This window comes from Salvelinus namaycush, chromosome 11 (genome assembly GCF_016432855.1).
Source record: "Salvelinus namaycush isolate Seneca chromosome 11, SaNama_1.0, whole genome shotgun sequence".
Taxonomy (NCBI): Eukaryota; Metazoa; Chordata; class Actinopteri; order Salmoniformes; family Salmonidae; genus Salvelinus; species Salvelinus namaycush.
The window spans coordinates 33877036-34165393 of NC_052317.1; the positions used below are offsets into that span (position 1 = coordinate 33877036).

The window sequence follows — 288358 nt, forward strand, 5'->3', positions numbered from 1 at the left end:
CACGTGTGTATATATATATATATATATACACACACATACATACATGTGTATATATATACACTGCTCAAAAAAATAAAGGGAACACTAAAATAACACATCCTAGATCTGAATGAATGAAATATTCTTATTAAATACTTTTTTCTTTACATAGTTGAATGTGCTGACAACAAAATCACACAAAAATTATCAATGGAAATCAAATTTATCAACCCATGGAGGTCTGGATTTGAAAAACCACACTACAGGCTGATCCAACTTTGATGTAATGTCCTTAAAACAAGTCAAAATGAGTCTCAGTAGTGTGTGTGGCCTCCACGTGCCTGTATGACCTCCCTACAACGCCTGGGCATGCTCCTGATGAGGTGGCGGATGGTCTCCTGAGGGATCTCCTCCCAGACCTGGACTAAAGCATCCGCCAACTCCTGGACAGTCTGTGGTGCAACGTGGCGTTGGTGGATGGAGCGAGATATGATGTCCCAGATGTGCTCAATTGGATTCAGGTCTGGGGAACGGGCAGGCCAGTCCATAGCATCAATGCCTTCCTCTTGCAGGAACTGCTGACACACTCCAGCCACATGAGGTCTAGCATTGTCTTGCATTAGGAGGAACCCAGGGCCAACTGCACCAGCATATGGTCTCACAAGGGGTCTGAGGATCTCATCTCGGTACCTAATGGCAGTCAGGATACCTCTGGCGAGCACATGGAGGGCTGTGCGGCCCCCCAAAGAAATGCCACCCCACACCATGACTGACCCACCGCCAAACCAGTCATGCTGGAGGATGTTGCAGGCAGCAGAACGTTCTCCACTGCGTCTCCAGACTCTGTCACATCTGTCACATGTGCTCAGTGTGAACCTGCTTTCATCTGTGAAGAGCACAGGGCGCCAGTGGCGAATTTGCCAATCTTGGTGTTCTCTGGCAAATGCCAAACGTCCTGCACGGTGTTGGGCTGTAAGCACAACCCCCACCTGTGGACGTCGGGCCCTCATACCACCCTCATGGAGTCTGTTTCTGACCGTTTGAGTAGACACATGCACATTTGTGGCCTGCTGGAGGTCATTTTGCAGGGCTCTGGCAGTGCTCCTCCTGCTCCTCCTTGCACAAAGGCGGAGGTAGCGGTCCTGCTGCTGGGTTGTTGCCCTCCTACGGCCTCCTCCACGTCTCCTGATGTACTGGCCTGTTTCCTGGTAGCGCCTCCATGCTCTGGACACTACGCTGACAGACACAGCAAACCTTCTTGACACAGCTCGCATTGATGTGCCATCCTGGATGAGCTGCACTACCTGAGCCACTTGTGTGGGTTGTAGACTCCGTCTCATGCTACCACTAGAGTGAAAGCACCGCCAGCATTCAAAAGTGACCAAAACATCAGCCAGGAAGCATAGGAAGAGAAGTGGTCTGTGGTCACCACCTGTAGAACCACTCCTTTATTGGGGGTGTCTTGCTAATTGCCTATAATTTCCACCTGTTGTCTATTCCATTTGCACAACAGCATGTGAAATTTATTGTCAATCAGTGTTGCTTCCTAAGTGGACAGTTTGATTTCACAGAAGTGTGATTGACTTGGAGTTACATTGTGTTGTTTAAGTGTTCCCTTTATTTTTTTGAGCAGTGTATATATATTTCTATACATATATATGCGTATATATATGCATGTATATACACACACATATATATATATTTATATACATATGTGTGTGTATATATATATATATATACTGTATGTGTGTGTGTGTGTATATATATATATATATCACAAAAGTGAGTACACTCCTCACATTTTTTTTTAAATATTTGAGTTTATCTTTTCATGTGACAACACTGAAGAAATGACACTTTGCTACAATGTAAAGTAGTGAGTGTACAGCTTGTATAACAGTGTAAATTTGCTGTCCCCTCAAAATAACTCAACACACAGCCATTCATGTCTAAACCGCTGGCAACAAAAGTGAGTACAACCCCTAAGTGAAAATGTCCAAATTGGGCCCAATTAGCCATTTTCCCTCCCCGGTGTCATGGGGAGGGAAGGAAGTCCCAGTCTGCTTGTCTTTAGCAAACTGTTTGCGGGCTTTCTTGTGCATCATCTTTAGAAGAGGCTTCCTTCTGGGACTTCCTTCCCTACCCATGACTCACTTTTGTGATATACTGTGTATATATATACATGTATGTTTATATATATGTTTGTGTATATATATACATATGTGTGTGTGTGTATATATACGCGGTACTGCTTGACAAAAGAAAATCTTGGTCGACCAACAACCTATCGACCAAACAATCGACCCGTTGACTAATTGGGGTCATCCCTAATCCACATTAACGTGTTTAGAAACTTCTATTCTTATTTACAATAAAAATGACACAATACATTATTTACCATTAATTTCTATTGGGCACTAAATCTGAAACACAACTAAAATAAACTGCAAATGCATCCAAGCTTGATGTTGTCATTGCATTCTAGGACCAAATGCTAAACTTTTGACAACTTTATTTATAAGATTATTTAGGGGTGTCAATTTTGACCCCTACCCTTTTTGAGAAAAAATAACTATTACTTGTTAACAAAGTCTTTCTCTGAGCAATTGTTTTAGTATAAAATAATATAATGGAGCATACAATATAGCTCAGTATTTGAATTGTTTATTTTATACAATTATTACTGCTCATCTTTATCAAGGATGTCAATCATTTCTGACCCCTCTGTATATGTAGCGTACCGGTATCTCTGTTTAATTAATGCACAATTGAGATGGTGACTATATTCGTCCTTCTGACTATTTCAGGCTAACCGTAATATGATGCCGAGTGAGAGGAAAGGGAAAACTGCTGAAACTCCAGTGGTTCCTCCTAGACCCACAGAAGAGGTAGGCTTGGATGATTTGACTGATCAGGATTTATAATCGTATCTGTCAGTTATCCTGTGTCATGGTGGCTCTTATAGGAGGATTTTGTCTTATGTTTCCAGGAGATAAACAGACCAGCCAGACGTGGTCAGCAAAATAAAAAAAAAGACAATCCGGTAAGCGCGCGCACGCACATACGCTCACACACCACACACACACACGCACACTCACTCCTTATCTGTAATTTATTTTGTAGGACCAATGTGATGATGAATGCCTTAAAGAGGGTGAATCTCTCTTCCCGGTGGTAAAAGAGGAGGGAGAGGACAAGGACGAAGGAGAGTCCGTGGTTAAACCTACAGATAGCACATCAGTAAGAGTTTGTTTTCATTTTATTTTCTACATTCCTCTCGGCGTGTATCCACAAAGCTTCTCGGAGTAGGAGCGCTGATCTAGGATCAGTTTGGGCTTTTAGAACGTAATGAATATGATTTATATTGACAGGTCCTGATCCTAGATAAGCACTCATACTCTGATACGCTTTAGGAATACGGGCACAGTACTCTATCCTTGCTGTGTCCATGCAAATATCAGGGTTTCACTTCAATTCAGTTAAGATTATTCCATGATTAAATGCTGGTATTTTCCAGATTTTCTCAATGTTTCTAACAGACACTATGAGGTAACCAAATTAACACTTCCCTTTACTTGCCCTTTGCATTAATGTATTGATTTGTATTCTATTGTTCTTAGGCCAAGATGCGAGAACCCACGAGACACAATCCATTCATGCCACGCGGTGCTGGAGGCAAGGTAACGTTCAAACCTCTATTTTCATGCACACACATCTGTTGATCTCCCATTGTGTACATTGTAGTTCCCTTCCTCCAGGTGTTAACTATGGTTTACAATATGCATGTTATGGTTCCGTTGTGGGATAACTGTTAGTCCTCTAGTGTAAAAGTTGTTATTTTTGATTTGTGTCTGTTTCAGGGTAAAACCAAGAAGCGTGAACCCCAGCAGGGAGCTTCAGGCAGTGACTCAACAGAGGTAGCTCTGCACCCTGACACTCCTACTAACATTGTTCTGCCAGATACCGGTACTGTTTTAATGGATATCTACTGTACAACCGTCACTCCTGAGGTTTTGTTTGTGTATGCGATGGCTTGACTGCCACAGCTAACAGACTGTAAAGTGGCCCAGGATTGCAAAATGGCCGTCACATGAGGTCTATTAGATGACTAGCTCTTTTTTTCTCGGTCACTGGAAGGATTTCCCCACACGGTATTCTCTGACTCCCAACTAAGAAAAGGATGTTCTTTTTTAAATCTTCTGTTCTTTTTTCTTTCTATCTCTACCTACCAAACACCCAGCCACACCACCTCGCCCCTTACTTTGCATTGTGAATTGATTAGATTGCTATTTGCGTAAACTTGTTCCCCTGCTTCCTGTTTCTTTGAACCCTGGAAGATTTTAGATGCTCCACTTCTGCAAAACAGCAGAGAAAGGAACTGAAATCCAAAATCGCAACTTGAAATCTGAAACTGACCACGTATTTTCTCATTTCTGGCCAGTGAATCTGATCTCTGATTAATTGTCTCTATATCTTGGTTGCTACACTGGCAGCAAAAACATTGGTTTGCCAAGAAATATTCTACTTTTCTTTAGTGTGTAGAATGTATACATAACAGCATGTCATTTATCACCCCTGCCCTCTCAGAACAAAGGTGGAAATAAATCATTATTCGACCAATTGGAGGTATTCCGTATTAATCCAGCGGAGCCAGAGCAGCAGGTTGGTTTCTGTAAACAATGTTAATAATATCAATCTGTGCTCTTAAATACCCACATAGATTTACTTTTCACTCTTGGTTTCCTCTCACTAACTGCCACGGAGTTGTGCATTTGATTTAAATAGATTTTTGATTGAAAAGTATGACTTTCTGAAGCTGATTTTGGAAAATGTGTGTCTCAGCAGAATATGGATGGCCTGATGGAGTGGTGGAGCACAGTGGAGCGTGAGTCCGAAACATGCACACAGTACTGGCGTAGGGGTATTCCTTAAACTTGATCCAAATGATGCCCTTTCTCTTTTGCTGCAGAGTGGGAAGACATGCCTCAAGAGGATGACATGACTGAAAAAGAGGAGGCCAAGTAAGTGATTCCTTATGTTGGGTGTTACCTTATGTGCGTGCACCTGTATAGAACAGCCATGTTATAAAGCTGGTAAATGGGTACATCATACTATAGTAAGTAAGCATGGATAATACTAATTCATCTAAACTTGTTTTCCAGGGTGTTTGCAGTAACAGCTGAGAAGGTGCAGAAAGGTATCCGTGTGTTCAACAAGCTGTTCTCAGAGCGTGCAGAGAGCCTGTGGCAGCACGTCATTGACCTTAACAGCATTGCAGACGCCCTCGACTGTTTCAACAAGAAGACTAAGATCGCCCAAATCACTGGCGGTTCCACCAGTGCGGTAGGAGGCGTATGTACCATTGTAGGGCTCGCCCTGGCCCCTGTCACCTTCGGAACCTCCCTGATTGTCACGGCGGTGGGGCTGGGCGTGGCCACGGCGGGTGGCCTCACCACGGCTGGAGCCGGAATCTCCAACACGGTCAACAACTCCATGGACCGCAAGAAGGTGGAGGCCATCGTGACGGACTACCAGGAGAAGATAACCGACATCAACAAGTGCATGCTGTTCATCAAGCAGGGGATTGAGAGTCTGCGCAGGTTCGACCTACTGAAGATGAAGAAGCATGCATACAACCGCGACTTCCCGGGCCTCAACAACATCTACGAGGATGGCGCCATGGCTGGAAAGGCCATCCTCATTAACGCCAATGAGATGATGCGTGTGGTGCAGATAGCCAACGTGGCGGGCAGCACCGCGGCCAGAGCTGTCCAGATTGCCAGCATGGCCACCGGAGTGCTCACCGGCCTCTTTGTGGGCATGGACATCTACTTTGTGGCCAAGGACTCCAAGGAGCTGAAGAAGGGAGCCAAGTCAGAGTTTGCAGCCAAGATCAGGGAGGTGGCGACCCAGCTGCATGATGGACTGGTGGAGCTCAATGGCATACGGGTTGAGCTGCAGTCCTCAGATCCAGGCAACACCAATGAGACTAACACCCAAAACACAGATAATACCAATTACAGCAAAAAAACGGACATCTCTGATGACGATATTGACAACTATAAAACCTCTGACAACAAAAGCATTGTTGACAACAGCAATACTTCAGATAACAGCTATAAGACCAGAAAATCCTAAACTGTATTTCCAACCCATCTCTACAACGACACATCCTGTCAGCATTAACACTACTAGTAGCAACGTGGCTCTGATTCCTAAGTCTCTCTTTCATAGCACAAGCACCCATGCCTGAAACATTTTTTGTTACAGACTGCAAAAATAGAACCAGATAATATCTCCAGTCATCACTGGCTTGGGTTAAGAACTGTTATTAAAACTTACCTCTGTAATATCTAACAAAATATTATATTGTACGACGAGCCCATGTCCACATTTTCCCTTGTCTTGCCCCATAGAGTTGTATTGTAGTTGTGCGCATTGTGCCTGTCTCGACAATATTATCTACAGGACTTTATGAAAAGTAAGGGTTGTAAGTTAAATCTGTTTGTTCATGGGGGCAGGAAACAGTTCACAGATGAAAATTATGGAAATATGTTAAAAAAAACATGACATACATTCTCATGCTCATTATGGAAGGGATCATTGTATCTATATTTTCTAATACAGACTAATGTAAAAAGCAAAACGTAATATTTTAAAGTTCAGCCAAATATTTTGATGGTTTTGATTTTTGATAGAGATACACACACAATCTTTATACATATCTATGGTACAATACATACACATACAGTACCAGTCAAAGGTTTGGACACCTACTCATTCAAGGGTTTTTCTTTATTTTTACTGATTTCTATTATTGTAGAATAATAGTGAATACATCAAAACTATGAAATAACACAGATGGAATCATGTAGTAATCAAAAAAGTGTTAAAATATATTTTGATTTGTTTATGCTTCGGAAAGTATTCAGACCACTTGACTTTTTCCACATTTTGTTACGTTACAGCCTTATTCTAAAATTGATTAGTCCCCCCCCCCTCAATCTACACACAATACCCCATAATGACAAAGCAAAAACAGGTTTTTAGAACATTTTGCTAATTTATCGGCAGCAATTACAGCCTTGAGTCTTCTTGGGTGTGACGCTACAAGCTTGGCACACCTGTATTTGGGGAGTTTCTCCCATTCTTCTCTGCCGATCCTCTTAAGCTCTGTCAGGTTGGATGGGGAGCATGGCTGCACAGCTATTTTAGGTCTCTCCAGAGACATTCGATCGGGTTCAAGTCCGGGCTCTGGCTCCTGTGTTGTCTTGGCTGTGTGATTAGGGTCATTGTCCTGTTGGAAGGTGAACCTTTGCCCCAGGCTGAGGTCCTGAGTGTTCTGGAACAGGGTTTCATCAAGGATCTCTCTGTACTTTGCGCCATTACATCTTTGCCTTGATCCTGACTAGTCTCCCAGTCCCTGCTGCTGAAAAACATCCCCACAGCATTATGCTGCCACCACGCTTCACCGTAGGTATGGTGCCAGGTGTCTTCCAAACGTGATGCTTGGCATTCAGGCCAAAGAGTTCAATCTTGGTTTCATCAGACCAGAGAATCTTGTTTCTCATGGTCTGAGAGTCTTTAGGTGCCTTTAGGAAAACTACAAGTGGGCTGTCATGTGCCTTTTACTGAGTAGTGGCTTCCATCTGGCCACTCTTCCATAAAGGCCTGATTGGTGGAGTGCTGCAGAGATGGTTGTCCTTCTGGAAGGTTCTCCTATCTCCACAGAGGAACTCTAGAGCACTGTCAGAGTGACCATCGGGTTCTTGGTCACCTTCCTGACCAAGGCCCTTCTCCCCCGATTGCTCAGTTTGGCAGGGCAGCCAGCTGTAGGAAGAGTCTTGGTGGTTCCATTTAAGAAAGATGGAGGCAACTGTTTAGAAAGCACTTTTGCTACACCTGCCATAACAGCTGCTAAATATGTCTATGTGACCAATACAATTTGATTTCTTGGGGACCTTCAATGCTTCAGAATATTTTTGGTATCCTTCACCAGATCTATACAACACAATCCTGTCTCGGAGCTCTACGGACAATTCCTTCGACCTCATGGCTTGGTTTTTGCTCTGACATGCACTGTCTGGTGGGACCTTATATAGACAGGTGTGTGCCTTTCCAAATCATGTCAAATCAATTGAATTTAACACAGGTGTACTCCAAGTTGTAGAAACATGTCAAGTATGATCAATGGAAAAACCATTCACCTGAGCTTAATTTCGATTCTCATAGCAAAGGGTCTGAATACTTATGTAAACAAGGTATTTGATTTTTGTTTTGAATAAATTAGCAAAAATGTATAAACCTGTTTTCACTGTCATTATGGGGTATTCTGTGTAGATTGCTGAGGGAAAAAAAAGTCAAGGAGTCTGAATACTTTCCAAAGGCACTGTATATCTCTGTGGGGTAGGGGTTTAGTCACTATTTTATTCCTAAGAAAACATTGCTAATTGTATTGCTTCATTTTTATGTCAGTCGGGGGAATATGAATTCATATTGAAACTTTCAGGTTTTTAATTAAGTCTAACTTTTATTTTAGATTAGGAATGAATGTTCTATTACTGAGTAGTGCCTTACTCATTTATATGAAGTCTTATATAAATGAGGTCTCACTTTAGGATTATTCTATTTTCCTGTCTTAGATTGGAAAGGTCTCAGCTGCTATGCAATTCAGTCCCTGTGTCTCCCCTGTCTCCTTCACTTGTGTGTGGTACTGATGCTGGATAAGTGATCTCTCCCTCTTTCTCTTTTACTCACTGACAAACTGGAGATGCCTCTTACAATGGGCAGGGTCTGAGATAATTTTTCATTTGTCAACTTTAGGAACCGTTTTTGTTTTGCAATGTAATATTTATCTAAAGAGTATATGAAATGTAATGAGTTGCTAATAAACTTATGTATTATACAGTTTAATTTGTTTAATTTTAAGGAACAGGGTTACAGACACTTCCCTCGTTCTGCCTCTGCTGCTGTGTCATGCCTTAGATACTGTATTTGTTCAACAAATGGCCAAGCTCATTTATCAAATTGCCCTCTATAGCAATGTTTTCTGTAGCAAGGTGGAAGGCAGTGTGTGTATCTCTGTGTGTTGGACTTGAAAGGCAAAGATTGTAAAAAGATAAGCCATTGATTTAGTGGTTGCAGGGAAAGGGGACATGTATGGTTGAAGTCGGAAGTTTACATACAGCTAAGCCAAATGCATTTAAACTCAGTTTTTCACAATTCCTGACAATTAATCCTCGTAAAAATTCACCATTTTAGGTCAGTTAGGATCACCACTTTATTTTAAGAATGTGAAATGTCAGAATAATAGTAGAGAGAATGATTTATTTCAGCTTTTATTTCTTTCATCACATTCCCAGTGGGTCAGAAGTTTACATACACTCAATTAGTATTTGGTAGCATTGCCTTTAAATTATTAAACTTGGGTCAAATGTTTCAGGTACCCTTCCACAAGCTTCCCACAATAAGTTGGGTGAATTTTGGCCCATTCCTCCTGACGGAGCTGGTGTAACTGAGACAGGTTTGTAGCCCTCCTTGCTCGCACACACTTTTTCAGTTCTGCCCACAAATGTTCTAAAGGATTGAGGTCAGGGCTTTGTGATGGCCACTGCAATACCTTGACTTTGTTGTCCTTAAGCCATTTTGCCACAACTCTGGAAGTTTGCTTGGGGTCATTGTCCATTTGGAAGAACCATTTAACTTTTGACCCAAGCTTTAACTTCCTGACTGATGTCTTGAGATGTTGCTTCAATATATCCACATAATTTTCCTGCCTCATGATGCAATCTATTTTGTGAAGTGCACCAGTCCCTACTGCAGCAAAAGGACCACCACAACCAACATGATGCTGCCACCCCCGTGCTTCACGGTTGGGATGGTGTTCTTCGGCTTGCAAGCGTCCCCCTTTTTCCTCCAAACATACGATGGTCATTATGACCAAACGGTTCTATTTTTGTTTCATCAGACCAGAGGACATTTCTCCAAAAAGTACGATCTTTGTCCCCATGTGCAGGTGCAAACCGTAGTCTGGCTTTTTTATGGCGGTTTTGGAGCAGTGGCTTCTTCCTTGCTGAGCGGCCTTTCAGGGTATGTTGATATAGGACTAATTTTACTGTGGATATAGATACTTTTGTACCTGTTTCCTCCAGCATCTTCACAAGGTCCTTTGCTGCTGTTCGGGGATTGATTTGCACTTTTTGCACCAAAGGACATTCATCTCTAGGAGACAGAACGCGTCTCTTTCCTGAGCGGTAGGATGGCTGCGTGGTCCCATGGTGTTTATACTTGCGTACTATTGTTTGAACAGATGAACGTGGTACCTTCAGGCAATTTGGAAATTGCTCCCAAGGATGAAGCAGACTTGTGGAGGTCTGCAAATTTTTTTCTGAGGTCTTGGCTGTTTTCTTTTGATTTTCACATGATGTCAAGCAAAGACACACTGAGTTTGAAGGTAGACCTTGAAATACATTCACAGGTACACCTCCAATTGAATCAAATTATGTAAATTAGCCTATCAAAAGCTTCTAAAATCATGACATAATTTTCTGGAATTTTCCAAGCTCTTTAAAGGCACAGTCAACTTAGTGTATGTAAACTTCTGACCCACTGGAATTGTGATACAGTGAAATGATCTGTAAACAATTGTTGGAAAAATTACTTGTCATGCACAAAGTAGATGTCCTAAACGACTTGCCAAAACTATAGTTTGTTAATTAACAAGAAATTTGTGGAGTGGTTGAAAAACAAATTTTAATGACTCCAACCTAAGTGTATGTAAACTTATGACTTCAACTGTAAGTCAATGAAAACAACCACCTATCTCTTTATGTTTTGCTTCTGAAAATCTAAGATAAGGCCAGATGATCCACAGACCTATGTTTACCAGAACATTGGATCCGAAGCACAGTACAGTTTCTATGGCAGCATCCTCATCACGACTGACACTGACCAGGACACTATTGGACACCTCTTGACTTTTTCCACATTTTGTTGTTACGGCCTGAATTTTAAATGGATGAAATTGAGATTTTGTGTCATTGGCCTACACAAAATACCCCATAATGAGTCAATAAGTATTCAACCCCTTTGTTATGACAAGACTATATACGTTTAGGAGTAAAAATCTGCTTAAGTTTCATAGACTTTATGCAATAAGGGTTTAACATGATTTTTGTAATGACTAACCTCATCTCTGTTCCACACACATACAATTATCTGTAAGGTCCCTCAGTCGAGCAGTGAATTTCAAACACAGATTCAACTACATAGACCAGGGAGGTTTTCCAATGCCTCGCAAAGAAGGGCACCTATTGGTAGATGGGTAAAAATAAAATGAATGCAGACATTGCATATCCCTTTGAGTATGGTGACGTTATTAATTACACTTTGGATGGTGCATCAATAAACCCGGTCACTGCAAAGATACAGGCGTCCTTCCTAACTCTGTAAAAAGGAAATACAGAAATATATTTTTTACATAAGTATTCACACCCTGGCGTAAATCAGACACAGCAGTTTTCACTTGTACATATTTTTTGGGATCTGTGTGAACAGTGTTAATGGTGATGACAGCTATTCTGTGGCTGTCAGTGAGTTATTTCTGTCCCTCACTCTCTATTTCAATGCCCTTTACAGGAGAGCCAGAAGTGCCAGTCAGATACACCTGGAGAGAGAGAAAAAGAGAGGTTGTGTTTAATGGGTTGAGAGGGCATGAGTGTGAGAAAGGTTTGCATGAACACAGGGCCATAACAGGGGTTTGAGTTTTAATGAGGTCCGGAAGGGACACAGGTCATTTTTTGAAGTTGGAACTTAAATGGTATTTGGAGAACAGTAAAAACAAGCAAAATGACCCCAGCCATTATCACCTTGGCTGCTGTAGGTTCATTCACCTACAAAAACATAGCCTATTAGCTATACAATTGTAACGTTATATTCCTGAAAGAGGGGAAATATGGCAAATGACTCACACTGACAGGTAGCATCAACTCTTTACAAAGATATCTCTTTTCTCAAACTACATACATTGCCTTCAGAAAGTATTCATCCCCCTTGACCTATTCCACATTCTGTTGTGTTACAGCTTGAATTCAAAACGGATAAAAAAAATTATCACCCATCTACACACACAACCCCATATTGACAATCTCTGTAATTGCAAACAAAGGTTTCTGTACCAAATATTACGTTCTGCTTTTCTGATGTATCAAATACTTATGTCATGCAATAAAATGCAAATGAATTACTTAAAAATCATACAATGTGATTTTCTGGATTTTTGTTTTAGATTCCGTCTCTCACAGTTGAAGTGTACCTATGATAAAAATTACAGACCTCTATATGCTTTGTAAGTAGGAAAACCTGCAAAATCTGCAGTGTATCAAATACTTCTCCCCACTGTGTGTGTGTGTGTATATATATATATATACTCCGACAGTCCTCATCCTAATATTTCTATATTTCTTAATTCCATTATTTTACTTTTATATATATATGTATTGTTAGACATTACTGCACTGTTGGAGTTAAGAACACAAGCATTAGGCTTCACCCACAATAACGTCTGCTAAACATGTGTATGCGACCAATAACATTTATTTAGCTAGCTAGCCCCGTTATGGCCGAATTGATCACAAAATTGATCACTGTACTGAACAACACTGCCTCGTGTAAAAATGGAGCTTATATTGTTAGTTACCGACAGCAAAACAACCTACTCATCTGTCATTTGCCATCCTGATCCAACTGGTCGAGGCTGCCGCCGCCAGTTGATATTGGAAGTTCTGAAGAACGTCTCCAGCACACCTCTATCAATATGTGCGTCGAAACTTCGATGGTCTGTCACAGACACACGATCCATGGGGTCTGCAGTGACCCTCTCCAGTAAGAACAGTCCACGATCGAATTTGCATGCAAGAACATTCATGTGTCCAGTTTTCTGAGGGTTATGAGAATATGCCATCAACGTCCCACCAAACATACACAGAACATGGTTACCATGTCAGAACATGGTTACCATGTTCTCTGAATATAAGATTTGAATGTTTTAGACACGTTTCATGGGAGTTCCAAGAACATTCATGCGTCCAGTTTTTTTTAGGGTTAGAATATTCCATCAACGTCCCACCAAACATACACAGGACATGGTTGTCAAGTTATATTACTCAAGAATCAATGGGTATATGTCATTCATTTATAAGTCTGATAATGGATGTAGCAACTAAGGATTCTAGCTTTAAACTCTACTTATTTGATTCTCTGATAACTTCATGTTGATGTTCTGTGTAAACGGCCCTCTGTATGTTTCAGGAGAAAGAAGGCATCTTCAGTGGAATGTTCAAAAAGTCTTCCAAACTTGAACAGAACCATCTCAAGAAGTAGAGGTGAAGTAGCCCTGTATGATATGATTTCTAAACGTGTGAACTAAATGTAGGAACAAAGGAAAGGGTGCTTTCATGAGTCCATTAAACTTGATTTTATCAATGAACTGTAAAGCGAACCGATTAATAATTAAATTGTCACTGTGCACGAACATCATTTGATCGTTGTGTTGCCTGTAATTTGTACCAAACTAGCTTCTCTTGTCATACAGGACCAGCAGTCATTACACAGTGAACTCTCAGCCAGAAATGACAGTCTCTCTGAAAACAACAACATTAAGGTGATTTGAGAGTTGAGAACTATTCACCTGTTCAGTAAAAATATTTATTTAACCTTTATTTAACCAGGTAGGCTAGTTGAGAACAAGTTCTCATTTACAACTGCGACCTAGCCAAGATAAAGCAAAGCAGTGTGACACAGACAACAACACAGAGTTCCACATGGAATAACATGGAATAAACAATAAACAAGCCAATACAATAAACAAGTCAATGACACAGTAGGAAAGAAAAGTCTATATACAGTGTGTGCAAAAGGCATGAGGAGGTAGGCAATAAATAGGCCATAGTAGCGAAGAATTACAATTTAGCAGATTAACACTGGAGTGATAAATGAGCAGATGATGATGTGCAAGTAGAGATACTGGTGTGCAAAAGAGCAGAAAAGTAAATAAAAACAGTATGGGGATGAGGTTGGTAGATTGGGTGGGCTATTTACAGATGGACTATGTACAGCTGCAGCGATCGGTTAGCTGCTCAGATAGCTGATGTTCAAAGTTGGTGAGGGAAATATAAGTCTCCAGCTTCAGTGATTTTTGCAATTCGTTCCAGTGACTGGCAGCAGAGAACTGGAAGGAAAGGCGGCCAAAGAGGTGTTGACTTTGGGGATGATCAGTGAGATATACCTGCTGGAACGTGTGCTACGGGTGGGTGTTGTTATCGTGACCAGTGAGCTGAGATAAGGCGGAGCTTTACCTAGCATAGAATTATAGATGACCTGGAGCCAGTGGGTCTGGCGACGAATATGTAGCGAGGGCCAGCCGACTAGAGCATACAGGTTGCAGTGGTGGGTGGTATAAGGTGATTTGGTAACAAAACGGATGGCACCTGTGATAGACTGCATCCAGTTTGCTGAGTAGAGTATTGGAAGCTATTTTGTAGATGACATCGCCGAAGTCGAGGATCGGGAGGATAGGAGAAGCCTTTTTGTCCTAGACTTGGCACACAGGTACCGCTTGCCATGCGGTAGTAGAGAGAACAGTCTATGACTGGGGTGGCTGGGGTCTTTGACAATTTTTAGGGCCTTCCTCTGACACTGCCTGGTGTAGAGGTCCTGGGTGGCAGGCAGCTTAGCCCCAGTGATGTACTGGGCCGTACGCACTACCCTCTGTAGTGCCTTGCGTTCGGAGGCCGAGCAATTGCCGTACCAGGCAGTGATGCAACCAGTCAGGATGCTCTCGATGTTGCAGCTGTAGAACCTTTTGAGGATCTGAGGACCAATGCCAAATCTTTTAAGCTTCCTGAGGGGGAATAGGCTTTGTCGTTCCCTCTTCACGACTGTCTTGGTGTGTTTGGACCATTCTAGTTTGTTGGTGATGTAGACACCAAGGAACTTGAAGCTCTCAACCTGCTCCACTACAGCCATGTCGATGAGAATGGGAGTGTGCTCGGTCCTCCTTTTCCTGTAGTCCACAATCATTTCCTTAGTCTTGGTTACATTGAGGGATAGGTTGTTATTCTGGCACCACCCGGCCAGGTCTCTGGACTCCTCCCTATAGGCTGTCTTGTCGTTGATCAGGCCTACCACTGTTGTGTCGTCTACAAACTTAATGATGGTGTTGGAGTCGTGCCTGGCCATGCAGTCGTGGGTGAACAGGGAGTATAGGAGGGGACTGAGCACGCACCCCTGGGGGGCTCCGTGTTGAGGATCAGTGTGGCAGATGTGTTGCTCCCTACCCTCACCTCCTGGGGGCGGCCCATCAGGAAGTCCAGGATCCAGTTGCAGAGGGAGGTGTTTAGTCCCAGGGTCCTTAGCGATGAGCTTTGAGGGCACTATGGTGTTGAACGCTGAGATGTAGTCAATGAATAGCATTCTCACACTGTAGTTCCTTTTGTCCAGGTGGAAAAGGGCAGTGTGGAGTGCAATAGAGATTGCATCATCCGTTTGGGTGGTATGCAAATTGGAGTGGGTCTAGGGTTTCTGGGATAATGGGGTTGATGTGAGCCATTACCAGCCTTTCAAAGCACTTCATGGCTACGGACGTGAGTGCTACGGGTCTGTAGTCATTTAGGCAGGTTGCCTTCGTGTTCTTGGGCACAGGGACTATGGTGGTCTGCTTGAAACATGTTGGTATTACAGACTCAATCAGGGACATGTTGAAAATGTCAGTGAAGACACCTGCCAGTTGGTCAGCACATGCCCGGAGCACACGTCCTGGTAATCCGTCTGGCCCCGCAGCCTTGTGAGTGCTGACCTGTTTAAAGGTCTTACTCATGTCGGCTACGGAGAGCGTGATCACACAGTCGTCCGGAACAGCTGATGCTCTCATGCATGCCTCAGTGTTGCTTGCCTCAAAGCGAGCATGCAGTGATTTAGCTCGTCTGGTAGGCTCGTGTCACTGGGCAGCTTGCGGCTGTGCTTCCCTTTGTAGTCTGTAATATTTTGCAAGCCCTGCCACATAAGACGAACGTCGGAGTCGGTGTAGTACAATTCAATCTTAGTCCTGTATTGATGCTTTGCCTGTTTGATGGTTTGTCGGAGGGCATAACGGGATTTCTTATAAGCTTCCAGGTTCGAGTCCTGCTCCTTGAAAGCGGCAGCTCTACCCTTTAGCTCAGTGCGAATGTTGCCTGTAATCCATGGCTTCTGGTTGGGGTATGTACGTACAGTCACTGTGGGGATGACGTTCTCGATGCACTTATTGATAAAGCCAGTGACTGATGTGGTGTACTCCTCAATGCCATCGGAAGAATCCCGGAACATGTTCCAGTCTGTGATAGCAAAACAGTCCTGTAGTTTAGCATCTGCTTCATCTGACCACTTTTTTATAGACCGAGTCACTGGTGCTTCCTGCTTTCATTTTTGCTTGTAAGCAGGAATCAAGAGGATAGAGTTGTGGTCGGATTTACCAAATGGAGGGCGAGGGATAGCTTTGTACGCATCTCTGTGTGTGGAGTACAGGTGATCTAGAATTTTTTCCCCTCTGTTTGCACATTTACCATGTTGATAGAAATTAGGTAGAACTGATTTAAGTTGCCTGCATTGAAGTTTCCGGCCACTAGGAGCGCCGCCTCTGGGTGAGTGGTTTCCTGTTTGCTTATTTCCTTATACAACTGACTGAGTGCGGTCTTAGTGCCAGCATCTGTCTGTGGTGGTAAATAAACAGCCATGAAAAGTATAGCTGAAAACTCTCTAGGCAAGTAGTGTGGTCTGCAATTTATCAGAAGATACTCTACTTCAGGCGAGCAAAATCTAGAGACTTCCTTAGATTTCGTGCACCAGCTGTTGTTTACAAATATGCACAGACCGCCCCCCCTCATCTTACCGGAGTGTGCTGTTCTATCTTGCCGGTGCAGCGTATATCCCACTAGCTGAATATCCATGTCATCATTCAGCCACGATTCCGTGAAACATAGGATATTACAGTTTTTGATGTCCCGTTGGTAGGATATTCGTGATCGTACCTCGTCTAATTTATTGTCCAATGATTGCATGTTAGCGAGTAATATTGACGGTAATGGCAGCTTTCCACTCGCCTTCTGCAGATCCGTACGAGGCAACCCGCTGTGTCCTCTGTACTTGCGTCTCTTCCTCTTGCAAATAACTGGGATGTTGGTCTTGTCGGGTGTTCGGAGAATGTTCTGTGCGTCCTGCTTGTTGAAGAAAAAATCTTTGTCTAATCCGAGGTGAGTGATCGCTGTCCTGATATCCAGAAGCTCTTTTTTGCCGTTAGATACGATTGCAGAAACATTATGTACAAAATAAGTTACAAATAACGCGAAAAAAGCCCACATAATAGCACAATTGGTTGGGCGCCCATAAAACTGCTGCAATTTCTTCCGGCACCATTTTGTTACCAACCTACCTATAAATATGCTGACTTGAATAGCATGTACCCCATAGCAAATGTTATTATGCATTCTCTCTGGCCAAACAGGTATCTCAATCTGTTTCTCAGGACAACCAAACATTACACAATTAACTATCAGCCAGCAACTACTAGAAGGAGGCATCTTAAATTGGAGCACTCTTGTTAAGGTAACTGTTGTTCAGGAAAAGCAGTCATTACACAGTGAGCTGTCAGCCAGCAACAACAGTCTGACAACAACAACCCTAAGGTGAGGCAGAGTAACTGCATTAGACTTTGAAAAAAATACTTGGGCATCTGCATAGAAAGATACTAATAATTATGAACATGAGTATACATGTGATTTACAATCAATTGAAATGACAGTTTTCTTCTATCAGGAGAAAGGAGGGATGTTTAGTGGAATCCTCAGTAAAAGGTGAGTCTAGGATCATCTGTTAAACAAACGTGTTTGTTTGCTTTAGTTACTTACAGTAAGAGTCTGTTCATTTTCTAACTGCTCTACTGTTTTGTGTTCCAGTAAAAACCTCTCTGCACATAGGGAACTCTCAGCCAGCAATCACAGTCTGTCTGACAACAACAACCCTAAGGTGGCAGAGTTACTGCAATTAGACTTCGACAAAACCACCTGGGTCAGAAAAGATTGTCATCATTATGAACATGACATAAGTATACATGTTTATACTCATTAAAATGGTTATTCAAATTACACTGTATTCTCCTAAAAGGAAAAAAAGGGTATATTCAGTGGAATCCTCAAAAAAGGGTGACAAGGTGACAGGTAAGGTGGAGGTGATATGATCCTTGACTAGTCTCTCAAAGCACTTCATGATGACAGAAGTGAGTGCTACGGGGCGGTAGTAATTTCATTCCGTTATCTTTGCCTTCTTGGGTACAGGAACAATGGTGGCCATATTGAAGCATGTGGGGACAGCAGACTGGGATAGGAAGCTATGTGGGAGTGGAACTTTGAAAAGTACACAGAGTACAGCCAAGAAGGCTCTGAACCACAACATTAAGCATGTGATGAAGGAGGGGTGGGGGCAGGCTGGGAAGGCCCTGATGATCAACACAGACAAGTTCATCAGCACCGTGCAGGCTCTGGGTGTGGCCAGAGGGGCCGCCAAAGCTGCCCAGGCCATCAGCGTCACTGCGCTCGTCATGTCCACCCTCTTCCTCGCGCTCAACGTCTTTCTAGCTCTTTCTAGCTTGCAAGGAACTGCACCAAGTTTGCCACCAAGATCCAAGGACCTGCAGAATGGGTTATTGGAGCTGAACAACGTGAAAACCCAGCTGCAGAAGACCAGGGATGGAATCAAGCTGGAGGATGTGAAGATGGATGATGGCCGGGAGTCAGACCCAGTTAGACTAGCTCAGCTTGACAAAAAGTTGGACAAGAAATTCCAGGGGGAAGATAAAAAGGGAATAAGACCAATAAGGGGGTAGATAAGAGTTAGGAAGAAAAGGAAAGTAAAAAGGAGAACAATAGTAAGAAAGAAGGGTACCGAGCACCCATGCATACCCCACAAGACATGCCACCAGAGGTCTCTTCACAGTCCCCAAGTCCAGAATAGACTATGGGAGGCGAGCCATGACTACATGTAACTTTATTCCACATCAGGTAACTGATGCAAGCAATAGAATCAGATTTAAAAAGCAGGTAAAAATACACCTTATGGAACAGCGGGGACTGTGAAGTAACACAAACATACGCACTATACACACACGTACACATGGATTTTGTGTTGTAGATATGTGGTAGTGGAGTATGGGCCTGAGGGCACACAGTGTGTTGTGAATTCTGTAATGAATGTATTGTCATGTTTTTTAAATTGTATAACTGCCTTAATTCTGCCGGACCCCAGGAAGAGTAGCTGTTGATGGGATCCATAATATATACAAATACAAACGTTAAGTACAGTATTGACTTAAAGGGAGTATGAGGTGAAAAGAAAGAGTGGGATTGCGAGAGGGACAGCTAAAGGGGCCTTGAGAAGGAGTGAGTGTCCATAAAAAATTTTTTTGACATTGACATGGACTTGGGGAGTAAGAGGGAAAGAGATGAGGAAAAGCAATGGAGTAAGATTGAGTACATGAGGAGAACATTTGAAAGTGGTGGGGAGGGGAGCATCAGAAATGAAGATGGAGAGGTTCGTCAGAGGGAGAAGGACAAGAGACTGGGTGATGCTGAAAGGGACAGGAGAGAGGGCGATGCTGAGCAAAAGCCTCACCGCCAAAGCTCTCTTCCACGCTCCAAAGCCATCTAACCGGATAGACTATATATTTAATGTCCAATATTACAATTTATGCATTATTAACTACTGAAAATGTGATTAAGTATTCTAAAATGGATTGACATGGTGTTTGGTTTTTAGATAATTTATTTGGGGACAAATCAAATGCCAGTCATTGTGTTGCTAGTGTTAGGATTTGTGTTTATTGCACTATAACCCAATGCTATATCACATGTGATATAATATTAGCAACTGTTAGCCTGGGCGCCTGGGTGTCTGTGTGTGTGTGCTGGAAGTAACAGTTAGCCCCAGATAAGTGTGCTGGGAAGCTATGGTTAGCCTTGAGCGAGAACAGTGTGCTTTGTATGCAGGTGCAAATAGCTCAGACAATGTTGCAGAGCTGTCTGACCTCAGTCTCTGGGGTGAGGGAGCGTAATCTACACAGCAACAGCGCCGGGACACCAAAGAGCGCCAAGAGGCTGGGACTAGCCTGAGCGCCGGCGATAGGCTGAGCAGAGTTTAAACCACGCTCAGCCTCTACTGTGACAGGCCAACAGACGGGTTGGAACTACGTCTGTCACCGTATAAGAACAGCTGTTTACTTACATCCTGCCAGTTCCCTGTTCTGCCCTGCGAGGTGATACAGAGAACTCGTATATACGAAAATTGCATTTACCATTTATCGCTTGAGTTTAATAAAAATACTTAAAGTATATTCGGTGACTCTGAATCACATTTTGTCCTGATACCAGGTTGAATTGACGCAAATCCCTTATACTAGTATTGGCTCCTTCTTTGAAACTAGAGCAATGGAACTTCAAATTGGTGTCTTTTATACACATTTGTCATTAAACTTTTTTTAAAGTGATTTTTTAAACAAGGTCATTGTAGAGATTGTTGTATTAAAATATATCTCTGTCCGAAAGCTGGTAGCGGATTCATACTGACTCAAATCACTTAAAAGAACAATGCTTGCTGCTCATGTGAATACCCTCAGGGTTTTCTTTCTCTGTTTCAATGTTTGCCATGACCACTTTTCCCATGTCAGAGATGAGTGTGTCGCTAACTCAGGTGTTTTTTGCACAATTTGAATGCTGGCCTGAAAATACTTTTGGTGTGTTTATAGTAATGTTTTTGCCATTGAACTCCTAAATTTGGTCTTTATTCAATGGTTACTGATACATGGCTCACATTCACATGTGGGCAGCAGGTAGCATAGAGGTTAAGAGTATTGGCCCGGCAATCAAAAGGTCTCTGATTCGAATCTCCGAGCTGACTAGGTGAAAAATCTGTCGATGTGCCCTTGAGCAAAGCACTTAACCCTAATTGCTCCTGTAAGTCACTCTGGATAAGAGTGTCTGCTAAATTACAAAAATGTAAATTCCATAAACATAGGTTTATGTTTTTTGAGGTGTTGGTTTCTGATTTTTTAGCTAACTTCTAACATCATTTGTTTTGCCACACTGAAATGATCTAAAAATGCTCGCTGTACTTTAGTATACGGCTTAAAACTGAAGCAGATACAGCCATGTTCTTACCACTTGAGGGAGACAGAGTTGTAGTACTAGAGGTCTCTTTTTCAGATGAGCCCTGTATAACACAACACAGATCAAAATACAATAAACACATTAAAACGTCACATCCATATACACATGAATATACTTAATATACACAACAGTACACAAAAACAAAACAAAATCAAATCATTTTAAAAAACCTTCTTCAGTAAAAAGGTGCCCTGTGCCACAAAATGCAAAGTAGATATCTACGTTTATAAACACAGGGTTGATACAGTTATCGTTATTTGTGATCGTAAATATTAATTTGAGTTAAATTGAACATCCTCCCCCTCAAAGAATTATCTTACAGTACATGGGGAGGATTTTTTTTTTTTGTGAAACTTTGAGTTGGACCAGCCCCCAGGAGTATACACTGGAGTTGCTTACCAAGACGACATTGAATGTTCCTGAGTGGTCTAGTTACAGTTTTGACTTCAATCGACTTGAAAGAACTTGGAAGAATTTTTTTAAGAATATAATTTTTTAAATAAATATTCAGGTATGAAAAGCTCTTAAAGATTTACACAAAAACCCTCACAGCTGTAATTGTTGCCAAAGGTGATGCTAACATGTATTCACTCAAGGGGTTGAATACTTATCTAATCAAGATATATTTATGTTTTATTTTTCATTACTAAAAAAATTAAAACATAGAATACTTCTTTCACTTTGACATTACAGAGTATTGTGTGTGGGTCGTTGACAAAAAAATGACAATTTTAATCCCACTTTGGAACATAACAGAATTAGTAAAAAGTCAAGGGGTGTGAATACTTTCTGAAGGCGCTATGTTTGTTGACTGATACAGGCACTGGATTATGAGCTGTATTGTTTGCAGGGCCGTTTCCAGGTATATGCAACATCAGCGGTCGCTTAGGGCCACCAGACCATATGGATGAAAATACCCTCAAATTAAAGCAGTCAGCACTTTAACCTCATCATTGTATAATTTCAAATCCAAAACGCTGGAGTAAAGAGACAAATTAACCAATGTGTCATACCATTACTTTTGGAGTTCACTGTATGCCTCAATGCGATAATTTTTGTGGTTTATTGGGGGTGTGGCTTTCAATTAGTTATTTTTTGGCCATCCATCCCATGAGAGTGAATGTTATTCCAGTTCATCTGCACGTCATTCCAGTGTCCTGCTTGCTATTAATTCTATTTTACGGAGAAGGCCAAGATGGCGTCGCTGTGAGAGGGAGTGTTTTCGCGCTCTTCAAAGCAATATTGAGGGTTAGGTGGTTAACAGTCAAATATTGGCTATTAATATTGAAAGGAACTAACTATAACTTTTTTTATGGACATGGGATAAGTTTGGAGTTAGTTTTTGTCAAGTTGAATGGGAAGAACACGACAGAAAGACAAAAGTAGACGAAATATCCAAGTCTTACAGAAGACGGCTAACATGCTAGCTAGCCACAACGAGGACCAGAGCAGCATGGATACACAAGAAGCCGCGATCTCTAACAAGAGAAAGAACAAAACTGACCAGGATGAAATCCTTGCAACCTCTTTACCTCAGACCCCAAGTAAAAATCCTCCGGTGAAAAAAGTAAAAGACGACATTTCCATGTCGGAACTTTTCTCTGCAATCCAGTCCCTGTCTACTAAACAAGACGCCACGCTCTCCAAAGTGTCCATCATAGAGCGGGCTACAGAAGAAACATCAAAGAAGATAGATAATTTGTCAGAAACTGTCAATCAACTACACAAAATTGTGAGCGAGAACAAGGAAAATATAACGTTCCTAGAGAATGAGCTGAAGAAAATGCAATCCAAAAATAATGAGCTGTGTGAGAATGTAGCTGAACTTCAAAGGTACTCTCGCAGGTGGAATCTGAAAATCCAAGGTGTAAAAGAGGTAGAGGGAGAGTATATTAGAGAAGTAGTTATTAATATCCTGGGGAAAGTGGCACCATGCACCAAAGAGGCTAAGAGACGTGATTGATGTGGTACATCGACTTGGGAAACGAAGATCTGATGGACCCCCTTGTAATATCATCTTGCGCTTAACTATGCGCCATTACAGGGACATCATATGGAAAATGGCCAAGGGGAACAAGTTTCTGGACGAGAAGAAACTCCGCATCAAAGAAGCTCTGATACCGCAGGATCAGGCTGCCAGAGAGAAACTGTGGCCGCTGATACAGAAGGCGCGACAAGAAGGAAAGAAGGCGGGGTTCAAGGGCCCACACGCTTTTATCGAAGGAAGAATGATTACTGGGTAACTCTGTTGACATGAACCAAATTGGAACTGTGAGTACTACCATTAATACAGTTAATGTACTGCCAATAATACATGTACCGTTCGAACTACAACCGATGAACACTTGCCAAAGAAAAGGAAGTAAATATATTTGTTATTCTGTTAACCACCGCTACCTAAACTGAGCGTAGTTTTCCGTCGAGTAATCCTCTCAAGGTTCACCGTTTGTTTTATTGTTCATATTAATACTTGTTATCTAATTTGTGTTTATTTTTTTAAATGCAGGAGTTCGTTTTCAATTCACTCAATATCGTTAGTCTGAATGCTAGGGGTTTGAGAAATCCTACAAAAAGGAAAGCTTTATTTTTATACTGGTAATGCAGATTTTGTCCTTCTTCAGGAAACTCATTCGGTTGAAAGTGATTTGAAATTTTGGAAAGCACAATGGGGAGATATGGCCTATTTCAGTCATGGATCAAATCATTCTGCTGGTGTTTTGACACTTATTCACAAGTTTAAAGGTGACATTCTAGAATCCACATCTTCACAAGACGGCAGATGGGTCATAGTAACTGTTAAACTTGACAATGCTATTTTCATCATCTGTAATGTACACGGACATAACGCACATGCTCCTAATAAAACCCTTTTACCCAATTTACCAGGAAAGTACAGGATTTAAACATCAAATACTCCAGAGGCTTTTCTAATTATTTCAGGGGATTTTAATGAAACACCTGATGCATCTGTTGATCGTTTTCCTCCTAGAACGAGTCAAAACCCTCAAAATAGTAACATTATTACTACATTATGCAAGGATCTCTGTGTTGAGGATGCCTGCCGTTATTTCAATCCGAATGCTAAGGGTTATACCTGGACCAACAAAACTATATCACGTAAATCTAGAATAGATTTATTCCTAATTTCCCCTTTTTTGTTACAATTTGTTATAGATGGTAGATCATCAGTTGGCTCCCTTTTCTGATCATCACTTGATTTCCCTGAATTTACAAGCTACTAAAAAATCAAAAGGCACTCGAGGGTATTGGAAATTAAACAATACACTTCTTAAAGATACTGATCTCATTGAAAACATCAAATCATTAGCTAAAGATATTTTTTGCAAGAAAAGACTTGGGTCATGGAAGTAGATGGGAATTTTTCAAATATAAAGTCAGAGTTGTAGCCATTAAACGCGCCAAAGAGCTGATGCAATTAAAGAACCATAGAGAAAAGGAGATGATGAGCAAGCTTGACAGTTTTCTAAAGAAAGATAATCTATCTGAAGAAGAGGAGTCTGTGTTCAGGTCTTTACAACTAGAATTAGAACAGACTTACACAGATCTGGCAAAGGGTGCCTTTGTAAGGTCAAGAGCAAAATGGATTGAAGAGGGGGAAAGAAACACTAGTTACTTTTTTGCACTTGAAAAGAGAAACTACAAAAGAAAATCTATAACTGCACTCAAAATTAACGATGTTTTATGCAAAGATCCCATTACAATATCATCATTTGTCAATTCCTTTTATGAAAACCTTCACAGCTCTCAATTTCAGGAAGATGGTTGTGAAAGCTACATTTGCCACATTCAGAATTGTGTCCCTGTAATTGAGGATGATTTCCACTCAGTTTGCGATTCACCTGTGTCAATTGGAGAAATTAGAGAGGCTCTGAATTCAATGAAAAAAGGGAAATCACCTGGCCCTGATGGCCTGTCAGTTGAATTCTATAGACAGTTTTGGGAGTTGCTAGAAGACCCGATTTTCAATATGTTTCAAGATTGCATTAAAAATGGGGAAATGGTCTCCACTATGAAACAGGGCCTTATTTCATTGATTCCGAAGCCTGATAAAGACCCTTCTCTCATTGACAATTGGAGACCAATTACTTTATTAAATGTTGATTACAAATTGATTGCTCTGGTTTATGCCAAAAGATTAAAGAAAGGAATAGATACCATTATAAATGAGACTCAAACAGGATTTATGAAGGGCCGTCACATAAGCTCTAACATTCGTTTAGTCTTGGACCTTATAGATTATTCAGATGCAATTGACTCCGATGCGGTTGTCCTATTTCTGGACTTCTGTAAAGCCTTTGACACAATTGAACATGAATTTCTCTTTAGGTCTCTTAAACTTTTTGTATTTGGTGAACATTTTATTAAAGTAATTTGCTTGTTTTACAAAGATATAAATAGTTCTGTGCTACTGAACCTTAATACTTCCAAAAGATTTAGTATCAACAGAAGTGTACGACAGGGATGCCCAATTTCGCCATTTTTATTCATTTTGGTTGTGGAACTTCTATCTCTAGATATTCTGAATGATGCAAATTTGTATGGCTTAACCATTTTTAACAAAGAAATCAAAATTTCCCAACTGGCTGATGATACTACTCTTTTCTTAAGAGACAAAAACCAGGTCGCACATGCCCTTAATGCTATAACGGCATTTTCTATTGCATCAGGATTAATGCTGAATGTTTCTAAATGTGAAATCTTATGTTTATTTGACTCTGATGATAAAGAAATTGAAAATATTCCTGTAAAGGACTGTGTTAAATATTTAGGAATACATCTGTCAAAAAACCACTTAGTCAGACAACATTTGAATTTCTCTCCTAAAATTAAGAGAACTAAAAATATATTTAATAATTGGCTACAAAGAGATCTTTCTATACTTGGGAGAGTACTTCTGTCTAAGGCAGAGGGACTGTCTCGTTTTGTGTACCCCTCATTATCGTTATGTGTAAATCCAGCTACTTGTAAAGAGATCAATAAGACCTTTCTTGACTTCATCTGGAAAAATAAGTCTCACAAACTAAAAAAATCTGTCCTTTCTAACAAAAGAGCTGAAGGCGGTCTAGACGTATTGGATTTTGTTGACATAAATAACACTTTCAAGATAAACTGGCTGAAAAAATGTTTGCTCGATACTGACTCAAAATGGTATTTAATTCCAAATAATGTGTTTAATAAATTGGGAGGTCTTCGATTTTTACTGAAATGTAATTATATTCCTGAAAGATTACCTGCTAAATTGGCTAGGTTTTACCAACAAGCTTTAATGGCCTGGAAAATATGTTTCCTGCACAATTTTTCCCCTCATAAAGCTCTTTTGTGGAATAATTCAGACATTACTGTAAGGAATAAGTCATTGTTCTACCCCAGCTGGCATGAGAGGAATATTGACTTTGTTCTAGATATTTTCGACAACAAGGGTAATATTCTCACATATGAACAATTTATAACAATGAAAGAGTTTCCAATACCTTTCAGAGAGTTTATTTCTGTGATCAAAGCTGTTCCCAGTGGTCTAACTACACTTATGAAAAGTCATCTTAATTTTTGGAATGATCACAAAGTTTATCCAGAACTCAGATTAAAAGGCGTGGGCTTACTTGAGATCTTGTTGTAATAAATATATAAGACAAATTCTTCATTCACAAAACCAACTTACACCGAGAGGAAAGTTTTTCTGGAACATGCTTATTCCTGACATTGTCTGAAAAAATGCATGGTTAAGGCCTTACAAATACTGTATACCAAACAAAGTTAAGGAAGTGCACTTCAAAATTTTACATAATATATATCCATGTAACTCTATGATTTCCAAATTTGTGGCTATTGATGATATCTGCGTTTTCTGTGAAAAAGAAGGTGAGAATCTGTCTCACTTGTTCTTTTAATGTAAATTTGTGTCCGAATTATGGGAAAACCTTGCAAAGTACTTATTTACCATTATGAACACTGCCTATAATTTTAACATAAAATATATATGTTACTATTGCAATGATAACAAAACCACTGAAATGATTGTTAATTTTTTTATTCTTGTTGCCAAATACTTTATACACAAACAAAAATTCCAAAATTCTATACCAAAATTACAAATTTTTCTGATTGAATTTAATTATCTTATTAAAACACTAACCCTAGTGAATAACAACAAGAATAACACCTTCATGAATCATTATAATAAGATATTTTCAGAGTGAATATAATTGCACTTAAATTGTTTATTCTTTGTATTTTATTTTTATTTTTTGTATGTTTGAGCATTGTTAATACCTGTGTTTGGTTTGCTAGACATGTTTGATGTAGCAATGTAAGTAGATTTTTGTATTACGAATAAAATACAGTATTTTTTTTTTTATAATAATAAAAAATAATAATATATATATATATATATATATATATATATATATATATATATATATATATATATAGAAAAAATACATTCTAAACCAATAAAAAAAATAAAAAAAATGTAAATCTATCTGACGGTGTTTGCATGTTTAGGTAAAAACACCCCCCCAAAATGCGTTTTGCTCAATCTGATTGGGTGAGCCTGGCTCCCCAATGGGTGATCTTCCGCACTATATCGCAATTGAAATGTAAGGAAAATGTATCGAGTTGACATATGCAGCGTTTAGGCCTACAAAGAATGCAGTCTCCACAAACGCTGAACATTGTCTTTAAACTTTTATCGTGCTATAGCCCTTAGTAATAATAGCGATAACTCCAGGCATTAGCCGCAGAGGCTACAATCAATCAATAAAGTTTTTGTATCTGGTTTTCAATCAGCATCTGAACAGAAAAGTTGTCCAGCATAACTTGAGTATGTCTAGTTATTTTTACCTGAGTCTAACCTGCTGGTAATGAACCCAATAAAAGTTGAAGGGGAAGCTGTTTCACAACAGGAGGAAGTATACTGTAGGTTTCACCAGAAACACAATGCAACCTATAAAGAATTTAAAGGATACCATGTAACAAATGATGAACTACAGCCAGGAAGGTGTGTCAATTGAACCTGCGTCAGTAACTGGAGCTGATTGTGTTTTTTTTGTTTGTCCCATGACCCCTGTTATGATCACATGCTCTCAGGTGGAACGAATCCAATTGGACTTGATTCAAGTATGCAGACAAAAAGTCCCTTCTTTCTCTCTTCCTCTCTTTCCATGGGCATGACTATGGGTATTACTGTTGACATCAAACCCAGAAAATGTGGAACACAACCAGTAAAACCATGTTTGAAGAATGAAGCATTTAGTGCTTTTAGCTATTATTCTGCTTGATTGTTTGTGTTGTCTATGTTTGCTATAGTTCACATTGGCCAAGACCTGGGTAAACTATACTTTTAATAGAATGAGCTTCGCGATATGCAGGTTAATAATTAAATGTGTGCATTTCATATGAAAATCAGGTAAAGGAAGTGAACCAGACAGTCTTCTGAAAAGAAAACGCTGACTGATCGTCGAGATCAGGATGTGTGCTGACCAACTGGCAGGTGTCTTCACGGACATTTTCAACATGTCCTTGATTGAGTCTGTAATACCAACATGTTTCAAGCAGACCACCATAGTCCCTGTGCCCAAGAACACGAAGGCAACCTGCCTAAATGACTACAGACCCGTAGCACTCACGTCCGTAGCCATCTAGCGCTTTTAAAGGCTGGTAATGGCTCACATCAACACCATTATCCCAGAAACCCTAGACCAACTCCAATTTGCATACCGCCCAAACAGATCCACAGATGATGCTATCTCTATTGCACTCCACACTGCCCTTTCCCACCTGAACAAAAGGAACACCTATGTGAGAATGTTATTCATTGACTACAGCTCAGCGTTCAACACCATAGTGCCCTCAAAGCTCATCACTAAGCTAATAACCCTGGAACTAAACACCTCCCTCTGCAACTGGATCCTGGACTTCCTGACGGGCCTCCCCCAGGTGGTGAGGGTAGGTAGCAACACATCTGCCGCACTGATCCTCAACACTGGACCCCCCTAGGGGTGCGTGCTCAGTCCCCTCCTGTACTCCCTGTTCACCCGCGACTGCATGGCCAGGCACGACTCCAACACCATCATTACGTTTGCAGACGGCACCACAGTGGTAGGCCTGATCACCGACAAGACAGCCTATAGGGAGGAGGTCAGAGACCTGGCCGGGTGGTGCCAGAATAACAACCTATCCCTCAACGTAACCAAGACTAAGGAGCTGATCGTGGAGTACAGGAAAAGGAGGACTGAGCACGCCCCAAATCACATCGACTGGGCGGTAGTGGAGCAGGTCGAGAGCTTCAAGTTCCTTGGTGTCCACATCACCAACAAACTAGAATGGTCCAAACACACCAAGACAGCCGCGAAGAGAGCACGACAAAGCCTATTCCCCCTCGGGAAACTAAAAAGATTTGGCATGGGTCCTCAGATCCTCAAAAATTTCTACAGCTGCACCATCGAGAGCATCCTGACTAGTTACATCACCGCCTGGTATGGCAAGAGCTCGGCATACTACCTACCAAAAAGCGCTACAGAGGGTAGTGTGGCCATCCAGGACCTCTTAACCCGGCAGTGTCAGAGGAAGGCCCTACAAATTGTCAAAGGCTCCAGCCACCCTAGTCAGACTGTTCTCTCTGCTACCGCATGGCAAGCGACACCGGAGATTTGCTAGGTCCAAAAGGCTCCTTAACAGCTTCAGCCCCAAGCCATAAGACTGCTGAACAATTAATCAAATGGCTACCCGGACTATTTGCATTGACACCCACTTTTTTTTTACGCTGCTGCTACTGGCTGTTTATTATTTATGCAGTCACTTTACCCCTACAGACATGTACATATTACCTCAATTACCTCAACTAACCTGTACCCCTGCACCAGTGGAGGCTGGTGACTTGAAAAATTGAGGAGGATGGGAGACCCACGGTATAGGCGCTGAACGCACAGAGATGTCAAAGTGTGTTTCAAAAAATTTGAACCTAAAGCATTTAATAAAGACATGTATAGTACAATATTATGGGGATTGGGAATGAGAGGGCTAGTTACAGTGTTTGGAAGGGATCAAAGCAATGATTGAATGAGGGTATGAGGCATGAGCTGAGGTGTTCAGAGGCTTGACTTCAGTGCAGGATTTGCCTGGGAAGACAAAAAACAATAACACAACACACTACAAAGTTAGACCAAAGAATGAGTTAGTCCAAGCAAAGAGTAAAATCATTGATGTGTAATAATGTAAGTGTGTATGTGATTGACTCTACATAGAGTAATGAGAGAAAATGTGCAGGGGTACTCACAGTGCTTGGAGAGGAAACATGCAATGTGCCAGTGAATGAGCGGGCACATGAGACGTGGCTTCAGTTCATGTCAGGAGAGAGAGTTGACAATGGTAGTAGAGTGGACTGGTCATCACCTCTTAAATCAGGGAACAGCAGGGGACTTAGCTGGAAATACAAATATCAGATATATTCCATTACAGCTGCGCCATCATAGGTTTGAACAAGTTTCTCCGTGAAGTTAAACACAGAGTTGGCATCTCGCCCACTTAATACATCAGAGTAGCCCAAGAAACATTCTTGAATAACGCCCTGATCATCCACATACCTGACTATAACTGACAACTGCAAGCAGACTGGTGGCACCATAGGTCCCAGAGCGGGGGGCAATGTTTACCCCCTGGGAGCCTGAGTTTTTCCTTATCTGTTAACCTAACCAGGAAAACTCGGAACCCTATAAAAAGGTATGACAGTGATTAATCAGTTGTAAAAAGGTTTTATAAGGGCTTTGATGGGGACAGTTTTTCCTAATCAGGTCACATGGTTTAAAAAAACTCCTGGCCCTGTGGGGGATGAAAACCCTGTCAAACTGCAGCTACCTTATACTTGTTCATATTAATGATATTTAGACTAGATTAAGAAAGGGATTTCCTCTACCCAAGCACAGAGAAAACAACTGATAGACAATAGAACTGAGGGCTGAGCTTGCTTTATGAATGTTTGTATCATGCAGTTCTATGCAACTGTAGGCCTTATAGAATTGTTTACTCACATCGGTCATTACTATTATGTTGATTGAATAATTCCAGTTAATCATTTTGGATTGAAAACGTATTGGCAGCCTAGCCAGCCCGATTTGGAATATAAACAAAATGTGATCACATTCACATTTTCTCCTGACACACAAATGGACTATAAATACATAACGTTACCAATTAGTTTACACTGACCAAATGGACAGCAAACATAGGCTGTATGCATCTGCTCATTTTAGTAGCCTACAGTTGATCAGACTGAAAAATTGTCTCGTTTTCATCCCATACATCATGTCAGATCTCTAATGTTTAGGTGTAGCCTAGGCTGGTGCAACGTTTATAGCATGGGTGTTTGCTAGTGTCTGTTCGGAGTGATTATGTGTTTTCATCTTTGCTAAATGAATACCGGAGGAGTGGAAAGCGCACACGAAAAAATGCGCTGCGTCAACTTCTTTTTAATATTTGAATGGATGATGCGATGGAAGCTATCAAATCACTCGGAATTGATTTCGACGTCCCAGAAAAGACAGTCGAAAGTTCGATATGTTCGGCAAGTAAAGCATTGTTACGCGCAATTACCTTGGCAAGCTCATTCTAGTTTCCCTTGTCGGCGGAACTTACCAGCTCGTAGTGTCCTCTGAAAGCAAATTCTTGCATGACAGTTGTGGCTGCTTTGTATGATGTATTGTTGTCTCTACCTTTGTGCTGTTGACTTTGCCCAATAGTGATTGTACCATGTTTTGTCATGCTGCGTTGCTGCCTTGGTATGTTGTTGTCTTAGGTATCTCTTTATGTAGTGTCGTCTCTTGTTGTGATGTGTGTTTTGTCCTATATTTATATTGTATTTATTTTTTAAATCCCAGGCCCCCGTACCCGCAGGAGGCCCTTTGGTAGTCCGTCGTTGTAAATAAGAATTTGTTTTTAACTGACTTGCCTAGTTAAATAAAAGTTAAATACAATGTCCAAAAACGCAGTGGTGTTGATAAGCCGCTTGAGAACATCCCTGTCTCTTCTTGTTGTGTACCGCAGTTTGAATACGCAGACCGTCGTCATGGTCGATGCATCTTTTCCCCAGAAGCTTGAATCTGATGTGGGCATTTATATGCTGCCTGCTGAACGATCGATGTTCTTCGGGTCACTGTACCCACCTTTCGAACAAAGCTTAGACTTTCCAAAAAGCAGGCAAGTCAAGCAATACAGGCGGCTTGATGAACGGCTCCTATACTTTTGATACCAGTTGTTATTGAACGCCCTCACCTTTTCATCCTTGTTCATGAAACTGATCTAAGGCAGAGGTCGACCCTCCATTTTAACTCGCACCGTGTACTCTAGAAAATGAAAAGCGTTCTTCAACAAAAAGTCCACAACATTTTCGGCAGCGTTGGCCATTCTGGCAGAGAAAACTGCACGCTCACAATGGTAGCTAGTTAGCTACTGAAGTTAGCAAGGCAAATTTAAATACGTTGGACTAACTTGACACAAAAATAAAGTTCTAAAACCAAGAAAACAATTTATAATATACTTCAATCGTCTCCTGTAAATTGAAAAAACGAATTTGATTTGAATTTGATTTAAAAAATGCTCAACTATCACTTTTCACTCTTAATCTCTATCCAACAATGTCACCAAACTTCTCAACACATATAACCCCCACAATGCTCTGTGGCACAATCCCAATACAACTCACTAGGTTCGTTTTCTGATCCTAATTCTATGATTGGATGGACAACATGTCAGTTCATACTGCAAAAGTTCTTATTGGTCGGAGGACGTCCTCCGGAAGTGGTCATAATTACCATGTATGTCTATGGAAGGGGGAGGCCTACGAGCCTCCTAGGTTTTGTATTGAAGTCAATGTAGCCAGAGGAGGACAGAAGCTAGCTGTCCTCTGGCTACACCCTGGTGCTACCCTAGACAGTGCTGTTTACATTACTGTAGATCTTCATTGCAAAACAGTGTATTTTAATCAATTATTTGGTGACATATGAATATATTTAAAAAATAATAACTTTAATGTTTCACTATTTTTATGAAATTTCACTGAGGAGAATGGTCCTCCCCTTCCTACTCTGAGGAGCCTCCACTGCCCCGCACATTGACTCGGTACCCCCTGTATATAGCCTCGTAATTGTTATTTTGTGTTACTTTCTTTTTACTTTAGTTTGTGTAGTAAATATTTTCTTAACTCTTATTTTTCTTAAAACTGCATTGTTAGTTAAGGGCTTGTAAGTAAGCATTTCACTGTAATGTCTAACACCTGTTGTATTTAGCACATGTGACAAACAACATTTTATTTGACTTGATTATCAGACCGTTTTTTAAATTTTTTAATCGCAGATTATTTCCTTCTGTGTGTGATTTCACAATAACTCATTGTTATACCATCCAAGCCTAATGGAGAGGATGCATGTCTGTATCTATCAATATAGGGTTGGTCAGTTGAAGAATTTAATTGACATCAGTATTTAGCCCACTAGTTCTCTATGTCTGCTTACACCATTTATACCAATAATTGGTCTTTTGACCAATTGCATCAAAATCTTTTGCCAATAATTGGTCTTTTGACCAATCAGACCAGATCTTTTGTCAACAATTGGTCTAGACCAGTGGTTCTCAAACCTTGACCTTTGCCTTAGCACTACACAGCTGATTCAAATCACCAAAGCTTGATGATGAGTTGATGATTTGAATAAGTTGTGTAGTGCTAAGGAAAAATACATAATGTCCACCCCTTTGGGTCCATAGGACCAGGATTGAGAACCACTGGTCTAGTCTAAATAGTTTCCTTCTTGTAAATACACAATGTGACAGGGCAAATGAGGAACTGAATTTCTGCATTCATACGTACATACATTATTATTCCATTGTGTGGTAACTCACCTCTACCGGTAATCCAAGCCCTGCCTCCTTCCATATGAACATGTAGATAAGGAGTAAAAAACATATTACAGAATTTAGAAAGTATTAATCCTGCTGAGACAGTGTATTGGCTAAAGGATAGGCTTACTAAGTACAGGACCAAGTAAGTCTTGTATTTGTATTTAAGAATACTCTGCATTTAGATTTAAAATATTTGGTTGATGGCTTCTTAAAATATGAAATTTATTTCTCTATCAGAAAAGATAAATGATAACAATTAGTGTTTTTAAAGTTATGTAAAAGAAAAATATATATATATATTTCTGACAATTGTTCTATTTTCTCCACCATTTACCATGTTCCCATGTAGGAATGAACAGAGGACTTCTCTTTGTGGTCTCTATGGTGATGGGCTGCCTGGCACCAGGTGTTAGTGGAAACGGACATCTCTCGTTTGCCAATAATACGGAGGTAAGGTTCTCAATCTACTCTTTCCAGCAACAACTTTATGGACCAGGGGCCGGATTCACAAAACATTACTTACGAAAAAACTTAAGAAGCTGCTTAAGACAAAAAATAAGAAGTTCATAAGATAGTTCGTAAATGCAATTCCTCAAAATGTTCTTGGGAATTCGTCGTTTTCTTAGAAACTTCGTAAATATCTTTCTTAAGAACTTCGTAAATATCGTCTTATGTGGCATTGACATTAGTGACGTGCTTGAAACTAATAAATAATCCTATGTGACAGGAATGATAGGATTTGGCCCACTATAATAGTGTTGATGTTTACATTTTCTAACATTTTTTTTTGTTGCTTTATGTCTCGAGAATAAAAAATGTTTTAGTTGGCTCGCGAACCCTTAATACACGCATACAAAAAAACTTTATTTTTCACACATTATAGCAAGACTATCGTTAGCTACTGTACATCAACATAAAAAATAGATAACCAAGGAAAGCGTAATAAAAACTTCAGCAAACGAGCTTGAAGTGATGGTGGAGGAAATAGCAGCCTGGAAAAGGTTGCTGTTGGGGAGACTTGATAACTGCGGGGTCACTGCAGACAAAAAAAGACAAAAAAAAAGAGAGGATGGGCGAGAGTCGCGGAGTCTGTCTATGCTGTCGGGGGTATGGCAAAGGACAGTGACGCCGTAAAAAAGAAGTGGTCCGACATCAAGTCGGCTGCTAAGAAGAAGGGAGCTGAGAGACCATTAATGTGCACCAGCTGGAGGAGAAGGTGGTAGAGGGACTGCGCAACCGGTTAGTTCGGTAGCTACCTTCGCTAGCCAAAGCGTCCCGACATTATAGCCAACAACATAGCTAACGACGTTAACGTTAGCTAAGTTAGCCAAGTTCTTTGCAAATTGACGAGATAACGCTAGCTATTTAAAACGTATAGAATATTGTAATATATTGTTAATTACTAGCTAGCTAGATAATGCACGTATAATTTGTCTTCTTGCTGTATTTAAATACCCGGTTGCCAGCTGTATCTGTGGTGCAAGAAAACTTTCATGTTTACAAAATTATCTAGTCGTCTCAAGACAAGGGTTTAGCTGTCCTAAAGTTCAGTACATTTCAAATAAGAAATCCTAAAGCATTATTTTCAAGAATCCCATTTCTTAACTTTTTTCTTAGGAAGAAACTTAGGAAGAACATTTCCAATAACTTTATTGAGGAATAGCAACTTTGCTTAACTTTCTTCTTAAGTCTGTAGTTAAGGAAAAAATGGCAGTTAAGAAGAAATTTCTTTACAAAATTTTGTGAATCCGGCCCCAGCTCCTAACTTAAAGTCATAGTTCACTCCCAAATCAAAGTTAGTCAGATGATTTTAGAAGTCAAAGTGGTATGATGTCAATGAGTCAACAGCCCACAAATTTAGATTGTGAAATTAACTTGTGTGTGTGCATAACTTGAACTAGATTTGCTGTGTGTGGTTTGACAGGTGCATATCACACGGACAGGCTGTGGATTGATTAAGCTGTGTGTAGAGACCCCAGAACAATGTGATCCTACAGGAAAAACAAGCTGCCTCTTCGCTTCCATAGTCACCACCGCCCCCTCTTCTCCTAATGGAGTAGACCTGTTAGTTGAGCTCCTTGGGGACTCCAGTGGATACATTGCTCTAGGACTGACTGCCAACGAGACAGAGGTAACACATGCGCACACACAACCAGAAAAACAAGATGAACCCAGAACCACATAATTATCACTTTTTGGACTTCTTCCCAAAGACAAGACATTAAGGGACCTTTCGTTGGACATTAAATTGCTGTTGTAGTAGAGGTAATGATGATTGTCTGTAACCCATGCTCTCCCTCTCTTCTATGAATAGGGAACGTCTATGGTTTTTATCTGTGCCCAGAACAGAAATGGCAGTTTCTTCTTCCGCTCTGCCCAGCGCAACAACCCCAACAACACAATTTCTCTGACACAAAGGGTGAAGAGGCTTTCATCATCAAATCAATTGACACTATTGAAGTTGGTTATTTACTGTAGGCAAATGTAACACTTTTTTTTGTGTTCCCAGATTGTGAAAAACATCACTGGCTCAGTCAATGGGACTGTCATCCAGTGTAAATTTAGCGTGCCAGCGGTTAATGCAACAACCAGGACCAGTCACGTCACCACCTTCACCACCTTCCTCGCTGTGGGAAATGTCACAAACAGTAAGTGTGTTGACCTGATATTGGAACCAGGCACAGACACACCCTCTCTCACTGTAATAATTTTATCTTCTAAACATCTGCCTTCTGCTTCATCCCTACTTATTCAGGTATGGGTATTGGTGACATCAACATACGCTTGACCAATAAGCCGTTGAACCTGGCTGACCCTACCAGCAACGTTGCAACAACGTCAGTCCCAACAACAGCAGTCCCAACAACAGCAGGCAGCAGCGCACTCGCATCGCAAGGTAAGCAAGTCAGGCTTGAGCTAGAAGTTGCCCTTAATCAACCATAGATCTGCTGTGGCCATGTCTATTCTAGTGCTTCCCATGTTCTGTCGGGTCCATAACATCCAGTCAATCCACCCTTCCCTTTCAGCTGTGATTGTCCTGCTCAGTGTGCTGATGTATCGTCTTTCCTGAAGAGAACCTGAAGGTTAGCCAGCTTCAACACCAATGGAAAGATAACCCTTTTACCCTAAATATTTGAAGGAAAATTGACTCAGTATCTCAGATGAATTACTGTTAATGTGGGATCTTGGTAATTTAAATGTGTGTGAAAGGGAACAATTAGAAAGTACGTATGCTACAGTAAAATGAATTAATTGGTTGATAATGTACAGTTGAAGTCAGAAGTCTACATACACCTTAGCCAAATACATTTAAAATACGCCTTAGGTCAATTAGGATCACCACTTTATTTTAAGAATGTGAAATGTCAGAGTAATAGGAGTTTCAGAGGACATTTCTCCAAAAAGTACGATCTTTGTCCCCATGTGCAGTTGCAAACCGTAGTCTGGCTTTTTTGGAGCAGTGGCTTCTTCCTTGGCGAGCGGCATAGGACTCATTTTTACTGTGGATACTTTTGTACCTGTTTCCTCCAGCATCTTCACATGGTCTTTGCTGCTGTTCTGGGATTGATTTGCACTTTTCTCAAAGTACATTCATCTCTAGGAGACAGAACGCATCTCTTACCTGAGCGGTCCCATGATGTTTATACTTGCACTGATGAACGTGGTACCTTCAGGCATTTGGAAATTGCTCCCAAAGGATGAATTGGACATGGTCTACAATTTTTATTTCTGAGGTCTTGGCTGATTTTCCCATGTCAAGCAGAGGCACTGAGTTTGAACATAGGCTAATTGAAGTTGTACTTCAAGGCCTATCAAAAGCCAAAGACAAAGTTCCTGGAATTTTGCAAGCTGTTTAAAGGCAGTCAACTTAGTGTATGTAAACAACTGTTTGAAAAATGACTTGTTATTCACAATGTAGATGTCCTAACCAACTTGCCAAAACTATAGTTTGTCAACAAGAAATGTGGAGTGGTTGAAAAATGAGTTAATGACTCCAACCACAATTCTGATAAGTAAATACTGTGCCAATTTTGTATTTGTGGATCCTTTAATAAATAGTTATACCCTCCTTCCTCTGGTTAATTTCATACAATACTCAAAGTTGAGGCATTTTGTAGCCAAAAACATGCCATCGTCTCCAATAGATGCATATTATTGGATTTCAAGGAGAGGACCATGGTTTGATAAGCTGTTTCCATGACAATTGTGTACCTACTACATGGCTGGTTGGGTCTAAGTATGATAAAGCACATGAGTGGCCTGTTCTCAGTCATCTGACAACCAAAGTTCCCTCTGTTGGGTAACATCTCCAGATAGTGGTGATCCACAGTACACGTAATGCTTTCATCTGAAAACCTGCCTCAATTCAATAAAAAGCATTAATCAGAGTATTTAATTGCAATTTATTATTACAGTACAACTTAGTATAAAAATAATGACATGAATATAAGGAAGATACATACTCAGGTGGGCCCAAAAATCAAGTTTCTTCAAACCTGTCATCTCTTGATTGCCAATGTGATTTCACTTGTGGCTCAGGTCAGAATAAATGGCCATTTCTGCTCTCGGCTGGTCAAAAAAAAGGAACAGCAGCACAGCAAATCACCTATTACTGCTCGCTACCTACAGCTAGTTCCAATGTAATTGACTGCAGGACAATGCTAGATGTGTAACAATGATAGGAGGGGGCTGAAATTGCACCAAGAAAAAATATACCTGTGGTAGTGGGGGCAGGTGAGTGTGTGACATTTCATAGTGTGGGAATTAAAATAGGAGTCGGAGGTCCCACTGGAAGTTGTGTGGATGTATTTGTCTGTACAAGTGTGCATCCGTCTGTCTATGAGTCCTCATCTCCGTTGACACTGTCACCATCGTCTCCATCCACATGCTCTCCTTCCTCCTCTTCATCATCATCATCCCTTTCTTGACTCTTTACCTGAGACCAACGATTACGTGGTGAGTACAAACAATCCAATAAGCATAAATACACCACCCTTCATCTTTTGCAGCATCATGACATTTCTCCCCCTCCATCTCACCTCCTCTTCTAGCAGGTCCCCCTCCTCCTCAGAGTCGTTGAGCTCCTGGTTCTCCCTCTCCCTCTTGATGCTCTCCTCCTTCTTGTTGCTGGAATGCTGCAGTGAGGACACCACTCCAGGTTCAGGCTTGGTACCTTTCCCATCTGCCCAGAGAAACAGGTCAAACCAGACAGATAAAATGGCGTCAAAGATGAAATCCATCATCTGTGTATACAAGTCTGCTGAATACGGAGATACATAAACAGTACAAATCAGCTCATGAATGTGTTTAAACTTTGAACAACACATGGTTCAGGTGACCCTCCTGCACCCTACCTGACTTCTTGCCGTGGTCCTTCTCCATGCGGCCTAGGCTCTCCAGCAGGTAGTCTACTTTGTGTTTAATCAGCGTCAGCTCCTTCTTGATGGTCTGCAGGTCATCTGTTTTCACTGAGAGGAAACGGGAAGAGATAAAGGTTTGAGCTTTTTTGAACACACTGCCTAATGAAGCTGTTTGACAAGTGTCATTAGCCACGTGATTCATCATAAGCATTGACAGCATGTACTGCACCAGGGTGCTATAACTCTGCTAGCCTGCAAGTGTATTACGAGTAATATGTCAGTTGAGTGGTTAGCGCAGAGGGCTGGGTACTAACTTGTTCTTGAGGATGCTCTCTGGCTGCTCTTGGAGGAGAAACTGGCCTTGGTGCGGCGGCTACCCCCTCCAGTCATGCTGACCCGCGGGCGCTTGGATGGGATCACTGCTCGGGACAGGGGTGGGGGAGGAGGAGGGGGCACGCGGGACGGGTACGAGTACACTCTGAGAATAGAGTAATTAATGAACCAACTTTATTTCATTTACTCTAATTCCTCTTGCATATTAAGTTTATTTAACTAGAGCTAAAAGAACAGGATGTGGGAACAGACAAAGCACTGGACTCACCGGTCATAGTAATCTCTCTGGAAGTCGTAGTCCAGATCAAATGTGGGACTGCTGTGGGGTGAAGAAAATTGCTTGTCAAAAAAAGATACATTGTATGCAGTGGAGAAGAGGAAGATTTGGAGAGGAAAGACAGCATGTTCACATTTTAATATTAGGTATTTAAAAACGTGGTTCTTTACATTGAATCAGACCTGTACATGTCTCCCGCAGAGCGCTTTGTGGTCTTTGACCTGTGGGGTTTGGGTTCTCCGGCCAAGTTAATGTCTGAGGAAGAGAGGACAGAGTCAGTCTTGGAAATACAATCTTTATCCATATTCAGTAGTCACAAAGAGCCACCTTTAAAAACAGTTATCCTCCAAGCAGGCAAGATACTGTACCCTAAAATGTCAGTTTTGCTCATTACCCAAAGAACCCTGAGGCCAATTTGAGGCATTGCACACCAGCCCCAGAAGCTGGCTTTAGTTCTTACCCAGCACCTGTCCCACGATCATGCGTCCGTCCTCACCACCTACGGCAGCCCGGGCACATCTCTCGTTGACGAACTGGACGAAGGCAAAGCCCTTGTGCACAGAACAGCCCACAATCTTGCCATACTTGCTGAAGATGGCCTCCACGTCAGTCTTGGTGACCAGTAGCGTGTTGAGGTTTCCGATGAAGACCCGGGAGTTGAGCGAGCGAGGGTCCGTCTTGTTGGTCACGTTGCTGGCCATCAGGGCGCTGGTGGTGGGGGACCGACTGGTGGAGAGGCAGATGAAACCACAATTATCAACTGTGTCACTGCAAGATAACACTACTCAACCATCTTTTTATATAAATAACCGAGTGCCAGGGAATGTTCCTCATGAACACTGTTGTTGACCTTATTCAGATCCTATCACCTCCACCAATTATGTTTTGTGATTGTGTAGCATCTTAAAAAGCCTTCAGATGTCCATGTGTTGGTGGTACATATACTCATATCTAGTCTGATGCAAATCCAGAAGGTCCTACTGTAAACAAGACCATGAATAAGCAAAGACAACACTCATCACAATATATAAAAACACCATAACGTCATACTTGTGGCTGTACAGGAGCTGCATATCACATTTCAATTGATAGACAAACCAAAACTCACTCAATACAATTTATATTTTTTACGAATAAATGGATGCACACGAGTGTCCACTGACTGTTCAGACATATTAGAATGGTGTGGAGGGGGAAATATGCATGTTGCAATCCACCTTTGGCAGGTTTTGTAGCATGGTTTGTTTTATATTGCCTGAATTGCTAATCTAGGCAGGGGTCACAGTTAACAAGCGTCTAAGAGTAGGAAATAGATGGCACGCAACAGGACCAGGCTACTATTTAGCGCTTTAAGCCTACGGGCAGGGAAAGGCACATGTGTACAAATGAGGAATTTGGTGCTCAATATTAGTGGCACGTGGTATTTTGTGGAAGGCTAAGCACAGGGGGTTGGGCACAATTGGACATTGAAGAGAGAATCTCAATGGCACCGCATACAACCAGTGTCAAAAAAGTAAGCATTAATAACAACCGATGGGTGTTAAATAACCATCACTCACTCCATAGCGTCTGTGTGCACGGCGGTCGTCTGTCAGTTCTTTGACACTGAGGGCAAGGCCAGTGTGTGCGGGCAGGTGTCTTGGGTGCTCTCAGCATAAACTACAACTCCAGCAGCACCCTCAGAATGCAGAACTTCACCCCACGATTTATACTGAGGCGGGCGACAGAACACACCTGTGACATTGTACAGGGTTATTAGTCTTACCTGGTTGGGTTTTGTACATAATTCAGTTGTCAAAGAGGAAAAACAGGGTTATTGGCATCCTATAGAGGACAAATGATGTGTAAGACTAGGAGCAGCCTAGCCAATCAGAGATACAATATGCTTCAAGTACTTGTAGTTGCACATTATGCAAATGTATCAATGTTGATAGATTGTGTTATTACGGTTCAGACATCCATTACAGGGATAAGTCGTAGTAGGTAATGTGGTAATCACTGACAAGCCTTTTCAGATTTACTGTAAGAGTAGTCATTTGTGATGTACACAGGGAAATAACATTGGGATGTTGTTTTGCATGAACATAGTTACTGAAAGGTAATACTTTGCCTGCTTTGAGGACTTCACAATCAGTGTATGTTCTGCACAGGGGCAACAAGAACACTCAAGCTGCTTATGGGCCTACAGCAGTACCGCATGGGGTGGTGTGTGGGAGGCAGGAGCTGTGCACTGCAGAGTTGAATGTCCCAACTCCCTTATTTTATAGAACTCAAGTGTGCAGATATGATACAAGTGAAAATAAAAGACAGTGTACTAGGCATGCTCCACAGATGAGATCAGACCAAACTAAAACTTGATTATTAGCAGCCTAATGATGAGTGACATCTAACAAGCTAATCAATCAGTACTGGGGTCTCTGGCAGGGAGGGGCCTGAGGCACAGCACTACAACTCTGAACATTCATAATTCACCACCTGACTTACAAAGTAAATGCTAGTAGCTAGAATCGCTTTTGAATGAAACTTACTAATATCTTTAACACTATTGTTTAGTGTAAGATGCACCTTGATTAAATCAGGTTCATTAAAGACTAGACAATTTTACCAGCCCACACCTTGCCAAGGCAGCCTGAATAACCTCAATCTTCACCATCTACTTAACTAGTAGTCAAAGACTACAGTATATATATTAGATAAACCTACCTAGTTTTATATTGCTTTTGGGTCTAGCAAAGAGACTGAGCAAGGACAAAGTACATAACTGCATCATTCATAAAGTAACTTTTAATTAGTGTAACAAAAATAGCAAATGTCCTTGTGTCGTCGGTCACATTAATTCTACGGTTATGAACCTAAAATAAAGTTAATCTATTCGCTAACGTAATGTTGTGAAAAACAATGGACAATCAACATTTCTTGCAGAAAAAAAACATTCCCGCAAAAATAGCGTTCCTGTCCCAGTCGGACTCCAAAACCAGCTAATCACAAAAATAAAATAAAAACACCACAAGCCAAAATGTGCAACATGGAATATAGATATAACAAAAAAACGGCCAAAATTGCAATAAATTCAACAAGGTTAGCACGCTAGAGATACAATCCACAAGGTTAGCTAGTTAGCTTACATGCTAACCAACCAGCAAAGTTAACACATTGAACTGCAGCCGTTTTGTAGTCATCGTCCACAAAGAAAGCCGTCTTCGCAGTTATTGTCTTAAAAAGCTTGGCTTATACAACTCAGTTTGCAAAAACTGTATTAAAAAATAATGGGATCCTGCTAGCTAGGATGTTGTTGGGCCAACTTGCCATCTACCTAGCTTTAAGAAATTGAACCATAATGAGTTAGCTAGCCGCTCGCGCAAATAGAAAAATACATAGCGTTAAAAAAGAAAACTCCAAAGATACTGCAAAGTCAGAGGAAAAAAATTAAAACAGCCTTGAATAAAAATACTCACCGGGAGCTTAAAGATTTAAATGGCTTATATTTCAGCTAAATCGGTCACTAGTGCTAGTACTACGATCGTCTTCTTGCGGCTAAAATAAGCTGTTTTTAACCCTGCACGAAATGGCGCAGCACCCAACAAAGGGGAGGTAGCCAAGACTACTTCTTCTACTTCTTCGGTATAATGGCGTTCGCACATTTTGTTAATGCATGCTGCCACCTACTGTGCGGTAGTGTGTATTGAATCACCTTACATTTTGTGATGCAAAAAGGTAAAACTTGCACCACCAACTAACCATACACATATATGTCACTATTTAATAAATAAAATAATCACTAGCCCATTCCACTACTTTCCCCCTAACTGATTCTACACCAGCCTACACATTGTAACTCTTCTGCAGTAAAACTTCCGATATGCCCAAGTACTTCTCTGCAGCTGCCACCACAACATCTATTTTCTATGATTTACGTTACATTTCTGCAGTACAGACCATTGCAATGAATGCAAAAGTAAGAATCTTACTTAAGCACAAATTTGTAACAATCTGTATTGGCCTAGGCCTACAACTCACCCTTGACCCATCATCCTCTACTCTCGTCACTGCCTCAGACCCTGGCAATCTCAACCTCTCGCACAGGACACCCCCACAATTGACACACAGTTTTTCCACTGATACTACACATTCCTTTGTCCCATGCCCTCCTGCACACATCTCGGAATCTCCCTCCTACACACTTCTGCAACATTACCATAAACTAGTCATCTGAAAATCTTAGTGGGTTCGGCACAAATGCTCTCACTGGATAACTGACATATCCTAACATGACTTTATCTGGTAAAGACTGCTTCAAAACTCAAAAGGACAGTGTAAAATATGGGTTGTTTATGAATTCGAAGGACCAATAAAAAAGGATAGAAAAAACATAGGTGCTGGATTTTACGCCGGTAGCAACCACCACAAGGTGTCCGTTCAGAACACGAGGAAGCAGTTGTTCCAGTTCAAGGATTTAATGAAGATCCACACACACACATACAACACCACTCTCTCTCTGATACTAATTGTGGTTCTGTAATAAAAAGAGGAGAACTTAGGCATATATTTTCCATGCTGTGCCATAGCCTATTTCACCACATTCTTTTGGAGAGATTGGAAACCCAAATTGGTCTACACGGACAAGTTCTGGCCTGGTTTAGATCTTATCTGTCGGAAAGATATCAGTTTGTCTCTGTGAATGGTTTGTCCTCAGACAAATCAACTGTACATTTCGGTGTTCCTCAAGGTTCCGTTTTAGGACCACTATTGTTTTCACTATATATTTGACCTCTTGCGGATGTCATTCGAAAACATAATGTTAACTTTCACTGCTATGCGGATGACACACAGCTGTACATTTCAATGAAACATGGTGAAGCCCCAAAATTGCCCTCGCTAGAAGCCTGTGTTTCAGACATAAGGAAGTGGATGGCTGAAAACTCGGACAAAACAGAGATGCTTGTTCTAGGTCCCAAGAAACAAAGAGATCTTCTGTTAAATCTGACAATTAATCTTGATGGTTGTAAAGTCGTCTCAAATAAAGCTGTGAAGGACCTCGGCGTTACTCTGGATCCTGATCTCTCTTTTGACGAACATATCAAGACTGTTTCAAGGACAGCTTTTTTCCATCTACGTAACATTGCAAAAATCAGAAATTTTCTGTCCAAAAATGATGCAGAAAAATTAATCCATGTTTTTGTTACTTCTAGGTTAGACTACTGCAATGCTCTACTTTCCGGCTACCCGGATAAAGCACTAAATAAACTTCAGTTAGTGCTAAATACGGCTGCTAGAATCCTGACTAGAACCAAAATATTTGATCATATTACTCCAGTGCTAGCCTCCCTACACTGGCTTCCTGTTAAGGCAAGGGTTGATTTCAAGGTTTTACTGTTAACCTACAAAGCGTTACATGGGCTTGCTCCTACCTATCTTTCCGAGTTGGTCCTGCCGTACATACCTACACGTACGCTACGGTCACAAGACGCAGGCCTCCTAATTGTCCCTAGAATTTCTAAGCAAACAGCTGGAAGCAGGGCTTTCTCCTATAGATCTCCATTTTTATGGAATGGTCTGCCTACCCATGTGAGAGACGCAGACTCGGTCTCAACCTTTAATTCTTTATTGAAGACTCATCTCTTCAGTAGGTCCTATGATTGAGTGTAGTCTGGCCCAGGAGTGTGAAGGTGAACGGAAAGGCTCTGGAGCAACGAAGCGCCCTTGCTGTCTCTGCCTGGCCGGTTCCCCTCTCTCCACTGGGATTCTCTGCCTCTAACCCTATTACAGGGGCTGAGTCACTGGCTTACTGGTGCTCTTTCATGCCGTCCCTAGGAGGGGTGCGTCACTTGAGTGGGTTGAGTCACTGACGTGATCTTCCTGTCTGGGTTGGCGCCCCCCCTTGGGTTGTGCCGTGGCGGAGATCTTTGTGGGCTATACTCGGCCTTGTCTCAGGATGGTAAGTTGGTGGTTGAAGTTATCCCTCTAGTGGTGTGGGGGCTGTGCCTTGGCAAAGTGGGTGGGGTTATATCCTTCCTGTTTGGCCCTGTCCGGGGGTATCATCGGATGGGGCCACAGTGTCTCCTGACCCCTCCTGTCTCAGCCTCCAGTATTTATGCTGCAGTAGTTTATGTGTCGGGGGCTAGGGTCAGTTTGTTATATCTGGAGTACTTCTGTCTTATCCGGTGTCCTGTGTAAATTTAAGTATGCTCTCTCTAATTCTCTCTTTCTTTCTCTCTCTCGGAGGACCTGTGCCCTAGGACCATGCCTCAGGACGACCTGACATAATGACTCCTTGCTGTCCCCAGTCCACCTGGCCGTGCTGCTGCTCCAGTTTCAACTGTTCTGCCTGCGGCTATGGAACCCGGACCTGTTCACCGGACGTGCTACCTGTCCCAGACCTGCTGTTTTCAACTCTCTAGAGACCGCAGGAGCGGTAGAGATACTCTTAATGATCGGCTATGAAAAGCCAACTGACATTTACTCCTGAGGTGCTGCACCCTCGACAACTACTGTGATTATTATTATTTGACCATGCTGGTCATTTATGAACATTTGAACATCTTGGCCATGTTCTGTTATAATCTCCACCCGGCACAGCCAGAAGAGGACTGGCCACCCCTCATAGCCTGGTTCCTCTCTAGGTTTCTTCCTAGGTTTTGGCATTTCTAGGGAGTTTTTCCTAGCCACCGTGCTTCTACACCTGCATTGCTTGCTGTTTGGGGTTTTAGGCTGGGTTTCTGTACAGCACTTTGTGATATCAGCTGATGTACGAAGGGCTGTATAAATACATTTGATTTGATTTGAATGTCAACAACTAAACAGGCTATGTGGACCCAAAAACATGCCAGATGCACAAAGAACAATAGCGCAATGTAGAAATATCTACACATTTTAAAACATAACAAGCATGAGCGATCTACATTTGAAAATAGCCTAGCACCACAGACAAATACTAACACATGCTAATCGCTAATAAGCATGTTAAATAGTAATGCATTCTGGATGACAATGCTAATGCTAACGCTAGCAGGAGTACGCAAGCTAGCAAGTTTAACACAAATAGTACATATTTATAACAGACACTATTTAGCTCCAAACAACAAGACATCAGGATTTTGGCACTTACATTTAGCTGCACGCACAATAACATCAGCAAGAAAAGCAATTTCTTCTAAGGGAGGTAAAATAAGCAGGAGGAAAAACAGGTTCATCATCTTAATGGAAACTATACACTGCCTGAGGCCCTGCCTGGTCGGGTATTACCCTAAGTCCTGGGAAAGAAGGCTGCTTATTGGCTAATAAAATTATGATGATTGGCGTGACCTTATTCCAATAGGAAATCCAAAAGAAAGTTGGGGTCTTGGAAAGGAGATGAGCTGGCCGTTTTAACAGACAGACGATGTCTTCTCAGTTTCACAACGCTCGCCACCAGGTCTGCATCTCTCTAAATAGCGGGCATCAAGGACAAGAGAAATTTAAATTTCAGTTGCTCCACCTCAACACTTAACGCCACTCTAGTAATCACTACTTTCAAAGGCGCCCTGCTCCGGAGAACAAGTCACAGGTCTTGTCCTTAATCGCGTGACACAAAGCACCCATTCCCTCTAGATGGAAGTCCTCTTCAAGCTACCTTGAACAGTACCCAACTTCGTTTTTATCCAGCCTGAGAGCACATATGGATCAGCCAGGCAGTGATCCACTTTCTCCAAAAATGTCACTCCCACTAGGCCCAAATCATCCTTTGCATGACCATCAGAGCAAGGCTCGGATTCTGAGTTCTTCGACCACACCTGCCACCACAGGTAATTCATCCTCACTATTGTCAGGTTCACTTTCTGAGTCATCAGAGACAGCAGAATATGGTTTGTACTTGGCACCATTCTTCCTCAACACACATCTTCCCTCTGCAGTCAGCTCTTCTCCTTCTTCCTTGCTGTCCATAACCACATCCATTCACGACACTCTTGCCGTGCCTTCATCCGCTGTATTGCTTGCAGAGCACGCAGTGATGGCTTTTTTCCCAGAACCCAACTTCCGTTCCCTAGCCCAATTTACAAGTCTGGCTATCTCTGGCCTCTCCATGCTTCCCGACCCTAGATAAATAACATACCTAGCAACGCACAACCCACTCACTCCGCCATTTTCTCGTCACTACTCCACCCGGTAGCCAAGACTTGTATTAACTCCGCCTTAAGGCATCCGCATGATTTCCAGCAGAAACGGTTCGAAAGAGTTCTTGCATATGTTATGAAATAATTTTGTAAAGAACTTCATTTTAGAGATAGGTAAGGTTTTTTTGGGGCTGTTCGGCACACATTTATTGGGGAGGCAAGCCAAAGTAGGTAGCTGAAGTCTACGCTCCTTCGTCGGTGATTGGTCAACAGTAGGGATTCTTCAATAAAGTTTGTTGTTATTCAACGAGAGACAACTCACTTTCATGCAAATTTTTTCATAGAGAAATACTGCACCAAACATATTAGTTAGATGTATAATTGAGCTACATCTCCTCCACTACATCTCCTCTGCAAAAACGTCAAAATTAATGACAGATTCTTAGATTCTTAGAATCTTAGAATCTAGAATAATTCAGACTATTTTGTGTCTCAAAATGGACAAACTGTAATATTGCCGCTGTTTTCCAAGCAAAGGTCTTTTAAGGGAAAAGGCAAGCACACTTGTTTGGTTCACCTAGCCGAAAACCCCCACCAAAGGAGGAGGCTGCTAGTTAGCTAGACTAGGGGATACCGGTAAACATTGTCCTTCGACCGCCCCGCCTGCCGAGCACTTCTCTTCCGCAGTGCTATTAATATTATGTTAAGGGAAGCTAGTATAGTCAACCCAACTCTCACGTGGCACTACCGGGTAGTGATTACCCCCACCATACCGTTAAAATAACTGCGAGAAAGCAGTGCTCGGCTGGCGGGACTTAGGACAGTCTGTGTCGGTGTCCTCTGGCTGTGGGCCCCTTACGAAAAACAATTGCAGGCAGACTGCAGTAAAACTGTAGTATGCAGCAAATACTGCGTCCAAAATAACACTGGTTTTTTTGCTGTAATTTTGCAATGTAACTGCAGTTAAGAGTGTATTATAACTGCAATTCAACTGCAGTTATTCTGCAATTACTGCATCCAAAATACCACAGTCGACTGCGGTTACTGCACTTTTACTGGAGTTTCAAAACGGCAATCTTTTTTTGTAAGTGATGCGTAGTGGGCGCAGCATGTAGTACGCTGTCTGCAGATAGACCCTACTCAACTCATGGGCACCTGGATAGATGGGTTAGTTGACAATGTCACTAAAACAATGCGTATGCACAGAGTTTCTAAACCCAAAGTCGCGACATCGCAAGACTTCTGGGAACACTTGCGAAACAGACAAAGCAGACCATGCTGGGGTTTGGAGTTTCAATGAGAGAAGTGAACAATTATTCCTTAAGCCAAAGTCACACGGAGAGACACTCGTCAATGGCGTGAAATTTGCATGCAAGAGTAGTAGTAGTAGGTTTTCATGCTCTCTTGAGAACCTTGATCTCTAAATGGAGTCAGTCGGCAGTGATGAGCGCTCTGAAGTTCAGCCAGTCCGGTATGTAGTTGGCCTACCTGCGGTGACAAGTGTGGTAGAAGAGTCTTCCAACATTTGCCCTGGGATATTACCACCACACTAGTAGTCATGAGTCCGCAGTAAAATTCTACGTGATCGTTGAGTCGCGGTAATCTCCTCTTATGCACTCTGGACATGTGTTAGTAATATCCAACTCGCTAATGATCATCAGGTCGCTAAGGATGTCCATTTCAACCCAATTACACCCACCCCCACTGAATTTTGGCAGAACATAAGCAGCAACCACCAAACTTTAGCACACATATACATCAAATTACACAACATATAAGGTCCATTTACAAGATTTTAAGTATCCCAAAAGGATGAAGTGGAATGAGAATTGGCCAAACTCTCAAACCAACTACTGGCTGTAGGATGCCTTTCTACACCCCACACAACCTACTGTGTACTACTGGACCTCACCAATAAAATACAATGCCCATGTAAAATAATAGAAATTGGGATCTTCATTGAATGATTATGTGTAAATTACAACTCTAGTTTTGCTTAATCTCTGAAGGCTTGGATCAATGACTTGCAAACTGCTTGAATATTAAGCTTAGTGTCACTTAGAATATCTTGTCTAGACATAGAGTAGATCAATCTGTTGACATGTCTGATGATTCGACCAACATGGGTCCTGATTTGCATAACTGCACTAGGATTCTCAGTGTGAGTGTAAGTCGCTAGTGTGTCAGTGAACTGTGAGTCCCTAGGCTGTTCAGACTGTCCAATGGCGACAGAAGAGCGTGTTTGCTCACTGGATCTCTTCTGAATCTCTGAGTCTTGAGAGACCAGGGGTTCTGAGGTCACACCTGGAGATTCCTCATGCTCATCTCTTCTACTTCGTAGCTGTGTTATCCAATCTCGAGTTCTTCCTTCAGAGTCCACAAGCTCCGGATCAGGTAAGGAGTCCTCTCTCTCTCTTTCAGAAATGGAATCCACTCTCTCTTCAGCAGGTAGGTATTCTCTCTCCCCCTCAGGCATGTACTCTCCTCTTTCCTCTCCATGATCTGGTTCTCCCTGCTTGACACCTTGTACAGACACATCCTGCTCCATTCCAGATAACGAATCTTGACCGTGTCTCATATCTGATACTGAATCCATCATCACATTGTGAGCACCGGAACTTGGAATCAGGTAGACAGACATGGATGAGGTTGGGCCAGACCCAGCACTTTCCTCGTCCACTGGGAGGAAGTTGACCAACATGATCAGGTTCCGATGGACAAATCTTTCCTGTCCAGTGACTTCATTACATATTATGTATCTGTGAGTGCCTAGATTCTTGTCCGCCACAGTGTATATTGTCGATTCCCATCGGTCTGCCACTTTCCTCTTACTGCTTTCTTTCTTGTTTGCCAAAAGTACTCGATTGCCGACTTCTATGGTGGGCCCCTGTTGTAAATCTCAGTTTGTCGGTTCTGTTCTTTTGTTTCTGTGTTATCACCATAGCATCCTTCAGATCCTTGGAGAGCGACACACATACTTGTCATAACTGGTAAAAGCTGGATCATTCAGAGTGTTTCTGAAAGCACGTCTACTGGCAGACGAGGGATTCTTCCATACATCAGGTAGAAGGGGGCGAACCCTGTCGTCTCATGAGTGGTATAATTATATATGAACGTCAATGTCTGCAGGTGTCTTGGCCAGTCTTACTTAGTGTTCGGTGCTAGAGCTCGGATCATGTTGCCAAGCGTCCGATTGAAACGTTCCACGCTGCCATTTCCCATTGGGTGATACGGTGTCATGTGCAACTTCCTCACACTAGAAACTCTGAGTAACTCGCTGATCAACTGACTCTCAAAACTTGCTCCTTGGTCACTGTGAATTCTCTCAGGAAATCCATACACACAGAAGTATCGGTCCCACAGGATTCTTGCACCCTGCTTAGCTGATTGATCTCTGCAGGGAAACGCTTGAGCCATTCTTTTAAAGTGATCTGTTAACACTAGTTAACAAGTCAATGGACTTGTTGCTTGAATCTTCAGCAGACCAGAAATCGATACAAACCAGTTGTAGCGGCCTAGTCAACGTATTACTTTCCAGTGGAGCCCTGCCCTCAGGCTCAACTGTCTTGCTGACGATGCAACGTTGGTAATCCCTAACATCTCTGTCAAGGTGCAGCAAGAAGAATCTCTGTCTAGCTAAACCGAGGCTTCTGAACTGACCCTGATGACCCGCGTGATCATGAACACCCTTCAGGACTTCTGCTTTGAGAGACTCAGGAACTACGTACTAGAACTGCTTTGTCTTTGATATCTGATCTTGTGAGACTCTGTACAGTATGTCATTACTGACAACAAGCTTCTCCAAGGTCTTCAAGTATCTGATGACTAACTGTTTCTCTTGCTCTTTCCCTTCTAGAAGGCCTGCGTTTTCTCTCCACATAGAATAGCACACGAGAAAGGGTCCCGTCGTTGAGTTGCTCATCACGGAGCTCCTTCTCAGAGTAGGCAGGTAAGGTGTCTTGACCAATAGGTATCAGTTGAGGTAAATGATGCACCATTTCCACAGCACATGCTCTAGCTCCTGTTTCCTAGTTGTCATGTGACTGACACCTACTCCACTGCCAAGGTCTGAGAACACATGTAAACAGAACTGGAAGTTCTCTGTTAGCTTACACATTTGGGAATGCCTTTGAGATCACTTGACCACCTGAAGACATCTTGGACTGAAGAGTTTGACACTGCTTGAACGTCACTAAGGAGTTTTTCGTGGGGCTCACGAAGCAGTCTATTGCCAACACCTTTGACAAAAGGCACTCGACTCAGCTTCAGCAACCATATTCTGAGGACCAGGAACATACTTGATGTCAAAATCATAAACTGGCTAACTTGGCCAATCAGCGCTGCTCGCAACAGTCCAGCCTCAGCTTGGTCATAATGCGAGTAAGTGGATTGTTGTCAGTCCAAACAGTAAAGACACAACCTTTCAAACAGTGACTGAACTTGTCACAGATCGACCACTTCATTGCCAGGAACTCTAACCGATGAGCTGGGTAGTTCTTCTGAGACTGAGACTTGCTAGCAAATACAATGGGTCTGGCACACGTTTCTCCGTCTTGCAACTGTGACAGGACAGCACCTATGTCATCCAGGGACGCATCTGTCGACAACATGAACGGACGGGAGAAGTCAGGATGTGCCAACACCACGTGTCTACTAGAGATGTCTTCAACTTTTCGAAGGCCTGCTCATGTTCGGGTGTCCAGTTTGCAACGCTCAACTTTCGACGCTGCAACACCATTTTCATAAATTATGTGAACAAGGAACTTGACAGACTTCCTGAGAAAGAAGCACTTCTCTGGGGCCAACTTCATGTTGTGACCACGAAGCCTGCTGAAGACCATCTCCAAGCGTTCAAAGGCTTTCTTCTCATCTGGGCCAAAGACCAAGAGATCATCCAAGTAACCCAGAAAACTCATGAAGTTCTGATCTCTGAAGATACTGGTCATCATGCGCATGAAGCTTCAAGGGCTGTTACAGAGACCCTGAGGTAGACGGTTGTATTCAAAGAGCCCCCTTGGTGTTGTGAAGTCGGAATACTTCCTGTCATCTTCGTGCAGTGGCATGTAATAGAACCCAGAGGTGAGATCCATTGTGCTGAATAGAACATTGCCGCTGAGCGCAGCCAAGCAGTCCACCTGGTGCGGGAGAGGATGTGCATCCTCCAGGGTCCTCTTGTTCAAAGGTCTCAATTTTTCTTCCAGACTAGCACCAGGGGAGATGCGTACTCACTTGTCGATTTCCAGATGAGCTCTTTTTCCTCCATCTCGCTCAAGACCTGGCGCAACTTCTGGTATTGACTTGGAGGCACTCTTCGAAATGGAAATTGTGATCTGTGAACAAATCCAAAGATATTCTCATAGCGCACTACTAGGTCAGCCAGCTGACTCTTGCACTTCTCCGACACATCCCAGGAGCTGAGGTCCAAAGCACTCCACTCCTGCAGTCTCAGCTTCTCTTCCATGGAACGTGTCTCTCTCATGTGGCCCGTCACATCGGCCTCAGACGTGGCTTGAGGATAGTTGACCAGGTGGACTACACTCGGTACTGGTTCGGCGTCTTGTATATCCTCCATTGCTACTAATGGGAAGATGTCTGCAAGCTTCACATTGCGCTTCAGACACACAGGACGGCCAGACGTGTTGATCAGCTTTAGTGGGGCCCATCTGTCTCCCCACAGAGGCATAACAATCCTTGCCACCATGATCCCTAAGGTGCTGAGTGAGACGTAGTAGGTTCTGTCATCACCGCCCGCACTGCCAAGAGACACAAGTGGTTTTCGGTAGCTTACCCCAAACCAGATACTCGTGACCAGGGTCAAGGCAAATGCTGAGTTACATCTCAGTGTTCCTATCTTGTCAGGGATGTCGTCACCTCTCCAGCGGTTCATTCCAGTGAACATGGCGAGAAACTGTTCAGATTCCATGTCATCTGTGATGCAGGGGGCCAAGACTGCTTTCTAATAATTGTCACATTGTTTTGATTCACTAAGGATGTGCTTGATCACGTTGGTTCCCAGTATTAATCAAAGTTGCATCCATAGACTTCCATGTTTATGTTGAATGCAGACTTAGGCCTCACAAGGCGTCCTCCACAGCCAACAAGCATGGCATCTGAGTTTAACAGTTTTTTCACATCAACTACCCCAGCTTCTATCAACTTCAGCTCTGCCATCTCACTCATTGTGCATGCCATTGAGCCACTGTCAAGCATAGCGCCTAGTCACTTTGTTACCAACAATCACATGCGTGTAGAAAAGGATGTCGCTTCTTCCTATCACAAGTGTGCACTGGTACAAAACATCTCCAGTCATGTCACTAGAGTCTTTGGCTGACATGTATATAGCTTCGGCATTGGGAGTATCTTCACCTTGACCTGTACTGCCTCCCTCAAAATACAGGTCGGCTAATTTCCCTCAGCCAGACTGGACTGTGACAAAAGCCTGGGGCATGCATGTCTCGTGTGACCAGGAGTGAAACAGAGGAAGCACAGATGCTCTCCCATGCAATGAGACTGTTTTGAGTGCCTAGTATCATCACATACTCTACAGGCCTTGGGTTGTGTGCAGGGGGGTTGTGTTCACAGGAACCACTGTTTTGTCGCTGCGCTTTCCCCATCATCCTCTCATCTGAATGCTGCTGTGCATGTTGAACCAAGGCAGGAGTTCCGGAAGTATGTGGAATGTGATACTGTTGACTTTGAGTAGTAACAGGAGCAAAAGAGGAGTGTGAGGCATTACATTTTTCATTGTTAACTTGGTTGTGTGACATGGACAATGTCGTGCAGAGCAGTGGCATGACTCTTCAGTTGTGTAACACTGCTTTGTTTCATTAAGGCTCTCTGTTCCCTCTGGTACACGTCTATCCTCACCTGAACATCTCTGGAGCTCCACTTATTAAGTGCTTTGTAGCTGAACCTGCAGGAGAGCTCAGGATCAGGGGAATGTTTCACAAACGTGGGCCACTTGCTGACCTAAGTTTTCCATCCTCCCACCCTGTCTGCGTAAACCGTCATCAGCTAAATCTGCTACTTTGTTGAGCCTGATCCAATAGTCAACTGGGTCCTCCCTCAGTTTGGGCTTGGTAGTGATGGCGCCGGAGGGGAAGGTTGCCGTCTTATCGGCTCTTAACCAACCATGATATTTTGTTTGTTTTCTTGCGTTGTTCGTAACTTGTTTTGTACATAATGTTGCTGCTACCGTCTCTTATGACCGAAAAGAGCATCTGGACATCAGAACTGCGATTGCTCACCTCAAACTGGACAAAGAGTTCATCTTCAATGAGTCACACGGGAGAGATGTAATACAGACACCCGACCAGGGCCAGATCCCCTTGATTCGTTGGAGAAGGAAACAGAGATTTCGTGGAAAAAGATCCGGGTGCCTTGTGAGGATCAGGCGACGAATGGCTAATCTGCCCTTGCCTTCCATCCTGCTAGCTAATGTTCAATCGCTGGAAAATAAATAGGAAGAGCTGAAAGCACGTATATCCTCCAAACGGGACATTAAAAACTGTAATATCTTATGTTTCACCGAGTCGTGGCTGAACGACGAAGTTAAGAACATACAGCTGGCGGGTTATACACTCCATCGGCAGGACAGAACAGCAGCCTCTGGTAAGACACGGAGCGGGGGCCTATGCATTTGTATGAACAACAGCTGGTGAACGATATCTAAGGAAGTCTCAAGGTTTTGCTCACCTGAGGTAGTGTGGTCTACAGCTTATCATGAGATACTCTATCTACCTAGAGAGTTTATCTGTATTTTTCGTAGCTGTCTACAAACCACCACAGACCGATGCTGGCACTAAAGCCGTGCTCAATGAGCTGTATACTACCATAAGCAAACAGGAAAACACTCATCCAGAGGCGGCGCTCCTAGTGGCGGCGACTTTAACGCAGGGAAACAAATCAGTTTTACCTAATTTCAATCAGTATGTTAAATGTGCAAACAGAGGGGGAAAAAATTCTGGACCACCTTTACTCCACTCACAGAGACACGTACAAAGCTCTCCCTCGCCCTCCATTTGGCAAATCTGACCATAATTCTATCCTCCTGATTCCTGCTTACAAGCTAAAATTAAAGCAGAAAGCACCAGTGACTCGGTCTATAAAAAAAGTGGTCAGATGAAGCAGATGCTGAACTACAGGACTGTTTTACAAGAACAGACTGGAATATGTTCTGGGATTCTTCTGATCACATTGAGGAGTACACCACATCAGTCACTGGGCTTTATCAATAAGTGCATCGCGGACGTCATCACCACAGTGACTGTACGTAAACTCAGCAAAAAAGTTATGTCCTCTCACTGTCAACTGCGTTTATTTTCATCAAACATACCGTGTAAATATTTGTATGAACATAAGATTCAACAACTGAGACATAAACTGAACAAGTTCCACAGACATGTGATGAACAGAAATGGAATAATGTGTCCCTGAACAAAGGCGGGGTCAAAATTAAAAGTAACAGTCAGTATCTGGTGTGGCCACCAGCTGCATTAAGTACTGCAGTGCATTTCCTCCTCATGGACTGCACCAGATTTGCCAGTTCTTGCTGTGAGATGTTACCCCACTCTTCCACCAAGGCACCTGCAAATTCCCGGACATTTCTGGGGGGAATGGCCCTAGCCCTCACCCTCCGATCCAATAGGTCCCAGATGTGCTCAATGAGATTGAGATCCGGGCTCTTCGCTGGCCATAGTAGAACACTGACATTCCCGTCTTGCAGGAAATCACGCACAGAACGAGCAGTATGGCTGGTGGCATTGTCATGCTGGAGGGTCATGTCAGGATGAGCCTGCGGGAAGGGTACCACACGAGGGAGGAGGATGTCTTCCCTGTAACGCACAGTGTTGAGATTGCCTGCAATGATAACAAGCTCAGTCCGATGATACTGTGACACACAGCCTCAGACAGACCCTCCACATCGATCCCTCTCCAGAGTACAGGCCTCGGTGTAACGCTCATTCCTTCGACCATAAACGCAAATCCGACCATCACCCCTGGCGAGACAAAACCGCGACTCGTCAGTGAAGAGCACTTTTTGCCAGTCCTGTCTGGTCCAGCGATGGTGGGTTTGTGCCCATAGGCGACGTTGTTGCCAGTGATGTCTGGTGAGGACCTGCATTACAACAGGCCTACAAGCCCTCAGTCCAGTCTCTCTCAGCCTATTGCAGATAGTCTGAGCACTGATGGAGGGATTGTGCATTCCGGGTGTAACTCAGGCAGTTGTTGCCATCCTGTACTTGTCCCGCAGGTGTGATGTTCGGATGTACCAATCCTGTGCAGGTGTTGTTACACGTGGTCTGCCACTGCGAGGACGATCAGTTGTCCGTCCTGTCTCCCTGTATGGCTGTCTTAGGCATCTCACATGCAGTACGGACATTGCAATTTATTTCACTGGCCACATCTGCAGTCCTCATGCCTCCTTGCAGCATGCCTAAGGCATGTTCACGCAGATAAGCAGGAACCTGGGCATCTTTCTTTTGGTGTTTTTCCAGAGTCAGTAGAAAGGCCTCTTTAGTGTCCTAATTTCCTATCGTCTGTAAACTGTTAGTGTCTTAACGTCCATTCCACAGGTGCATGTTCATTAATTGTTCATGGTTCATTGAATAAGCATAGGAAACAGTGTTTAAACCATTTACAATGAAGATCTGTAAAGTTATTTGGATTTTTACAAATTATCTTTGAAAGACAGGGTCCTGAAAAAGGGACGTTCCTTTTTTTGCTGATTTTACATACCCCAACCAGAAGCCATGGATTACAGGCAACATTCACACTGAGCTAAAGGGTAGAGCTGCCGCTTTCAAGGAGTGGGACTCGAACCTGGAAGCTTATTAGAAATCCCGCTATGCCGTCCGACGAACCATCAAACAGGCAAAGCATACAGGACTAAGATCGAATCGTACTACACCGGCTCCGACGCTCATCAGATGTGCCAGGGCTTGCAAACTATTACACACTACAAAGGGATGCACAGCCGAGAACTGCCCAGTGACACAAGCCTACCAGACGAGCTAAATAACTAGGTAACGCTGAAACATGCATGAGAGCATCAGCTGTTCCGGATGACTGTGATCACGCTCTCTGCAGCTGTCACGTTCCTGACCTATTTCTGTTAGTTTGTTGTATGTGTTAGTTGGTCAGGACGTGAGTTTGGGTGGGCATTCTATGTTGTCTGTTTCTATGTTGGTTTAAGGGTTGCCTGGTATGGCTCTCAATTAGAGGCAGGTGTTTGGCGTTCCTCTAATTGAGAGTCATATTTAGGTAGGTTGTTTCACAGTGTTCGTTGTGGGTGGTTGTCTCCTGTGTCTGTGTATATGTTTGCACCATACGGGACTGTTTGCGGTTTGTTCGTTTTATGTAGTCTGTTCCTGTTCATTGCGTTCTTCACGTTATATGTAAGTTCGTCGTTCAGGTCTGTCTGCATCGTTTATTTGTTTTGTTTGTTTATGCAAGTTTAGTTTGTTTTTCCGTCGTGTTCAATAAATCATGTCATTTCACTACGCTGCGCCTTGGTTCGATCACTACTCCTCCTCTTCGGTTGAAGAGGAGGAGGACCGCCGTTACAGAACCACCCACCAATCCAGAACCAAACAGCGTAATTTCGAGCAACGGGAAAGTATACAGGACTTGTGGAGTTGGGAGCAAGTATTTAACGGAGAAGGACCATGGGCTAAAGTGAATCACCGTCCATGGGAACAGCTGGAGGCAGTTCGGAGAGCGGAGGAAAAGAGAGAGAGGAACCGGCGTTATGAGGGGACGCGTCTTGCACGGAAGCCCGAAAAGCCCGTGAGTAACACCCAAAAATTTCTTGGGGGGGGGCTAAGAGGTAGTGGGCCAAGGGCAGGTAGGAGACCTGCGCCCACTTCCCAGGCTAACCGTGGAGAGCGGGAGTACGGGCAGACACCGTGTTACGCAGTAGAGCGCACGGTGTCTCCTGTACGTGTTCATAGCCCGGTGCGGGTTATTCCACCTCCCCGCACTGGTAGGGCTAGATTGGGCATTGAGCCAGGTGTCATGAGGCCGGCTCAACGCGTCTGGTCTCCAGTGCGTCTCCTCGGGCCGGCTTACATGGCACCAGCCTTACGCATGGTGTCCCCGGTTCGCCTGCATAACCCAGTGCGGGCTATTCCACCTCGCCGCACTGGCAGGGCGACGGGGACCATTCAACCAGGTAAGGTTGGGCAGGCTCAGTGCTCAAGAGAGCCAGTACGCCTGCACGGTCCGGTATTTCCGGCGCTACCTCCCCGCCCCAGCCCAGTACCACCAGTGCCTACACCACGCACCAGGCTTCCAGTGCGTTTCCAGAGCCCTGTTCCTCCTCCACGCACTCTTCCTATGGTGCGTGTATCCAGTTCGGTGCCTCCAGTTCCGGCAACACGCACTAAGCCTCATGTGCGTCTCCTAAGTCCTGTGCACACTGTTGTTTCTCCCCGTACTCGTCCTGATGTGCGTGCACTCAGCCCGGTGCCACCAGTGCCGGTACCACGCACCAGGAATACAGCACGCTTTGAGAGTTCAGTGTGCCCTGTCCCTGCTCCCCGCACTAGGCTTGAAGTGCGTGTCCTCAGTCAGGTGCCTCCAGTTACGGCACCACGCACCAAGCCTACAGTGCGTCTCAGCCGGCCAGAGTCTGCCGTCTGCCCAACGGCGCCTGAACTGTCCGTCTGCCAAGCGCCGCATGAACTGCCCGTCTGCCATGAGCCTGCAAAGCCGCCCGTCTGCCATGAGCCTACAGAGCCTTCCGCCAGACAGGAGCCGCTAGAGCCTTCCGCCAGACAGGAGCAGCCAAAGCCTTCCGCTAGACAGGATCAGTCTGAGCCATCCGTCTCCACAGCGCCATCTGAGCCATCCGTCTCCGCAGCGCCATCTGAGCCATCCGTCTCCCCAGCGCCGTCTGAGCCATCCGTCTCCCCAGCGCCGTCTGAGCCATCCGTCTCCCCAGCGCCGTCTGAGCCATCCGTCTCCGCAGCGCCATCTGAGCCATCCGTCTCCCCAGCGCCATCTGAGCCATCCGTCTCCCCAGCGCCATCTGAGCCATCCGTCTCCCCAGCGCCATCTGAGCCGTCCGTCTGTCCCGAGCCATTAGAGCCGCCCGTCTGTCCCGAGCCGTCAGAGCCGATAGTCAGTCAGGAGCCGCTAGAGCCATTCGTCAGACAGGATCTGCCAGAGCCGCCAACCAGACAGGATCTGCCAGAGCCGCCAACCAGACAGGATCTGCCAGAGCCGCCAACCAGACAGGATCTGCCAGAGCCGCCAACCAGACAGGATCTGCCAGAGCCGCCAACCAGACAGGATCTGCCAGAGCCGCCAACCAGACAGGATCTGCCAGAGCCGTCAGCGAGCCATGACCGTCCAGAGCCGTCAGCGAGCCATGACCGTCCAGAGCCGTCAGCGAGCCATGACCGTCCAGAGCCGTCAGCCAGCCATGAGCGTCCAGAGCCGTCAGCCTGCCATGAGCGTCCAGAGCCGTCAGCCGGCCATGAGCGTCCAGAGCCGTCAGTCAGCCATGAGCTGCCCCTCAGCCAGAAGCGGCTAATAATCCAGAACTGCCCCTCAGTCCAGAGCTGTCTCTCTGTCCGGAGCTGCCCTTCAGTCCGGAGTTGCCCCTCTATCCTAAGCTACCTCTCTATCCTGAGCTACCTTTCTATCCTGAGCTATCCCTCTGTCCTGAGCTATTTCTCGGTCCTGAGCTACCTTGTCCCGGAGCTGTCCTTTATCTTGGTGTTGCCCCTTAAATTAGGTGGGGGAAATAAGAGGGTGGTCATGATAAGGGGTAAACTTAAGCTGGGATTGACTATGGTGGGGTGGGGACCTCGTCCGGAGCCTGAGCCACCACCGTGGTCAGATGCCCACCCAGACCCTCCCCTAGACTTTGTGCTGGTGCGCCCGGAGTTCGCACCTTAAGGGGGGGGTTATGTCACGTTCCTGACCTATTTCTGTTAGTTTGTTGTATGTGTTAGTTGGTCAGGACGTGAGTTTGGGTGGGCATTCTATGTTGTCTGTTTCTATGTTGGTTTAAGGGTTGCCTGGTATGGCTCTCAATTAGAGGCAGGTGTTTGGCGTTCCTCTAATTGAGAGTCATATTTAGGTAGGTTGTTTCACAGTGTTCGTTGTGGGTGGTTGTCTCCTGTGTCTGTGTATATGTTTGCACCATACGGGACTGTTTGCGGTTTGTTCGTTTTATGTAGTCTGTTCCTGTTCATTGCGTTCTTCACGTTATATGTAAGTTCGTCGTTCAGGTCTGTCTGCATCGTTTATTTGTTTTGTTTGTTTATGCAAGTTTAGTTTGTTTTTCCGTCGTGTTCAATAAATCATGTCATTTCACTACGCTGCGCCTTGGTTCGATCACTACTCCTCCTCTTCGGTTGAAGAGGAGGAGGACCGCCGTTACAGCAGCCAATGTGAGTAAGACTTTCAAACAGGTCAACATTCCCAGGGCCAGACGGATTACCAGGACGTGTACTCCGAGCATGCGCTGACCAACTCGCAAGTGTCTCCACTGACATTTTCAACCTCTCCCTGTCTGAGTCTGTAATACCAACATATTTCAAGCAGACCACCATAGTCCCTGTGCCCAAGCACACTAAGGTAACCTGCCTAAATGACTATCGACCCGTAGCAATCACGTCTGTAGCCATGAAATGCTTTGAAAGGCTGGTCATGGCTCACATTAACACCATTATCCCAGAAACTCTAGACCAACTCCAATTTGCATACCACACCAACAGATCCACAGATGATGCAATCTCTATTGCACTTCACATTACCCTTTCCCACTTGGACAAAAGTAACACCTATGTGAGAATGCTATTCATTGACTACAGCTCAGCGTTCAACACCATAGTGCCCTCAAATGCTCATCAGTAAGCTAAGGCCCCTGGGACTAAACACCTCCCTCTGCAACTGGATCCTGGACTTCCTGACGGGCCGCCCCCAGGTGGTAAGGGTAGGTAACAACACATCCGCCACGGTGATCCTCAACACAGGGTCCCCTCAGGGGTGCGTGCTCAGCCCCCTCCTGTACTCCCTGTTCACGCATGATTCCACGACCAGGCACGACTCCAACAGCATCATTAAGTTTGCTGATGACACAACAGTGGTAGGCCTGATCACCGACAACGATGAGACAGCCTATAGGGAGGAGGTCAGAGACCTGACCGTGTGGTGCAAGGACAACAACCTCTCCCTCAACGTGATCAAGACAAAGGAGATGATTGTAGACTACAAGAAAAAAGGAGGACCGAGCACACCCCCATTCTCATCGACGGGGCTGTAGTAGAGCTTCAAGTTCCTTGGCATCCACATCACCAACAGACTAACATGGTCCAAGCACACCAAGACAGTCGTGAAGAGGGCACGACAAAACCTATTCCCCCTCAGGAGACTGAAAAGATTTGGCATGGGTCCTCAGATCCTCAAAAGGTTTTCCAGTTGCACCATCGAGAGCACCCTGACGGGTTGCATGGTATGGCAACTGCTCGGCCTCCGACTGCAAGGCACTACAGAGGGTAGTGCGTATGGCCCAGTACATCACCGTGGCCAAGCTTCCTGGCATCCAGGACCTCTACACCAGGCGGTGTCAGAGGAAGGCCCTAAAAATTGTCAAAGACTCCAGCCACCCTAGTTATAGACTGTTCTCTTTGCTACCGCACAGCAAGCGGTACCGGAGCACCAAGTCTAGGTCCAAGAGGCTCCTAAATAGCTTCTACCCCCAAGCCATAGGATTCCTGAACAGCTAATCAAATGGCTACCCAGACTATTTGCATTGTCCCTCCCCCTCACTCTGAAATGCTGCTACTACTCTGTTATTATCTATGCATAGTCACTTTAATAACTCTACCTGCATGTACATATTACCTCGACACCGGTGCCCCCGCACATTGACTCTGTACCGGTACCCCCTGTATATAGCCCCGCTATTTTTATAGGTGAAAAATTCACATTGGTTGTGTAATGGTACAAGGCTACTTTGCTAGGCCAGCTTCTACACACCTTCACAATTGAATATAGAGTCAACCATTCATTTAATCAGTTTGCTGGTCAACCTATGCCATTCTCCAGGACCAGAGTTACCTGGAGTTATGACGCATTCACTTGCTAGTCGGAACCAGGAAACTCTGAAATTTCCGACATGCTATCTGGTTGAACGCGGAACGTGTATAACTACAGTTTCTTAGTTCTGACTAGCACGTGAACGCAGAATAACTCGCCTTGCTGGCCCGCCCTTTCGCCATTCATGCAGTTGAAAATACTGAAAAAGGTTGTGAACTGCACACAGTATATTGATTGATGCCCACAGTGCAAATGGATTGACTGGTGTATGACACATGACTTCTCCTTTTCTAAGTGGTAATTCAGGTGATCAACAAAATAATTTGTAGCCTACTGACCATGTCATAAATTGTGATCAAGTAAAACAAGGACATATGTTTGTGATAATAATGTGATATTTCAGTTTAATTTTCATTTATTTTGCGATATAGGATAAACATCAGGTCTCAAAGTTAGTTAAGTTAACTGTGTGGGTCATCTACATGCACAGTTGTGGGATGAACCAGCAAACTGGACCACTGTGTTCAAGTGCTGCAGCCAGAAGTCTCAAGCTTATTCAGGAATGTCGCCTGTTCTCCCCCAGATTCAAATTCTTCCAGCCACGTGTTTCCCGACAGGACATAAGAATAACTTAAAAACAACAGAAATGGCTTAATCAAACAAATCATTCATTAAAAATGAACTGTGGCATGTAATGTAAGAAACAAATCAAACAGATTAATTGTGATCCTAACCTGCCATCATCACCCAGTATTATGTCTTTTGGATTGCCTATGAATAAATACAATTTATCCTTCTTCAAACCAAGAGACGTCTGGCACATGCGGTGGGCATAGAAATCTCTCTCCGTTTTAACATCCACTTTTAAATCATTCCCTGTAAAACAGCATAAGCAATATCCATTACATGATTCCTCTATCACTCTTTACTTTGTTATTCTCTCGAGGCAACACAAATAATGATTTTGGGAAAAACTGTAGTATTTACCAAGTTTATAGGCCTTTTGAATCTCCATTTTATATTTGATCAGGGTGTTCTCATCCTCTTGAATATGTTTTACTTTAATGTTGTAAACTGCAGACGGAAAACAGGGTGAAAATAAGTGGGTTTGACCAAATCTTTTTTGGTAAACATACATCTGTGGCTATCCCTATTCTATTGTAGTCATGGCCGTGGGAAGATGATTAGGGGTGGGGGTGCTATTGCTGCTGAGAATATTTTCTCCCTGTGCTGCTGACGGATATTTAGGTCCGCTCATACAGGTCCGCTCATAAAGGCCTAGTGCACTACTTCTGTATATAAAAAAATATATATATATATTTTTTCTTCCTATAAATGATTCTGAATGATCAGGGAGTGCTGCAGCACGATCAGTACTTCTACTTCCCGCGACTATGGTTGTAGTATGTGTCAGAAGGGTTGATTGAAAGTCAGAGAAATGTGAGTGCTGTTTTACCAGGGTTAGTCCAAACGCAGGCTTCCTCTTCACGGTCAGAAGCTGTTAAGGACTCAGCCTTCTTCACGGATGGACAATTTTCTGTCAGATAAAATTAAGGTTGGAAACAATCTTGGGGCGACAAAACAATAGAGTTGCCCAATGCTTAAGAGAACTGGCAAGCAGGCAACATAAAAGTCAAGCTTAGGCAGAGATGCTAAACATGAAGTGAAAACATAGTACATGTGCATACTACAAAAGCAAAATAATTACCATCGTGAAATTTATGAAACTATAAAAATAATGAATGGCTGCAAAAAATTGTTAGTAGTAATGATTTGGGCTCCCGAGTGGCGCAGCGGTCTAAGGCACTGCATCTCAGTGTTAGAGGCGTCACAACAGACCCTGGTTCAATTCCAGGCTGTATCACAACCGGTCATGATTGGGAGTCCCATAAAGGCGGGACACAATTGGCCCAGCATCGTCCATGTTAGGATTTGGCCGGGGTAGGCCGTCATTGTAAATAAGAATTTGTTCTTAACTGACTTGCCTAGTTAAATAAAGGTTAAATAAAATAAATGTAAACAATTATGTTGCTAATTTCATTTTGTACAGTTGTAAAGCTAAACAATGGCCATTCAATAGTTATCTTACAGTACATCCCTGAAATATCCACCAATATACAGTGGTGGTATGAAATAAGCGTCTTACTGTCAATGCACGCGCAACCATTCTTGCTGCAGATAATGTCCTCGTCTGTGCTATTCTTAAAGGGGCTGTAGAATCTGGTGCAGCTCTTTTCTGAAACACAGAGGAATATCATTCCGTCAATATTGTTCGGGTTCCATATCTGTTGCTGGGCTGTATGACTATAAGTGAAAGCGTTTTATTGACGTTACAATATGTAACTTTTTTGGGCGACCCAACCAAATTCGTTTTTTTTTACACCAGCTTTAAACAGTTGAAAAAACAATATTTTTGGTTATGGAAAATATATTTCACAGAGGTTAAGATGATTTAGATGGTACAATGATTATCTACACTATACTTACATATTTTGTCACATAAACAGAAATTAGGCAAACTATTACAATTTTAGCAACCAGGAAATGGCAGAGCGATTTCTGCACAGTGCACCTTTAATAATTGTACAGTCTAAATTTTACATCAGACTCAAATGTTGACACGATGTTGTAAATAAAGATTTTTTTACATAACTTCCAGGGGATTCAAATGTTCCCTATCAGTGCGGTGGAAAGTAGCAGCACATGCCAGGTTTTTGACTGGTGGAGCACACAGTCAACTTAGTGTTTTTATTTAAAAAAAAACTGGGAATATAAAGATACATAAGTGGTTGGACACAAGAACTTCAAATAGAAATTCAGAGCATTTTTTGAAACAGTTGTGTTGAACTCCCAAATCAATGGTGGGCCGAACCAAGGACAACCCGTACATTGAAAGGATCTTACCTGATTGGTAATAGGAATACACCTTAATTGAAGAAGGCTGTAGGAGGCGCACAGTAAATTCTTGATACAGAGTCACTGGTACGCAGTAATCAGAGTTAGGACTAGGAGATAGCTGAAGAGAATGGAAAAAAAGGCATACACTCACTGTACAAAACATTAAGAACACCTTCCTAATATTGTCTCAAGGCTTAAAAATCCTTCTTTAACCTGTCTCCTCCCCTTCATCTACACTGATTGAAGGGGATTTAACAAGTGACCAATAAGGGATCATAGCTTTCACCTGGTCAGGCTGTCATGGAAAGAGCAGGTGTTTATAATGTTTTGTACACTCAGTGTATAGGCTATGGTTATGACACAAAGTCTTTGACTGATCAGTTTACATGGTCAGGAAAAACTTGTCTTACCTTAGGGCCCAGTGTTTTTCCTGGTCAAGTAACCTGTACCTTCCAATTTGCATGCCAATACATCACATTTTTACATCCATAATGCTCTATGGTGCTTTCTTAGTTGTTGTAGTTCTAATGCAGGTTGTTTAAAAATAAGGAATAGTTTCTTCAGTTTTTTTTATCTAACTTAGAATGCCCCTTACTCTCTACCTCTGCCAGTGTTCTCAATAGGTTTCCCAATTACTTACATCGTATATGTGAATAATGAGAGATCCTTTATCAGAAAGCTCCTTGTCCAGTTGGTAGAAGTGAATCAACTTGTCCTTGCGAGACAACAACTACAAACACAGAAAAATATGGAATGTTCTGTAGCTCAGAGTTCAATGATCAATTAGTGAAGGAGTATATCCTTTTATTGTGTATAGTGTAGATACTAAACATGAAACGGATACTTTCTACATACTGCTACTTTGTTTTGCTACTTTGTTTTGATGACTGTACCTCATTAAGACTTGTATAGTCAGGCACAAAACCTGAAGGAAGAGATACATCCAGAATGGCCATCTTGTTGGAGGTCCCTTCAAGAGGCCTACATTTAGAGAGAGAGATACATATTTAATATGTTAATTCAGATCTTCCACACCACCAACACTACTGTAAATACATTTACATATAGTACTTCGATACCCATCAGTCACTTCCAAAACTTCTACCACAATACATACTGTAAGCATATGCACAAGGGAACAACAAGGGAAATTCTGAGATCCTCAAATATCTGTGTTCTCAATCTATGAGAGGTTTCCTGTATGTTCTATGTAGCTGCAGATAAATGTGTAATTATGTAGTTTTCCTCTCTACTGTCTGCTCTCTACTGTCTGCTAACATAACAGGATCATATCATTCACATGTACATGCACGTACAGTATACTGTAACTTCCCTTAGTTCTCACCTAACACATATGGTCAGTTTGTAGACACCGACAACACCCTCTGGAGCCTTTGCTTCATCTGCAACAAACAGAGCAGTTACATCCAAAGTGCACTGGCAAAAAAAGGGTTGTAATTAAAATATGATATGATCAAATAACAGCGATAACATAAAGACACTTGGACAAAAGGGGTTGAGTAAAGCTATTCTTCAGAAAAACAGGAACATACTAATCTTTTCTATTGAATGGCTCATGTTAAATCCTTTGCAAACTGACTGCTCTTTCACAAGCATGGCGTAGTATGTTGTCAGGACCTGAAGAGCACAATGATGACAGTATCAGAATTCTTACAGTACGTCATAGATATCATTTTATCATGAGTATGGGAAGAATATTCAAACACATCGAGTATACTACATTAACTGAAATGTTTATTGTGCACAAATATCCAAATACAGCTGGAATGATCCACACACCTTTAATTTTGCTTTCCCTGACCCCTTTGCTTCAAAAGTGAAATCCGTCAGCTGTGGTATCTGCAGTAATCAAGTGTATATGAAATAAAGCCACTAGAATGCAAAAGCCACTACACCATATTTGCCTGTGTTGTTCAAATTGGTTTGCTAGTCCAATGTAACTCACCCTTTCAGATCGTGACATAAACCTGGATCTCTGGTCTAAATTCCATTTGATAGAGCTGCTTTGGCCCGTGCGGACAGGGCTGTTGACAGACAGGCTTACACTTATGTCATTACCTGGTGGGGCAGGCTTCTGTTTTTGGAACAGAGAAAGGGCCTGGAACACCACTATGGTGCACTGGAGAGAGAAACATAAAGCAAGTAGAGGGGATAGAAGGGAGTGGGGTGGGGATGAGGGAGACAAGAGCGTAAACCATTGAAATGACAGACTGTTTACTTTCATGAGTAGTACCATTTTCTGTCTATATTGTGTTGTTACCTGTGTGTTCCCAAATTGTCCATTTGCTCGACTCTTGGCCACCAGCCAGTCACTCACAGCCTCTGATCTCTTAAGCTCACCCAGTGTCACGAGGGCTGAAAGTGCATACCCTGTTGCCTCCACCCCTTTATCATCATTTCCACCCCAATGAGTGCCCTCTGAGGAAAGATGGAAAGAGACAGGTACAGGGTGAAAGTCTGATAGATACAGAAAAATAATTAACAGAGAGAGATTTAATGTCAAAGAAATAAGAATTTGATGTTTAAGGATCCCCATTATTGGGCTCCTGAGTGGCGTAGCGGTCTAAGGCACTGCATCTCAGTGCTAGAGGCGTCACCACAGACACCCTGGTTCGAATCCAGGCTGTATCACAACCGGCCGTGATTGGGAGTCCCATAGGGAGGCGCACAATTGGCCCAACGTCGTCCGGGTTTGGCTGGTGTAGGCCGTCATTGTAAATAAGAATTTGTTCTTAACTGACTTGCCTAGTTAAATAAAGGTTAAATAAAAAATAAATAAATAGCTGATGCCAATGGCGACAGCTAGTCTTACCGGGGTCAGACACATAACAGACTAAAAGACATTACAGACAAGACTAATAAGACTAACAGGCATTACAGACAAGACTAACAGACATTACAGACAAGACTAATAAGATTAATATTCCTAATATTGAGCTGCACCCCGTTTGACCCTTAAAACAGCTTCAATTCAACGTGGCGTGGACTACAAGTTGTCGAAAGCGTTCCACAGTGATGCTGGCCCATGTTGACTCCAATGCTTCCCACAGTTGTGTCAAGTTGGCTGAATGTACTTTGGGTGGTGGACCATTCTTGATACACACATGAAACTGTTGAGCCTGAAAAATCCAGCAGCGTTGCAATTCTAGACACACTCAAACCGGTGCGCGTGGCACCCACTACCACACCCTGTTCAGGGGCACTTAAATCTTTTGTCATGGCCATTCACTCTCTGAATGGCTCACATACACAATCCATGTCTCAATTGCCTCAAGGCTTAGAAATCCTTCATCTACACTGATTGAAATTGATTTAACAAGTGACATCAATAAGGGATCATAGCATTCACCTGGTCAGTCTATGTCATGGAATTATTATTATTATTTATTTTTTACCTTTATTTAACTAGGCAAGTCTGTTAAGAACAAATTCTTATTTACAATGACGGCCTACACATGTATTCCTAATGTTTTGTAGACTCAGTGTATTTGAGAGAACACAGTAAAATGGCTTTAAGAGATAACTGGGGGAAAACAGTGGATGAAAGAAACACTAACATAAGCACTGAAAAAATTACCTGTGCTTGTTCGATCTAATTCTTTTAAGAGTTTATCTTTCCATTCAGATTTTTTAGTCAGTGCCAGGGCATAGGAAGATATGGCTACAGAGTAGGGACTGGATTGAGCAGGAAGTGCATTAAATATGTAATCTGAGGCTTTCTTCATGGCTCCATCGAGGTCCTATGAGAAACACACACACACACACACACACAGAAGAATGACACCGTAATAAGACTAATAATTTGTTAACAGTTTGACCTCTTAATTTTAACACTGTAACAACAAACACAATTCCATACTCATCGCAGAATAGAGGTCCACATTACTGAGCAGCACACTAGTCTTCACTGACGCTACCGTATACACAACTATTACAGCTTAGTCCCAATTGTCCACTACAGAAAAAAACGGATCAAATTTTTCATCAGACCATCACACAGACTTACAAATGTAGTGATCAATACTAATTTTCACTAATTAAGTCAAAACGTAGGCTACTCAAACCATCAACAATGCATCCCCTTAAAGTTATTTATCCTAATTTACCGTGTCTATATCCTTACAGATCCCGAGGGTCTCTTGCATGGCTATCAGAACAAAAGCAGTTGTTGCCACATCTCCTTCCTTATATAGCCCACCCTGAGTGGAGATGGAAGAACAGATTTTAGTCAAGGAAATTATAGCTTTGAACATAGTACAATATTTGTGCTAAAACTTGTGCTTACATAACCTGAAATATACAAAAGTCTACAGGACAAATAGTACATTTCAAAGGGATTTACCAAACATGTTTGCTTGACATGATTTTATGTTTTATATTTCTAATAGTGGATAAAAAGTATAAATGAGATAAACAACTTTACTGTGATCTCCCAATGTTTGATTGGAGCATCTTCTTGAAAAGTTCCTGCAGAGTTCTGTTGTTTTACAAGGAACTTCAAAGGTTTGCACACTCTAATATCCTCCACGACCCCAAACATATACACCATTGCAAACACCTTGGCAGTGTAAGCTGTCACCCTGGGGACCAAGACACAATATTGTCTATTCTGGAGCCCGACGAGTCATATCATACAGTAAGTCTGATGTAAGCAGTCCTGTGTGGCTCAGTTTGTAAGAGCTTAAATTTGAGAACTAAATTGTATTGTATGAACATTCTTAAAATAACTGAAAAACTTGAAAATCGTGTCGTTTTAAAATGTGATTATCCATAGGGTTGATTTTCATAAGTTTAAGAATCAGAACACTAATGTGTGGCTCTCTGTTTCACAAGAGAAGGCTGATGTGTTTAACAATTTTAACTAACCACCATAATGCAGGTAAAGCCATCTGAGACCTGATGAGTATATAGACAATCTACAATGATACACAACCATTCATGCAACTGCATACACCAATGACAAATGAGGCCCAGTGAGACGAAACTGATAAATTCACTTACCATGTGCTTGGGATTCCACCCTTTCCATATGGAGAATACGTGTCATCAGAGTTTCTGTAACCAAGGTGTCTTTGATAGCCTATGGAAAACAACAACATGAGTGGGGGCGAAATTTGGAGAAAGAGATGAAGAGAAAAGGACATTTGATTATATGTGATAGAATTAAAAGTGCCTTAATAATAACAAAATAATAATAGAGAATCATAATGTGTACCCGTATGTAATAAGCTTTTCATTTATCTGAATGTTGATAATGCGATCTGTGTACTCAATTGATGTCTGATCTGAGTTCGGTTGGTTATACCTAGGAATTCCTATAGGGGCGCACAGGGCTTCCCAGCTCACTCATTACAAGCGACTTGAAGCCGAAGCTACATCTCCATGTACACATGTCCACCAAAGAAAGCAGGTGATGCCTCTATGGTACAGTATACTTACCTTGATCTACATATTTAAGGGCCTCAGCTCTCCTCTCCACTCCCACCTCCTCCCAGGCATTGGCGTGATCCAGGTAGTGTGTGGCGATGATGGGGGCAGTCATTGAAACCAGGTTCTGCTCTACACAGCCACCTGGCATCTTAATGAGTTTACTCAGTACTGCACCACCAATGGAGTTGATTACTGTATCTGCCAGGGAGTCCCCTAATCAAAGACAACATTTTAAACTTGTGTGTTTTCTTATTTTAGAAAGGCAAATTCCAAATACTGTAATCTATTTGACACCGTTCATGCTAGCTACAAAATTGTAATGATCGGGTTTACCCGATATATGCAGCCTATACCGGATTATGCTTATTAGCCCACATGTACATTATTTTGTCATATATACACTGGGCCTGGTAGAACCAGACTGATCGCTGCGTTCACAATGGCGCCGGAGGGGAGGGCTGCCGTCTTATCGGCTCTGAACCAAGCATGCTATTTCTTTTATTTTTTTCCCTGTTGTTCTAAACTTGTTTTGTACATAATGTTGCTGCTACCGTCTCTTATGACCAAAAAGAGCTTCTGGACATCCGAACTGCGATTGCTCACCTCAAATTGGACAAAGAGTTCTTCTTCAACAAGTCGGGTGAGAGGATATACTACTACAGACACCCGACCAGGCCCAGATCCCTGTGATTCGCTGGAGAAGGAAACTGAGATTTCATGGAAAAAGATCCGGGTGCCTTGTGAGGATCAGGCGACGAGTGGCTAATCTGCCCTTGCCTTCCTTCCTGCTAGCTAATGTTCAATCGCTGGAAAATAAATGGGACGAGCTGAAAGCACGTATATCCTCCAAACGGGACATAAAAAACTGTAACATCTTATGTTTCACCGAGTCGTGGCTGAACGACGACGTTAAGAACATACAGCTGGCGGGTTATATACTCCATCGGCAGGACAGAACAGCAGCCTCTGGTAAGACAAGGCGCGGGGGCTTATGCATATATGTCAACAACAGCTGGTGCACGATATCTAAGGAAGTCTCGAGGTTTTGCTCGCCTGAGGTAGTGTGGTCTACTGCTTATCATATACCTAGAGTTTATCTGTATTTTTCGTAGCTGTCTACATACCACCACAGACCGATGCTGGCACTAAAACCACGCTCAATGAGCTGTATACTGCCATAAGCAAACAGGAAAACGCTCCTAGTGGCCGGGGACTTTAATGCAGGAAAACTTAAATCAGTTTGACCTAATTTCTATCAGCATGTTAAATGTTCAACCAGAGGGAAAATAAATTCTAGACCACCTTTACTCCACACACAGAGATGCGTACAAGCAAAAATTAAAGCAGGAAGCACCAGTGACTCGGTCAAAGAAGTGGTCAGATGAAGCCAATGCTAAACTACAGGACTGCTTTGCAAGCACAGACTGGAATATGTTCCAGGATTCTTCCGATGGCATTGAGGAGTACACCACATCAGTCACTGGCTTTATTAATAAGTGCATTAAGGACATTGTCCCCCCAGTGACTGTACGTACATACCCCAACCAGAAGCCATGGATTACAGGCCACATTCATACTGTGCTAAAGGGAAGAGCTGCCGCTTTCAAGGAGAGGGACTCTAACCCGGAAGCTTATAAGAAATCCCGCTATGCCCTCCGGCGAACCATTAAACAGGCAAAGCGTCAATACAAAAGTAAGATCGAACCGTACTACACCGGCTCCGACGCTTGTCGGATGTGGCAGAGCTTGCAAACTATTACAGACTACAAAGGGAAGCACAGCCGAGAGCTGGCCAGTGACACGAGCCTACCAGATGAGCTAAATAACTTCTATGCTCGCTTCGAGGCAAGTAACACTGAAACATGCATGAGAGCATCAGCTGTTCCGGATGACTGCGTGATCACGCTCTCCGCAGCCGATGTGAGTAAGACTTTCAAACAGGTCAACATTCACAAGGCCGCAGGGCCAGACGGAATACCAGGACGTGTACTCCGAGCATGCGCTGACCAACTGGCAAGTGTCTTCACTGACATTTTCAACCTCTCCCTGTCTGAGTCTGTAATACCAACATGTTTAAAGCAGACCACCATAGTCCCTGTGTCCAAGAACACTAAGGTAACCTGCCGACTCGTAGCACTCATGTCTGTAGCCATGAAATGCTTTGAAAGGCTGGTCATGGCTCACATCAACACCATTATCCCAGAAACCTTAGACCCACTCCAATTTGCATACCGCACCAACAGATCCACAGATGATGCAATCTCTATTGCGCTCCACACTGCCCTTTCACACCTGGACAAATGGAACACCTATGTGAGAATGCTATTCATTGACTACAGCTCAGCGTTCAACACCATAGTGCCCTCAAAGCTCATCACTAAGCTAAGGACCCTGGGACTAAACACCTCCCTCTGCAACTGGATCCTGGACTTCCTGACGGGCCGCCCCCAGGTGGTAAGTGTAGGTAACAACACATCCGCCATGCTGATCCTCAACACGGGGTCCCCTCAGCGGTGCGTGCTCAGCCCCCTCCTGTACTCCCTGTTCACTCATGATTGCACGGCCAGGCACGACTCCAACACCATCATTAAGTTTGCTGATGACAACAGTGGTAGGCCTGATCACCGACAATGATGAGACAGCCTATAGGGAGAGTTCAGAGACCTGACCGTGTGGTGCAAGGACAACAACCTCTCCCTCAACGTGATCAAAACAAAGGAGATGATTGTGGCCTACAGAAAAGGAGGACCGAGCACGCCCCCATTCTCATCGATGGGGCTGTAGTGGAGCAGGTTGAGAGCATCAAGTTCCTTGGCACCCACATCAACAAACTAACATGGTCCAAGCACACCAAGACAGTCGTGAAGAGGGCACGACAAAACCTATTCCCCCTCAGGAGACTGACAAGATTTGGCATGGGTCCTCAGATCCTCAAAAAGGTTTTCCAGTTGCCGCATAGAGAGCATCCTGACGGGTTGCATCACTGCCTGGTATGGCAACTGCTCAGCCTCCGACCGCAAGGCACTACAAAGGGTAGTGCGCACGGCCCAGTACATCACCGGGGCCAAGCTTCCTGCCATCCAGGACCTGTATTCCAGGCGGTGTCAGAGGAAGGCCCTAAAAATTGTCAAAGACTCCAGCCACCTCAGTCAGACTGTTCTCTCTGCTTCCGCACTGCAAGCGGTACCGGAGCGCCAAGTCTAGGTCCAACAGGGTCCTAAATAGCTTCTACCTCCAAGTCATAAGACTCCTGAACAGCTAATCAAATGGCTACCCAGACTATTTTCTAACCCTTATTCCAAATACCCATCTACTGGAGGAAGGCCAGACTGATACATGAAGTGAAACAGAATGGTAAACTCAGCGATGAGGCTGGTTCCACCAGGCTACACACTGACAGCAAAACATCAAAAAACATTGGATTGTTTCATTAATGTTTTCTTTTAAATATATAGTAGTCACAACACACTTTTATTATTATTAGAATAAGCAATCTTTTAGGTTGAGGATACCTTCTATAGCGATGTAAGTACTTGACACTGTGTCTGGAAGCATGTTCTTCAGGTTAATGTAAACTTCTCCTGTCTGCTTCCCTGTTTCATTTGAGAGGGAACAACACAAAAATAACCAATTATATGTTCACACCTACATAATATTAACCAATGTTGTTGATATCATAGATTTAGGCCTCTGTGTAATCTCAGGAGGACATTCTGGCACATTCTCGACAATGGCCTTAATACATTTGAAAGGAGTGGTTCAGGATTTTATAACTTGATGTTAGATGGAGCCTCAACCTGAAAGTATTCTATGGGCCAGGAGAAACTGTAATCCATAGTTCGGTTTTCTTTAAATGGCCACTTCAAACTTCAGTTAAATTTAGTCACCACAAGCTAATAATCAATGGATGTGATGGAGGCATTTGAGCATGTTTTTTTCTCTCAGAACAAATCGCCTGAAATCAACTCAATATTTGGTTTGATCTTATTTACAGGTGATATGGCCATTTTAATGTAAAAACATACATTGGCCATACTTCCATTGATTGTTAGTTTGTAGTGGCTGAAGTTAGCTGAATTTTGTAGTGGCTGTTTAAAGTAAGCCGAACCATGGATTACAGTTTCTCTCGCCCATAGAATACTTTCAAGGTGAGGAACCATCTAACATCAAGTTGTAAAGTTCTGAACCACTCCTTTAAGCCATGTTATTTTTTAAGATCTAATGGAGGGTAAACAGCTGTTTTGGTCCAAACCATTCATAAAATCTGGTTGCAATATCCTTTTCTTTAGTTCGGTCTTCTCCACTCCTTCTGGCTATGATATGAGAAGAAACAGGGAGAGAGAGAAACATTTTAAAGAAACATTTTATGTGTCATCAACTAAACTGTGAGCATCACGAGCAGGTGCAGGCAGCCTCACCACAACAAGAAGTTGTTTCTCTATGCCATCTCTATAATACTCGCTCCGGGCCGTTACAGTGATTTGGTGTTTGCCTGGTTTCATGGGAATGACAGTGAAATACAGGACTTTCTGTGACTTTTTGTCCACATTAACTATTTCCTTGTAGGATCCTCTGTAATTCGTTGCAGTGCACAGACCCTCACTGGCCTTTAACAAAACTGTGACCTACAAATAGAGATAAGGAGAAGTTATTTTAGTTGTACCTAAAGCAGGGGAGAATGTCCCCTCTCATTGAAGCCACGGAAGTTCAAAGCCGACCGCAGTACTGCAGGCCTTGTTTGCAGTAAATAGGATCCCCCATTATAGTGAATGGAAAAATGACAATCTGTGTAAAAATAGAAATTGAAGACAATGATGGTACCAATAATGGCTTATAATACACGAGATGTATGTCCTTAAACTGATTGTTTTTAAATCACATACAGAAGTTATAAGGATCATTCAGTTGATAATGGCATTCTGCATTACCCCAGTCGGCCTTCAACTTGAGTTACTCAATGAGAGGAGGCAGCACTGAGATGGCCTGCAACATCACTTCCTGGAGTAGGTCAAACTGGGCATGTTGTCGCCATCTTAACCTTAACCGAATTAATTTGTCTTCAATGCGCTATTGAGTCTTCACATAGGAATGAATGGTGTCACGTGATCGATGGCTTTGTCCATTCATATATATATATATATATAGTCATCGGCCTAAAGTGACTGCCTTACTGATCAAGTGACTTCAAACAAGACATCTACCTTTTGAGAATCTTCATCATAGTTGTGTATAACTACTTTGATCTGCACTTGCTCTCTGTTTACAACAGAGTATGGTAGGCGCAGGTCCACATAGAAGTTCTTCACAACAGTCATTTCTACAGGTTCTGCTACACATACACCTGCAAACAGAAAAATATAGTTTTAACGAATGTGTTTCAGACTGATCATGTCATGATACATAACAAGTTGTTAATTGTCAACTGAGGTTGTTTGATAACGGCCAAAGAGGTACAACCTGTGATATTTTCTGCTGCTCGATGGTCATTTCAATGAATCCTTTGATTCTTGAAAAATATAACATAAGTCCCTTATGAGCTTATGCAGTACAACTGTCTTACTTCATCATAACTCAAACCTATTGGGCAAACATTTACCTAAGCTTTTGGTGGTGCATTTAACATCTGAATAAACTATAATTAAAATAGGCCCAAATGCAACCTTAAGGGACAAGTTAGCTTTTTTTAACCAAATCTCTATTTTTGATGTAAATGGAAGGTTATAGAAGTGCCCAGACACCCCACCAGAGAGTAATACTGGCGATACTTTCCGTGAGCGAGCATGCACGTGCTATCTATAAACACAATGGGTATGAGAAAGCTCTCTCATGCTCGCACAAGGAAAAGTACCGCTCTTTCCAATAAAATGGAATATAACATTGCAGATAAAGTTCAGAAGGACACAATTTCATGTGTACAACACCTACATCACTATACTGAGTGCATTGACGTTTCTAAAAGGATGAAATATTGTGTTTTTGGAGCCTTTGATCATGTTTTATCTGTGAACCGGCACCGCAGAACAAGCCTGAGAAAGTCTATCGCTGGTGGGCTAAGTTTCTCAAAACCAAGTGAAATTGCTAAAAAAAAAAAAAGTTCTGGACACTTATATAACATGCCATTTACATAAAGAAAATGTGAGATTAGGTAAAAAATAAAATAAAATAAAAAAGCTAACTTGTCAAGTGGAACATTGTCATGGTGCAAAATAATTGTGCAAAGTGCAACAAATACTTTTAACCTCATTATAATCTCACAGTGTGACATAATTTGAAACTTTTCTTCGACAATGTGCAGTATAACTTATACAGTGGTGTTTATTTAACTACGGTTTTGTAAACTGAGTAATACATAAATATTCAGCCTGGTTGCTCTGAGTAGATGTTTTTTGTGTCCCTCCAATTCCTATGATATGTTATGTTTGGTATACTTTCTTAAGACAGAAACGAAAGAAGGGAGGTTGGTCGGGGAGGATACGTGGTCATATAACGCAAAATGTTAGCCTGCCTTTGCGCACGAATGCTGATGACTGGACTTTGTTCAACAATCAAGACACATGTTTTGCTTCTGAAGCATAGATGAGAATTTAACTAGGACGGAATTTAACTGCGGGCAGTGGGTTCAGAACAACAATGACAAAAAATGTAGACCAACAATTTAACAGTTTAGTGGAAATTATACCACCCCCCGAAAAGTGCATTTTGGAGACTGGAATGGCAAATGGACATGTGCTCTGCCAGTGGTGTAAAGTAGTACTAAAAAGTATTTTTACTTAAGTAGTTTTTTGTGGTATTGTACTTTTTACTCCATACATTTTCCCTGACAACCAAAATAACTCGTTACATTTTGACAGGAAAATGGTCCAATTCACACACTTATCAAGAGAACATCCCTGGTCATCCCTACTGCCTCTGATCTGGCGGATTCACTAAACAGAAAGGCCTTGTTAATAAATTATGTCTGAGTGTTGGAACGTGCCGCTGGCTATCTGTCAAAAAATTAAAAAGCAATTTGTGCCATCTGGTTTGCTTAATATATGGAATTTATAATGGTTTATACTTTTACTTTTGATACTTAAGTACATTTAGGCAGTTCCATTTACTTTTGATACTTAAGTACATTTAAAACCAAATACTTTTAGTCTTTTACTCAAGTGGTATTTTACTGGGTGACTTTCACTTTTACTTGAGTCATTTTCTATTAAACCTCTACCGAACCCCCCTCCCGGATCCGGGATCCTCATCAGAAACGCTGACTAGCATAGCCTAGCCTAGCACCACAGGGAATATCATATAATATAATTTCATGAAATCACAAGTCCAATACAGCAAATGAAAGATAAACATCTTGTGAATCCAGCCAACATGTCCGATTTTTAAAATGTTTTACAGTGAAAACACAACATATATTTATGTTAGCTCACCACAATAGCCCAAAACACAACGCCATTTTTTCACCGCAAAGATAGCTTTCACAAAACCCACAAATAGAGATAAAATTAAATCACTAACCTTTGAACAACTTCATCAGATGACAGTCTTATAACATCATGTTATACAATACATTTATGTTTTGTTCGAAAATGTGCATATTTATAGCTACAAATCCTGGTTTTACATTGTGAACATGGCGCAAAAATGCTCCAAATTGTCCGGAGAAATTTTAGAGAGTCACGTAATCTAACAGAAACACTCATCATAAACTTTGCTGAAAAATACATGTTGGACATATAATTAAAGATACACTGGTTCTTAATGCAACCGCTGTGTTAGATTTAAAAAAAATAACTTTAGTAAAAAGCACAGCATACAATAATCTGAGACAGCGCTCAGCCATTCTCCGCCATGTTGGAGTCAACATATTCAACAAAAATACGAAATAACATCATAAATATTATCTTACCTTTGATGAACTTTCATCAGAATGCAGTGCCAGGAATCATTGTTCCACAATAAATCGTTGTTTTGTTTTAGAATGTACATTTCTTCTGTCGAATTAGCAACTTTGGCTAGCATAGTGGAGCTCACGTGTCCATGAAAGTTTGACGCATGGAACGAAAAATTCAAAAAGTCATAATAAAAGTCGAATAAACTGGTCAAACTCAGTTGAGAATCCATCTTTAGGATGTTTTTCTCGTATGTATCCAATAACGTCCCAGACGGAGCATTTCTTCGTGTCTACCTAAGGCATTGCAGACAACGATATGGTGCACCCAGGTGCACAGCAAAATACTGCCAATATGGCTGACTTGTCACTCCAAAAGCTCTCATTCGGTCCCACATCAGGCTAGACACCTCATTCAACGTTCTACTGCCTGTTGACATCTAGTGGAAGGCGTATGAAGTGCATACATATCCATAAATACAAGGCAATTGAATAGGCGAAGCCCTTCACAGAGACCCATTTCAGAATTTTCACTTCCTGTTTGGAAGTTTGCCTGCCAAATGAGTTCTGTTTTACTCACAGATATAATTCAAACAGTTTTAGAAACTTCAGAGTGTTTTCTATCCAATAGTAATAATAATATGCATATCATATGATATAGAACAGAGTACGAGGCCGTTTAATTTGGGCACAATTTTTTCCCAAAGTGAAAATAGCGCCCCCTATTAAGAAGAAGCTAAGGTATCTTTACTTTTACTCAAGTATGACAATTGAGTACTTTTTCCATGCATGTGCCTGCACATAATATTGAGTTTGCAAAAGGCTTTGGTAGCTAGTTAACCTTTAATTGAGAAGGTGTCGTGGCAGAATCAGATTTAGCTAAGTAACATAGATAGATAAGATGTTATTTTCATCATATGCTTGTGAGATAATCTTCTGAGCTAGGGATTACTAACTTGGGGCCAGAGAGGGGAGAGGTCAGGCTTGTCTTCATATGTCAATGTATATGTTAAACCATGTGGTGCTATGTAGAATATCAGAAGGGGAGGAGGACAGAATGGAACGTTGTTTTCTTATGAATGTGTCTGTAACTATAATCTTAAACCATGTAACGGGATGGCGTTATTAATGGGGAACCAGTTAGCTATCTCATACAATGTCTGTACGCCAGTCACTCCCTACTTTTCTCATAGGGGGAAGGAGTTTGGCAGTGTTTGGAACCATTGTATTTCCCCTCTGAGGTTGCCCTTATCTTGACCTAGTATTTGACCTAAGAGGCTCACTGTCTGATTTTGAGTTTGTCCAGGTTTGGGAGTATCTAGAAATGACAATTGATATATGCCATTGGGTGAGGTAATGTTTTGGTAGACAGTGAAGTATCAAACATGAGATTGAAACCTTGTCTTGGGAGATCAAACTGAACAATGATTTATAGCTGATGCTGTCTAGCGATAGGATACTCCTCTTTCGGGTAAAGGATTCTTTGTAAGTTGAGAGGGGTGTATCTTGGCTATAAATGAAACTAAGAATTGTTTTGTAAGGACTCTCAGAGAATTCATTTATAGACACTTGTCACGTTCCTGACCTTATTTCCTTTGTTTAGTCTTGGTTTAGTTGGTCAGGACGTGAGCTGGGTGGGTATATTCTATGTTTTGTGTTTCATTGGTTTAGGTGTGTATTATTGGCCTGATATGGTTCTCAATCAGAGGCAGGTGTTTTACGTTGTCTCTGATTGGGAACCATATTCAGGTGGCTGTTTTCACTGTTTGTTTGTGGGTGATTGTTCCTGTTCATTGCGTTCTTTGTTTTCACTAGGTTCACATGTTCAGGTCTGTAGCGTCGTTGGTTTCATTCTGTTTATTGTTTTGTTCATGTTTATGAAGTGTTCCAATAAATATGGAAACGTACCACGCTGCGATTTGGTCCTCCTCTCTTCCACCTAACGACGAGCGTTACAACACTGAATTGATCTGAGAGTCAAAAAAGGGCTTTGGTGAAGCTTGTATATATATTAAAGATGGAATATATAATTTAACTCTGACTAGTATGTGGTTGGCTCTCTCTCTCTCTTTATTGAGTAATACAGGAAATTACCACAACAAAGGTTTTTGGGAAAGCCTTTTCATCTACCAGATGACAGTTAGGCCTATTATTAGCATCGTTATATATTTCCTGTTTCTTAGTTGTTTGAAACCTGGACATTTTAATTCATATTATGAGTCATGTCTTCCCTTGCTTCAAAGTAGCCTATAGCCAAAATCCGACCATAGAAACATGGAGGAAATTATTTTATAAAGACTTCCTCATATGCGTTCTACTGTTCTATTGGTTTTCTTTAAACCTTCTTTCATTGTCTAGCAGACAATCATTTTAGCAACCCATGATAGTTGTTGCATCTTTAGATCTCCTCTCTTTCTAAATTTCAAACGGATATTTCCATTGCTGCTCCTAAAATGTGAATAAATAAATAGTTTATCAACATTTTAAGCTAAACATTCTGATCTGTTCCATCAGCCTTAGCCTATTAATTGATACAGTGTTTACCTCCACTACACTACTTTGATACGCATTGTGGGGATTAAGAAGAGAGTATATGCTATCACTACTGCAAAATAAGTAGGTATATGGCGTATGCGTACACCCTCTACTACACCACTGTGGTAGCTTCAAGTTGTGTATTTACAGTCTTTTATGTATTGCATTGTCATCAACTCCAATTTCAATGTTAGTCCGTTAGGCCTATAGCCTAATTGTCACGTTCTGACCATAGTTCTTTTGTGTTTTCTTTGTTTTAGTGTTGGTCAGGACGTGAGCTGAGTGGGCATTCTATGTTGTGTGTCTAGTTTTCCCATTTCTGTGTTTGGCCTGATATGGTTCTCAATCAGAGGCAGGTGTTAGTCATTGTCTCTGATTGGGAACCATATTTAGGTAGCCTGTTTTGTGTTGGGTTTTGTGGGTGGTTGTCTTCAGTCTTTGTGTGTATGCACCAGACAGAACTGTTTCGTTTTTTCACATTTGTTGTTTTTTTGTAATTTGTAGTGTTCAGTTTTTTGAGTTTCATTAAATCAAGATGAACACTAATCACGCTGCGCTTTGGTCCTCTCCTTCTTCCACAGAAGAAAGCCGTTACACTAATTCGTTAAATAGCCTGCCCCATATTTGCTAAATATGTTGAACATGTTTGCATTCAGTATTGTTCTAATTGCATTGCTTCAATATGGAAATATACAGTGCATTTGGAAAGTATTCAGACCACTTAACTTTTTCCACATTTTGTTACGTTACAGCCTTATTCTAAAATGGATTAAATACAAATAAATCCTCAATCTACACAAAATACACCCCATAATGACCAAGCAAAAACAGGTTTTATTTTTTTCTGGCAAATGTATTAAAAACAAAAAAAGGAAATACCTTATTTAGATGTTTCTACAACTTGATTGGAGTCCACCTGTGGTAAATTCAATTGATTGTACATGATTTGGAAAGGCACACACCTGTCTATACAAGGTCCCACAGTTGACACTGCAAGTCAGAGCAAAACCAAGCCATCAGGTCGAAAGAATTGTCCATAGAGCTCCGAGACAGGATTGTGTCGAGGCACAAATCTGGGGAAGGCTACCAAAACATTTCTGAGAATTCAAGGTCCCCAAGAACACAGTGGCCTCCATCATTCTTAAATGGAAGAAGTTTGGAACCACCAAGACTCTTCCTAGAGCTAGCCTCCTGGACAAACTGATCAATCGGGGGAGAAGGGTCTTGGTCAGTTAGGTGACCAAGAACCTGATGGTCACTCTGACAGAGCTCTAGAGTTCCTCTGTGGTGATGGGAGAAACTTCCAGAAGGACAACCATCTCTGCAGGACTCTAACAAATCACTCCTCAGTAAACGCCACATGACAGCCTGCTTGGTGTTTGCCAAAAGACACCTAACGACTCTCAGACCATGAGAAACAAGATTCTCTGGACTGATGAAACCAAGATTGAACTCTTTGGCCTGAATGCAAAGCGTCACGTCTGCAAGAAACCTGGCACCATCCATATGATGAAGCGTGGTGTTGGCGGCATCATGCTGTGGGGATGTTTTTCAGCGGCAGGGACTGGGAGACTAGTCAAGATCGAGGGAAAGATGAACGGAGCAAAGTACAGAGGGATCCTTGATGAAAACCTGCTCCATAGTGCTCAGGACCTCAGACTGGGGCGAAGGTTCACCTTCCAACAGGACAATGACCCTGAGCACAGAGCCAAGACAACGCAGGAGTGGCTTCGGGTCAAGTCTCTGAATGTCCTTGAGTGGCCCAGCCAGAGCCCGGACTTGAACCCGATCCAACCCGAATTGTAACTTTTTATTTCAATTTTTGACTTATCAATTTTTTACTTAACACTTATTTTTCTTAAAACTGCATTGTTGGTTAAGGGCTTGTAAGTAAGCATTTCACTGTAAGGTCTACACTTGTTATATTCGGTGCTTGTGACAAATAACATTTGATTTGATCTGCAGAGAGGAATGGGAGAAACTCCCCAAATACAGGTGTGCCAAGCTTGTAGCGGCATACCCAAGAAGAGTCGAGGCTGTAATCGCTGCCAACGGTGCTTCAACAAAGTACTGAGTAAAGGGTCTGAATATGAAATATGTGATATTTCAGTTTTTATTAAAAAAACATTTGCAAACATTTCTAAAAACCTGTTTTTGCTTTGTCATTATCGGTTATTGTATGTAGATTGATGACTAAAAAAACAATTGAATACATTTTTAGAATAAGGCTGTAACGTGTACTGTATCGTGTTTCGAAGAATGTGGTTACAAAGAGAACGTAACTGTATGTGGTTCCCGCCTCCATGAACACTGTTGAAGGGTGTCCATGATGAAGCTGGCCACCAGGGCCAATAAAGAACAGTCTACCTGACAGGACAGAGGTTCTTCTGGCATGGCCTGGATAGTGAGGTAAAAGCATATGTGAAGTGCTGCAGGAGATGCGTCGTGAGCGAGACTCCTGATCTGGAAGCAAGATCTCCTCCTGAGAGCATAATAACAACTGAGCCTCTTGAACTAGTGTGCATAGACTTTTGGTCTGCAGAAGATTCTTCAAACAAGTCCCTGGATGTGCTCGTTGTTACTGACCACTTTACCAAATTGGCTCATGCCTTCTTGTGTCCGAACCAGTCTGTAGCTCATCAATTGAGGAACAACTATTTCTGTGTCTACGGGATGCCTCGCCGTATACACTCAGATCAGGGACCCAACTTTGAGAGCGCTTTAATAGACGAACTGTTGGGTGTTGCAGGTGTTCAGAAGTCTCACACCATGCCGTACCATCTGATGGGGAATGGGTCCTGCGAAAGGATGAATAGGACGTTGGGAAACATGATCCGGGACCTGCCGACGAGAGCAAAGCACAGATGGACTCTGAAGTCCCTCACGTTTGCGTACAATTGTACAATCCACGAGACCACAGGCTTTGCCCTTTTCCTGCTAATGTTTGGGAAGACGCCAAGACTGCCTGTTGACAGTCTTTGGCTCTGTCATAGAGAACCCAGAAGTTGTCATCTATGACCAGTTTGTTCAGTCCTTGAGGAGAGGTCTGAAAGAAGCCATGAATACAGCACAGGCGAAGCAGTTGAAGAGGCGAAGCAGTTGAAGCGAAGCAGTTGAAGAGGCATGCTGACCTCTGACAGAAGAGTCAGAGGAGCACCAGTGGAGATTTGTGATCGAGTGTTGCTGGTTAACAAGGGGGAGCGCGGAAAGCGGAAGCTCGCTGACCTTTGGGAGGATACTGTCTACCTTGTCACTGGATTGAATGCTGACAGTCACACTTAAGATTCAGAACAACTCCACTGGACAGGAGAAGACGGTACATCGCAATCTGATAATGCCAGTCAACTTTCTTCCTCTTCCCCATGCTGCCGTTGATGATGGAACAGACATGTCTGGATTAACAGAGTCTGAGGACATGAATGACGGCCTTGTGGTCTCAGCTGCCATGGACACTGCAGTGGATGATGATGCTGAGTACAGAACAAAAGTGTGGGTGTCGGAGTTGCCTTCTGAAGGAACAGGTGACACAAGCCTGGAGGGTGATGTGCAATCCTTGGATGCTTAGGATATTCCACCTTTGCATTCTGTGGAAGATATACTGCAGCTGGAAGGTCTGCCTCGATCAGAGTCTTCAAGAATCTGACCATGACCGTAACAGTGTCATGAGTGAGCTAATTGACCAGTCTGCTTACAATATCCGTACTGACCTACCAAACTCGGACCATTCCTTACCTGATCAGTTACGCACTGACTGTGTTGACAGACCCACTATTGCAACAATACATAACACTGTCACTCCTTATGCAGTTGAAGGTACTCTGGGTCATATTAGGTCAAGGGCAGGAAGACTATTTAAACCAATGTCAAGACTGATTGAGATAATGAATCAGCAGAAAGTTAGCTCTTGAAGGTTAATATATTATTATTATTGACATCTTTTATTTGTTTAGTTTTTACATCATCGTGACCATGATTAGAGGTTGCAGGATGGTAATGTGATGGATATGATAGTCTCTTACGGTAGTTTATTTTATTACTTGGATGTTTTAAAGTCACTGAGTGTACTTAACATGTAACAGGCATGTTTACCTATGAGGGCTAAGGGGATTGAACAACCACTTTTCACTCTAATTCTCATGGAGAATAGTAATAATCGAAAATAATAATTGCTGGGTTCTTAATAACTTGTTTATTTAATTGTATTATATAGTCCACGTTTGTGTAGTCATGGTGGTTCATGTTTCATTTATTTTATGCTGTGACTAAATAACAATTTTAAATCAAAACCTTGAGATGATATTTTACTTTATTGTTAGAAATAGGTATACCATTGATTTTTAGGCTAATGAATAATAAATAAGATAAGTAAAAATGCATGTAGAAATGTAGTGGATTTTCATACATATGTTTTTTACCAAGTACAAAAATGGATGTAGCATAACCAGATTGACCCTTTAAAGGCAGATATATTGTGGATTTTTTGTTGGACATCATCTCGGTTGTCATTCATCAATAATGGATGACTCCCATTGAAAAAACATTGTCTCCATCTGAAATGTTTACTGTACCATCATGCTAGAAATTGAGATGGTACTTGGAGCCACTCACCTTTTGTTTCAGAGGTACTGATACCGAGGACCATCCACTGTGTGATGGAGTCTTGAAGAACCATGTTAGTCTTTTCATGTGTGACAATACTGAATAAGGGAGCGAGAGTGAATGATATACATTTCTATCTGCTGGATGCATTTAACATGTGAGGGATTGCTTTAGCAGAACCAGTGGGAAATTATTATTATATTATTAAAAGTATCTAAACTACTACTTCCTCCACATCATTAGAATACAATGCATCATGCTGTAGGTCTAATAGAAAACAGAACATTTGCTTGCAATTGCATTGAACTGGGGCGTCGCTTACATTTGAAAGCCCTTTGAATATCTTATCTTTGGTTGGTCAGATCTCGAGTATGTGAGATACCTACCTGGTTCCCAAATTCTGAAAGCCATACCTGATTAATCCATCAATTTGACATAATCAGTAACACATGAGGAACAATCATGTTTTACTGTCTGTTAAATGAAATGTTGTCTTTACCCAGCATCCGTTTCTTTATCACTCAGCAGTATGGTGGTCCACATCCAGCTGACATCAAATTTAGAGCGGATAATAATGTCCTCCTCATCCTCATCAAAGAAATCTTCATTTGCTTCAGAAAAATTAAACAAGATTAAAGAAGAGAAAGAGAGTGAGAGAACTCGATAGACATTTATATTTACACAATCTATTGATTTGCCTATGAAATGTCAGACAAAGACAGACTGAAAAAAGAGAGAAAAAATGCTTTTACTGCGAGCGAGGATCAGTTCTGGGGTGGTGAAGCGTATCTTATCTTTCTGGATTCCTTGACAGCAGCGTAGAAAGGCCTCCACACACTTCGGCCCTTCTGTGATGTAGTGCGAGCGCTTCTCACATGAGTAGTCCAAGGGAAAGTCCATCATGCCATCATGACAGCACCTATTCACATCCTTTTCACACTGTATCGCTTGGGAAGTAGATAACATAACGCAGCTATATCGGATAATTCACCCTCATTCTATTTATTATCTATTACATCAGCCCTTACTCACCTAGCTCATTTTTGGCATCCTGTAAAGACTTTGCCTCTCGCCTCCTTTTAGGTACCTCTGTGTCACAACTGAATCCTAAGAGATGATTGAAAAGCAATTGAAGCTGATAAAAGGGTCTAATCTTAACTAACATAATTGAAGAAACCAAGAGAAAATCAACTCCAGTATTTGTCCGGTAGCTTAGTAATTCAAATGCTGCAGTGATCAGTGCATCTCAACAAGCGTATGCTTATCTGGAATGTAGTAATACTATAATATAATGCAGATTGCTCCTACGTTGTCTAGGTGCTGTTTTTTCTTGATTGGATTCAAACAGGAGGCCAGCATCTGAGAAAATGGCCATGTTGTTTCGCCCCCCTCCCCTTGTGCACCCTTTGTCACTCCTCTCTACTTCATCCCAGATCTGAAATAAAGTGAGATAGAAGGGGGGTGTCAAAATGGTTCAAGCAGCAGAATATTAAAATGTAACAAGATTTCAGTGAGTCACCTTGGCCTGCGTGAGATTGCCCTTTTTACTCAGCATGTAAGCAGCCTTGTCAACCACCACCAGCCCAACCTTGGCACCTGGGTCTCCCTCCACGTTCAGAGAGAACTCTTCTCTTGGGCGGAAGTCTAGACGTTTATTAGATTTCTTTATGGATAGTTTTAGCTAAAAATCAGAACATGGACAGATGCAAAGAACATTAATGAGAACAAAAAAATGTGATGTGACATATTGAATGTACACTACACTCCAAAAGTATTGGGACAGTGACAATTTTGTTGTTGTTTTGGCTCTGTACTCCAGCACTTTGGATGTGAAATGGTTAATGGCTATGAGGTTAAAGTGCAGATTGTCGGCTATAATTTGAGGGTATTTTTTTAATCAATTTCGGGTAAACTATTTAGAAATTACAGCACTTTTTGTACATAGTTCCCCCATAGAAATGAATGGAAAACAATGTATTGTGTCATTTTGGAGTCACTTATAATGTAAATAAGAATATAATATAAATATTTCAAAACACTTCTACATTAATGTGAATGCTACCATGATTACGGATAGTTCTGAATGTTTCGTGAATAATGATGAGTGAGAAAGCTAGACGCACAAATATCCTACCCCCAAGACATGCTAACCTCTCACCATTAAAATAACAGGGGAGGTTAGCTTTTTGGGGGGGTACGATATTAATTTACTTTCTCACTCATCATTATTCATGATTCCTACAGGATTATCCGTAATCATGGCAGCATCCACATTAATGTAGACGTGTTTAGAAACATATTCTATTCTTATTTACAATAAAAGTGACTCCAAAATGAAACAATTCATTATTTACCATTAATTTCTATATGGCACAAAATAATCTGAAACACAACCAAAACATACAGGAAATGCATCCAACACATTTGTAGAGTCACAGTCTTGATGTAGTCATTGCTTGCTATGAATATGGGACCAAATACTTAACTTTTTACTACTTTAATACACATGTATACAGTGGGGAGAACAAGTATTTGATACACTGCCGATTTTGCAGGTTTTCCTACTTACAAAGCATGTAGAGGTCTGTCATTTTTATCATAGGTACACTTCAACTGTGAGAGACGGAATCTAAAACAAAAATCCAGAAAATCACATTGTATGATTTTTAAGTAATTAATTTGCATTTTATTGCATGACATAAGTATTTGATCACCTACCAACCAGTAAGAATTCCGGCTCTCACAGACCTGTTAGTTTTTCTTTAAGAAGCCCTCCTGTTCTCCACTCATTACCTGTATTAACTGCACCTGTTTGAACTCGTTACCTGTATAAAAGACACCTGTCCACACACTCAATCAAACAGACTCCAACCTCTCCACAATGGCCAAGACCAGAGAGCTGTATAAGGACATCAGGGATAAATTGTAGACCTGTACAAGGCTGGGATGGGCTACAGGACAATAGCCAAGCAGCTTGGTGAGAAGGCAACAACTGTTGGCACAATTATTAGAAAATGGAAGAAGTTCAAGATGACGGTCAATCACCCTCGGTCTGGGGCTCCATGCAAGATCTCACCTCGTGGGGCATCAATGATCATGAGGAATGTGAGGGATCAGCCCAGAACTACACGGCAGGACCTGGTCAATGACCTGAAGAGAGCTGGGACCACAGTCTCAAAGAAAACCATTAGTAACACACTACGCCGTCATGGATTAAAATCCTGCAGCGCACGCAAGGTCCCCCTGCTCAAGCCAGCGCATGTCCAGGCCCGTCTGAAGTTTGCCAATGACCATCTGGATGATCCAGAGGAGGAATGGGAGAAGGTCATGTGGTCTGATGAGACAAAAATAGAGCTTTTTGCTCTAAACTCCACTCGCCGTGTTTGGAGGAATAGAAGGATGAGTACAACCCCAAGAACACCATCCCAACCGTGAAGCATGGAGGTGGAAACATCATTCTTTGGGGATGCTTTTCTGCAAAGGGGACAGGACGACTGCACCGTATTGAAGGGAGGATGGATGGGGCCATGTATCGCGAGATCTTGACCAACAACCTCCTTCCCTCAGTAAGAGCATTGAAGATGGGTCGTGGCTGGGTCTTCCAGCATGACAACGACCCGAAACACACAGCCAGGGCAACTAAGGAGTGGCTCCGTAAGAAGCATCTCAAGGTCCTGGAGTGGCCTAGCCAGTCTCCAGACCTGAACCCAATAGAAAATCTTTGGAGGGAGCCGAAAGTCCGTATTGCCCAGCGACAGCCCCGAAACCTGAAGGATCTGGAGAAGGTCTGTATGGAGGAGTGGGCCAAAATCCCTGCTGCAGTGTGTGCAAACCTGGTCAAGAACTACAGGAAACGTATGATCTCTGTAATTGCAAACTAAGGTTTCTGTACCAAATATTCAGTTCTGCTTTTCTGATGTATCAAATACTTATGTCATGCAATAAAATGCAAATTAATTAATTAAAAATCATACAATGTGATTTTCTGGATTTTTGTTTTAGATTCCTTCTCTCACAGTTGAAGTGTACCTATGATAAAAATTACAGCCCTCTACATGCTTTGTAAGTAGGAAAACCTGCAAAATTGTCAGTGTATCAAATACTTGTTCTCCCCACTGTATATACACATATATAAATATACAGTTGAAGTCGGAAGTTTACATACACTTAGGTTGGAGTCATTAAAACTCGTTTTTCAACCACTCCACAAATTTCTTGTTAGCAAACTACGTTCATCTCTAGGAGACAGAATGCATCTCCTTCCTGAGAGGTATGATGGCTACGTGGTCCCATGGTGTTTATACTTACATACTATTGTTTGTACAGATGAACGTGGTACCTTCAGGTGTTTGGAAATTGCTCCCAAGGATGAATCAGACTTGTGGAGGTCTACAATTATTTCTGAGGTCTTGGGATTTTCCCATGATGTCAAGCAAAGAGGCACTGAGTTTGAAGGTAGGCCTAGAAATACATCCACAGGTACACCTCCAATTGACTAAAATGATGTCAACTAGCCTATCAGAAGCTTCTAAAGCCATGACATAATTTTTTGGAATTTTCCAAGCTGTTTAAAGGCACAGTCAACTTAGTGTATGTAAACTTCTGACCCACTGGAATTGCGATACAGTGAATTATAAGTGAAATAATCTGTCTGTAAACAATTGTTGGAAAAATTACTAGTGTCATGCACAAAGTAGATGTCCTAACCGACTTGCCAAAACTATAGTTTGCTAACAAGAAATTTGTGGAGTGGTTGAAAAACGAGTTTTAATGACTCCAACCTAAGTGTATGTAAACTTCTGACTTAACTGTACACGCACACATACTTTTGGTTCCCTAAAATGGAGGGGACTATGTACAAAAAGGGCTGTAATTTCTAAACAGTTAATCCGATATGGATGGAAATACCCTCAAATTAAAGCTGACAGTCTGCACTTTAACCTCAGTCATTCTATCATTTCAATTCCAAAACAACAAAAATATGTCATCGTCCCAATACTTTTGGAGCTCACTGTATATTGTTAAAAAAGTTATAGTTTAGAGTTACCTGTCCCATGCACTGGTCCTCCACGTCCACCCACAGTGAGTCAGCCACCACGTCATAACCTTGCGATGGCACAATGTAGAAAGCCACCAGGCGGAAGGAAGGGAGCATGTCTGGAGTTACTTTCAAGGTTTCTTTGAGGAGAGCTTTGTCCTTTGAATTCCACTTCCCCATTTCAATGATCCGCCCTTTGCTGACCACCTAATATAACATTTAAACCGGACTGTAATAAAAATCAAAAATATAGAATTGCAAAACGATAAAGAAAAACATAGTTAATTTACAGTTGTTTTACCATGTATGAAATGAAATCATGTTGAAAAACCTGGGCCCCATTTTCTCCAAGGAAGTTAATGGCAACGTAGAGGGACTCATCCTTCTTCACAACAGATTTGTCCACAGAAAGGTGGATGTACTCTTTGACTGTCTTTGTCTCGTATGCTAAAAGTGTGATATCTTTTCGTGCCTGGTGACTAGAATCAAGTAAATCAGAGACAGCTGTTGTCACTTGGACATTTTTTTTTTTGTCTGTGCGAACAGTGTTAATGGTGATGACAGCTATTCCGTGGCTGTCTGTGAAGTATTTCTGTCCCTCTCTCTCTATTTCAATGCCCTTTACAGGAGAGCCAGAAGTGTCAGTCAGGTACACCTGGAGAGAGAGAAAGAGAGAGGGTGTGTTTAACAGGGGTTGAGAGGGCATGAGTGTGAGAAAGGTTGCATGACCGTTTGTGTTAATGTGTTTGAGTTACCCTTATGTAAATGAAGTTAATTTAAAAAAATGTATACTGTACTTTAATGTATCATTTTGCTTAAATAAAACGCGCTTGAAATGTTATTTAAATAAGTGTTTTTGAACTTTTTTGGTTTATATGTACTTCATGTCTTAAGATAGATTACTTTTAGTGTATTTTTTGTTCATATGTATTCTTTTTAGTATTTTGAATAATATCGTTTATGCGTACACAGAATACCTAACAAATAAAAGTGTCCTCCTTTCTCTTATTTAGCGATTATCTTGCAAATGCATGTTTTTCAGAATTCCACACACTGTCTAATTTGTAGAATAATTTGGTATACTTCAATAATATACTGAAAGTATACAGTATGTGTTTAAATATAGAAAAACTATGCTCCAAGTTAACTTTTTCAGAGTGAAGTTTTAGCAACATTAAAGTGCATGAAAACATAATTTTATAGCGAAAGTAATATACTTCCTTGATATTTGAAAGAGAAATAAACATAGGTAACACTTAACTTGACACCCAGTGTAAGTTGTGACACGATCATAACCATGTCATAACACTGTCATGACCCATATATTTACACCTGTTGTGACATACATTGTGTTATTTTATGGCTGGTTATGACACTTACATAAGAGTCTCAAAACCCATAGTTATTCAAATTAGTTTTTCCCCTGCCAATTAGTTCCCTTTTGTTTGAAAGTTTGTCTTTTAAATCTTTAGTTTTTGTTGTAATGAATTCATTAGTCATGCTTTTTTCATTGTATTTTAAATAACTTCATGACCCTGTCATGAAGCATTATGACCATCATGTGTCACTTTACTTGGACTAAGAAAATACACTTTATGTTAATGTCAAGAAGCATTATGACCATCATAACCATATAACCCAGATAGGCCTATCACGTACATGCCCTATATCAGTCATCAGTCAGAAAGAGGGTTTCTTGTCCTGCTCCTGGAATCTGCTCCTGCATTCATCCCAGTATTCAGCAGCAGAGAATTGGGGTAGGTGCATGTCTGACATCAATGTTTGCACAATTACAATTATAATTCGCCAGCAGCATACCACCCTGCATACCACTGCTGGCTTGCTTCTGAAGCTAAGCAGGGTTGGTCCTGGTCAGTTCCTGGGTGGGACACCAGATGCTGCTGGAAGTGGTGTTGGAGGGCCAGTAGGAGGCACTCTTTCCTCTGGTCTAAAAAAAATATCCCAATGCCCCAGGGCAGTGATTGGGGACACTGCCCTGTGTAGGGTGCCGTCTTTCGGATGGGACGTTGAACGGGTGTCCTGACTCTCTGAGGTCATTAAAGATCCCATGGCACTTATTGTAAGAGTAGGGGTGTTAACCCCGGTGTCCTTGCTAAATTACCAATCTGGCCCTCAAACCATCACGGTCACCTAATAATCCCCAGTTTACAATTGGCTCATTCATCCCCCTCCTCTCCCCTGTAACTATTCCCCAGGTAATTTGCTGCAAATGAGAACATGTTCAGTCAACTTACCTGGTAAAATAATGGATAAATAAATTTAACATGGTAAATTTCTAAAAAGTATATATAACAAACATACTGTTGATACGTAGGCTATGGTGTAACGGAATGTTTTGACTTGTGTGGTAGGTTTTGTGAGTTTTGACACTCTTATGTAGGTGTCATAACCAGCCATATAATAACGCAATATATGTCACAACAGGTCTAAATATGTAATGACAGTGTTATGACCATATTATAACAGGTAATTACACATGTAGGCTGTTATGACATATTATGACATGGTTATGACAGTGTCATAACGTGTTATGACGCTGGGTGTCAAGTAAAGCGTTTCCTAGACATATAATAAGTAAATGTGTTGTTTTTATTTTTATTTTATTTTTAGATTTAACATACAATATACATTTAAGGACTTGGTAAGGATATAATTCTGCTTCTTTCTAAAGACAAAAGTTTACCCTTGTGATGTATGCAACTTACATGAAGATTAAATGGTAGGCCTGGCTTGAAGAATTTGGAGGATTTGGTAAAATGAATTGAGTAAGGAGATGTAACCACTTTGATGCCTGTGAGTTCTGCTGTTACAATGTCACTGCCTAGAAAAGAGAGGGACCAGGAGAAAACAAGGTGTTATATGGGATGTAACAAATATAATCTGTGGATATTAGGGTCAAATACACATTCCAAATGCTCTTATGTATATTTACAGAAAAAAAGATGGGTGTCACTAGTAAAAGTCACTAGTAGAACAGCCCATCACAGGCTGGATTGAAGATGCTCTTTGAATTATCTATCGTCCAAAAACAAAGACAACCAATGCGGCCTTAATAAGTGTTTCCATGTTTAAAAAAAAAAATCTATTAAACTGAACATGCAACAGTAATAAAGGGATTATGAACACATGACAATGATTATATAATACTTGAGCTGTGCTTGATTTAGTTTTCCATGGAACCAATAGAGTAGCTCCAAAAATGCACACACAAAGCTAATTCAAGCACACCTCAAATACTTTCTAGCATTTTGAAGTATTTTGCATAAGTATTTGACCTTGGTCTGATGGATATGAATGGATGAATCCCTATAGCATTCACAATAGGTATTACCACACCTGAGCTAGTGAAGACAGTAGCTCTTGCATAGAGAGAACATTCAAGGATATCATCAATACTATTAACGTCTTTAGCGGCAGCAATGATTTGGGCAACTGTCAGTATGGCTGTGGTTGTCCCTGTCTGAGAGACAAAATCAAAAAGATGGTTAAATGTAGAATATCTACAAATCAGTATTCTAAGGGTACAGTGCCATGAAGAAGTATTTGCCATCTTTCTAATTTTCTCTACTTTTGCATATTTTTTATATTAAATGTTATCAGATCTTCAACCAAAACCCAATATTAGATAAAGGAAACCTGAGTGAACAAATAACATAACAATTACATACTTATTTAATTTATTTCATAAACAAAGGTATGCAACACCCAATTTCCCTGTGTGAAAAAGTAATTTCCCCCCCTTACACTCAATAACTGGTTGCGCCACCTTTAGCTGCAATGACTCCAACCTAACGCTTCCTGTAGTTGTTGATCAGTCTCTCACATCGCTGTGGAGGAATTTTGGCCCACTCTTGCATGCAGAACTGCTGTAACTCAGCGACATTTGTAGGTTTTCAATCATGAACTGCTCGTTTCAAATCCTGCCACATCTAAATTGGGATTAGGTCTGGACTTTGACTAGGCCATTCGAAAACTTTACATTTGTTGTTTTTTATCATGTAGACTTGATTGTGTGTTCTGGATCATTGTCTTGCTGCATGACCCAGCTGCGCTTCAGCTCACAGACGGATGGCCTGACATTCTCCCACAGAATTCTCTGATACAGAGCGGAATTCATGGTTCCTTCTATTAAGGCAAGTCGTACAGGTCCTGAGGCAGAAAACCCTCCCCAAACCATGACACTTCCACCACCATGCTTGTCCGTTGGTATGAGGTTCTTACTGTGGAATGCAGTGTTTGGTTTTCACCAAATGTCTTCCAACGAACAGTTCATGCTTGAAAACCCACAAATGTCACTGAGTTAAAGCATTTCTGCATGAAAGAGTGGGCCAAAATTCCTCCACAGCGATGTGAGAGACTGATCAACAACTACAGGAAGCGTTTGGTTGGAGTCATTGCAGCTTAAAGTGGCACAACCAGTTATTGAGTGTAAGGGGGGGCAATTACTTTTTCACACAGGGAAATTGGGTGTTGTATAACTTTGTTAATTAAACAAATAAAATAAGTATACTTTTTTTGTGTTATTTGTAAACTCATGTTCCCTTTACCTAATATTAGGTTTTGGTTGAAGATCTGAAAACATTCAGTATCAAAACTATGCAACAACACAGAAAATCAGAAAGGGGGCAATACTTTATCATGGCATTGTAAATCCTGCCCTAAATCACTGCTTTGAATTTGAGTTTGAATTGCTGAGAGATCGTACAATTACTTGATCAATAATATGCTGCCAAATAATACATAACATACCTTGTGGAAACATTTCAGTGATCATAATAACTTTGCTGTAAGGGCATCATCAGTAAAGCACAGTTCAAGAAAAACGTACTTGTAATTGGTGCCTTTGTAGTAAGGTGGATAACTGGATTTTCGTGCCATTTTTGCACACATATCCAAACATGACATATGCATAGCCTACAACCTCCGTTCCAGAGAAGTACCTGAGAAACAAGTGTGTAGCAGTGTTATAAATGGAATTGAATCTTCGCTAAGCTCCGCCGCCCTTAGTTACTGTTGCAACCTCAGACAACATTTTCCCGGGAAACCCAATTCCCCATTCAACCATTGGCGAAATGCCCTCCCCAATGATCACAAACTGTGCTTCTAATACACAATGAAATTAAACACAGACTACCCCTTGCTAATCAGGAAACTTTTGCTTATGTTGTGGTGAACTGTCATTACAATATATTCACGGGAACCTTGTCAGATTATGTTTGTAGTGTGGCTAGCCACTGAATTGCACCGTCAGCATGCATGCAGTCAAAGCTATAACAACTTAGGAGCTAACTAGTGCTCTCTAATCGTATCCGGATGTTGACAGCAGATGGGAGTTGTATTCATAGCATTGCTAACTTAGCTAACATACATTTTGAGAAAACAAGTTAGAAAGATAATGGTGGAGAAAGGTCAAGGGAAGCTATTTTCATATAGAGGGAGGGGACTGTATACGTTACGCAAAGACAGAATACTATAAAGGCAGGACTCTGTAATATGAGAATTTAATCTTTTCCATGGAAGGGCTCGGCTCTGTTACGTGTGTAATAAAGTCTAAATTGAATTCACAAGTTCCGGTATCTGTGTAAATATTTGACTCAAGATTTTCCACAACATGTACTGTTCAACTATTTAGTAATTTAAACATTTATTTTTTTGAAGGAAACTCCATTCTTGCCATAGCCCTCACTAGCTTTCATGCGATTTAAACATAAGCTTGTCCGAGGTGTCGGACTAGACAAGAGTTGGTATCCATTGGAGCACTGCGATTAGTTTCCCAAAAGTCTGGGGCGGGGCTTAGTGAAGGGTCAATTGAGATTTACTTCTTGAATTAAAATTGAAATAGAGTAAATACTATAGGATGTCAATGTTTTATTTATTATAGAATTTCATTAAAGTCAATACAATTCCAATGCTTCATATAATGTATACTTCAATATTAACAATGTTTATTTCAATATATTATCAATGGCATATTGTTGTAAATACTTACTTTGGGTTATGATGGAGAAAGAAATGTGTGCTAAGCTCATGGCAAGTTTATTATTATTTTTTAAATCAATGGGTAAATATCAAGAATTGAAATGACCGTTGACCAGATTATTTAAATATAAAACGTACAGTGCATTCGTAAAGTATTCAGACCCCTTGACCTTTTCCACATTTAGTTACGTTAAAGCCTTATTCTAAAATAGATTAAATATAAACATTTCCTCATCAATCTACACACAATACTCCATGATGACAAAGAGAAAACAGTTTTTTTTTTTTATTGTTGCTAATTTGAGTGGCCAGACTAAAGTCACTCCTCAGTAAAAGGCACGACAGCCCGCTTGGAGTTTGCCAAGGCACTTAATGTACTCCCAGACCATGAGAAACCAGATTCTCTGGTCTAATGAAACCAAGATTGAACTATTTAGTCTGAATGCCAAGCGTCACGTCTGGAGGGAGGCTGGCACCATCCCTACGGTGAAGCATGGTGGTGGCAGCATCATCCTGTGGGGATGTTTTTCTGCGGCAGGTACTGGGAGACGAGTCAGGGTCGAGAGAAAGATGAACGGAGCAAAGTACAGAGAGATCCTTGATGAAAACCTGCTACAGAGCACTCAGGACCTCAGACTGGGGCGAAGGTTCACCTTCCAACAGGACAATGACCCTAAGCACACAACCAAGACAACGCAGGAGTGGCTTCGGGACAAGTCTCTGAATGTCCTTGAGTGGCCCAGCCAGAGCCTAGACTTGAGCCCGAACATCGAACATCTCTGGAGAGATGTGAAAAGAGCTGTGCAGCAACGCTCCCCATCCAACCTGACAGAGTTTGAGAGGATCTGCAGAGAAGGATGGGAGAAACTCCCCAAATACAGGTGTGCCAAGCTTGTAGCGTCAAACCCAAGAAAACTTGAGGCTGTAATTGCTGCCAAAGATGCTTCAACAATGTACTGAGTAAAGGGTCTGAATATGAAATATGTGATATTTCAGTTTTTATTAAAAAAACATTTGCAAACATTTCTAAAAACCTGTTTTTGCTTTGTCATTATCGGTTATTGTATGTAGATTGATGACTAAAAAAACAATTGAATACATTTTTAGAATAAGGCTGTAACGTAACAAAATGTGGAAAAATTCAAGGGGTCTGAATACTTTCCAAATGCACTGTATATTAGCCTCTGACATGTCTACAGTGTTAGCATAGGTTCAAATCTCGCTTACTGCCCTTTGACACAACCTCTCTCTCTCTCCCCATTGTCATCTTCGCTCACTATCTGTTAAATTAAATGTCAAATAAAATACATTTCCCAGAGGGCATCAGATCAAGCACCCCAGGCTGGATATTGTTTTTCAAACTCACCTAGCTTCTAAATCCACTTTAAAGTCTTGGTCCTGAACATGTAAATACTGCTTCCTGGTTTTCAATGTGACCTCAAATGTTGGCAACACTATAACAACAACAAAAAATACAATGACATAATGACAGCGGACAGTAAAAAATGAAATAAAAAAATCCTGCTGTTAGATCGATAATCTATAATGTTGTGTTTGAATGGATGTCTCACCATGTTTCTTCACATCAAATGAGGTGTTAAAGACCCTGTCAGGTTCACTCTGTAATTTCACCTCCAGGGTCCACGTTCCTTCCTCCCTGAAGGGAATAGAATACATTAGATCATTTACACATTGTAAATAATGTTCCACTTCTAATTTCACATTTGCAATGTGGAGTAACAAAATAAATGGAACACTTTTTTGCCACATTCATGGGCGCGCAGACACACACACACACTGGTGGAAAAATGACCCAATTGTCATACTTCAGTAAAAGTAAAGATACCCTTAACCATTGGCATACAATGGTCGCGCCCGGCGGAAATTGAATTAACATAATACAAAAAATCCCCCTGAAAATCTGTCTGTTTAAGTGAGAGAGATGTTTTTTTTGTTGCATGGGCTGCGTCTCAATCCATCTCATCCGCCAATATCGCCCTTCCACATCTGGGGTGAAAGGTGGCAGAGCTAGAGCTGTGTTTGTCAAAACATAAGACATCCCGAAAATCGTTTTTTCTCACAAACACATTTGTAGCGTACAAACGGTTTTGCCTACTATGACCACTCTATTGAAAGCTGAGACTCTCACGAACACGATGGTGTTCTCCATTTTGCACTAGGACGCCCACAAGCCTAATCTGAAGGTCCAGGTACCAGTTTAAAAATGAATGGAAGTATAAATGGAGATATTTTAGGCACTAAAATAAGGGGATAAATACATTTTGAAAAACATTTTTTGTTTGTTTCCTGATCTTATATCTCTGAGATATAGGAAAGACACTTCAGAACATACTTCCTTTAGATTTTTTGAGGGGGACTATCTGTTTTTCCATGTGGTGATTCTGTTATTCAATGTGTTTCTATTGGCTAATATCAGTAATGCCAAATTCAATGTTGCATACAATAATTTTTTTATGTATTTTTTTTTTAATAACTTGAGGGGTTTTAAAATTGAAAATCAAATAGCTAAATGATCTTTGGTATGACCATCTTAAAATTCCACAAGTTAGCTTAATAGCAAATGACTCAAGTAAAAGTGAAAGTCACCCAGCAAAATAAACTCAGCAAAAAAGGAAACGTCCTCTCACTGTCAACTACGTTTAATTTCAGCAAACTTAACATTGTATGAACATAAGATTCAATAACTGATGGCAGAATTTGTAAAAAAAATTATATATTTACGGATAGCCATGGGCACACTCCAACACTGAGACATAATTTACAAACAAATAATTTGTTGTTTAGTGAGTCCGCCAGATCAGAGGCAGTAGGGATGACCAGGGGTATTCCCTTGAAAAGGTGTGAATTGGACCATTTTCCTGTCCTGCTAAGCATTCGAAAAGTAACAAGTCGTTTTGGGCGTCAGGGAAAATGTTAGTAAAACATACATTATCTTCTTAAGGAATGTAGTGGAGTAAAAGTAAATGTTGTCAAAAATATAAATAGTATAGTACAGATACCCCAAAAAACTACTTAAGGAGTACTTTCAAGTATATTTACTTAAGTACTTTATACCCCTGCGCGCACGCACACACACACACACACACACACACACACACACACACACACACACACACACACACACACACACACACACACACACACACACACACACACACACACACACACACACACACACACACACACACACACACACACACACACAAGGTGATTCATCTTACTTGACTATATCTGGGAGCAAAAATTGGTTGGCATAAAGTCCATTGACACTCAGACCCATTTTGGTCTGCGAGATTATAGTGCCATCAACACTCTGTTGAAAAGCAGAAAATAAAATAATTAACATTACAAAAATATTTTAAGGAGCACCTTGAAATTATTCTTACACCAGCTGATCCGGTAAACAATATATATGTAGGCTACCATCCACTACCATCTAGTCAATACCCTGTTACAGTCATGAATTAACTGCCCTACTTCCTTTTCTCTTGCAACAATTAACAAACATCTGACCAATCGGGTTAAAGCTAAGTAGTTGCTAGGTATATAATCAATTGTTATTCTAATTCCAAACAACTGATTCAACATATTTTAGAAGTAACAACAGTGACTTAAAAAATCGCTCTCATAAAATAATCCTACATTCATCTGATTTTTTCCAAAAATTGTTCTGTGTTGATCTATATTTCACTGTGCTTTTCCAAATATTTGATACCTGTAAAGTAGGCTATTGCATAATTTTATCTTACCTTTAAACCAACACTAACAATACCGTTTGCTGCCTTTGCTTCAAGGTTTGTGACAAATAGCCTGTACTTAACTGAAAAGGGGAAACCACATTTTTATTATGCACAAATGGGAGGATTATTCAAGTAAAGTCTAAAATTAAACCTAATGTGAAGCTCTCTTGATATGAATTACCTTTGTAGGCTTCATAACTGCCTATGATTATTTTTTGTATGCATTGCACCTTAATAATATGGTGATGTATGTGTTAAGACATTCTGCCATTGTTGACTGAATACACTAAAAAACAAATATTGTATATGCAAAATGATGGAGCACTTTGAATGAGGCACGGGATAGGTTTTCTGCATACTTACCGTCCTCTCCAGGGTTATAGATAGGTTTATCTGTCTGGAGGAAGACATAACCTGACTGGAAGGACACCAAAACAACTGTCTCCAATTGTCTGCCTCCGAATGTTGCTTTCAGGTGCACATACTGATTGCCTCTAACATTTCTATTGAAGTCTTTTTGATCAAGCTTCCGAGAGAGAGAGAGCGAGAGAGAGAGAGAGGGGGAGAGAGAGAGAGAGAGAGCGAGAGAGAGAGAGAGAGAGAGAGCGAGAGAGCGAGGGAGAGAGAGAGCGAGAGAGCGAGAGAGCGAGGGAGAGAGAGAGCGAGAGAGCGAGGGAGAGAGAGAGCGAGAGAGCGAGAGAGAGAGAGAGAGAGAGAGAGAGAGAGAGAGCGAGAGAGCGAGAGAGCGAGAGAGCGAGAGAGAGAGAGAGAGAGAGAGAGAGAGAGAGAGAGAGAGAGAGAGAGAGAGAGAGAGAGAGCGAGAGCGAGGGAGAGAGAGAGCGAGAGAGCGAGAGAGCGAGAGAGCGAGAGAGCGAGAGAGCGAGAGAGCGAGGGAGAGAGAATGGATGTTAGTGAAGCTTGTTCGAAAGCATGATAATTATTAATAGCTAACAAAACATTTTTCCCAAATGCACAATGGTAACAGTAGCACTACACATAAGGTACCCTTTATTATGTTTTATCTCACTATTTCAAAAGGACCAGAATGACAAGCACACATTTGTTAATAACCTTAACAATATGTAATAAGGCAGCTTTTCTCCAACCTCGGTTCTGGGGACACCAAAGGGCTAGCCCTACACAGCTGATTCATATAATCAACTCATCACGATTTGATTATTTGAATCAGCTGTGTAGTGCTATGGCAAAACCCCAAAATGAGCACCCATTGGGGAGTTTGCTAATCACTGTAATAAGGCTTTATAACTGATTTATAAACTATAAATGAGAATAGTGAACAATCTATAAACCACTTATAAATCTTGCATGAAGCCTTTATAAAGGATGCCTTACTGTAAAGCCTTACAGGGACAATTAAAGGGATGGTTTGAGATTTTTACCCCAATCTAAATTGTATTCTTACCTTGAGAGAAGGGATGTGTTAAAAAAAAAGAAGATATACTGTAAACAATGCATGGAATTTAAAATAATAATGTATACATCATGTAAGTACGCAATGCAAGAACGCAACCATACAAAATGTTTTCCCTGCATCCTTGCGCCACAAGAATATGTAAAGTGTGCAGCAGCACAAATGTTAACTTGCGTAGCGTATACATTTGGCTTAGGTCTGTGTTGTGAGCATGTGAAATTCATCCAAATCAAATATCTTACCTTTAGCTGATGCAGAGCCTGGTTGTTGTCTCCAAGGATCTGTTTTTTTTCATAGAGCTTAGATCTTTTCAAAGGAAAGTCCATCACAATAAGGTTCACCTCACCACCCACTGAGCTCTCCAAGTATATGCTCTCCTCACTGCCAACCCGAAGGATGTTTGGGGCCACCATTATGTACCTGCAACAAACGGACACATTACCAAAATAGTACTCATAGTGTAGAATGTAGGTGGGCTTGAAATAAAATATTAAAACAGCTAAATATTTGCAACATTTTGACAGATTTTGTCAATTCTTTTTTTTTTTTGCAAACCATTGATCAGTTCAGCATTGCTTTATGGTGAACAATATAGGCATTGGTTGAAGCTCAGTGCTCAAATCTCCCTACCATCATATCTAAACCAAAATGACACCAATCTCGATGACAATTCGCAAATCAACTTGATTAGAGATACACAACACACTCCTCGCCTCTCATCATGAACCTTCTGTCCATTACCGAGAACCAAATACCGGATTTTTAAACAGAGTCCTTAGCGTTAGGGTTGTCAGACAATGTTTTGCCCAGAATGAGCTCAATATCTAGCCTTGGATAAGAATGAGACTACATCGATGTAAAGCCAGACGGATATTCGCGCTTTCAAACCACTTGAGCAACAGATTCCAAATAAGTGTCATGATGTTGGAAAAATTGCACAGGTCATATTTTCACGATTTGGACCTTAATTCCCTTTGCAAAGCTAATAAACATGCGGAAATGTGAGCAGCATTTTGTATTCCTAGTTTAATTTGTTAGGGAGCGTAAACAAAGTACAAACTTTTTTAAACATTTGAATTTCAATAGCTCCTTGGTCATGTGACCTACTGACTTCAAACAAGGTTCAGAATGTACACTCAGTGGGCCTACACATTGCACACCCTTTAGTTTGTCCATTTTCATCTCACACAATCTTACATACATTTTTCAAAATAAAAAAATTCAATAGCTCCTTGGTTATGTGACATACTGCCTTCAAACAAGGTTGAGAATGTACACTGATTACCCTTCTATATTGAACACCCTTTAGTTTGTCAATTTTCATCTCACATGTCTTTACATTAAAAAAAAATTAACTTTCAAATTGAAATAGCTCCTTGCTCATGTGACCTAATGACCTCAAACAAGGTTCAGAATGTCCACTGATTACCCTTCTATATTGAACACCCTTCAGTTTGTCCATTTTCATCTCACACGTTTTTACATGAATTTTTCAAACTTTAGAATTTCAATAGCTTCTTGGTCATGTGACCTACTGGACTCAAACAAGGTTCCGAATGTACAACCAGTGGGCCTACACATTGCACACAAGTTAGTTTGTCCATTTTCATCTCACACGATTTTACATGAATTTTTAAATCTTTAACATTTCAATAGCTCCTTGGTCATGTGAGCTACTGACTTCAATCAAGGTTCAGAATGTACACTCAGTGGGCCTACAAATTGCACACCCTTCAGTTTGTCCATTTTCATCTCACACGATTTTACATTAATTTGCCTGCTTTGCCCCCCTGAAGGACAGTGTCACTCACACACCTATTCACTTGGCCCTTCTCCCTGGGGCTTTCCTGACCTCCAGGCAGGCCCCCATTGACCGAAACAGGCTCTGTGCTCCTGGTGACCCGCCTGCATTTTTCTGCTCACAGTCTAAGTCCCCAACCCAACCTCCACAGCCTGAGTGCGGCCCCCAGCCCGAGTAACACCCGGTGGTATCATCAGAGACTTTTCTGTCTTACAAACTGGACATCAGTTGCCGCTACTAACCTTCAGCAGACTTTAACTGCGTTTTTACACCCAATCGACATCAAGTGCCAGCACAATACTTATAAGCTTGAGAACCAAATACCCCTCTCAGTATCTAGCGGCACCATCAACCGGGTGTCTGAAGAAGCAACAGAAAATAATCATCCCCTTTCAATCATTTGCTTGCCCAGTCAGACTTTTTTAAAATTTTTATAACACTATTTCACCTTTATTTAACCAGGTAGGCAAGTTGAGAACAAGTTCTCATTTACAACTGCGACCTGGCCAAGATAAAGCAAAGCAGTGCGACACAAACAACAACACAGAGTTACACATGGAATAACAAAACATACAGTCAAAAACACAACAGAGAAAAGTCTATATACAGTGTGTGAAAATGAGGTAAGATAAGGGAGGTAAGGCAATCAATAGGCCACAGTGGCGAAATAATTACAATTTAGCAATTAAACACTGGAGTGATAGAGACTGGAGGGATAGATGTGCAGGAGATGAATGTGTAAGAAGAGATACTGGGGTGCAAAGGAGCAAAAAAAATATTACAGATGGGCTATGTACAGGTGCAGTGATCTGTGAGCTGCTCTGACAGCTGGTGCTTAAAGTTAGTGAGGGAGATATGAGTCTCCAGCTTCAGTGATATTTGCAATTCGTTCCAGTCATTGGCAGCAGAGAACTGGAAGGAAAGGCGGCCAAACGAGGAATTTTATAAATGACATCGCCGAAGTCAAGGATCGGTAGGATAGTCAGTTTTACGAGGGTATGTTTGGCAGCATGAGTGAAGGATGCTTTGTTGCAAAATAGGAAGCCGATTCTAGATTTAATTTTGGATTGGAGATGCTTAATGTGAGTCTGGAAGGAGAGTTTACAGTCTAACCAGACACCTAGGTATTTGTAGATGTTCACATATTCTAAGTCAGAACCGTCCAGAGTAGTGATGCTGGACGGGCGGGCAGGTGCTGGTAGCAATCGGTTGAAAAGCATGCATTTAGCCCTCCGGGACAGAACCATGGGAACCACCTTTACCAGCGCTTCATCGATATTCCTCACTTTGACATGAGGGGGGGGGGTCACAGTCACCCCATGGGTGATTTGAGTGTGACCGCAACAGGTGGGTACGGTCCTTTGAATTTCATCAAGTTGACATTTAGTGATCTGTGCCCAGTGGAAACCTAGGCTTCTTCCGTCCGTTTTATGGTTCCGCAGCAAATCAATGGGCGTGGATGGTACTACCCGCATCAGATGTAGGCCTCCCTCCCCAGACAAGCTGGAGATACCTCTCCCCACTTCGTAGGGCATGAGCCAGATCCATGCAATGCCTTATCACTGTGGGGGCAATGGGTTTAGTCTCCGCCTTAAGTCTAGTGAGCGTAGAGGAGACCTTCCCACCTACATTGTGTGGGGCCGGCGAGCGCCGTAGCTGGGGAGATCCGCGATAAGGGCCTGGCGTGCGTCCAGAGTTGCCGCCGCCAACCGCTGGACCCAACCCCCCACCGGTCCGCCTTAGGCCCGCCGACAGACACCACCTCAATGAACCCCCGCACGCAGCCCCTTGCGAGACCACACACGAGAGACCGCGAGATGGGCTGCACAACGAACTTCCAATGGTGGTGAGAGGAGGGTGACGGAGCGACTGCTCCCCTAACCGCGGCACGGACCCAGCCCCGCTTCGCACCCCAGCCCGACCGACACAGCCCTTAGTCAATCCTTATCCTGAAGTTATGGATCTTTTTTTGCCAACTTCCCTTACCTACATTGTTATAACATGCAGAGGCTGTTCACCTTGGAGACCTGTTGCGGATATGGGTACGGCCCTGCGTGAGATTTAAACCATCTCCCCCGGATTTTCAAGGGCCAGGGAGAGCTCACCGGATGCCGTCGAAACCGCAACACTTTCCAGGGCTTGGGCCCCTCTCTCGGGGCGAACCCATTCCAGGGCACCCTGCCCTTCACAAAGAAAAGAGAACTCTCCCCGGGGCTCCCGACAGATTCTCCGGGATTGGTCACATTACCGCACTGAATGCCTCGTGAGCCCGTGATCGCCACTCCATGGACATTCTGAAAGTTGTTTGAGGTAGGTAGGTCACATTACCAAGGAGCTATTGAAATTCAAAAGTTTGAAAAATTCATGTACAATCGTGTGAGATGAAAATGGACAAACTAAAGGGTGTGCAATGTGTAGGCCCACTGATTGTACATTCTGAAACTTGTTTGAGTCCAGAAGGTCACATGACCAAGGAACTATTGAAATTATGTTTTTTTATTTTTTAAATCATGTAAAAACGTGTGAGTTGAAAATGGACAAACTAAAGGGTGTGCAATACAGAAGGGTAGTCAGTGGACATTCTGAACCTTGTTTGAGGTCAGTAGGTCACATGACCAAGGAGCTATTGAAAACAGAAACATTGAAAATTCATGTAAAGTTGCATGAGAAGAAAATGGACAAACTAAAGGGTGTGCAATGTGTAGGCCCACTGATACATTCTGAACCTTGTTTGAAGTCAGTAGGTGTAACGGCAGCCTTCCCCCTCTTCGTCTGAAGAGGAGGTGTAGCAGGGATCGGACCAAGACGCAGCGTAGCTCGTGTTCAACATGATTTTAATAAACAAGACGAAACTGTGAACACTTACAAAATAACAAAATAACAAACGTGGCTTACCGATACAGCCCTATCTGGTGCAGAGAAAACACAGAGACAGGAAACAACCACCCACAATCCCCAACACAAAACAAGCCACCTATATATGATTCCCAATCAGAGACAACACAAAACATCTGCCTCTGATTGAGAACCATATTAGGCCAAACATAGAAACGGACAAACAAGACACACAACATAGAATGCCCACCCAGCTCACGTCCTGACCAACACTAAAACAAGAAAAACACACAAGAACTATGGTCAGAACGTGACAGTACCCCCCTCCTGAGGTGCGGACTCCGAACGCACCCCCTAAAACTCAAGGGGAGGGTCTGGGTGGGCATCTGTCCGCGGTGGCGGCTCCGGCGCAGGACGAGGCCACCACTCCACCATTGTCTTTGTCCCCCTCCTTAGCGTCCTTTGAGTGGCGACCTTCGCCCCCGACCCTGGTCTAGGGACCTTCACCAAGGTCCCCACTAGATTGAGGAGACAGCTCAGGACAGAGAGGTAGCTCAGGACAGAGAGGTAGCTCAGGACAGAGAGGTAGCTCAGGACAGAGGGGCAGCTCCGGACAGAGAGCAGCTCTGGACTGAAGGGCAGCTCCGGACTGAGGGGCAGCTCCGGACTGAGGGGCAGCTCATGACTGAGGGGCAGCTCATGACTGAAGGGCAGCTCATGACTGGAGGGCAGCTCATGACTGGAAGGCAGCTCATGACTGGAGGGCAGCTCATGACTGGAGGGCAGCTCATGACTGGAGGGCAGCTCATGACTGGAGGGCAGCTCATGACTGGCGGGCGGCTCTGGCAGCTCCTGACTGGCGGGCGGCTCTGGCAGCTCCTGACTGGCGGGCGGCTCTGGCAGCTCCTGACTGGCGGGCGGCTCTGGCAGCTCCTGACTGGCGGGCGGCTCTGGCAGCTCCTGACTGGCGGGCGGCTCTGGCAGCTCCTGACTGGCGGGCGGCTCTGGCAGCTCCTGACTGGCGGGCGGCTCTGGCAGCTCCTGACTGGCGGGCGGCTCTGGCGGCTCCTGACTGGCGGGCGGCTCTGGCGGCTCCTGACTGGCGGGCGGCTCTGGCGGCTCCTGACTGACGGACGGCTCTGGCGGCTCCTGACTGACGGACGGCTCTAGCGGCTCCTGACTGACGGACGGCTCTAGCGGCTCCTGACTGACGGACGGCTCTAGCGGCTCCTGACTAACGGACGGCTCTAATGGCTCGGGACAGACGGGCGGCTCTGACGGCTCGGGACAGACGGGCGGCTCAGAAGGCGCTGGGCAGGCAGGCAGCTCAGACGGCGCTGGGCAGGCGGGCAGCTCAGACGGCGCTGGGCAGACGGGCAGCTCAGACGGCGCTGGGCAGACGGGCAGCTCAGACGGCGCTGGGCAGACGGGCAGCTCAGACGGCGCTGGGCAGACGGGCAGTGCAGGCGGCGTTGGACAGACGGCCGACTCTGACCTGCTGAGGCGCACAGTAGGCCTGGTGCGTGGTGCCGGAACTGGTGGTACCGGACTGGAGACACGCACCTCAAGGCTAGTGCGGGGAGCAGGAACAGGGCACACTGGACTCTCGAGGCGCACTATAGGCCTGGTGCGTGGTACCGGCACTGGTGGTACCGGGCTCAGGGCACGCACCTCAGGGCGAGTGTGGGGAGAAGGAACAGTGCGTACAGGGCTTTGGAGACGCACAGGAGGCTTGGTGCGTGGTGCCGGAACTGGAGGTACTGGGCTGGAGACACGCACCACAGGGCGAGTGCGTGGAGGAGGAACAGGGCTCTGGAGATGCACTGAAAGCCTGGTGTGTGGTGTAGGCACTGGTGGTACTGGGCTGGGGCGGGGAGGTGGCGCCGGATAGACCGGACCGTGAAGGCGTACAGGAGCTCTTAAGCACCGAGCCTGCCCAACCTTACCTGGTTTAATGCTCCCCGTAGCCCGACCAGTGCGGGGAGGTGGAATAACCCGCACTGGGCTGTGTTGGCGAACCGGGGACACCATGCGTAAGGCTGGTGCCATGTATGCCGGCCCGAGGAGACGCACTGGAGACCAGACGCGTTGAGCCGGCTTCATGGCACCTGGCTCGATGCCCACTCTAGCCCGGCTGATACGTGGAGCTGGAATGTACCGCACCGGGCTAAGCACACGTACAGGAGACACCGTGCGCTTTTCCGCATAACACGGTGTCTGCCCGTACTCCCGCTCTCCACGGTAAGCACAGGAAGTGGGCGCAGGTTTCCTACCTGACTTCGCCACACTTCTCTTTAGCCCCCCCCCCCAATAATTTTTGGGGATTTCTTCTCGGGCTTCCAGCCACGCTTCCGTGCTGCCTCCTCATACCACCGCTCCTGGGCTTTAGCTGCCTCCATCTCTTCACGAGAGCGGCGATATTCTCCAATGTTAGCCCAGTGTCCTTTTCCCTCCAGAATTTCCTCCCATGTCCAGGAGTCCTGTGTAGTGGGCCGCTGCTGCTGCTGCTGCCCGTAGCCACGCTGCTTGGTCCGAGATTGGTGGGTGGTTCTGTAACGGCAGCCTTCCCCCTCTTCATCTGAAGAGGAGGTGTAGCAGGGATCGGACCAAGACGCAGCGTAGCTCGTGTTCAACATGATTTTAATAAACAAGACGAAACTGTGAACACTTACAAAATAACAAACGTGGCTTTCCCGATACAGCCCTATCTGGTGCAGAGAAAACACAGAGACAGGAAACAACCACCCACAATCCCCAACACAAAACAAGCCACCTATATATGATTCCCAATCAGAGACAACACAAAACATCTGCCTCTAATTGAGAACCATATTAGGCCAAACATAGAAACGGACAAACAAGACACACAACATAGAATGCCCACCCAGCTCACGTCCTGACCAACACTAAAACAAGCAAAACACACAAGAACTATGGTCAGAACGTGACAGTAGGTCAAATTACCAAGGAGCTATTGAAATTCAAAAATGTAAATAAATGATTTTAAATAGTGCGAGGTGTAAATCAACAACAAAAAAAAGTGTGTGCAATGTGTGTCTATGCCATCGGGTTTGCTAGAGCTAATGAAATTTGAAAAATTTGATTTGTCACTGTTGACGGTCCCTAACTGCTGTTGGAGGACGTAAGGAAAACTGCAGGCGAATAACCAACCTGAATCTTTCTTTACCTCGGTGGAGACTACAGCATCCATAAAGTGACCATTAGACTTGCCAGCTTTCGGACTGAATATGTTTGTAGTTTTGATTACATTTATAATTTCTCTCTCATTTTTGTCTGTTAAGAACCAAGAATGTGCTACCTTTATGTAGCATTTCTGATAATACTGTAACGACCCTGGGTTTATAAGCGCTGTTTCATTACAATACCAACATATTTTCAGCCGAATCTCAGAGTTCCGACACCAGGTAGGTTGCTTGGCAACAACACAGCTGCTTGCACCATGCCGCCAGTCTTAATAATTGTTTGCGAACAAACCTTGGCTATTGTATATAGCTATATGGTGGTATTCAAGCTTAATTTAATATATGCAAGCATATACACTGCTCAAAAAAATAAAGGGAACACTTAAACAACACAATGTAACTCCAAGTCAATCACACTTCTGTGAAATCAAACTGTCCACTTAGGAAGCAACACTGATTGACAATAAATTTCACATGCTGTTGTGCAAATGGAATAGAAAACAGGTGGAAATTATAGGCAATTAGCAAGACATCCCCCAATAAAGGAGTGGTTCTGCAGGTGGTGACCACAGACCACTTCTCAGTTCCTATGCTTCCTGGCTGATGTTTTGGTCACTTTTGAATGCTGGCGGTGCTTTTACTCTAGTGGTAGCATGAGACGGAGTCTACAACCCACACAAGTGGCTCAGGTAGTGCAGCTCATCCAGGATGTCACATCAATGCGAGCTGTGGCAAGAAGTTTTGCTGTGTCTGTCAGCGTAGTGTCCAGAGCATGGAGGCGCTACCAGGAGACAGGCCAGTACATCAGGAGACGTGGAGGAGGCCGAAGGAGGGCAACAACCCAGCAGCAGGACGGCTACCTCCGCCTTTGTGCAAGGAGGAGCACTGCCAGAGCCCTGCAAAATGACCTCCAGCAGGCCACAAATGTGCATGTATCTGCTCAAACGGTCAGAAACAGACTCCATGAGGGTGGTATGAGGGCCCGACGTCCACAGGTGGGGGTTGTGCTTACAGCCCAACACCGTGCAGGACGTTTGGCATTTGCCAGAGAACACCAAGATTGGCAAATTCGCCACTGGCGCCCTGTGCTCTTCACAGATGAAAGCAGGTTCACACTGAGCACATGTGACAGATGTGACAGAGTCTGGAGACGCCGTGGAGAACGGTCTGCTGCCTGCAACATCCTCCAGCATGACCGGTTTGGCGGTGGGTCAGTCATGGTGTAGGGTGGCATTTCTTTGGGGGGCCGCACAGCCCTCCATGTGCTCGCCAGAGGTAGCCTGACTGCCATTAGGTACCGAGATGAGATCCTCAGACCCCTTGTGAGACCATATGCTGGTGCGGTTGGCCCTGGGTTCCTCCTAATGCAAGACAATGCTAGACCTCATGTGGCTGGAGTGTGTCAGCAGTTCCTGCAAGAGGAAGGCATTGATCCTATGGACTGGCCCGCCCGTTCCCCAGACCTGAATCCAATTGAGCACATCATGTCTCGCTCCATCCACCAACGCCACGTTGCACCACAGACTGTCCAGGAGTTGGCGGATGCTTTAGTCCAGGTCTGGGAGGAGATCCCTCAGGAGACCATCCGCCACCTCATCAGGAGCATGCCCAGGCGTTGTAGGGAGGTCATACAGGCACGTGGAGGCCACACACACTACTGAGACTCATTTTTAAGGACATTACATCAAAGTTGGATCAGCCTGTAGTGTGGTTTTCCACTTTAATTTTGAGTGTGACTCCAAATCCAGACCTCCATGGGTTGATAAATTTGATTTCCATTGATAATTTGTGTGTGATTTTGTTGTCAGCACATTCAACTATGTAAAGAAAAAAGTATTTAATAAGAATATTTCATTCATTCAGATCTAGGATGTGTTATTTTAGTGTTCCCTTTATTTTTTGGAGCAGTGTATTTTAATTAGCTAGGTAGCGAACTAGCAAACGTTAGCTTGATTGTAGAAAGGCCAGCAGCTAGCCTCTGTAGCTAGCAAACAACAGTCACCTGAAAGCTAGCTACTAGCGAACAGGCAAATAAACCAATGAATATGCTTTTGTTTTGATTAGTTAGCTAGGTAGCTGGCTAGCGAACGTAACATTATACCAGTCAGATGAGAGCTAACGTTGGCTAGGTAGTTAACCAACAAACAAGGAACGCTAGCTAGCTATATTGCAGAGTTCTGTCCTACTATCCAGGTCTGTACACAAACAATTTGAACTTCTACTTTTAAAAATCCACCTCTCTAAAGACAAGTCTCTCACCGTTGCCGCCTGGTATAAACCACCCTCTGCCCCCAGCTGTGCTCTGGACACCATTTGTGAACTGATTGCCCCCCATCTATCTTCAGAGCTCGTGCTGCTAGGCAACCTAAACCTGAACATGCTTAACACCCCAGCCATTCTACAATCTAAGCTTGATGCCCTCAATCTCACACAAATTATCAATGAACCTACAAGGTACCACCCCAAAGCCGTAAACATGGGCACCCTCATAAATATCATCCTAACCAACTTGCCCTCTAAATACACTTCTGCTGTTTTCAAGATCTCAGCGATCACTGCCTCATTGCCTGCATCCGTAATGGGTCAGCGGTCAAACGAACCCCACTCATCACTGTCAAACGCTCCCTGAAACACTTCAGCGAGCAGGCCTTTCTAATCGACCTGGCCGGGGTAGCCTGGAGGGATATTGATCTCATCCTGTCAGTAGAGGATGCCTGTTTTTTTTTTTAAATGCCTTCCTCACCATCTTAAATAAGCATGCGTCATTCAAGAAATTTAGAACCAGGAACAGATATAGCCCTTGTTTCTCTCCAGACCTGACTGCCCTTAACCAACACAAAAACATCCTATGGCGTTCTGCATTAGCATCGAACAGCCCCCGTGATATGCAACTTTTCAGGGAAGCTAGAAACCAATATACACAGGCAGTTAGAAAATCCAAGGCTAGCTTTTTCAAGCAGAAATTTGCTTCCTGCAACACAAACTCAAAAAAGTTCTGGGACACTGTAAAGTCCATGGAGAATAAGAACACCTCCTCCCAGCTGCCCACTGCACTGAGGATAGGAAACACTGTCACCACCGATAAATACACTATAATTGAGAATTTCAATATGCATTTTTCTACGGCTGGCCATGCTTTCCACCTGGCTACCCCTACCCCGGTCAATAGCACTGCACCCCCCACAGCAACTCGCCCAAGCCTTCCCCATTTCTCCTTCTCCCAAATCCAGTCAGCTGATGTTCTGAAAGAGCTGCAAAATCTGGACCCCTACAAATCAGCCGGACAAGACAATCTGGACCCTTTCTTTCTAAAATTATCTGCCGAAATTGTTGCAACCCCTATTACTAGCCTGTTCAACCTCTCTTTCGTGTCGTCTGAGATTCCCAAAGATTGGAAAGCAGCTGCGGTCATCCCCCTCTTCAAAGGGGGGACACTCTTGACCCAAACTGCTACAGACCTATATCTATCCTACCCTGCCTTTCTAAGATCTTCGAAAGCCAAGTCAACAAACAGATTACCGACCATTTTGAATCCCACCATACCTTCTCCACTATGCAATCTGGTTTTAGAGCTGGTCAAGGGTGCACCTCATCCACGCTCAAGGTCCTAAACGATATCTTAACCGCCATCGATAAGAAACAATACTGTGCAGCCGTATTCATTGACCTGGCCAAGGCTTTCGACTGTCAATCACCACATCCTCATCGGCAGACTTCTCAAATGATTGCCTCGCCTGGTTCACAAACTACTTCTCTGATAGAGTTCAGTGTGTCTGTTGTCCGGGCCTCTGGCAGTCTCTATGGGAGTGCCACAAGGTTCAATTCTTGAACCGGCTCTCTTCTCTGTATACATCAATGATGTCGCTCTTGCTGCTGGTGAGTCTCTGATCCACCTCTACGCAGACGACACCATTCTGTATACTTCTGGCCCTTCTTTGGACACTGTGTTAACAACCCTCCAGACGAGCTTCAATGCCATACAACTCTCCTTCCGTGGCCTCCAATTGCTCTTAAATACAAGTAAAACTAAATGCATGCTCTTCAACCGATCGCTGCCTGCACCTGCCCGCCGGTCCAACATCACTACTTTGGACGGTTCTGACTTAGAATATGTGGACAACAACAAATACATAGGTGTCTGGTTAGACTGTAAACTCTCCTTCCAGACTCATATCAAACATCTCCAATCCAAAGTTACATCTAGAATTGGCTTCCTATTTCACAACAAAGCATCCTTCACTCATGCTGCCAAACATACCCTTGTAAAACTGACCATCCTACCGATCCTTGACTTCGGCGATGTCATTTACAAAATAGCCTCCAATATCCTACTCAATAAATTGGATGCAGTCTACCACAGCGCCATCCGTTTTGTCACCAAAGCCCCATATACTACCCACCACTGCGACCTGTACGCTCTCGTTGGCTGGCCCTCGCTTCATACTCATCGCCAAACCCACTGGCTCCAGGTCATCTACAAGACGCTGCTAGGTAAAGTCCCCCCTTATCTCAGCTCGCTGGTCACCATAGCAGCACCCACCTGTGGCACGCGCTCCAGCAGGTATATCTCTCTGGTCACCCCCAAAACCAATTCTTCCTTTGGCCGCCTCTCCTTCCAGTTCTCTGCTGCCAATGACTGGAACGAACTACAAAAATCTCTGAAACTGGAAACACTTATCTCCCTCACTAGCTTTAAGCACCAGCTGTCAGAGCAGCTCACAGATTACTGCACCTGTACATAGCCCATCTATAATTTAGCCCAAACAACTACCTCCCCCCTACTGTATTTATTTATTTATTTTGCTCCTTTGCACCCCATTATTTCTCTCTCTACCTTACACATTCTTCTACTGCAAATCTACCATTCCAGTGTTTTACTTGCTATATTGTATTTACTTCGCCACCATGGCCTTTTTTTGCCTTTACCGCCCTTATCTCACCTCATTTGCTCACATTGTATATAGACTTATTTTTTCTACTGTATTATTGACTGTATGTTTGTTTTACTCCATGTGTAACTCTGTGTTGTTGTATGTGTCAAACTGCTTTGCTTTATCTTGGCCAGGTCACAATTGTAAATGAGAACTTGTTCTCAACTTGCCTACCTGGTTAAATAAAGGTGAAATAAATCAAATTAAAATAAATAAAAAATCTCATATGTATATACTGTACTCTATACCATTTACTGCATCTTGCCTATGCCGTTCGGCCATCACTCATTCATATATTTTTATGTACATATTCTTATTCATTCCTTTACACTTGTGTGTATAAGGTAGTTGTTGTGAAATTGTTAGGTTAGATTACTTGTTAGATATTACTGCATGGTCGGAATTAGAAGCACAAGCATTTCGCTACACTCGCATTAACATCTGCTAACCATGTGTATGTGACAAATACAATTTGATTTGAAGCAATGTCAGTACAATAACTATTAGTCGGGAGCTTCATGAAATAGATTTCCATGGCCGGGCAGCTGCACACAAGCATAAGATCACCATGCGCAACGCCAAGCATCAGCTGGAGGGGTGTAAAGCTCGCCGCTATTGGACTCCGGGACAGTGGACACGCGTTCTCTGGAGTGATGAATCACGCTTCACCATCTGGCAGTACGATGGACGAATCTGGGTTTGGCGGATGCCAGGAGAACGCTACCTGTCCGAATGCATAGTGCTAACAGTAAAGTTTGGTGGAGGAGGAATAATGGTCTGGGGCTGTTTTTCATGGTTTGGACTAGGCCCCTTAGTTCCAGTGAAGGTAAATCTTAACGCTACAGCATGACATTCTAGACGATTCTGTGCTTCCAACTTTGTGGCAACAGTTTGGGGAAGGCCCTTTCCAGGTTCAGCATGGCAATGTCCACGTCCATAAAGAAATGTTTTTTTGAGATCGGTTTGGATAACTTGACTGGCCTGCACAGATCCCTGACCTCAACCCCATCGAACATCTTTGGGATGATTTGGAATGGTGACTGTGAGCCAGGCCTAATCGTCCAACATCAGTGCCCGACCTCACTAATGCTCCTGTGGCTGAATGGAAGCAAGTCCCCACAGCAATGTTCCAACATCAAAGGGGGGACCATTAATGCCCATGATTTTGGAATGAAATGTTCGGTGTCCACACACTTTTGGTCATGTAGTGTGTATATACAGTGGGGCAAAAAAGTATTTAGTCAGCCACCAATTGTGCAAGTTCTCCCACTTAAAAAGATGAGAGAGGCATGTAATTTTCATCATAGGTGCACTTCAACTATGACAGACAAAATGAGAAAAAAAAATCCAGAAAATCACATTGTAGGATTTTTTATGAATTTATTTGCAAATTATGGTAGAAAATAAGTATTTGGTCACCTACAAACAAGCAAGATTTCTGGCTCTCACAGACCTGTAACTTCTTCTTTAAGAGGCTCCTCTTTCCTCCACTCGTTACCTGTATTAATGGCACCTGTTTGAACTTATCAGTATAAAAGACACCTGTCCACAACCTCAAACAGTCACACTCCAAACTCCACTATGGCCAAGACCAAAGAGCTGTCAAAGGACACCAGAAACAAAATTGTAGACCTGCACCAGGCTGGGAAGACTGAATCTGCAATAGGTAAGCAGCTTGGTTTGAAGAAATGAACTGTGGGAGCAATTATTAGGAAATGGAAGACATACAAGACCACTGATAATCTCCCTCGATCTGGGGCTCCACGCAAGATCTCACCCCGTGGGGTCAAAATGATCACAAGAACGGTGAGCAAAAATCCCAGAACCACACGGGGGGACCTAGTGAATGACCTGCAGAGAGCTGGGACCAGAGTAACAAAGCCTACCATCAGTAACACACTACGCCGCCAGGGACTCAAAATCCTGCAGTGCCAGACGTGTCCCCCTGCTTAAGCCAGTACATGTCCAGGCCCGTCTGAAGTTTGCTAGAGAGCATTTGGATGATCCAGAAGAAGTTTGGGAGAATGTCATATGGTCAGATGAAACCAAAATATAACTTTTTGGTAAAAACTCAACTCGTCGTGTTTGGAGGACAAAGAATGCTGAGTTGCATCCAAAGAACACCATACCTACTGTGAAGCATGGGGGTGGAAACATCATGCTTTGGGGCTGTTTTTCTGCAAAGGGACCAGGACGACTGATCCGTGTAAAGGAAAGAATGAATAGGGCCATGTATCGTGAGATTTTGAGTGAAAACCTCCTTCCATCAGCAAGGGCATTGAAGATGAAACGTGGCTGGGTCTTTCAGTATGACAATGATCCCAAACACACCGCCCGGGCAACGAAGGAGTGGCTTCGTAAGAAGCATTTCAAGGTCCTGGAGTGGCCTAGCCAGTCTCCAGATCTCAACCCCATAGAAAATCTTTGGAGGGAGTTGAAAGTCTGTGTTGCCCAGCAACAGCCCCAAAACATCACTGCTCTAGAGGAGATCTGCATGGAGGAATGGGCCAAAATACCAGCAACAGTGTGTGAAAACCTTGTGAAGACTTACAGAAAACGTTTGCCCTCTGTCATTGCCAACAAAGGGTATATAACAAAGTATTGAGATAAACTTTTGTTATTGACCAAATACTTATTTTCCACCATAATTTGCAAATAAATTCATTAAAAATCCTACAATGTGATTTTCTGGATTTTTTTTCTCATTTTGTCTGTCATAGTTGAAGTGTATAGTTGAAGTTGAAGTTTGATGAAAATTACAGGCCTCTCATCTTTTTAAGTGGGAGAACTTGCACAATTGGTGGCTGACTAAATACTTTTTTGCCCCACTGTATATATACACACACACACACACACACACACCGGTATACATCATTTTAATAGCACGACACTGTAAAGATCATTATCCATCTTTAGAGTGTGAATTAGGCTGTTTGAGAAGGTTTGAATCCTAATCAACATGCTTACACATAGCTTGAAATACAATACCAACATAGCTACTGTAATAGGTCAAAGCTGTGTGCTGGAAAACTTTGGTAGGCATTGTGGTGCTCGTGTAAAATTGATTTCTTTTTCGGCTTCAGACCAATGCCTATTCTCACTTAAAACATTGTTTTTTATATATTATAGAAATGTATAAGATCATAACTATGTCATCATGTAACCACTTACCCGAGAGACAAAACAAGGTTTAGAGACTTACGTTTGACCCAGAGATGAACAGCAGAGGGAGAGGATGAGAAGGAGAGCTGCAAGGAGCTTTGAACACCCCATGTTGTCAGCAATGAAACCACTGTCCAGATGAAGTGCCTAGTCCCCTCTAATGTACTCAGTCAGTGTTAATTTTTAACTTGGAGTGAGGACCTAAGCTACGACTGTTTACCATAGCAAGGGAACAATGACCTGGACCAGACTGAGACAGACAGACAGAAACATGCACCCACAATTTTCAACAATTGCAAAAAAAAATATTACGTGTTCAAAAATGAAATCTGATGGATTCATTCTATCAACCACGTACTGCAAAAATGACTTTTGATTGTCAAAAAGTATAATCCCAAATCCAAATCCCCCAAATTATGCAGCAGCTCTATCTCTCTCACTAACACACACACACTGAAAAGTTAATTTTGTATGCTGGTAAACAGTTTATTTGACAACATAATTATATTTACAGTATAAGGCCTATTTGTAACTGGTTGCAATGTGGGTTTCACTAAGTTGAGTACAGTGTCATGATGTACTATGACACAGAAGTATTTATCCAATTTCCACAGTAGTATACATAATAAGATGCTTGTAAAACACAAAAGATAATTGTCACAACTGTCATTCACGCTGGCAAAATCCCTAATTATTTCTCGCAATACTTACTTGGGATAATGATTACAAGGACATGCCTCTTACCGTAAAACTATATTTTGGTTCTTGACCAAAGCAAAGTCCAAAGGCAATCGTTGTGTTTTGTCACATAATCAACTACCCAACAGGTCAAAGATGCCAGATTTCAATGAGATATTTGACTGAGCTGTCAACAAACCAAATCCTAATGTTGATTTGTAGTAAAAATTGAAACTGTTGCAGAAATTTGCTTCATATTCCTACAATACACATACAAACAAAATCACAAACTGAAAATAATTCACAACTTTTCACAACTTCTGCATGGGCTAAATAATATTTGAAGGAAGGAATTCCTCCGGGAAAAGAAAGATCAACTACCTTTAGATAGCATACTACAGTAAATGCACATTGAATATTAATAACAATAGCTTGCCAGCAGCATACCACCCTGCATACCACTGCTGGCTTGCTTCTGAAGCTAAGCAGGGTTGGTCCTGGTCAGCTCCTGGATGGGACACCAGATGCTGCTGGAAGTGGTGTTGGAGGGCCAGTAGCAGACACTCTTTAAAATGGGACACTGCCCTGTGTAGGGTGCCGTCTTTTGGATGGGACGTTAAATGGGTGTCCTGACTCTCTGAGGTCATTAAAGATCCCATGGCACATCGTAGGGGTGTTAACCCTGGTGTCCTGGCTAAATTCCCTATCTGGCCCTCAAACCATCACAGTCACCTAATAATCCCCAGTTTACAATTGGCTCATTCATCCCCCTCCTCTCCCCTGTAACTATTCCCCAGGTCGTTGCTGCAAATGAGAATGTGTTCTCAGTCAACTTACCTGGTAAAATACCGGATAAATATATATATTTTTAAATAGCTAAACAACCGTACTTTCTGAGCATGTGCTGCTTTATGGACACAATTTTATACATAGCTGCTGCTTCCCCCTCTTTCCTGTTCCCCTCACCTCCCATGGCAATGATCTCTTTGTCTGCTGTGAAAACTTTGACATGTTGTACAAACTTCTTAGTCTGTTCTAACTATAAACGACCTTTGTTGATAATAAACAACATGATTGACATATTGCACAGAGGTGGAACAGTAGGCTACTTATCTTTCATTCCATTTCCTACTTCTTCATGATCATTCTCATTATGTTTGTAAATATGTTGATTAGCGTTATTAAATGTTGATTGAATAAAAAATAAAGTGTTTGTTTTGTTATTTTGGTAAAGAACACCAAATAATTCATACCATCAGATTAATCAATTTCTTACTATTATTATACATTTTAGTCTTATAGAGGTATTATTAAAATAACTCACAAGTCAGGTCCTCTTAGAACACCATTTTGTCCAGGGCCATGCACAGACCGTTTGAGGGGCATGTGCTCAAAAAAAAAAAGGTTAATCGGAACTGCAACTGCGGTCACAAACTAGTTGAGCAATTATTACAAGAGGGGAAAGCCGCACAATCTGATGAGTGAAGTATTTAACAAAACTATTTTTGAACTGGAATAAATGCTGCACTTACCAACACAATTCCAATTCGCAATGGCCAACACATTTCCAGTCAAAATTGATTGTAAGAAATACTGGTAGCTACATCTGTAGCTACCATATAGACAACCCAACTACACTTTTTGACCTGAGACCTCCAAAAAGGAGTGGTACAAAACTTGCTACCCCCGCGCATGCATGTGCAAGTGTGCACACGCGAACATGCGCGCACAAATCACCGTGCAAATGTAGCCTGTCATTACAGCCATAAACGGTGAGACTTTCAAAAGGCAAGATAGACTAGATAAATAAACTGTGTTTTACAACTGCAAGTTATTTATGTTAGCAGTCACTATCAACTAGGGATATATCATGTCACTTTTCTGGTGTCCAGAGCAAGCAAAATCATATGACCTACTTGTAGCAGAGGTTGCAGGATCTGATGGAAAGCAGGTTCTGTCTGCACCGAGCCATCACTTTTGAGGGCAGCCTGCCTGAACAGTGCTCATTGCCAGCTGGGTAGCTCTGTTCTTCCTCACAAATATGTTCATCAATTTGCCATGTTACATCTTCATCCCATAATATTGAAGGCAGTGCAATTGTAGCTAACTGCTTATCTTTAGACATATTGCCACTTGCCAGTACACTCTTAGAAAAAAAGGAGCTATCTAGAACCTTTAAGGGTTCTTCGGCTGTCCCTGTAGGATAACCCTTTGAATAACTATTTTTGATCACAAAGGAACAGTTTGAAATTTACTAGGGGAAGGGGGCTGGGTACAACTCAAGGTACCCCCCCCCCAAAAAAGCACCCCCTCCTCAGCTTCAAAACTATTTGCATGACCCTCCCCTTGTACAGTAGTAAAAAGAGCACACCTTCCACCTCATAGAATTATTCAAAACAATGTTTAGGACCACAAATAATAATGACTGTAGCGACCGTGTGTTTACAAACGTGGTAATCGACTTGGGTTCGCCGAACAACACGGACGAGCTCACTCTCCCTGCCTGTTTCATTAGCCTAAACTACGATCAGAGCCAGCTGCAGACAACGAATAGCGAGAAGGAAATACAGATATCCATCTGTTTGTCACAGATACCATCAAATACAGTAGGGGCGTGGATCAGAAAACCAGTCAGTATCTGGTGTGACCGCCATTTGCCTCATTCAGCACGACACATGTCCTTCGCATAGAGTTGATCAGGCTGTTGATGGTGGCCTGTAGAATGTTGTCCCACTCCTCTTTAATGGTTGTGCGAAGTTTCTGGAAACTGGAACACGCTGACGTACACGTCGATCCAGACCATCCCAAACTTGCTCAATGGATGACATGTCTGTTGAATATGCAGGCCATGGAAGACCTGGGGACATTTTCAGCTTCCAAGAATTATGTACAGATCCTTATGACATGGGGTCGTGCATTATCATGCTGAAACATGAGGTGATGGCGGCTGATGAATTGCATGACTATGGGCCTCAGGATCTCGTCAAGGTATCTCTGTGCATTCAAATTGCCATAGAAAAAATGCAATTGCATTCGCTGTTCATAGCCTATGCCTGCCCATACCATAACTCCACCGCCACCGTGGGGCACTCAGTTCAGAGAGTTGACATCAGCAAACGGCTCGCCCACACAACGTCTGCCATTTGCCCGGTACCGTTGAAACTGGGATTCATTTGTGAAGAGAACACTTCTCCAGCGTGCCAGTGGCCATCGAAGTCAGTTACGATGCCGAACAGCAGTCAGGTCAAGACCCTGATGAGGACGACAAGCATGCAGAGGAGCTTCCCTGAGACGATTTCTGACAGTTTGTGCAGAAATTATGCAGTTGTGCAAACCCAGTTTCATCAGCTGTCCTGGTGGCTGGTCTCAGACGATCCCACAAGGGAAGAAGCCGGATGTGGAGGTCCTGGGCTGGCGTGGTTACACGTGGTCTGCAGTTGTGAGGCCGGTTGGACGTACTGCCTGATTCTCTACAATTACATACATTTTCTGGCAACAGCTCTGGTGGACATTCCTGCAGTCAGAATGCCAATTTTACACATTCCCTCAGAACATGAGACATCTGTGGCATTGTGTTGTTTGACAAAACTGCACATTTTAGATTGGCATTTTATTGTCCCCAGCACAAGGTGCACCTTTGTAATGATCATGCTGTTTAATCAGATTCTTGATTTGCTACATCTGTCAGGTGGATGGATTATCTTGGTAAAGGTGAAATGCTCACTAACAGGGATGTAAACAAAAAAATATGCTTTTTGTACGTATTGAACATTACTGGGATCTTTTATTTCAGCTCATGAAACATGGGACCAAGAATTTACATGTTGCGCTTATATTTTTGTTCAGTATAATTATTACAAATATATGCAACTCATTTTCCACCAGCAAGTTTCTGTGCCGATGCACCACACAACCAATAAATAAAGCGTACCGACTTCGGCCCTTCAATGTCATGTGTTGCGTTTTCAACACCACAATAAATAGACTATGTCAATCTCGACAAACAGAAAATACATCACTCCCTACGTAGTAGGCCTACCCAGTATCAAAGGCTTGGCTTGACAATCTCTGAATGTCATTCAACTTTTTGGTGTTTTGTAACATATGTCTTTTTCCATTTATCAAATGGCCGTTGCACAGTTTGGATTGACTGATTGATTTTATGTCTCAGTTAAAAAATACATATCTACACAGAGTACAAAGATTTTTTTAAGTGACCAGGATTGCACAATAATGTTGGGGACTAATTTCCATTATGGTCCCTATTTGTTTACATAAATACATATACAATTACATAGATACAGACATTATAGAGACAGACAAAAAAGGTTCTACAGTTCACACATTAGGATGCTTTTACATTATTTTTAAAAAGTGTTTATGGTTGGTATGGCTTTGGGTTGCTGTGGTAGTTTGTTACACTCAACAGCGCCGGTATATAGACATTTGTTCTTACCAGATAGAATCCTATATTGAAAACAGTGAATATTATAGTCTCTGGCTAGTCCTTGATAATTCTGTGGACCAGACCAAGTTGAATCAATACTACTCTTTTTTTCAATGATAGCCAGCCTAGCTGCTTAAAATGCTTGATATCCAGATGAGTATGAGGGGGGAGTTTAAGTACAATTCTTACAAGCTTGTTTTGTGGGTGTCTATAGCTAGGTTTCCATCGAATTGGTGACAGATTTTCATGTCACTATTCTAAAATTGGCATAAAAACCACAGTGCATTTTCCCATCAGAGTTGTGTTTCTATCAAATTGACTTGTTGTGGAGAAAAGTCAGTGCGTAAATACATAGTGGACATAAATTCCCATGTACCGTATCAAAAATAAAAGTTAAATGGGTTTCCATAGCATTTTCAACTCTAGGCCTACTGGTTCTGTCACAAAATGTTGTGCATAGGCATAGTGAAAGTATCAACTGTTGTATTGGCATGTGTGCTTGGGGGCTCCCGAGTGGCGCAGCGGTCTAAGGCACTGCATCGCAGTGCTAGTAGGCGTCATGACAGACCCGGGTTTGATCCCGGGCTGTATCACAACCAACCGTGATCGGGAGTCCCGTAGGGCGACGCACAATCGGCCCAGCGTTGTCCGGGTTAGGGGAGGGTTTGGCTGGGGTGGGGGGGGGCTTTACAAGTAGGCCGTCATTGTAAATAAGAATTTGTTCTTAACTGACATGCCTAGTTAAATTAAGGTTAAATAAATAAAAAAATTAAATAGCCAACAGCTTGCAGATACAGTGCGGTATACCCTACATGATGAGATTATTATGGACAAAAGTGCGAGATAATTTTTATTTGTCAAACAGCAGCCAAGCATAAAATCATCATGTTACCAGAATAAGACCCTTCACATTTATTGAAAGGAGCATCCAGTTCATCACTGTGCACTTTCACCACCCTGTGAAGTTCATCCTAACTTATTTAATCTATAGCCTAATAAATTGCATGCTTTCATATCATGTCGTGACATTTTGATATGTCTAAATCCAACGTGTCGTTGGAGTTATTAAATTTACCACAGATTTGTCATTGGTGTTACCATCATTGGTGTTACTAATCTTGCTCATAATGGTAGAAATGACTTAGAGTAATTCAGCTGCCATATTAGTTGATTTAGAACAGAGATGGGCAACTAGCGACCTATCACTTTTGTAGACCCGTGGACCAATTTGACACATTTTATTTGATTCAATAATAATAGAATACACAAGGTGCAATTTCGAAATTCGGTTGTGCATCAGCAGTTACTCAATCAGCCCATGTCAGCAAAACATTTTTAGATTGTAAATTAGTCTTGCGGCCAAGCTATCTAAACTTGTAGTAAGCATGGCAGAATTACCGACAGGGGTGGGGCCCATTGATCATCAGTTATCATATTAAAAACTGCAAACATTTGTCTCCAACTGATGGCAAAATGTGTAGAATTGCAGGAAATTAGCTGTAAAACTGCTAAACTTTCTCTATGCCCCATGACCAAGTGTGCAGAATTGGAAATTAACTTTAAAACTGAATAATTTTCTCTTCCCTGTCATTACCCAAGAACGCAAGGTAACTGAACTAAATGACAAACTGAAATGGTCCACCCACACAGACAGGAGGCTGAATAAATTTTACTTGTCACCTAAAACCCTCACAAACCTTTACAGATGAACAATTGAGAGCATCCTGTCGTGCTGCATCACCGCCTGGTACGGCAACTGCACCTCCCACAACTGCAGGGCTCTCCAGAGGGAGGTGCGGTCTGCACAACGCATCATTGGGGGCAAACTACCTGCCCTCCAGGACACCTACAGCACCCGATGTCACAGGAAGGCCAAAAAGATAATCAAGGACAACAACCACCTGAGCCACTGCCTGTTCACCCCGCTATCATCCAGAAGGTGAGGTCAGTACAGGTGCATCAAAGCTGGGACTGAGAGACTGAAAAACAGCTTATATCTCAAGGCCATCAAACTGTAAAATAGCCATCAGTAGCACAGAGAGGCTGCTGCCTACATACACAGACTTGAAATCATTGGCCACTTTAACAAATGGAACACTAGTCACATTTAATAATGTCACTTTAATAATGTTTACATATCTTGCATTACTCATCTCACATGTATATACTGTATTCTATACTATCTACTGTATCTTAGTCTATGCCGCTTTGATAATGCTCGTCCATATATTTATATATTCTTAATTCCATTCCATTACTTAGATGTGTGTTTAAGGTATTTGTTGTGAAATTGTTAGATATTACTTGTTAGATATTACTGCACTGTCTGAACTAGAAGCACAAGCATTTCGCTACACCCGCAAGAACATCTACTAAACACGTGTATGTGACCAATAAAATTTGATTTGATTTGATGAGGAGGGGGCTGCTAAAATGTTTTTCTCGCAAGGTGGAGGGGGGAGTATGGATGTAGGTATGCAGACCCACGAACCACTGTGGCTCCTCATGATGAGTTCCGGATATTTGTGGCCCCCACCCCCATCAAAGTTGCCCATCCCTGATTTAGAATGAGAAGATGTACCCACATAGATTGAAATAAGAAATGAAAAATGTATTGGATTAAAAAAAATATGCCATGCCCAAAAGCCACTGTAATCTAAAAATGACACACATAACATCATTGTCACAACTGTCATCTCCACTGGCAAAATTCATAATCATTTCTCGGAACACTTGACTGGGTTGAAAATTAACCAGGACATGCCCCTTACCGTAAAACTATCTTTTGGGTCTTGACCAAAGTAAAGTCCAAAGACAATCATTGTGTTTTGATGCATAACCAACTACACAACAGGTCAAAGACAGCAGATTTTCATTAGATATTTGACTGAACTGTCAACAAACACATTTGAACTAAACCAAATCCTGTTAATTTGTAGTAAAAATCTAAACCATTGCAGACATAAATTTCATATTCCTACAATAAACATACAAACAAAATCACATTGACTGAAAATAATGAACTACTCTTCACATTTCACAACTTCTGCAGGGGCACAACTTCTACATTCTATTTGAATTGTTGATATAGGCCTACTGTATTTAGCATGTATGTATGCAAGTTACACATATGATTATCAGTCAACAAATTTTAAAGGCTCATAATTAGTTTCATTTTTTTTTTCTCCCAGGTGCTCCTTGAGGAACTTCTGCATTCGGAATAGGTTAATGTGGTAATCTCTAGTAGTTGCAGTTGAAAGAGGCTTTGGGATATTATTACCCATACACAGGTCCTTAACCCCCCAGCTGATCACACCCACCTAAGACAAAATAAGTTGATTACTTTAATAATATACAGACAGTGAATTGTTATTTTAACGTGGCCAAGTTTAACTCCCCAAAACACATTCAAAGGAATAGTAGTACATCAAAAATTGAGACTTTGAACTACAAAGGCCTTAAAACATCTAGAGAGGTTCAACATTTCAAGAGAAACCTAATTCTGCACATTTCACGAGAATGTCACCGGTGCGATTTACTGTTTATCTTGATACAACCAGCACCATGCTGATAAAAGAAACATAGTATTTATACGTGGAAGTATAGGTTATATAATGTACACTCACCTGAATCCGACGTTTTAGATTTTTCAGATACAGGGCGCCACCAGAGTCACCTTTAAATGCACACATACTGTACATGTAATACAATGTCATATAGCCTACGTGTATTTGCACACTGCCAGGTGAGACACCATACATGTAAATGACCATTCATAAATATTACACAGCTATGGGATGTGCTAGAAAATATAAAAATGACTGTATGCAGAAGTTTCCTGTAATACTGTGTTTAGTTTGCATAGTGATACATTTCCTTGATACATTGATTGAATGTACCTTTGCAGGCAATGTCCTCAACTTTGTCATCTGTCCCTCCTGTACACAGGAAGTTCTTAGTCACAGCCTCCTTGTAGTTTTTAATGCCCTCAGCTTCCTCTGCATCCTTAATACAGCTCTCCCTCTGTGAAAAAGGAACAGAGACTGTCAGAGTTCACAGAACCCATCATTGTGGTATTCACGCCGTAACTCTTATTCTTATAGCCCATGGACAAATCAGATTGTGGAATTGTTTAAAGTACTTTCCAGACTTACTACTACTTGTATTAGCAAGTAGACCATCCTCACCGGCAGATGCTTACAAGTTTATGAATAAAAAGTAACTATATGTTTTTGGGTGAAAGTGTGTAAGCCTAGACACTGCATAAACATTGCTATGGCATGTTTGATTGAATTCCAGCCTGCTCATGGCCATCTCAAAGCAAAATTCGAAAAATCTGTTTGAATCTGCTGGCGAGACGGTTTTCACACAAACATTCTCACCTTTTCTTTCAATTTGATTTGAACATCCTTCTCGTACATCTGACCCTTCCACTCAGACATGAATCTGGCAGGTACAGAATTCTGATTCAATAGGAATTCCTCTGGGCAAAGAAAGATCAACTACCATTAGATAGCATACTACAGTAAATGCACATTGAATATTAATAACGATAGCTAAACAACCGTACTTTCTGAGCATGTGCTGCTTTATGGACACAATTTTATAGATGCTGATCCCTCTTTTCTGTTCCCCTCATCTCCCATGGCAATGATCTCTTTGTCTGCTGTAAAAACTTTGACATGTTGTACAAATTTCTTAGTCTGTTCTAACTATAAACGACCTTTGTTGATAATAAACAACATGATTGACATATTGCACAGAGGTGGAACAGTAGGCTACTCTGGCGAATTTCAATGATGTGCTGTCCATCAAATAGTGCAGTGTTGCTTGGTCACTGAGAAGCGAACTAACAATTGTATGTTATTTATTGTTAAATCGCAGATTGTTCTGCCCCAATGCAATTTGCAGACAGGGCTGGGCTACATGTAGGTATTGTTGGGGAGTAATGTAATCTGTTTACAAAAAAACCTGTAACTGTAATTGTTACGTTACCAGCAAAAATATTTTAATCAGATTACAGATACTTTTGAAAAAGTATATGATTACTTCTTGGATTACTTTTAAATTCAGAAAGGATTTTTGCGGAAAAAATACATTATGCAACCTTTGTTTTCTCAATGACATTCAATTCAGTGTTAAAAAAAGGTGCACTTTTAAGTTTGTTCCACTTGAAACCACTATGATGACACAGCAAATGCGTTTGATGGATCCTTTTTGTGTTCTTCTAATGCCTCTTTAGGGGAAAGTAATCCAAGGGTAACTGAAACTAATCAGATTACATTACTAGTTTGGGTAATCCAAAAGTTACTGATTAGAATGTGTGTCAGGTAACTGGTAACTGTAACGGATTATATTAGAAAGTACAAATCCTGCATGTAGGCTAGTTTAGGTTGTTATGTAAGAAAAATGCAGAGTAACAGGGCACACAACCCAAAGAAGGATTAAGGAGCCCCCAACACTGAGGAGAGGAAAAGAGCACAGAGGAAACTCAACAGGGCTATACTCAGCCTTGTCTCAGGGTGGTAAGTTGGTGGTTGAAGATATCCCTCTAGTGGTGTGGGGACTGTGCTTTGGCAAAGTGGGTGGGGTTATATCCTGCCTGTTTGGCCCTGTCCGACGATACCCCTGGACAGGGTCTCCCGGGACAGTGTCTCCCGACCCCTCCTGTCTCAGCCTCCAGTATTTATGCTGCAGTAGTTTATGTGTCGGGGGGCTAGGGTCAGTCTGTTATATCTGGAGTATTTCTCCTGTCTTATCCGGTGTCCTGTGTGAATTTAAGTATGCTTTCTCTCTTTCTCTTTTTTTCCCTCTTTCTTTCTTTCTCCCGGAGGACCTGAGCCCTAGGACCATGCCTCAGGACTACCTGGCCTGATGACTCCTTGCTGTCCCCAGTCCACCTGGCCATGCTGCTGCTCCAGTTTCAACTGTTCTGCCTGCGGCTATGGTACCCTGACCTGTTCACCGGACGTGCTACCTGTCCCAGACCTGCTATTTTCAACTCTCTAGAGACAGCAGGAGCGGTAGAGATACTTTGAATGATCGGCTATGAAAAGCCAACTGACATTTACTCCTGAGGTGCTTACCTGTTGCACCCTCGACAACCACTGTGATTATTATTATTTGACCCTGCTGGTCATCTATGAACATTTGAACATCTTGGCCATGTTCTGTTATAATCTCCACCCAGCACAGCCAGAAGAGGACTGGCCACCCCTCATAGCCTGATTAGTCTCTAGGTTTCTTCCTAGGTTATGGCCTTTCTAGGGAGTTTTTCCTAGCCACCGTGCTTCTACACCTGCATTGCTTGCGGTTTGGGGTTTTAGGCTGGGTTTCTGTACAGCACTTTGTGACATCAGCTGATGTAAGTAGGGCTTTATAAATACATTTGATTGATTGTCCTAAAGCCACTCCTGCGTTGTCTTGGATGTGTGCTCAGGGCTGTTGTCCTGTTGGGAGGTGAACCTTAACCCCAGTCGGAAGTCTGAGCGCTCTGGAGCAGGATTTCATCAAGGATTTCTCTGTACTTTGTTCCATTCACCTTTCCCTCGATCCTGACTAGTCTCCCAGTCCCTGCCGCTGAAAAACATCCCCACCACCATGCTTCACCGTAGGGATGGTGCCAGGTTTCCTCCAGACGTGACACTTGGAATTCAGGCCAAAGAGTTCAGAGAATATCCAATCAATGTTATTATTAATGTTGGATCGAGAAATTTGGATAGGATGGAAGAAATTATATAGTAATAAAACCGGCAAAAGAGGTAACGTAAACCAGGGAAAAAACGCAATATCGTCCCATGTGCCCAATAAAAAACATCACACAACCCTTCCCAAAGTAAAAACAAAAGTTAGACAATCCTCCCCTATTTTGGACCACCCCTGCCCCAAGTAAATTTCGATCCGTCCCTAATCTGAATATGTGAGCCTGCTTTTGCATGCCAATGCTGATGACTGGTCATTGGTCAAAAATCAAGACCCCCAATAATTTAAAGATGATAGGAAAGGTTAAAAACAGTGTAAGTAAAATGAGAAACAAGAAGTGGGGGGGAGGGTGAGCAGGAGCTATGTAAAAAAAATTGTGCGTAAAGAAACACATGCGCAGAATGTTATACTATGGTTGTTTGGCTATGGGAAAGAGGCGTACTAAACATCTATGGTGGACAATAATATGCATTGTAAACAATAAGATTTGGAAGACAAAAATATTTTTTGTCCCCTCAAACATTGTTTAAACAACTAAAAACAGAAATAAAAAGAAGAAGCAGGTCAACAAGTTGTCCATTGACACTATTAAATATGTAAATCATGTTAAGTATCCTAATAATGAACCCCATGTATTGATGTGAAAACAGATTTGTATTTATACGAATTAATCTATTTATAAAAAAAAAAAAAAGGTTAAGAGGTGTCCTGGGGGACGGGACGGTTCAATATGGTTGCGCACCCTCTGCTTATTGATAATTGGCGCTAGAAATCGTTTCTGCTCATATTTTGTGTGCTTATGTTTGGGTAGTTATGACACACTTACATTCATTAGATAAATGATGTCACTCACCTTGCGCCTTACAGGTTGTTGATGTATGGAGACCTGACGCACGGATGGAGGATACAGTACAAGGAATACAGATGGGCCTGCAAAATACAGCTACATTTCTCAGAGTTGTCCTCTGTCCTCATAAACCATGCCATATTTTGGGCTTGCCATGTCCTGACTTACCTGATATATTTAGACCTTTTGACATCACTATTCAACTTCAAGAGTGCCACATCGTAGTCATAAAACTCTGAAACCCCCTTATCCTTCTTCTTAAAGACATCATATTCTGGATGAATTATAGGTTTCTGCTCCAACGTCATATCTGAATCAACAGACAAATATGATCTTATTTTTTAATCAGGTGTTTGCCTCACACCTGACCATGTGCTGAAATCAAGGCATCAGAGAATAAGCTACAATTGAATTTAACAAATGCATTACAATGAATTATCAAATCAAATCTAATTTTATTTGTCACATGCGCGGAATACAACAGGTGTAAAACTTACTGTGAAATGCTTACTTACAAGCCCTTAACCAACAATGCAGTTCAAGAAATAGTTACAAAATATTTTTTACAAATCTATTCAATCAAAAAGTAACACAAGAAATGTACATAACAATAACGAGGCTATATACAGGGGGTACCGGTACCGAGTCAATATGTGGGGTTACAGGTTAGTCGAGGTAATTTGTAAAGTGACTATGCATAGATAATAAACAGAGTGTAGCAGCAGTGTAAAAACAAATTGAGGAGGGGGGAGGGGATCAATGTAAATAGTCCGGGTGGCCATTTGATTAGTTGCTCAGCAGTTTTCTGGCTTGGGGGTAAAAGCTGTTAAGGAGCCTTTTGGTCCTAGACTTGGCGCTCTGGTACCGCTTGCCGTGCGGTAGCATTGAGAAATGTCTATGACTTGGGTGACTGGAGTCTTTGACAACTTTTGGGGCCTTCCTCTGACACCGCCTAGTATATACAGTAGGTCTTGAATGTCAGGAAACTTTGCCCCAGTGATGTACTGGGTCATACGCACTACCCTCTGTTACACCTTACGGTCAGATGCCGAGCAGTTGCCATACCAGGCGGTGATGCAACCGGTCAGGATGCTCTCGATGGTGCAGCTGTAGAACTTTTTGAGGGTCTGGGGACTTATGCCAAATCTTTTCAGTCTTCTGAGGGGAAAAAGGTGTTGTTGTGCCCTCTTTACAACTGTCTTGGTGTGTTTGGACCATGATAGTTTGTTGGTGATGTGGACACCAAGGACCTTGAAACTCTCGACCCGCACCCCTATAGCCCGTCGATTATGGGGGCCTGTTCGGCCCCTCCTTTGCCTATAGTCCACAATCAGCTCCTTTGTCTTGCTCACATTGAGAGAGAGGTTGTTGTCCTGGCACCAGGTCTCTGACCTCCTCCCTATAGACTGTCTCGTTGTTGTCGGTGATCAGGCCTACCACTGTTGTGTCGTCAGAAAAATTAATGATGGTGTTGGAGTCATGCTTGGGCACGCAGTCGTGGGTGAACAGGGAGTACAGGAGGGGACTAAGCACGCACCACTGAGGGGCCCCAGTGTTGAGGATCAGCGTGGCAGATGTGTTGTTGCCTACCCTTACCCCCTGTCAGGCCTGTCAGGAAGTCCAGGATCCAGTTGCAGAGGGAGGTGTTTAGTCCCAGGGTCCTTAGCTTAGTGATAAGCTTTGTGGGCACTATGGTGTTGAACACTGAGCTGTAGTCAATGAAAATAATTCTCACATAGGTGTTCCTTTTGTCCAGGTGGGAAAGGGCAGTGTGGAGTGTGATTGAGATTGTGTCATCTGTGGATCTGTTGGTGCGGTATGCGACTTGGGAGTGGGTCTAGGGTTTCTGGCATGATGGTGTTGATGTGAGCCATAACCAGCCATTCAAAGCACTACAGACGTGAGTGCTTCGCGGGCGGTAATAATTTAGGCAGGTTACCTTCGCTTTCTTGGGCACAGGGACGATGGTCTGTTTGAAACATGTAGGTATTACAGACGCGGCCAGGGAGAGGTTGACAATATCAGTTTAGACACTTGCCAGTTGGTCCGCGCATGCTTTGAGTACACGGCCAGGTAATCCGTCTGGCACCGCAGCTTTGTGAATGTTGACCTGTTTATGGGGTCTTGCTCACATCGGCTACGGAGAGCGGGATCCCACAGTCGTCCGGAACAGCTGGTGCTCTCATGCATGCTTCAGTGTTGCTTGCCTCGAAGCAAGCATAAAAGGCATTTAGCTCGTCTGGTAGGCTTGCGTCACTGGGCAGCTCGCGGCTGGGTTTTCCTTTGTAGTCCGTAATAGTTCTCAAGCCCTGCCACATCCGACGAGCGTCAAAGCCATTCAATCTCAGTCCTTTACTGACGCTTGGCCTGTTTGATGGTTCACCTGACAGCATAGCAGGCTTTCTTATCAGCATCCGGAAGCGGCAGTAGCCTTTAGCTCAGTGCGGATGTTGCCTGCAATCCATGACTTCTGGTTGGGAAATGTACATATGATCACTGTGGGGACAACGTCGTCAATGCACTTATTGATGAAGCCGGTGACTGAGGTGGTATACTCCTCAATGCCAATGGATGAATCCCGGAACATATTCCAGCCTGCGCTAAAAAAACAGTCCTGTAGCGTAGCATCTGCGTCATCTGACAACTTCCGTATTAAGCGAGTCACTGGTACTTCCTGCTTTAGTTTTTGCTTGTAAGCAGGAATCAGGAGGATAGAATTATGGTCAGATTTGCCATATAGAGGGCGAGGGAAAGCTTTGTATGCATCTCTGTGTGTGGAATAAAGGTGGTCTAGAGTTTTTCTTCCTCTGGTTGCACATGTGATGCTGGTAAAACGGATTTAAGTTTGCCTGCATTAAAGTCCCCGGCCACTAGGAGCGCTGCTTCTGGATGAGCATTTTCTTGTCTGCTTATGGCCTTATACAGCTCGTTGAGTGCGGTCTTAGTGCCAGCATCGGTTGTGGTGGTAAATAGACAGCTACGAATAATATAATATAATATAAACTCTCTTGGTAGATAATGTGGTCTTCAGCTTTTCATGAGGTATTCTACCTCAGGAAAGCAATACCTCAAGACTTTTTTAATATTAGACATCGCGCACCAGCAGTTATTGACCAACAGAAACTTACAGTCCCGCCCCCATCGCCTTACCAGACGTAGCTGCTCTGTCCTGCCGAAACACAGAGAAGGCAGCCAGCTCTATATTATCCGCATCGTCGTTCAGCCAAGTATCAGTGAAACATAAGATATTACAGTTTTTAATGTCCCGTTGGTAGGATAGTCAATGTTAGATCGTCCAGTTTGTTTTCCAATGATTGCACGTTGTCCAATAAATTCAGAGGGTAGTGGTGGTTTACCTACTCGTCTGCAAATTCTTACAAGGCACCCCGCCCTCCTCCCCCCTTTTCTCTGTCTTTTCTTCACGCTGATGACGGGAATTTGGTCCTTGTCTCGACAAAGCAGTTTATCCTCCGCGTCGGACTCATTAAAGAAAAAATATTTGTCCAGTTTGAGGAGAGTAACCGCTGTACTGATGTCCAGAAGCTCTTTTCGGTCATAAGAGATGGTAGCAACAACATTATGTACAAAATGAGTTTACAGCAATGCGAAAAAAAAAAAAAAAATAGCACAGTTGGTTAGGAGCCTGTAAAACGGCAGCCCTCCCCTCCGGCACCATTATTGAATTGTACATTGTACACATTGCCCAGAGAAGTTCAGAGAAGAACAGTACCTTCCTGGTCAGAGACCTTCACTTTAATCATATCTATCTGCTTCTCCCTGAAACAGTGAGCAGCTGTAAGGACAAATCTAGGTGTAACAAGGGCACCCATGCAAGAGCTATGCTCATTTCCGACCTGAATGGAAGAAGGAGAAATAGATAAATACTGTAGCATGCCTACACAGTAGCTGCATAGTAGTTCCTCTTTCATGTAAAATGTTTCTCTAAGATCTATTTGTTGTTAATTGACTCACCAAGACAGAGATTGTGACTACCCAAGGGTATTCTTGCCGTTTGGATGTAGTGGAATCATCACCATCGCGGTCCCAGGATAGACCACACAGGTTTACACTGTTACTCTCATCTATAGAGAAGCAGAGAGAGAAAAAACACACCTATGATCATGTACAACAATGTGCACTAATTAAATTTGTACACACTACATGAACACCCATGCAATCCTACACTGACCTATAATCATCTTGAACAAGGATGTCAGTTTGGTGTCATCCCTTAGTTTGTAGAAATGCTTTTCTGAACTCTTCTTCGACACCAACTTGTTGATTTCCTCCTCGTTCATTTCTGCCCCCACACCGAAAACATAAATATCTGAAAGAAAAGCGACAGACAGCTTATGATATCTACGACACGTGTCCTTCACCTCTTATTTCCTGTGTGTTGATCTTTTTTTAAATTTCTCCTTGAGTTTAAGTATTCACATTGGTTGAGTTCCTGCCCGACTACATTGCACCCAGCAAACAGAGGATGTCCTAAGGACATTTGGCCATGTTCCCATGAGGTCCCTTTTAGGTATTCAGAGAGAAGTTATCCCACTGTTATCCCATCCATTCTGAGAATGTTCTAGGAACATTAAAACATTAAATTAACCTTGGGACCATAAATGGACGCTCAGTACAGGTCCCGGTTTGGTCGCAGAATAACGTTATAATAAGTCCACTAGGGAACGTTACAAATAGGTTCCTATTTGGTTCTGACAAGACGTTGTCCTTGAGACATTCAATGACCACAAGGGGACATTGCAGACAGGTCATGGCTTGTTACAGATGGAACTTTACTTAAGGTTGTGGCATGACCATTAGGGAATATTACAAAAAGATCCCCAGGAGGTTCCAATAGGACATTATATTCAGGATATTCAGAAAACACAAGGTGACATCCAGTACAGGTCCTGGTTTCCTTTCGATAGAATGTCACAATAAGGTCTTTGAATGAGCCTTAGGGAACAACCCTGTTTGGCTCTGACAGAACGTTCTTCTCATGACATTCAACGACCACACAAGCATGTTCCATGCATGTCCTAGTTTGCTTACACCGGGACGTTGTGTCATGGTCCCCAAGAGGGTTATGTTCCAGACATGTCATCAAGGACATTTTTATAGGGGCCTCCCAAGTGGCGCAGTGGACTAAGGCTGCATCACAGTGCTAGCTGTGCCACTCGAGATTCTGGGTTTGAGTCCAGGCTCTGTCGCATCCTGGCGCGACTGGGAGACCCATGGGGCAGCGCACAATTTGCCCAGCGTCGTCAGGGTTAGGGGAGGGTTTGGCCGCAGGGATGTCCTTGTCCCATCGCGCACTAGCGACTCCTGTGGCAGACTGGCAGACAGTGCACGCTGACACGGTCGCCAGGTGTACGGTGTTTCCCCCGACACATTGGTGCGGCTGGCTTCCGGGTCAAGTGGGCATTGTGTCAAGAAGCAGTGCGGCTTGGTTGGGCTGTGTTTCGGAGGACGCACTGCTCTCGATCTTCGCCTCTCCTGAGTCCGTACGGGAGTTGCAGTGATGAGACAAGACTGTAACTACCAATTGGATACCATGAAAATTGGGGCGAAAAAGGGGTAAAAAATGTTTTATTAAAATAAAAAAGGACGTTTTTGAACGTTCTCAGGACACTCTGTACCAGTCCTCAGGATGTCAAATGATGGTCACAGGGGAACATTCTCTGGAAGATTTTTGTCTAGTTCCCTGTAAGTTACCAGGATATCACTAAAGACCATGTCAGGTCTTTTTGGGGCATTCTCAGGACATTAATTTGACTAATCATTAGGACATTGCATGATGGTCCCAAGGGAACGTTCTCTTGGGGACCATTGCCTAGTTCCCTGTAAGTTACCAGGACGTCACTGAGTTGCGTATAATCACTAGTTGTATATAATGTATGCAAACTTTGTTTAAACTCCACTGTCTGTATTGTCTCTTTATGTTGTTAATCAGTAGCAGCACCATATCACCAAGTAAAATTTGAGGATGTGTAAATGTTATTGGCGACCAAAGGGGATTCTGAGGTGTCAGGACTTTTTTAGGACGTTCTCAGGACAGTAACTTGACTAGTCATTAGGACGTTGCGTGATGGTCCTAAGGAAACGTTCTCTAGAGGACCTTTGTCTAGTTCCCTGTAAGTTACCAGGACGTCACTGAGGACTATGTCTGGACCTTTTCAAGATGTTTCCAGAACATTTGTTTTATAAGTAAAATAATGACATGGGATGGGGGGGTTAAGGTAAGCGGGACGCTGTTCAGCAAAAATAGTGTACAAAAGTTAATTACAAAATTATTACATTTGACATGATCACTTTTAATGTACTGACTTTTCAATATGACCCCACTTGGGATTTTAACTCACAACCTCTGGATTTGGAGTACACTGATGTTTCTGCGGAACCACTGGGTCTGTAGCATTCTCAGAAGTCACATACACATTTATTACCTAGAACACATTTCTGCAGCAAAAGAGTGCCATCCGCATTGCTAAATCAGTTAATCTGACTATTCTCTAATCATTGAACAATTTGAGGCTTTTCTGAATATTATGTATTATGTTGGTGGGGTATATTACTCTGTTTTAATGTTACTCCTGAATCACTATGATAAATTGAAAAGCTTTTCACAAGTAGTATTTTTAACAGAGCTCAGATTTACTTTGAAGTGCAAAAGTGTAGCAAAACAGGTGTAGCAGGAAGATCTGAATGCCGTGAACCAAGAAGTTGTGAGTTCAAATCCCAGGTGAAGACGTGTTGAATAATAATAGTGCATAAATTAACATTCACAATGTAATCATGTATGTAAATTATGTCAGTTGAAAACACTATGTTAAAAGCACTGTGTGCGTGGCTGTCCCTAACCTTGCCAACAGACAAAGAGCTCTGAATGGATCAGTGGTTCACCAATCAGGGCCTTGATGGACTCGGAAACAGTAACAAGTGGTGATGTGTAATGGAAGTAGGGTGTGCTTGCACAGATACAATGGTATCCAAAATTATTAACCTTTGATAAAGATGAGCAATAACGACTGATGAAAGCCATTGTAGGCCGAAACTTTTGATCTTTTAACCTCGCTCAAATAATAAAATCTAGCTTTATTTATAAGGCAAATTTCAGACATGAAATGCAACACAAAGTGCGCCATTTAAAAAATAAAATAAATAAAAAATAATGCAATAGATAATTACATATTTACAACACAACAAACATTAGAGGGTAAAAACAAAACAAGAACAATACAAACTGAATCACTGAAAAGCACCCTAAGGAAAAGCAAAGCTAAAAAGTTTTAAATAAGTCCACAGTTTCAGCTCAGGTTCTCTGGCAGGCTATTCCAGAGGCTGGGGGCATAATAATTAAAGGCTACCTCTCCACGCCTCCTGGTAGGCTTTGGGATAGTTAAACGGCCAGAGAACCTGAGGGACCTACAGGGTACATAACTTAAAAGCATGTTTGACATGTATCGTGGATTGATTTAAAAACCAATTGAAGAATCTTAAAATGTACTCTTAAAACCGGTGTAAAATGTGCTCTCCGTCTGGTCTTGGTCAGTACCCATGCTGCAGCATTCGGTATGTTTTGCAGTTGACCAATGGCTTTCTTGGGTAGACCAGACAGGAGAGCATTACAGTAGTCAAGCCAGCTTGTAATAAAAGCATGGATTAGTCTCTCTGTATCAGCCTGAGAGAGAAACGTCCACACCTTTGCAATGTTCCTCAGGCGGTAAAAAGCTATTTTGGTCACGTTCCTAGTGTGATTTGAAATTGAATTCAGAATAGAAAATAACACCTAGGTGTTGTATCTTTATTGCCCGTGAATTAAAATGTGCAGACAGATTGTCTCACTGTGCTTTGGTTCCAACATTAAGTACCTTCGTCTGGTCTAGCTGGAGGAAGTTGTGCTAATGGTAAGCGAGTGTTGTGCCTTTTCCTTTGCAATGATGATTACATTTTTGGGTCGAACCTCGACACACATTGGTTGAGCGCCCTCTTCTTTCCTTTCAATAGTGAGTGTATTACAGATAATCCTGAATGAATCCTGAATAATGATGAGTGAGAAAGTTAGAGGGTCAAAGATCATACCCCAAAGACATGCTAAACTCCCTTGTTAGCATGTCTTGGGGGTATGATCTTTGAATCTCTGTAACTTTCTCACTCAGCATTATACACAATTTATTCACGATTATCCATAATCATTGTGGCATTCACATGAATGTAGAAGTGTTTATAAATAATAATATAATATGTTTCTAATAAAAGTGACTCCAAAATGACACTTTACATTATTTACCATTCATTTCAATTGGGCACAAAATAATCTGAAACAACCAAAACTAACTGAAAATGCATCCAACAAGTTTGTAGAGTCACAAGCTTGATGTAGTCATTGCGTGCTAGGAATATGGGACCTAATACTAAACTTTTGACTACTTTATTAATAAGAATCTTTAGTGGTGTCAATAATTTTGACCCCTACCCTTTTGTTTAAAAGGTAATTTGTTTGTCCTCAAAATCTCTTTCTCTACCAGAGACTCTGGGTTCGAGCCCAGGCTCTGTCGCAGCCGGCCGCGACCGGGAGGTCCATGGGGCGACGCACAATTGGCCTAGCGTCGTCCAGGTTAGGGAGGGTTTGGCCGGTAGGGATATCCTTGTCTCATCGTGCATTAGCGACTCCTGTGGCGGGCCGGGCGCAGTGCACGCTGACCAGGTCGCAAGGTGCACGGTGTTTCCTCCGACACATTGGTGCGGTTGGCTTCCGGGTTGGATGCGCGCTGTGTTAAGAAGCAGTGCGGCTTGGTTGGGTTGTGTTTCGGAGGACGCATGGCTCGGAGGACGCATGTAGCGATGAGACAAGATAGTAACTACTAACAATTGGATACCACGAAATTGGGGAGAAAACAGGGGTAAAATTTAAAATTAAAATTAAAAAAATTAAAAAACTCTTTCTCTGAGCAATTGTATTAGTATAAAATTATATAATTTCCCAATAGTTTTGAACATACAATATAGGTCAGTATTTGAATAATTTAGGTGGTCAGCTTATTTTTTCGGGGGAACCTTTCTCTGGGACCATCAGGTAACATCCTGACAACTAATACACTGAACGTCCTGAGAACGTCCTAAAAACATCCGAACCTGGGCCCGTTTCCACAAAGTGTCTCAGAGTACAAAATCGGTCGTATGTGCTGAGAATAAAGACATTTTACTCCTACTCTTATGGGTAAAAAATTATCATAAGAGTTCCACCTAGTCGACAGATATTTAAGAGATCTCATGAGCTGTTCAGACTAACCAGCAGGTGTCTTGATTATAGAAAAAGGCAGAGAGTCAGTGGTTCCCGCACCACAAACAGGCAATTGCTTTGGAGTTGTTAAAATAATGTTTTGATATTTCTATATGATCAACCCATAAATAATGTAGACCTACATGCAACAGTATCTCTTGCGCTTTTGACAATGATTTTACATGAGGCCTAATTCACATGATATGTCTAAATACGTATAACCACTAAGCTAATAAATAATTGAATTTTTTCATTAACCTATATCATGTTATTTCACGTTATCCCTTTAGAGCGCATGCAAAAGCTATTTAAAAAGTTGTTGAACAGGAGTGACAAGTGTTTTGATATAATGGGAATATCATCAAAATTCCACTTTCAACCGGTATAATACTGTATGATTCAGTGTAATGCCTACCACTTCATTCAAAATGTCAGCATTGGTTAAATAACGTTATGCATGCAAACATATTAGGCCAAAATTAAGAGTAGGCAAAGTTATTGTGTCAGGCGAAAATTATAGTTATCAAACGTTTTACCATTTCAACATTTGATTTACAGTGACAGTCACTGTGGTTGTCTGAAGCATGCTATAGAGTTCACAGCTGGCAATGCCTCATCGCAATTGGTTATTCCCCATTATTTGCAACAATGTCATTGAGCATCATCACTATCTTTTCAGTACCTCAAACTGTCGAGATTACCAGATGAGATAAACTTTTATGAGAGGATTTTACTCCTGGCTCAGAGTTTGTCTGAGCAGTGTCATAAAGGAAACATTCCCCCATTTTGAATGTTATATTGTTTTTTGTGCATCTCTGAGTGGTGTTCTATCGATTCCCTGGGCCTTTCATGTTTTCATGTGCATCTGAGTTATTTCAAGCAGGCAGAAATTCGGCCTGTATGATGTAGCATTATGAAAAGTTGCTCTCACTACACTGGAAGTTAATAGGAATACAACTTTTAGATCACAAAAACATCTCTCATCATGTCAAATTTTAATACTGGCCGATGCCATAACTCGGGAGGTTGTCTTCTCTCAAATGAGCCACTGATCATATTCCTACCTCGAGAAATTTGTAATTTAACAGATGGTCAAACACATTTCTCCTATTTGTCTGTCTCTTCAGTCCAGGGTGCATTGTATGGTGCCGATGTGAATGTCAGACTCCACTCTGTGAGGCACATCGATCTACAGATTGAACATAATGAGATTGTAGACACCTAAATTGAAAGTGCAGTTTGTTGAGGAGATTTTCCCGCTAACTAGCTAGCAAACGTAGCTATACACAATTGACAACAAACTTTCAGCATGCTTAAAGAGAAAGACATTCAACAAGCACAGCACTTACACAAATGACTGATGATTGGTTGAAAGAAATTGATGATAAAAAGCATGTGGGGCTGTTTTGTTAGACTTCAGTGCGGCCTTTGACATTATCGATCATAGTCTGCTGCTGGCAAAACTGATGTGTTATGGCTTTACACCCCCTGTTATATTGTGGATAAAGAGTTACCTGTCTAACATAACACAGAGGTTTTTTTTTAACGCAAGCCTCTCAAACATAATCCAGGTAGAATCAGGAATTCCCCAAGGCCCATTACTTTTTTCAATCTTTACTAATGAATTGCCACTGGCTTTGAGGAAAGTGTCTATGTATGTGGATGACTCAACACTATACACGTCAGCTGCTACAGCGACTGAAATGACTGCAACACTTAACAAAGAGTTGCAGTTAGTTTCAGAGTGGGTGGCAAGGCATAAGTTAGTCCTAAATATTTCTAAATCTAAAAGCATTGTATTTGGGACAAATCATTCACTAAACCCTAAACTACATCTCGTAATGAATAATGTGGAAATCGAGCAAGTTCAGGTGACTAAACTCCTTGGAGTTACCCTTGATTTTAAACGGTCATTGTCAAAACAGATTGATACAACAATAGCTAAAATGGGGAGTTTTTCCATGATAAGATGCTGCTCTACCAACTTGACAGCACTGTCAACAAGGCAGGTCCTACAGGCCCTAGTTTTGACGCACCTAGACTACTGTTCAGTCGTGTGGTCAGGTGACAGAAAAGGACTATGGAAAATTGCAATTAGTTCAGAACAGGGGAGCACGGCTGGCCCTTGGAAGTACACAGAGAGCTAATATTAATAATATGCATGTCAATCTCTCCTGGCTCAAGTGGAGGAGAGAGTGACTTCCTCACTGCTTGAATTTATGAGAGGTATTGACATGTTGAATGCACCGAGCTGTCTGTTTGAACTACTGGCGCAAAGCTCGGACACCCATGCATACCCCACAAGACATGCCACAAGAGGTCTCTTCACAGTCCCCAAGTCCAGAACAGACTATGGAAGGTGCACAGTACTAAATAGAGCCATGACTACATGGAACTCTATTCCACATCAAGTATAAATCAAGTATATAAAGATAATCGAGAATTTCAATAAGCATTTCTCTACAGCTGGTCATGCCTTCCACCTGGCTACCCCCACCCCGGCCAACAGCTCTGCACCCCCCGCAGCAACTGAGATTCCTAAAGATTGGAAAGCGGCCGCGGTCACCTCCCCTCTTCAAAGGGGGATTCATTCTAGACCCAAACTGGTACAGACCTATATCCATCCTGCCCTGCCTTTCTAGAGTCTTCGAAAGCCAAGTGAACAAAACAGATCACCGACCATTTCGAATCCCATCGTCCCTTCTCTGCTATGCAATCTGGCTTCGAAGCTGGTCACGGGTGCACCTCAGCCACGCTCAAGGTCCTAAACGATATCATAACCGCCATCGATAAAAGACAGTACTGTGAAACCGTCTTCATCGACCTGGCCAAGACTTTCGACTCTGTCAATCACCGTATTCTTATCGGCAGAATCAACAGCCTTGGTTTTTCAAATGACTGCCTCGCCTGGTTGACTAACTACTTCTCAGATACAGTTCAGTGTGTCAAATCGGAGGGCCTGTTGTCCGGACCTCTGGCAGTCTCTATGGGGGTGCCACAGGGATCAATTCTCGGGCCAACTCTTTTCTCTGTATATATCAATGATGTCGCTCTTGCTGCGGGTGATTCTTTGATCCACCAATACGCAGATGACGCCATTCGGTATACAGCCCTTCTTTGGACACTGTGTTAGCAAACCTCCAAACGAGCTTCAACGCCATACAACACTCCTTCCGTGGCCTCGAACAGCTCTTAAATGCTAGTAAAACTAAATGCATGAACTTCAACGGATCGCTGCCCGCACCCGCCCGCCCGACTAGCATCACTACTCTGGACGGTTCTGAATATGCGGACAACAATAAATACCTAGGTGTCTGGCTAGACTGTAAACTCTCCTTCCAGACTCACATTAAGTATTTCCAATCCAAAGTTAAATCTAGAATTGGCTTCCTATTTCGCAACAAAGCCTCCTTCACTCATGCTGCCAAACATACCCTCGTAAAACTGACTATCCTACCGATCCTCGACTTCGGCGATGTAATTTACAAAATAGCCTCCAACACTCTACTCAGCAAATTGGATGCAGTCTATCACAGTGCCATCCGTTTTGTCACCAAAGCCCAATATACTACCCAACACTGCGACCTGTATGCTCTCGTTGGCTGGTCCTCGCTACATATTCGTCGCCAAACCCACTGGTTCCAGGTCATCTATAAGTCTTTTCTAGGTAAAGCTCCACCTTAGCTCACTGGTCACCATAGCAACATCCATCCATAGCATGCGCTCTAGCAGGTATATTTCGCTAGTCATCCCCAAAGCCAACACCTCCTTTGGCCGCCTTTCCTTCCAGTTCTCTGCTGCCAATGACTGGAACGAATTGCAAAAATCACTGAAGTTGGAGACTTATATCTCTCTCCCTAACTCACTAAAAGCCTTCATTTCTCAGAACAAGAATAGACTGACGAGTTTCAGAAGAAAGTTCTTTGTTTCTAGCCATTTTGAGCCTGTAATCAAACCCACAAATGCTGATGCTCCAGATACTCAGCTAGTCGAAAGGTCCGCTTTATTGCTTCTTTAAATCAGGACACAGTTTTCAGCTGTGCTAACATAATTGCAAAAGGGTTTTCTAATGATCAATTAGCCTTTTAAAATGATAAGCTTGGATTAGGCTCTTGGGCTCCCAATTGGCGTAGTGGTCTACGGCACTGCATCTCAGCTAGAAGCGTCACTACAGACAACTTGGTTCGAATCCAGACTTTATCACAACAGGTCCCAGACGTGCCGTGATTGGGAGTCCCATAGGGCGGTGCACAATTGGCCCTGCGTTGTCTGAGTTTGGCCGGTGTAGGCCGTCATTGTAAATAAGATTTTGTTCTTAACTGACTTGCCTATTTAAATAAAGGTTCAATCAAAAAAATATATAATAATAATAATTAGCTAACACAACGTGCCATTGGAACAAAGGAGTGATGGTTGCTGATAATGGGCATTTGTACGCCTCTGTAGATATTCCATTAAAAATCAGCCGTTTCCAGCTACAATAGTCATTAACAACATTAACCATGTCTACACTGTATTTCTGATCAATTTGCTGTTATTTTAACGGACAAAAACATGGACATTTCTAAGTGACCCCAAACTTTTGACCGGTGGTGTATATGTGAGAGATATAAGAAAGATCAGGTAACTTTTATATTTTTTTACCTTTATTTAACCTCTTGTTTCGGCACTCCATATATATACACTCAGCAAAAAAAGAAACATCCTCTCACTGTCAACTGCATTAATTTTCAGCAAACTTAACATGTGTAAATATTTGTATGAACATAACAAGATTCAACAACTGAGACTTAAACTGAACAAGTTCCACAGACATGTGACTAACAGAAATTGAATAATGTGTCCCTGAACAAAGGGGGGGGGGGGGGTCAAAATCAAAAGTAACAGTCAGTATCTGGTGTGGCCACCAGCTGCATTAAGTACTGCAGTGCATCTTCTCCTCATAGACTGCACCAGATTTGCCAGTTCTTGCTGTGAGATGTTACCCCACTTTTCCACCAAGGCACCTGCAAGTTCCCGGACATTTCTGGGGGGAATGGCCCTGGCCCTAGCCCTCTGATCCAACAGGTCCCAGACGTGCTCAATGGGATTGACATCCAGGCTCTTCGCTGGCAATGGCAGAACACTGACATTCCTGTCTTGCAGGAAATCACACACAGAACAAGCAGTATGGCTGGTTGCATTGTCATGCTGGAGGGTCATGTCAGGATGAGCCTGCAGGAAGGGTACCACATGAGGGAGGAGGATGTCTTCCCTGTAATGCACAGCGTTAAGATTACCTGCAATGACAAGCTCAGTCCGATGATGCTGTGACACACCGCCCCAGACCATGACGGACCCTCCACCTCCAAATCGATCCCTCTCCAGAGTACAGGCCTCGGTGTAACGCTCATTCCTTCGACGATAAACGTGAATCCGACCATCACCCCTGGTGAGACAAAACCGCGACTCGTCAGTGAAGAGCACTTTTTGCCAGTCCTGTCTGGTCCAGCGACGGTGGGTTTGTGCCCATAGGCGACGTTGTTGCCGGTGATGTCTGGTGAGGACCTGCCTTACAACAGGCCTACAAGCCCTTAGTCCAGTCTCTCTCAGCCTATTGCGGACAGTGTGAGCACCGATGGAGGGATTGTGCGTTCCTGGTGTAACTCGGGCAGTTGTTGTTGCCATCCTGTACCTGTCCCGCAGGTGTGATGTTCGGATGTACCGATCCTGTGCAGGTGTTGTTACACGTGGTCTGCCACTGCGAGGACAATCAGCTGTCCGTCCTCCCTGTAGCGCTGTCTTAGGCGTCTCACAGTATGGAAATTGCAATTTATTGCCCTGGCCACATCTGCACTCCTCATGCCTCCTTGCAGCATGCCCAAGGCACGTTCACGCAGACGAGCAGGGACCCTGGGCATCTTTCTTTGGTGTTTTTCAGAGTCAGTAGAAAGGCCTCTTTAGTGTCCTAAGTTTTCATAACTGTGACTTTAATTGCCTACCGTCTGTAAGCTGCTAGTGTCTTAACGACCGTTCCACAGGTGCCTGTTCATTAATTGTTTATGGTTCATTGAACAAGCATGGGAAACAGTGTTTAAACCATTTACAATGAAGATCTGTGAAGTTACTTGGATTTTTACGAATTATCATTGAAAGACAGGGTCCTGAAAAAGGGAAGTTTATTTTTTGCTGAGTTTACATTGCATTCGTTAAGTATAAAGACCCCTTGACTTTTTCCACATTACAGCCTTATTCTAAAATGTATTATTGTTTTTTTGTCCTTACCAATCTACACACAATACCCGATAATGACAAAGCAAGCTTGGCACACCTGTATTTGGCGAGTTTCTCCCATTCTTCTCTGCAGATCCTCTCAAGCCCTGTCAGGTTGGATGGGGGGTGTTGCTACACAGCTATTTTCAGGTCTCTCCAGAGACGTTTGATCGGGTTCAAGTCTGGGCTCTGGCTGGGCCACTCAAGGACATTCAGAGACTTGTTGTTGTCCTGTTGGAAGGTGAACCTTTGCCCCAGTCTGAGGTCCTGAGCACTCTGGAGCAGGATTTCATCAAGGATCTCTCTGTACATTGCTCCGTTCATCTTTCCCTCGATCCTGACAAGTCTCTCAGTCTCTGCCGCTGAAAAACATCCCCACAGCATGATGCTGCTACCACCATGCTTGACTGAAGGGATGGTGACAGGTTTCCTCCCGACGTGACGCTTGGCATTCAGGCCAAAGAGTTCAAAGAGAATGTATCTCATGGTCTGAGAGTATTTATCTAGGGGCGGCAGGTAGCCTACTCTTTGGAGCGTTGGGCCAGTAACTGAAAGGTTGCTGGATCGAATCCCCGAGCTGACAAGGTAAAAATCTGTGGTTCTGCCCCTGAACAAGGCAGTTAACCCACTGCCCCTGAACAAGGCAGTTAACCCACAGGATCGAGGGAAAGTCACTTCCTGTTGAATTTGCAGACGTGTCTGCTGTGCGTTTTGTTGCTGTGCGTTTTGCTGCCAACTTTACTTTGCTAGCTGCCAACTTTACGTTTTGTTTTTGTTTTTCTTTTTAATTACCGTTTATATTTTTAGTTTTTCCATCGCAACTTTTTTTTCCCTCATTCAACTTTTTCACTCCGGACGCTTTATCTGGACATGGTTCGTCAGCACCTTCAACAGCCGAAGCTAAGTAGTAACATTAACATGATGTCTTCTAATTGCAGTCGCTGTACTCATAATATACAGGAGAACGATCGCCTTACGGCGAGAATAGCTGTGCTGCAAGCCCAGCTTCAGACGCAATCGTTAGGCAAGGGTAATTTCAGTGTAGGAAAGGAAGAAACAGCGTCTGTGCCACCAGTAAGTACAGATAGTAACGTTAGTATAAACCCCCCCGCACAGTCCCCGCAGCCGGACAACTTTCTCATGGCTTCTGGAGGGAAATGCTGTTGGAATGCTCAACTGGTGTCGCTCATTCAGCCGACAGAAACTTTCAACCGGTTTTCCCCATTATGTAGCGAGTCGGAGTCTGAGGCTGAGTCTTCTCTTGTCTCTACTCCTCCCGCTACGGGGTCTGAGACGCCGAAGGCTCCAACCATTAGCTCTGACAAATTGAAAACCCTAGTCATTGGCGACTCCATTACCCGCAGTATTAGACTTAAAACGAATCACCCAGCGATCATACACTGTTTACCAGGGGGCAGGGCTACCGACGTTAAGGCTAATCTAAAGATGGTGCTGGCTAAAGCTAAATCTGGCGAGTGTAGAGAGTATAGAGATATTGTTATCCACGTCGGCACCAACGATGTTAGGATGAAACAGTCAGAGGTCACCAAGTGCAACATAGCTTCAGCGTGTAAATCAGCTAGAAAGATGTGTCGGCATCGAGTAATTGTCTCTGGCCCCCTCCCAGTTAGGGGGAGTGACGAGCTCTACAGCAGAGTCTCAGCACTCAATCGCTGGTTGAAAACTGTTTTCTGCCCCTCCCAAAAGATAGAATTTGTAGATAATTGGCCCTCTTTCTGGGACTCACCCACAAACAGGACCAAGCCTGACCTGCTGAGGAGTGACGGACTCCATCCTAGCTGGAGGGGTGCTCTCATCTTATCTACCAACATAGATAGGGCTCTAACTCCTTTAGCCCCACAATGAAATAGGGTGCAGGCCAGGCAGCAGGCTGTTAGCCAACCTGCCAGCTTAGTGGAGTCTGCCAATAGCACAGTCAGTGTAGTCAGCTCAGCCATACCCATACCCATTGAGACTGTGTCTGTGCCTCGACCTAGGTTGGGCAAAACTAAACATGGCGGTGTTCGCCTTAGCAATCTTATTAGGATAAAGACCTCCTCCATTCCTGCCATTATTGAAAGAGATCATGATACCTCACATCTCAAAATAGGGTTACTTAATGTTAGATCCCTCACTTCAAAGGCAGTCATAGTCAATGAACTAATCACTGATCATAATCTTGATGTGATTGGCCTGACTGAAACATGGCTTAAGCCTGATGAATTTACTGTGTTAAATGAGGCCTCACCTCCTGGTTACACTAGTGACCATATCCCCCGTGCATCCCGCAAAGGCGGAGGTGTTGCTAACATTTATGATAGCAAATTTCAATTTACAAAAAAAAAAATGACGTTTTCGTCTTTTGAGCTTCTAGTCATGAAATCTATGCAGCCTACTCAATCACTTTTTATAGCTACTGTTTACAGGCCTCCTGGGCCATATACAGCGTTCCTCTCTGAGTTCCCTGAATTCCTATCAGACCTTGTAGTCATAGCAGATCATATTCTAATTTTTGGTGATTTTAATATTCATATGGAGAAGTCCACAGACCCACTCCAAAAGTCTTTCGGAGCCATCATCGACTCAGTGGGTTTTGTCCAACATGTCTCTGGACCTACTCACTGCCACAGTCATACTCTGGACCTAGTTTTGTCCCATGGAATAAATGTTGTAGATCTTAATGTTTTCCCACATAATCCTGGACTATCGGACCACCATTTTATTACGTTTGCAATCGCAACAAATAATCTGCTCAGACCCCAACCAAGGAGCATCAAAAGTCGTGCTATAAATTCTCAGACAACACAAAAATTCCTTGATGCCCTTCCAGACTCCTTCTGCCTACCCAAGGACGTCGGAGGACAAAAATCAGTTAACCACTTAACTGAGGAACTCAATTTAACCTTGCGCAATACCCTAGATGCAGTTGCACCCCTAAAAACGAAAAACATTTGTCATAAGAAACTAGCTCCCTGGTATACAGAAAATACCCGAGCTTTGAAGCAAGCTTTCAGGAAATTGGAACGGAAATGGCGCCACACCAAACTGGAAGTCTTCCGACTAGCTTGGAAAGACAGTACCGTGCAGTACCGAAGAGCCCTCACTGCTGCTCGATCATCCTACTTTTCCAACTTAATCGAGGAAAATAAGAACAATCCAAAATGTCTTTTTGATACTGTTGCAAAGCTTACTAAAAAGCAGCATTCCCCAAGAGAGGATGGCTTTCACTTCAGCAGTAATAAATTCATGAACTTCTTTGAGGAAAAGATCATGACCATTAGAAAGCAAATTACGGACTCCTCTTTGAATCTGCGTATTCCTCCAGGGCTTAGCTGTCCTGGATCTGCACAGCTCCGCCAGGGCCTGGGATCGGGAGAGACACTTAAGTGTTTTAGTACTATATCTCTTGACACAATGATGAAAATAATCATGGCCTCTAAACCTTCAAGCTGCATACTGGATCCTATTCCTACTAAACTGCTGAAAGAGCTGCTTCCTGTGCTTGGCCCTCCTATGTTGAACATAATAAACAGCTCTCTATCCACCGGATGTGTACCAAACTCACTAAAAGTGGCAGTGATAAAGCCTCTCTTGAAAAAGCCAAACCTTGACCCGGAAAATATAAAAAACTATCGGCCTATATCGAATCTTCCATTCCTCTCAAAAATTTTAGAAAAAGCTGTTGCGCAGCAACTCACTGCCTTTCTGAAGACAAACAATGTATACGAAATGCTTCAGTCTGGTTTTAGACCCCATCATAGCACTGAGACTGCACTTGTGAAGGTGGTAAATGACCTTTTAATGGCGTCAGACCGAGGCTCTGCATCTGTCCTCGTGCTACTAGACCTTAGTGCTGCCTTTGACACCATCGATCACCACATTCTTTTGGAGAGACTGGAAACCCAAATTGGTCTACACGGACCAGTTCTGGCCTGGTTTAGATCTTACCTGTCGGAAAGATATCAGTTTGTCTCTGTGAATGGTTTGTCCTCTGACAAATCAACTGTGCATTTCGGTGTTCCTCAAGATTCCGTTTTAGGACCACTATTGTTTTCACTATATATTTTACCTCTTGGGGATGTTATTCGAAAACATAATGTTAACTTTCACTGCTATGCGGATGACACACAGCTGTACATTTCAATGAAACATGGTGAAGCCCCAAAATTGCCCTCGCTAGAAGCCTGTGTTTCAGACATAAGGAAGTGGATGGCTGAAAACTTTCTACTTTTAAACTCGGACAAAACAGAGATGCTTGTTCTAGGTCCCAAGAAACAAAGAGATCTTCTGTTAAATCTGACAATTCATCTTGATGGTTGTAAAGTCGTCTCAAATAAAACTGTGAAGGACCTCGGCGTTACTCTTGACCCTGATCTCTCTTTTGACGAACATATCAAGACTGTTTCAAGGACAGCTTTTTTCCATCTACGTAACATTGCAAAAATCAGAAATTTTCTGTCCAAAAATGACGCAGAAAAATTAATCCATGCATTTGTTACTTCTAGGTTAGACTACTGCAATGCTCTACTTTCCGGCTACCCGGATAAAGCACTAAATAAACTTCAGTTAGTGCTAAATACGGCTGCTAGAATCCTGACTAGAACCAAGAAATTTGATCATATTACTCCAGTGCTAGCTTCCCTACACTGGCTTCCTGTTAAGGCAAGGGCTGATTTCAAGGTTTTACTGTTAACCTATAAAGCGTTACATGGGCTTGCTCCTACCTATCTTTCCGAGTTGGTCCTGCCGTACATACCAATACGTACGCTACGGTCACAAGACGCAGGCCTCCTAATTGTCCCTAGAATTTCTAAGCAAACAGCGGGAGGCAGGGCTTTCTCCTATAGATCTCCATTTTTATGGAACAGTCTGCCTACCCATGTGAGAGACGCAGACTCGGTCTCAACCTTTAAGTCTTTACTGAAGACTTATCTCTTCAGTAGGTCATATGATTGAGTGTAGTCTGGCCCAGGAGTGTGAAGGTGAACGGAAAGGCTCTGGAGCAACGAACCGCCCTTGCTGTCTCTGCCTGGCCGGTTCCCCTCTCTCCACTGGGATTCTCTGCCTCTAACCCTATTACAGGGGCTGAGTCACTGGCTTACTGGTGCTCTTTCATGCCGTCCCTGGGAGGGGTGCGTCACTTGAGTGGGTTGAGTTACTGACGTGATCTTCCTGTCTGGGTTGGCGCCCCCCCTTGGTTTGTGCTGTGGTGGAGATCTTTGTTGGCTATACTCGGCCTTGTCTCAGGATTATAAGTTGGTGGTTGAAGATATCCCTCCAGTGGTGCGGGGGCTGTGCTTTGGCAAAGTGGGTGGGGTTATATCCTTCCTATTTGGCCCTGTCCGGGGGTATCTTCGGATGGGGCCACAGTGTCTCCTGACCGCTCCTGTCTCAGCCTCCAGTATTTATGCTGCAGTAGTTTGTGTCGGGGGGCTAGGGTCAGTTGGTTATACCTGGAGTACTTCTCCTGTCTTATCCAGTGTCCTGTGTGAATTTAAGTATGCTTTCTCTAATTCTCTCGTTCTCTCTTTCTTTCTCTCTCTTTGAGAACCTGAGCCCTAGGACCATACGTCAGGACTACCGGGCATGACGACTCCCTGCTGCCCCCAGTCCGCCTGGCCTTGCTGCTATTCCAGTTTCAACTGTTCTGCCTGCAGTTACGGAACCCCTACCTGTCCCAGACCTGCTGTTTTCAACTCTTAATGATCGGCTATGAAAAGCCAACAGATTTATTCCTGATTATTATTTGACCATGCTTGTCATTTATGAACATTTTGAAAATCTTGGCTCTCTCTAATTTTCTCCTTCTCTCTTTCTTTCTCTCGGAGGACCTGAGCCCTGGGACCATACGTCGAGACTGCCGGGCGTGGTGGCTCCTTGCTGTCCCCAGTCCGCCTGGCCTTGCTGCTGTTCCGGTTTCAGCTGTTCTGCCTGCGGTTATGGAACCGCCACCTGTCCCAGACCTGTTGTATTTCAACTCTTAATGATCGGCTATGAAAAGCCAACTGAAATATTATTCATGATTATTATTTGACCATGCTTGTCACTTATGAACATTTTTGAACATCTTGGCATAGTTCTGTTATAATCTCCACCCGGCACAGCCAGAAGAGGACTGGCCACCCCTCATAGCCTGGTTCCTCTCTAGGTTTCTTCCTAGGTTTTGGCCTTTCTAGGGAGTTTTTCCTAGCCACCGTGCTTCTACACCTGCATTCTAGCTGTTTGGGGTTTTAGGCTGGGTCTCTGTACAGCACTTCGAGATATTAGCTGATGTACGAAGGGCTATATAAAATAAACTTGATTGATTGATTGATTGTTCCCTGGTAGGTCGACATTGTAAATAAGAATTTGTTCTTAACTGACTTGCCTACTTAATAAATGAAATTACATTTAAAAAAATGTGGTCTTTTGGCAAACTCCAAGCAGGCTGTCATGTGCCTTTTACTGAGGAGTGGCTTCCGACTGGCCACTTTACCATAAAGGCCTGATTGGTGGAGTACTGCAGAGATGGTTGTCCTTCCATATCCACAGAGGAACTCTGGAGCTCTGTCAAAGTGACCATCTGGTTCTTGGTCACCTCCCTGACTAAGGCCCTTGGTCACCTTCCTGACTACGGCCCTTGGTCACCTCCCTGACTACGGCCCTTGGTCACCTCCCTGACTAAGGCCCTTCTCCCCCGATTGCTCAGTTTGGCCAGGCGGCCAGATCTAGGAAGAGTCTTGGTGGTTCCAAACGTCTTCCATTTAAGAATGATTGAGGCCACTGTGTTCTTGGTAACATTTTTTGGTACCCTTCCCCAGATCTGTGCCTCGACACAGTCCTGTCTCGGAGCTCTACGGACAATTTCTTCGACCTCATGGTTTGGTTTTTGCTCTGACATGCACTGTCAACTAACTGTAGTACCTTATCAGTGGTGTAAAGTACTTAAGTAAAAATACTTTAAAGTACTACTTAAGTAGTTTTTTGGGGGGTATCTGTATTTTATTTTACTATTTATATTTCTGACAACTTTCACTTTTACTCCACTACATTACTAAAGAAAATAATGTACTTTTTACTCCATACATTTTCCCTAACACCCAAAAGTACACGTTACATTTTGAATGCTTAGGTGGACAGGAAAATGGTCTAATTCAGACACTTAAAGAGAACATCCCTGGTCAACCCTACAGCCTCTGATCTAGCAGACACACTAAACACAAATGCTTTGTTTGTAAATCATGTCTGAGTGTTGGTGTGCCCCTGATTATCTGTAAATGAAAAAAACAAGAAAAACGTGCCGTCTGGTTTGCTTAATATAAGTAATTTGAAATGATTTTGATACTTAAGTATATTTTAGCAATTACATTTACTTTTGATACTTAAGCATATTTAAAAAAATACTTAACTTTTACTCAAGTAGGATTTTACTGGGTGACTTTCACTTTTACTTGAGTCATTTTCTATTAAGGTATCTTTACTTTTACTCAAGTATGACAATTGGGTTGTTTTTCCACCACTGGACCTTATATTAGACAGGTGTGTGCCTTTCCAAATCATGTCCAATCAATTGAAAATACCACAGGTTGACACCAGTCAATGATGATCAATGGAAACAGGATGCACCTGAGCTTAATTTCGAGTCTCATAGCAAAGGGTCTGAATACTTATGTAAAGGTATTTCTTTTTTTATACATTTTCAAAAAAATATAAAAACCTGTTTTCGCTTCGTCATTATGGGGTATTGTAGACTGCTGAAAAAAAGATGTAATTCATTTAAGAATAAGGCTGTAACAAAATATGGCAAAAATCAAGCTGTTTGAATAATTTCCGAAGGCACTGTATTTCCATTCAACTGGTACCAGGGGACTTTAAGACAAGTCTTGTGAGGCCTGTGGGTGTCTTAGAGCAAAACAACCGACACGTTTGTGAGAGTCTCACCTTTGCTCATATTACAATACAGACAGAAGTTAGCAAATCGGCTGTACCGACTTCAGACGAGTAGCTTGAAGGCGAACACCGTCGTGTTCGTGAGAGTCCCATCGTTCAAGAGAGCGGTCACGATACAGATTTTGTGAGAAGACCGATTTTTGGGATGACTCATGGTCTGACAAACACCCTCTTTCTCTGTCCCCTTTCACCGCAGATGTGGAAGTGTGACATAGGCGGATGCGGTTGATTGAGACGCATGCAATGCAGATAACTATCTTAAACTGACAGATTTTTATGGGGATGTTTTTATTATGCTAATTAGATTTCAGCGGGGGCGAGGACATCGACCTTACAGCACGGTGAAGTTATTCATTTCACTTTGGATGATGTATAAATACACCCAGTCACTACAAAGACAAAAGGTGTCCTTCCTAATTCAGTTGCTGAAGAGGCAGGAAATTGCTTAGGGATTTCACCATGGGAGTTAGAGAGTTTAATGGCTGTGATAGGAGAAAATTGAGGATGGATTAACAACATTGTAGTGACTTAACTGACAGAGTGAAAAGGAAGCCTGTCCAGGTTAAAAAATATTCCAAAACATGCATCCCGTTTGCAACAAGGCATTAAAGTAATAGTGCAAAAAATGTGGCAAAGCAATTAACTTTCTGTCCTGAAAGCAAAGTGTTATGTTTAGGGTAAATCCAATACAACACATTACTGAGTACCACTCTCCATATTTTCAAGCATAGTGGTGGCTGCATCATGTGATGGGTATGCTTGTAATCGTTAAGGACTGGGGTGTTTTTCAGGATTAAAAAAACAAACCATGGAGCTAAACGCTGGAAAAATCCTAGAGGAAAATCTGGTTCCGTCTGCTTTCCAGTAGACACTGGGAGAAGAATTCAGCTTTCAGCAGGACAATAACCTAAAACCCAAGCCCAAATCTACACTGGAGTTGATAACCAAGAAGACAGTGAACGTTCGACTTAGTTTTGGTCGAGTTACAGTTTTGACTTAAATCTGCTTGAAAATCTATGGCAAGACCTGAAAATAGTTGTCTAGCAATGAACAACAACCAATTTGACAGAGCTTGAAGAATTTTGAAAAGAATAATGGGCAAATTTTGCACAATCCCGGTGTGGAAAAACTTACCCAGAAAGTCTCACAGCTGTAATTGTTGCCAAAGGTGATTCTAACATGTATTGAGTCAGGGTGTTGAATACTTATCTAATCAACATATATTCTTATTATTTTTCATGACAAGAGTATTTTGTGTAGATTGTTGACCAAAAAATGACAATTCAATCCATAGATAATCCCACTTTGTAATAACAACAAAATGGGGAAAAAGTCAAGCGGTGTGAATACTTTCTGAAGGCACCGTAACAATGGTTTTACTTGTTTGGCTTTGCTTGTTTGAAAGACAAAAGTGTTCAATCAAGAACTGGGTCAAGTGGGCGGGGAAAGAGCAGGTGGAAAGAGCACATTTATAACAAGATTGTTCAGCAGTTGATCTTACCCAGATATTTCTGCCAGTCTTTGCCATGTATTTCTTCCATCAGGTTCCTAATCCTGATAACAGTGGGCTCTGCACTTCCCCCCATGTTAGTCTTGCCTGCAGGAATGGCGAGAATTAAATACATTAAATCTACCTTGAATTGTATTACACAGTGGGGAGAACAAGGTTTTTGCAGGTTTTCCTACTTACAAAGCATGTAGAGGTCTGTAATTTTTATCATAGGTACACTTCAACTGTGAGAGACGGAATCTAAAACAAAAATCCAGAAAATCACATTGTATGATTTTTAAGTAATTAATTTGCATTTTATTGCATGACATAATTATTTGATCACCTACCAACCAGTAAGAATTCCGGCTCTCACAGACCTGTTAGTTTTTCTTTAAGAAGCCCTCCTGTTCTCCACTCATTACCTGTATTAACTGCACCTGTTTGAACTCGTTACCTGTATAAAAGACACCTGTCCACACACTCAATCAAACAAACAGACTCCAACCTCTCCACAATGGCCAAGACCAGAGAGCTGTGTAAGGACATCAGGGATATAATTGTAGACCTGCACAAGGCTGGGATGGCCTAAAGGACAATAGGCAAGGAGCTTGGTGAGAAGGCAACAACTGTTGACGCAATTATTAGAAAATGGAAGAAGTTCAAGATGACGGTCAATCACCCTCGGTCTGGGGCTCCATGCAAGATCTCACCTCGTGGGGCATCAATGATCATGAGGAAGGTGAGGGATCAGCCCAGAACTACACGGCAGGACCTGGTCAATGACCTGAAGAGAGCTGGGACCACAGTCTCAAAGAAAACCATTAGTAACACACTACGCCGTCATGGATTAAAATCCTGCAGCGCACGCAAGGTCCCCCTGCTCAAGCCAGCGCATGTCCAGGCCCATCTGAAGTTTGCCAATGACCATCTGGATGATCCAGAGGAGGAATGGGAGAAGGTCATGTGGTCTGATGAAGCAAAAATAGAGCTTTTTGGTCTAAACTCCACTCGCCGTGTTTGGAGGAAGAAGAAGGATGAGTACAACCCCAAGAACACCATCCCAACCATGAAGCATGGAGGTGGAAACATCCTTCTTTGGGGATGCTTTTCTGCAAAGGGGACAGGACGACTGCACCGTATTGAGGGGAGGATGGATGGGGCCATGTATCGCGAGACCTTGGCCAGCAACCTCCTTCCCTCAGTAAGAGCATTGAAGATGGGTCGTGGCTGGGTCTTCCAGCATGACAACGACCCGAAACACACAGCCAGGGCAACTAAGGAGTTGCTCCGTAAGAAGCATCTCAAGGTCCTGGAGTGGCCTAGCCAGTCTCCAGACCTGAACCCAATAGAAAATCTTTGGAGGGAGCTGAAAGTCCGTATTGCCCAGCGACAGCCCCGAAACCTGAAGGATCTGGAGAAGGTCTGTATGGAGGAGTGGGCCAAAATCCCTGCTGCAGTGTGTGCAAACCTGGTCAAGAACTACAGGAAATGTATGATCTCTGAAATTGCAAACAAAGGTTTCTGTACCAAATATTAAGTTCTGCTTTTCTGATGTATCAAAAACTTATGTCATGCAATAAAATGCTAATTAATTACTTAAAAATCATACAATGGGATTTTCTGGATTTTTGTTTTAGATTCCGTCTCTCACAGTTGAAGTGTACCTTTGATAAAAAAATTACAGACCTCTACATGCTTTGTAAGTAGGAAAACCTGCAAAATCGGCAGTGTATCAAATACACATGTTCTCCCCACTGTACATTCACACATGCAGTACCAGTCCAAAATTTGGACACACCTACTCATTCAAGGGTTTTTCTTTATTTTTTCTATTTTCTACATTGTAAAATAAGTGAAGACAAAAAAACTATGAAACACATATGGAATTATGTAGTAATCATAGTGTTAAATAAAAATATATTTGAGATTCTTCAAAGCAGCCCCCATTTGCCTTGATGGCAGCTTTGCACACTCTTGGCATTCTCTCAACCAGCTTCACCTGGAATGCTTTTCCAGGAATGAGTTCCCACATATGCTGAGCACTTGTTGGTTGCTTTTCCTTCACTCTGCGGTCCAACTCATCCCAAACCATCTCAATTGGGTTGAGGTCGTGTGATTGGAGGCCAAGTCATCTGATATAGCACTCCATCACTCTCCTTCTTGGTCAAATAGCCCTTACAGCAATTACACCTGTAGGTGTGTTGGGTCATTGTTGAAAAAACAAATGATAAGTCTCTTCTTAATGGTGTCCTTTAGTAGTGGTTTCTTTGCAGCAATTCGAGCATGAAGGCCTGATTCACACAGTGTCCTCTGAACAGTTGATGTTGAGATGTGTCTGTTACTTGAACTCTGTGAAGCATTTATTTGGGCTGCAATTTCTGAGGCTGGAAACCCTAATGAACTTATCCTCCGCAGCAGAGGTAACTCTGGGTCTTCCTTTCCTATGGCGGTCCTCATGAGAGCCAGTTTCATCATAGCGTTTTTGCGACTGCACTTGAAGAAACTTTCAAAGTCCTTGAAATGTTCCGTATTTCCGAGACTCTTGTTTCTCTTGCTTATTTGAGCTGTTCTTGCCATAATATGGACTTGGTATTTTACCAAATAGGGCTATCTTCTGTATACCACCCTTACCTTGTCACAACACAACTGATTGGCTCAAACACATTAAGAAGGAAATAATTTCCACAAATTAACTTTTAACAAGGCACACCTGTTAATAGAAATGCATTCCAGGTGACTACATCATGAAGCTGGTTGAAAGAATGCCAAGAGTGTGCAAAGCTGTCATCAAGGCAAAGGGTGGCTACTTTGAAAAATCTCAAATATAAAATATATTTTGATTTGTTTAACACTTGATTGGTTACTACATGATTCCATATGTGTTATTTCATAGTTTTGATGTCTTCACTATTATTCTATGATGTAGAAAAAGAAAACAAAGCCTTGAATGAGTAGGTGTGTCCAAACTTTGACTGGTGCACGCACACGCACACTTGTTTTACTTTCCTTGTGGGGACCAAACAATTGATTCCCATTCAAAATCCTATTTTCCTTAACCCTAAACCTAACCCCAAACACCTAACACCTAACCCTAATTGTAACCCTAAACCTAACACCTAAACCTAAAATATCCTTTTCCCTTGTGGGGACCGGGAAATGTCCACACTAACTGTGAGGACTTATGTTCCCCACAAGGATAGTAAAACCAAATACACACACACAACAACATTACCATCTGTAAACATAATAATGGCCTGCTGTGTGTCTTCAAGCTCATTTCGTTCCTTAAAGACAGCCATCTTTTCATGGATTTTTTTAAATACCTTTGAGAGGTTACTTCCAGTACCATTTAATTTACCTGTTGAAGGAGGAAATCTTACTCTGAGAACTATGCATTGCCACCAACATGTTTGCCAGTCAGACATAAAAGGGAAAAAAACTAACAATAATACATCATTTATTTACATACTGTAGATTGTGATGGTCAAATAACAAAAAACGTGTCCTTACCATAGGTGACATTATTTAAGTTCTGTAAAACCATGTCTGAGTGTGAGGAAGGAGAGAAGATATCAACAATCTCATTGACCTCAGAAGCAAAGCTCAGAATTCCGTACCTCGGGATGACTTCAAAAAAAGATATCTGCCCAGTCAAAAATGGAGAGGAGGAAGTGTGAGAGAAAAGAAACACAACCAAAGCATAACAAAACAAAAGTTTCTTGATATCAAAACAAATAACTGATCATTTGTACTGCAATTGTGTTACTTGAAAGTAAAGTATTGCACGCATGACTAAGTCGCTTTGGATAAAAGCGTCTGCTAAATGGCATATATTATTATACACTGCTCAAAAAAATAAAGGGAACACTAAAATAACACATCCTAGATCTGAATGAATGAACTATTCTTATTAAATACTTTTTTCTTTACATAGTTGAATGTGCTGACAACAAAATCACACAAAAATTATCAATGGAAATCAAATGTATCAACCCATGGAGGTCTGGATTTGGAGTCACACTCAAAATTAAAGTGGAAAACCACACTACAGGCTGATCCAACTTTGATGTAATGTCCTTAAAACAAGTCAAAATGAGGCTCAGTAGTGTGTGTGGCCTCCACGTGCCTGTATGACCTCCCTACAACGCCTGGGCATGCTCCTGATGAGGTGGCGGATGGTCTCCTGAGGGATCTCCTCCCAGACCTGGACTAAAGCATCCGCCAACTCCTGGACAGTCTGTGGTGCAACGTGGCGTTGGTGGATGGAGCGAGACATGATGTGCTCAATTGGATTCAGGTCTGGGGAACGGGCGGGCCAGTCCATAGCATCAATGCCTTCCTCTTGCAGGAACTTCTGACACACTCCAGCCACATGAGGTCTAGCATTGTCTTGCATTAGGAGGAACCCAGGGCCAACCGCACCAGCATATGGTCTCACAAGGGGTCTGAGGATCTCATCTCGGTACCTAATGGCAGTCAGGCTACCTCTGGCGAAATGCCACCCCACACCATGACTGACCCACCGCCAAACCGGTCATGCTGGAGGATGTTGCAGGCAGCAGAACGTTCTCCACGGCGTCTCCAGACTGTCACGTCTGTCACATGTGCTCAGTGTGAACCTGCTTTCATCTGTGAAGAGCACAGGGCACCAGTGGCGAATGTGCCAATCTTGGTGTTCTCTGGCAAATGCCAAACGTCCTGCACGGTGTTGGGCTGTAAGCACAACCCCCACCTGTGGACGTCGGGCCCTCATACCACCCTCATGGAGTCTATTTCTGACCGTTTGAGCAGACACATGCACATTTGTGGCCTGCTGGAGGTCATTTTGCAGGGCTCTGGCAGTGCTCCTCCTGCTCCTCCTTGCACAAAGGCGGAGGTAGCGGTCCTGCTGCTGGGTTGTTGCCCTCCTACGGCCTCCTCCACGTCTCCTGATGTACTGGCCTGTCTCCTGGTAGCGCCTCCATGCTCTGGACACTACGCTGACACACACAGCAAACCTTCTTGCCACAGCTCGCATTGATGTGCCATCCTGGATGAGCTGCACTATCTGAGCCACTTGTGTGGGTTGTAGACTCCGTCTCATGCTACCACTAGAGTGAAAGCACCGCCAGCATTCAAAAGTGACCAAAACATCAGCCAGGAAGCATAGGAACTGAGAAGTGGTCTGTGGTCACCACCTGCAGAACCACTCCTTTATTGGGGGTGTCTTGCTAATTGCCTATAATTTCCACCTGTTGTCTATTCCATTTGCACAACAGCATGTGAAATTTATTGTCAATCAGTGTTGCTTCCTAAGTGGACAGTTTGATTTCACAGAAGTGTGATTGATTTGGAGTTACATTGTGTTGTTTAAGTGTTCCCTTTATTTTTTTGAGCAGTGTATATTACTAAGGGCCTTAATCAGACTTGAGATAAGTAGACTTAACATGGACATGAGTCAATAAAACATGGACTCAAGTCAACATCGTATTACTTAAATCCATGTTAAGTAAACTTTCCTCAAGTCTGAATAGGGCCCTAAATGTATTGTAAAGATTGTACAACAGATCTGAGCTGTCCGTTTGTCTTAATACTAGTAATACTGTACCTGGTTGATGAGGGCTGTAACGCAGTTTTTGGCCACAGTAAAATTATCTCTGCTTATGCTCCCTGAATTATCCAGAGCAATGTAGATGTGGAGCTTGCCTCCCTGCCTCATCTGGATGGACCTTTGTACTTGCTGCCCATCAGCTGAAAGACAATATTCAATTCGCATGGTTCAGATTTCAAAGCAAAAAAAATGTAGCACGGGGTGTATAAAACAAAACTAAAAGAGGAACAATGTCGTTCACTACATATGGGTCTTGGCAACTCACTATTGTCATCCAGGCCAGATATGGCCAGACGATTCTCGAGGGATGTAGAGAAGTACTTGGACACCTCCTCTGGGGTGTCATAGTAGTTTTTACCTGTAAAATGTAACTGTTCAAACTGTACGTATCTAGTTAAACTGCTTCTTACTGCATCTGTGTATTATGTGTTACATGGATTTATTGACAATGTGAGGGATGGGTTTATGGTTCCTCACTGTAACAGACAGGCTCAGTTCCTGACCAGTCTCCACCCTCCAGGCATATCCGCTCCTTCGATCCCAGCAGCATCAGTCCTAAAGAACATTCATAGGTCACCCGGTCACCTATATCAAGCATATTTCCATTGCGCTTGGCCCCCGGGGGAACGCCAGGGTCACGGCAATGTCCAGCTAGGGTGTGGGATAAGGTGGAGTAAGATAAGGAAACAATGGACCGGAGGAATTACCTTTACATACAAAAACCTTACCTTTAGAAAACACGTTATTCCAATAGACTAATGCTCTGTGCCATTTTGAACACAGTCAGCTCTACATCTGAGATGCAGACGTCCCCTATGTCTTACAGTCCTCATGACCTAATCAACCCTTAAAGGCCCGATGCAGCCATTTTTATCTCATTACAAGTCATTTCTCTGTAACAATTAAGTACCTTACTGTGATTGTTTTCAATTGAAATGGTCAAAAAGAAACAAAAATAGCTTCTTAGCAAAGACCAATTTTTCAAGCAAGAATTTTGCTAGGACTGTCTGGGAGTGGCCTGAGTGGGAAGGGGAAAACAAAAAATGTGTTGTTATTGGCAGAGAGGTTTGGTACTCTCTTTCTTATTGGTATATTAAGTAATTTACCACATGGTGATGTCACCATGGAAGGCCAAAACTCCATCCCACCAAAACAGGCAGAAATATCAGGTGGTTTTGTCAATCAACAATTACACTAAAAGGGCATCATCATCATTTTCACAATTTCACAGTGTTATTCCAACATAATAGTGTGGAAATATACATAAAAGACAGGAAAATGTTTTTGACTGCACAGGGCCTTTCAGGATCTCTGGGGGTTGGTAAAGGGATTTGTAAGAGTTTGGACTAAAGAGATCTTTTCACTTACAGCCATGATCACAGATAGGCGTGTCACCACTCCACTTCCCATTACTCTGGCAGACTCTGGAGGCGGAGCCGGCAAAAGCGTAACCGTCATGGCATTCATAAGTGGTCTGGTCCCCAACAACATACCGCAATAGACCAGGAGACACCTCACCATTTCTCAGCTCACTGGGATCAGGGCATGTCATGACTGTTGGGAGCGAGATAGAGGGAGAATATTAGTGAATATTCTTTTTTATTTTATTTATTTAACTAGGCAAGTCAGTTAAGAACAAATTCTGATTTACAATGATGGCCTACCAAAAGGCCCCCTGCGGGGACGGGGGCTGGGATTAAAAATAAAATAAATAAAAATATAGGACAAAACACACATCACGACAACACTACATAAAGAGAGACCTAAGACAACAATGGCAGCAACACATGACAACACAGTATGGTAGCAACACAACATGGCAGCAACACAAAACAGGGTACAAACATTATTGGGCACAGACAACAGCACAAAGGGCAAGAAGGTAGAGACAACAATATATCACGCAAGGCAGCCACAACTGTCAGTAAGTGTCCATGATTGAGTCTTTGAATTAAGAGATTGAGATAAAACTGTCCAGTTTGAGTGTTTGTTGCAGCTCGTTCCAGTCGCTAGCAGCAGCGAACTGAAAAGAGGAGCAACCCAGGGATGTGTGCGCTTTGGGGACCTTTACTGGCAGAGCGGGTGTTGTTTGTGGAGGATGAGGGCTGCAGTAGATATCTCAGATAGGGGGGAGTGAGGCCTAAGAGGGTTTTATAAATAGGCATCAAACAGTGGGCCTTGCGACGGGTATACAGAGATGACCAGTTTACAGAAGAGTATAGAGTGCAGTGATGTATCCTATAAGGAGCATTGGTGGCAAATCTGATGGCCGAATGGTAAAGAACATCTAGCCGCTCGGGAGCACCCTTACCTGCCAATCTATAAATTACGTCTCCGTAATCTAGCATGGGTAGGATGATCATTTGAATCAGGGTTAGTTTGGTAGCTGGGGTGAAAGAGGAGTGATTACGATAGAGGAAACCAAGTCTAGATTTAACATTAGCCTGCAGCTTTGATATGTGCTGAGAGAAGGACCGTGTACCGTCTAGCCATACACCCAAGTACTTGTATGAGGTGACTACCTCAAGCTCTAAACCCTCAGGAGGTAGTAATCACACCTGTGGGGAGAGAGGCAGTCCTCTTACCAAACCACATGACCTTTGTTTTGGAGGTGTTCAGAACAAGGTTAAGGGCAGAGAAAGCTTGTTGGACACTAAGAAAGCTTTGTTGTAAAGCATTTAACACAAAATCTGGGGATGGGCCAGCTGAGTATAAGACTATCATCTGCATATAAATGGATGAGAGATCTTCCTACTGCCTGAGCTATGTTGTTGATGTGAGATAGCAGATGTTGACTTTATACACTGCACTCTTTGAGAGAGGTAGTTAACAAACCAGGCCAAAGACCCCTCAGAGACACCAATACTACTTAGCCGGCCCACAAGAATGGAATGGTCTACCGTATCAAAAGCTTTGGCCAAGTCAATAAAAATAGCAGCAGAACATTGCTTAGAATCAAGGGCAATGGTGACATCATTGAGGACCTTTAAGGTTGCAGTGACACATCCATAACCTGAAGGGAAACCAGATTGCATACCAAAGAGAATACTATAGACATCAAGAAATTCAGTCAGTTGATTATTGAGAAGTTTTTGAAACACTTTTGATAAACAGGGCAAAATAGAAATAGGCCTATAACAGTTAGGATCAGCTTTATCTATCCCTTTAAATAAAGGACGAACCGTGGCTGCCTTCCAAGCAATGGAAACCTCCTTAGAGAGGAGAGGCAGGTAAAAAAAAAGGTCAGAGATAGGCTTGGCGATTATATGGGTAGCAACTGTAAAGAAGGAAGGGTTTAAACCATCTAGCCAAGATGTTTTTTGGGGGTCAAGTTTAAGGAGCTCCTTTAGCACCTTGGACTCAGTGATCGCCTGCAGGGAGAAACTTTGTAGCGGGGCAGGGGAAAAAGAGGGAGGAGCATCGGGGCTAGTCACATTAGAAGGGGTGGGAGATGAGGAAATGTTGGACGGGCAAGGAGGCATGGAGTCCAATAGAAATCCTGACTAAATAAAGTGGTGATTAAAAAGCTCAGCCATGTGCTTCTTGTCAGTAACAACCACATCATCAACTTTAAGGGAAACGGGCAGCTGTGATATATTTTTGTATTATTTATTTGTTTATTTGGACAGGGACAATGTACAACAACAAAAATAAGTACAAAAAAAAGGCAGATAAATGATGCTTTGCACCAGATTTAGCTAACAGCTCATTTCCATCATTCTCTGGGCAGGTGAACATATAAACATGAAAACATTATATACAAACAGACAAAATACAGTGCTTTCGGGAAGTATTCAGACCCCTTCCCTTTTACCAAATTTTGTTACGTTACAGCCTTATTCTCAAATGGATTAAATAAAACAAATCCTCAATACCCCATAATGACAAAGCGAAAACAGGTTTTCAGCATTTTCTCATTGACATAAGTATTCAGACCCTTTGCTATGAGACTCGAAATTGAGCTCAGGTGCATCCGGTTTCCATTCGTCATCCTTGAGATTCTTCCACAACTTGATTGGAGTCCAACTGTGGTAAATTCAATTGATTGGACATGATTTCGAAAAGCACACACCTGTCTATATAAAGGTCCCACATTTGACAGTGCATGTCAGAGCAAAAACCAAGCAATGAGATTGTCAGTGCTCAGAGCAGTGCTCAGAGACAGGATTGTGTCGAGGCACAGATCTGGGAAAGGATACCAAAAAATATCTAGAGCATTGAAGGTCCCCAAGAACACAGCGGCCTCCATCATTCTTAAATGGAAGAAGTTTGGAACCACCAAGACTCTAGCCGCCCAGCCAAACTGAGCAAGAAGGGCCTTGGTCAGGGAGGTGACCAAGAACCTGATTGTCACTCTGACAGCGCTCCAGAGTTCCTCCGTGGAGATGGGAGAACCTTACAGAAGGACAACCATCTCTGCAGCACTCCAGATGGAAGCCACTCCTCAGTAAAAGGCCCATGACAGCCCGCTTGGAGTTTGCCAAAATGCACCAAAAGGACTCTCGGACCATGAGAAACAATATTATCTGGTCTGATGAAGCCAAGATTGAACTATTTGGCCTGAATACCAAGCATCACTTCTGGAGGAAACATGGCACCATACCTACGGTGAAGCAGGGTGGTGGCAGCATCATGCTGTGGGGATGTTTTTCAGCGGCAGTGACTGGGAGACTAGTCAAGTCTAGCAAAGTACAGAGAGATCCTTGATGAAAATCTGCTCCAGAGCGCTCAGGATCTCAGACTGGGGTGAAGGTTCTCCTTCCAACAGGACAACAACCTAAGCACACAGCCAACCTGTTTTTGCTTTGTCATTACGGGGTATTGTGTGTAGATTTATGAGGGGGGGAAAACAATGTAATCAATTTAGGAATAAGGCTGTAACCTAACACAACGTGGATAAAGTCAAGGGGTCTGAATATTTCCCGAATACACCAGACATAAAGAAAAACAGAGTTCTGGACATAGAGACAAGTTTCAATACAGAAGTCAAGACATTGCAAATAAAAGTCATTGCAATCATTGCTATTGGACCTGATAATATGAGTGGTATAACACAAAGTAAAATCTAAATATTGCACATGAAGTAGGTTAAACCAATGCCTTATACATTTTAAAGGGTTAATAAATGATGTTATGATAAACTGTAAGGTCTCCTCTTCAGGAGACCTCTGTGTGTGTTAAAACCTGTTTTGAGGGTTGTGACCTTCAGACACTATCAGAAGGCGTCTACATTCAGACTCCTCCTGTCTGGATCCTACCGTGGCTAGCTGGTTTTCTGAGAACACAAGGCTGCCACAGACCTGATGAAACCAGCCACCTGTCAGAAGATGCTTACACTCGTTCACATTGTTATGACTCTATACTTGTGATGAAAGGTCAAGTTTCGGTCAAACCCATTTTCTGAGTTTTTACTTGCTGATAAGATGGTTCCTGCTGTCAGGGGGAGGTTAGATTTATTAAAATGTTGTTGCTAGGGAAAGTTACGTAAGGGGATTGGGGAGGCAATATGAGTTACAGGATGTCTTAGACATTTTGCAGAACTTGGGGGAGAAACTATCATATACAGTGAGTTTGAGTCCCTGGCGGCGTAGTGTGTTACTGATGATAGGCTTTGTTACTTTGGTCCCAGCTCTCTGCAGGTCATTCACTAGGTCCCCCCGTGTGGTTCTGGGATTTTTGCTCACCGTTCTTGTGATCATTTTTACCCCACGGGGTGAGATCTTGCGTGGAGCCCCAGATCGAGGGAGATTATCAGTGGTCTTGTATGTCTTCCACTTCCTAATAATTGCTCCCACAGTTGATTTCTTCAAACCAAGCTGCTTACGTATTGCAGATTCAGTCTTCCCAGCCTGGTGCAGGTCTACAATTTTGTTTCTGGTGTCCTTTGACAGCTCTTTGGTCTTGGCCATAGTGGAGTTTGGAGTGTGACTGTTTGAGGTTGTGGACGGGTGTCTTTTATACTGATAACAAGTTCAAACAGGTGCCATTAATACAGGTAACGAGTGGAGGACAGAGGAGCCTCTTAAAGAAGAAGTTACAGGTCTGTGAGAGACAGAAATCTTGCTTGTTTGTAGGTGACCAAATACTTATTTTCCACCATAATTTGCAAATAAATTCATTAAAAATCCTACAATGTGATTTTCTGGATTTTTTTTTCTCATTTTGTCTGTCATAGTTGAAGTGTACCTATGATGAAAATTACAGGCCTCTCTCATCTTTTTAAGTGGGAGAACTTGCACAATTGGTGGCTGACTAAATACTTTTTTGCCCCACTGTATATGCTGACCATCATTACACTTGCTGCTGCCTATAATTTTCTTTCGATCTGATTAAAGAGATGAAGTCTAGACAAGCTAGGCCTATTTTAGGAAACTTTCTGAATGGACATAGAAAACTTGCGAAATCGTACACAAACCCACCCACCTAAAAGGATCCATCAAAGCCGTGATATAGGCTATATGAAGATGAATTGACAACCATTTAAAAAACTGAAATACAGGCATGCAACTTGTCCATAGGCTAATGATCAGCCGTTATTACATTTTAGTGAAGAAATGGGTGGTTATTTTGACGAAACATTTAAATTTGGTTGGGTGCTTTATCTAAATCAGTGCAACCACTTATTGATAAGGGTAAACTCCAGCGAATACTTTTTTGTCTGTCTTTTAGGGTTGCCACAGGTGGTCGCCAAAGATTCACTTTAGCAGGCCTATAGGCTAATATACACATACACAAAACATTAGGAACACCTTCCTAATATTGAGTTGACGAAAATAATGGACTTGGTGAGAAAGGGCCTTTACTTGGATGACCTCACCTATCATACATCTTGGAGGAGTCTTGGAAGGCGTATAATATTTTACGTCTTTCTCTGAGACCAGGCTGCTTGTGGAGCCATAAATGAGAATTACAAGGAGAATTTAAGGTTAAGGAGAACTAACAACAAAGGTAAGGAGGTTTTACATAGCAGGTTATGTGAATTGGGTTAAGGTTAAGGGTTAGGGCAGCGTTCCCCAAACTTGGTCCTGGGGACCCCAAGGGGTGCACATTTTGGTTTTTGCCCTAGCACTACACAGCTGATTAAAACAATGAAAACTTGATCATAAAATGTGCACCCATTGAGGTCCTCAGGACCGAGTTTGGAAAACCTGGGTTAGGAGAAGGGTTAGCTAAATTGTTAGTTGTCCCCAACGAGACTCGAACATGCAACCTTTGGATTGCTAGACAGTCGCAGTACACGCCCAACCATCCTCCATGACCAACCTCCCTACTTTTATTTCTGTCTTAATTAACCATACCATTGTTGCATTTGTAAACCGAGCATAACATACTTATTGGAGGTACAAACATTTGATTTGAAAATGTAAAACGTCTGTCCAGTGAGTCGTCTGGTTTTAATGTGTCTTCTGTTGCATAAAAACAAGTCAGTGACCTTTTAGGTTTAAATCAATGTGAGCATGTCTGATTGGACTTGATAATTTTTTGCCTCAGACAAGAAAGGCTTGGAAACTACTACACGCTTTCAGAGAGGAGGGAAGGCCATTCCATTTTTTTGTTGCTTTGAATGAGAAGGCAGATTGGGCAAGGGTGGTGGACCTTTTGGGGATGGTTGTCAAAGACCCTCAGGGGTGGAGGTGCTACGTTGTGTGTTATCTTGAACAGCAGAAAGATCTGAGTACAGAATGAAGTTATCCAAATTGAACATCAATTCACCATACTCACCCCTGCACTCACTGCCTCGTCGACTGGGGCTTGGGGACCAGCGATTATGGCCCAGACATCTGTGCATACGTTTGGGGTAAGGGTAATAACCATCAGGACAGTGGTACAACAGCTCACTGCCCACATTTGATCCATTTGAGAGACTGTACTCCCCTCCTCGAATGGACATGCCATCAGTACTGCAGACAGAAACTCCAGACGAGACTACTGAGAGAGATGGAGAGAGAGAGAGACATGAGGGTGTGTGCTTGTGTAATATACACTGCTCAAAAAAATAAAGGGAACACTTAAACAACACAATGTAACTCCAAGTCAATCACACTTCTGTGAAATCAAACTGTCCACTTAGGAAGCAACACTGATTGACAATACATTTCACATGCTGTTGTGCAAATGGAATAGACAAAAGGTGGAAATTATAGGCAATTAGCAAGACCCCCCCAATAAAGGAGTGGTTCTGCAGGTGGTGACCACAGACCACTTCTCAGTTCCTATGCTTCCTGGCTGATGTTTTGGTCACTTTTGAACGCTGGCGGTGCTTTCACTCTAGTGGTAGCATGAGACGGAGTCTACAACCCACACAAGTGGCTCAGGTAGTGCAGCTCATCCAGGATGGCACATCAATGCGAGCTGTGGCAAGAAGGTTTGCTGTGTGTGTCAGCGTAGTGTCCAGAGCATGGAGGCGCTACAAGGAGACAGGCCAGTACATCAGGAGACGTGGAGGAGGCCGTAGGAGGGCAACAACCCAGCAGCAGGACCGCTACCTCCGCCTTTGTGCAAGGAGGAGCACTGCCAGAGCCTTGCAAAATTACCTCCAGCAGGCCACAAATGTGCATGTGTCAGCATATGGTCTCACAAGGGGTCTGAGGATCTCATCTCGGTACCTAATGGCAGTCAGGCTACCTCTGGCGAGCACATGGAGGGCAGTGCGGCTCCACAAAGAAATGCCACCCCACACCATGACTGACCCACCGCCAAACCGGTCATGCTGGAGGATGTTGCAGGCAGCAGAACGTTCGCCACGGCGTCTCCAGACTCTGTCACGTCTGTCACATGTGCTCATGTGCTCAGTGTGAACCTGCTTTCATCTGTGAAGAGCACAGGGCGCCAGTGGCGAATTTGCCAATCTTGGTGTTCTCTGGCAAATGCCAAATGTCCTGCACGGTGTTGGGCTGTAAGCACAACCCCCACCTGTGGATGTCGGGCCCTCATACCACCCTCATGGAGTCTGTTTCTGACCGTTTGAGCAGACACATGCACATTTGTGGCCTGCTGGAGGTAATTTTGCAGGGCTCTGGCAGTGCTCCTCCTTGCACAAAGGCGGAGGTAGCGGTCCTGCTGCTGGGTTGTTGCCCTCCTACGGCCTCCTCCACGTCTCCTGATGTACTGGCCTGTCTCCTGGTAGCGCCTCCATGCTCTGGACACTACGCTGACAGACACAGCAAACCTTCTTGCCACAGCTCGCATTGATGTGCCATCCTGGATGAGCTGCACTACCTGAGCCACTTGTGTGGGTTGTAGACTCCGTCTCATGCTACCACTAGAGTGAAAGCACCGCCAGCATTCAAAAGTGACCAAAACATCAGCCAGGAAGCATAGGAACTGAGAAGTGGTCTGTGGTCACCACCTGCAGAACCACTCCTTTATTGGGGGGGTCTTGCTAATTGCCTATAATTTCCACCTTTTGTCTATTCCATTTGCACAACAGCATGTGAAATTTATTGTCAATCAGTGTTGCTTCCTAAGTGGACAGTTTGATTTCACAGAAGTGTGATTGACTTGGAGTTACATTGTGTTGTTTAAGTGTTCCCTTTATTTTTTTGAGCAGTGTAGTTAGTTTGAACATAACATTATAGGTACAGCATAAAGACAAATATCTATGGCTCTGTACAGGTCTGAGGCAAAGCTAGGGTTCAGGAAAAAACAATTGTAACTCTTGCCTTTACTAATAGTCATATACACACTATTGCAATACTTTTATTTTCTATCAAAGTATGATTATATTGCTCAACACCTTAAGAAGTAAGACAGCCTAACAGAAATACAAACATATACCAATGACTTACCAGTGCAGACAAGGCAGAGAATTAAGGAGTATATCAAAGTCAATATTTCAGGTCTCATCCCTGTGTCTTAAGAGTTGCAGTAGTTGAGACAAGGTTTAGAGTTGAGCATTTGGGAATGTGCGTTATTTGTGAGCATAAATATGGAGCCTGAGAATTTATGCTGAGAATCGAAAAGGTAGCAAACACTGTTATATCAATAATACGGTCACTGTTTAACTAGGCCACTGTTAAACATACACACACAGCAAAAAACTTGACTTTGGCTTGGACCCATCACTCATGGATTTGCTTTTACGGTAAAAGGAGAGCTCTGAGACAAGGTAATGACCCATAGTTATTTGCCAACAGTCTCCCAGGTATTCATCAGTGAAGAAGATATTGATTCAAATATTTTCTTCATTTGTGCCTTTATCTTGCTGACAAGAGCCAGTGATTTGCTGAAGGGTGTGTGGATTTCTGTTTGAGCAATTATGTGGGTAGTCTCTAGCCCACTAGTCAGATCAGTTTGTGCATTAGGCAACTCCTCCACTGTTCAACAAATAACAGAAGTTAGAAGAAATGGCTAAAGCACACAGACTAACTTTACTGGAAGCCAGGTGGTCTATCATATATCCATACTTGTTCGGTTCCCCATACCTCGGGCAAGCTTAGGTAAAAGCCACTATACAATCATGTGTAACGTAAGCATTTTTTTGGTGAAATTCTATACCGTTTCACTCTAAATAATTGAGTTCCTTCCTAGTTAACTTTATTTATATAGTGCTTTTCAAAAGAAGTAACAGTGCTTCACATAAAACAAAATAAGTAATAAACACAGACAGGAGAATGAAAAAATATATCTCATTAAAATCATACATTAAAAGGATCTTTATAAAAGTGTCTTCAGTTATTGGATAACAGAGCCTGATGCCTGAACAAGTTAAAAACAACCCATGTCAAAATAACAAGGGACAGTCTTCTGTTTATTGCACAAATCATACATGTTTCCAACTGACCCGGTAGAACACAATATTAGGCAGCAGTGGGATAAATCATTGATCAAAAGCCTAAATAAATATACAAGAACAAATAAAAACAGCCAGCGGGACAGAGAAAATTGTAAATTGAAAATGAGGAGCCAAACTTGATTCATTGTTTAACTGAATCCTACCGATATACTGTAACAATTGGGGTTGTCATTTACAGAAGAAAAACAAACTAAAGCCATCCTCATATCTTCATTTTAAAAGTACTTCGTCCTCATATATAATATAAACCCCTGCATCAATACCAATCAAATATTTTGACATTTAAGTCAAACATTGCTAAAGATTATTTCTATACAGTTTTAATATATGTACATGAATTCATCAAACTTTTATAATCTCACACAAAAAGAGAAAAAGCTGGACTTTATCGCTCTCAAACAAAAACAACTGGCAAGCAGATCGATCCTCCCTCCTCCTGTCCCCCCGGAAGGTCTGACAGGGCAGATGGCCTCAAATACAGATTGAGGAACGGCTTCTTAAATCCCACAAAGGCCAAAGAGAGCCAAACAGCAGTCTCTACATCTGGGCCGTAACCACAAAGCATCTCAAAGTAAGAGTGCTGTTCCAGGATCAGTTTCAGATCATAATGAATAAGATTATATGGACAGATCCAAGATCAGCACTGCTACCCAGATGCTTTGATCTCCAGAGACTGATCAACCCCCCGCTTCTCCTTTACGGAATCTGAACTCTGGCAGAGACTGACAGCTGGCATGAGCCATGGATGTAGGTAGATTCAGGGTTCCTCAAACAGAAAAGTGAGAATCCTTTTGGATGTACTGTATATATATACAATGAGACCATTCAGGTGTTCCTCAGCAGCCCTCCAGCTCAAAGACGTGTACGCTCAGAGAAAGATGGGATAAGGCTCGCACAGACTACGATTTCAGCCGTCTTATGCCACGATATTGCCATCGCAGCCAAAATATCCACACCGCGGTCAAATTCTTAGGTCGTAAACAATTGTTGGACATCTTGGGTCGTTCAGTGTTACAGGGTCTATGGCTTCGACAAAGTTCTAGCCGTGTCAGAAATGTTGGCCTTTATCGTGTTGTGTGGCTGGTGTTACAACTAATAACATGGCTGACACTGATTATGCACACATTAAGTCAGATTAATATAATAGTTTGATTTAAACATTTACATGCTTTGCAAGAACGATTTCCCTAATAATCTTGTTTTACATGACATCTGAAAACAGGCTACTTGATGGGGTTTTGATAAATGCACAAAATCGCCATTCAAAATAAAAGTTCCACCACAACAACCATGTTATTATTGGGATGCCTATTTGATTCTGAGTTCAGACTTATATACATTTGTATGTGAGAACTATTTCTAAGATGCATACTTTAATTTTCTCCAAATTGGCTTGGGAGGCTTGCGCTGCTGCTGCTGGCTCATGCACAGATCAAATACAGTGCTGCAGTTGTAATAGCCAATCGCAGAATGTGACAACAGAACTGAAGCAAATTGTACAATCTGGCCAGGTTGATAAAGATTTTAATTTGGTAACATCGCACAGTGTGACATGTAATAATGGTAAAATACAGATTTTGACGTACAGCGTGGGAAGGCCTTTAGGGAGGTAGAGGCTTAGGTCAGGGTGCTCGTCCCGGAGGAGTGTAAAGGAGGGAGGGGGTTAAGTTGGTGGAAGGAAAGGGAATCTTTCAGCTGGAGCTCTGTTCAAGACACTCCTGCTAAGTGCATATCCCAAACTAAACAACTAGTCAAATACCTGTCTCATTTTACAACGCACCTTTACTTTACTGAGGTGTTCTGGGGAGCCAACATAGCCAATGTTTCATAACAATGCATGGTTGGCCCCCCCAGCGTACACTTGTCTAAGAAATCCAAACATCCCTGATTAAAGTGCACTCAGTAGCGTGGGATGGGAGGGAGGGGGGGGGGGGGGGGGGGGGTGTTGGAAGGTGTTGGGCTGAGGGAGTGAAAAAAAACACAGCAGAGTATAAGGGATGCAGTCACCAGGTATGAGCCATCTGCAGGCTAAGCTGATTGACCACATGCGGATGTTCTGAGGTTAACCCTAGAGAGGTTGTTAGGGGCTCTGGTTGGCCCTTGAAAAAAAAAAATGGAGTGAATCACATTTTAGGGTTGATCCAAAGGTCTGAAGGTACATCAACCCCTTTCTTCCCCCACTCTCTTCAAATCCCCCAACAGAAAAGTAGAGGGGAAAGAGAGTGGGGTAACGTGTGCATTGCAGATGACGGCCAACTGATTGTGAGATGTTGAAGTTCTTATGTTCTCTGGCTTGGCAGAGCATATGTATGGGTGTAGATGAGTCTAACTGGTTGTGTAAGGATGTGAGCACTCATCAGCCTCCCTACAACCCCGTTTAGAATAAAATCAGTGTTGAGAGTATCAGCCCCCTCCCCTCAGACTGTGCATGAACACAACTGTCTACAATCACTCCCTGTCTGATTAGAAGTGAGGTTGTGTCTGTCTATACTAGTCACCCTCCCTCTCAGTTGTTTGTATGTCTCTGTGTGTGTGTGTGTGTACCTTTTTACTGTTACTTCATGGTCTCCCAGTGTTCATGTGTGAGCCAATAGTGCCTGCATATATGCATCAATACTAGGGCAATGCAGTGTGTGTGTGTGGCTGGCTTGTATATGTCTTTGGCTCAGGAGGACATGCACTGGACGTGGTCTGGCCCTCCATCCTCTTCATCAGAGGAATCTGGAGAGCTCCATGACTCATCAGTGTCTCCCTCTGCACCCTCCCGACGTGTCTAGGAAAGAAGGAAAAAAAGAGGGAAAGAAATAAAGCGGGAGAAAGAGAGAGACAGAGAATGCTCAACACAAAAGTCCCTGTAGATACTCCTGGAGAAAAAGAGGGGAGAGAGAGATGTACTGGTTTGATTACTGGAAGAGACGTGGAGGGTGGTGCAGAGGAGCATCCTCCCTCCCCGTCTCAGCCACTCACCTCCAACCAGAGTGTAGGCTCATTACATTATTCTCGTGACGTGTTAAGGTTTTACCCTAGAAGTTAGTCATCCTTAATCATTTTTGTGTGTGTAAACTGCATAAGATTTGGCTTGCTATAACAAATCAAATTGTTGCTTTGGTGTTGAATGAGCCAACGCTATTATTTAAAAGTTTTCCCTTGTGGTGTGATCCTACTGATGATAATGTTTCAGACCCCTTGCTAATTGAGTGAAAAACTCCCTCGCTGAGACTACAGTAGACCGAGTCATAATTAAAATGTTCTAGTAGTAAGTGATAAGCTGTGACTTTTGATAACCTTCTTTGTTTCAGGACCATATTAGCATTGTTAGTGATCAAAACCTATGCATCACAGGGTACACAACCTCCACTTGTCACCCAATTTGCCCCAGGTCAGATAAGGTTAACCCATATGGTTAATAACCCACTCTTTTCCCAGTCTGTAGGTGTAGACATTAAGTGAACACTAATCTCTGCGCATACCATATGAGTCTTAGTTATTAACATTGATCTTATTTCCCTTTTTGATTTCAACCATCTGACTGGAACTCAGTGATTTCTTACTGCCACCCAATATAATTGGTGCACACCTTTTCCAAGGCCATAAAGCCCTTTGTATTTACAGTACACACCCAATGCAGAACCATTCATCATTTTGTATATGTATTTCCCAGAGCCAACAAGCTCTTTTATGTGTACATGCAACTCTTGCAGGGGTATAGCCTCTCAGGAACGACTTATAATACCCTGCTCAAGAGACCATTGGCCAGATGACGCAAGATGTCCCTAAAGAGGCAAAATCTGCATAGTTTGCTGCCCGTTTTAACCAGTTACAGCCCCTTTACAAAGCAACTCAGAAAGAGTTCCAGCGGGGTGAACTGCATTTTAACTCAAAGTTCCCTCTGTCAGAATTTGTCGAGGTAGGACCAATGACGTATATAAACTCTGGATTGCTGATGCTGTCTTGAAGGTCCTCCAAGGGAAACAATGGAATTCTACAGTATTTCAATTAAATGTTAGGGACAAAATTACATGTATTTATTTTTGTTGTTGTAGTGAGAACAGTAACATTAGTACAAAAAAAATAATACCTTCAGGAAAATGTTTTATTTTTTATGTTTAGCTCACATAATATTTTAAACGTATGCATTAATTAAGGTGTCTGTAGTAGAACAAACGTGTCAAAAACAAATGTAGACATTAATGCATTTCTATAGCTTCCAAAATATATATTTTTTTTTTACAATTGAGTGCCGCCAAGATGGCAGCCCTGTGGTTTTAATACAGCGCCCCCTGTCAGTCATCCAGGGTTTATACACATCATTGGTTAGGACCCATGACAACGCCCAAGTACAGATGTTAAACATGTGCGTGAATTCACTGAAGGAATTCAGAATGCAGTGACTCCAATCCATGTCAACTCTGAGGCGTGTGAGTGATTAACCCTTTTCCTTTCTAGACATTGAACAGACAGCGTCCACTGTTTTCCGCTAAACCCCTCATTGATAACATTTCTATCAACACGACTCAGCCTGTCCTCCTTAATGTAGATTTTGGGCAGACTGATACCTGTAAACCACACTTATTTCTTCAGGTCCCCTACCCTCTTCACCGCTTACAACCAAGAACCCATTTTAGTGTTGCTCATAAATGACAACCGAGAATCAACTATAAGTACCTTAAATAGGATTAAATTATTTTAAGACCCACTCACTAGCTTCATGTCCTTCCTCTACCTTGATCAAATATACATTTACAAGCTCATATCAAATGTGGGGAGAAGAAAAGGTGATGTCAAATGCTGTTGATGCTCTGATCCATTTGTCCATCAGCTTCAACAGTCCTGCACTCAAAGGATGGCCAACAGGGGGCGATGTAGAGGAGCATCAAATTAACATCCATGCCAATGAGAATACACAAGGGCCTCTTCACTGACCAGAGAACAAAGGAGGGGAGCACTCATAACAAGCTCCCAGCAGGAGTCATCCTTCCCCTCTTTTGCTTCTCACACCTCTAGACTACACCAAAGCTCCTATCACACAGGTGTCAAACTCATTCCACGGGGGGCCGAGTGTCTGCGGGTTTTCGCTCCTCCCTTGTACTTGATTGATGAATTAACATCACTAATTAGTTAGGAACTCCCCACACCTGGTTGTCTAGGGCTTTATTGAAAGGAAAAACCAAAAACCTGCAGACACTAGGCCCTCCGTGGAATGAGTTTGACACCCCTGTCCTATCAGGTCAAGGGTGGTAAGTTAAATCGAATGGTAGGTACTCAGACGGCCTGTTGGAGACAGAGACCCAGCACGGTCCCAATGAAGACTGAAGAATAAGACTCAGCCAAACTACTTTTCCATTGAGAAAAATGGAGAGCATCCAGTGACAAATTCTTATTTCCTCAATGAAACAATGTAAACGGACTGAAAATGACATAGTTAAAAGTGTTGAGATACGTGTGTAGTAAGACTGAATTTTACAATGTGTGCGATATGCTTTTCTGACAATTAACAGGTATTATCCTCATTCGTCCACAGAAAAGTATACCGTTTGGTATCTGTGAAATCACGGTCTTCACACAGGCAGTGGAAGACGTTACAAGTGTACAAAGTCACCTCCATTTATGTGGACAATTCATTAATTCATGCCCTGCCATAAGTCACAAAACAATGCAGTCGAATGGGGGCTGACCCGGTCCCAGGAATTATTCACTCACCTGAGCCAATCACAGCTCTGCTGACGGGACACCTCACCTCTTCCTGTCCAGAACTATAAACGGAATATGTGAATACCACTCCTTTTGTTCAGACCGTGAACCAGCCATATGGTTACTGTCATTTCTGAACCACAGAATCATTCAAGCACTACCCCCTTCGGGGACCTTGAGATACTGGACTTCTGACTCCTTTGCTTTGGACTCAGGATAAACCTGAGAGTATCCAGCTCCATCTCACCTCTTTCCCTGATTTAAACTTCAACATGTAACCTGTATGTTACTTGTATTATTACTGTCTATATTCCTCCTGTAATCCCTGCCTTGTTTCATTCTGAAATATGAAGAATAACTGCTTGTTTGATCTTAGGCTCTCTAATCACCATTCCATGTAGGTGACAGATTCTGTAGCCTATCACATAAGTACATAATTTTGCCACATCAATTTTTCCATTCATTGCTTAACCCTGATTATTTCATAAAATAAATTGTAGTTTTATAAAATATCTACTATCTCCAAAAATGCATTGCTGTGTCATTTTAAGAACTTAATTGCCTTCATAATGATAAGTATAACTACAGTTAAATTGTATATATTTTTGTAGTTTCTTGTTGCCTTATAGCAAGCGGTACCCCTTTAATAATTTCATAGTAATAAGTGTACACTAGAGCCCGACCTATTTATCGGTTGACTGATATCAAAATTAAAAATCTGCCAATATTAGCCTTTTACTGATGTATTTGTATCAACGTTTAATCCACCGAAAAGGAGTGATATAAGACAGAGAAAACGCTTACAGAATTAGACTTAATTTTTTTTGTTTGTATTATTTGTCCAGGAGAGGGCACTCTTTACATGGCTATAAGGCTATCATGCCTTGGAGCGCTACAGCAAGACAGGACACTATCAGCTAACGCAACTACACTAGTCAGAGACAGTGAACAACTGTTACTGCTTCTAGTCAGTGCTGACGCAACTACACCAGTCAGAGAGAGTGAACAACTGTTACTGCTTCTAGTCAGTGCTGACGCAACTACACCAGTCAGAGAGAGTGAACAACTGTTACTGCTTCTAGTCAGTGCTGACGCAACTACACCAGTCAGAGAGAGTGAACAACTGTTACTGCTTCTAGTCAGTGCTGACGCAACTACACCAGTCAGAGACAGTGAACAACTGTTACTGCTTCTAGTCAGTGCTGACGCAACTACACTAGTCAGAGAGAGTGAACAACTGTTACTGCTTCTAGTCAGTGCTGACGCAACTACACCAGTCAGAGACAGTGAACAACTGTTACTGCTTCTAGTCAGTGCTGACGCAACTACACTAGTCAGAGAGAGTGAACAACTGTTACTGCTTCTAGTCAGTGCTGACGCAACTACACCAGTCAGAGAGAGTGAACAACTGTTACTGCTTCTAGTCAGTGCTGACGCAACTACACCAGTCAGAGACAGTGAACAACTGTTACTGCTTCTAGTCAGTGCTGAGAGGATAGAAGCTTGTCAGCTCAAACTGACCAAAATTAGCACTGGCCATATACGGTTACATGTAATAGTAGGGTGTTGGGAGTCGTGACAAACAATGGATACTATGCCCAAATGTAAAGCAAGTGCCGTGCTAAGAACGTTCAATTCTGTAGTAGTGTTAACGTTACAGCCCTTTAGTGAAGCCTGTGAAATCTGGTGTTATATTTGCTCTTTGCGAAGGGTATTCCTCAAGCTCTGTCATTCAAATGTTTTCAGAGACACTACAAAAACATAGCAGGTTCAAAGTAGCGCTTGATTTATGCTTTTCCTTTCAAGTGACAGAATTCAGTAGCTACTGCCCTACAATCGATTAACACATACTGAAGCTAGATAGTACACATTGTCAATGTATGGGTATGTCGTTTTCCAGCTGGATAGCATGAGGCAGCTCAGTCTTCAGAGGCTAATTTTTTGCTGGAATCAGCGCAGTTAATCCTCCTTTCACTAGAGTAACAGTTTTTCCATTAAAAAATAAAATAATATTTTTGGTACTATCCAGTGATATTAATAAAAATAGATATCAGTTATCGGTAAATATTTGCACTAAAATCAGATCCAAAAATCACATATCGGTCTGGCTCTAGCATACACACCCCTTACAGTGTTATGGTGGGTTCCACTCACCCTCTGGGACCGTCTGTTTCTCATGTGTCTCATGAGGAACCATAGGAGCTGTGTGTCGTACTGATCTCCATGTCGAACAGTGTCCTCGTCACGCTCACGCTTGTTCTTCTTCATCACCTGAACGACCACAACACCAGTCACATCAAAACTCACAGCTTTGGTATGCAGAATCCAAGCCTATATGCCGTGGGATGTTTGGGATATGTTGAGGTTTGTGTGTGTGGAATCATTGGTATGAACCACCGTACGTCTTTGAGGCCCTTGAGCCCTGTGGGGTTCTCGGCAGTGGGGGCCCAAAGTTTAACATCATGATCCAGACCACTGGTGGCAAGACCTGGGAGGTGAGGGTGGGGCTCCAGGCAGTTCACCTAGGAGAAGAAGTTGAGCTAGAGTCAAATGACAGACAGATTAGTGAGTGAGCATATAACTGTGAAACTGATACTGTTCAATTTCATTTAAGGGTTTTACTTGCACCTGCCCATTATCAAGCCATTTCCTTTGGCCATCATACATCTTCCCACCCACACACCATTTCTCCCTCTCACCACTCCTCCTCTGTCTCCCTCCATGAACTGGACGATGCGAGCTGAGACCTTGTCCCACAGATAGATGTGTCCACAATCGCTGCCACTGATCACAAACTCACTGCTAGGACCATAGAAGTTAACCCCCTTCACTGTGAGATGGATAAATAGAGGGGGAGGGAAAAAGACAGCGAGAGAGTATTATACTGAAAGTCACAGTTAGAGCATGGTAAAACACCAGTGTTCGTGTTACTTATAATTGACTAGTTCATAATCATTCATTCCCCTTTTAACCCAGTACCTGTAGCGTTGTTGCGATGGCCCTTGTATCGCCTGCAGTAATCTGCACCATCACTGTGGCTGGAGTCAAACAAGTAGATGTCCTCATCATTGTAACTAGTCAGGAGCTCTGAAGCGATAGACAGACATGGGGCGCATTCAGCTGGACGCAACATTTTGGAACGTACAGATAGGCTATTTCTATGTAGAACAAACATTCCTCTCATATGTAGAATAAGGAATCACCTCCGCTCTAATCATGGCATTTCTATCCCTGGTCACTGATGGGGAGGACAAATATGAGGACAGTCATAACAGCAAGAGCCAGAGAAACTCCAACTTCGAATAAAAGTGTGCTTGAGTCCTTGTGTTTTACCTGTTCCATCGTGACTGTACAGTAAGCAGGTAATGTTAGTTTTGGACTCGCTGGACACCAGGTGAGATGGACAGAACTTCTTCAGTACGCCATTATTATCATTCTCATTTATCTTCCTCTGATCATAGATCCTACAGAGATAGAAGGTGAGGAGAGGTAAGAGAGAATCCAAGACAATGCACTTCCTCTGCTTTACGGACACAAGAGGGATTTGAGTCTAACCTGATATACTGATCTCTCCCTCCCACAGCAAAGTGATGTGTGTTGACAGGGTTCACAAAGATGGTATACAACCCCACTTTCTTATCCCCCTCCTTCACCACCACCAATTTACTAAGATCAAAAGAAAAGAGGAAACAAATAGTAGAAAAAGGGTTAAAAGGCTGTTATGTTCTAAACTTTGACTTAAGTTTTTCCCAGACTGGTCACATGATCAGGAAAAACGAATGGCCTTAGTACAGTAACGTCCAGGCGATCTTGCAGTAATGGCGTTAACACTTGCATATCAGACAGTGATGACACTCACTTGGCAGGCCGGTCGAGGCGAAGGTCGATGCCAAACACCACGGCATCCTCCCCAGCCGACAGAAAACAGCAGGGAGAGTCTGGCTCCAGGGCCAGCTGACACACACAGAGTAAACACAACACACTTAAATCAACTCCGCTTTCAGCTAAAAAAGGCTTAGAACGGCCGCATCTTAAATGACAACCCATTCCCCACAGTACGGAGGAAAGGGTGTCATTTGAGACGCCGCCAAAGTCAGGCCAGTAAGACCAGTAGCCAGAGTCATGAACTCAATACAACCATACCTTGTGTGGTATACACACGGTCTCCATACCTTGTGTGGTATACACACGGTCTCCATACCTTGTGTGGTATACACACGGTCTCCATACCTTGTGTGGTATACACACGGTCTCCATACCTTGTGTGGTATACACACGGTCTCCATACCTTGTGTGGTATACACACGGTCTCCATACCTTGTGTGGTATACACACGGTCTCCATACCTTGTGTGCTGCCCCTTTATGCTGAGCCACTCTCTTGGTGTTCTTGCAGCGTTGCATGGCAGAGAGCTCAGCCACTCTGATCTGACCGTCCCGGGCACACATGGCCAGAGTTGAGTCTCCACTGTGGGGAAGAAACTTGGCCTTTGGAGGAAGAAAGGTACATTTCAACATCTCTCAAAAAGGTCCTGAACCATATTTCTAGCTTTCCTTTCATATTTTTCACATGGTTTCTCAATGGTTGTCAACAACACCAGAAGTGTTCCCCTCCTTTCTATGCTCTCCTCCTCACCTGAAAGACATTGCTCTTATGCCCACTGTCAAACTCCAGCTCAGCCCGACGACGTGCCCAGTCCCACACCACCACCCGTAGGTCATCACTGCCAGAGGCCAGGCGTGTGCCTGAGGGGTTGAAGTGCAGGGTGTTCACACAGCCGGTGTGTCTCTCCAGGCGCCCTTGTAGCTCCAGCCTCTGGACCAGCCCCCGCGCGCCACACACACGTCTCACAAACTGGTGTGAGCCCTGGCCAATCTCCCTCAACCGCAGGGAGGGCACCGCCCGCCATGATGGCCTGCCAAGATCACGCAGCTCCTCCCCCAGCCACACGTCCATGGCCTGCTCGTCTTCCTCTTCTTGCTCTTCCTCCTCCTCATCATCCTCCACTTCAGAGCTGGAGGAGTGGTGAGCGGTGCCACCGCTCGGGCGGTTCCTCTTTCTGGCGGCCCTCTTACCTGCATCTCTCTCCTTCACTCTCTCTCTTCTACCCCCCTCACCATCTCGCTCCCCTTCCTCGTTCAGGGAGTAGAGGCCGCTGCCGTCCATGCTGTCTGTGTCTTCCTCCTCCTCTCCCTCGCCAGGCACCTTCCCACCCTCTGCATCTGGCATTGGCTTGTTCTTTGCGCTGTCTCCTGCCTTTTTGGGAGCTGAGGGAAAGATGAGGAAGTTGTCACACATTGACAAAAAAAGTGCTACTGTCAAGAAGCGGGGAGGAAACTTATCCACTGTAAAACAAATTTTTGTAGAGTGTATAATATCAAAGTTATAGTGTCCTGTGTGTTGTGGCTACATGTTGGACTATGACAACAACAGTCCTCTTATAATGCACTGGTTTGAGTCTATGATTACCTGCTTAAGATCCAGACTGTCCCTCTGGTTTGAGTCTATGATTGATTACCTGCTTGAGAGCCAGACTGCCCCTCTGTGGCTGTGGAAGCATCTCCCTCCCCACACTGGTCCTCTCCTGGATCTGGCTCCTCAGACCCACCTGACAACCACACACAGATATGGCCACACATTCACATTAGTCTTACATAGCTGGCTCTGGTAGTGTGGCTTACTAGTAGTAGTTTAACAACAGTGTATGTTCGTATTCCAAGTCGGCCAACAGTGAGGCCTGGGTGATCAGTAAGGCCTACGTGATCCCTCACCATTAAGCTCACTGGATTTACCATCTGCCTCAGCCATCCTGCTTCTCTCTTCGTGTGGACAGGAGGAGAGCCTGGAATGAAACCGAGGCAGGGTCAAATGAATTAGTCTGCCGGCTGCTTTTGAAGACTCCTAATAATAATAAATATATATATTGCCAGTAATTGCAATATGTCCAAACAACTGACATGGCCTTCGTTAAAGCAAGGTAGCAAGACATGTCACTCAACAAGTCAGCTAGCTGTGACTGATGAACGAATTATGTTCTCAAGTCACGGTATGATTGGAAATCTTGCAAACTAGCCAACCTAGTTAGCTAACATATCAGCAACTAAATTAAATCGAGTGCACACTAAAACATGAAACTAGCTGCCAGTCTCTAGTTAGCTAACATAGGACTTGCAGCCTGTAGCTTGGAATTGGAAGTAAGTTAGCTAGCTAACGTTAGCTGTCAAACTAATCTTAGCTAGCTGCTGCAGCAACACTGACATTTAACAAAAATCAAAACAGCTGACTGGCCACCATGTCCATTCTGCTGTAGAGATATTAACTACTTATTCTGTTAGTTGATTGAATTAGCAAATGTACATATTTTGGTACATTTAGTTCAACTTTGTTCAGGAATTTGACCAATTTCACGCCAGTTAAAAGAAGTAAACAGCTATGGCTGGCATGCTAGCTAGCTAGCTAGCTAAAGCTGTTACCTCTAACTACAAGTCTTAGGCCCGATGAGCGGAGCTAGCTACAGTACGTCGTTTGTTCTAATCTTCGGCGCAGATTTATTGTCTTCAACCTACTATACTAACGTTACTTAGCTAGCTATAGCACCTTGGATAGAAAATCTTGGAGTAAAAACACACGACATGAAGGATGCGTGTCAAAAGAAACAGTCAAATTAAAGACTATGTGCGCTCACGAGTGTGTGCTAGCTCTGTTTATGTTTTGACTGTTCAGCTTCTGTTTTTCGGTCATTCCTTTTCCGGCGAAGGATTTCTTTCGCCGGAAATGTGGGTCTGTGTATAAATAATGTACCGTGTCATCAAATGTAAATATTGTGAATATGTTGTTGTGGAAATTCTTACACAGGGACACTCAAAGTCAATCTGAAATGAATCATTGTTTATTTGTCAGCGCGCTGGAGAGGTTCCAACCAACTCAATGCACCATCGTACACATGCCAATCAGGAGCTCTCCCTGGGCAGTCCCAGCATTTGCCTTTTACACAGCTATAACAGACAAGCTATATTTGCATGATTTAGCATAATTAATTAAGCATTACCATTTTGTTTAATTCATGTGAAGACCAATACAGGTTCATAACATGTGGCAGACCAATAGCTCAAGAGGCTTCTTTTCTCTAAGCTGAGACCTTGAAACTGAGATATCTTTCGTTCTCAAAACAAGGTCTGGGCGCACTGCCAAATTGCAGCTACTGATAGGGAGGATTCATTCAGTCAGCCACTTGCATGAACACAGAAATTGGTTTATAGAACAGCACATGAATAGAACACAGAAATTAGTTATAAGAAAAGCAACAAACATTAAAATTCCCATTACAATGTAAAAAAAGTGATTTTAGGTGAAAATTGTTTCCCACCTGTAGGACACTCAAAATGGCATCGTTATACGCATGATTGATTGATCCACATACCAATTATACCCTATCAATTGTTATGCCATTTATTATTACGATTTAGTAACTCAGAAAAGCTTTCGGGTCTGGGTGATTTCAAACCACCAACCTTTAAATTAACAGTCTAAGGCAGCAGAGAAGATTGAGGGCATTCGATTAATCTCACCCGGGCACTGGGTTGGGTGTAGCTTGCATCGGGTGAAGTGATTGCATTCTGGAACATGTGTGGTGACACTGGTAACTAATGGCATCTACGGTTGTGTCTGAAATGATTTTACATAGCAGGTTAGAAGAACTAACACAGCAGGTTAGGATAATTAACTTAGCAGGATAGGATAATTTGGTTGAGGTTAGGAAAAGGTTAGGATTTTATGGAAAAGAGATGTTGTACGTTTCTGAATGATGCATCATGCTACCTTGTTGACAAGATGACAGAGCGGCACAGATTGCTGTTCGATTTGTGCAGGGCGAAACTTCCTCACCAGCTTCGCCCGTTCACGTGAGGCCATAGCCTTGTATAACCCGAGTCAGCTTAATAAAATCCGCCCAATGAGAGTGGTGGATAGGTGGAACAGGACTCTGAGCTTCTCCTTTCTGTTGTAAACAGGTCAAGGGCGACCTCGAGTGGCTGAATAATGCAATTGCATTCTGTGAACTGCGTGTGTACCTTTGAAGGAAATTACAGAAGAGGTGGGGGGGGGGGGGTTACCTATGTAAGAATAGCATTCAACATCATAGTGCCCTCCAGGTCATCATTAAGCTCAGGGCTCTGGGTCGGAACCCCTCCCTGTGCTACTGGGTCCTAGACTACCTGACGGGCCGACCCCAGGGTGCGAAGGTAGGCAACAACACCTCCGCCACGCTGATCCTCAACACAGGGGTGCCTGCTTAGCCCCCTACTGTACTCCCTGTTCACCCATGACTGCGTGGCCACGCACGTCTCCAGCTCCATCGTCAAGTTTGCTGACGACACAACAGTGGTAGGCCTAATTACCAACAACGACGAGAGGGAGTTAGGAAAGCTAAGGCTAGCTTTTTCAAGCAGAAATTTGCATCCTGTAGCACAAACTCAAAAAGGTTCTGGGACACTGTAAAGTCCATGGAGAATAAGAGCACCTACTACCTAGAGGACGAGAGAGAGTGACGTATGACGTAAAGGTAACGTAAGGGTAATGGCGGACTGAAGGGATTTATGTAGAGCACCTCAAGATAAAACATAATATTCGAAATATCTGCTAAATTAGACTAAAATATTAGCACTACTTAATCTGGTGAGTGATAACCTTCAATCTGGACAATAACACAAAACAAATCCTAAAACTAGAGACATTTATCGACAAATATTACGAAAACAGGCAACAACCAAACATGACGGAGAGTAAGACAGGGGAACCGATTACAAAACGAAAACGTGACTCTTCTACAGACACTGATGATTTAATATTCTCACCACCCGGAATGGTAAAGGTCGAAACCGATCTGTTAAAATCAATAAATGACAAACTGGGTATACTTGAATTAGTTAGTAAGGATATAAAAGAGTTGAAGGCAAGCCTAGAGATGAGTGATGAAAAAGCTGCGACATTGGAGAAGCAAACACACGCGCTAAAAGGGACAGTCAATAAGATTGAAACCGAAATGAATGGAATTAAAAAGGAGAACACCGTTCTGAAGGAAACCTTACTAGACATACAAACTAGATCCATGAGAGAGAATTTGGTACTTACAGGTATCCAAGAAAAAGAAGGAGAAGTTCCTGAATCTATAGTTAGAGAGTTCCTCCTTACAGCGCTTCAGATTCCACGCGAAGTTATCGACAAAATCCAACTTGAACGCGTTCACCGCTTCGGACAGAGAGGGCAGAGGTACGAACGCCCAATCGTTGCCAAATTTGCTTCATTTAAAGATAAAATAATGGTTAAAAGCCTGGGTAAAAGACTTGCTGGGACCAAAATTGGCATGAATGATCAGTTTCCGAAGGAAATTGCAGAACGGCGCAAAGTTCTGTATCCAATTTTCAAAGAAAATAGATTAAAAGCGAAACGAGTAGCTCTCGTCGTTGATAAACTATATATTGATAACCAGTTGTTCAGAGACACAAAGACTACTCCATGGTTATTTAAAAAATTACAAAGTTCTCATAGACGAGGGAAATAAACACAATTCAAGCCCGGTTACTGATTGTAACAATACAATAAAAAATATAGCTTTTCTATAAATCTTCACATATAACTAATTGAACACACAAGCACTAATTCAACATAGTGAAGATAAAAACTAAGTAAACAGAAGGCACAGTATGTGTGGATGGTATGGTTTGTGTTTATTTTTTATTTTATTTGTTATGTTTGGAAAGTTGAGTGAGTGAGTAATGAAATGGTTGCATATCCCAGAGCCAATGTATTGCTGTGAGCCGGGTATGAGAGGGCTTTCAATGTTGTTCAGATGATGGATATACTTTTATAATGAATTATACGTCTTATTTATTTATTTATTGTCCTATCATGGAGAACTACATTTTTTATTTATTTTTTTATAAATTATATCTAATTATTTATTATCCTATTTTAATGGTACGGTCCATGGCACTATACCCTAGACACCCACCTGAATGACCCAGATACTAAGGAGAAGTCCCTAACTGTTTTATGTGCCCGCTGTAAGCGGTCTGTATGCAGCTAAAATGAGGTCAGAGACCAAGAGCAGCACTGCCCCCTCAAGATTCTGAGCCTGCTTGGCAGGGTTGGTCCTGCAAAGCCAAAGCCCCAATAAGGGAGAGCATAATATACAAGGAAATTCTCAAAGCTGCTAATGAGAACCTTGACGACCTTGTACCTAGCCGGTGGGGATTCCGGTGGGGTGCCCCCACCCAGGCAGTGGCAGTGCTGGCAACACTAGCTGCAGTAACCCATGGGGAGGGGGTCACACTCGGACATTCAGAGAGGGGGTATATTATTGTGGCCCTGGCGGCACAAAATCAAAGTCGGACTGCATGGAGATGCGTGGGGACATGGTCATGACGGGTGGCCGTATTGTGGGTGTTTCAGGAATAAGGTGTACATTTGACCTCCATTATCTAGGATATGACAATGGTAAATAAATCTCTCAATTTTTGCTAATTTTTTGTGCGGTCTTGCAGGCCTTCTCATGCAGCTGCAACTGCAAGTGCATTTGTAAATCATGACCCATCTTGAGTTGGGCTCTGGGATGGTGCAATTGTTGAGAAAGTGAGCTTATGGTTGTGTGGGGGTAAGGGCTGAGTGTGTGTGGGTGTATGTGTGTATCCCACAACTGTTGCGAAGGAAGAAGTAAAAGATGTTAGGGACAATAGAGGATGATCCACAGATATATATAATACAAATCGAGGTGAGGGCAATGGAAATGCATATGGTAATTGATCTTCTTCAATTCGGTAAATGGCACTGTATGCTCTTTTCAAAGAATGGATCCCAGTCGGTTCAGGGCTATGGGATACAGGGGGTCGAGGGTGGTCTACCGGGCATTGGGATGACAAGCCATCTCGAGATGAGGCCTTTTAGCGGGTGGAATAGTAGGGACCAATTGGAGGTTTACTTAGTAGAAATGCAAATATCATGGTACAACTATATAGACACTCAATCATTATGTTACTTTTTAATAGTACGTTTACAAAAATATATTCTGATTAAAAGAATGAAAGGTGTGTCTCATTATGGTAAGTGGTGAAATAAGTATAGCCAGTTACAATTGTAATGGCTTAGCAGATAATAAGAAAAGACGATCAGTATTTACCTGGCTAAAAGAGAAGGATTATAATATCTATTGTTTACAGGAAACCCATTCAACAGTTTTAGATGAAGTTTTGTGGAAAAAGAACTGGGGGGGAAAAATATATTTCTCCCATGGGCAAAGAAATTCAAAAGGGGTGATGGTTTTAATTAACAATAATTTTGATCCAAATGTGCAAATTGTCCAAACAGATCCTCAAGGTAGATGGATTATTTTAAATATGTTATTGGACAATAAACAAATATGGCTTGTTAACCTATACGGTCCGAATAATGATGATCCAAGCTTCTTTGAAAATATATATAAGAATTTATCAACTCTACAAGCAACACTAGACTCTATTATTATAGTGGGAGATTTTAATACGGTCTTAAATACCTCTATAGACCGGAAAGGAAATCACACTACAAACTATCACCCTCAGGCACTTAAGGAAATCATGAATGTCATGGATATATTGGAATTAGTGGATATATGGAGACTTAAATACCCTGATTTAGTGAGATATACATGGCGGAGGCTGAATCAAGCTAGTCGTCTTGACTACTTTCTTATACCATTCTCTCTGGCACCAAAAGTTAAAAAAGTGTTGATAGGGGACAGAATGCGGTCGGATCATCACATAATTGGCATATATATTTCTCTTACAGAATTTCCACGTGGGCGAGGATATTGGAAATTTAATCAAAGTCTACTAGATGATAAATTGTTTAGAACTAGGACAGAAGATTTTATAACTGACTTTTTCAGACATAACATAGGTACAGCAGATCCCCTTATTGTATGGGACACTTTTAAGTGTGCCTTTAGAGGCCATGCAATTCAGTACTCATCTATAAAACAAAAGCAATTTAGATCAAAAGAGTCCATATTAACAAAGGAAATTGAAGGACTAACAGTACAGTTAGATAGCAATAAAAACAGTACCATAGAGGCACAGAATAAGTTAGAGGAAAAACAAAAAGAAATGGAGGAACTTATTCAAGAAAGATCCAGTGTAATACATTATAAAAATAAAGCGAACTGGATGGAATATGGAGAAAAATGCACCAAATTCTTTTTCAATCTTCAATATAGAAATGCTACCAAAAAAAATGTATTAAAACTTGTTACAAATGATGGAGTCACGCATGATTCACCAAATGATATTTTGAAAGAGGAAGTAAAGTACTTTAAGAATATGTTTTCGTTTCAGGCTCCTCCATCTCCACTAACTGAAACTAATTGTATGGATTTTTTTCCTATTAATAATGTAAAATTAACATCTGTACAGAAAGACTCATGTGAAGGCCAAATTACAGAGGAGGAACTGCTTGATGCAATTGGGGCCTTTAAGGATGGGAAAACTCCAGGGCTGGATGGCATACCAGTGGAAGTATACAAAACTTTTTTTGATATACTCAAAGGACCATTATTAGCTTGTTTTAACCACTCCTATATAAATGGTAGATTATCAGACACGCAACAAGAAGGTCTGATATCGTTATTACTGAAACAGGACCCAAGTGGTATATATAAAGATCCAGTCCAATTAAAAAATTGGAGACCTCTTACACTTCAGTGTTGTGATGCAAAAATCCTAGCAAAATGCTTGGCGCATAGAATAAAACAAGTTTTGTCAGATATTATTCATCCTAATCAGACAGGTTTTTTACATGGACGATACATTGGAGATAATATAAGGCAAGTACTGGAAACAATAGAACACTATGAAATATCGGGGACACCAGGTCTGGTTTTCATAGCTGATTTTGAAAAGGCTTTTGATAAAGTACGACTGGAGTTTATATATAAATGCCTAGAATATTTCAATTTTGGGGAATCTCTTATAAAATGGGTTAAAATTATGTATAGTAACCCTAGGTGTAAAATAGTAAATAATGGCTACATCTCAGAAAGTTTTAAACTATCTAGAGGAGTAAAACAAGGTTGTCCACTATCGGCATATCTATTTATTATTGCCATCGAAATGTTAGCTGTTAAAATTAGATCAAACATTAATATTAATGGATTAGAAATCCGTGGCTTAAAAACTAAGGTGTCATTGTACGCTGATGATTCATGTTTTCTTTTAAAACCACAACTAGAGTCTCTCCACGGCCTCATAGAGGATCTAGATACCTTTGCTATCCTCTCTGGATTAAAACCAAATTATGATAAATGTACCATATTACGTATTGGATCACTAAAAAATACACATTTTATATTGCCATGTAGTTTACCAATTAAATGGTCTGACGGAGATGTGGATATACTCGGTATAAAAATCCCAAAAGAAAGAAATGATCTCACTCCAATAAATTTTTATAGAAAGTTAGCAAAAATAGATAAGATCTTGCTACCATGGAAAGGAAAATACTTGTCTATTTGTGGAAAAATCACCCTGATTAACTCTTTAGTCATATCACAGTTTACCTATTTGCTTATGGTTTTGCCTACACCTAGTGACCTGCTTTTTAAATTATATGAACAAAAAATATTCCATTTTATTTGGAACGGCAAGCCAGATAAAATTAAAAGGGCCTATTTATATAACGAATATGAATTCGGAGGGCAGAAATTATTAAATATTAAAGCATTAGACCTCTCACTAAAGGCATCAGTCATACAAAAGTTATACTTAAATCCAAACTGGTTCTCTAGTAAATTGGTACGAATGTCTCATCCTATGTTCAAGAAGGGCCTTTTTCCCTTTATTCAGATTACACCTGCTCACTTTCGGTTGTTTGAAAAGGAAATAATCTCCAAAATATCCTTATTTTTTAAACAAGCCTTAGAAAGTTGGTTGCAATTTCAGTTTAATCCACCTGAAAGGACGGAACAAATAGTACAACAAATATTGTGGTTAAATTCAAATATAGTAATTGATAAAAAAACTGTATTTATCGAAGAAATGTTTAAAAAAGGTATAATTTTTGTGAATGATATCATAAATAGGACTGGTGGAGTTATGTCACACATGCAGCTCACACAGACATATGGAAATGTCTGCTCTACCCAAAATTACAACCAATTAATTGCAGCATTACCACAAAAATGGAAGAGGCAAGTAGAAGGGGAAAAAAGTAAGGAACTTGTATGTCGGCCCTGTATTAAAGAACATAAATGGTTAAAGAAAAGTGTGATAAATAAAAACATATACCAATTTCATTTAAGGACCAAAAAACTGACAGCTGTGCCATATAAATTGCAAAATAGTTGGGAAGAGATGTTCGATGTACCCATTCCATGGCACATGGTTTATGAATTGATACGCAAAACAACGCCGGATTCAAAACTTCGAATTTTTCAATTTAAATTATTGTACAAAATTCTTGCAACTAATAGAATGTTATATATATGGGGTATACAATCTTCCCAGCTCTGTAGATTCTGCTGTGAGGAGGCAGAGTCATTAGACCATTTATTTTGGTATTGTCCATATGTAGCTCGTTTTTGGTCACAGGTCCAGGAATGGCTGAAGAATTGCAACATTTGCCTAGAACTAACGCTACAGATAGCAATACTGGGGGATTTGAAAAGCCATAGTCAATCAATCAATAATATAATAATTATTTTAGCAAAAATGTTTATTTTTAATTTACAATCTGTAGAAGCTATGAGAATAGGAAGGTTCAAATCTTTTGTGAAGCATCACAGCACAGTTGAAAAATATATGGCAAATAAAAATCCGAAATGGATGATGTTGGAAGATAGATGGGAAGGGTTGAGTAGAACTGAAGGGTGGGACTAATAACAAGATAAACAATGTAGGGCATACGGGATCTGTGAAATGTGTATAGGTGCGGAGCTTTTGTGAAATAGCACAGTTACAAGTGGAAATAAAATTGGATGGACAACAGAAATAGAGGAAGGACTAAGAACAAACAAGAGAGAACTATTATAAAGTAGTCTGTGTCTGTAAAATAGGTATAAGATGTATAAATTGAAGGTAAAAGCAGAAGTGTTTATTAGTTTACTCCAATTGGGGGAGCGGTGGTAGGGTTGCGGGGAATAATAATAAAGGTATATTCTTTAAAAAAGTATGTATGTCTATATAGGTATGTGTATGTATATATGTATATATGTATGCATGCGTGTATGGATATATATATTTACCCAAAAAAATATGGGGGATTGGAAATGATGCAGACAATTACATTGGAAGCAACATTCTTTCCGCAATATTAAGCTGATCCACCCCAAAAAAAAAAAAAAAAAAAAAAAAAAGAGCACCTACTCCCAGTTTCCCACTGCACTGAGGCTAGGAAACACTGTCACCACTGATAAATCCACTATAATCGAGAATTTCAATAATCATTTTTCTACGGCTGGCCATGGTTTCCACCTGGCTACCCCTACCCCGGTCAATAGCCCTGCACTCCCCACAGCAACTTGCCCAAGCCTCCCCCATTTCTCCTTCACCCAAATCCAGATAGCTGATGTTCTGAAAGAGCTGCCAAATCTGGACCCCTGCAAATCAGCTGGGCTAGACAATCTGGACACTTTCTTCCTAAAATTATCAGCCGAAATTTTTGCAACCCCTATTACCAGCCTGGTCAACCTCTCTTTCATATCGTCTGAGATTCCCAAAGATTGGAAAGCTGCCGCGGTCATCCCCCTCTTCAAAGGGGGAGACACTCTAGACCCAAACTGCTACAGACCTATATCTATCCTACCCTGCTTTATAAGCCAAGTTAAACAGATTAGACCATATCACCACATTCTTTTTGGCAGACTCAACAGCCTTTGTTTCTCAAATGATTGCCTCGCCTGGTTCACAAACTACTTCTCTGATAGAGTTCAGTGTGTCAAATCGGAGGGCCTGTTGTCCGGACCTCTGGCAGTCTCTATGGGGGTGCCACAAGGTTAAATTCTCGGGCCGACTCTCTTCTCGACATCAATGATGTCGATCTTGCTGCTGGTGATTCTATGATCCACCTCTACGCAGACGACAACATTCTGTATACTTCCGGCCCTTCTTTGGACACTGTGTTGACTAACCTCCAGACGAGCTTCAATGCCATACAGCTCTCCTTCCATGGCCTCCAACTGCTCTTAAATGCAAGTAAAACTAAATTCATGCTCTTCAACTGACCACTGCCTGCACCTGCCCGCCCGTCCAGCATCACTACTCTGGACGGTTCTGACTTCGAATATGTGGACAACTACAAATACCTAGGTGTCTGGTTAGACTGTAAACTCTCCTTCCAGACTCACATTAAGTATCTCCAATCCAAAATTAAATCTAGAATTTGCTTCCTATTTCGCAACAAAGCCTCCTTCACTCATGCAGCCAAACATACCCTTGTAAAACTGACCATCCTACCGATCCTCGATTTTGGCGATATCATTTATAAAATAGCCTCCAACACTCTACTCAACAACTAGGATGCAGTCTATCACAGTGCCATCTGTTTTGTCACCAAAGCCCCATATACCACCCACCACTGCGACCTGTACGCTCTCGTTGGCTGGCCCTCGCTTCATACCCGTCGCCAAACCCACTGGCTCCAGGTCATCTACAAGTCTGTGCTAGGTAAAGCCCCGCCTTATCTCAGCTCACTGGTCACCTTAGCAGCACCCACCCGTAGCACGCGCTCCAGCAGGTATATCTCACTGGTCACCCCCAAAGCCAATTCCTCCTTTGGCAGCCTTTCCTTCCAGTTCTCTGCTGCCAATGACTGGAACGAACTGCAAAAATCACTGAAGTTGGAGACTCATATCTCCCTCACTAGCGTTAAGCACCAGCTGTCAGAGCAGCTCACAGATCACTGCACCTGTACATAGCCCATCTGTAAACAGCCCATCCAACTACCTCATCTCCATACTGTATTTATTTATTTATCTTGCTCCTTTGCACCCCAGTATCTCTACTTGCACAGTCATCTTCTGCACATCTACCATTCCAGTGTTTAATTGCTATATTGTAATTACTTCGCCACCATGGCCTATTTATTTCCTTAACTCCCTTATCTTACCTCATTTGCACACACTGGATATAGACTTTTTTTTACATTTTCTACTGTATTATTGACTGTACGTTTGTTTATTCCATGTGTAATTCTGTGTTGTTGTATGTGTCAATCTGCTGTGCTTTATCTGGCCAGGTCACAGTTGTAAATGAGGACTTGTCCTCAACTAGCCTACCTGGTTAAATAAAAGTAAATAAATAAAAAAAGATTGCTGCCCTATGTAGAGTTGAAGTCGGAAGTTTACATACAGATTAGCCAAATTCATTTAAACTCAGTTTTTCAGTTCTGCCCACAAATGTTCTATGGGATTGAGGTCAAGGCTTTGTGATGGCCACTCCAATACTTTGACTTTGTTGTCCATAAGCCATTTTGGCACAACTTTGGAAGTATGCTTGGGGTGGTTGTCCATTTGGAAGACTCATTTGCGATCAAGCATTAACTTCCTAACTGATGTCTTGAGATGTTGCTTCAATATATACACATTATTTTCCTGCCTCATGATGCCATCTATTTTGTAAAGTGCACCAGTCCCTCCTGCAGCAAAGCACCCCCACAACATGATGCTGCCACCCCTGTGCTTCACGGTTGGGATGGTGTTCTTCGGCTTGCAAGCATCCCCCTTTTTCTTCCAAACATAACGATGGTCATTATGGCCAAACAGTTATATTTTTGTTTCATCAGACCAGAGGACATTTCTCCAAAAAGTACGATTTTTGTCCCCATGTGTAGTTGTAAACTGTAGTCTGGCTTTTTTTATGGAGGTTTTGGACCAGTGGCTTCTTCCTTGCTGAGTGGCCTTGCAGCTTATGTCGATATAGGACTCGTTTTACTGTGGATATAGATACTCTTGTACCGGTTTCCTCCAGCATCTTCACAAGGTCCTTTGCCCTACGCCTCACTGCATAACACGGTGCCTGCCCGGTCACTCTCTCCCCACGGCAAACACGAGGAGTTGGCTCAGGTCTATGACCTGACTCCGCCAATCTCCCCGTGTTCCCCCCCCAAACATTTCTGGGGCTGCCTCTCGTGCACGCCTCCTCGAGCCAACTCCTCGTAGCGTCGCCGCTCCGCCTTAGCTGCCTCCAGCTCCTCTTTGGAACGGCGATACTCTCCCGTCTGTGCCCAGGGTCCCTTGCCGTCCAGGATTTCCTCCCATGTCCAACTCTCCAACCAATGCTGCTCGCTCCTACCACGCTGCTTGGTCCTTTGGTGGTGGGTAGTTCTGTAACGGCCATCTGAAGAAGAAGGTGACCAAAGCGCAGCGTGGTAAGTGTTCATCATTTATTAAATAAAAACTGAACACTGAAATACAAAAAACAACAAAGCGAACAACCGAAACAGTTCTGTCTGGTGCAGACACAAAAAACAGAAAACAACTAACCACAAAACCCCTGTGGGCAAGAGCTACCTAAGTATGGTTCTCAATCAGAGACAACGATAGACAGCTGCCTCTGATTGAGAACCACACCCGGCCAAACAACAAAGAAATACAAAACATAGAATGCAAAACATAGAATGCCCACCCCAACTCATGCCCTGACCAAACCAAAATAGAGACATGAAAAAGGAACTAAGGTCAGGGCGTGACATACATCCACAGGTACACCTCCAATTGCCTGAAATGATGTCAATTAGCCTATCAGAAGCTTCTAAAGCCATGACATAATTTTCTGGAATTTTCCAAGCTGTTTAAAGGCATAGTCAACTTAGTGTATGTAAACTTCTGACCCACTGGAATTGTGATACAGTGAATTATAAGTGAAATAATCTGTCTGGAAACAATTTTTGGAAAAATTACTTGTGTCATGCAAAGTATATGTCCTAACCGACTTGCCAAAACTATAGTTTGTTAACAAGAAATTAGTGGTTGAAAAACGAGTTTTAATGACTCCAACCTAAGTGTATGTAAACTTTCGACTTCAACTGTATAATGAGCTTTAAAAGTATTGGGACCGTGACACAGTTTTTGTTGTTTCGGCTCCGTACTCCGGCACTTTGGATTTTAAATTATACAATGACTATGAGGTTAAAGTGCAGACTGTCAGCTTTAATTTGAGGATATTTCCATCCATATTGGGTGAACCATTTAGGAATTACAGCACTTTGCGTACATAGTCCCCCCCATATTAGGGGACCAAAAGTATTGGGACAAATTCACGTATATGTAAACAACAAAACATGTGTCATGGTCCCAATACTTTTGGAGCTCTTCATTGAACACTGGTAACTTCAATAGCATTTACATACTGTTTTACCACATCATACACTGTATTCTAGTCATGGCTCATCCTATGTAGCTAATGCTGCATACACCTCTTCTATTAATATAATGTCCATGCACACTATTCACATTCATATACTGTGCATTCGGAAAGTATTCAGACCCCTGCCCTTTATCCACATTTTGTTATGTTACAGCCTTATTCTAAAATGGATTAAATAAATATTTTCCTCATCAATCTACACAAAATACCCCATAATGACAAAGCAAAAACAGGTTTAGAAATTTTAGCAAATGTGCTGTACAGAAACCCAGACAGTGAACAATGCAGATGTAGAAGCATGGGTGCTAGGAAAAACTCCCTAAAAAGGCCAGAACCTAGGAAGAAACCTAGAGAGGAACCAGGCTCTGAGGACTGGCCACCTGATTAAAACAGAACATGGCCAAGATGTTCAAATGTTCATAGATGACCTGCAGGGTCAGATAATAATAATCACAGTGGTTGTAGAGGGTGCAACAGGTCAGCACCTCAGGAGTAAATGTCAGTTGGCTTTTCATAGCCGATCATTCAGAGTTAGAGACAGCAGGTGCGGTAGAGAGAGGTTCCAAAATAGCAGGTCCGGGACAAAGTAGCATGTCCAGTGAACAGGTCAGGGTTCCATAGCCGCAGGCAGAACAGTTGAAACTGGAGCAGCGGCACGGCCAGGTGGACTGCGGACAGCAAGGAATCATCAGGCCAGGTAGTCCTGAGGCATGGTCCTAGGGCTCAGGTCCTCTGAGAGAAGAGAGAAAGAGAGAGAAAGAGAGAGAGAGGGGAAAGAGAAAAAGAGAGAGAGAATTAGAGGGAGCATACTTAAATTCACACAAGACATCGGATGAGACAGGAGAAATACTCCAGGTATAACAGACTGACCCTAGCCCTCCGACACAAACTATTACAGCATAAATACTGGAGGCTGAGACAGGAGTGTTCGGGAGACACTGTGGAACTGTCTGACATTACCCCCGGACAGGGCCAAACAGGCAGGATATAACCTCATCCACTTTGCCAAAGCACAGCCCCCACACCCCTAGAGAGATATCTTCAACCATCAACCTACTACCCTGAGACAAGGCCAAGTATAGCCCACGAAGATCTCCCCCATGGCACGAACCCGAGGTGGGCACCAACCCGGACAGGAAGATCACGTCGGTGACTCAACCCACTCAAGTGACGCACTCCTCCTAGGGATGGCATGAAAGAGCACCAGTAAGCCAGTGACTCAGCCCCTGTAATAGGGTTAGAGGCAGATAATCCCAGTGGAGCGAGGGGAACCGGCCAGGCAGAGACAGCAAGGGCGGTTCGTCGCTCCAGTGCCTTTCCGTTCACCTCCCTGGGCCAGACTACACTCAATCACAGGACCTACTGAAGAGATGAGTCTGCAATAAAGACTTAAAGGTTGAGACAGAGTCTGCGTCTCTCACATGGATAGGCAGACCATTCCATAAAAATGGAGCTCTATAGGAGAAAGCCCTGCCTCCAGCTGTTTGCTTAGAAATTCTAGGGACAATAAGGAGGCCTGCATCTTGTGACCGTGGCGTATGTGTAGGTATGTACGGCAGGACCAAATCAGAAAGATGGGTAGGAGCAAACCCATGTAATGCTTTGTAGATTAGTAGTAAAACCTTGAAATCAGCCCTAGCCTTAACAGGAAGCCAGTATAGAGAGGCTAGCACTGGAGTAATATGATCAAATTCTTTGGTTCTAGTCAAGATTCTAGCAGCCAAGTTTAGCAATAACTGAAGTTTATTTAGTGCTTTATCCGGGTAGCCGGAAAGTAGAGCATTGCAGTAGTCTAATCTACATGTGACAAAAGCATGGATACATTTTTCTGCATCATTTTTGGACAGAAAGTTTCTGATTGTTACGATGTTACGCAATGTTACGAAGAAGGAAAAAATCTGTCCTTGAAATATTCTTGATATGTTCGTCAAAAAATAAATCAGGGTCCAGAGTAACGCCGAGGTCCTTCACAGTCTTACTTGAGATAACTGTACAACCATCAAGATTAATTGTCAGATCCGACAGAAGATCTCTTTGTTTCTTGGGACCTAGAACTAGCATCTCTGTTTTGTTCGAGTTTAAAAGTAAAACATTTGCCGCCATCCACTTCCTTATGTCTGAAACACAGGCTTCCAGGGAGGGCAATTTTGGGGCTTCACCATGTTTCATCGAAATGTACAGCTGTGTATCGTCCGCATAGCAGTGAAAGTTTGAATGTTCGAATGTCCGAATGACATCACCAAGAGGTAAAATATATAGTGAAAACAATAGTGGTCTTTAAATTAAACCTTGAGGAACACCGAAATTTACAGTTGATTTGTCAGAAGACAAACCATCCACAGAGACAAACTGATATCTTTCCGACAGATAAGATCTAAACCAGGCCAGAACTTGTCCGTGTAGACCAATTTGGGTTTCCAATCTCTCCAAAAGAATGTGGAGATCGATGGTGTCAAAAGCAGCACTAAGGTCTAGGAGCACGAGGACAGATGCAGAGCCTTGGTCTGGTGATGATAAAAAGGTAATTTATCACTTTCACAAGTGCAGTCTCAGTGCTATGATGAGGTCTGAAACCAGACTGAAGCATTTCGTATACTTTGTTTGTCTTCATAAAAGCAGTGAGTTACTGCACAACAGCTTTTTCTAGCATTGTTGAGAGGAATTGGAGATTCGATATAGGCTGATAGTTTTTTATATTTTCTGAGTCAAGGTTTGGCTTTTTCAAGAGAGGCTTTATTACTGCCACTTTTAGTGAGTTTGGTACACATCCAATAGGTGGATAGGTAGCCATTTATTATGTTCAACATAGGAGGGCCAAGCACAGGAAGCAGCTCTTTCAGTAGTTTAGTTGGAATAGGGTTCTGTATGCAACCTGAAGGTTTAGAGGCCAAGACTATTTTCATCAATGTGTCAAGAGATATAGTATTAAAAAGCTTTAGTTTCTCCCTTGATCCTAGGTCCTGGCAGTGTTGTGTAGACTCAGGACAACTGAGCTTTAAAGCGGAGTACGTAATTTGCTCTCTAATGATCATGATCTTTTCGTCAAATAAGTTTATCACTGCTGAAGTGAAAGCCATCCTCTCTTGGGGAATGCTGCTTTTTAGTTAGCTTTGCGACAGTATCAATTTTTGGGGGGGGATTGTTCTTATTCTCCTCAATTAAGTTGGAAAAATAGGATGATCGAGCAGCAGTGAGGGCTCTTCGATACTGCACGGTACTGCCTTTCCAAGCTAATCGGAAGATTTCCAGTTTGGTGTAGTGCCATTTCCGTTCCAATTTTCTGGAAGCTTGCTTTAGGGCTCTGGTATTTTCTGTATACCAGGGAGCTAGTTTCTTATGACAAATGTTTTTTGTTTTTAAGGGTGCGACTGCATCTAGGGTATTATGCAAGGTTAAATTTAGTTCCTCAGTTAGGTGGTTAACCGATTGTTGTACTCTGACATCCTTGGGTAGGTGGAGGGAGTCTGGAAGGGCATCTAGGAATCTTTGTGTTGTCTGAGAATTTATAGCACGGCTTTTGATGATCCTTGGTTGGGGTCTGAGCAGATTATTTGTTGCGATTGCAAACGTAATTAAATGGTGGTCCGATAGTCCAGGATTATGATGAAAAACATTAAGATCCACAATATTTATTCCACGGGACAAAACTAGGTCCAGAGTATGACTGTGGCAGTGAGTAGGTCCAGTTGGACAAAACCCACTGAGTCGATGATGGCTCCGAAAGCCTTTTGGAGTAGGTCTGTGGACTTTTCCATGTGAATATTAAAGTCACCAATGTGAATATTATCTGCCATGACTACAAGGTCCAATAGGAATTCAGGGAACTCAGTGAGGAACCCTGTATATGGCCCCAGAGGCCTGTAAAACAGTAGCTATAAAGAGTGATTGAGTAGGCTGCATAAATTTCTTGACTAGAAGCTCAAAAGACAAAAACACAGTCATTTTTGGGGGGTAAATTGAAATTTGCTATCGGGATGCGGGGGGGATACGGTCACACGTATAACCAGGAGGAGAGGCGTCATTTAACACAGTAAATTCATCAGGTTTAAGCCATGTTTCAGTCAGGACAATCACATCAAGATTATGATCAGTGATTAGTTCACTGACTATAACTTCCTTGGGAGTGAGGGATCTAACATTAAGTAGCCCTATTTTGAGATGTGAGATATCACAACATCTCTCTTTATTCCAGTGAGATTGCTAAAGCGAACACCGCCATGTTTAATTTTGCCCAACCTAGATCGAGGCACAGACACGGTCTCAATGGGGGTAGCTGAGCTGACTACACTAAGCTGGCAGGGTGGCTAACAGCCTGCTGCCTGGCCTGCACCCTATCTCATTGTGGAGCTAGAGGAGTTAGAGCCCTGTCTATGTTCATAGATGAGAGCACCTCTCCAGCTGGGATGGAGTCCGTCCAGCAGGCCAGGCTCGGTACTGTTTGTGGGTGTCCCAGAAAGAGGGCCAATTATCTACAAATTCTATCTTTTGGGAGGGGCAGAAAACAGTTTTCAACCAGCGATTGGGTTGTGAGACTTCTGTAGAGCTCATCACTCCCCCTAACTGGGAGGGGGCCAGAGACAATTACTCGATGCCGACACATCTTTCTAGTCGATTTACACGCTGAAGCTATGGTGTGCTTGGTGACCTCTGACTGTTTCATCCAACATCGTTGGTGCCGACGTGGATAACAATACCCCTATACTCTCTACACTCGCCAGTTTTAGCCTTAGCCAGCACCATCTTCAGATTAGCCTTCACGTCGGTAGCCCTGACCCTGGTAAATAGTGTATGATCACTGGATGATTATTTTTAAGTCTAATACTGCGGGTAATGGAGTCGCCAATGACTAGGGTGTTCAATTTGTCAGAGCTAATGGTGGGAGGCTTTGGCGTCTCAGACCCCGTAACGGGTGGAGGAGAGACCAGAGAAGGCTCAGCCTCTGACTCCGACTCGCTGCTTAATGGGGAGAACCGGTTGAAAGTTTCTGTCGGCTGAATGAGCGACACCAGTTGAGCATTCCTACAGCATTTCCTCCCAGAAGCCATGAGTACATTGTCCGGTTGCGGGGACTGTGCGAGGGGATTTTTACTACAATCTGTACTTATTGGTGGCACAGACGTTGTTTCATCCTTTCCTACACTTAAATTACCCTTGCCTAACGATTGCGTCTGAAGCTGGGCTTGCAGCACGGCTATCATCGCCATAAGCCGATCGTTCTCCTGTATATTATGAGTACAGCGACTGCGGTTAGAAGGCATAATGATAATGCTACTACTTAGCTTCGGCTGGTGGATTTCGTGAAGAACCATGCACTTCAGATTGCAGCCCAAATAATTGCTTCACAGAGTTCAAGTAACATACGTATCTCAACATCAACTATTCAGAGGAGAATGAGTGAATCAGGCCTTCATGGTTGAATTGCTGCAAAGAAACCATTACCAAAGGACACCAGTAATAAGAAGAGACGTACTTGGGCCAAGAAACACGAGCAATGGACATTAGACCGGTGGAAATCTGTCCTTTGGTCTGATGAGTCCAAATGTGCACTTTTTGGTTCCAACCGCTGTCTTTGTGAGACGCAGAGTAGGTGAACGGATGATCTCCGCATGTGTGGCTCCCACCGTGAAGCATGGAGGAGGAGGTGGGATGGTGTGGGGGTGCTTTGTGGTGACACTGTCTGTGATTTATTTAGAATTCAAGGCACACTTAACCAGCATGGCTACCACAGCATTCTGCAGCAATACTCCACCCCATCTGGATTGCGCTTAGTGGGACTATCATTTGGTTTTCAACAGGACAATGACCCAACACACCTCCAGGCTATGTAAGGGCTATTTGACCATGAAGGAGAGTGATGCATCAGAAGACCTGGCTTCCACAATCACCCGACCTCAACCCAATTGAGATGGTTTGGGATGAGTTGGACTGCAGAGTGAAGGAAAAGTAGCCAACAAGTGCTCAGCATATGTGAGAACTCCTTCAAGACTGTTGGAAAAGCATTCTAGGTGAAGCTGGTCGAGAGAATGCCAAGCGTGTGCAAATCTGTCATCAAGGCAAAGGGTGGCTACCTTGAAGAATCTCAAATATGAAATATATTTTGATTTGTTTAACAATTTTTTGGTTACTACATGATTCCATGTGTGTTATTTCATCGTTTTGTAGAAAATAGTAAAAATAAAGAAAAACCCTTGAATGAGGAGGTGTTTGACTGGTCCTGTATATATATATATATTTAAAAAAATGTTTTAACCAATCTTGATCTGTTCTATGTTAATTGCTGACCAAAATAAAGGTTCTTAAATTAAATCCAAGTCTTCAGTTTCTGTTGGTTACAATACAATGGTATATGTGCCAAACATATCAAATCATCAATCAAAGAAAACTAGCGATCCTGAGAGGCTGCTTGGCTACAAATTACTGCACATATTTGTTGCCATGCCATATTACACCACTAGAGGCTGCTGTTGCCTAAGAGTAGGCAGTGCATTTCAGTTGCATGAGTTTACGCATCAACCACACTTGGCCCATGTAGCTAAAATATTGTGTTTTTCTCCTGTACAACTAACACCCCCAAATACACATTAGGATAGGACTCCACAGTTGTTTGAAATACATAATGCTTACAAAAGTTGTATTGTGTAAGTATTAATATGACCGCTCCTCACTAAACACTCTCCCTCTCGTTCTCTCAGATACAGTAACACAGAGACAAACGAAACATAGCAGGCCATGGGTTAAGCAAACAGCCTTAATTTTCTACAGTCAATGACACCAGATATGCTTGGCATCTCGGTCAACACTCCCCTTGTCACACTGTCCCCTTACAGTACACATATCCCATCTCTACATCCCTCTCCCCCTCATATCCCTCCACAAGAGCCGGTGGGGTGGGGGTGACTAAATAGGAATTAGCACTGCTTGTCACTGAATACAGAGGGGGAGATCATGTAGCAGACTTTTATTTATAATTCACTTCTCCCCTTTCAATTTGTAAAGTTATATCACACACACACACACACACACACACACACACACACACACACACACACACACACACACACACACACACACACACACACACACACGGTCTGGGACCAGACTCCGCCCCTCCATTTCTAACACACCAGCCCATTTTCTTCCCTTGAGGAACTAATAATGAGCCATATAATGATAATTTTGTGCAAAAAAACCCAAAACAGGCTGAGCTAAAAATGGTCCAGCCCAGAATGCCCTCTGCACACACACACACACACACACACACACACACATACACACACACACACACACACACACACACACACACACACACACACACACACACCTACATCCATAATTGAGCCCACCCCCTCTTGCTCTCTCTGCCCTGTTTCCAGCTCCCCGTGTGAGGGGGTTTAATAAGGGGGGCTCAGGAGTTGGTCTTGCTCTGTTCTGGGTGGTGGGGATCGGAAGTCCTTTCTCATTTTTAAGATTTTTTTAAAATTTTAACTTACTGAAACTACAATTAATTTCCAAATAAGCAAAGAAACATGAATTGGAGCTGGGTGCTTATGGCAGTCCTTCTGTCTTGCGGGGGACTGTCATGGGGTGAGCAGGGTTTGGACTTCCCTGAGTACGATGGGATGGACCGGGTCATCGAGCTGACTACCAAGAACTACAAGTCTGTGATGAAGACGCATGATGTGATGGTTCTGTACTACCATGAGCATCCCGGATCCGATGCCGTTGCCCAGAAACAGTTTGAAATCGAGGAACTGGCCCTGGAGGTGGGTCACTGGGCAAGGAGGACTTGGTCAGGGGACTAGGAGGTCTGGGTCAGGTGACAGGAGGTTGGGAGGACTGGGTCAGGGGACTAGGAGGACTAGGTCAGGGGACTGGGAGGACTGGGTCAGGGGGGTGGGAGGACTGGGTCAGGGGACTGGGAGGACTGGGTCAGGGGACTGGGAGGACGGTCAGGGGACTGGGAGGACCAGTGGAGGCTGCTGAGGGGAGAACGGCTCATAATAATGGCTGGAACAGAGCGACTAGAATGGCATCAAACCATGTGTTTGATGTATTTGATACCGTTCAACTGATTCCGCTCCAGCCATTGCCACGAGCCTTTCCTCCCCAATTAAGGTGTCACCAACATCTTGTGGGGAGGACTGAGTCAGGGGACTGAGAGGACTGGGTCAGGGGACTGAGTGCACTGGGTCAGGTGACTGGCAGGACTGGGTCAGGGGGCTGGGAGGACTCAGTCAGGGGACTGAGAGGACTGGGTCAGGGGACTGGGAGGACTGGGTCAGGCGACTGGAAGGACTCAGACAACTGAGTGGGGGATGGTGAGGAGAGGGAATGGGTAACTGGGAAGGTAGAAGTGGGACACACAGTGCCTGGGTAGGGATGCACCATCACTGCTATAATTAATCAACTGGATGAGGCATGATAGTGTGTATTAAGGGGCTACGTGGATACAGACAGTATTTACAGGTAACTAAGTGTTGTTGTTAAGGGTAAGGCAACTCAAATGTGGCCTTTGAAACATGCCACAACATAGACATTGATTAAATTAAGATGTTCAAGGCAATAGATAAGAAGCAAAAGCTGCAAGGGTCCGACTATTGCATGGATTGGACAGTTTACTGAATTTGAAAGGCTTTTTAGTGAATGAATTTGGTCATCAGGGTAAATGGGTAGAGGCAGACATGAGATAGTAACAGGAATTAATAATCAGCTGATACTATAAATTGCCAAATAAGCGCTAGTGCCTGGAGGGGACTGTAGGGGTACTATGTTGACTCACCTGCTGTTGCAGAAATCTCTGGGTTGCTGTAAATATCCCTGGGGTGTATTGTTTTAAGACTGACTCATGATTTTGTGGTCTTAGATGAAATGGGAGATGGCAGGGATGGGTCTGTCTTTAAGGAATGGTGTGGGGCAGGAATTAGTGCAGCGACATAAGAAATACTGACAACTGAGACAAAAACATTTGTCACATGCCTGTGGCATGGAGGGGGTGTGAGACAGCATTCTTCACATGCAAAGTGCTGAGTCGTGAGGACACGGGATCCCATCACCAATCCTGGCAAATGGTCGACAGTACAGATAGCAGGTGTTCGACCTGCTATCTGTACTGTCGACCATTTATGACTCAAACATGACATGGACAGAAGTAGCAGGACCCCAAGTCATCAGCTCGTTGACTGATCTGATTTACAATCCATAAGAATAATCTCTTCTATCTTCCTAACATCTATCAGAAATGTTCTACATTTCTTGTATTGATTGTAATAGGGTGTGCGGAGTAAATCCATATGTGTGTGTACATGGCCATATGTCCATGTTGATATGTGTGTGTCACCATGGGTGTGTGTGACCATGGGTGTGTGTGACCACGGGTGCGTTGTGTGTGTCTGTTTATGTGACCCTGTTCTTTGAAGTACGCCCCTCGCTACATCCATCACACACTCAAGTGACCTTTTTCTTCTCCCTGATTTCCAACTGGCCTTCCTACCAGCCAACATGCCATCCCTATAACCCCTCACGATAGGCTAAAGGTCAAAGGTTAAAGCTCCATCCTGTCACTCAAGACGTTCAGCTGCAGAACAGTCACGTTCAGCCTGGTGAGAGGGTTACATCCATAGCATGATCATTTAGACGTGTCATCACCTCATTTCAACAGAGTCTGACAGAGTTACACCGTAGGTCTGCTTCAGACTACAGCTCCGTACATAGAAGAAAAATGTACCCATATAAATAAAATGTGTACATTCTATTTCAATGGCTACACCACTCCATTGTAAATCTGTTACTTAGAGAACTCCACATAGGCCTACTGTCCACACAATTCCATACGTTCAGTGAGAGATGTGCAGCTATTCCTAATTCACTCATATCTGAGCAATATGGATGTCAAGAAGGTATGCATTGTGTGATTTCATAGACACTTTTTGATTAGTTTTGGCACCAAAGCAAGTGCCAACCTACATTTCGAATTAATTACATTGTTCAATCTTTAACCCCTGCACTCTCTCACCCTTGAAAGGGGATACTGGTTCTTGATCTCCAGTGAAATCAGTAGCCCTCTCAGGAGGCACAAAGGTTATCTCATTCAGCAGTGAAACCCATAGGTACATTTACATTACATTTAAGTCATTTAGCAGACGCTCTTATCCAGAGCGACTTACAAATTGGGTACCCCTGGATGGCCTGCAACTGAAGACAAATGGGTGTGAATGACTGGTGGTTTATAAAGAAATATAAATGCTCTTCAGATGGCCAATGAGCTAATCCTCTCAAATCCAGCTCTGCCAGGCCTGGCCCAACTTCTTAGGACTACAACTTAACCACTTTGGACTACAGCTCCCAGGATTCCCTGAAGAGAAACACAACACAGCTCTGATGGCTGAAGAGCTATTTTGGGACTGGTGCCTCTTAAGGAGTTGTATGGTTTTCTTTTTCTTTTACTCATTTAATCACCTGGAAAACGAATAATGAACAAATATACCAAAGTCTACTGTAGAATTTTGCCATGACCAGGTTCCCCGGGTGGAAACAAAGGCTTCAGGAAACGAACACATCCACTTGCGTGTGTGCATGTGGGTGTATATTAGTACATGTGTGCATGTATGTATGTATGTAGGTCCGACATGTGTGCATGTATGTATGTATGTAGGTCCGTGTGTGTGAGAGACATATGTCTACTCAGCAGGGTGTTTTGATTAATGATATATTAATCATCATCTGAGAATGCTTGCCTGCCCCCTCCTCTGTATGTTATGGGACATCGAGGCCTAGCCCAGGAGGTTCAGGCCCCAGTACTGCGGTGTCGGCTGACTGGACTGGGCTGACAGACGGCTGCAGTACTGTACCTGTCAGCGGATCCTAGAGACTTGAGCGTCATCAGCACCTTGCCAAAATAGTCCTTGGTTGGTGTGGCTCTGGGTCTATATTTATCGAGTGCTGCTGTTGTGGATGTTTGTGTATCCTAAAGTGCTGTGTTGCTATTTGAAAGGTAGTAGTGCCATGACATTATGTGAAATTAATGTGCACTCTGCACTCTGTTTTGGTCTATTGCAGAGAAAGAGAGAGAGAGAGTATACTACATAGAAATAGAATGAATAGAACGGGCTTGGAACCTCTAACCCTGGCAATTTGACTGGTAAACTGATGTGTACACTCGCAATAGATGTGGTAAAGAGTTACAATTAAAAAACAAATTTGACTACCATAAACGATTGCTGTATGTTAGCTATTCTAACCAGCTTCTATTCTAACTAATCTTCTTCTAAACCTAAAAAGGGACAACTTCTACATGTTATGGAGCAAAAACTGCCAAATAAATCCAAATCGGACTTAAGTAAGTACATTGTGTGCCTATTCAATACCACCTTGCACACTCTTACATTTACATTTACATTTAAGTCATTTAGCAGACGCTCTTATCCAGAGCGACTTACAAATTGGTGCATTCACCTTATGATATCCAGTGGAACAACCACTTTACAATAGTGCATCTAACTCTTTTAAGGAGGGGGGGGGGGTTAGAGGGATTACTTTATCCTATCCTAGGTATTCCTTAAAGAGGTGGGGTTTCAGGTGTCTCCGGAAGGTGGTGATTGACTCCGCTGACCTGGCGTCGTGAGGGAGTTTGTTCCACCATTGGGGTGCCAGAGCAGCGAACAGTTTTGACTGGGCTGAGCGGGAACTGTACTTCCTCAGAGGTAGGGAGGCGAGCAGGCCAGAGGTGGATGAACGCAGTGCCCTTGTTTGGGTGTAGGGCCTGATCAGAGCCTGAAGGTACGGAGGTGCCGTTCCCCTCACAGCTCCGTAGGCAAGCACCATGGTCTTGTAGCGGATGCGAGCTTCAACTGGAAGCCAGTGGAGAGAGCGGAGGAGCGGGGTGACGTGAGAGAACTTGGGAAGGTTGAACACCAGACGGGCTGCGGCGTTCTGGATGAGTTGTAGGGGTTTAATGGCACAGGCAGGGAGCCCAGCCAACAGCGAGTTGCAGTAATCCAGACGGGAGATGACAAGTGCCTGGATTAGGACCTGCGCCGCTTCCTGTGTGAGGCAGGGTCGTACTCTGCGAATGTTGTAGAGCATGAACCTACAGGAACGGGTCACCGCCTTGATGTTAGTTGAGAACGACAGGGTGTTGTCCAGGATCACGCCAAGGTTCTTAGCACTCTGGGAGGAGGACACAATGGAGTTGTCAACCGTGATGGCGAGATCATGGAACGGGCAGTCCTTCCCCGGGAGGAAGAGCAGCTCTGTCTTGCCGAGGTTCAGCTTGAGGTGGTGATCCGTCATCCACACTGATATGTCTGCCAGACATGCAGAGATGCGATTCGCCACCTGGTTATCAGAAGGGGGAAAGGAGAAGATTAATTGTGTGTCGTCTGCATAGCAATGATAGGAGAGACCATGTGAGGATATGACAGAGCCAAGTGACTTGGTGTATAGCGAGAATAGGAGAGGGCCCAGAACAGAGCCCTGGGGGACACCAGTGGTGAGAGCACGTGGTGCGGAGACAGATTCTCGCCACGCCACCTGGTAGGAGCGACCTGTCAGGTAGGACGCAATCCAAGCGTGGGCCGCGCCGGAGATGCCCAGCTCGGAGAGGGTGGAGAGGAGGATCTGATGGTTCACAGTATCAAAGGCAGCCGATAGGTCTAGAAGGATGAGAGCAGAGGAGAGAGAGTTAGCTTTAGCAGTGCGGAGCGCCTCCGTGACACAGAGAAGAGCAGTCTCAGTTGAATGACTAGTCTTGAAACCTGACTGATTTGGATCAAGAAGGTCATTCTGAGAGAGATAGCAGGAGAGCTGGCCAAGGACGGCACGTTCAAGAGTTTTGGAGAGAAAAGAAAGAAGGGATACTGGTCTGTAGTTGTTGACATCGGAGGGATCGAGTGTAGGTTTTTTCAGAAGGGGTGCAACTCTCGCTCTCTTGAAGACGGAAGGGACGTAGCCAGCGGTCAAGGATGAGTTGATGAGCGAGGTGAGGTAAGGGAGAAGGTCTCCGGAAATGGTCTGGAGAAGAGAGGAGGGGATAGGGTCAAGCGGGCAGGTTGTTGGGCGGCCGGCCGTCACAAGACGCGAGATTTCATCTGCATCTAGATGATCTAGGGTGTAATCATTAGTCCAAACAGTTGCAAACAAGAGTTTCTATTGGACAAGTTCAGGTATGTTTATCAGCACTCTGTTCCTTTTGCTTCCGTTTAAGATTCATTTTTACAGAATCGGCGGAATGAATACACCCATGATCACCCCCAACCACAGCTCACTTTCATAACAGCCACATACAAACAGCATGATCTCTTTGCTCATTGTATAATTCCTTCTCGCAGCTACACGCTATTCTGTGACCAGGCGAAAAAAAACTTTCCAAGCCAAACCTTCATACCATAACCGCTATACACAGCTTACATCAGGGTTTCCCAAACTCAGTCCTCGGGACCCCAAGGGGTGCACGTTTTGGTTTTTGCTCTAGCACTACACAGCTGATTCAAATAATCAACTAATCATCAAGCTTTGATAATTTGAATCAGCTGTGCAGTGCTAGGGCAAAAAAACTAAACATGCAACCCTTGGGGTCCCAGGGACTGAGTTTGGGAAATGCTGGCCTACATCGTTGTCACCATAGCTACTAAAACTAACGCGTTAGTAAACCCGATACAATCATGCAGTACAGTGTACAGCAAGTAATACAGGGCCCCTGTGGGAATAGATTAATAAAACCAAAAGTTTACCTTGACTTGGAAGAGTTCCAGTGTTGGAAAGCCGTAGCCAGCTAGCTAACATAACATCCCTCTGTTTGAGCCGTGTGTCTCAGTAGGCTAAACTAGCTAGCTAGCTAACTATTTCACAGCGGTTTAGATGGTACAATGATTCTCTACGCTATACTTGTTTTGTTACAAACTGAAATTAAGCGAACTATTAGAATTTTAGCAAGAAGGAAATGGCAGAGCGACTTCTACATAGTGCATCTTGAAGTGGAAAAATGTATACAACAAAATATAGCTAGCTCTCTCTCTATCTCTTGCGTATCCTTCATTTTGAATATTTATTTATTCAAAATTGTTCAACTATTGTCTCTCTCTATTTGAGTCACCTACTCATCACATTTTATGCACTGCAGTGCTAGCTAGCTGTAGCTTATGCTTTCAGTACTAGATTTGTTCTCTGATCATTTGATTGGGTGGACAACATGTCAGTTCATGCTGCAAGAACTCTGATATGTTGGAGGACGTCCTCTGGAAGTTGTCATAACTACTGTGTAAGTCTATGGAAGGTGGTGAGAACCATGAGCCTCCTAGGTTTTGTATTGAAGTCAATGTACCCAGAGGAGGACGGAAACTAGTTGTCCTCCAGCTACACCATGGTGCTACCCCAGAGAGTACTGTTGAGGCTACTGTAGACCTTAATTCCAAAACAGTGTGTTTAATCAATTATTTGGTGATGTGCATATGGTTTTATCTAAAAATTATTTAAAAAAATAATGTTTCACTATTTTTATGAAATTCACTGAGGAGGATGGTCCTCCCCTTCTTCATCTGAGGAGCCTCCACTGTATTCAAATGATGCTAACTGATGTGGTACACTTGAGTTGATTCAACAAATCGCAGCACAGATTGATGGGTACACTTCCTGCTTTTTCTTCCTGCTTTGCTGCTATGGGTACACTCTCAATGGCTAATCAAAAGAGAACCATCGCGCTCTCCCAGAAGCTTGGCTAGTGTGTAAAAAACCCGCAAATTAGCACAAACAAAAGGTGTAATGGGTCTGCACTCAAAAAGATGTCTCAAATCTTACTTCATTTTGAGAGAAAAAAATTCACTGCATCAGGATAGCATACACAGACGTTTCGGCTTTGCAGCCTTCTTCAGTGTGTAGGTACAATTTATTTTTAATTCAAAACAGCATTTGTAGGGAACAACCGATGAGACTGTTATACAACACTGTCCATATCAGATTTTACATATCGTTTATGAGTCAGTCCCACATATTTATGAAAGGCTGAGCCTGATGTTCTTTGCAGTGGGCTAGTTCATGAATTGATGCCAGTCCACCCATTATGCCATCATCGACTTGAATGGAGACACCCATTCTATTTATTCTATTTCTATGGTATAATCTAGGTCAGGCAATGAGATAGATGAGGATAGCATGTCATCTCATTTAGATGTACAGTATGTGCTCCTCCCTCCTCCCTTCCCTGATTTGTCACGAAGCAAACTCTCCCCTTGCACTCAGGCAAGAAGCCTGCCCGCTTCACAACTCATGCCCCCAAACAGCAACCTTATATAGCTGTAGTAGTCTGTTTGGCTAAAAGCCTTTAGCTGAGTTTAGCCCTCAATCTATTTAACAGGCCGATCTAGATCCTGACCCCCTTAGAACCTCTTCATATGAATACCACTCCCCCCCATGACAAATATGGACACATAACTCACTGGGCACAGACGTCAGTTCAGCGTGTAGTTTTGATTCATATTTGATTGAGTTGTCATCTAACGTGAATTCAAAGTGAAAACAACAAAAAGTCAAACCATGAATTTAGGTTGGGTGAAAAAAATACAAAAAGTCCCTAAATTCATGCACGTTGATGACTTTTTGCAAATTTGATCAATTTTCCATGTTGATTCAGCATCATCAGATTGAATTTTTTTGTTGAAATGACATGGAAACAAATTTGTTTAAAACAGTTTGTACGCAGTGGGAAGTGTCTACAAGGTAAAACCTATTAATCTGACAAGTAAATAGTGGGGACTTTAGCTGAAAATCAGCTTTCCTGGGACAGCCTGCTATTGTACTATTATAATACAGTATAATAATTCACCGCTGACATTTGGGCCGCTGTTTTACAGTTATTCACAAATAAAATTCCCCCAAAAGGTAGATAATATCAAATTGCACACCAAGACATAAAGCAAGGGCCACTATTGCTTGCATCCCGCAGTTTCTGGCTAGGATCTCTAGGCCTACCATCAGTGCCAGCTATCATCATTGCCATGGTGTGGAACATGACAGCCTGGTTATGGGATTTTGCTATGCAATAAAATTAACTGCACAGAAGCACTGATAACTTATCCTTCATGTCAGTCTGTGTGTCTATGTGTATGTATGTTTGGGTGCCTGCACCTCCTTGATGAAGTGCTAGAAGAGATATGTGAAAGCAGGGTTGCACCTGTTGCTATCCAAGCACCCAGTTACCCCAACGCAGTCAGCAGAACTGTTATCCCACCCCCTCCGTATGCAGGCCACGGATGTGGCAACATCGTTGGTTGAGCCAGTTGTCAGTTATAAGGGTCAAGTTTCACACAGATTTAGAAAGTGCATGGACAGCGCTCTGAGTCCCAGGCTTTTATGGTGGAACTGAATGAAAATGTGCGAAATAAAACAACAACATTTCTGTTTGCTTTAGTGTGTACACAGTGCACTGAGAATGACACCTGTCCCTCTTGCAAACCCACAAAGCTGAGGGTGAAATGAATGCATATCAATTTCCTTACAGAATACTCATAAATAAACTTAAAAACAAACTCCCCAAAAGTCCTTATAAGTTCTTCGTACATTATACAGAAGATATTCCTGCTCAGGCATAAGGGTGCCACTGTGTTTTCAGTTATGTGAAAGTGTTTTTTTTTCACAGCTTGCAGCTCAGGTCCTTGGTGACCTTGACGATGAGGATATTGGATTTGGCCTTGTTGATGAGAAGAAGGGCAGTGTTGTTGCTAAGAAACTAGGTAAATACGCACAGAAATAGACACTATTACCGATATTCAAGATTCATGGGATTATTTATAGTTTTGAGGCCAGTTATGGTGAAATTGTCACCATCTTTCAACATGATCCATTTGTCAAAGTGTCACAATCAAATCTAGACATCACCACTGACCAGGTATGTGCTCAGTGGAGTAAACTGCTTGACCGGTCTCAATGGATGCATCTCAATAGTCATACATGGATTCCTCTCCTTGTCTTGCCTCCTTCCTCTGCAACTATCAATGTAGATAATTTCCTTTGTGGAGGGCGCTGCAGAACACTATTTCACATTTCTACTTGTTTATGTGCACGAGCTGCTGTGCAGGTCGCACTTCGACAGGCTGCTGACTAAGATACCTCACTCTTACGATGACAGTTTTGCGGAGTACTGTTTTTCAAAAAGGTTATTTTGAAGGAAGGGGTCACTGAGACTTACACTCTCCCAGAATTAGGAAATATATTATAGGAGAAAGCAATATGGTGGACGCCCATTGCCCACTGAGACATCACCTTTTTAATTATCTCACCTCAGTGATGATGAAGTAAGGAGAACAAGGAGAAGAAGCCACTACACTTTTGAGATGCACATCTTGTGTCACTGTGCTAAGGCAACCCATGAGCAAGCCTGACCACTAGTGGATTCAAGGGTATGACTGTATATGTAAGCCCCGAGTTGAAATTCTGTTATCTCCTCAGGACTTGAGGAGGCCGACAGCATCTACATTTTCACCGAGAACGAGATCATTGAGTACGATGGGGAGCTTGCTGCAGACACAATTGTGGAGTTCATCTATGATGTATGTGAGAGTAATGTCATCTATTTATGCTCTCTTTTACCTGGCTACAATTTGTAGGAAACAGACTATTTATCCACCACTGATATATTCTGTACTGTTTCACACTCTTTTCCCCCACCATGATCTTCCTCTCTCCATCCATCCTTCTTTTACTCTGTTCAAGGTTCTTGAAGACCCAGTTGAGATCATTGAGAACGATCCGGAGGTTAAAGGTTTCCATAACATTGAGGAGGATATCAAACTGGTTGGCTACTTTAAGAGCGAAAAGTCTGAACGTAAGAATATATAATGTATTATATTATATAATGTATTATTTAAAACATTTTATTTCTGTGTTTTTACTGTATATTATAAGTTATGTGTACATTTTATGGATAAAACAGTGTATTAACAGTGTATTTGTCAACAAAAAATCTAGATTTTACTAAGGTCTTAACAGATGCCTGTAACATTTCAGATTATTTGGCCTATGTGGACGCGGCTGAGGAGTTCCACCCACACATCAAGTTCTTCGCTACATTCACTCCCAAGGTGAAGAACCTTACTAACAACTACATCCTCAAAATTACACTGGAGCTCTACTCTCCTTTAAAAGTATCCCATTGTTCCTTCAGTCCAATCCTCTGTATTCCAGGTTGCCAAGGATCTGGGCCTGAAGGTGAATGAGGTGGACTTCTATGAACCCTTTATAGATGAACCCATAGTTATCCCCGGAAAGCCCTACACAGAGGAGGAGCTTGTCGAGTACATAGAGGATCACGACAGGTGAGATTCATGGCCACAGTGGCCAGAATGGCACAATACATAATGAGAAGGGTCAGGTGTTCTTTCCTGGCTTTGTGATTTGACTTGTAAAAACCCTATAACTAGGTGTAAAGGGAATTTTCAGGTGAACCAAAAGGAGAGCAGTCGTTGATAATATCAATCAAAATCAACAGTTGCAACAGGGAGACACCTCCAGAAAAAATGTATAATCGGGCCTGTTGGAGACGGGCCCCTTTACATTCTAATCGAACAGTACTAAATGTTCTCTAAACATCAGCCCAAGAGGCTTGTACAAAGTCAAAACAAAAGACAGTAACTTTTCTGCTACAGAATCACAGAGTGTTCATAATGTCATCAATACAATAATAATCAGTGTGTCCTCGGTCCTTGTACCTTGAGTAGCTCCGGCGTCAATCCCTATCAAACGATATGAGAACAATCCATAACAGTCAGTAACAAGTCTAGTGACCATCAACCCGTACACAAATGAGTGTTGCAAATAGGTCACTGGAAGTCATGTGTATTACAGAAAGCGAAAACATATAAATATGCTAAGTATTGTGTTAATTACTCTTAACTGACTATTCCCATTAAAGTAAGACTCAAAGTTTAAAAAGTGTAACCTTGCTCAATGAACAATAAATAAATATCTGACGTCCTATTTCTTTATAGACCAACCCTGAGGAAGATGGAGCCCGATAACATGTATGAGATCTGGGTAAGCTATACCAACTATTACCATAAAAATCATCCGACAAAACAAAATGGATGATGTCTTCTTAGTAAGCATGCCTCCCCAATTTTTATTGTTATCCACCTAAGTATACTGAACAAAAATATAAACGCAACATGCTGAACAAAAATATAAAAGCAACATGCTGAACAAAAATATAAACGCAACATGCTGAACAAAAATATAAACGCAACATGCTGAACAAAAATATAAACGCAACATGCTGAACAAAAATATAAACGCAACATGCTGAACAAAAATATAAACGCAACATGCTGAACAAAAATATAAATGCAACATGGAACAATTTCAAAGATTTTACTGAGTTACAGTTCATATAAGGAAATCAGTCAATTGAAATAAATTCATTAGGCCCTAATCTATGTATTTCACATGACTGGATAGGGGTGCAGCCATGGGGCGGCCTGGGATGGCATAGGGAGCCAGGCTCAGCCAATCACAATATGTTTTTTCCCACAAAATACCTTTATTACAGACAAGCCAGATGTGGAGCTCCTGGGCTGGCGTGGTTACACGTGGTCTGCAGTTTTGAGGTTGGTTGGACGTAGTGCCAAATTCTCTAAAACGACGTTGGAGGCAGTGTATGGTAGATAAATTAACATTACATTCTCTGGCAACAGCTCTGATGGATATTCCTGCAGTCAGTATGCCAATTGCATGCTCCCTCAAAACTTGAGACATCTGTGGCATTGTTTTGTGTAACAAAACTGCACATTCTAAAGTGGCCTTTTATTGTCCCCAGCACAAGGTGCACCTGTGTAATGATCATGCTGTTAAATCAGCTTCATGACATGCCACATCTGTCAATTGGATGGATTATCTTGGCAAATAAGAAATTATCACTAATAGGGATGTAGACAAATTTGTGCACAACATTTGAGAGAAATATGCTTTTGTGCATATGAACATTTTCTGGGATTTTTTTCAGCTCATGAAACATGGGACCAACATTTTACGTGTTGTGCTTATATTTTTGTTCAGTGTATTTATGTGGCCTAAATGTGCAAACAAGGATGGAAATACACTTGTAGGTAGTCTATATTCCCCATGCCAGTTTTCTTACCTGGTGTTAGTGCGTTTAAGGAGTCTGTATTTTCTTAGGAGGATGACATCGATGGTGAGCACATCATTGCATTCGCAGAAGAGGATGATCCAGGTACAGAACCAAAGGGGAGGCTAATGAGTCAATAGGGCTGGGTGGGGGAGGAGTGAACCATTGTCAGCAAGAGGGGTTTCATAAGGCTTTATGTACATTTGACACTTGACCTTTGACTTCCCAGATGGTTTTGAGTTCCTGGAAATCCTAAAGGAAGTAGCAGAGGAGCACAATGATAATCCCAACCTCAGCATTGTCTGGATTGATCCAGATGACTTCCCGCTGGTAAAATCATGGTCATGGATGGTCACTTATCAATACAATATAATCCATCTATCCAATTTCCCACATTAAATATGGGGGATAGTGATATGATATTCTGATTGCTGTTGATTTCTTCCTGAAATATTATCCATCCTCTTTAGCTTGTCCCATACTGGGAGAAGACCTTTGGAATTGACCTGGGCTCTCCCCAGATTGGTGTTGTGGATGTTGAAGATGTGAGTAATGTTTCTGTCATGTATGAGGAGTCATGAGGTTCTACTCATAGAAATAGAATGAATAGAACAGGCTTGGAACCTCTAACGCTGGCAATTTAACTGGTAAACTCATGCGTACACTCTGAATGTATTTTTTTTGTAATGTCAATGTGTTGTTCAGTTGATTCAACAAATTACAGCACAGATTGATGGGTACATTTCCTGCTTTTACTTCCTGCTTTGCTGCTATGGTTACACTCGCAATGGCCGGTAGTGCACCCATTATGCTTTCAGTGACTTTAATGGTGACGTCCGTTCTAATCATTCTATTTCTAGTTCCACTAGCATTAAAAAACATTCAATAGTCTATCTTTGGCACTGAATTGCTTTTTGTCTCTCTATAGGCCGACAGTGTATGGATGGAAATCGACAATGATGACGACCTACCAAGCGCAGATGAGCTTGAGGAATGGATTGAAGATGTTCTTTCAGATGAAATTGATCCAGATGACGATGATGATGATGATGATGATGATGATGATGATGATGATGATGATGATGATGATGATGATGATGACGATGATGATGAGTAAATTGTTGATCTCATCATTTCACTGGCCTATGTCTAAATCTGGCCAATATAATAGAATTGGCCAATCACATCATCCCCTTCCTCAAGTTTTCCTTGTCCTCTGTTGTAACACGTCATTAAGTTAAATATGTCCGCTCATATGGACATCCTCATGTTTTCAACATCCTTGCTCAGAGCATCTTGTCAAAATATTGTTTCATTTTTTTCACTTTGCTTTGAATCCATAAAAGACAGTACTTTCTCAGAGCCCCATTTTTTTATTCACACCACACCTGTAACTTTGCCATCCATACAATATGAAAAGGATACAAAAAAATGACCGTGAAAATAATACTTTCAAAATACAACTATTGGATATTCACTAGCACTAAATCTCAAAACACCTGATGCTTCTGATTTTTATATTTCAAACAAATAGAGGGGTTACTTTGTTGATGCATTTTAAGTCTGAGTCCATCTGTAAACTTGTCGTCTGAATGTATTTTATTTTTGTTTTATTTTCTCTAGATTAAATGTTCACCCACCCCTCTTCTAACTTGTCAAATCCAAGGGTGCAAGCAGGCTTTTCCTACAGACAGGTCATGGGTCATACCAACCTACTCTGTTGAATTATTGTAACTTTAGTTGGTAAGCTTTTTTTCTTCTTGTGCACTGAAATGTGCTGTAAATCACATGGATGTTTTCTACTGACAAAGAAATATAACAACAGTATTCATTTTTTTTAAACAAGAAAACTTAAACATACTGTAAAGGCTTAAAATAAATGACAGCTTGGAAAAAGATTTATTGTGTGTGTGTGTGGACATGTTTAACTATTCTTGTGGGGACCAGAAGTCCCCTAAACGACTACCGCCCCGTAGCACTCACTTCCGTCATCATGAAGTGCTTTGAGAGACTAGTCAAGGACCATATCACCTCCACCCTACCTGACATCCTAGACCCACTCCAATTTGCTTACCACCCCAATAGGTCCACAGACGACGCAATCGCAACCACACTGCACACTGCCCTAACCCATCTGGACAAGAGGAATACCTATGTGAGAACGCTGTTCATCGACTACAGCTCAGCATTTAACACCATAGTACCCTCCAAACTCGTCATCAAGCTCGAGACCTTGGGTCTCGACCCCGCCCTGTGCAACTGGGTACTGACGGGCCGCCCCCAGGTGGTGAGGGTAGGTAACAACATCTCCACCCCGCTGATCCTCAACACTGGGGCCCCACAAGGGTGCGTTCTGAGCCCTCTCCTGTACTCCCTGTTCACCCACGACTGCGTGGCCATGCACGCCTCCAACTCAATCATCCAGTTTGCGGACGACACTATAGTGGTAGGCTTGATTACCAACAACGACGAGACGGCCTACAGGGAGGAGGTGAGGGCCCTCGGAGTGTGGTGTCAGGAAAATAACCTCACACTCAACGTCAAAAGAGATGATTGTGGACTTCAGGAAACAGCAGAGGGAGCACCCCCCTATCCACATCGACGGGACAGTAGTGGAGAGGGTAGTAAGTTTTAAGTTCCTCGGCGTACACATCACGGACAAACTGAATTGGTCCACCCACACAGACAGCATTGTGAAGAAGGCGCAACAGGGCCTCTTCAACCTCAGGAGGCTGAAGAAATTCGGCTTGTCACCAAAAGCACTCACAAACTTCTACAGATGCACAATCGAGAATATCCTGTCGGGCTGTATCACCGCCTGGTACGGCAACTGCTCCGTCCACAACCGTAAGGCTCTCCAGAGGGTAGTGAGATCTGCACAACGCATCACTAGGGGCAAACTACCTGCCCTCCAGGACACCTACACCACCTGATGTCACAGGAAGGCCATAAAGATCATCAAGGTCAACAACCACCCGAGCCACTGCCTGTTCACCCCGCTATCATCCAGAAGGCGAGGTCAGTACAGGTGCATCAAAGCAGGGACCGAGACAGAAGCTGTTTTTCAATCTCAAGGCCATCAGACTGTTAAACAGCCACCACTAACATCGAGTGGCTGCTGCCAACATACTGACTCAACTCCAGCTCACTTTAATAATGGAAATTGATAAAAAATGTATCACTAGCCACTTTAAACAATACCACTTAATATAATGTATATGTATATACTGTACTCTATATCATCTACTGCATCTTGCCATCTTTATGTAATACATGTATCACTAGCCACTTTAAACTATGCACTTTTATGTTTACATACCCTACATTACTCATCTCATATGTATATACTGTACTCGATACCATCTACTGCATCTTGCCTATGCCATTCTGCACCATCACTCATTCATATATCTTTATGTACATATTCTTTATCCCTTTACACTTGTGTGTATAAGGTAGTAGTTGTGGAATTGTTAGGTTAGATTACTCGTTGGTTATTACTGCATTGTCGGAACTAGAAGCACAAACATTTCGCTACACTCGCATTAACATCTGCTAACCATGTGTATGTGACAAATACAATTTGATTTGAAGAATAGTAAACAAACATACATTTGACCAACTGGGGATATTTTGTTAGTTCCCACAAGGTCAAATGCTATTTCTAGGATTTATGGTTAAGGTTAGAATTATGTTAAGGGTTAGGAGCTAGGGTTAGTTTTACGGTTAGGTTTATGGGTTATGGTTATGGTTATGGTTAGGGTAAGAGTATGGGTTAGGTTTAGAAGTTAGGGAAAATAGGATTTTGAATGGGACTGAATTGTGTGTCCCCACAAGGTTAGTTGTACAATACTGTGTGTGTACCATACAACTCAGATAAGATAATAACAACAAATATCTCTCACTGTTAGCATTATTTTATTTTCCCCCATATTACATAATGAGATATTACCATATTACGCACCACGCTTTCCCCGGAAAAAAAATTATTTGGCACAAGACGCTAAGCGTACGTGTGGTCGTCACTAGTTAGCACAGCCACCAAATCCTAAACCCCGCCTATTTCTACAATTTATCTTCTTAAAATGTGATTTTAAACCTAACCTTAACGACACTGCTAACCTTAAATGAAATGTTCATACATTTTTACGATATACTTTGTGGCTGTGGTAACTAGTGGAAACACGTACTTTTTATTTCATTAAACGTCAGAGACACGCCCCCTGTTTCTCAGACCATGTGGTTGATGATAAACACAGTTTAATATCTCCCCATGTTAAGCTTTTTGGTTTTAACATTTGTTCGACTTTAGTTAGATTTATTACCGCGCGCTCACGATTAGCTGTTAGCATGTCTGTTTCCGACGATGTGAATTTTGAAACACAGATTGCGTCTGTTTTGGATTCACTTGCAAAGGTGGCCGTCGTGGAAATAACGAAACTGTTCGAGAGTCGCTTCCTTGCTTCGGGAACCACTATTCTCATTGAAGGGCGGAGGGAACAAAATGAAACCCTGCAAACAGTGGACGCTGCAAAAAAGTCTGGCAAAAAATGTCTTCGCAGTATCGGAGTTCAAGTGGATGAGGAGACAACAACGTCCTCAGAGCTACATGAAAGTATGTTAGCTAACCTTAGTAGTACTTCATTACACTGGTAAATCCATGGTAACGGAATTAGGCAGAAATTCAGATTTTTTTTTCAGATGAACATGTATACCAAACAAAAAACATTGATTTCAAAGTTTAGCAAACCATACAACTCAATGCACAAATACTAATTTTAACAATTTCCACTGACAATTTTACAAAAACACATTTACAGGAAGAACTGCAGATAAAGTTTGGTAACAGAATGAAAACTGACATTTTACCATAATTCTGTTACCAGACTGCATCTGCACAGTTTATGTATTTACTGTGTAAAATGTTCAAAGTAGCCTTTGTGCATAGAGTTGTATGGTTTGAAGTCAATGGTTTTTGTTTGGCATACATTTTTTAAATTAAAACGTCGGAGTCTCATTGTCCTGTAGCTAACATTGTTGCTCTGCAGAGAGTGCAGTGAAACATTGTTCACAATCTCATCAAAACAATTCTTCTGGATACTTTGAAGCAAGTATACAATCATGTTCTCACGAAAGCCATATGTTAAACTTTCCTACATTTGAGTAAATACACACAGTTTAGTATGCATGATGACTCTTATCATCTTTCTCTCTGAATGTGACTGTTAAAATTCATTTTTTATTTATTTTATGACTTGATGTTGGACAGAGTTACTGCAAAACATGATGATGACTGACAAAATGTCAACAAACAACATTTTGGAGGCAAAAAATAACAAAGAAATACACACTGATTTGTTTAATCCCTTTATTGTTATTATTGTCAGTACGGATCTGCACCATGCAGTCTAACAAATGGAATGTTTGTGTGCTTTGTTTTCCACCCTTCCCCTTTCCCATGCATTCTCTAGACCCAAAACAGGGCTTGTCCTTGGAGGGGGGCAGTGGTTCTTTGAATGGGAGCAATGAGGAGGAGGGTCCTGCACATCGTATCCCCCTGCTGAAGGCTAATCAGCCTGCTGAACTCAAGTGCTCTGTTCTAGAAGAGAAGGTCAGTGAGTTGTTTGGGTTAAAGGGATACATTGTGATTTTGGTAATGAGGTACTTTATCTACTTCCTTAGAGTCAGATGAACTCGTATCATTTGTATGTCTTTACGTGCATTTTGAAGGAAGTTGCTAACTAGCATGCTAGCTGTTAACCATAGACTTCCAGTCATTGTGCTAATGCTGGTTAGCATTGGCTCGCAAAACTACCTCAAACTTCCTTCATGCTGGATGTAGAGACATAAAAATAGTATCCACGAGTTCATCTGACTGTGGGTAAGTAGATAAAGGGCTTCATTGTGAACCATAAGATGTGTTTGTTGTTTGTTACTAGGACTAATGCCCTTTTGACTTGTAGGCTTCAAGCTAATTTGATTAGCTGACACCTGTATTACAGAACCTAAGTAGTTGTCTTTTTGGCTTGTCATCTGTCGTCAGGTTGTGGAGATGGTGGAGGAGAGCAGTCTAGAATCAAAATCTTCAACAACCACTGAGCCAGAAGAAAAACAAGTGATCTATTCTGGTAAAAAAACAAATTTATTCTAGGAGGTGGTAGTAAAGCTATAAACACTGAAATATATTTGTTATAAACTCTTTGTATATAAAGGGTTGAGGGTACTATTTAACAACTATTTTATTTTCTGTCCTCCAGCCACTGTGGATCCAATCCACCTCTATGTTCCTGTTCAAAGCTCCCCAACTAAGCAGAAACCCCAGCCCCTCAAGACAGAAACCGAGAATGGAATCAACATAGAATGCGAGACTAAAGTCATCTGCCAAATGGTCCCAAAGGCAGAGGAGGAGGACATAACACGACAGCCTACATATAAAGAAAAGCCTAACCAGGTGGAGCTCCAGCAGGCCAGTTACAGCACCGCCAAAGGGACAGCCTACAGCACGTCCTCCTCAGATGGGGCTTTGGCCCCTGTACAGGCTAAGAGTAAGTTGAAATTTATGGATGTAACGAACCCTCCCTCTGCTATAATGAAGAAAAAGGTGGATTTCAAGCTGGACCAGACAAAGAAGAAGAAGGTGGACTTCAAGCTGGACCAGACAAAGAAGAAGAAGGTGGACTTCAAGCTGGACCAGACAAAGAAGAAGAAGGTGGACTTCAAGCTGGACCAGACAAAGAAGAAGAAGGTGGACTTCAAGCTGGACCAGACAAAGAAGGAGAAGGTGGACTTCAAGCTGGACCAGACAAAGAAGAAGAAGGTGGACTTCAAGCTGGACCAGACAAAGAAGAAGAAGGTGGACTTCAAACTGGACCAGACAAAGAAGGAGAAGGTGGACTTCAAGCTGGACCAGACCTCCTTGGAGCAGAAGTTGACGAGGCCTTGCTCTGTCCAGCTGGTGAACCTGCTTTTGGTGCCCGGAGGAAAGAACTCTGGAGGGAAGAAGGCTAATGGTAGCAACTGTCATGACAACAAGAGGTTCCCCATGCCGAAGGACCTCAAGACCCACCAAGGCCTCCACACGGGTCGACGCCTCTGCTGCTTCACTCAGTGTGGGAACGGTGTCTGGCGGCTGCAAGGGGTCCTCTCCTCAAACCGCGCCCATGGCTGCAAGATCTGTGGGAAGCGCTTCAAGCGCAGGAAGATCCTGAGGAGGCACGAGCGCTTCCACACTGGTGAGAAGCCCTACTCCTGCTCCCAGTGCTCCAAAACGTTCGCCCTGCGGAAAAGCCTCCGCAGGCACGAACGGTTCCATACAGGGCAGAGACCTCACAGCTGCCCCCAGTGTGGGAAGAGCTTTCGTCTCAGGGACAATCTGAAGGCTCATCTGCGCTTTCACACTGGTGAGAGACCTTTCACCTGCTCCTTCTGCTCCAAGAGCTTCAGAATCTTCCGGAATCTTGAGAAACACAGCATTGATCACTTGGGAGCGACAGCGAAATAGCAAATTTTCCGGCGAAAGAGAACTGTGCTAAAAGCATGAGCAGCCTTTTGTAGGCCACCTTACAAAACTGTCCTACCTCTAACTGAAACTACTAAATGTCCATTCCTCATTATAACCAACCCGGTTGGTTATTTTTGATAAGGTGCTATGATGGTAAATTGCCATTATGAGAGATGGGGACAGTGGAGAGATCTGAAATGACACAGTCAACCATCCTTCATAGGTTTGGATTGTCCAGAATGATCATCAGAGTGTAAGCTTCAGTGGACACTGATGTTGTTGACAGTCATAATGTTCTAATACGGTAAGGGCTGGTTTTCCAGACACAGATTATGCCTAATTTTAAATCAAAATGTTATTTCAATGGAGTTTTTCTATTGCGCATGCTGGACTAGGCTTAAAGGGACCCTTCGGGATTTTGGCAATGAAGCCCTTTATCTACTTCCACAGAGTCAGATGAACTCATGGATACCATTTTTATGACTGCATTCAGTTTGAAGGAAGTTGCTAACTAGCACAATGACTGGAAGGCTATAGTAACTGCTAGTATGCTAGTAGATAACATAAGATTTCCGGTCATTGCTCTAACGCTAGTTAGAATTGGCTTGCGAAACTACACTACATGACCAAAAGTATGTGGACACCTGCTCGTTGATTTCGGAATGAGATGTTCAAACTTTACATTTGGCACTATGCATTGGGGCAGGTAGCGTTCTCCTGGCATCCGCCAAACCCACATTCGTCTGTCGGACTGCCAGATGGTGAAGCGTGATTCATTACTACAGAGAACGCGTTTCCACTGCTCCAGAGTCCAATGGTGGCGAGCTTTACACCACTCCAGTCGACGCTTGGCATTGTGCATGGTGATCTTAGGCTTGTGTGCGGCTGCTCGGTAATGGAAACCCATTTCATGAAGCTCCCGACTAACAGTTCTTGTGCTGATGTTGCTTCCAGATGCAATTTGGAACTCTGTAGTGAGTGTTGCAACTGAGGACAGACGATTTTTACGCGCTTCGGCGGTCCCATTCTGTGAGCTTGTGTGGCCTACCACTTCGTGGCTGAGCCGTTGTTGCTCCTAGATGTTTCTACTTCATAATATAAGAACATATAGTTGACCGGGGCAGCTCTAGTAGAGCAGAAATTTGACAAACTGACTTGTTGGAAAGGTGGCATCCTATGACGGTACCATGTTGAATGTCACTGAGCTCTTCAGTAAGACCGTTCTACTGCCAATGTTTGTCTATGGAGATTGCATGGCTGTGTTCTTGATTTTATACACGTGTCAGCAACGGGTGTGGCTGAAATAGCCAAATCCACTGACTTGAAGGGATGTCCACATCATTTTGTATATACAGTTGAAGTCAGAAGTTTACATACACTTAGGTTGGAGTCATTAAAACTAGTTTGTCAACTACTCCACAAATTTATTGTAAACAAACTATAGTTTTGGCAAGTCAGTTAGGACATATACTTTGTGCATGACACAAGTAATTTTTCCAACAATTGTTTACAGAAAAAAAATTGTAGACCTCCACAAGTCTGGTTCATTCTTGGGAGCAATTTCCAAATGCCTGAAGGTACCACGTTCATCTGTACAAACAATAGTACTCAAGTATAAACACCATGGGACCACGCAGCCGTCATACCGCTCAGGAAGGAGATGAACGTACTTTGGTGCGAAAAGTGCAAATCAATCCCAGAATAACAGCAAAGGACCTTGTGAAGATGCTGGAGGAAACGGGTACAAAATTATCTATATCCACAGTAAAACAAGTCCTATATCGACATAACCTGAAAGGCCGCTCAGCAAGGAAGAAGCCACTGCTCCTAAACCGCCATAAAAAAGCCAGACTACAGTTTGCAACTTCACATGGGGACAAAGATCGTACTTTTTGGAGAAATGTCCTCTGGTCTGATGAAACAAAAATAGAACTGTTTGGACATAATGACCCTCATTACGTTTGGAGGGAAAAGGGGGTGGCCTGCAAGCTGAAGAACGCCATCCCAACCATGAAGCTCAGGGGGTGGCAGCATCATGTTGTGGGGGTGCTTTTCTGAAGGAGGGACTGGTGCACTTCACAAAATAGATGGCATCATGAGGATGGGAAAATATGTGGATATATTGAAGCAACATCTCAAGACATCAGTCAGGACGTTAAAGCTTGGTCGCAAATGGGTCTTCCAAATGGACAATGACCCCAAGCATACTTCCAAAGTTGTGGCAAAATGGCTTAAGGACAACAAAGTCAAAGTATTGGAGTGGCCATCACAAAGCCTTGACCTCAATCCTATAGAAATATTGTGGGCAGAACTGAAAAAGCGTGTGCGATCAAGGAGGCCTACAAACCTGACTCAGTTACACCGGCTCTGTCAGGAGGAATGGGCCAAAATTCACCCAATTTATTGTGGGAAGCTTGTAGAAGGCTACCCGAAACGTTTGACCCAAGTTAAACAATTTAAAGGCAATGCTACCAAATACTAATTGAGTGTATGTAAACTTCTGACCCACTGGGAATGTGATGAAAGACATAAAATCTGAAATAAATAATTTTCTCTACTATTATTCTGACATTTCACATTCTTAAAATAAAGTGGTGATACTAACTGACCTAAGACGGAATTTTTACTAGGATTTAATGTCAGGAGTTGTGAAAAACTGAGTTTAAATGTATTTGGCTAAGGTGTATGTAAATTTCCGACTTCAACTTCAGACATAAAAATGGTATCCACCAGTTCATCTAACTCTGGGGAAGTAGATGAGACTTCAATGCCAAAATTAAGTATCCCTTTTAATCTGGGTCTGGAAAACTGGCTCTAGGTCTTTACACTGTATTTCGTTGGACAAAACACAAGGGACCTGGGCTGTGATTATTTTCAGACCACAATCTGTGTTCATGATACATATCTTCACTTTGTTGTAAATACAAACAGATTGTTCCTTTGTGTGTCTTTGTTCATAAATTGTTTTAGAGATTGGTGTGAACTTTGATACTTTTATCTCTAACTCTTACTAAACCATTATGCCAAATATTTTAGTAATGCAGCAACTTTCTCTCATTCTTTTTTATCCATACTGCTGTGTTTGTCAGGTAAACATCCTCCTTACGTTTTCCTTTATAGAAGTAGGGAAGTTTCTCTAAAAACACATGACTTAGTTCAAAATGGGAAGTATGATGTATCCTTTTAATGTGTAGAGAGGAGTTATTTCATATGTATTATGCAATTATAGCGGATGTCTCTGGCTTTACATAGCTTTTTTTTGTCAACTAATTGTATGAAATTCTAACCCAAAATGCTGTAATCTGTGTTCCAATTTAAAAAAAAAAAAATGTTTTACTGGAAAATAGTTTTTGTAATATGTGTGAAAATACTAATCAAAGGTCTGTGTTTTATTATATGGATTTTGGTAAGTACTGTAGTAATCTTGTGGGAATTCCTGATTGTTACACAATCACAGCCACAAGTTGGCCCTTTGCCTGGCAATAATAGACATCACCTGTATTTTTGGTTTCACTAATGACTTTTAAACATTCACACAACCAGACACTTCTGATGTCAGTCTCTGTTCACTTTGTTCCAAAAGTTCATGTATGTTACAGTAGCATATTCTATTTTATAGCATATTCAAAAATTCCAGCCGCAAAGATGCCATAACTGGTCCTTGCTATCCTGTTTCCTTGGGACATCCCTACCCCGTTGAAGTTTAAATTTAAATGGTAAGGGTTAAAACCCCAAAACGATCTTAAGGTATTTGTTTCATTAGTCCATTGTTGATATAGTCCCAATGTTTTGCATGTCAGCGATAAGTTTTCAAGATGTATTACTTTCGAAATACAGAAATACAGCTGGTGTCATGCATTTTGCAACATATGAGTGAGCTTTGCTTTCACTTTTGAATGCTTGAATTGCACACCGAGAGAGGGAGAATCTCAATTTCACCCTCCTTGCGTCCTCTCTCCTCGACCTCTTCAAAACTCGTTGGATGAGAAAGGCAGAGGTCTCTCCACTCTGACCTTCTCCAATTGGTTTTTAGGAGGAGGCAAGGATAGAGGACGTGAGGAGTATCCAACTGAGACTCTCCCAGAGAAATACACACAGGCAAGGACTCACGGACGACCTTATAGGTAGGTTATTTTGTGTGATTTAGCTGCACAGACCTTCCCATGGCTCATTACCTACTGTGTTAACATGCCATTCACTTCAGCAGGTGGCTACCATTGAAACGGGCAACTTTGAGCTCCACCCACAGCAGACTGCAGAGAGACAATTCCTTAAACCCTCTGGGATTCCACTCTACGTTTCTGCCTTCTGCTCCAATCGTCTTTGAACAACAGGAAGGGAGCAAGATGGACAATAAATGTACCATTCCTCCCTCAAGGAGAACCCAGTTGAAGGTGATGCTGATATGCCCAGTGTGCCAGAACATAAGGACTGCTGCCCTGTGGGCACAGCTACTGTATGGTGTGTCTGGAGGGTGTGATAGAACCAATTTTTTTTTAATCATATTACTCCAGTGCTAGCTTCCCTACACTGGCTTCCTGTTAAGGCAAGGGCTGATTTCAAGGTTTTACTGTTAACCTACAAAGCGTTACATGGGCTTGCTCCTACCTATCTTTCCGAGTTGGTCCTGCCGTACATACCTACACGTACGCTACGGTCACAAGACGCAGGCCTCCTAATTGTCCCTAGAATTTCTAAGCAAACAGCTGGAGGCAGGGCTTTCTCCTATAGATCTCCATTTTTATGGAATGGTCTGCCTACCCATGTGAGAGACGCAGAGACTCGGTCTCAACCTTTAAGTCTTTACTTAAGACTCATCTCTTCAGTAGGTCATATGATTGAGTGTAGTCTGGCCCAGGAGTGTGAAGGTGAACGGAAAGGCTCTGGAGCAACTTGCTGTCTCTGCCTGGCCGGTTCCCCTCTCTCCACTGGGATTCTCTGCCTCTAACCCTATTACAGGGGCTGAGTCACTGGCTTACTGGTGCTCTTTCATGCCGTCCCTAGGAGGGGTGCGTCACTTGAGTGGGTTGAGTCACTGACGTGATCTTCCTGTCTGGGTTGGCGCCCCCCCTTGGTTTGTGCCGTGGCGGAGATCTTTGTGGGCTATACTCGGCCTTGTCTCAGGATGGTAAATTGGTGGTTGAAGTTATCCCTCTAGTGGTGTGGGGGCTGTGCTTTGGCAAAGTGGGGGGGGGTTATATCCTTCCTGTTTGGCCCTGTCCGGGGGTATCATCGGATGGGGCCACAGTGTCTCCTGACCCCTCCTGTCTCAGCCTCCAGTATTTATGCTGCAGTAGTTAATGTGTCGGGGGGCTAGGGTCAGTTTGTTATATCTGGAGGATTTCTCCTGTCTTATCCGGTGTCCTGTGTGAATTTAAGTATGCTCTCTCTAATTCTCTCCTTCTCTCTTTCTTTCTCTCTCTCGGAGGACCTGAGCCCTAGGACCATGCGTCAGGACTACCTGGCATGATGACTCCTTGCTGTCCCTAGTCCACCTGGTCTTGCTGCTGCTCCAGTTTCAACTGTTCTGCCTGCGGCTATGGAACCCTGACCTGTTCACCGGACCTGCTAAAAAAGCCAACTGACATTTACTCCTGAGGTGCTGACTTGCTGCACCCTCGATAACTACTGTGATTATTATTATTTGACCATGCTGGTCATTTATGAACATTTGAACATCTTGGCCATGTTCTGTTATAATCTCCACCCGGCACAGCCAGAAGAGGACTGGCCACCCCTCATAGCCTGGTTCCTCTCTAGGTTTCTTCCTAGGTTTTGGCCTTTCTAGGGAGTTTTTCCTAGCCACCGTGCTTCTACACCTGCATTGCTTGCTGTTTGGGGTTTTAGGCTGGGTTTCTGTACAGCACTTTGAGATATCAGCTGATGTACGAAGGGCTATATAAATAAAATTTGATTTGATAGACTTCGCCTCGGATATGCCCTTCCACTGCTCATACTGGGGGGCTATCATTGGGGTCCAGGAAAGCTATGCTACCCCTGGCTAACATCGCAGAGGGCTAAAGAGAACCTGAAGGTGCTCCTCTCTCTTTGTTCACAGTTCTGGTTTATTACTTTTGCCAAGACTTCTGTTGCTGCATTTATCATTTGTGTCTTGATCTATCTGTCACTAGATTGGTTTGGTTGACTTGCTATGACTGTGTCATGACTATCCATTTGATTAAAGATGCACTATGTAGAAATCGCTCCGCCATTTCCTGGTTGCTAAAATTGTAATAGTTTGCCAAATTTCAGTTTGTGTAACAAAACAAGCAAGTAAAGTGTAGAGAATCATTGTACCATCTAAACTGCTGTGAAATATATTTTCCATAACCAAAAATATTGTATTTTCAGCTCATTGATGTACATAAACCGAAAGTAAAAGATGCAAAAACGAAGCTTCAGAACGGGAATCATAGAAATAGTGCACATACAGTACCTTCGGAAAGTATTAAGACCCCTTTCAGACCACATTTTGTTAAGTCACAGCCTTATCCTAAAATTGATAACATTGCTTTCCCCCCCACTCATCAATCGACACACAATACCCCATAATGACAAAGCAAAAACTGGATTTGAGAAAATATTAAGACCCCTTTCAGACCACATTTTGTTAAGTCACAGCCTTATCCTAAAATTGATAACATTGCTTTCCCCCCCACTCATCAATCGACACACAATACCCCATAATGACAAAGCAAAAACTGGATTTGAGAAAATGTTGCTAATTTATATAAAACTAAAAACTAAAAAACATACACTGATAGCACATTTACATAATTATTCAGACCCTTTACTCAGTACTTTGTTGATGCATCTTTGGCAGCGATTACAGCCTCAAGTCACCTGTATTTGGGGAGTTTTTCACATTCTTCTCTGCAGATCCTCTCAAGCTCTGTTGGGTTGGATGGGGAGCGTAGCTGCACAGCTATTTTCAGGTCTCTCCAGAGATGTTTGATCGGGTTCAAGTCTGGGCTCTGGCTGGGCCATTCAAGGACATTCAGAGACTTGTCGTTGTCCTGTTGGAAGGTGAACCTATGCCCCAGTCTGAGGTCCTGAGCGCTCTGGAACAGGGTTTCATCAAGGATCTCTCTGTACTTTGCTCCGTTCATCTTTCCCTCGATCCTGACAAGTCTCCCAGTCCTTGCCGCTGAAAAACATCCCCACAGCATGATGCTGCCACCACCATGCTTCACTGTAGCGATGGTACCAGGTTTCCTCCAGAAGTGACGCTTGGCATTCAGGCCCAAGAGTTCAATCTTGGTTTCATGAGACCAGAGAATCTTGTTTCTCATGGTCTGAGAGTCTTTAGGTGCCTTTTACTGAGGAGTGGCTTCCATCTGGCCACTCTACCATAAAGGCCTGATTGGTGGAGTGCTGCAGAGATGGTTGTCCTTCTGTAAGGTTCTATCATCTCTACAGAGGAACTCTAGAGCTCTGTCAGAGTGACCATTGGATTCTTGGTCAACTCCCTGACCAAGGTCCTTCTCCCCGATTGCTCAGTTTGGCCGGGCAGCCAGCTCTAGGAAGAGTATTGGTGGTTCCAAACTTCTTCTATTTAAAAATGATGGAGGCCACTGTGTTCTTGGGGACCTTAAATGCTGCAGATATTTTTTGGTACCCTTACCCAGATCTGTGCCTCGACACAATCTTGTCTCGGGGCTCTACAGACAATTTCTTTGACCTCATTGCTTGGTTTTGCTCTGACATGCACTGTCAACTGTGGGACCTTATACTGTATATACAGGTGTGTCAAATCATGTCCAATCAATTGAATTTACCACAGGTGGACTCCAAGTTGTAGAAACATCTCAATGATGATCAATGGAAACAGAATGCACCTGAGCTCAATTTCGAGTCTCATAGCAAAGGGTCTGAATACTTATGTAAATAAGGTATTTCTATTTTATTTTTATTTGCAAAAAAAAATGTTTTCGCTTTGTCAATATGGGGTATTGTGTGTAGATTGCTGAGGATTTTTTTATTTATTTAGAATAAGGCTGTAATGTAACAAAATGTGGAAAAGTCAAGGGATCTGAATACTTTCCAAAGCCACTGTAGAACAGCTCTACAGCTTCTTAGACTTGCTTTCAATGCGAATGACAGATCTATAACCCGTGTTTCTATGTGAATTTGGTTGGGTTGCCCAAAAAGTTACATATTGCAGCTTTAACCGATTGATTTCTGATTTCATTGAAGGCTAAGAGGACTGAGTGTGTATTGTGACTACTGTCCAGAGAAACAGAGCCTGGCTATAAAGACGTGTCTGAAGTGTGAGGTGTCGCTGTGGCAGGAGCATGTCCAGCATCACCTGCAGCTCCCTGCCTACGTGGGACATCCTCTGGTCAAACCCCTAGGAGACCTGAGCAAGAGGAGGTACCCTGAGCATGAGGATGAGGTGCTGAGATACTACTGCTCCATGTCTGGACAAGAAGCAGATGAACCTCATCGTCTTGACGTCCAATGTTCTGGGGAGAAAACTGACTGTGTGTTAAAAAGAATGTTGCCTCAGGATCTCCTCACGGTATCACTGTGCATTCAGATTGCCATCAATAAAATACAATTGTGTTCATTGTCAATAGCTTATGCCTGCCCATACCATAACCCCACCGTCACCATGGGGAACTCTGTTCACAACATTGACATCAGCAAATTGCTCACGACCCCACACACATGGTCTGCGGTTTTGAGGCCAGTTGGACAGACTTCCAAATTCTCTAAAGCAATGTTGGAGGCGGCTTATGATAGAGAAATGAACATTCAATTTTCTGGCAACAGCTCCGGTGGACATTCCTGCAGTCAGCATGTCAATTGCACACTCTCTCAAAACTTGAGATGTCTGTGGCATAGTATTGTGTGATAAAACTGCACATTTTAGAGTGGCCTTTTATTGTCCCCAGCACAAGGTACATCTGTGTAATGATGATGCTGTTTAACTTCTTCTTCTTCGGGATCAGCTTCTTGGTGGATGGATTATCTTGGAAATGGAGAAATGCTCACTAACAGGGATGTAAACAAATTTGTGCACAACATCTGAGAAAGAATATGGTTTTTGTAAGAATGGAACATTTCTGGGATCTTTTAGTTCAGCTCATGAAACATGGAACCAACACTTTACATGTTGCGTTTCTATTTTTGTTCAGTGTATACTCACTCTAATGCTTTTAGTGTTTTTGATTTATTTTGAGATTCATAGTTTTCTTTGTGCACAGAGGCGGACCTCTAATATCAATGACTCCAGCATTAACAGTTACTGTGGTGCTGCTGTGCCTCTGGTTCATTGTCCTCTATTATGGTCTTGAATTTGAATATAGCATTCTTGCATCACGAGGAGTCATTGCTCTCTTACCTGCCCCAAATAACATTGCCAATCATTGACCTGCATACACTTGGACTTCGGCAAGGTGTATGAGTGAGCGTGGGCGTGTGCCTGTATGCCTGAGTGTGTGCACAGATGTGTGTGCAGCTATGTGTAGGTGTTTGTGTCTGTCTGATGAAAAAAAATTCTACATCATAGCCTATAGTTCCTCTGTTTAAAATCAGAATTTCACAGATACACTGAAGAAATGGCAGACTCTCTTCCACAATGTCTACTCCTCCATGGCAGGTGAGAAGTAATAAGGATATGTTGTTCTTTGTAGATAATCAAGCTTTAAGATTCTGGTACTGTAGTAATAAGTAGGTCATTACATATTTATTACTTGTTTAAGATTATTTGTTTAAGATTAATATCACTTTATTGGTCAATTAAGGTCCAACCGAAATTTGACTTCCAACCCCCCATGAAATCACACACAGGGATTTTTTGGCAGTGAGGGGGGTTGCCACACTGGGCACCCAGGGAGCTGTTGTTGTGGGGGGTTAAGTGCCTTGCTCAAGGGCACAATGGCAGGAAATGGCATCTAGGATTTTATAACAGCAATCCTGTTTGCCAGCTCACTTCCCACCAAATCTTTCCTGTCCGTCCCTGGATTCAAACTAGCAACCCTCCCATTCCAGGCTCACCTGCCACATGGTAATAAGAGATGTGATGTAGTTGTTTACAGAATTCATGGTTTAAAATTCACCAAAGGGCCACAGAAATGCAGACATCAGAGGAGCCCAACATAAGCAGTGTGTGTCACTGATCTGTGTCCATTTGTCTTCTTAGGTGCCTTGAATCTGGACATAGACTCAGCCAGTCCTTTTCTCAACGTGTCCCTGGACCTCCAGCAGTAAAAATACTTTTAAGTACTACTTAAGTAATTTTTGGGGATATCTGTACTTTACTTTACTATTTATATTTTTGACAACTTTTACTTCACTACATTCCTAAAGAAAATGATGTACTTTTTACTCCATAAATTTTCCCTGACACCCAGAAGTATTCCATACATTTTGAATGCTTAGCAGGACAGAAAATGGTCCAATTCGCACACTTATCAAGAAAACATCCCTGGTAATCCCTATTGCATCTGATCTGGCGGACCCACTAAACACAAATGCTTTATTTTTAAATTATGTCAGTATTGGAGTGTGACCCTGGCTATCTGTATATTTTTTTTAAACAAGAAAATGGTGCCATCTGGTTTGCTTAATATAAGGAATTTTCAATTATTCTTACTTTTGATACTTAAGTATATTTTAGCAACATTTACTTTTGATACTTAAATATATTTAAAACCAAATAGTTTTAGACTTTTAAGTAGTATTCAAGTAGTATTTTCCTGGGTGACTTTCACCTCTACTTGAGTCATTTTCTATTCAGGTAACTTGACTTTTACTCAAGTATGAGAATTGGGTACTTTTTCCACCACTGACCTCCAGTCTGTGGAGTTGGGTTACAAACTGTCCCTCCCCCGCTTTGACAAAGCACCTGAGGTTCTCACCACCCAGTGCTACTCCTCTGAGAGACATTACTGGGAGGTGGAGGCCGTGAGCTACTCGGATATCGTTGTGTCCTACCAGAGTATTAAATGCTAGGGGACTGAGGGCCTCACTTTTGGCCTCAAAAATGAATCCTGGAGCATCACACACAAAATGAATCCTGGAGCATCACACACAAAATGAATCCTGGAGCATCACACACAAGGGCAATCTGTTGCCTACCACAACAAGATGAAGAGGGAGATCGCCAATTCCCTGAAGGGCAACAGATGGGCAGTGATGGTAGACTTTGGGCAGGGAACCATCACTTTTTCTCAAGTGGGTATGAAACTGACCCAGCTACACCAGTTCAAGGCTCAGCTCAGCCAGACTGTGCCTGGGATTCGGCCTCTACCACATAGATCCTCCAAGTAGAGTCACAATTATAGAGACACGGTAATGGTTCTACTTTAGCCCTGTTTCTACCTGGTGCTAACATGTGCCCTTTGTCCTGATCTTGCCCACATTCTGATTGTACTCACATTTTTAGAGCAGTGTAGATTAAAATACACATTGTGATCTGATCTTCCTGACAACCTCCAGAGGTAGTCAAGAACCCATTGTCTGGTTATTTTATTTAACCTTCATTTAACTAGGCAAGTCAGTTAAGAAAAAATTCTTATTTACAATGACGGCATACCCCGGGCCAAATGTGCGCCGCCCTATGGGACTCCCAATCACGGCCGGATGTGATTCAGCCTGGATTTGAACCAGGAACTATAATGACACCTCTTGTACTGAGATGCAGTGCCTTAGACCTCTACGCCAGTCGGGAGCCCATCGATATCAATCAAGTGTAAACATATGATTGTCAAACCCTTTAAATCATCATTATACAGGCCTTTAAAAATTGGTTACAGGAAGCACCATTAACTAACGCAGTGTTCCCCAAACTCAGTCTTGGGGACCCCAAGGGGTGCACAGTTAGCTTTTTGCCCTAGCACTACACAGCTGATTCAAATAATCAAAACTTGATGTTGATTATTTGAATCAGTTGTGTAGTGCTAGAGCAAAAAGCTAATTGTGCACCCCTTGGGGTCCCCAGGACTGAGTTTGGGAAGCGCTGGACTAATGGCATACTGTAGGTAATTGTTTTAAAAGAGATTCATATGATTTTGAAAGAATATCTGTAAAATATTTTGCATACAGGGAGGCACCAGCTAATCTGGTCACAATATGGACACAGTGGAAGGATAAGAGGCACATTTTAATACAATGTGTACAAGCGACGAACCTTGATCAGATCACAGAACACATTAGCACAAGGTGTAAATGAGGTTTATGACATACTATTCACCAAGCACTGAACCAAATGTACAATTCCAATGTCTCAGGTTTCTTTTATATTCAAATGTTAACATGACTCCATAGCATTTTGATTAAATGTTTTGTTTATGAACAAACATCGGTGTATTTAACTATTGCTTATTGTCCATTGTAAAGGATGTATTAGGGAAATGCATTATACAGTGAGGCTCAGAAATAACTTACTGGAATACTGTCTGTTGTTCTGTCTGATGTGATTGAAGCATCCCCTTTAGCACTGAAACACACTATTCACAATAAATGAGACCAGAGTTTGGGCTCCTTATCTTCATCTCTCTTTTATTAAAAATGCAAATAACAAATTTACCTTGATTTCTGCTGTCGTTTACTCACCACGGACACAGTGAACATTTCCATCACAATAATGAAAAAGTAAGAGTATTGGCCCTAGAGGCCACTAAACTAAATGTAAAAAGAAAACAAGAGTATTGTATGATACACTACGGTACTCCAAATCACATATTTTCAGTTTCACTGAAATGTTTTGTATTTTCCTGATTCTGTTTCTCTAAAAAGAAGAGACACTGACAAATGTTTTTCAAGGACCTAAAGGCAGCCAACAAAAAAAAAGGTGGGTATCAAATATATATTTATCCAAATAGTTAAGATAGCACACTTTATTAAGCTTTTGGCTGCCATGGATCACAAAAAATCTTTGATCCTAATTTTTCTATGTCAAACCTGATTTCAATGAACCTATCAAATGGGGGTGTCACAACTAGTGGCACTATGTTCCAATGTACCCTCTGGAATAGAACCCTTCGGAATCCCACTATGACTTTAGGTCCCTTCATATGGCTACATCCTCTTCTAACACCATCAGTGTGACTAGACCTGTTAAAGGTATGCACGTCCAAACAATAAAACATAACAACATCTCGGCCACTGTCTCAACTATCCATGAATTTGTAAATGAATCCCATGTGTAATGTTTATAAATTCTTTCCAATGGATCGCTTCGTGGTACACTGTGTGCTTTTCTTTTCCCCTCCGAACTCCATCTTTTCCTCTCACCCCAATCAGTCTACCGTAGGTCTGTTATCACCCAACCCAACAAAACACATTCCTCCATTTGTCTGGGTAATGCTTGTCTTTACTTGACAACCATGGTGTTGTGATTCCTGATGGAGCTCCAGGCCATGAAGATATCCCTGAAGGAGAGAAAGGAGAAAAGGAGACAAGTGTTTAAGTCTATTAACATAATCAATCATGTTCCCTTTCCTACTCCAACACCACTTTCACTTAAACGTCCCAAAAACAACATCAACCTTCCTCACAGAAATAAAGGAACACATACATTTAAATTCAAACCCACACACCTGCAGTGAGTGGCGACACATTCATTGCTGCAGTACTCTTTGTCCCAGTCCGTGCTCTCTACTGCAGGATTGGTGCATCCTGCACGCACACACATAGTCAGAGGGCCAGAAGCCACATCAGTGGCACCTGGAGACACATTGAACTCCATTTCCATCTGAAGAAAAATAGGGAAAAGTTGATGATTAAAACACCAAGCATATTTAACATGCACATTGGGTCAATTTACGAAGAAAAACCTCAGCCTACCTCTCCTGACGTGAACTCATCCGTAACCGCATCCTCATCTGCACTGGCCGTCAAGTCAGTGGACTTTGCCAATTGCAGAGCCACTGTATGGGTGGAGTAAGCAGATGTAGGTACAGTGGAATTGGTGACACAAATTGAGTTGGCGGTTGCTGTTGTCGTAACAATAATGGGCAAGGATGCGTCTGCTTGCAAAGAAGCAGGGACTATTGTGATCTGTAGTGGAGGGGGAGGTGTCGCGGTGATGGACACAGGAAGCCCAGGTCCAGCACTTCCTCTGGGCTTGGCCTGGAGGGGAGGCGGGGCTGGGGAGTGTACCATCTGCTGGAGCCGCGGGGGAGGAGGGGCATGCTGCATCTGCTGCAGAGGTGGGGGCTGGCGTGGGGCTGAGGGCAGCAGGGTGCGCACACCGCTAGGGAGCACAGTCACCATGGAGGTGGGGATCTGGTGGAGCTGAGCCCCAGCCTGGAGCATCTGTTTGGAGATGATGATCTTGGTGATGGTGGGGGTCAGGGTGGCTGTGATGTTTGGGATCAGGGTCGGGGTGGCTGTGGTGGTGGAGCCCAAGGTGAGGGGCTTGTGAGCCCCTGTGCGGGAGCGTGTGGTGACCTGGGGGACGTCCAGAATGATATTGGAGGTGCAGATGTTGGTGATGGTATTCTGGTCAGGGTTGTGCTGGGGGAGGCGGGAGGGGCGGACGGGAGCCAGATGGGCCACATTCACTGGCTCAGGCACTGGAGGTGGTGGTGAAGAGGCTGTGTCCATCTCAATGGAGGGCTGAAGAGAACCCAGGGGAGGAAAAAATATATATAATAAAAAAATAGATTTTATTTCTGTATTATTATTCTATATATATATATATTATTGAATTGGTGAGATAAGAGTATATTACATTTATTGAGACATGACAATTGAGAAGAACAGCTTAGACATTTTCATGGCTACAGTCACATGATTTCAAAGCAAAGACAGGCCTAGAGATTTTACCTGTGAGAGCTGATTGGCTCTGTAAGCTGCTAATGCCTTCAAGTACTCCTTTTTCGCTGCTTCCGTCTTCCTCTTATACACCTAATAGTGACAGAGGGTATAATTATGTAGATTAAGACAAGAGTAAACACCAATCCTGTTTATTACATGAATTACAGTATATCCTTTTATCCACAATGTCCTTCAATTGTTCTAAGTGTACTGTAAAACTTGAATGAAACGCAGTCTCAAATAGCCGCCTGTCCCTTTTAATAGCCGGGCATCAACCCCGTCATTTCAACAAATAAACGCCCGTTTCAAATAAACGCTGGGTTCAAAATAATTGTTTACGGGTTTCCTGCAGTGTGTAATGTAAAGATTGGCAAAAGAAAATAAAGGAAAGCAACATCATTGCCATGGATCAGACAGCTGTGTGGTTTGACATGCCCGGCTCAACTACAGTGGGGCCCGGTGCAACGAGGTGGAACGGGTGAGAGAACGGTGATGAAGAGTGAAATCGTGGGTGTACGATAGGCAGCCTAGTCTTTGTAAGTCTGATCGGCGATGGATTTGTTAATAATGTTTATACTGGTCACAAACAGTATGGTTGTATTTTTTTTAATAAGCTGTGTGCATGAACAAAATAGACACCCACCTAATACATTTAAAAATGTTGTTATTTAACCTTTATTTAACTAGGCAAGTCAGTTAAGAATTTTTATTTTATTTACAATGACGGCCTACCGGGGAACAGTGGGTTAACAGCCTTGTTCAGGGGCAGACCGACAGATTTTTACCTTGTCCGCTCGGGATTCGATCCAGCAACCTTTTGGTTACTGGCCCAACGCTCTAACCACTAGGCTACCTGCCACCCCTGTTTTAATAAGCGCCGGTTGTGTTCAGTGATTGAGGCAAATAAGCACCTGGGCTATTAATTGAAGTTTTACGGTTGATCTTTTAGTAAAAGTGTGTATTGTATACCTGTTTCTGCTCTTCCCCAAGGCTGTCCCACATGGAGGCTACGATCTTGGACACCTCTCCAAATGTGGCATTGGGGTTCTGGCCCTTGATGGCAGCCTGGGTGTCCCTGAAGAACAGGGCGTACGCAGAGACGGGTTTCTGGGGCTCGTTGGGGTCTTTCTTCTTCTTTCCCTTCTTCCCTCCTCCAGGCCCTGCCGTAGCGGCCACCATGGCCGGCTTTCCCCCGCCGCGCCTCACTAATGCAGGGGAGATGGAGGAGGAGAGCATGGGGGCAGAGCCCGGCATGGTGGAGAGGTGGGAGAGAATTGCAGGGGAGACCGACAGGGACATTGGAGAGTCAACCAGCACACTCTTCTGGGTGACAGTGGGACCAGTGGACAGAGAAACAGGGAAAGATACAAGGCCAGATCAGTTGACTTAGCAAGACTTCAGCAACACATGACAAACCAACAAGTCCTACACATATAAACAAACATACAAACAGACACTCACCCTGAAGTCATCCATGTCATCATCCTGGAGGGAGCCTGCTGGAGAAGGCGTGGCAGACAGCTGGTCAGGGGACTTGGAACGGGACAGAATGTTCCCGCCATGAAGACCAAGCCCAAGCTGGGCACTCAACTCTGATTGGTCAATAGTGGTTAGCTGATTGTGTCCCAATAGGCCATGATTCATGTCACCAAGTGGGACATCAATGGTCATTGGAGAGGAGCTGCTGAAATGGGAGCCAATGGAGTGGCCAAGTTCCTAGAGAGAGACAAAGACAGGAGTTTTCACAAGTCTTAAAATGATTACAATTTGAAAAAAACATTCTTGATGCACAAAGTCTTCTAGTAATATTCATAAGTACACCACTTACCACCCCCAGTGTTGAGCTGAGCAGGGCCCCCCCTCCAGGCTGGCTCATCACCCTAAGACTCAGGTGCTCCAGGCCCTGAGAGTTTGGGTTCACATAGGTGGAGGCAAAGGAGGGGTCATTGCCCCCCACCACAGCATTCCTCGCCAGGCTTCCAGCACCGGAAGGACCCCCTGCTCCCCCCGATAGTTCCCCAAAATGGGACACCTCATCCCCCACACTGAGGGCCGAGTCCTGGTCCAGGGAGATGGGAGGGATCTCAAACACCTCATCTCCAAGACTGGGGGTATGGAATGTCTGCTAAACAGAGAGAAGGAGAAGGACAACTGTTAATGGGACAAATCGATTACATGAACATTTTAGGTGTGAATACACTGCACAATGTGAATAATATGCATTGTGGAATGTGTGCAGGCATTGAGGATCATGACACCCACCTCAGAGGAGAGAAAAGGATGACCTGCCCCAGAGATGGTGAGGTAAGTATCATTGCCTCCCGGAAACTGCAAAACACACATTGTTTTCATGTTGTGTGAATACTCTCTCTTTCCCCTTGTTTAGAAATAGGCCCCATACCTTATTAACTGGGTCGTATCCATTATAACCCTGTGCTTCCAAGAACTCCTGGTCGGCATTCTGATCGGTGCCATCAGAGAGGTCAGAGTAAAAATGAAGATCCATCGTGACAAACCAATCAAAATTGTGCAATTTAACAACCAAGAGTGGTGAGCTCTTTGTGATGCAGTCTCCTAGCCACTGAGCTACAATAAGAACTCCAAACTAGCTAGAGAGCACCATCATGCCAAACGAGACGAATCAATCGCCTCACTTTAACTGGTGTGCTAGCTAGCTAACCACTAGCTGTACATCAATATATGTAAGCTGACAAATGTTAGCTAGGTAACTTTGAATTACAAAATTACATTGCAAGTAAATGATTTGTTCAGCATTATCAGAGAGCTAATTGAGTATTTGATGAAATTAATATAAAGTACTTAACTAGCTAGCAGGCTAGACAACAATGCTAATGCTAGCTTCCAGGGAATCATTCCGATTTAGCTCACGTTTGCTGTTATTTTTAACTAATTATGGGAACAATCTTTGTTTCCCATAAGAATTAGGTTCCCGTGTGATATTTAGCTAGCTATAAGGCAATGTGTCAAAATCACGTTGCTAGGGTTCATTCGGTCCCTACTCAGCAAACTCGACAACTAATTCTAGGCAGATATTAGAAAAAGGAGATAGGAATCCCATTGGTCAATGAATTGAGGAACGTATAACACATCACCAAGCAGCCTGTAGACCAATCGTGTTCAGGTTGTCATGCTGCGTCAACACGGTTGCAAGGCTAATCGCCACGCAATCGCTTCTCAAAACCAGGGTGTCGAGAAACCTGCTTATTTTCCTCGAAAGTACGTAATGTTACGTTTCCAAAGCTATACGATATCACAGAGAACAAGTTCTTTATATTATATATCGGAAAAGATTTGTACTGTTGTACTTCTTGACGAAATTATTGCTAATGTTTGGTTTTTGAGCTAGTGCCCAATTGACTGCTATTCACTAATTGAAGGAGAGCTCTCCTTGTTCCAGAAAGCACCGCGCGGCACACTGCCGACGTATACATTTCCCATCTCCTCAAAACTATAAATTTCAATTTAAAGGGCTTCATTAGCATGGGAAACATTGCAAAAGCAAGTGAAATAAACAAAAATGTACAGTTAACATTACGCTCACAAAAGTTCCGAAAGAAAATACATTTCAAATGTCATGTGTCTATATACAGTGTTGTAATGATGTGCAAATAGTTAAGGTACAAAAGGGGGAATAAACATAAATAGGTATTTAGGTAAAGGTTAAATAATTGCCCTTTTCTTGTGGCAACAGGTCACCAATCTTACTGCTGCGATTGTACACTGTGCTATTTCACCCATTGTCCAATGAGTAAGACAGCATCTCTGGCTCGGCGCTCCTGATAGCAGACAGGATTCTCTCATTAAATAGTTTGATGAAAATATCGCTGGAACGTCTATCGTCAAATCTCACCTTACTGGACGTCGAAATATAACTTTGCTGAGACCTATCCAACATGTCTAGGCAGTTGGGATATAGGTCAATTTGGAATTATGTCACCATTGTCCTAAGAGAGGACTGTACACCCCCTCGTGGATTATTAAGGAATGGATTGGTGTGATAATAGTGGAAACTGGAAACCACCTACACCAACAGACTGAATAGGTTTCGAAAAGGTTTTGCCACAGTATAGGCGTAATGCATACACTCTTGTTTACAGGGAGGCTATAACTACTGTACTTAGCTAAATATTGTCATAGTAAAAACGTGGTGTGATAATAGCTGTGATAGTTGTTTATCAGCTTTACAAATGACATGATGGACGTGATGGACGTGTCAAAAATGAGTGTTGGGGAAGTTTTGGTTAACAAGCTACCTGGCGTGGCTAATTCTTAGCATAGACAGAAGGCTATTAATAAAAGTGGAAAGACGGTACAAAATATCAAAGCGTTAAGTAGACTTAATAATACTCAATCTTCAATAAAAACATTTTTACAAATTCCTACGCTTCTTATCCCCTCTTACCTCCATCCTCGCACTACATCGGTCCACTTATTTTCTAATTGTTTTAGTTGATACACTTGGTTTCCGGGTTTCCTTGATTCAGGGAAATGACGTCAATAAGATTCCGTTGGCCTTATTTACTGGTTATCATCGGTAATAATGTATTTGATAACAAAACATACCATAAGAATGCTATTTACAACACACAACTCGCATAATCAAATGAAGTAAAACAGAACAGTAAGGGGGTTGTTTAACAAAAACATACTTTATTCACTATTTTCATTGTCATCTTGAAGAACGAGTTGAACCATTTAAAAAGTAACCCCAACTAATATTGCTTAACATAATTCAATATAACGGAAATGGGTGCGTGAGTATTCAGTAGAGCTAATACATACCAGTATTTGCTACTATAGCACATGAATTGGAGCCCGAAGCATATCAGTATCACTCGGTGCCGCGAGAACTTGTCGTCCAGGGGAAGAACCGGACCGGATGGGCCGAGCTGGTGGGCTAGCTCGCGAGGTCCACCTTCTGAGATGGAGAGATAGTTGGTTTGTTATAAATCCATATCGAATGAAAACCAGTTTTGCAATCAATGCCGGTCGCGTGTAATTAAACCATTCACATCGAGGCTAATACGTTTTACAACAAAAAAAATCATGCTGACCAGCGTGTATACCCCTCTCCATTTTCGTTGATAGAATTGAAGAAACATGGCAGCGCGCTCACACTAAAGACATCTCTAAAAGTTCCATTGGCGCTTGCAAGGCAGGAGAAAATTCACTCAAGTATAGGCACCAGATAAGGTACGCCAGATTCAACTCTTCGCTTTAGACTGCTTTCCGGTGACCACGTATAAACGTAAATAGATTGTGACCAGCACCATGCTTGTTTATGTCAGAGCATATGTCCACTTGATGGATATCTGGTATTGTAATTTTACACTGTTCGTGTCCCCTGAAATACGCCTGTGACTAGAGGGAGTAGGTTAACAAAGCATTTTAGCCAACCTTAACCGAAGTCTCAACCTGCCACCTTAATTATTCTAACCTGCTGCGTAAATTCTCCTTACCTGCATACGAAAAAGTCGTACTCTAGTCAGAACCCTGAAAACCAGCGACCTGGGGCATTCACAAACGTGGGATTTCCCCAAATATACATCAAAAAACATCTTAATTTAATCCTTTTTAAAACTCAGGATTGTAAATTAACAGGGAAAATGCCTGACAAAAACTACTTTTTCTTGACAGCATGTGTTCAGCTATTTCACACAAATACACAAGGACAGGAGGACTTGGCTGCTTTCACTGTAGATTGTTATTCATATCAGATACATTCAGGTCATAAAACAAGAATATTAACTCATCGTGGTCATCTTTGCACCATAGCACACAACTGACCAGTTCTACATTGTACAATACACCCATCTTCCTAGCACTGGATCAGTAACTTATATACCGGTACCCCCCCCCACCTTTACCCTACCAGAAAAATGTACATCACAAATTGGACCCCTTCAAGTTCACTGACTCAACAAGGAGCAGAAATGGCCTGACATCAGACTCAGGCATCATGGGAGCAAAGTTCTGGTCTGCTCAGTACGCATGTCCTCTCGTCCAGTTATACTGGAGGACTAGCTAGGAGGTTCTTCGATCAAATGCCTTCACAGCAGGGCTCCCCTTAAAGCTGAGACTGGGAATGGGTTTGAGGTTGAAGAAGAGCAGTGGGTTGAGAAACAGAGTTGGGTGTGGACTCACTGTGTGGGTAGATAGGGTGCCAAGGGGATGGTCATGGAGGGAGGGGGAATATCATGAATGAAGGGAATGGAAAGAGTTAGGTGCAAACCTGGTCCTTTCCAAAAATCTACATAAACCAAGTGAGTAAAAAGAACAAAAAACAAATTCATCCAAAATTCAATATATATCATGATAAAAATAAACAGTGAGCAATAACATGAAAGGGAAAACAACATGATTTTTCTGGGACTATATCAAACAAAATGGGCTTGGTCAATCCTCTGAGCTGGAGGAAGAGTCTGAGTCCTTCTGAGCCATGATGACGTTGTCCAAAAGGGCCTCCCTGTCAGAACTCTCGTATCCCCCTTGTGACAAGCTGTCACCGCCTTCCATCTTAACATCAAAAGCTTGAGTCAGGAAAGGGGAATTCTCCAAGTCTTCGTCCTCCATCATGTAGGCCCCGTCTGAGACCAGGGTCTCTTCACCTCCGCCCAGGACTGGGTCCTCCAGTGGGGCAGGCTGAGGAGCATGGTGGTGATGGTGGTGGCGGCGGCGGACTCTCTTGGGGATGACAGAGCGTGCAGAGAGGAGCCGGTGGAAGAGGCTGTCTGGCAGAAAGCCCTGGAAGGACAAAATGGAGTGAACCAGGATCAGTTTTTGGAAATATTTTACAATGTGAATCAGAACTGATTCACTGAACTTAATGACGTGTGCTAGGGCTGGGCGATATGACGATATATCTCGTGTGACGATAGATGTTTTTCTATCATTTAATATTATGCTCTATCGTTTATTTCGTTGTGTCGCAAATCACACTCTTTACGGCAATATTTTTTGTCAATTGGACAACACTGTTCACGTGTGGAAGGAAATTCGCAACACAAACATGGAGGAGAGTGAACGTGACACAGAGCACGGAGACACAGAGCTCATACCTAAAAGAGGGGCTACTTCGGTTGTATGGACGTGGTTTAGGTATGAAGTCTGACACGGACCAGAAAACCGTCCTCTGCAAAATATGTGGCAGGCCGGTCCCAACAACAGGCTCAAACCACTAACATCTTTTACCACCTACGCAAGAATCATGTGAAACAGTACAAAGGGAGTCTACGGATGAGACTCCAAAAAGTAGTCGAGTGCTCAAAACAAACCCCCAACTCAAACGTTGCAAGAGGGTTTTGCCTGCGGCACACCATATGGCAAAGAATCACGAAGATAACAGCTGCCGTTACAACTTACATCTGCAAAGACATGGCCCCAATATACACGGTCAAGAAACGGGGGTTTCATGAGTTGGTGGTAACACTCGACCCAAGGTACCAAATGCAAATTGATAAGACACGTATTAATGCCAAAATAACATGCAAAACAGGCAAGCCCCCAAAAATATAAATATATATATAGTTGAACTATAGTTGAAATGTTTTCTATTTACCTTTAGATTTTACACATTAATATTTTATATTTTGTTACATGCTTAATTGAACATTTGCACAAAGGTTCTAAATAAAAGGAGAAATAATCAAATATGAGTAAGTGCCTTTTATTTGTTGAGTATAATTCAAAATGTAATAAGAAATAGGCCTTTACATGTGGTCATTTTATATAAACTATTTATTAATTGAATTGACAGAAAATGTGCTATATCGTGATATGTATCGTTATCAGGATTTGAAATGACCTATATCAGGATAGGAGATTTTGGCCATATTGCCCAGCCCTAACGTGTGCTGTAAATAAGTTAAGGGTACTCACAGAGCTCTGGACCATCTCAGCCCATTCTGGTGCCACTGCACAGTCAGGGTTCTCCTCCAGAAACTCCCTCAGATCCTGCAGCATAGGTCCATACGCAGCCCCAACCTGAATAAAAAGGAAAGAAAATCCACCCTTAAGCAATCAACATCCACAAATAAATAAATATTTGACCGAGGATCCCAATGCACCCATGTAATTCATCCTTTGCCATTTCTCACCTTCTTTCCTGTCCTCATATCAATGACCTTAACCGTCTCACTGCCCGACAGTGCTGCGGTCTTCTCAGTCCTCTTCTTCCTCCTCCTCTTCTTCCGGTTCACAAGGAGCTGAGGGGGGGCGGGACACAGGAGACAGTCACTGAAAATCTCAAATGATACTGTATTTCTCACAAAGTGCAGTACTTCTGGCCAGAGCCTCAATTGAGACATAGGCACAGAGAGACATGGACATAATCTTCCAGGTAAATCTACCTCCAACATGTCTCCCTCCACCTCATAGTCTGGGTTCTCTTTCAGCCAGTTGGGCAGGTCTCTGCGGCGAGGGGCTCGCTCCCCACTCAGCACTGTGCCCATCATGGCATCGACCACCGGGACCGCTCCGTCTGGATCTGACAACTAGGTGGAAGATTATGAATGAGGCATGATAAATGCAAACATTACATGAATGTTTGAGTACGTAGATTTCAGAGTTTGTTTAGTCAGTTTTTGCGAGTTTGTTTCTTTGTCTGCACATCTGTGTATTATGAGCAGTCTTAAACTCTGACTATGAGAATGTGCACTAGTATTGTATATATGTGTACTTCTTGGTCCCTACGCTTCCTGCGTCCGCTCCCCTCTCCCCCTGACCCATTGGACATCAAGGCATGCTTAGAGAAGGTCAGCTTCAGCCCCTCCTCCTAAGAGTAGGACAGTAAAAAAAAGGGGGATGGAGAAAGACAGACAATTTAGTCATTCCATCTGTACCTCAGTTAAAGAAGATTTATCCAAATGTACTTCAATGGCTTAAAAAGCTGAATCAGGTGTTATTACTAGGCTAGAACAAAATACTGACTACTCTGTGGGTCCCCAGCACCAGAATTGATTAAACTTTTCTGTGTTCCTCTCATCTCACCTTCAGGAGTTTGACGGTGAACTCAGATTCCTGTCCGTCTGCTCCTTCTCCACCGGGCGTGTTGTTGCCTTTCCGCATGAGCCGTGCAAAGCTGAGCTCATCCCCTGCCCCTAGGTCGTCAGAGCCTGGGTTGAGCTGGGCGTCAGAGGCATAGCGCCGCCCTGTTGGCCACTGCCCAGACAGCACCAGGGTACAGAGGCTGTCCAGCCGGTTTATCAACACACGGTCCTGAGGGAGAAACCAGCCAATCACTCCACCAACACAACAATCCCTTCTACTGTACAGTTCATATTCAACTTCCTGTTAATACTGTATTTGAAGTACTAATGTGCAAGCAACCAGAACATCATCCACATATCTGGATCCATCCATACTCTATAGTTGCAGACTGTAAATGTCCCCCACCTACATACCTTGGGCCAATCAACCCTGAAGGGGTCGGTAAGGGACTCTGGTGGCGCGCCATCTTGAGATGGAGTCATTGAGAGCAAGCTGTTCTCACCATCTTCCTCCATCTTCAAAGCAGCTGAAAACAGAATTAAAAAAAAAACATCAATGTTTGTTCAACCCCATCAATGTGTTGTCTTATCTCAATCCTCACACTTCGATATCACTCAGTCCCCACTCACCTCTTTCCCTCTCTGTGTCACTGTCACCACTGTCGTCAGAGCTGCCTGATCGCTGGGAGGAGGTAGACGAGCCAGAATCAGAGTCCGAATCGGAATCGGAAATCCCTCCTACACTTCTTTCTCCTTTACTTCCTCCACTTCTCGGCTCTCTCCCCCTGCTCTTCTTCCATCCCAAGCCGGGACGGGCTCGGCCCTTCCCATCGGGACGGGAGAGGGGTGTGATCTGGGTATTTGAGTGGCCGAGAGCCTCAGAGGCTCCAAGGATGCGGGACTCCTTGTCCAGACCCTCCTCGTCTTTGACGACTGAGCCCTCCTCTGCCTGTGGTTGGAGGAGGGGAGTGGCGGGGGCGGGCTGGTTCTGCTGGTTCTCGAGGTAGTCGTGGCGGGCCTGGCTGAATGAGAACTGCGGGTCGAGGAAGACCGAGAGCTCAGTGCGGCTGACGCCGTGGAGGGTGGAACCCAGCATGAGCTCCCGGTCATGGGCTGGAGTGCTCCACCAGGCAGGCAGCTCGGAGCTGGGCGGGGCCAGCAGGAGGAGCTCCTCCAGGGAAGGGTGAGGCAGGACGTGCTCACGGAGACGGCGCAGCAGGCTGATGCGGTACAGGGTGCGAGAGGCCCGCTCCTCAGTGATTGGGGCCAGAGACTGGCCCAGCTCTGAAGGGTCTGGGGACGGAGAGAGGGGTTAGGGACCTGTCTCTCTTCAGATCTACCAAAATATTAAACACCATGCTTTATTAATATACACTGAACAAAAATATATAAAAACGCAACATGCAATAATTTCATACAAGGAAAGTTCATACAAGTAAATTAGTCAATTGAAATCAATTCATTAGGCCCTAATCTATGGATTTCACATGACTAGGGATACAGATATGCATCTGTTGGGTCACTGAAAAAGAAAAGAAAAGTGCATGGATCAGAAAACCAGTCAGTATCTAGTATGACCACCATTTGCTTCATGCAGCGCAACATCTCCTTCACACAGAGTTGATCAGGCTGTTGATTGTAGCCTGTGGAATGTTGTCCCACTTAGGGATGTGGCGGTCATGACATTTTGTCAGCCGGTGATTGTCAAGCAAATAACTGCCGGTTTCACGGTAATTGACCGTTAATTAACAAACACATTTAGCATCTCCTGACTTCCACACATAGCCTACAAACCACTGATGCAGACCTTTGGAACATCTACATTTTAAAAAGTCGAATAGATCCATGTAATATAGTCTAGGCCTTCAACTAAAATAAATCCATTATTTTAGACAGGTCTAAAGAAACATGATATGAAGAAAATGTAGTCTATTTCAGAAGAACAGAATACTCAGTTGTTCTAATGTTATGCTCCGATCTGGCTATGCCATATGGCTGTAGACTACACTCGTTCATTTAGCAGACAAGATTTGCATAGAATTCCGTGGCATTATTTTATAATATGAAGAATACAATTGAACATAGCATAATAAAATAAAAGGATATTTTCTCCAAACGATTTGAAGGAGTGCGCATATGCAGCTATTGCGTGTTGAACGGTTAACAAAGAAACAGGTCCTCCTATATGCTTAATTTAGAGTTATTTATGCAACTTTAGTTGTGATACAAACGTTGGGCAATATGTTTAGATTTCTATTACATTCGAAGGCTGCATGAAGCAACTAACGATGATTTGAAAAAAGTCGTATGAAAAGGCATGAGCTCTGCTTTGGTTTTTCCTCAGCACACTTCAGTCTCTAATTCACAATTTGACAAGCAATTGATAATGCCTTGAATTTCCCGGTGGCATCAACCTTTGTGTGGATGTAATGCCCCTTAAAAAAAAATCCATGCCTATACCAATCATACCAATGATGTCGCTCTTGCTGCTGGTGATTTTCTGATCCACCTCTACGCAGACAACACCATTCTGTATACATCCAGCCTTTCTTTGGACACTGTGCTAAAAAACCTCCACACGAGCTTCAATGCCATACAACACTCCTTCCGAGGCCTCCAACTGCTTTTAAATGCAATAAACACTAAGTGCATGCTCTTCAACCGATTGCTGCCTGCACCCTCCTGCCCATCTAGCGTCACTACTCTGGACGGTTCTGACTTAGAATATGTGGACAACTACAAATACCTAGGTGTCTGGTAGATTGTAAACTCTCCTTCCAGACTCACATTAAGCATCTCCAATCCAAAATTAAATCTAGAAATCGGCTTCCTATTTCGATGCCAACATACCCTCGTAAAACTGACTAGCCTACCGATCCTCGACTTCGGCGATGTCATTTACAAAATAACCTCCAACACTCTACTCAGCAAATTGGATGTAGTCTATCACAGTGCCATCCGTTTTGTCACCAAAGCCCCATATACTACCCACCACTGCGACCTGTATGCTCTCGTTGGCTGGCCCTCACTACATATTCGTCGCCAAACCCACTGGCTCCAGGTCATCTAAGTCTATGAGCCCCACCTTATCTCAGCTCACTGGTCACCATAGCAACACCCACCAGTAGCACACGCACCAGCAGGTATATTTCACTGGTCACCCCCAAAGCCAACACTTCCTTTGGCAACCTTTCCTTCCAGTTCTCTGCTGCCATTGACTGGAACGAATTGCAAAAATCACCGAAGCTGGAGGCTTTGATCTCCTTCTCTAACTTTAAGCATCAGCTGTCAGAGCAGCTTACCGATCACTGTACCTGTACACAGCCAATCTGTAAATAGCACACCCAACTACCTCATCCCCATTTTGTTACTTATCCTCTTGCTCTTTTGCACCCCAGTATCTCTACTTGCACATCATTATCATCTGCACATCTGTCATTCCAGTGTTAATGCTAAATTGTAATTATTTTGCCTCCATGGCCTATTTATTGCCTTACCTCCCTACTCTTCTACATTTGCACACACACTGTACAGTCATGGCCAAAAGTTTTGAGAATGAAAATTTATATTTGTGTCACAAAGTCTGCTGCCTCAGTTTGTATGATGGCAATTTGCATATACTCCAGAATGTTATGAAGAGTGATCAGATGAATTGCTACTAATTGCAAAGTCCCTCTTTGTCATGCAAATGAACTGAATCCCCCAAAAACATTTCCACTGCATTTCTGCCTTGCCACAAAAGGATCAGCTGACATCATGTCAGTGATTCTCTCGTTAACACAGGTGTGAGTGTTGACGAGGACAAGGCCGGAGATCACTCTGTCATGCTGATTGAGTTTGAATAACAGACTGGAAGCTTCAAAAGGAGGGTGGTGCTTGGAATCATTGTTCTTCCTCTGTCAATCATGGTTACCTGCAAGGAAACACGTGCCATCATCATTGCTTTGCACAAAAAGGGCTTCACAGGCAAGGATATTGCTGCCAGTAAGATTGCACCTAAATCAACTATTTATCGGATCATCAAGAACTTCAAGGAGAGCGGTTCAAATGTTGTGAAGGCGGCTTCAGGGCCCCCAAGAAAGTCCAGCAAGCGCCAGGACCATCTCCTAAAGTTGATTCAGCTGCGGGATCGGGGCACCACCAGTACAGAGCTTGCTCAGGAATGGCAGCAGGCAGGTGTGAGTGCATCTGCACGCACAGTGAGGTGAAGACTTTTGGAGGATGGCCTGGTGTCAAGAAGGGCAGCAAAGAAGCCACTTCTCTCCAGGAAAAACATCAGGGACAGACTGATATTCTGCAAAAGGTACAGGGATTGGACTGCTGAGGACTGGGGTAAAGTCATTTTCTCTGATAAATCCCCTTTCCGATTGTTTGGGGCATCCGGAAAAAAGCTTGTCCGGAGAAGACAAGGTGAGCGCTACCATCAGTCCTGTGGGTCCATGGCCAGGAAACTCCCCAGACCTTAATCCCATTGAGAATGTGTGGTCAATCCTCAAGAGTCGGGTGGACAAACAAAACCCACAAATTCTGACAAACTCCAAGCATTGATTATGCAAGAATGGGCTGCCATCAGTCAGGATGTGGCCCAGAAGTTAATTGAAAGCATGCCAGGGTGGATTGCAGAGGTCTTGAAAAAGAAGGGTCAACACTGCAAATATTGACTCTTTGCATCAACTTCATGTAATTGTCAATAAAAGCCTTTGACACTTATGAAATGCTTGTAATCATACTTCAGTATTCCATAGTAACATTGACAAAAATATCTAAGGACACTGAAGCAGCAAACTTTGTGGAAATTAATATTGGTGTCATTCTCAACTTTTGGCCACGACTGTACATAGATTTTTCTATTGTGTTATTTACTGTACGTTTGTTTGTGTAACTGTGTTGTTGTTTTGTCACACTGCTTAGTTTTATCTTGGCCAGGTCGCAGTTGTAAATGAGAACTTGTTCTCAACTGGCCTACCTGGTTAAATAAAAGGTCAAATAAAATAAATAAATAAATAGTACAATAGTTGACCTACTCTATCCTGTGCGAGAAATATATATTCCAAACATAGTCGGACAGTTATGGGATGCGATAGATCCCAAATTAATACAACCATTAGCATCAAAAAAACTTTTATACTCTATTAGGCTGACGCAACAGATCAGAACGTTTAGTTGAACATTTTTGATAAACTATTAGGCTATTTCTTCACATAAGCTCAGCAATGCGCACACGGCAGTAGGCTATAAGCGCGAAAATTCCAAAATGCAATCAATTAGCTGGAAAACACTATTCTCAAAAGTGACTGGAAATGCGATTATGCATTAATGCTTTTATTATAAAAAAGGTGCCTTTTTATGGTGAAAATTCTCCCCCAAAGTTGAAACTCAGACGCTGCGTATGTATGCCAGTTAGGCTCTACACTCGTTTTAAAGCGGATTAAATGTGCTTAATTTTAAGAAGTTATTTGGACACTTCAGTTATGATACAAACCTTAAAAACACATAGGCATTTGGGCTAGGCTACATGAGGTTTGCGACTACAATTTGAAAAAGTTTTTAAAAATGGCATGCGCTGTTTCTTGCCTTACTGCACACAAGCTGGTCATCATTCACAAGTGATAGGCTAATGTTATTACCCATCAGACTATTCTTGATTTAATCTGGTCTTTACATGTACTAAATCATATAAGTGTGAAATTTGTTTTGATTTAGAATGGATCATTATCATGCACCCGTCTCGAAACAGGGGCTGCGGAAAACGTTTATATAAAATGTCATCTATGCACTTAAATTGCGAATGGAGGACGCTTTTCCCGTGGTCAATTTTTATGCCAGCCAGGTAGGCTATACTCATATTGTAAAGAGAAGCAATGTGCTTAATATTAGAAAAGTTGAAAAATAAATATAGTAGGCCTAGCCTCTAAAAAGGTGATGGGATCCTTTTAATAGAGTACATCACTGTTTTCTCAAGCAATTGCATAGCCTATAGAAAATGTTACGCAACATTAGCTCTCATGAAGTTTTTGATTAGATTTTCGATTACATTTGCATTGATGTCAGAGTGATTAGAGAGACAATAGAGTGCGGAGTACCAGGCAGTTAGCAAGTTTGGTAGGCTACTAATGACCATCAGCAGCATCATAGCTTGGAGAAGCCCAATTACCCTAACTAAACAGTCACGTGAAATTTGACTGCCGTCGTGGCGTTATTACAGTCACCTTGAACAGGCTGTCATACACGTCAATCCAGAGCATTCCAAACATGCTCAATCAAATAAAATTGTATTAGTCACATGCCGAATACAACAACGAATACAACCTTACAGTGAAATGCTTACTTACAAGCCCCTAACTGACAGTGCAGTTTAAAAAATATATGGATAAGAAAAATAGATAAAAGTAACAAGTAATTAAAGAGCAGCATTAAAAAAATAACAACGGGTGACATGTCTGGTGAGTCTTCAGGCCATGGAAGAACTGGAAAATGTTCAGCTTCCAGGAATTGTGTACAGACCCTTGCGACATGGGGCCGTGCATTATCATGCTGAAACATGAGGTGGAGGCGGATGTATGACAAGACAAGGTGTCTCCGGACCTCGTCACGGTATCTCTGCATTCAAATTGCCATCAATAAAAAGTGTTTGTTGTCAGTAGCTTATGCCTGCCTGCCTGCCTGCCCATACCATAACCCCAACGTTGACGTCAGCATACCACTTGCCCACACGTCGCCATACACGCTGTCTGCCATCTGCCCGCGACAGTTGAAACCGGGATTCATCTGTGAAGAGCACACTTCTCCAGCGTGACAGTGGCCATAGAAGGTGAGCATTTGCCCACTGAATTCGGTTACGACAGCAAACTGCAGTCAGGTTAAGACCCTGGCACGCAGATGAGCTTCCCTGAGACAGTTTGACAGTTTGTGCAGAAATTCTTCGGTTGTGCAAACCCAGTTTCATCAGCTGTCCAGGTGGCTGCCAATTGCACGCTCCCTCAAAACTTGAGACATCTGTGGCATTGTGTTTGACAAATCTGCACATTTTAGAGTGGCCTTATATTGCCCCCAGCGCAAGGTGCATCTGTGTAATGATCACTCTGTTTAATCAGCTTCTTGACATGCCACACCTGTCAGGTGGATGGATTATCTTGGCAAAAGAAAAATGCTCACTAACAGGAATGTAAACACATTTGTGCACAACATTTCAGAGAAAGAAGCTTTTTGTGTGTATTGGAAAATTTCTGGGATCTTCTATTTCAGCTCATGAAACCAACACTTTACATGTTACGTTTATATTTTTGTTCGGTGTATTTGACTGATTTAAAAGGTAGACTCAATGATATGACATTGACGCAGAAAGTAAACAGCACAGTGGCTGAATTTCCACAATAACTAAGAGCGTTGAAGCGCAAGGCTCAACTTCTCCGCTGTTTGGGTCCCGTGGCTAGCATGCTGTACAGAATGAAGTGAACCCGTGCACATGCGCAGATACTGTTTGTGACTGTGTGAGAGCAAAGTCTTGCATCTCGCACATCTCAATATATGCGGTGCGGCTCGTGGCAACGTCATTTTGCTGAGTCTACCTTTATGTGACTACACACTTTATCAACACCTTGACTGTAATAACATTTGATGTAGTTCTGACCTTCTCCGCGGGCGGGCCGCAGGTTGCACACCCTCCGGCACATAGCCATGAAGCAGCGGAAGTAACGGCTCAGACTCTCGTCAGTCTTCTTTTCTAGACGGGCAAATGTCCGGAAGCGAGCCCATTCCAGCTCAGCCTCTTCCCCCTCTGGGGCATCTGCCTCTTTCTTTATCCGCTCCACACCGAACGTGGACACCACACGGTAGAAGTCACACTCCTCTCTACGGGTCCACCTAGCAAGGAGACAAAAGACTGATGGTTAAAGTAGTAAAACACTAAAAACTCACTCCCAATCTTATACCAGAATGTACGGTTAGGGATAGTTCGAAATTCACATGACCCTCCCTTTGTACTGTAAAAAAATAAATAATCTCACCCTCCTTGACTTAACATTGACGCTATATTTATAATTATATTAAATATATGCAACACATTTTCCACCAACAGGTTGTGCCAATGCACCCCACACAACCAATAAGTGACATCACTGCATACCGATTATAGACTGTTTGCATTTTCAACACCTCAATCAAATGGAGTATGTCAATCTCGACAAACAGAAAATACATCCCTCCCACTCAGTATCGGCTTGACACTCTTCGATGTCTCTTTCCATTCATCGAATGGCCGTTGCGCAGTTTGGATGCTGGAATTATATTAGAGTGGATGAATGTGCGCACTTAGCCTACAAGAGACTTTTGAAATAGCCTAATCAGATTATAACATTGTGACTGGTTGTGTTTATACCACATACAAAAAGATACTACATTTTAAAAGTTAAATGAAATATTTGGGTTATACTGAAGCGTTAGGGTCGATCAATATCTGCTTGGATCGGAAAGGAGGCAAAACGCACGTGATAATACTTATCATAATACTAAACAATAATACTAAACACCCTTTGTAGAAGACCTGCCAACCTCGGCAGGGTAGTCTAGTGGTTAGAGCGTTGGACTAGTAATCGAAAGGTTGCAAGTTCGAATCTCCGAGCTGACAAGGTACAAATCTGTCATTCTGCCCCTGAACAAGGCAGTTAAACCCACTGTTCCTAGGCCGTCATTGAAAATAAGAATTATCTTAACTGACCTGCCTAGTTACATAAAGGAAAAAAATGTTTTAAATAAAAAAGTAGTAAACGGCAGGACAAGGAAGTGAACCCAGGTAACTGGCGTAAAAGCCAAACACCCTGCATCGTGCCAATATAGTTAACCCACTTCGTAGGAACTGTATCATGGCTCATATAGCGAGGATTGTGACGGTTGATAGCACCGTTGAAAGCATGTCCCAGCCAAGTTGTAGTCACAGTACATTTGTGTTAGTCTATCAGTGTTTCTGTACTGCACATGGCAGAGTATGCAAAACAAATGTGCACCCGATTGATATAAATCCTCATGATATGCTACTGCTACTTTGCAGTCAACATTTAATTGGGAAGGTTTTTGGGGAAAATCATTGAAAATGACTATAAGCACGCATTGCTGATTTTATAGAGCAAATAAGCTATAGCCATCTTACCTTTAGAAATGTTTACTTCAGGCTGACTACAAGCATCTATTGAGTTGCAATGTCCCATAAATGTAATGTCCAAATCAACTTTAAGAATCTACAAAATCCGTTACAGTATATTGCATTTGTATAGCCTTAACAAGATCAATAGGACACCTTTGAGCTGCATGTCACATCTTGACTGTTCTTTCATGCACAATGGCCTCTCTACTGCCCATCAGCTTGTCCTCTAAGTTCTTGTGGATTTATATTGAAAATTGGTTTTATGTTTGATATGATTGCTAGTTAACCTATTGCAGATTTGGACAAACAATCCACCTACCACTATTGTCACATTGGATAGAGGGCAGAATAGAGTTGACTGTATAGTAAGCATGCTGAGAAGTGTAGTACATAAAGGAAGTATTGATAGGGGAGGAGCATGCAAGCAGGTAACATTCGGCTATGAAACCTTCCGCTATTCTGGACCCCCAACCCAGTAAATTTCGAACTGTCCCCACCATACAGACACATTAAACAAACATATCAACAACTGTACCTCAGTTTCAGGACACATATGCTTGCAGAGTTAATAGTTGAGGGTAGTAGTTGGTACCTCTGTTGGCGTTCCTGGCGTGCAATCTCCTTCAGTTTACTGGCCTGCTCACACCTCCTGCGCCTGCGGTCGCCCTTCTCTGCTGCCTCCACCTTCAGCTGCTCTCTCCTGTAGCTGCGCTGGTATGCCGTGATCAGACGCCGGAGCCGCGCGGTAAGTGATGAGCTGGTCGGCCACTCACAGGCTCCGGACTGGCCAGAGGGCGGCCCCTTGGTTTTAACAGGCCCTGCCTTGTCTTCGACACAGATATCATCATCCATGTTCAAGGAGTCGGCCTGGGGGAGAGGGATTATCATTAATGTCAACAATATTCTGCAACAAAAATCAATCAATGAGAATAATAAGCACTGATTCACACCTCCTCGTATAGGTCTTTGGTGTGCCTTAACGCAGGCTTGAACTCCGGGTCTTCAGAATACTTGTCATCGTCTCCTCTGGGGGAATTTTTTTTTCAAGTTAATGGTGGTGAGGCCAGCTCTAAATAATTCTGTAATATATAGTTAGCGGGTTGTTTGGTGAGGTGCTAATAAGATTAGCCAGTGTAGCTCACCCGTCTCCCAGCTCTGCGTCTGCAGAGTGCTGCTCAGCATCAATGGCCTGGTCGTCAGGGCGACCAGCTCTCTCCAGGAAACAGAGACAGTCGTCGGCACGCATAGTGGTGTACATCTCATACCCTGGAGCAACACACTGGAGTTACTACAAAACACACTCACTAAACACCACGTTCCTACTGATAAACAAGATATTCTTGACAAGTAAACAAACTCCTAAATACTTTTTCACATTCACCATGTTTGAAAACTCCGACGAGGAGGGAGCGGTCTGCCTCTGTATCCCACCAACCTGATGGCACCTCAAGCTGCTCCATCTCAGGCATCCAGATGTCAATATCCCTACGAGGACACAGACAGATGGATTCAGTATACACCTGTGTGAGTGTGTGCGTGTGTGTGTAGACGTATGTGTGTGCGCATGTGTATAGCAGATAACAAGGATTTTTAATAGGTTGAGACCTGGCATCAGCTCCTCTCAGCACAGAATCAGCATGTTCTCCAATGACTTCCTGTCTCAGGTAGTAGAGCATACGTACTCTCAGCAACACCCTGACGACGAGGAAAGGGTTAATGCTCTGACACTGAGCACAAACACTTCAGGACTCTCTAGAGGTTGAGGGTGAATACACACTGACTTGTTGCACTGGTGCTTGAGATGTTTGCGGTAGCTGTCGTCCAGAAGCAGGGAGTCGGGGTTGTACTTGCGGATCCACTCCACCTTCTGAACATCAAAGGAGCTCTGAGCCTTCACCCTCTTCCCCTTCCTGCCCCGAGGAACAGGGATGGACAAACCTAGACAGAGAAACACATTGAAACATATACGCAGGATCCTGGAAGGCAACGCTAAAGTGAGAGAAAATACATTAACACAAAGTTATCCAAAACGGCAAGAAATATTTAGACAATGGGTTCAGTCCGTACCAGAGTGGTTGAGGAGTGTGTGGGGTTCAGTCCGTACCAGAGTGGTTGAGGAGTGTGTGGGGTTCAGTCCGTACCAGAGTGGTTGAGGAGTGTGTGGGGTTCAGTCCGTACCAGAGTGGTTGAGGAGTGTGTGGGGTTCAGTCCGTACCAGAGTGGTTGAGGAGTGTGTGGGGTTCAGTCCGTACCAGAGTGGTTGAGGAGTGTGTGGGGTTCAGTCCGTACCAGAGTGGTTGAGGAGTGTGTGGGGTTCAGTCCGTACCAGAGTGGTTGAGGAGTGTGTGGGGTTCCCGGCCGTTCTCCGGCGGGGTGATGAGCTCCCAGATGAAGCTCTTAATGTTCTCGTCTCCACGGTAATGCAGCAGGCAGAAGACCAGGATGACCCTGCAGATGGTCTCCACGTCTCGCTCCCCGAGGCGCCGCTTACAGCGTGCATGAGACAGGATGTCCCTCCAGCGCCCCCACCTGGACAAACACAGGTCGCAGAGTGAGAAAGGAGGCTCAACACAATAGCGTGGAGCTTACTTTATTAGAAACTCCGTTAACAACTTTACTATCATATGTATTATAACTACACCTGTCTAGAAAATAAAAACAACTCCAGGCCCTAGCCAAATACACCTACCCGTAAACAAGCAGATGTTTCTCCACACGGAAGCAGTCGGTGCGGCCGTAGCCGTTTCCGGTGTGGCGCTCGGAGCGCCTAGCGGACCGGGACTGCCGGGAATTGGCGGGCGGGTACTCATCGTCGCTATCGGGGTCAGATATCTCCCCACCCTCGCCCCTCAGGGTGGCAAACTGACGGGTCTGCTTCCTCACCCTGGGCGTGTCAATCACCAGGGTGTTCTACAGGGAGGGTGTGAGAAAACATAAGGAAAATTAGCTTTTCTCACAAAAAACAAGCACAGAGTAAACACACACACGCCTGAGACATCAGCATTACCTTCCTATTCATGGAATCAAAGTCTATGTCTGCCCTCTTGGCCCACTTCTGCCAGAACTCGGGGTCATCCAGGGCAATGTCGGTCCTGTTCTCGGTAGCCACGAAGCTGGCCTTGGAGAAGGTGGAGCCCTTGCCCTCGCTCTCGATGGTGATGGTGGTGGCTCTCCTCTGGAGGATCTGGTCAATGTCCTCCTCACAGAACTTGGAGCCCTCGTCCTCCTCGTCCATAATGGCAGCGTACGCACCCTTCCTCAGGAGGTCCTCAATCTCCTTCTTGGAGAACTGCTGGATTTGCTACGAAACGGGTGGAACAGGACGGACATTAACCAGTTAGCATCTAAATAAACAGCAGACTAAAAAAACTCCATATTAAGTAAACAACAGCTTGGACCTCCTTACTCCATTGACGTTGCTCTCCTTATTACCGCTCATGCTCTGCAGTACAGCCCGGTCCAGACCTAGTTTGAGGCTGGCCTTGTCCAGCATCTCCCTCTCATAAGAGTTCCTGGTGATCAGACGGTAGACCTTCACCGCCTTCGACTGGCCGATACGGTGACACCGCGCCTGAGCCTGTTGGGAGAAGGCAGGATTAGTACATCCATAGGATGCCATTTGTACAGTGTGGTAAGGGTACTAGGACGAAACATTGGAAGGAACCAGACACAAAAGCGGGAGATCAGACATTACCTGCAGGTCGTTTTGAGGGTTCCAGTCGGAGTCAAAGATGACGCAGGTGTCAGCAGCAGTCAGGTTGATGCCCAGACCTCCAGCCCGGGTACACAACAGGAAGACAAAACGGTCCGAGTCTGGTTTGCTGAAGCGGTCGATGGCTGCCTGACGCAGGTTCCCTCTCACTCTGCCATCAATACGCTCGTACAGGTATCTGGGCAGAACGTTGATAAAGACAACTTCTTACTCATCTAGATTACTCTTCACATCCAGTCTGTCTACTTTTAAATCACCCACATCCTAGTCTACTACCACAGACTGATAATGTAGTAAAACAAAACTTACTAACAAAATCTATTGTTTTTCAACATGCCCATACCCGCTGATGAGGCAGGCAGTCTATCTAGACCGTCATAAATTTTATTTGTCACATGCGCCGAATACAACCTTATCATGAAATGCTTACTGAACAGTCTGACTTCGGTAACTGGAGTCTTAGACAATTTTTTGGGCCTTCCTCTGACACACCTAGTATATAGGTCCTGGATGGCAGGAAGTTTGGCCCCAGTGATGTGTTGGGCTGTACGCATACCCCTTGTTGATGAGGCAGTCTATCTATACCCCCATACCTCTTGTTGATGAGGTAGTCCTCCAGGATGTCCAGGCAGCGCACCATCTGGGAGAAGATGAGCACCTTGTGTCCCCCGGCCTTCAGGCGAGGCAGCAGTTTGTCCAGCAGGACCAGCTTGCCTGCGGATCTCACCAGCGCCTGCAGGTGAAAGTCTGGGGCCACGGGGTCGTAAACATCCCTCAGCTCAGCCACAATCTTCTCCTCTGCCCCTGGACAGAACAGACAGAAGGGGGGTTACTATCCCATTGCATCCTGGGAAAGGTATGAAGACATTGGCGTATACAGATGAACAGTTGGAGTGATGTTAGGTCAACAGATGCTGTGGTAAGCATCAAGTGATTGCAGGCTAGCTGCATTAAGAGGAGACGCTGTTGGGGTTATTGTTTTTGGAGGAGGAAGGGTATTGAAGTGTTGTTGTGGTGTAAGGTACCGGTAATAAGGTAGGGGTGGTTGCAGCACTTGCGTAGCTCCATCATGGTGTTGAGCAGATTGGGAACGTTGCTGTTGCTGGTGGCTCCCATGCTGAGGAAACTGAAGTTCCTCTCTAGGATGGCCCGATAGTATTTCTTCTGCACATCTGTCAGCTCCACCTGTGTAAATAAGGTTGTATTAGCTTGATGGTTATGGTCCATTAAGAAAAACATAATTCTGCTACTCATATACAAGGTCACCTTGGTTATATGGTGCAATATTATTAATTTTGAGTGTCAAATCTTACCTCAATGATGGTCTCCTGTTTTGGCGCCAAGTTCTTCTCTACGTCCTCTTTGAGTCTGCGCAGCATCATAGGCTTCAGAATGGCCTGGAGCTTCTGGACCTGCTCCTCTGTTTTGAGGTCTCCAAAGTCACGAAGGAATTCAGACTCTGATGAAAACTGAGCTGGCTCCAGGAAGTGCAGCAGACTGAAGAGTTCCTCCACTGTGTTCTGGAGGGGGGTACCAGTTAGAAGCACCTTATGCTCCTAAGAACCAGGGAGGACAGAGGAGTGGAATAGAGAGTGGAGGAGGAAGACAAGGAGATGAACAGAGAGAAAAAGAGGTAGAGAGGGTGTTATTATGCCTCTTTGTAAACATAAGACCAAAACGTTGTCACATCACAAGTAATACATTTGTCACCCTGTCCCTTAGACTATCTATCCCCTGATTACTCACCAAGTCCAGCATCTTGAGACTGTCCAGCAGCTTGCAGTTGCGGTTCTTGAGGCGGTGAGCCTCGTCAATGATCACACAGCGCCAGGAGATCTCCCTTAGCTCAGGGCAGTCGGACAGAATCATCTCAAACGTGGTGATCAGGGCATCAAACTTATACGCCCCTGGGATCAGATGATCCTGTAATCCAACACTCTAGTTAGAGGAACTAGATGTCGATGTTCAGATAATTTGATTCTTGGTACACGAGAGAATCATTGTCTTCCGACACACTGCACAACAACACTAGCACTGCAACCACTGTAATCCATTCTTCTGTTCTAAGGTTACACAAACAGAATGCGACACACACACCTTGTCATCCTTGCAGTACATCTCGTACTGCTGGATCATCTGCCTGCTGGCCAGGCTGCCGTGGTAGACGATGGCGTTCATGTCAGTCCAGGTGGCAAACTCCCTCTCCCAGTTGGTGATGGTAGAGAGAGGAGCGATGACCAGGAAGGGGCCCTGGACCCCGGCACCAAACACCTCGGACAGCAGAGAGATGGACTGGATGGTCTTCCCTAGACCCATCTCATCTGCCAGGATACAGTTCTGCCTGTAGGGCGAGAGGATGTGTTAATATGGATAGAATGGGATATGAAATGATTTCAATAAAAGAAACATTAGTACCTGTTGTACCAGTTGAAGAGCAGCCAGTTGACTCCTTCTAGCTGGTATTCTCGGAGTACGTTCCCACTCTTGTACTCTCTGAATTCCTCCAGCTTCTTCCATGCAGCTGCTTGGGGCCGGGGCTAATGAGGAGTGAATGGTTTAGACTGTGGAATGATGACATATTGGACTAAAGCAGTGGCAACACTCACATGGAATGTGGTGAACACACAACCAGTGAATACCCACACGCACCATTCTCTTGAGTTGAGGTTGGCGGTCTTGGATCTTCCTGAACTCCTCCACCTTGCCCTCGTCCACATCCTCTCTTAGCTCCCAGGTAGCATCTTCATAGGGCAGAGAGCACCACTTCACCAGGTAATACACCACCGGCTGGGAGATACAATACACACTTAGAGACAAATAATCCTAACTCAGAATTTTCACAATGAGATCAATTCATGGTTTTAATTCATGGTTTACAAGAACAGATTAAGACTTGTCCTTTAGAGATCAGATTCAGTCATTGACTTCTCTCACCTCTCCATTGTCCACACTGTTGGACTCATCCAGGATCCGGTCCACCTCCACATAATCTGGGTTGAAGGGCTCCTCTTCCTAAGGACAGGAACACAGAGAGGATAAGACGCACAAAAAACACAGCGACTATGATCCCTAAAGTTACACCTCTATACACATACCCATCTACTTCACAATCGGAGGGTTACCAAAATGGTTCTGTGAAAGACGCCATATTATTCCCTTACCTCCTGTAAGAGGAGTCTCATCTGTGCATGTTTGGCCTTGAATCTCTTGAGCTTCTGATGGATCCTCTTGTCTCTCTCCAGCTGCTCCAGAGTGGCCCACTCACAGTGCATGTAGGAGCTGAGAGAGAGAACGGGGGGGATCAGGGGTCAGCCATGGATATAAAGGAAGACACTCCCCATGCACTGTTGATCTTGGATGCTCCACAAACAATTTCATGAATCTCACACCGACATTTTAGTCAATAGACATCCCCAGGAAAGAGTGAGACTTACTAGTTCTTATATTTGACAAAAAATTCCTCAGCATTGATGTAATGTCCTGGAGACACCTTTAAAATATGAAGAGAGGAACAAACATGATACATAATGATTTGTAACTTCTTAAATTAGCAAAATCCCCAAATAGTAACAATTAATAGAAAAAAAGCACAATAAGCACACTCACCTCCTTTTTAGTTAACCTCACGGACAAAACTTTGTCAACAATTGCTGCATCTTCCTCGTTGGGGTTTTCCTGTGATACATATACATGTGTTATACAGCTGTCATGTGCAGGTGATCAACAGAACAGCTCAAACCTGATCAAAATCTCCCACTCACCACAAAGAACTGCATGCTGGAAAGGCTGTCCCCGTCCAACTGCAGCTCCTGTTTGAGCTGCTCTCCCATCAGCTGCCCCGTTCCTCCTCCGGTAATGGACGCCACCGCCGCCGTCGTGGTGGTTACGTCCACGTCCTCCTCCGGTTCGTCCTCGTCGTCAGTGATTTTGATGTCCAGATCCTCAGTGTATTTCTTCCTCTTCACCTGACGGTTAGAACGCCTCTTCTGGTGGAAGAGGGAGATGACATGAACAAAAGTTAGACATCGGTCAGGAAGTCTTGACAAACATCCAGTGCAGTACTGTACGTATTATATGGGGGGGGCGTTGTGTGTAAGTGTATGTCAGTAGGAGGGATGTGACTCACCGCAAGCATGTCCTCATCCAGGACCTTAGAGGGAGAGGCGGGGCTCAACTCCCCATCAGAGTGGTCTGAGGAGGCATTCCTCTTCCTCTTCTTACCCCCCACTAGAGTGATTGTACTGGAGCGAGAGACAGGGGAGGATGAGAACGAGAATTAGTTGGAGAAATACATACAACACCTCCCAAAAAAGACAATGAGAACATTGCAACTTACTTGATCTTTGCCTTGCTTTTGCTCTTGCTGCAGCCGGTTCCAGCCGCCCCTCCAAGTGTCCCACCAGCAGCCCCACCTGCTGCCTTGGCTTTGCCTTTCTTTTCTGCACCAGCCCCGCCCTTCCCTGCTGCCGCCGCTGGGCTCTTCTTCTTACTCCCTCCTCCCTTCTTCTTGGCTCCAGGTGTGCCAGTGGTTGTTGCAGCGGCCCCTTGGTCAGCAGCCTTTTGTCCGGCAGGCAGTTCATCCTGGTTGAGGACTCGTGGAATGTTCCTTTCTCCCCGGGCCTTGGCCCTGGCAATGGCCTCAGCCACAATACGGTTGGCCTTCTCCTGTTTGCACAGGGTCTCCAAACGACGTACAGGCTCCTGGGCCTTGGCTAGCCGTATCCCTGGTGACGACATAGTGGTGGTGGAAGGGGCGGAGCCGGCAGCTGAGGTGTTGATGACCTTCACTACGGAGACAGCTCTGCCTGCCGTCGAGGTGGCATTTGTCTGTGGAGATATATATAGATAGATAGATACACACACAGGTTAAGTTGTTAAGAGGCAAAATAACCTACACGTGTAAGGTTTGACAAGTGAGATTTGCAACTCGATACATCTATCATGTAGACGTGTGTGTATACACAGTACCAGTCAAAAATTTGGATACACCTACTCACTCAAGGATTTTTCTTTATTTGTACCATTTTCTACATTGTAGAATAACATTAAAGACATCAAAACCATGAAATAACACATGGAATCATGTAGTAACTAAAAAAGTGTTAAACAAATCAAAATATACTTTATATTTGAGATTCTTCAAAGTAGCCACCCTTTGCCTTGATGACAGCTTTGCACATGCTTGGCACTCTCAACCAGCTTCACCTGGAATGCATTTCAATTAACAGGTGTGCCGCGTTAAAAGTTAATTTGTGGAATTTCTTTCCTTTGCGTTTGAGCCAATCAGTTGTGTTGTGACAAGGTAGGGATGGTAAACAGAAGATAGCACTATTTGCTAAAAAACCAAGTCCATATTATGGCAAGAACAGCTAAAATAAGCAAAGAGTAACAACACTCCATCATTACTTTAAGACACGAAGGTCAGTCAATCCGTTTCTTCAAGTAGTCACAAAAACCATCAAGCGCTATGATGAAACTGGCTCTCACGAGGACTGCAACAGGAAAGGAAGACCCAGAGTTACCTCTGCTGAAGAGAATACGTTCATTAGAGTTACCAGTCTCAGAAATTGAAGCCCAAATAAATGCTCCACAGAGTTCAAGTAACAAGACATCTCAACATCAACTGTTCAGAGGAGACTGTGTGAATCAGGCCTTCATGGTCGAATTGCTGAAGAAACCACTACTAAAGAACACCAATAAGAAGAGACATGCTTGGGCCAAGAAACACAAGCAATGGACATTAAACAGGTGGAAATCTGCCCTTTGGTCTGATGAGTCCAAATTTGAGATTTTTGCTTCCAACCGCTGTGTCTTTGTGAAACGCAGAGTAGGTGAACGGATGATCTCTGCATGTGTAGTTCTCACCGAGAAGCAGGGAGGTGGTGGTGTGATGGTGCTTTGCTGGTGACACTGTCTGTGATTTATTTAGAATTCAAGCCACACTTAACCAGCATGGCTACCACAGCATTCTGCAGCGATACTCCATCCCATCTGGTTTGCGCTTAGAGGGACTATCATTTGTTTTTCAACAGGACAATGACCCAACACACACCTCCAGGCTGTGTAAAGGCTATTTGACCAAGAAGGAGAGTGATGGAGTGTGGCATCAGATGACCTGGCCTCCACAATCACCCAACCTCAACCCAATTGAGATGGTTTGGGATGAGTTGGACCACAGAGTGAAGGAAAAGCAACCAACAACTGCTCAGTATACGTTGGAACTCCTTCAAGACTGTTGGAAAAGCATTCCAAGTGAAGCTGGTTGAGAGAATGCCAAGAGTAAGCAAATCTGTCAAGGCAAAGGGTGGCTACTTTGAAGAAACTCAAATATATTTAGATTTGTTTAACACTTTTTTGGTTAATACATGATTCCATGTGTTATTTCATAGTTTTGATGTCTTCAATACTATTCTACAATGAAAATTGTAGAAAATAGTAAAAAATAAAGAAAAACCTTGGAATGAGCAGGTGTGTCCAAACTTTTGACTGGTATGTATGTATGTATATATATGTATGTGTATATGTTTGTGTGTACCTGTGGTTGCAGCAGCAGTTTGAGCGGCACGGCTAGTCTCTGTCCACCTTGGCCCTGGGAGATCTGAACAACCTGTGGGCTACTTCCTTGCCCTCCGGACACCAGCTGAAACTGCAGGACAGAGACCGTTCTAGTTACAGATCAAAGTCTTCATAGAACAGGTCAGTATTTCTGATTAGTTAACAGAGTGGAGAATTTCCTAACGACTAATTCAAGCCACTCCTCCGCCTCCTTACCTTGGGTCCCCCCTGTTGGTTGGGTTGCTGCTGCACTTGCAGCTGGATGGTGAGCACTTTAGGCTGTGCCCCCATCTGCCCTGCCCTTGCCTGGGTGAGAGCAGCTAGCTGACCCCCCTGGAGGACCAGCTTCCCTGGGAGATTACCCAACACCAGCCTCTGCTGCTGGCCCTGCTGCAGCTGACCCGACCCACCGACTGTCACAGCACCCCCCTGGGCCGCACCCCCCTGAGGCTGCTGCAGCACCAGGGTGATCCTCTTGGCTTCACCCTGAGAGGAGAGAGAAATTATCAATTAGAAGATGCTAATTTAGTTAGAAATGTACAATCTTGAGACCTGAGGTGAAGAGCCCTGGTTAATGGAGGTTACTGACTACTGAAAACATAGTATTTGACAATCCTGATGGTTAGGCCAAGTTGAGCTCAGAGGGCAATCTTACCTGTTGTGGTACTGTAGTAAGGGTGACCCCTTGTGGTCGGACTGTAGTGGTGCCTGTAGCAGCAGCGGTGACCTGTGTCTGCATGGCAGACTGCAGCTGCACCTGTGTCTGGGGCTGTAGCTGGATTTGCGTTGCCTGTCCTTGGGTCTGGAGCTGCACTTGAGCCTGGGCAAGCTGGGCTTGCGGTATCTGCACCTGGACAGTCTGAGTCTGGCTTTGGGACTGGCCCTGAGGAATGGAGATCAACTGTACCTGCTTCAGGGGTCCGTTGGGCGACTGAACCAGCCTCTGTACCCCAGTTCCCACCTTTACCTGTCCCTGCCCAGGAGACGCTTGGTTCAGGACCGTTCCTCCAGACAGTATCTGCATGCCAGGCCTGAGTTGGGTTCCAGACAGTACCCTGGCAAAGGTGACCTTCCCCGCTTGGGAGCCTGTCCCAGCAACAGTCTGCAGCACCTGTGCTTGCCCCCCGGGTCCTTTCAGGATGACGATCTTGGCACCTCCCTGGCCTCCGGCCTGCTGGGTGATGGCAGCTAGCTGCTGAGGAGTAAGCTGCTGTGCGATCTGTGTAAGCTGCTGTGTGGTGAATTGTTGTGTGGTGATGTGTTGCGTGGTGCCAGTAGAGCTATTGACAGTCAGAGACGAGCCCAGCAGGACTGTGGCAGCCCCACTGGTGTTACTGGCTACAGAGAGTGTTGTCTGAGGTACTGTTGTAGCTATTGAAACAGTCTGAGGGAGGGCAACCGGGACTTGGGCCAGCTGCTGCACAGGTACTGGGTCTGGGATGGTTGGAGCTGCCACTGGTATGCTGAGCGCTGGGAAGGAGAGGTCTGGGGTTGGTTCGGAGGGGGGGTCCACCTGCCCCAGAGCCAGTTTCAGAGCCTCCTCCACAGGGTCTGTGAAGGCATCGTCTGGCAGGGCATCCAGGTTAAACAGTGGCGTGTCATCAAAGAGGTCCATGATGGGGTCTGCCATTTTTCCCAGTCCACAGAAGATATAGAGAACAAAACAGCCTTGCTCTCAGTCAGAAATATAGGGAAACCGTAGATCTGACTGGTATGTCCTAAAAAAAACTATTGGAAAAACAAAAAGATCATAAATATCCTTCTGTGATTAGATAACCAAAACACATTTCTATCAAAACGTCAATCGCTTACTAAAATGGATTCTGAGGTTTCAGTCCTGTGCAGACAATTTACTTGGGCTTTGTCAGTGTATCCTCTAATGACAAATATTGGGGTGGTGGGGAAAAAAAATCTACGTTTAAGCTAGATACCAGAGAAAGAGGTTCAGGGAAGAGGAGAATCACACAATTTTTTCCACCTCTTCCTCACCCCTTTCCTCTTCCTTGTTTTCAGTGCCTACTTCTCTCTGTGTGCAATGATCCCCATCTGAGAGATCATTCGCTGATGTCTCTTTCCTAAAGAAGAGAAAGAGAGAATAAGGGGTTAGCTTAACCAGGGAAAATCACTATTCCAATATACTTACTGAAAGTAGCAGGCAAAGTGTGCCATGACACTCGCTGCTCTTTGTGGGGTGAAATTGTCTGAGTTGTCATGTGGTATCTAGTTAGCTAGTAACGTAAGCTAGTTCGTACGGTAGTTAGTAAGCTAACTAGCGCATCGGGGCCCTGTTGCTGACCTATTTTCATGATTTTGGTGAAAATAGTATAACATAAACACTTTGTTTCAAGAATACGAAAACAATCGATGCATTCAGCTTCAAGTAGGGGTTCTGAAAAGCTATCTATATCGTCATTCCCGTATTGTTTACCGTTTCCCGGAATCATAAGTTGATCCATCGATGCTAGTTAGCTATAACAACAACAAACACTAACTAGTAGTTTCTGTTTTTCCTTCAATCAAACATGCCTTCATTGTGATCATAGACTATTTTAAGAACAGTGTTTGTATGGAAAGTAATAGTTTAAATGGCAAGTGGGCGAAAAACATCCGTCTAGGATAACATGGTTTCTTTCTGACCGTGTTGCTCTCCGCAAACCCGCTTCAGTACAGATATAACGTTAGCATTAAATTGCTATTTGAATTGGATGAGGCTGTTTTGGGATAAATCTATTTCAAATGGTATATAAAAACGGTACTATATAATAGATCTGTCAATAGGTAGCATCATCTCCATAATTTACTGCATAACGTTACCATCCACTATTTCAATCTCATCAACAAACCGGACCAAACCAAATGCAACGTGCCACAATAACCATAGTCTGTCTACGATCAGACATGGGTAAGGCCGCAATGCTATTTGGGTTGGACTACATCTGTTCATCAGAAAAAATATCCCCTAATAACCATACTATCCACTGCCCCGACTCTCAGTTATAATTTAGGGGTGCTAAATGTACCTTTCCATCGACACACATGGCTTTCTCCGTCTCACAACACTGTACGATTACAGGAAACGGCCAGCAAAGAGCAGGAACTAACGTTCTTGCCAGCGAAAACATTGAACGTGTGCCCATCGAATCCCATCCGCTTGACTATCATTGGTCTGAATTTACACAAACCGGCAGGATTCTAATATACCATTGGCTGAATAGGGCTGTCCATCATATAATGAACGGAATACTGGGCGGGAGACAGTAATAGACATAGTTAGGTTGAGAAAACAATAAATGCGGCCTAGTTGGGACAATTTGGCTCAGAGGTTCTACACGTTGGATTTTGCTGTCAAACATCCAAATAAACGAGTAACCACCAGTTTACTGAAAGTTTAACTTGAATAAGAAGTAAAGATATGTCCTATTACCTGCATAATGTATCTAATAATGGGGAATGTTTTGTTAACCATCCAGGCAATAATACAACTTGACCTCTTATATTTTCAGCCTCTACAAAAGGTGACCATGTTGATTCAATGTTATAACCCTTCACTCAAAATTTTAGCTGTGCCTAGACTGGAGATGCAATGCTTATTTTAAAATGTTCTTAATTATATTATTTCTGTACACTAAATCAAAACTGAAATGCACCTTGAGGCTTATGTTGTGATGGTCTCTAGAAGGTGCATCCATCAAATATATTATTATTAGCACTGGATTCACTAACAAAATCACTAGCAGCAGAGGAATATATGACACCTCACCTCAATTCTTTCAAATGCCCAGTTGTCCATTAACTGCCACCTGATGAGATGCCCTCATCTCACCTTTGCCCCATTATGCTCCAAGTATATGATTTTCTGTATGGTGCTCTCTATTTAAGTTGAAACTGGGTATTGTCTTGTGTTTTTATTTTCCTGGTACACACAAACTGAACTGGTACATTATAGTAAACGTGGCCTGCTAAATGAAAGATAGGTTGCCAACAGTTACTGTATTTTTACAGCCCTAGTATCCAGTAACGTATTTTCTGTGTTCCTACATGGCTTTGGAGACCTCCAAACAGAGGAACAGGTTCACACTCACAGTACACACACACTCAACATTGCCGCCTAGAGGTGATAGTGTGTGTAAACTGTGAGTGTGAACCTGTTCCTCTGTTTGGAGGTCTCCAAAGCCATGTAGGAGCACAGAAAATCAGTTACTGGATACTGGAGTTGCAAAAATCCAGCAACCTTGCCCAAATGCCATTGTTTTCCAGAAATCCTGGTTGGAATCAGGAAGGAATAACAGGATATCTGTAATCCTCCAACCAGGATTTCTGGAAAACTTGTGAATTTTGGGAAATTTACTGGAATTTTGCCACCCTACTTGATACAAATTACATTACATCTTTTAAAATATTTAAGGTAACCTCATGTTTAATAAAAGCACAAATAAACACGTTGCATTTTATTTTTGTTACTCATTTTCAAATGTACTCGTGTAAAAAGTAGGCTATTAGCCTTGTGTACATTTTTTTTAAGCAAAGTAGTAAAGAAAAGTAGATTGTCACGTTTAACAACTAGTAAAGAACACTCAATGTTCTGACAAGTATAGTTAAGTAAACATTCACATTTAACAACTAGTAGACTATGTTGACATTTAACAACTAGTACATAACTCAATATTCAGAATATATACACATATATATATATACACATACACTGAACAAAAATATAAATGCAACATGCAACAATTTCAAATATTTTACTGAGTTACAGTTCATAGAAGGAAATCAGTCAATTGAAATCAATTCATTAGGCCCTAATCTATGGATTTCACATTACTGGGCAGGAGCACAGCCATGAACATTCTATTAAATGGTAACAGCTCTGTTGGACATTCCTGCAGTCATCATGCCAATTGCACGCTCTCTCAAAACCTGCAACATTGTGTTGTGTGACAAAACTGCACATTTTAGTGGCCTTTTACTTTCCCCAGCAAAATGTGCACCTGTGTAATGATTATGCTATTTAATTAGCTTATTGATGTGCCACACCTGTCAGGTGGCTGGATTATCTTGGCAAAGGAGAAATGCTCACTAACAGGGATGTAAACAAATCTATGCACAAAACTTGAGAGAAATAAGCTTTTTGTGTGTATGGAACATTTCTGGGATTTTATTTCAGCTCAAGAAAAATGGGACCAACACTTTACATGTTGCATTTATATTTTTGTTCAGTATAATAATATGTCACGCAGACAAACATTTTTCAAACATAAATCTCTGTTTAAACCTCAGTACGCACAGCCTTTGATTACTTTTAAACAGCTTAACAAACACAACAAAGAATACACCTCTAATACATAATCTGTGAGAAAAATCACATTCCTTTTTCATTCAGGGAATATTTTGTCCTGTGTGCATATTTTGCTGTTGTAACGCAAAAGGAGAACTTGCTCAAACTGATCATCAGTCAGACCATTCCTTTGGGGGGTGAGAATGTTCCCGTTATGACTGAAGAGGCGCTCCACAGGAGCACTTGAAGGTAGGATGGTGTTGAATTTGAGGAACAGCTTTCTCACTCTTGGGAAGTATTTCAGGCAGCTGAGATTTTTGCTGGTTCCCTCTAGGTACCTCCGGACTTCCTCTTCTGTGTCACTGTTGCCGGTCCCAGGTCCGAAACTGAAGAATTCATCTTCTGACTGCATGTCGTCGCTGCCGATTGGTGCACCATCAGTCAGCTCCATTGGGGTCGCCTCAGCTACTAGCATCAAATGCATGTCTTCTCTCTCAGCTTCTGGTAGCCACCACAAACGAAATTGTGGAGTAGTCGCTGTTGCCATTTTTGCATCCAGACTAGCAAACAGCTGTTTGAAGCGGGAATCTATTGCTTCGAGAACAGGGTTGATTACGTCGAAGAGATAGAGTGTAAGAGTTTTCTTCTCACATAGCTTTTTCTTCAATGTGAGTACCGTTGGTATGACCAGTCCAAGAAAACATTTTTGCTCTCCTTGGAAGAGGTCCAGTGCAAAAGCAAGTGGCTTGAAGACATCTATGTATTCTTTTAAAAATGCTATCTCGTAAGATAGCAGTCTTGGGACCCCCAGGCTGTCACAAACATCCATTAGTTTTGTTTCAGGGAGAGAAACCATCTTTTCCACTGCACAGTATTCAGAATTCCAGCGACTCTCACAAGGAGCAGTCAATTTCATTTTCTCTATGTCCTCCACTGCTGCTATAGTCAATGGGGATAGGTGGACCCTGTTCCATACTACAGAACACTTGGCCATTGCGCTGTAGTACACTTGGGCAGTTTCTCCCTGTGATAGAGCTTGCGCTAGGTCATGGGAGGCAATCAGATTCAATGCGTGTGATGCACATTTCTGGTGCGGCAGCAGAAAGAGGTGCATGGCCTCATCTGCTCCGTCAAGAATGGTGCCCACGTCCTCAAATTCAACATTGTCATCTTCATCATTTTCATTGTCCCCCTTTGAAAACTCTTTAAAGACTTTGACGAAGTTGCTGCCATTATCAGTGACAGTAGCCTGAAGTTTGTTTTCAATATTGTAGGCCACATGAATCTCGTTTATCTTGGCTGCAATTGTATCAAATGTGTGTGCGCCCCGTATTCTGGCACAGGCAAGTGCAGCAGACTTCCTCTCCAGGTCATTCTTCTCAATCCAATGACATGTCATCCCAATGTAGCTTCTGTTGTGGGCTGTCCAGATATCTGCTGTAGTGCACACTGATTGTACACTGTCCAGATTTTCCTTTAGTTTATCCTTCATTTTGGAGAATGCCATCTCAATTCTATTGATAAATGTATTTCGGGTCATGGATATCTTTCCTCCACTTAAGCCTTCAATCAGCTTCCTGAACGCAGGCTGTTCCAAGACAGACAGCGATTGGACATCATCCACCATGAAGTTGAAGACCAGGGCGTTCACTTTTGGCTGTGACGTCATTTGATGGACTAGGTTTTCCAGCTTGGATTTCTTGTACTTTGGCTCCTTAGGAGAGTCTGAGGTGGTTGGTCCATTTGGTCCATTCATTTCAACTTTAGGGGACTTTAGATACATGCTGGGATGCTTTCTCTGAAATACAAAAATAAAATGCATCAATACAGAAGCATACATATCAGAACATCTGTTGTATTTGTAATGCCCAAAATATTTGCCCAATCTATTTATTGCAATATACACAGAGCCCATCCTTATGCAATTGCTTCTGCAGGTGAACACACACTTACACACTGACCACCAGTAGAATCCCGTTTACCCATATGATATACATTTCATGCATCTCAAGTCTTAAGTGGCATCCTCGCCTCCTCTCCAGCTTTACTTATAGGAAGAAACAGGCTAGGTGAAACTAGCAAGATCCCTTTACTTTCACCCCTTTCTTTCTTTATTTGTATGTGTAACGGATGTGAAATGGCTAGCTAGTTAGCGGGTACGCGCTAATAGCGTTTCAATCAGTTACGTCACTTGCTGCTTCGTGGGTGACTGTTGTTGATGTGTGCAGAGGGTCCCTGGTTCGCGCCCGTGTTGGGGCGAGGGGACGCCGTAAAGTTAAACTGTTACATATGCAAAACACAATCTTAGCCAAGTCACAAAATACAAAATATATCAGTCAGTCAGCAAATGAACAAATGTGATGCTCTTGAACATGGCTCTATTGAGAGCGCACCCCTTCCCAAATGTTTTGTGGTTGTGGTTGCTGTCTTTGTTGTTATTTTTCAGTAGGTGAAAATGACAACTCATTGCAATGTTTAAGAATGTTCGAATTACATTTCCAATATACTTTTTTGTCTGATCGTGTAATTGTATTTCGGGGGTATGGCGACGCATGAGGGAACCAATGAAATGTCAGTATTATGGGCTGGACGAAATACACCGCCACCCAATCAAAACACAGTGAAGCCTTCATTCTTTATTGGGAAAGAGATGGTAGCAGAGTAGTAGCTAGGCCACAGCTGGTATATAAAGTTGATTCGGGCTTTGGCTACATTTTGTATAAACTATCTGCATTTTTAACACGCCATACAACATGTTAATTGAAAGCATTTACTAACCTCTAAATGTTTCTTCAGATTTGATGTCGAGTTCTTGGAGGTAGACAGCATGCGGATTTTGGGTTTGCATAGAACACATTGAACGATTATATTCTTGTCTTTTACTTCTTTGAAAATAAAATGTTGTCGATATCGCCAGACGTGGAACGATGTGGCAAGAGTATCGGTATCCATACTGGTATCCATTTTTAACAATTTATCCGTACAATGTGTTGCATTTAGATCGAGACAGCAATTTGTGGAAACAGACAAAGCACACTGCGGTAGTCTGATTACGTAACCACGTAATCCGGATTACTTGTAATGCGTTACTACCATTGGTTACTTTCTACCGAAGTAACCCAGCCCCCTGTGTGTTTGTGGCTTTGTTCCAAATGGTCTTTATTACAGTCGTGTATGATCACAATTTAGGAGATGATATTGATGTGGCACCTGGGTATAATTACTTCCCCAATAGTGAGTTTTTCTAGAAGGGATACATATTTTGTCAAATATAACTTTTCGTTGTATTCATTTTTTTTTTTTAACTAGGCAAATCAAGAAGAACAAATTCTTATTTACAATGACAGCCTACCGGGGAACAGTGGGTTAACTGCCTTGTTCAGGGGCAGAACGACAGATTTTTAGCTTGTCTATTCAAGGATTTGATGCAGCAACCTTTCAGTTACTGGCCCAACACTATAACCACTAGGCTACCTGCCACCCCAAAGGTTGTAGGTTTAAGAGAATTTATGCAGCAGGTTCAAATCAAATTTTATTTGTCACATACACATGTTTAGCAGATGTTATTGCGGGTGTAGCAAAATGCTTGTGTTTCTAGCTCTGACAGTGCAGTAATATCTAACAATTCACAAAAATACACATAATATACACAACCTAAAAGTAAAAGAATGGAATTAAGGAATATATAAATATTAGGATGAACAATGTTGGAGTGGCATAGACTAAAATACAGTATAATAGAATACAGTATATACATATGAGATGAGTAAAGCAAAAATATGAAAACATTATTAAAGTGGCCATTGATTTCAAGTCTATGTATATGGGGCAGCAGCCTCCAAAGTGCATGGTTACGTAACCGGGTGGAAGCCACCTAGTGATGGCTATTTAACAGTCTGATGGCCTTGAGATAGAATCTGTTTTCAGTCTCTCGGTCCCAGCTTTGATGCACCTGTACTGACCTCGCCTTCTGGATGATAGTGGGGTGAACAGGCAGTGGCTCGGGTGGTTGTTGTCCTTGATGATTTTTTTGGTCTTCCTGTGACATCGGGTGGTGTAGGTGTCCTGGAGGGCAGGTATTTTTCCCCTGGTGATGCATTGGGCAGACCGCACCACCCTCTGGAGAGTGCTGCGATTGAGGGCGGTGCAGTTGCCGTACCAGGCGGTGATACCGCCCGACAGGATGCTCTCAATTGTGCATCTGTAAAAGTTTGTGAGGGTTTTAGGTGCCAAGCCACATTTCTTCAGCCTCCTGAGGTTGAAGAGGCGCTGTTGTGCTTTCTTCACCACGTGTGTGTGGGTGGACCATTTCAGATCGTCAGTGATGTGTACGCCGAGGAACTTGAAGCTTTCCACCTGCTCCACTGGGTCCCGTCGATGTGGATAGGGGCGTGCTCCCTCTGCTGTTTCCTGAAGTCCACGATCAGCGTCTTTGTTTTGTTGACATTGAGTGAGAGGTTATTTTCCTGGCACCAAACTCCCATGGCCTTCACCTCCTCTCTGTAGGCTGTCTTGTCATTGATGTTAATCAGGCCTATTACTGTTGTGTTGTCTGCAACTTGATGATTGAGTTGGAGGCGTGTGTGGCCATACAGTCATGTGTGAACAGGGAATACAGGAGGGGGCTGAGCACGCACCGTTGTTGGGCCCCTGTGTGAGGATCAGCGAAGTGGAGGTGTTGTTTCCTACCTTCACCACCTGGGGGTGACCCGTCAGGAAGTCCAGGACCCAGTTGCACAGTGCAAGGTTCAGACCCAGGGCACCGATCTTAATGATGAGCTTGGAGGGTAGCTAAAGAGTTAGTAGAATAGTTAGGGTTAGCTAAAAGGCACAAATTTGGGGGGGGACAAAAACTGTATCCCATCTAGGCATGACTCAATAGTCTGTCTCCAATGACATTTCAAAGCAGGTATGGGCAACTCCAGTCCTCAGGGGCCTGTTTGGTGTCACTCTTTTGCCCCAGCCCCAGCTAACACAACTGATTCCAATAATCAATTAATCATGATCTTCACTTTAGAATACAATTACTTTAATATGCTGTGTTTGGTAAGGATGAGGAAAAAGTGTGACATCTCTCCGGCCCCTGACGACTGGAGTTTCCCGTCCCTGTTTTAAACTTTTGAAAATGGTCCAAAATACCTCAATGATGTTGATTACTTTAAACATCTTCTTCAGGACCGCTGGGCACCAAATTTGGTGTCCATTATCTCTGTCCCTATGTCTTTAAACGCAACATTTTCCAGGATTTTAACTCAAACTATATGGCCACTATGAGCCAATGAGCTTGCATGAATGTTTTTTCATGTCAGCGCCACCATGCGGCATAACTGAACCACACTTTACAGGTTAGCTAGACTCATATACCTGAGCATGTGTGCCAAGTGTAATCACTGAATCGAACAGACTAAGGTATATAAACATGTGCCCTTTATAGTGCCACTGTGTGGACGATGTGCTTGAATATGTCGAGTCTTCACAGTGTTTGGAACATGTGTACCAAGTTTTGTTACAATATGAATATCTGTGACTGATTTATATGCAATTATGTGCCAGACCGCGCCCATGTGAATGCTTACTGGTCAATAGCGGCCATGTTGTTTTAGGTACTAGTCTGGAAAATGTTGTGTTGGGAGAACTTTGTACATAGATGCCACATATGAAGTTACATACAGATCGGTTATTCGGTGCCAGAGGAGAAGCTTTTAAAGTATTTTTCACAAAATAAAAAATGGCGGAAAATCCATCATGGCAGACCTTATGGTTCCTTGAGGCAAATTTGTTCATTGTGAGGAGCGGGACCTACATACCGAATTTCATGACTAGGTCAAACGGGGTGAGGGTCGTGCCTTTTCAAAGTTTGCATGTTAAATCGATTGTTATAGCACCACCATGTGGCCTATTGGCAAGACATTGCAGGGGAGGGTGTGGCCCTTGGACCTTTACCGTCATACCAGGTTGCATCCTCCTAGGCCTTATAATCTCACAGGAATTTGCATTTTAATTTGGCTTTACAGAAGTAGAGGAATACTAATTAATGCAGCAAGCTGCGTTGCCAGGGTTCAGCTGTGCGTCCACTGTGCCACCATCAGGAAAATGTTTACGGATTCCCCAATGACAAGTTACTTCTGTACTATTTATTACACTTGACAAATATCAGAAATCAAAATCAAACTGATAATGCAATATAATATGCTTTTGAGGTATTTTGGAACATTTTCAATGATATTGAGGACCGCTGGACTGATCAGCATCAAATTTGGTACATAGCATCTACAGCATGTACCCATGTTTTTAAACGCAACATTTTCCAAGACTCTAGCTCAAACAATATGGCCACTATGAGCAAAGAGCTTAAAACCAAACTAAACCATGCTTTAGAGGTTAACTAGATGCATGTCCCTGAGCTTGTGTGCCAAATTTCATCACTCGGTCAAACAGATCAAGTGATATAAACATGTGCCAGTTATAGCGCCACTGTGGGGTTGATCTGAATGTGCTTGCATAGGTTGAGTATAGTCTGGAAAAAATGTGCTTTCAGAGACCTTGGCCAATACATGACATGTATCAAGTTACTTTTAGATTGGTCATTCGGTGCCAGAGTGGTAGAATTTTAAGTGCTTTTCACAAAATTCTAAATGGCAGAAAATCCAACATGGCGGACGTTATGGGTCCTTGAGGAAAAGGTGTTTATTGTGAGGAAAGAGACCTATGTACAGAATTTCATGACTGTAGGTTACGTTGTGAGGGGTGTGAGCTTCCAAAGTTTGTATTTTAATCGCTTGTTATAGTGCCACCATCTGGCCAATTGGCAGGGAATTGCAAGAGAGGGTGTGGCACACGGGACTTTACCGTCATGTTAAGTTGCACCTTTGTAGGCATTACCATCTCACGGAAATATACATTATAATAATGAACTGGAATAATAAAAATAGGTCTTTAGCAGCCTATGCTTGCTGAACCCATAATAATAAATGCTAACAAATACAATAGGGTTTCACCAGTTTAGCTGCTGAACCCCTAACTAGGGAAGCGTGACTGACTAGTTGTGACAGCACACCACACTTGATCCACAGGAGTCCGGCGAGGACGTGCTTGTGTCCTCGCCAAAGCCTCCATCTCTTTGTGCATGACTGTTAGCCCTATGAGGAGTATCCGTTATTCACTATGCTAATGCTCTCCACACTTGCCAATGCCCTGCCACCATGCCAACTCTGGTGGTGAGAGCTATATTTACAAACAGCTGTCATGATACTGGTTCAATGAAGAACACAAGAGTGAATATTGATACTCTGTAACCTAATGTAACATGCAATGTAACATGCATAAAACAAAAATAATAATCTAATTCACATAGTACTTCTAATGACTTCTAAAGAGCTAATGTATATATTAATTTTAATATGACTTTTTAAAATCTTCATAAGAAGTATTCACTCCGCAAAACACATACATGCCAATAGGGAATATAATCCATCACAAGAAAAACAGGTTAAACAAAACAGGAAACCATGGGGCTGGCCAGATTGACAGGTAAAAATACCAGAGATCCAAATGTCAATCGAATGTTGTATTCAGGTCTTGCCATGTTTTAAGGGCTACATGATTTACTTATCTTATTACTTTTAAAAGTGAAAATGAAAAAGTTACAAATTGATTGCAGATACTGCTCATCATCAACTCTGGTATCTGAACAAAAATAGTCTCTCAATCCTCCATCCTACAGGACAAGTTACACATAAACTGGACACGGTATGAGACAATTCACATACCCGCAGCTATCAATGTTCATTACGTCTTTCTGTTTCGCTCCATCTCTCATCTATAATTGCCTCTCTTAGACGTGAAATCCTATCTCTTTCTCAGTCTAACCGTTTTCCGACCCTGTCGCTCTTTCACTCCGTATTTCCCTCTGTCCTCTCTCATCCCCTTTTCTCTCTGTCCTTTCCCTCTGTCCTCCTCTCCCTCCTGCTGACTGTCTCCCTATAAGGGAAAAACCAAAAAGCCGGAAGAGGTGAAATACTTCCAGTCGCCCATCAGGTTTCCCCTCTCCAGTTTGAGGTAGGTCTTGTCTCCCCTCTCCATGATGACCAGGCCTTCGTTGGTGGCTGCCTCCCGCGTCACATTCTGGTCCCCAGCGAAGGCTGAGATCATTGGCCACCCATTCACCATCAGACTAACCTGGGGAAGAAGAACCACAGAGTCTCAATGCCAAATAACTAACCGTATGTGAGACATGTGTGATTGCTACATATGATGTATGTGTGGTGTGTATCTCACTTGGATAGTTTGTCTGTTATAGGCCTTCACAACATGGAAGTTGAAGCTGTAGACTCCCCTCCAGGGGGCTAGGAAGACACTGCCCTCCTGGTCAAAGTGATTGCCCACATTCACCAGGATCTGAGGTAAGAAGAGAAAGGGAGAGAACTAATACAGGAGAATAAGAGAGATGGGGAGTGGTGGTATAGAAATCACCCTGAAGAAGGCACAGTGATGCCGAAACGTTGGTGATTTACCCAATCATTTACTGGGAGTTTATAAACTCAGCAAAAAAAGAAACGTCCTCTCACTGTCAACTGCGTTTATTTTCAGCAAACTTAACATGTGTAAATATTTGTATGAACATAACAAGATTCAACAACTGAGTCTTAAACTGAACAATTTCCACAGACATGTGACTAACATAAATGGAATAATGTGTCCCTGAACAAAGGGGGGGTCAAAATCAAAAGTAACAGTCAGTATCTGGTGTGGCCACCAGCTGCATTAAGTACTGCAGTGCATCTCCTACTCATGGACTGCACCAGATTTGCCAGTTCTTGCTGTGAGATGTTACCTCACTCTTCAACCAAGGCACCTGCAAGTTCCCGGACATTTCTGGGGGGAATGGCCCTAGCCCTCACCCTCCCATCCAACAGGTCCCAGATGTGCTCAATGGGATTGAGATCCGGGCTCTTTGCTGGCCATGGCAGAACACTGACATTCCTGTCTTGCAGGAAATCCCGCACAGAACAAGCAGTATGGCTGGTGGCATTGTCATGCTGGAGGGTCATGTCAGGATGAGCCTGCAGGAAGGGTACCACGAGGGAGGAGGATGTCTTCCCTGTAACACACAGCGTTGAGATTGCCTGCAATGACAACAAGCTCCGTCCGATGATGCTGTGACACACCGCCCCAGACCATGACGGACTCTCCACCGCCAAATAGATCCCGCTCCAGAGTACAGGCCTCGGTGTAACGCTCATTCCTTTGACGATAAACGTGAATCCGACCATCACCCCTGGTGAGACAAAACCGTGACTCATCAGTGAAGAGCACTTTTTGCCAGTCCTGTCTGGTCCAGTGGCGGTGGGTTTGTGCCCATAGGCGACGTTGTTGCCGGTGATGTCTGGTGAGGACCTGCCTTACAACAAGCCTACAAGCCCTCAGTCCAGCCTCTCTCAGCCTATTGCGGACAGTCTGAGCACTGATGCAGGGATTGTGCGTTCCTGGTGTAATTCGGGCAGTTGTTGTTGCCATCCTGTACCTGTCCCGCAGGTGTGATGTTCGGATGTACCAATCCTGTGCAGGTGTTGTTACATGTGGTCTGCCACTGTGAGGATGATCAGCTGTCCGTCCTGTCTCCCTGTAGCGCTGTCTTAGGCGTCTCACAGTACGGACATTGCAATTTATTGCCCTGGCCACATTTGCAGTCCTCATGCCTCCTTGCAGCATGCCTAAGGCATGTTCACGCAGATGAGCAGGGACCCTGGGTCTGTAGAAAGGTCTCTTTAGTGTCCTAAGTTTTCATAACTGTGACCTTAATTGCCTACCGTCTGTAAGCTGTTAGTGTCTTAACGGGACAGGGGGCAGCGTTTCCACTTTGAACAAATTGCGTGCCCAAATTGAATTTCCTCCTACTCTGCCCCAGAAGGTAATACATGCATATGATTATTACTATTGTATAGAAAACACTCTGAAGTTTCTAAAACTGTTTGAATTATGTCTGTAAGTATAACAGAACTCATTTGGCAGACAAAAACCTGAGAAGATTTCCAAACAGGAAGTGAGAACTCGATTTTCAAAACAGTGCCAAATGATACCCATTATAGTTATGGATGAGCAAACACTTCCTAGGGCTTCCACTAGATGTCACCGTCTTTAGATTTTGGTTATATGATTCTACTATAAAGGAGGGGCTCATAGGAGCTATTTTACTGAGTGGTCTTCAGAAATTCTCAGTCCCATTTTGCGCGCGAGCGAGAGAGAGTGCTCTCGTTCCAATGCTCTTTCTTCAGACAATGAAATTCTCCGGTTGGATCCTTATTGATGATTAATGTTAAACACATACTAAATATGGATTGCATACATCATTTGACTTGTTTCTACGACCTGTAACGGAACTTTTTGAGTTTTTGTCTGGAGGGATTGCTCGTGCGTCATGAAAATGGATTCGTGGGCTGAACATGCTAACAACAAGTGGCTAAATTATGGGCTTTGTGGAACTTTTCAGTCATTTATTGCCGAACTGGGAATCCTGGGAGTGCCTTCTGATGAAGTTATTCGAAGGTAAGTGCATATTTATAGTGTTTTTGTAGCTTCTGTTGACGCCAAAATGGCGACTATTTCTTTGGCTGGATTGTGCTCTGAGCGCCGTTCTCAGATTATTATTTTTCCGTAAAGTTTATTTTGAAATCTGACACAGCGGTTGCATAGAGGATAAGTTTATCTTTAATTCTGTGAATAACACTTGCATTATCAATGTTTATTATGAGTATTTCTGCAAAATCACCGGATGTTTTGGAATCAAAACATTACTGCACGTAACGCGCCAATGTAAACTGAGATTATTTATATATAAATATATATATATATATATATATATATATATATATATATATATATATGCACATTATCGAACAAAACATAAATATATTGTGTAACATGATGTCATATGACTCATCTGATGAAGATGTTCAAAGGTTAGTGATAAATTTTATCTCTATTTGTGGGTTTTGTGAAAGCTATCTTTGCTGTGAAGAAAATGTCTGTGCTTTTTTGGATTTGGTGGTGAGTTAACATAAATATATGTTGTGTTTTCGCTGTAAAACATTTTAAAAATTGGAACTGTTGGCTGGATTCACAAGATGTTTATCTTTCATTTGCTGTATTGGACTTGTTAATGTGTGAAAGTGAAATATTTCAAAAAAAATTTTTTGAATTTCCCGCGCTGCCTTTTCAGTGGAATGTGTGGGGGGGTTCCGCTAGCGGAACGTGTGTCCTAGACAGGTTTTAATGAACGTTCCACAGTTGCATGTTCATTAATTGTTTATGGTTCATTGAACAAGCATGGGAAACAGTGTTTAAACCCTTTACAATGAAGATCTGTGAAGTTATTTGGATTTTTACAAAAAAAAATTATTCCTGAGTTTATATAGTGTGCGACTCTCTTTATTTTATAGCTTATAGTTTATTCGCCGTTAGTCAGCACCTCTACATACAATAATTTTATCTGGGTGTGCGCCAGCTCATGTTTTTGATAAGGTATAGAAATCAATCATTCATCAATGATCAATCAAAGAAAAATCAATCAACAACCAAAGGGAATTCATTAATCAGAATCAGAAAGCATGAGTCAACTTCACCTGCTGATGTGATACTTTATATGGTCAATGTTTCTTTGCATTTGTTCACCTGGTCGAAGTAGATGATCATGGTGGCGGTTGCTCATGTCTGTGGGCTCATGGTTGGTCTGGCGGGTGGCAGAGATGGCCACCCGGCCCGTGCCTGAGCGTACTGACATGCCCAGGGCATTTCCCGCTGGCTCAGAGTTAGGAGTGGAGTCACAGATCACCAAACACTTCCCTTCCAGGACGATCGGTTCTGTGTCATTCTGGGCCTGGGCCCCTAGAGGCCCCTATAGGAGCAGCAGCACTAGGGGCACTGTGGACTCGAAGTTGGAAGGATGAACCAGCCTGGGATACATGCTTTTAATTGGCTATGTTTTGAATGTAAATCTGTGATTGATTCAATTATGGAGGAATGTTACTTAGAGACATAGATACACATGCTCAAGCAAAAGAGGTGTACGACTTTTAAATCAATAGATATTCTGTCCTTTGCTTACTCTGGCCCTAAATGATGTTGATGTTGTGTCTGATTTTTAGCAGGATCATTAGGGTCCTCAATTGGTTGAACTTGGTCGAACACCCTGATCTAAGACAGCAGTCTCTATCCCACCTAGTGTAGACCCTATGTAGGAATTCTCCCAGTAATAAAAACAGAGGTGAGTCAGGTAGGACTGACAACCAGGAGGTTTTGGGGTTATTAGTGTTCAGCAGCAGGAGCCAAATTCAGAACACATGCAGTCACTTCCTCTAACTCCCCCCACATGATCTGTCTGTCCTTCCCTTCCTCTCTCTCTCTCACTCACTCTGTTCTCACAGATGTCTCTCCTGTGGATTCTGTGCTTGTTTGCAACTGCGGCAGTAGGGGGCAGGATGGCAAGGACAAATAGACATTTGGGTGTGTTCCAATCTACTTCATCATTGCACAAGACCTGAGAGAGAGAATGAAAAATGGAGGGAGGGAGGGATAAATTGAGAAAGGTAAAGATAGGGCACCTGTGAGGAATCTTGGCATTGGCTACCAGAAAAGCTTATGAAGAGGAGGATGAAGAGGAGAATATTGTTAGTGGGGGAGCAGGGGAGGATGTACAATCCAGGAGGTAGTGAGAAAGAAAGATGGAGTGGGGGAGCAACTCCACTGAGACCATCTTTCACGTGCTATTTCCCTCCTGATGTTCAACATACCCCCCTCCTCCTCTCACCCACCATGTTATCAAATCAAATTAAAATCAAATCAAATGTATTTATATAGCCCTTCTTACATCAGCTGATATCTCAAAGTGCTGTACAGAAACCCAGCCTAAAACCCCAAACAGCAAGCAATGCAAGTGTAGAAGCACGGTGGCTAGGAAAAACTCCCTAGAATGGCCAAAACCTAGGAAGAAACCTAGAGAGGAACCAGGCTATGAGGGGTGGCCAGTCCTCTTCTGACTGTGCCGGGTGGAGATTATAACAGAACATGGCCAAGATGTTCAAATGTTCATAAATGACCAGCATGGTCAAATAATAATAATCACAGTAGTTGTCGAGGATGCAGCAAGTCAGCACCTCAGGAGTAAATGTCAGTTGGCTTTTCATAGCCGATCATTAAGAGAATCTCTACCACTCCTGCTCTCTAGAGAGTTGAAAACAGCAGGTCTGGGACAGGTAACACGTCCGGTGAACAGGTCAGGGTTCCATAGCCGCAGGCAGAACAGTTGAAACTGGAGCAGCAGCACGGCCAGGTGGACACTTATCACTCAGTGTCTCTGTCCTTCTCTTTCATTTACTCACTTAATTCCTCAGGTGTTTATCTTTTCACATCTAAATATATGGTTACTGTATATCACACAGAGAAGATGGCACTTCATCCAGTATTGATAGTATACATACAGGTAAATGCCCAAATAAAGGTAACACTTGAGTAAATGAGGAATTCAAAGTATATTGAAAGCAGGTGCTTCCACACAGGTGTGGAATTAACATCCCATCATGCTTAGGGTCATGTATAAAAATGCTGGGCAGGCCCAGTTGCCCATTATTTTGGCTACCATGGCTAGAAGAGATCTCAAGTGACTTTGAAAGAGGGGTGATTGTTGGTGCACGTTTGGCAGTGGCTTTAGTGACGAAGACTGCTTAACTTGCTGATGTTTCACGATATGCATTGGCCGTCTCAGTCACACAATCTTATGGGAGATTGTTACAGGAGATTCTGGAGCGGTCCCTGAGACAGCTTTTTCCACCACCATCAACAAAACACCAAATGATGAAATTTCTTGTGGAATAATGGTATCGCATCCCTCCAACACTTGTAGAATCTTTGCCAAGGCACATTGAATCTGTTTTGGCAACTCATCGTAGCCCAACGCCCTATTAAGACACTAAATTGGTGTTTCCTTTATTTTGTCAGTAACATTTAGAACAACATTTTAGACTTTATACTCTGTTTATGTGATTCCCTTTCCTAAAATAATCTCTCTACATTTCGTAAATTCAAGTGTAAAAAGACACTGACACATCTCTGATGATCACACTCTCTTCGACTTTAGTGATTAACCCGGTTATAAACAACCTTGAAAAACAACCTTACACTCGCTCTTCAAACACCCACGCACTCCCTCACACGGACCCAAACGGACCCAACACGGACCCTCACACGGACCCAACACGGTTTGTTTTATAGAGTTGGTCCCCAATATTCAATAAACAGTCAGAAGATGAACAGTCTTCCTGAATGATCTGAGACTTTAAACACAAGCAATGTAGGGATTTGCAAAACTAGGCATTTATTCACTGAATACTGTAATACAATCCTGGAGTCTATGTTTATGTTAATAA

The 288358-nt window shown here is 42.9% G+C and overlaps 10 protein-coding genes, 1 long non-coding RNA gene and 1 pseudogene across 30 annotated transcripts in view; 4 read left to right on the forward strand and 8 right to left on the reverse strand.

Moving 5' to 3' along the window:
- LOC120056077 overlaps positions 1 to 6788 on the forward strand; it is a 13936-nt gene extending 7148 nt beyond the window's left edge. For 2 of the 3 annotated variants that reach the window (XM_039004225.1, XM_039004227.1), the window contains exons 5-13: positions 2787 to 2867; positions 2969 to 3022; positions 3103 to 3219; positions 3600 to 3659; positions 3840 to 3896; positions 4567 to 4641; positions 4822 to 4864; positions 4949 to 5000; positions 5142 to 6788. In XM_039004225.1, the coding sequence (XP_038860153.1) occupies positions 2787 to 2867; positions 2969 to 3022; positions 3103 to 3219; positions 3600 to 3659; positions 3840 to 3896; positions 4567 to 4641; positions 4822 to 4864; positions 4949 to 5000; positions 5142 to 6117 (1515 nt within the window). In that variant the 3' untranslated portion in view covers positions 6118 to 6788. The remainder of the gene's footprint in view (positions 1 to 2786; positions 2868 to 2968; positions 3023 to 3102; positions 3220 to 3599; positions 3660 to 3839; positions 3897 to 4566; positions 4642 to 4821; positions 4865 to 4948; positions 5001 to 5141) is intronic. The other variant, XM_039004226.1, reaches the window with a different exon arrangement.
- A 15639-nt stretch (positions 6789 to 22427) lies between these two features.
- Positions 22428 to 37489, forward strand: LOC120056078 (putative ferric-chelate reductase 1). The gene is made up of 7 exons (XM_039004229.1): positions 22428 to 23498; positions 34486 to 34586; positions 36061 to 36267; positions 36451 to 36555; positions 36646 to 36784; positions 36892 to 37032; positions 37163 to 37489. Exons 2-7 carry the CDS (start codon positions 34488 to 34490, stop codon positions 37204 to 37206), a joined length of 735 nt encoding a protein of 244 aa, XP_038860157.1. The 5' UTR covers positions 22428 to 23498; positions 34486 to 34487; the 3' UTR covers positions 37207 to 37489.
- A 1030-nt stretch (positions 37490 to 38519) lies between these two features.
- LOC120056080 (heterogeneous nuclear ribonucleoprotein C-like) lies at positions 38520 to 44644 on the reverse strand. Of its 4 annotated transcripts, none has more exons than XR_005477740.1 (9): positions 41666 to 43492; positions 40567 to 40832; positions 40277 to 40361; positions 40098 to 40148; positions 39811 to 39974; positions 39491 to 39604; positions 39176 to 39318; positions 38853 to 39072; positions 38520 to 38705 (listed from the first exon to the last, which is right to left on the reverse strand). XR_005477740.1 is itself a non-coding variant. In XM_039004232.1 (9 exons), exons 2-9 carry the CDS (start codon positions 41668 to 41670, stop codon positions 38974 to 38976), a joined length of 927 nt encoding a protein of 308 aa, XP_038860160.1. In that variant the 5' UTR covers positions 41671 to 41817; positions 43562 to 44644; the 3' UTR covers positions 38520 to 38973. The 4 variants fall into 4 exon arrangements, 3 of the variants coding, with proteins under 3 accessions (XP_038860160.1, XP_038860162.1, XP_038860161.1); XM_039004232.1 differs by adding an exon at positions 43562 to 44644 and having other exon boundaries at positions 38520 to 39072; positions 41666 to 41817; XM_039004234.1 differs by lacking the exon at positions 41666 to 43492 and adding an exon at positions 43562 to 44552 and having other exon boundaries at positions 38520 to 39072.
- Positions 44645 to 63627: 18983 nt separating this feature from the next.
- On the reverse strand, positions 63628 to 118947 carry LOC120056079 (complement C3-like). Of its 4 annotated transcripts, none has more exons than XM_039004231.1 (40): positions 118819 to 118947; positions 103089 to 103266; positions 101778 to 101940; positions 101424 to 101494; positions 100896 to 100987; positions 99225 to 99310; positions 99020 to 99107; positions 96503 to 96614; positions 95011 to 95134; positions 94380 to 94495; positions 91955 to 92308; positions 91663 to 91860; positions 88135 to 88296; positions 87924 to 88050; positions 87648 to 87722; positions 87368 to 87562; positions 87115 to 87226; positions 86625 to 86713; positions 76801 to 76940; positions 76018 to 76224; positions 75852 to 75912; positions 75112 to 75192; positions 71609 to 71812; positions 71171 to 71249; positions 70593 to 70749; positions 70276 to 70368; positions 69747 to 69909; positions 68430 to 68587; positions 68115 to 68288; positions 67949 to 68008; positions 67702 to 67786; positions 67494 to 67551; positions 67042 to 67129; positions 66789 to 66878; positions 66155 to 66266; positions 65397 to 65486; positions 64707 to 64787; positions 64238 to 64324; positions 63985 to 64126; positions 63628 to 63880 (listed from the first exon to the last, which is right to left on the reverse strand). In XM_039004231.1, the coding sequence occupies exons 1-40, from the start codon at positions 118887 to 118889 to the stop codon at positions 63775 to 63777; spliced, it is 4929 nt and encodes a 1642-aa protein (XP_038860159.1). In that variant the 5' UTR covers positions 118890 to 118947; the 3' UTR covers positions 63628 to 63774. The 4 variants fall into 4 exon arrangements, 2 of the variants coding, with proteins under 2 accessions (XP_038860159.1, XP_038860158.1); XM_039004230.1 differs by having other exon boundaries at positions 87115 to 87229; XR_005477738.1 differs by lacking the exons at positions 63628 to 63880; positions 63985 to 64126; positions 64238 to 64324; ... (2 more) ...; positions 66155 to 66266; positions 67702 to 67786 and having other exon boundaries at positions 66847 to 66878; positions 87115 to 87229.
- Positions 118948 to 126493: 7546 nt separating this feature from the next.
- Positions 126494 to 171971, reverse strand: LOC120056081 (complement factor B-like). Of its 3 annotated transcripts, none has more exons than XM_039004237.1 (18): positions 171784 to 171971; positions 169718 to 169924; positions 163364 to 163549; positions 162473 to 162646; positions 162261 to 162329; positions 161993 to 162135; positions 159916 to 160048; positions 159638 to 159763; positions 156415 to 156510; positions 135642 to 135779; positions 135425 to 135534; positions 135183 to 135306; positions 131621 to 131762; positions 131459 to 131535; positions 128286 to 128386; positions 127803 to 127926; positions 127530 to 127579; positions 126494 to 127223 (listed from the first exon to the last, which is right to left on the reverse strand). In XM_039004237.1, the coding sequence occupies exons 1-18, from the start codon at positions 171839 to 171841 to the stop codon at positions 127041 to 127043; spliced, it is 2241 nt and encodes a 746-aa protein (XP_038860165.1). In that variant the 5' UTR covers positions 171842 to 171971; the 3' UTR covers positions 126494 to 127040. The 3 variants fall into 3 exon arrangements, with proteins under 3 accessions (XP_038860165.1, XP_038860164.1, XP_038860163.1); XM_039004236.1 differs by having other exon boundaries at positions 162261 to 162353; positions 169718 to 169921; positions 171784 to 171970; XM_039004235.1 differs by having other exon boundaries at positions 162261 to 162353; positions 171784 to 171970.
- Positions 171972 to 172702: 731 nt separating this feature from the next.
- Positions 172703 to 185204, reverse strand: LOC120056083 (DDB1- and CUL4-associated factor 8-like). 5 transcript variants are annotated; one of them, XM_039004239.1, is made up of 13 exons: positions 185079 to 185204; positions 184253 to 184323; positions 184000 to 184089; positions 183117 to 183748; positions 182828 to 182968; positions 182341 to 182435; positions 182037 to 182147; positions 181815 to 181945; positions 181461 to 181568; positions 181181 to 181311; positions 180884 to 181003; positions 180636 to 180752; positions 172703 to 175563 (listed from the first exon to the last, which is right to left on the reverse strand). In XM_039004239.1, the coding sequence occupies exons 2-13, from the start codon at positions 184287 to 184289 to the stop codon at positions 175456 to 175458; spliced, it is 1821 nt and encodes a 606-aa protein (XP_038860167.1). In that variant the 5' UTR covers positions 184290 to 184323; positions 185079 to 185204; the 3' UTR covers positions 172703 to 175455. The 5 variants fall into 5 exon arrangements, 3 of the variants coding, with proteins under 3 accessions (XP_038860167.1, XP_038860166.1, XP_038860169.1); XM_039004238.1 differs by having other exon boundaries at positions 184955 to 185204; XR_005477742.1 differs by lacking the exon at positions 172703 to 175563 and having other exon boundaries at positions 181165 to 181311; positions 184955 to 185204.
- A 20159-nt stretch (positions 185205 to 205363) lies between these two features.
- LOC120055369 lies at positions 205364 to 226172 on the forward strand. Its single transcript, XM_039003237.1, has 15 exons — positions 205364 to 205632; positions 214497 to 214590; positions 215306 to 215406; positions 215570 to 215681; positions 215864 to 215937; positions 216041 to 216171; positions 216844 to 216889; positions 218027 to 218081; positions 218206 to 218306; positions 218447 to 218521; positions 218905 to 219089; positions 222191 to 222591; positions 223448 to 223587; positions 224020 to 224104; positions 224234 to 226172. Exons 1-15 carry the CDS (start codon positions 205396 to 205398, stop codon positions 225475 to 225477), a joined length of 3081 nt encoding a protein of 1026 aa, XP_038859165.1. The 5' UTR covers positions 205364 to 205395; the 3' UTR covers positions 225478 to 226172.
- A 1971-nt stretch (positions 226173 to 228143) lies between these two features.
- LOC120056084 lies at positions 228144 to 230047 on the forward strand. Its single transcript, XR_005477743.1, has 3 exons — positions 228144 to 229193; positions 229511 to 229601; positions 229682 to 230047. It is a non-coding gene; the product is annotated as an uncharacterized LOC120056084 (long non-coding RNA).
- A 7916-nt stretch (positions 230048 to 237963) lies between these two features.
- LOC120056086 (TOX high mobility group box family member 4-A-like) lies at positions 237964 to 244742 on the reverse strand. Of its 6 annotated transcripts, XM_039004246.1 has the most exons (10): positions 244670 to 244696; positions 242648 to 242707; positions 242509 to 242574; positions 242075 to 242371; positions 241708 to 241962; positions 241216 to 241569; positions 240256 to 240336; positions 239272 to 240045; positions 239025 to 239179; positions 237964 to 238856 (listed from the first exon to the last, which is right to left on the reverse strand). In XM_039004246.1, exons 1-10 carry the CDS (start codon positions 244673 to 244675, stop codon positions 238799 to 238801), a joined length of 2106 nt encoding a protein of 701 aa, XP_038860174.1. In that variant the 5' UTR covers positions 244676 to 244696; the 3' UTR covers positions 237964 to 238798. The 6 variants fall into 6 exon arrangements, with proteins under 6 accessions (XP_038860174.1, XP_038860176.1, XP_038860175.1 ...); XM_039004248.1 differs by lacking the exon at positions 242648 to 242707 and having other exon boundaries at positions 242075 to 242368; positions 244670 to 244742; XM_039004247.1 differs by lacking the exon at positions 242648 to 242707 and having other exon boundaries at positions 244670 to 244742.
- Positions 244743 to 245953: 1211 nt separating this feature from the next.
- On the reverse strand, positions 245954 to 270290 carry LOC120056085 (chromodomain-helicase-DNA-binding protein 8-like). Its single transcript, XM_039004242.1, has 37 exons — positions 269316 to 270290; positions 268877 to 269146; positions 268641 to 268751; positions 266442 to 266932; positions 266232 to 266346; positions 265867 to 266091; positions 265712 to 265780; positions 265540 to 265595; positions 265267 to 265384; positions 265040 to 265117; positions 264755 to 264892; positions 264521 to 264642; positions 264203 to 264446; positions 263852 to 264028; positions 263419 to 263661; positions 263131 to 263290; positions 262699 to 262909; positions 262088 to 262283; positions 261800 to 261970; positions 261401 to 261694; positions 261083 to 261303; positions 260720 to 260922; positions 260175 to 260331; positions 259999 to 260088; positions 259775 to 259878; positions 259536 to 259659; positions 259344 to 259419; positions 258986 to 259260; positions 256885 to 257117; positions 249885 to 250547; positions 249669 to 249781; positions 249256 to 249483; positions 248945 to 249040; positions 248616 to 248759; positions 248364 to 248471; positions 248146 to 248250; positions 245954 to 247011 (listed from the first exon to the last, which is right to left on the reverse strand). The coding sequence occupies exons 1-37, from the start codon at positions 270288 to 270290 to the stop codon at positions 246664 to 246666; spliced, it is 7752 nt and encodes a 2583-aa protein (XP_038860170.1). The 3' UTR covers positions 245954 to 246663.
- A 3516-nt stretch (positions 270291 to 273806) lies between these two features.
- Positions 273807 to 276963, reverse strand: zgc:161969 (uncharacterized protein LOC569044 homolog). Its single transcript, XM_039003521.1, has 2 exons — positions 276717 to 276963; positions 273807 to 275736 (listed from the first exon to the last, which is right to left on the reverse strand). The coding sequence occupies exons 1-2, from the start codon at positions 276900 to 276902 to the stop codon at positions 274036 to 274038; spliced, it is 1887 nt and encodes a 628-aa protein (XP_038859449.1). The 5' UTR covers positions 276903 to 276963; the 3' UTR covers positions 273807 to 274035.
- A 4955-nt stretch (positions 276964 to 281918) lies between these two features.
- LOC120055632 lies at positions 281919 to 285900 on the reverse strand (annotated as a pseudogene).
- Positions 285901 to 288358: the final 2458 nt, after the last annotated feature.

What these genes read in the sequence shown, in the direction of transcription:
- LOC120056085 (XM_039004242.1), bottom strand. Translation starts at nt 270,290, where the DNA reads ATGGCAGACCCCATCATGGACCTCTTTGATGACACGCCACTGTTTAAC. An exon ending in CCAGCATGCAGTTCTTTGTG is followed by an intron (nt 265,781 to 265,866) that starts GTGAGTGGGAGA and finishes TATGTATCACAG; the next exon opens with GAAAACCCCAACGAGGAAGA. An exon ending in GCGGCCCGCCCGCGGAGAAG is followed by an intron (nt 250,548 to 256,884) that starts GTCAGAACTACA and finishes CTCCGTCCCCAG; the next exon opens with ACCCTTCAGAGCTGGGCCAG.
- LOC120056083 (XM_039004239.1), bottom strand. Translation starts at nt 184,289, where the DNA reads ATGGCTGAGGCAGATGGTAAATCCAGTGAGCTTAATG. An exon ending in GTACAGTCACGATGGAACAG is followed by an intron (nt 181,569 to 181,814) that starts GTAAAACACAAG and finishes CTATCGCTTCAG; the next exon opens with AGCTCCTGACTAGTTACAAT. An exon ending in AGGGAGACAGAGGAGGAGTG is followed by an intron (nt 181,004 to 181,180) that starts GTGAGAGGGAGA and finishes TTCTTCTCCTAG; the next exon opens with GTGAACTGCCTGGAGCCCCA.
- zgc:161969 (XM_039003521.1), bottom strand. Translation starts at nt 276,902, where the DNA reads ATGGATACCAGTATGGATACCGATACTCTTGCCACATCGTTCCACGTC. An exon ending in ATCTGAAGAAACATTTAGAG is followed by an intron (nt 275,737 to 276,716) that starts GTTAGTAAATGC and finishes TTTGTATTTCAG; the next exon opens with AGAAAGCATCCCAGCATGTA.
- LOC120056086 (XM_039004243.1), bottom strand. Translation starts at nt 242,752, where the DNA reads ATGGATCTTCATTTTTACTCTGACCTCTCTGATGGCACCGATCAGAAT. An exon ending in ATCCTTTTCTCTCCTCTGAG is followed by an intron (nt 242,372 to 242,508) that starts GTGGGTGTCATG and finishes CTCTCTGTTTAG; the next exon opens with CAGACATTCCATACCCCCAG. An exon ending in ATGACATGGATGACTTCAGG is followed by an intron (nt 241,570 to 241,707) that starts GTGAGTGTCTGT and finishes ACTGTCACCCAG; the next exon opens with AAGAGTGTGCTGGTTGACTC.
- LOC120056080 (XM_039004232.1), bottom strand. An exon ending in ATGTACAGGTCTGATTCAAT is followed by an intron (nt 40,149 to 40,276) that starts GTAAAGAACCAC and finishes TTCACCCCACAG; the next exon opens with CAGTCCCACATTTGATCTGG. An exon ending in GAGAGCATCCTCAAGAACAA is followed by an intron (nt 39,605 to 39,810) that starts GTTAGTACCCAG and finishes GTTTCCTCTCAG; the next exon opens with TGAAAACAGATGACCTGCAG.
- LOC120056079 (XM_039004230.1), bottom strand. Translation starts at nt 118,889, where the DNA reads ATGGGGTGTTCAAAGCTCCTTGCAGCTCTCCTTCTCATCCTCTCCCTC. An exon ending in TACAAAGGCACCAATTACAA is followed by an intron (nt 95,135 to 96,502) that starts GTACGTTTTTCT and finishes TTTGTCTCTCAG; the next exon opens with ACAGGGACAACCACAGCCAT. An exon ending in GCCTACCATTTAATCTTCAT is followed by an intron (nt 92,309 to 94,379) that starts GTAAGTTGCATA and finishes CTCTCTCTCCAG; the next exon opens with GTGTACCTGACTGACACTTC.
- LOC120056078 (XM_039004229.1), top strand. Translation starts at nt 34,488, where the DNA reads ATGAACAGAGGACTTCTCTTTGTGGTCTCTATGGTGATGGGCTGCCTG. An exon ending in TGACTGCCAACGAGACAGAG is followed by an intron (nt 36,268 to 36,450) that starts GTAACACATGCG and finishes TTCTATGAATAG; the next exon opens with GGAACGTCTATGGTTTTTAT. An exon ending in CAGCGCACTCGCATCGCAAG is followed by an intron (nt 37,033 to 37,162) that starts GTAAGCAAGTCA and finishes CTTCCCTTTCAG; the next exon opens with CTGTGATTGTCCTGCTCAGT.
- LOC120056081 (XM_039004235.1), bottom strand. Translation starts at nt 171,841, where the DNA reads ATGAGACCTGAAATATTGACTTTGATATACTCCTTAATTCTCTGCCTT. An exon ending in TCTCTGCCTTGTCTGCACTG is followed by an intron (nt 169,925 to 171,783) that starts GTAAGTCATTGG and finishes CATCTCTCTCAG; the next exon opens with TAGTCTCGTCTGGAGTTTCT. An exon ending in TTACAGCCCTCATCAACCAG is followed by an intron (nt 160,049 to 161,992) that starts GTACAGTATTAC and finishes TTGACTGGGCAG; the next exon opens with ATATCTTTTTTTGAAGTCAT.
- LOC120055369 (XM_039003237.1), top strand. Translation starts at nt 205,396, where the DNA reads ATGAATTGGAGCTGGGTGCTTATGGCAGTCCTTCTGTCTTGCGGGGGA. An exon ending in ATCCAGATGACTTCCCGCTG is followed by an intron (nt 218,307 to 218,446) that starts GTAAAATCATGG and finishes CATCCTCTTTAG; the next exon opens with CTTGTCCCATACTGGGAGAA. An exon ending in AAAACAAGTGATCTATTCTG is followed by an intron (nt 224,105 to 224,233) that starts GTAAAAAAACAA and finishes TCTGTCCTCCAG; the next exon opens with CCACTGTGGATCCAATCCAC.